Source organism: Podarcis liolepis, assembly GCF_965112155.1.
Source record: "Podarcis liolepis genome assembly, chromosome: 10".
Classification (NCBI taxonomy): Eukaryota; Metazoa; Chordata; class Lepidosauria; order Squamata; family Lacertidae; genus Podarcis; species Podarcis liolepis.
Window position 1 is genome coordinate 71,902,333 of NC_139562.1, and position 288,358 is coordinate 72,190,690.

Sequence of the window (288,358 nt, forward strand, 5' to 3'; positions counted from 1 at the left end):
GTTGTTGTTGCTTGGTTTTGGCTCTTGTGACTATCTCCTCTTGTGCGCCACTCATGTCAAGGTCAGTTCCCACGGGATTTATTCTCCCTTGGAAAATTCCACTGTCTTAGGCTGTGCCGGACCTCACTTTGTCCTCTAGAGGGAGCAAATCAAAATGGCCATAGAACAAAGTTTCCAAGTATAAAAACAAAGGAGAATGTCCAGAATGTAAAAAGGGAGGTTAACACAGTCAAAGTCAGTATTACTAAAAACTTGTTACTTCAAATTGCCACAGTTGCCCAATTTATGCTACTTCTTCTTGTGTTGTACAGTAGCCAGGCGCTGTGGAAACTTTGTATCAATATATCACTTCACAGGGAAAAGTCAGTTCAGTGTGGTACAAAGGCATACCGTTTCTTTTTCAGATGGATGAGACAGCAGAGGGTTTTTTTTACTTCCAACAAATCATGCAGTTGTTGTTCAAATTCACCTCCCCTCTGCCCTGCTAGCTAGAGGGGAGATCAAAGGGTCTAAATGTCCGGTTAAGCTAATCAAAGAGCAGATTTAAACGGATGCAGGTTTAGAGCTCCGTTGCTTTCACTTTCATGCAGTCGGGGGGAGGCAGACTTCCTTTGTTTAGATCTCCCCCGTTTTTAGCCCAATTTTTGAAATTTAAAGGGTCCCGATTATATTTCAGCTCTTACTCACGGGGATTCAGTCCAAATTTTCTTTTCAGGAAGGAATCGGCGCTCTCCGCTTATGGCGACGCGGCTTCACTTCGCAGGCTGGGTAGCGACTCTCAGCACCGCGCTCACTCCCGATGTCGATCCGTAGCCTTTAAAAAGGCTCTTTCACGGTACCGGGGGGCGCAAAGGTGCCCACCGAGTCTCCTTGTTCTCAGGCTTCAGCGCCTGGGATTTTAGGGGTCCCCCGCTTGCCGTAGCGGGTAAGACCCGAACTTGCGAAGCAGTCCTTCTCCGGAGCTCGGAGCTAGGACCGCCATTAAGCGCTGGCACCGACCGGAAGTGCTTTTGTAAATCCACCAAAGAATAACTCCAGATTGGAATGGAGGTGTTTTCTCAGGACGGTGGAGGCCTGTGTGCTGCCCCCGGTTGGTGCAGTAGTGGTGCCTCTCATCCTCCTTCTGATAGGAAGGGGGAGGGATGGGGGGTTGAGGAGGGTCAGTTGTGGGGAGTGAGAAATGTCCCTATTTTCATCTGAGGAATTGTGGAGGTTATGGTATTCACCTCCCAGCCAGCAATAATCCTGTTTCTGCTACCTGCCACCTCTCTCTACATTTGGCCAGGTTGGTGGGTGAGGAATGCAGACAGGCAGCGAGTTCAGCAGAGAGGAGCAAACTGCCTCACAAAATACATGGCAGAGGGAGAGTACTTTACATGCCTGCCCTCCTTTTGCCTTTCTAAGCCCTCTAGACTGCTTTGCCAAGGCTAAAAACTTCCTTAAGCAGGGTTGCCAATCTGAATAAAATATTGGGGGGGGGGCAGATAAGCTCCACTCCACATAATCGATCACATGATGCAGTGCACACATACCATTTGAATGGGAGTGCCCATCAACTTTGCCCGGCCCCCTCAAATACTTTATTGTGGGGACCAAAGCCCCAAAGACCCATGGAGTCAATTCCTATGTCCTTAAGGCAACGATATAATTTATCAACATTCTGTAGAGAGGAGCAAATTCTGCCAGCATATTTAAATGATTTATCCACAGTTAAAGCCACTCAATGAGTCAGGAATGGCCTGCTGTTTCGATTCCCTCGGCTCTCCACAAGACTATCCTTCCTGCCTTCATAACAAAGAAGAAAACAACACACATGCCTTGTAATATCCACTTGTTAGCACTTTAGCCCCCAAAGGGTTCCCGGGGGAGATGACAGCATCTTCATAGTTGAACAGGAACTGTGTTGGCTTCTCATTTCCAAGCGTGTATTTTAGGATTGCATTCACTGGGTCTGCATTTCATACCTTGACCTTTCAGAGTTCTTGGCTTATTCTTCCTGTGACACAGTTGTAGAGTATGAAGAGGCCCAAACTGGGGTGGGCTTAGGCCCATGTTTCTCACTCTGTGTGGTTATACTGACCTAATATCCGCGTTCTAAAGTCTCATACTGAATCATTGCTTTTAGCTGTAGAAGGGGATTGTGTTTACATACCTAGAGATGACATTAAAATAGACCAGGATTCACCCACTGATATCAATGGCAGAGATTTAACCACTTCACAGATTAATGGGATATAAAGCATGTATAGGCTGCAGGTATTACTGAATTCATGAGGGCGGACTCTCAAAGTATTTACTGCACAGCAGTAGCACTTATGCTACAATTCTATGCAGTGACACTGACTTCCAGAGTTAACATGCAAAGGACTGCCTCGTTTAAAATGCTTGATTTGGTCTGTGCCCATAAAACTTGAGTGTTTTGTGTGGTTCATTGCTGTGTGCATGAATGCTGCATAAGCCGCACTGAATGTTAGAGAAGGCTGGGCGTTGCCTTTCCTCATCACCTCTCGCTGGCTGGCGATGGAGGTGCCAGGCTGCTGCTGCTTTGGCTGGCTTCGGCGCTGCTGGTGCTGCGTGGGGCGCGAGATGAAACCTGTTGCTCTCTATGCAGATCTCAATGTCAAGCTGTTCCTTGGGGTCAGGGTGTTGGCCGCTATCAGGTCTCATGGAGTTGCTCTGGCACCTACGAGGTGAAGTTCTTCGATGAGGAATCCTATAGCATCTTGTGCAAGGCTCAGCAGAACAACAAAGATGCCTCTGAGGTCAAACCATCTCTTCGGTCAGTGTGGATCATCGAGGTGCCTGGAGCGAACTGTGGGTCTCCACTGAGGTGCTGGCAGGATTCATTGGTCTCCTTGTGTGTTACATGGCCTTCAGTGCCAAAAGCAACATCCAAGCATAATCTGCTTCAATAAACCTTTCATGCAAAAAAAGGGGGTGGGGGTGGGCATTATTAAAAAATACATAAATAAATGTTAGCAATGTGTCCTGGAAAACCCTGTTTGGCAGCAATTTATGAAAGGAGCCCAGTTGTTGAATTTTTTGGTGAAGATTATGAATTCATATGGTAGTCCCACACTTGCCTCCTCTAATCTAGAAATTATTCCACTTTTGCTCCTAATGCAGCATTGCTGTATTAATGCTCACTTTCTCAGAAGGCTGTCATTTATGAATTACTGGACTCAGAAAGCTGAAGCAGAAACTACACTAAATGCAAAGCCAAGGGCACATGGGCACCTAACTCCCCACAGCAACAGGTAGCAGAAGGGGAGGGTGAATCTGTCCATTTTGGTTTCTCTCATTTCTCGTTTTTTCTGTCTCCAATTCTCCACATTTTCACATCAGTTCATCATTTTTTTTAAAAAAAAATCCTCAATAAATTCATCAGCATCTTAGTCAAATGATCTAATGTAAACATTTTGCATTCAATTTTGCGTAATACAATGCATTTTGTATGCAGACCTGCATTTTGGTCTGAATATTGTTTTGGAAAGTTGGCCTCTAAATATAAACGGAACTGAATTTCTCCCTGATCCCTAAGCAGAACTTATTTACATTCAACATTACAACATGCTACACCTCCTCCTCCCACTCCACATAATTGGCTGCTACTGCTGGGGTGGGAGGGTGTGGAAGAGACACATGGAACATTGTGTTCCTCTTCCCCACAAAGATGTCACAGGCTACTATCTGGAGAAGGGTACATTATTCTATGGAATGTTATTGGGTAAAGGAGGAGCTAAATACATAGCACCAGCTACATGTTTAGTATAATGTCTATTTTGACCAGAAACTGAAGTACCGTATATCTTGCCTCTGCTTCCCTCTGATCTGGTTCTACAGTTTATTCCATGCATTATCTTGAAAATGATATGCCAAAACAACTGCAGGATCAATGCCAAGGCTGCCTTGGCTGGGGACTTTGCAGCAGCTGTGGCAAGCATGACACTTTCTCACCACATCACTGCCCCAACCCTGAGGCAGCACATGCCTGCAACCTGGCCTTTACATACATACATACATGCATCATTTTATTTGTATCTTGCCTTTCCATACTCAAGGCGGCTTCCAACGTGATAAAAATTACATAATTAACCACATAACTAGTCAAAAACAAAAAGGAAAACCTCAAAAAGCACAGAACCAAATCGAACAATTTCCACATAAATCATAAGAAGATCTAAAATAAACAACCACTCCAACAACACATGAATATTTATTTCAGTTTGCTCATAAAATATCAAACATCCCTTTGCAAAACTGCACTTCATTTGATGAAACTCCGTTTTGACTGGCTGCACAGGGAGTTTAAACAAGCACCCTTGTGGTAATCAGTTACTTCATAAACCACACTTTTATTTTTAGCCTAAAAGGACCTGAAACACAGAAGTAATAGTACCTTTGTTCAGAGAGTAGAGAGAAGAAAAACAAACTCAAAGGCTGAAATAATGTTTGTTCAAGGTAAACTGCACTGGCAGTAACATCTCTTTAGAATGAGGTATCTTCCAAGGGAGGTGGAGATGGGAGAGAGAAGAAGGAATGAAAAAACCTGCAATATTCCAGCAAAGAATGCAAATTAATAATTCAGTAAAACAGCAAGATCAGCAATGCATAGCAGTGGCCTTCAGTGCTGAAGATTTCATATTTTGCCTCTAGCCTCCAGACCCTTCCCACCCTTTTTGGCCACAGTGACCGTAAAGGCAGAATGAGAAAGATTGGCTTCACTCAGAAGATCCCAAGATCAGTTTCAAAAGAAGTTAGATTTAGATTCAAGTTACTTCCCCCACTGTTACCCCACTTTTTCACATATATGGTGATAAGCAGAAAACCTAAAGCCTTTCATTCATTCTAAATTGTTTAACTATATAAAGTGCAATCACATCTTATGTGGGGGTTTGGCTGCAAGGTTTCCATGCATAAATGAAACCTGCATACCCAAAGCCTAGGAGCTGCCCCATGGCTAGTGTGGGGGGAGAGAGAACCTCCATATTCCTGGAGCCCACATGCCAAGTGGGCCTTGCCCAGGAGGCAAGGTGGAGAGCTTAAGCACTCTTTTCCCACCAAGTAACCCAAGCAGGCCTTGCTGGGAAGAACTCAGGTGGCCGTATGAGATCTCACAAGAGCATCTTGGGACCAGGGCACTAAACAGGCCATACCTCTCAAGCGAGCTTGCACTTTATGACCTTGCTTGGATTTAACTTGCACAATTTCAGTGTATGGTTGAATATGCGCAAGTTAAATGCATGTAAGATGTGGTTATACTGCATAGGCTTTCCAAGTGGTGCAATGGCTGTCGAAGGCCCTGCTTCATGTCCCATTGCCATCAGAGGGCTGGTTGGCCAGGACACAGGGCAGGCTCTTTTTATTCACAGTGCTCAGGTTGTGGATCTCCACCTTAGGAGGGCAGTTGGTTCCCTCTTTATTTGGTATTCAGCTAAAACATTTTTTGCTCTGTGCACTGTTAGTTAGTGTAGATTTTCTCCCATTTTGTGATTTCTAATAACCAGCTTCCAATTTTTAAGTTCAATGCTGTTGTTACTGTTTTAATTTAGTTTTTATATACCTTGTGAGCCGATGAGAATTTTAAAAGTGTGAAAAGGATACACCACACACCCCAATATTGGATTATATTTATATATGGGCACACCCCTTGCCTTTTCTTGAAGCTTGCTGTTAACAAAGCACACAGAGGATAAAATATTTCCTCTGCCCTATAACTCCTCTCATCTTAAATTGGCCAAGATCCAAAGGGCATTTGTTTCCCTAACCTTGGTGTTGTAGGAATAATAAAGCATCTTGCAAACAGTCTGAAATGTTGCAGAGGATTCCAGATGCAAGTGGAACAGTGGAACCCTCTTGTGGACTCTTTCCTTGGAGGTTTTTAAGCAGAGGTTGGAAGACCATCTGTCATGGATGCTTTAGCTGAGATTCCTGCATCAGAGGGGGTTGGACTAGATGACCCTTGGGTCCCTTCCAACTCTGTGATTCTATGCAGCAAAGCATTACATCTCAGAAACTGTAGAAGAAACCAGATTAGCAAAGTACCTCCACCATGTTCGACACCTCTCATTCTTTGTTGCTCATGGTGGCCACCAAATCTGCTTATTTGACAGAGCTAACACTGGGAATATCCATTCTGTGTTGTGTGTGTAACCTGTGTTACACATGCCTGGTTTGTAATAAAAGCTCCCCTCCCCTCGCCGAGTGTGATTCCCTCATGACTTAACTGGGAATGAGTGACAACCTTAACTCCTTGCTACTAGGCTGGGTTGTTAATCTGTTGTTCACAAATTAAAAATTACTGCTGAAATATTATTGGTTCCTAATACAGTTATTAGAGCAGACCTGTTGAAAGGTTTTCTAACACAGCAAGTTCCCTCCACAAGTCCACAGGATGCAACTTTCCACTCATTATATCAGCAGATTATCAGTTCTTGAAGCTTTCTCATATCCAAACAAGTTCTGCAAAGTTACTGTCTGGCTTTAGTCTAACTACAAGGCAGGCTGTAAAAAGGGGTCCTATTCAAGTGCAGCCAAATGAAGATCCGAAGGGCCAGAGATACCACATCAGGTGAGGCCCAATCAATGTTTGAAACTGAGATATGAAAGCTAGGAACTAAGTGACACCTTAAACCGAGGTTATGGATGCCACAAGAGAATGTCTAGGCGTGCTTTTTCATAACAAGAATACGAAGCTGAAAATGAATGAACTGCAGCTAAAATCTTATATTCATTTTTCACATGGTCTAGTCCTCATCTGAAGACTGCAAAAAACAAAGCCATATTTCCCCTGCCCACTCCAATATTATGAGGGTCCCTTCTCCAGTCCTCAGAGAGTGGCTGAAAGTGGGGAGGGAGAAAAAGGTCCACCTTTCATTCCAGCAGTGGCAGTACTGCTCCCAGAGCTCAGAAACTGCTCACATTAATGAAATTCCCTATCGCAAAATGCGCCTAGAACAATGGGAATTTCGAATGCTGGGCCTAATGAATCTGCTGTAACTGTTCACAAGGATGACTTGACAAGACTAGTAAGTTGTCCTGTTTACAAGGCCTGCTGTGTGCTATGAGATTTGGAGAATCAGCTGAAAGTATTCCAGCTGAGGGGTCAGCTAACTGTCTCCAGCCTGGGCTTGCACCCTAGGGACTACCTTTTCTGCTGAGACCTAGCCTGCCTGGCCTTCTGAGGAATTGCAGCCCCTAGCTAGGAATGCACCTCTGCAGCTAGTATGAACCAAAGTAAATGCACTCTCCATATGGAGGTGTTTTAGTCAGGGTGTGGTGACACCGTGACACCTACACATAAAGCAAAGGTTGCTCCACCTACTTAGCACAATGGATATATCAATTAGTGTCAAAATAAATAAAAATGCAAAAACAAATTATGGTCAATAAATTAATAACCTCATTTGCAATACTGACAGCAGCCTTTGAACCTTGAGATCTTCATTCCTTCTCCATTCAAAACAGGAAACCTGTTAACCTGGTAATACGCAATTTGGACAAAATTGTCATCACACAAGTGATTGCAGTGTAAAGAAATCCTTCTGAAGGGAAGGCAAACCTACAGCACTTTAATAAAAGGCTGTTCAGTAACTCAAAGCAAACTGGAACAGGTTTCATCATCTCATCAAATTGAAGATAGATCTTAAAAGGAGAGCCCTCTCTCAGGCTCCAAATGTCCCCTTGGGCTGAGGGGATGGTGCTTGCGTTATTTATGTGCTCTACTACTTTTAAATTAAACATGCCTTATTTTACATATAGTGGAAAATTACTTCAAGATGTACTCTGCTTTTAACACAATATTATGCAACCAATCACTTCCGCATTAATCAAGAGACCAAACTTCAAAGGAACATTATGAGAACGAGACAAGCCCCCAAATGCCACCAAATGTATCAGAACAAGTTTGCAGAAATTCATCTCATTCCAGCCTGAAGATAAAAACAGAAGGCGACAATATTTTCATTCCTGCTCAGCACTCATTTCCTCTCCACCAATTCATCTTTGTTTTTCATGGCCTAGTTTTGCTTGTGTTTTGGAAACAGCAGGTTGCCTGGTGTTGATATCTTTTGCTGTTCCTAAAAGCCTTCTTCAGCACTTAATATAAGGCCTTCTAAACAGCACAGTGGCTTCAGAAATAAAAGCTTCTTCACAATCTTTTAAAATAAAATATCTTTTTTTTCAAGGCTTAGGGCATTTTCCTGCCTGAATGGGAACTTCAGAACAGAGTCCTGTATTGTCTATATGTCATTGCCGATCCTGTCACCATTCATAAGTTATCTAGAAATCTAGGCCTCTGACTCAGCTTCCGATCACTTAGGTACAACCTGGACAAAATGTGGAACTTGAGTGCAATATTTCCAGAACGAACTCTGGGGGAAGAACTGTAGCTCAGGGGGAAAGCATGTGGATTGCATACCACATATTCAGTCCCTAGCCAGCCATGGGGCTGGGAGACAGCCCTGCCTGAATTCCTGGCGGGATCCAGCCCCTCACTGCAGGCAATACTGTGTCTGTGCGTCTTATGGAGCGAGTGTGTGGTCCCTGGGGCTGGGGGGGGGGGGTGTTAAATAATTATATATCAGGATACAGATTGTTAAAAAGAAAAGGTAACAAGCACTTTCCTTTCCTTCTCTGCCTACTGCTGGGAGCTCTGCTTAAAGAGGCTGAAGCCAGCTGGTTCTCAGTAGCACTTTCTCCCTGAACTCTTTGAAGCTGCAGCTGAAGCCACTCCCCCTTCTCCCCCTCCAGGCTGATGTTCAGCAGGTGACGCTGATTCCTGCCCCATGACACTATCCCCCTTCCTAAGGTGCGCCTCCACCTGAGAGTGGAAGTGTTGGACCAAGCGGACATTGGGGGAGCATGGACATGCAAGGCATCTTCCCCTGAGGATTTTCCATTAAGTCCATGTCCATAAAAAAGGCCCCTCAATTTCTATCTTCTTCTTCTTTGGCGATCACATGTAGCCAAGTAAGATTGTCTTCCATGAACACAGTCTTAACAGTGAGTCCATAATGGACTGTGGAAGCCAATTCTGGGTCCACACGTCTTTCCACAGTGGAGACATAGGTTTCCTGGCAGGAATCAATCAGGGTGAGGGTTTGCCGAACGTGCCTTCCTCTTAGCTTGTTTCTCTCTTTCTTCCTGATTTCAAGCATCTTCAAAGTCCATGACACCTTTGGTAAAGGCTGTTCTCCAACTGGAGCGCTCGCAGGCCAGCCTTTCCCAATTGTTTATACTACATTTCTTTTAGATTTGCCTTGAGAGAGTCTTTAAACCTATTTCGTTGACCACCAGCATTACATTTTTAAGTTGCTTGGGAAGATGATAATCAGGTATAGCCCAGGTCTGTAAAGCAGCTTTCCAGGTAATTGGAGTGGGTGGTGTGAGGCATCTGGACTTAGCAGTACAAGCCAAGCCCTGAACCTTAGCCCCACCTCAAAACCAAACCCTATCTAACTCTCTCCCTCAGAAACGGCTCTTTTTATACTCTCTCCCAATGTGCTGCTCCTCCCCCTTCTGTGTCTAGCAGACTCTGTAGCCAATCAGAGAGAGGCTCTAGCCCTCTGGTGGAGTTTCAGGGGGACTGCATCACCTGACTGGTCTGGCTCTGCTGTCCGTACTATTCACACCTAAAAGTAATGAATACCTAAATGTGAAAAATGGTTTCTACTTATTTTCCTTACTATATTCATTTGATAAGTGAGAAGAGCTTGTCCACACTTACATCTTATCACTGAACAGGTTGGACACAGCTGAAAATCAGCCACAGCTGCTCAGAAGTAATTGTCACCCGACCCCAAACAATTTTTACTTGATTAATAAGATGTCATTAACTCTTGGGAGACCTGGGTGCTTCTGCTCTGTAGCCCAACAATGTAGCCCCCACTACACTGGTGGAGCTACAAAGTAGTGTGTGTCACCATTGCTTGTGTTATCAGTGTAGGCAGAAAGGGCTTTTAGGTGCATGAATGGGCCATTAATGAACTAAAAAGGGCTTATTTGCTAAGAAATACCATGCATATAAATTAGCTTCTTGCCCTGCTGCTTCTCTTCTTCCTCCTCCTCCCACAGAAGCGAAAGGATTACCTGTTGTTGGGATGGATTTTGGTGCTTGGTGGAGGCAGCCAGGGGAATTCCATTCTAGAGCTGTGTTTCCAGGGAATTCAAATTCCTTGAGGATTTCCCAAAATGAAGCAGAAATTCTTGAAGGATGTAAAACACACACACACTAGCACCTTGATGTTGCTGCAACACTATTATCGTGTCAATGACATGCTGCAGAATATACCTGCCTAAAAAACACTGTCCTGGGCATAGGCCCATGTTTGACTTGTGCTGGAATCTACAACAGTGATGAAGGAAGAAGCAAGATTCTGTGGCCCTCTCCACTTTCGACTCAGGTTGTACATACAGTATGTGTAGAGCTGAGCTGCCAAGTTCTGAGATCTTGGGGGACAGCTGGAGAGCTGCTGACAGAAAGTTCCTTGGAGAGTATACAACACTCACGCAGAATTCAAGAGAAAAAAGCCCAACGACAATGGACTCCTGTGGGCTGTTGCTGGGGAAGGAAGGAGAGGGGTTCAGTGAGCATGGTCACAAAGGCTTTTAGATGCTGAGTTGTTTGCCGGGCTCCGCATTTGCTGAATAAAAACCACAACATATGAACTTTCTTGCTTGTTCTTTGATCCTTGAAGCTGCCGGGGGAGGGGAGAATCCCTCGAGTCTGACAGGCAGTTGCAGAGACGTAAGGTCCCCCACCTTCCCAAGTCTCCTCCTCTCCAGGATTTTCCCCAAGCAATCTGAGACTGTGCCAGTGTGCCTGCCTTTGCTCCTCCCACTTCATGCCTCTCCAGGATCTGAGAGACCAGGGGGAGATGGCAGCTTGCAGCAGCACAGAGAGACACCCTGGCTTCTTCACCAGCCTGACTCATCTCTGCCTGAGAGTCGCCCCCCCTCCCCTTCTCTCCAGCTTCTGCCACAGAGTCTCCCTGCTCACTAAAAACTGTTACCTCTTCAGCTTCCGACATCTCTGCCTCCCAAGCTGCTCCCTCTTCTCCCTTATTGTCTTCCCTTGGGGGTTCCCCAGTTGGTGCCTCCAACCATTTCTGTGTGTCCAAGCAGGCCATGACACTTGGGCTGCAAAGGGATGCATCTGGTAGGTGAAGAGGAGGCTGCGACTGCCCAGAAGCCTACCAGTGGGGAAGAGAATGGAACGCTGGAGGTGAATCATGCGCCAAGAGTTGGAGGGGGAAGGCACCCTGGAAAAAAGCAAACTACAAGCTGGAGGCAAATAGGTGCTGCTGATAGATTGTTTCACTCCATGTGTGTCAACTGTGCAGCAGGAGATGTAAGAAGCAGATCAGAAGAAGTTTTATTTGCATCAGCCACTAGCCATAGCAATAAAATAAAATACAATGTACTGAAGAGGTAAAGGCTTAACTATACAAAATACATTACAGAGGTTTACATCAATGATCAAGTAATAGATCTTATTCTAATTGCCCAGCAATTTTTTTTTGCAGTTTTTGCTGTCACCTGGTTACCTTGATCTGCCAGAAGAAAAGACACAGTAGCAATGGTTGAACAACCTGGTATGGATTGTAGTAGAGGGGCAATAACCTCACTCCTCAAATCTTTATAAAGAGTACAGGCGAGCAGTACATGAGCTACAGATTTTAATCTCCCTCTGGATATCAAGGGGAAATTGCTTTTAACAAAATGGTGTAACAATAACCTGTAATAATTCATAAAACAAATTTGTAGCCCAATGTTCTGCAGTGTTTTCCAGTTCCTCTCTGGACCCAATTTAACATGCTAGCCTTAAATGGTTTGAGCTTATCTGTTTGATGGACCTCTTGCACCCATACCATCTGCCTACATGTACACTTAATATAATTATACTTAATATAATTGTATATTTTTAATTATTTTAAGTTTCTCTGCATGGGCTGTACCAGGAAAACCAGTCTATAAATATTTTAAAAATTTTAAAAGAAATTTTGAAATAAATAAAATAAAATAAACATTATGTATTATAATATAAATAAAAAAAACATTATGCATTTAAAATTATTTTGGCTGTTCCAAAGATTTTGACATCAAGGAAGGTCGTTTTAATAAACAAAGGCAGCTTCATGCAGAAGTTTTCATCTAGATGTCTTTGCAATCTTCAATATTGTAAAATTTCAATTTTTAATAGCATTCTGACAAACAATTATCTCAGGGTTTACTAATTCTCCACAGCACATGGCGGGGGAGGGGAAATCATGGGAAGCCTATATTGTAACACACACTTAGCCATCACTACAGGGGGCAACTGAATGATGAAATCCTACTGGCCATGTCCAAACTGCATGATGCGTATATTTTTGCATGCTGACAAAAGCAAGGAACTTATAGTGACCACAATGAATAAGTAAGCCTGGGAACAGCACAATGAAATCGTGTATCACACAATTCTACAAAACGATTACATAATCTTTATGGTGGTATGCTAAGGCAGAAGTTTATCTTGCTCAAGGAACAATGTCATGATGGGCATTTTTGAGCCATAGCAATCAAAACACATCAATGCGGAAAACTGCAGGTGGGTAGGGCATGCTGTATCCCAGGCGGGCAAGCTCAGTCCTCAGCCCAATGCCATGTGGGTGGCAAGGAGCTAAAAATGGGCAGCAGGGTAGCAGAGACACTAGGGCATGGCTCGATCCTGCCCACCCTCAGCAGGCACTGCCTGACTCCTGAGGGAATGAGGTCCTCCTTCAGCTAAAAAAACAGGAACCCACAAGGTCCAAACCAAGAGATTAAAAATAAATTGAATATGGTACTTTGAAAAATGCGTAGACACACACTACACTTTTGTATAAAATATATATTTATTCTTCCTACACATTAGTTAGCGTAACTATTTACAAAAAGTAGAAACTGGTAAGGAGGAAAGGGCAAGCTCTGTAAGTGGAAAAACAAGAATTTAGTAACAAAGCAAATGAACAGATACTGCACCTCTCACTAAGGAAAAACACTGTCCTATTAAACTGAATAAAGCTAGCTCCAGAGATGAATTGCCCCAACAAAGAAAATGATACATGAACCATCATAAAAGATCCCAAGTGTCATTACCTGAAGAGTTCACAGTGCCAAATGTGCATTAGGATGTCCGTTTGAACCCTTAAAATTTTTTGTTCACTCATCCAACAAGTTCACAATTAGGTGGGACAGAAGGGAATAAGTTTTTTAATACTATCCTTTTCTTAATAATAAAGTATTAGTTATCTTGTTTCATTTTGCTGTCTACCTAAACATTAAGGGGGCCCAACAAAACCACCACTATTATTATTATTATTATTATTATTATTATTATTATTATTATTATTATTACTATTACTACTACTACTACCACCACCACCACCTTTGCTTGTTCCAAGGCTGTTTACACAGAAGTCAAATTCAGGAGGCTTGTGGGTGTTTCCACAGGATCAAACAAGGTTCTTTCAATACCCTGTACCTCTGGAAAGCAACTCACTTTGCAAGATGGACACTATGAGAATGTACTGGGTTATAGGGAAGCCAAGAGGTCAATAATTCTCTTTAAAAGCTCTGCTGCCAAACCTTATTGCTTCAGATCATCCATTCACACCCTTTAAAAAAATTATTGCTTATCAAAGGGGGGGTGTCAAATAATATATTCAAGGGGCTGGAGGTTGCTCAGAGACGTTTATTCTTTACATTTTGAGCCATGTTTGTCAGCAACCTTTTACACATGCTCCATATACAGCTACGTAGATGATTTTAGTATTTTCCTTAAAAAGGAGAGGGGGAACACCACCACCACTGTCCGTTTCACTTCTATTTCTGGATAGGCAAGGAAGTGCACAGGCACTGGGCACTACATCTTGGTGTTCCCCTGGCATGGGAAGTGTCCCGGCCTCCTTGCTGGCCCTAACTTCTGTTGCCAGCTAGACAGCAGTGTTATATTTAATTCAGTAAGGCTTCTGACAAAGTCCCCCATTATATTCTTGTGGAGACACTGGTAAAATGTGGACTGGATGAGGGAACTGTTAGGTGGATTTGCAGCTGGTTGACTGACCAAACCCTAAGAGTGCTCACTAATGGTTCCTTGTCATCCTGGGAAATAGTGACAGGTGGGGTGACGTAGGGTCTGTCCTGGGTCCCTTGTTGTTCAATGTCTTTATTAACAACTTGGACGAAGGAATTGAGGGGATGCCCATCAAATCTGCAGATGACACCAAACTGGGAGGGGTAGTTAATGCTGCAGGTGACAAAATCTGGATTCAATATAAGAGATTGTAAAACTGGGCCAAGACTAACAAAATGAATTTCAATAGGGACAAATGTACAGTTTTACACTAGGGCAGGAAGAACCAGCTGCACAACTGTAAGATGGAGGACACCTGGATTGCCAGTAATACATGTGAAAAGGATCTAGGGATCTTAATTGACCGCAAGTGTATTATGAGTCAACAGCAGCAAAAAAAAGCTAATGATCTTCTAGATTGCATCAATAAAAGTCCAGTGTCACCATCAAGGGATGTAACACTCCCACTCTATTCTGCCTTGGTCAGACCACACCAGGAGCACTGTGTCCAGTTTGGGGCACAATTTAAGGAGAATATTGGCAAGCTGGAACATGTGCAAAGGAAGGCGATCAAGGGTCTTGAAACCAAGCCTTATGAAGAACGGTTGATGGAGTTGGGTATGTTTAGCCTGGGCCAGATGAGCCTGAGGAGATCTGATTACCATATTTAAATATCTAAAGGGCTGTCACATGGGAGATGGAGCAAGCTTGTTTTCTCCTGCTCCGGAGGGGAGGACCCAAACCAGTGGATTCAAGCTGCAAGAAAGGAGATTCCGACTAAACATCAGGAAAAGGTTTCTGACAGTAAGAGCTGTTCAACAGTGGAACAGACTTCCTGGGGAGTGTGGTGGACCCTCCTTCCTTGGAGAGGTTGGATGGTGGCCACCTGTCATGGGTGCTTTAACTGAGGTTCCTGCATTGCAGGACGTAGGCCAAGGTGATCCTTGGGGTTCCTTCCAACTTCTTTCTTTGGCGGTCAACAAAAGAGGTTTAAAGACTGCCCAACTCTATGATTCTAACAAAAATAGTGAGGCTGGAAAAAGTTACATCCAATGGAAAATGTCCTGTCATTTTCTAGAGATTAAATAACCCTAAAATGATTGTCTCTACCCTTTCATATATGTACTGCAACATTATATGGGTATCAGTGCAACTCATACATTAATGCTGTTACAATACAGTACAAGTAAGACCTCTACTGGCTATTGGGCATAACTACCCACAATTTCTCACCCTAGAATTATTTCCCTGGTATGTTTCACAAGTTACAAATTCAGCAGTTCTGTCACTCTATGCAGTATACTTGCAGTATAATCCATAATGTGGAAAAGGCAAATATTATACAGGTACTGCATATAACATATTATAAATGACCCCCAAAACACTGATTACACATGGCCTCACCAATTGCTAGTACATTACTGATGCATGTATCTATTTCATGAATGTGTGAAGGTGTCTTCACATATAGACTTACACAGTACATTACATACGAAAAAATTCTAATCTTACTCACTATTCTCAGTGGAGCAATCATATTTAAAGTAAAGACTTTAGAATTTTAAAATAAATTGCTATTTAGTATAGGCAGTAATTGTTTTTCTAAAGTTCAAATTTGTAGGTGTTTATCTGCATGTTCAAGTTTAAATTACTTTACGGCAGGGGACCAGTACTCCACATTTTCAGAAGGACTCTCACTATGTGAAAAAAATGCACTTCAGTGGCACAGTGTGTTAGACCATCCCCACATAACATAATCATAGCATTTGCATGTATTCAAAATGGACAGCCTGTATTGTATAATACATTGTATTGTATAATACAGAGCCTAGAACAGGAATACTAATGGCCAATGCTATAATCTTGTACAGTTACCGGTAAGTAAGTCCCACTGAACTCAGTGGGGGTTACTTCTGAGTAGACATGCATAGGGTTGCAACTGTAAAACTACAAAGCTCAGCCCTCTGAAAAAACAAACAAACAATTCTAGTATATCTATATTTTCTTCAAGGCTTGGGTACCTCGGGTATTGTCAGATATGATTTCCATATTATGCATTAAAGATACATGGGTGCTCAAGACCTACTCCAAAGGTGACAAGTGCATTTTAGTATATTACTGAAAGAGCGTTGGCTTCCCTGCTCAAAATTTGTGTGTGTGTGTGTGTGTGTGTGTGTGTGTGTGAGAGAGAGAGAGAGAGAGAGAGAGAGAGAGAGAGAGAGATGTTTTCTATCACTACTGCAAACACTAGAAAATAATAAATTTTGTTGTTTTAAGTCTTTCCTGTAGCAGTTTTACACTGGAACAATGCACAATTTCATGATCAATATGAATGACTGCTGACTTTGTAAGAAACTTCCATTCCTTGTTTCTTGATCCCTGGGTTCAAACAATCCAACAGCAAAATAAAATATCTTAAGGACTTGAGCTCCTCCAGGAATGGACATAAAAAGTCTAGTTCTAGTACAGTACTCAAGTACAGTACTGCTACTCAAGTAGCAGTAATAAATTAGGAACAAGGAAAACACATATAAATAGACAGGAATATTTCAGAACAAAATCTCTATGCCCATTTTACAGTAATTCTCTTTTAAATTTTTTTGTAAAAATATAACTGTTTTAAGATTCCAGTCAACAAGTGTATCAGTAACAAAATTGAGGTCCTGTGTCATTTTTAAAAAATTACATGTTTTCAACATATGCAGCCAAAATGACTGATAATAAGGCCAAAGTCATTTTAAAATATAGATACTGTAAATTTGAATTAAAGTCTTAAAAGGTACTAGTACAGTACTAGAGAACAGATTATTATTTTTGTGCATCAAAGTAGCTTAAATTCCTTCTTAGCTGTGTAATACTAAAGAGTCCATTGCATGTCACTGAGCTCTGCCGGATTGCCCAGACCTCCTTCAGCTTCCAAGTAATTCATAAGAGCAGCCATTGCAGTGTCATTTTCACAAACTGCATCAAAATCCAGTTGAGAAGCATCACCTAAGAAAAAAACGAAAAATGTCACCACTTTATGCAAAAATCAGCCTCTGTAATTCATTGTTTACTCTGAAACAAGCAACATCCTTTTGGCACAAATAACTTTACACATCACATCTGTATTTCCTTGCACATGCTGCAAGATAGCCAAGATAGCCAAGACTGGGATACAAAGAATGAAAACACAATTTGTACTGACTGGCAGCTGCTCTCCAGGAGTTCAGACAGGGGGTTCCCAACCCTACCTGGCTTAACCAGAGGTCTTCTGCAGCCAAAGCAGACCCCTCCACCTCTAAACTGCAGCTCTTTGCCTTTGAATAGAGAGCTTAACTCTACCACATGGTAAACTGCTGCTCAATGTTCCTTAAGGGGGTGGTTCAAAATGCCCTGCTGAGAAGATTCTGACGAGCTTGAATTTATGTTACCAGAAAAAGGAAACCTTAAAATATTAACAGATTTCTAACGAGTGTTTTCTTTAAAAGCCCTATCACTTTTGGATTGAAAAAGAGGCATCTTAATACACATTAATAATGTACATATTAAATGTAGGCTTTATTCAGTTCTGTTAAAATAACTTTTATTTTAAAAACTTCCTGAGGATTTATATTTTATGCTTAAACAGCTTAAGACGTTTATTGGGAACAGGCATTTCTGATTTACCTTCATTCTTTACTGAAACATTGTTTCAAAACAGAATGAAGTTTGAGATGAGTCAATTTACAGAAATAAAAGCACTATGGACAGAATGCAAAGTATCAGGTATGAGTATCATATTGCCCGTGGTGGCAGTGGCCAACCAATATATGTGAGCTGCATTTCTAAGCTGACTGGGCTCGCTCAATGAAAGATTTCAGTTTTCTTCCTTTTTTTTTGGTGGGGATCACCTGCATCCACAGGTGACATCTATTTCTTTTAACCTAAGGATTCTATGAACAGGAGCGCTGGTAATCTCAAATTGGTAGGAACTAAACACCCTCAATTACACAATCTACTTCTGCAGAGACTTACAAATACTTCATTAAGAGGAAATAAACAGAAGGGAAGCTTACTGAGAAGAGGTTCATTGCTGGGGAGTGGAACAGTGCCCTGGTGTTGCCCTGAGGTTTCCACATCTAATATTCCTGAAGGACACAGCTGAAGAATGTCTCTCTTTGGCACCTGAGCACACACGGAAATGGTGACAATAGCCAGAAATCAACAAAAATGATATTACAGAAATCAAACACTCTTCAATGCTGATTCTTAGGGATACACTGTCGAAATTAGATGGCTTTGTTTACAAGTGATGCAGGAGCAGGGAACTGGCAGCCCACAGTCCAGATCTGGCCCATTATGGCAGGCAATTGAGAACAATTGGAAGTGATGTTTTGTCCAGCTCTGCCTTCACAGACAACTCAAAGGAAAATTAAAAAACCAGCAGGAAATCTGTGAGATCTGCAAAGGAGGGAGGCACTGCCTCTTCATCCAAAAAGGAACGTGTGTTATGTGTCTGGTTACATGTGACGATGTTGAAGAGTGTGTTATATGTGTGCATGCTGGTGCGTACGCATGAGTGTGGACTGGACTTGTCCCCTTCAGCTACACCCACTTTGGCCCTGCCTACATGTGGCTCCTGAACGGTTGGCTATGAGGGAATGCAGCCCTCTAGGGAAAAAAGATTTCCCATCCTTGATGTAATGAATAACAGCTGCAACAATTCTGTATTTGCAATGCCCTCCAAAATAGATTTTGGGCTTTAGTACAATAAAACCACCAGAAAGAAAGAAAGAAAGAAAGAAAGAAAGAAAGAAAGAAAGAAAGAAAGAAAGAAAGAATTTTGTGCTGAAAATACAGCTTGACAAAGTATGACAACAGGCCCCTAACTGAACTGCTTCAGAGGATACTTACCAAGAAGTAATAGTTGCTCCTATCCAGGTAGTTGATAGTCATAGAAGTTGGAGGGAATCCCTAGGGTCATCTAGTCCAACCCCCTGCAACGTGACTCTTTTGCCCAACAAGGGGCTTGAATCCACAACCCTGAGATTAACGGTCTCAAGCACTACTGACTCAGCTATCCCATAGTCGGAAGCTTTCAGGCTCCCAAAAGGAAAGAGTTGTTGCCGTTTGGAAACAGCATAGTTGGTTACAGAAGTTTTGCTATAATATGAAATAACAGTGGCCTCCTTCACATGCTACATGAGGTCATGTGTGGAGCCAAAGAAGAGGACTATGCTACTAACCCTGCCCAAAATGTGTGTTGAGGATGGACATCAGAAGAGCCCCCATCAGGAGCAATTTGCCCACACATATGGGGCCTCACGTGGTCAGGGCCCCAACTGCACAGGTGGGCCTCTCATGTAGAACCTTTACACATTAGCATCTGCATTACACACAGGAGATCTTCAGACACGATGCTGGGGGTGAGACAAGAGGCTTGGCACTCCTCCTTGCTCTATACACGGATTCTCTTCATGTGTGTAACATGTTTAGAGGGCTAGTAAGAAAGATCAAATCAAGTTACTGGGATATTACATAGCCTTTCTTAGAGGCCAGTGGCTTATGGATACTCACATCACTACCGTCTACTGGGGAAGAAGACTTCCTCATCAGATCTGATGGACTCAACTCACCAGAAGGTGGAGATGTATGTAACCTAGATAAAAACAAAAGATGACATTTAATCCTCCTCACAAAGTATTTGGCAAACACAAACAATCTGGCCTCTAAAACACTTGATATTATTTATTAACTAGTGCTGCTGTATCAGAAACATTAGCAACATTTGCCCTTTAAGATCTCCACCCCTTCCCTCCAAGGTTCCTCCATCTCTGGAGGAACTTGATCATATTCAGTCCTATAAAAGAGTCCTAAAATTCAGACTAAATGATCAAGTGGCTGTGTTGTTTAAAACTATGGGCTAAGCTGATTAAGTGATTCTTTCGTTCTGCAAAGTTTTAGTAGAATGGGATGCCAGTGAACCAAAAGGATGTGCTAACAGCCTTGATGGATCAGGCCAAAGGCCCATTTAATCCAGTATCCTGTTTACAGTGGGCAACCAGATGCCTGTGGAAAACCCACAAGATGGAACTTAGAACAAGAGCTCTCTGTCCGCTTGTTATTCCCAGCAATTGGTATTCAGGGGCCTATGAAGTTAGAACATACCTTAACTACTATGGTTCCTCAATGAATTTGCCTAATCCTCTTTTAAAGCCACCCGAGATGGTGGACATCACATTTTGTGAGGACAAATTCCATACTTCAGCTATCACTGTGAGGGTCATGTGCACAATCAAGTGTGTCAGGGCCATGCATTAATTATAGTTAGTTGGAAACTCTTCAGGAACTTTGGCCCTCGCACTCGGCTGGCAGTCGGCATGACTTCAGGGATCACAATTAAAGCCAGATCAATGCATTATTTAGGACTACCAACCCCCCTCCCAAAATTTGGATTATTTGTTTAAATTTAATTTTTGACTGGTGCCTAAACAGATTAAGCAAGACCTCAGAACTTGGAGGAATATGAACCTCATGACACTGGGCAGCCACTGTTAAAATGGTCCAGGCTCATGTTCTTTTCCCAAGTGCTCCCTATTTTAATTTCAAGTGAAAGTATTAAGGGTTGGCAATCCACTCCACTAAACAGATCTCCCATTTTATTAAATATGCGGGATTACAGGCTGGTGGTAGGGGATCTTTAGAGATTTGAATTTCCAGTGTCCAAGGGTTCTCAGAAGTAACTTGTTTCAACACCTTATGCTTTGCTTTTTACTTACAATTTTCTCCCTTTGAAAACCCTTCAACTAGCATGAGACGGTGACCTAGCTCTTGAAATGGATCCCTCAGAGTGGTCTAGAATCTGGTCCTCTAAAGCTTTTATTTCAGCTTTGGCCATGGTTAGTTCACCTTTTAAAATACAAAAAATGGTTAGCGTTTGCTGCAAAAAAAAGTTATTACCTTTGTAAATCTAAGACTTCATTTGCAATTTCGGTTCCTATGCTTCCAGCCCCAAGTACAGTTCCTGTAGACATCCCTGGTACACCAAGAAATGGTGGCTTTGTTGTATCTATGTTTTAAGAGACAAGGAATCAAGATGATTTTATTTAGTTTTACACTATTTCCCACTGTAACAGATTATCTATTTTATTTTATTGAAATAATTATTAAAAATTTTATTGAATTACAAAAGAACATGCAACGTCTTTCTCTCTCTTTTTATCATTGAGTTTCTTAGTTATGTTCCATGTAAGAAAATGTATCTAGTATAGGGTTGAAGGGGAAGATAGGTGGTAGGAGCGAGTGGTGGGGAGATGGTGGGTGGTAAATTCACATATTATTTTTCTTTCCCCCAAAAAATGGTATATGTGTGTGGTTTTTGTGGCAGCGTCACTTGGGCAGGTTCTCTTTCTTATATTGATCTTCATAAAAGGTATGCACATTCACGCATGTGAAGGATGCTTTGTTTGTTATGTTTATATGCCACCTTTATCTTCCATAGATCTCAAGGTGGGGTACATGGCTTGGCTTCTCCCCATTTCATTCTCACAACACCCCTGTGAAGCAGAAGAGGCTGGGAGATGCTGACTGACTCCAAAGTCACCCAGTGAGCTTTATGGCTGAGTGGGGCCTTGAACCCTGCTCTCCTGGGTCCCAGTCCAGCACTCTAACCATTACGCCACACTGATGTTAAAGTTTAGCCACAACATGCTGGTGAAACAAGTGGCGCTGCCATCATCTAAATTATAAGTGGTGTGTATATACATCACCATATAAAGAAACAAGTGTCAAAATATTGTAGCAAAAAGGCTGCAACCAATGAGGCTAGGTCTTTAAAATATTTTAATGCCTTAACATTATTCACAGCAGGTGTTACTAATGTGTGAGAATCATTTGATCAAGAGGCAAGAAAGAAATATTCTAAATAATAAAAATGATATTCTACTACTGATAAGTGATAGTTGATATGGTCCCTGATCTAACAACGTTGTCTCACTGTGGAACTAAAAATAAAGGGTTAAAAGGACTGCAAATTTCCTGTGCCACAAAAACATACTGTTTTTTGAAATTTTATTCAGGTTGCATGCACACCAAGGCTTTAAAGCATATTTAAGACACCCACCCACCAAAGAATGCTAGGAATTGTAGCCTGTAAATTACAGTTCCCAGGATTCTTGGGGCAGGATGGATGTGCCTTAAAGGAACGTACACAATTTCACAAACTATTTGCAATGCAAAGTGGGGAGGTGGGAACTGATATTTGGGGGAGGGCTCTTAATACCTTGTAGTTCATAGAGGTATTTGCATGTCTCTTCATATGCTGGTCACTTTATTAATTTAACAGACAGGTCTGCAGCTTGTATCAGGATTTTTATTTTTTATTTTTTTAGTAATGTGCCCAGTGTGAAGACCCCATTTGATTTATGTAATATTGTGTGTATCATTCTCACTGTAAGCATGTGTACTTGCCTTCTGAAGACAGGGAACTGCAGGGTAGCAGTGCCTCCTCATCTGATTCGTTATGATCTCTAAAATGCACCAGAGCAGAAAAGTTACATAAAGGAGCATTCCCAGATGTAAATAATATACATGTTTTCTACATGAGTACTATTTCTTGTTTCTTCTTTTTTGTGTTTTATCTTACTCTGTGCACTTGTAATTTTGTGCTTTTGAGTTTTCAATAAAGAATCATCACCATCCCCATTCCCTAAAGCAGCCTTTCCCAGCTTCCCCCAGCCAAATCCCGCCATCCCTTGGATGATAACCATGGAGGCAGAGGCTGATGAGATTGTAGTTCGAAACATCTGGAGGACACCAGGGTGGGATAACCTAACATTTGCCAAGTAAGGATTGCCATCCTAATTAGAAAGATCTAATCTATTTATCCAACACAACAAGCCTGACATAGGCTGGTGCAATGGATAATTGAATATATTTTAATAAAAGGTAGCACTTGCTATTCCTGCCAACCTAGCAGTTCGAAAGCACATCAAAGTGCAAGTAGATAAATAGGAACCGCTCCAGTGGGAAGGTAAACGGCATTTCCGTGCGCTGCTCTGGTTCGCCAGAAGCGGCTTAGTCATGCTGGCCACATGACCCGGAAGCTGTACGCCGGCTCCCTCGGCCAATAAAGTGAGATCATAGAATCATAGAGTTGGAAGAGACCACAAGGGCCATCGAGTCCAACCCCCTGCCAAGCAGAAAACACCATCAGAGCACTCCTGACATATGGTTGTCAAGCCTCTGCTTAAAGACCTCCAAAGTAGGAGACTCCACCACACTCCTTGGCAGCAAATTCCACTGTCAAACAGCTCTTACTGTCAGGACATTCTTCCTAATGTTTAGGTGGAATCTTCTTTCTTGTAGTTTGGATCCATTGCTCCGTGTCCGCTTCTCTGGAGCAGCAGAAAACAACCTTTCTCCCTCCTCTATGTGACATCCTTTTATATATTTGAACATGGCTATCAAATGAGCACCGCAACCCCAGAGTCGGCCACGACTGGACCACCTAATGGTCAGGGGTCCCTTTACCTAGCAGTTGCTATGCAGCAGTAGAGCCAGCAATTGGCTTAAAAATTAATACATTAATATTTATTCTATTTACAACTGAAGTCCTAGCATACAAGGTGACATTATATCAGTATGAAGGTCAGCAGGACAGAACCAAAATAGACCACCTGCACTAATATTGCATAATTAAATACAAAAGGAAACTTATTTTTTTACATTCAAACTCATAGGCAGTGAATGCACATGCATTCTTTTAATTAACTTTGTCTTTTAATAATATCTAAGGTATGGTAAATATTTAAAATAGTTTATTCATAGCTTATATGAATAAGATTATAACTTACGAAACAACTGTGTTGATTGACACAATGTACTCCAGTTCTTTGGTCCATGGATTTATGAAACTAAACCACTGACTTTTTAATGTGACAAAAGAGCCATCTTTTGCTCTGAATTTGTAGAAGTTTGTGAATATCTTTTCTTTGCTCTGAAGCACTGGGGGAAATATAAAACAAGTTATGAACAAAACCAGTGTTTAAATGTGTTTCAACTAAACCTATGTTCACACAGCAACTGTAAAACATTAGGCTGCATAAAGACCATTCAGAAGATGTCATCCCTATGATGCTGATAACATGATTCTCATGATCATTCATTTAATGAATGAGAAACAGAGGAAGAAAAAGGGAACTTGCTAAAACGTAAGAGGTGGTGAATCAATTTCTGATGAAAGAAAAAGTGGCCACATATAGCAACGACAGCAAACCATGGTTCTGGATGCTTGGTCATTCTCCCATCTTGCCAGAAGTGAGAGTAAAGAACACTTTAAAAATGTTATTTCTCTGGCTGGAAAAAGAAACATTGGTTCCTACCTGAAGGGTAGTTCTTGCTGCTGGTAGTAGCTCATCAAACTGGGATGCATCACCACCTTGTGTTGAAGGCAGGAAAGTGAACTTGGGGGAAGTAGGGCTTTCCCAGGCACTATTTATTTATGCTTCCAGTAGGAAGCAACACAGGAAACTGCCTTATACCAGTCAGACCTCTATTCCATACAGCTTACTATTTTATACCAGGTAAGGGGACCCTCAGATGCTCCAGGCCTCTCTGCCTGGTTCTCTGGGCTTTCCCAAGGCAGCACACCAACCTGAGCCACACCCTTCACCAAACCTTCACCCTCCTCAAGTATTTTTGCCTGGGAGGAATAGGGCTGTGAACTCTGACAACGCTTCTTGCTTGCCTGGGTGGAGAGGGATGTGTGAATATGAAGAAACTAGCCTATACAGTACTACAAAGGTTAAATTCACATGTATTGTTCCACTCATTTTTGTCTCTGATCCTGCCACCACCAGAAGGGAATGTAACCCCCAGGCTGAAAAATATTCCCCACCTTTGGTCTACACCAGTGGTTCCCAATTAGCTAATTACTGAGGATCCCCTATTTTTCAAAACCACTGCAAGGACACCCTACTTTTGAAAATTTTGATAACTCTATGGCAGCTACCTCTGCAAAGCAATTTTTTGAACAAAATGTGGGGTAGCCCATACTAAGCAAAGGATTTTAGGTATACCAAAAAAACCAGACTAGGGCTGAGCAATACCTGGTTTTCAACATTGTGATGTATCAGCAGCTAAACATCATGATATTCCAATGTATCACTGAAACTGGAAATCAGGTGTAGGGATGAGGGAAGGAGTAATCACAGAGTGGGCAGGTGGGATGCATGAAGATCCAGTGTACAGATGAGGGAAGGAGAAGTCACAGAGATCCGGCGGGTGAAGTGTGTGCAGATCAGGCATGGGGATGAGAGAAGGAACAGCCATGGAGATCAGGTGGGTGGGGGGAGGAGAGGAAGAGGAAACCACCTCCACCACATGGTTTGAGTGGGAGGGGATGGGGGTGCACCAAGTCGCCGTCACTGGTGGCAGCCAGTGAAGATGCAGGTCCACTGTGGCTGCTGCTGCTGCTTTCCTGCCGACTGAGAAAATCTGCTCAGCCTCAGCACCAGGGAAAGGTAACGCCATGGTGCCTTGAAGTGAGGGCAATCGGCTGCCCTGTTTTCCCTCAGCGTGAGGAAAGGCTGCCACGGTCTTCCTCAGCATGAGGGAAGCGAGCTCAGATCAGCAGCATTATTGGCTGAGATCATCGTTGCGGTATCAGTGGTGCCTTGAAATTGGCTGCCCTGCTCTCCCTCGCACAAGGAGTGATACATTGCTGAGTCAAAATCATTATCACAGTATGATTCAAAACCGATTTTGGCCAATATATTGAAAAATCACACAGTGCTAAAACAGACCATAAAATTTGTGGTATTACCATGCAAAAATGACCAAAAAAATAGTTGGGGGAAAGCAAAGGATGGGGCCGTGGACCCCTGCGTGTGTTTCATGGACCTCCAGGGGCCCCTGGACCCCCAATTGATTGGCAGTGGCTTTCCAGAGTTTCAGACAAGAGTTCTTCCTCAGCTGTACCAGAAATGCAAATCTGGAATGCTCTGCAAGCAAAGCATGACCTTCACTACAGAGCCACTACTCAAGACCGCTTTTTTTTTCTTCCAAATTTAAAATGTTAACAGTAGCAGGAAGTAAAATACTACCATACTTTACCTGCTTTGTGTTTCTCTGTTAGATGACTGTAATCATCTTGGTGGAAGTACTCATAACATGAAGTTCCTAGAAGCTCTTGTGGTAAGTATCCTAAAATAACTGTTGCACTATAAAGAAAACATGAACACACTACAGATTCTGAAAACACCTGAAACGGGCTTTTTAAACACTTTACTCTGGTCCCTCATGCATACGAAAAGCAACAGATGCTCGTTTCTGGGGGGAAAAATACTAAAACTTAAAGTTAACATATATAGCCAAAACAGAAGGACGAACAAATGCTACATTGTAATCCTTTTGTATTATTAGATCTAATAAAAGGAAACATCACCACAATTCTAAAATTGAATTCAACTTTGAAACCACATTTGATTTTTTATTTAAACTTCTATCAGTTTGAAGTCAGAGATTATTTGTAAATGTTCATATCAAATCAAATAAAAAACCCCCTTTGTTAGAAACTAGTACTTTAAATAAGTCTTACTTAACTAGAGGACTCCAAAGTAGTTTATAGAGCAACAGCAACTTAACAGGAAGTCTGCAGTGTGGGAGGGGATCTTATCTAAATACTGAAACTTTACACAATTTAAGAGCTATTGTCTTAAAATTAAAAAGACAAAAATGCTTACCGCTGGTCTACAAAAACAAATTTTCCATCCATGGCAAAACGTGCTACAAATTCTGTTGGCTTGACTTTTATCTCACCACTTTTTTGTGGAACAGCATAAGGGTGTAATCGCCCAATTGCAACAAGGCAGTTAAAGTTACTGCTGTCCTTTTCAGCATCACCCTCTTCTTCAGCTCCCACTTCATTAGGAGGCCAGCTCTTCAGATACCCGGTGCAATGAACAGTACAGTACTTTTTAAGATCTAATTTATTACAAACACAAAACAGTTTTTCAATTTCTTTTCTAAAATCATCAGAAGCTACATTTTGCACTAACCTAAAGGCATGAGCTAAACAATTATTAAATTCAAGGCTGTAGTGTCAATTTGTTATATATTTTTTTAAAAAAACACTGTTTAGGTTTGGCTTACCTGTGGAAGCGTACTTCTAATCTTACAAATGATTTGAGAAGGTAAGTCATAGGTGTTGGCAATAAAAACGTGTTCTTACATATAAGAAGAAAATTTAATAGTTTAGTAATAGAGACTGCTTTCCAGTACAATACTGTTTGATTTCAAAAGTGTTATGATTTACATTGAGCCAGATAAAGTGCAGAAGGGACTTTGAGCTTGAGCCTATTAAAAACTTAATGTCCCTCTCCGATACAAAAATATGGGGAAATCAGGAAAGAGAACAAATTGGAAATTCTATTTATCTTTCATTTGGATACATAAAGGCATAATTGCAAAGGTTTCTCATCTCCCCAAAATGGGGAACATTGAAACATGAACCCCACATGTACAGTTTCAAATGCTACAGTCCAGAAACACGCACATCATATATCATAGTTACAGATGGGTAGCCGTGTTGGTCTGCCATAGTCAAAATAAAAAAAAATCCTTCCAGTAGCACCTTAAAGACCAACTAAGTTAGTTCTTGGTATGAGCTTTCGTGTGCATGCACGAAGAAGTGTGCATGCACATGAAAGCTCATACCAAGAACTAACTTAGTTGGTCTTTAAGGTGCTACTGGAAGGAATCATATATCATAGTTTGGTTCTAAAGCCTTGACCATATTTAGTGCAAGGCACATGTACAAATTATTTGTGAGAAACAATGAGCATTATATCAGGTAAAACATCACAATCTTATGCACTGCTCTGTGGAACTGACTTGCTTAAGATGCTGTTATAGCAATATGCTTGCACTATTTCACTTGAAGTGAGAGATAAGGTAGAGATAAAAGGTAGGCTTCAGTAGGCTTCAGTGGGGTATTGTTCAGCTCTTACTGCCTACATAAAGTAGACACACTGCATTTATTCTAAAATAAGAGCACTGGGTCCTCAGTACATTCAGCAATACTACACCACAAAACAAGACTTGCAAAATACTGATACCAGTGGTTGTCTACATTCGAAAAGTGTGCTGAAAAATCTGGATTGTAACAATAGGTAAACTAGTGAAATTCCCAAAATGGTACTTGCTTTATTAATATAATACAGGGGTGAGGAACTTCAGGCCTGGAGGCCAAACACAGTGCTGCAGTCCTCTGGCCCGAAGGACACTCCCCAGGCCACATCCCTCACTGCTCCTGCTTCACACTCCCAAGGGCTTTTGCCTGGCTGCAATGTGCAGGATGGAGGATTGAGAGAGTTGCAGGGGGGCATGTAGAAACTAGTCCAGTGTATAAAGGTGAAATTTTCATTGATTGCTCTGCCTTTTGTACTCACTGGCATGTGGCCCTCAGAAGATTGCCCAGAAGAAATGCGTCCCTCCGGCTGAAAAAGTTTTCCCACCCCTGATATAACAGAGGCAGGATTATTATTATTTAATCCCATTAGGACATGCATGTGTGGAATTGCCTATCTTGCAGAAACTATCTATTCAATCCTAACTGTTGGTAAAATACTACTGAAATTATTACTAAACTGTCCATGTTACAATTGTGATAAAATGAATTTATTTGGTGTTCGGATCAAACACTCTCCTCAAGATGCAACCAAAAAACTACCTCATTCATATAAAATGAACATTGTTACTCTGTACAAGCATCCAGATTACGGCAGTGGAACTTTGTTACAACCCAAATGCTATCCCTGGATTAATGCAGGCCAGGATGTCAGTCCCCTACTGAACTAGCACAGGACCACCGAATACAATGCTGATTCTAGTGACAGCCATTTCTTCTTTAATAAAGTCAACAGATGTAGCACAGAAATACTCATCCCACACACATGAAGTTTAAGTAAGTAAGGAGGGTAATAAATTTAGATTGAAGTTAATTTATTTCCAACTATTGTTTTAGGTATTTTGAATGCTGAAGTCCACTTCTTATAGCTTTGAGGTTTTATTAGAATCAGGTGGTATACAAATCATGTGAAATAAATAACACAGCTGTAACATTTTAAGAAGATCATATTTTGAAATACACTTGCACAAGTACTGTATTTTTCACCCCATAGGACGCACCTAGGTTTTTTGGGGGGAAATAAAGAAAAAAAATTATTTTCCCCCCCCCAGGTGCGGGGCTGGGGTGGGGGGAGCACGAGCTTCCCCCGACCCCAGCCCCCAGAACAGGCTGCTATCCGCAAGCCATGGGAGAGCTGCGCAAAGCCCGAAGCCTGGGGCGTGCTGAGCTCAGCGCACCCCAAGCTTCTGGGTGCAAGCAAGCTCTCCGCTATCCGTGGGAGAGCTGCGCGACTTCTCCCACGGCTTGCGGATCGCTTCCTGAAGCCTTCCTAAAGCGGATAGCTTCAGTGAAAGCCTTCATTTTTGGAGGGGAAAAAGTACGTCCTATAGGACGAAAAATACGGTAAGTAAGAATGGGGGAAAGCTGAGGTTGAAGTTGCATTTTTTAAAATGAGGTATGTGGTCTCACAATTAAACCAATAAAAATGGTTAAATTTAAGGAAACCAGCTGTACAATATTCTACTAAAAATATTGTCATTGTCCTATGTATGCAAGTTTCTACAGACGTTTAAAAAAAGAATGATTCAGGCAAAAAAAAGTTTAAAAAAGAATGATTCTGCCCAATTTCTTAACAGCTTTTGAGAAACCTTTATATTTGCTGTAGTCCTGGTAACTTAAATCCTATTAAATGCCTTTCAGGAAACCATTTCATGTTTCCAGAAGCATATTATTCTCATGGATTCTACAATTTTACATCACTTACAGTGCAAACCAACATATGTGTACTTGTAAGTCAGTCCATTAAACTTGATGGAGTAACTTTTATTTAAATGTGTACAGAAATGCAGCCTCAAATCATACAATAATAATTCAAGCACATTATGATTTAACACATACAGCACTTGAAATAAAATATTATTCACTTATTTAGAAATACCTTTCGTCTTTGAGTTTGGCAAGGACTCATTTTCTTCTTTCACTGTGGTTTTTATACACTTTATTCGACAAAAAAATGAACGGCGAGCACCAGAATACAGACGACATGATGACCCAGCTTGAAAATCTGTGTGAACTTGCAAACCGGCTTTTAAAGTTTAAAAAGGAACAAAACACACAAAAATACTTGGCATGTGAAATAGAAACACTATTCAGCTTTCACATGCTTCCAAGATACTTTCATATTGCTTCTGAAATTTCAGCATATATAGCTTAGAAACCTTTGATGAATTAAAATATGAAAATGAAGAAATATGGTTAAAGTAACTCAAGAGGGGGAAAGCAGCAATCTATTTTACAACCCAACCAATGTTATGCATGATGATACAGTATGACTGAAGTTTGAATTTGAACTCCATATAGCTTTAACCACTAATTTGGTAGGAACATTAAAAAAAAGGTTTCTGAGGATGCTCATACAAAAACCAGTTACAAGTTACATAATGTATATGATAGAAACAGTATCTGATTACATTAGGAATGGCATGTAACATTTTTAAATACAGTGATTCTTGGTAGTGAAGCATTTTATCCTCCGCTAGACTACACCAGGTTTTTCTACTGACTAAACACACACACAATAAACCAGAATGCCTGGTAAAAATGACATGACTGATTTTGCTACATATCTAAAATTATTTCTTGACATTATCAAAAAAACATGCTTCTTGGGGCACTTTCAGTTGTCTTAAAGTCTTCCACATTAAGTACAACCAAGCACTCATGATTTAGCTCATATAAATAAGAACTGCAGGAACATGGCTATATGTACATACAGCTAAATCATGACATCTAAGCAATTTTAGGTGAAGACTTACTTTTGGTGTCTATTAGCTTTTCTCTGGGAGAAGCATCTGAAGATGAAAGTTGCTCCTTCACTTTGGCAACATCCTTTGGATGAAGATAGTCAAAAAGACTTTGCCCAATCAAACTCGTCTAATGGAACACAACATTGTTACCTCATAAGCTGTGCATTACAAATCTCGTTCACAAACAAAAAGACACAAGTATACTGAAGAACACTGAGTACTTAAAAGTACTCCACTGTAAGGGCTAAGGTGTGTGTGTGTGTGTGTGTGTTGTCACACATTCACAGTCACTATAATGGATTGTTGAATCAAACATTTGGGTTTGTTTTCAAAGAAAACTGCATTTAAACAATATCAGATATTTTCACATTATAGCAGAGAGCACTGGCTGGCAAACTATTTAAATAACATTATGCAATTCTGAAATTCAGAGGTAAGGAAACAGCTAGGTGGTGGTGCCAACGACGACTATAATAACATGCAGGTGAAGCTTGTCCACTGTCAGCCACTAATGGGGAAGAGCCACATGTGACTGAAGAACTCCTGCAACAGTCATTAACGGGGAGGGTGTGTTTATTTGTTTTGTGAATATATCCCCTGTCCTTCAAATGCAACAAGAACCTACTGGATCAGGTCGATGGCTTATCTACTCCTGCACCATGTTCTCAGTTAGCAATCAGATGCCTCAGGGAAGCCAGCAAGCAGGGCAGGAGAACAACAGTACTTTGCCCACCTGCAGTTCCCAGAAACTGGGAGGCATACAGCATCTGACAGGGGAGGTAGAACAAAGCCACAGTGGCTAGCAGCTGTTAATAGCTTTGTCCTCCATGTCTCCAGGGCAGCTTACAAAAACCTCTGGAAGTAAAAAATGGCAATGCATGTGTGATGGTGAAGGGTGTAGGGTTGGCACTTGTCAGGGCAATTAGGAATACTTATAGAAACTGTTATTCTAAATATTTTGCTGTGAAATACTGTCTACATTCAGTATTTAGTACACAAAGTCACCTACTGGGTCATAGTTAAGGATCTTGAAAACAGATTCTGAAACAAACAGGATTTTCCCTCTGTCACATCCAACCACAAAGAGGAACCCATCAGCAGCCTGTAAATTGAGAGAGAGAGAAAACACACACACACACACACACACACACACACACACGTTTATAGGCAGAAAAAACAAGATCTCAGGAGGCAGAAAAATAAATTATGTCAACAGTAGTTTTAATAATTTAAGATTGCAGCATTGATTTGAACATATTATGTTAGTTAAAAACATGTTTCCTGGATCCTTGTGTGTTTCTAAGCACAATTCAAAATTCTGGCTTTTAATCTTTAAAATCATTACAGCTTGGATCCAGAGTTTCTCTCCCAATGTCAGAGGGAGGTTCTTTCTATCTTAGGAAGAGAACCTTGGTTCCAACTCAGGATTGTCTAAAGCAGGGAGTCAAACTGAACTTGAACTTGAACCTGCACCAAACCCCAGAACAGAACCTGAAGCATGATCTTAAAGTCTCTACTGAACCTTAACTGAAAAAGCACTGTTAAAAGAAAAGTGTCACTGGTTCAGAATAAGCATTCAACTAATGAATCAACTGATATGGTAAACCCACTGAATCCACCAGGATCAGAATGAGCACATACATTAAAACCAATATCTGGGAGGATTTATATATTTTGTGGTATACAGGATTCTATATTCTGTTCTCTCCAAAGACTTGACCTGGGAAGCATTAGGCAGGGACAGAATTGGAAGTCTCCATTCCCTCTGCCAGAGAGGTTTGGTCAACATACAACTGATGACATTGAAGGGATGACTATAATACATGTGATGTGGCACAGGAATACCATACGGGAGTCAGATGACATATCTGGTGTCTTATCAAAGTATGGATTGATTGATTGATTGATTGATTGACTGATTGAATTTGGATATTGCCCTATAACTGCAAGTCTCAGGGTGGTTCACAGGATAAAAGCACAATATAAAACCACAAAAGACAAATAAATAAAAAAGAACAACTCAGTAATTCCCCCACACCAACACATTTTAAAAGGACATTGAATGTCAGTCAACCAAAGGCCTGGTTAAAGAGGAACATTTTTGCCTGGCACCTAAAGGTGTATAATGAAGGCCCCAGGTAAACCTCCTTGGGGAGAGCATTCCATAAACGGGGAACCACTGCAGAGAAGGCCTGTTCTTGTGTTGCCACCCTGCAGACCTCTTTTGGAGGCGGCACATGAAAAAGGGCCTCAGAAGATGATCTCAGAGTCTGGGTAGGTTCATATGGAGAGAGGCGGTTCTTGAGGTATTGTGGTCCTGAGCCATTTAAGGCTTTATAAATAAAAATCAGCACTTTGAACTGGGCCCAGAAACTAACTGGTAGCCAGTGCAGTTGGACAAGGATCAGTGTAATATGCTCAAACCATCTTGCCCTCCCTGGTGAGCAACCTGGCCACTGACTTCTTCACTACCTGAAGTTTCCGAACCATCTTCAGAGGCAGCCCTACATAGAATGCATTGAAGTAATCTAACCTTGAGGTTACCAGAGCATAGGCAACAGTATTTAGGCTATTCCTGTCCAGATATGGGTGTAGCTGGGCCACCAGCCAAAGCTGATGGAAGGCACTCTGCGCCACTGAGGCCACCTGAGCCTCAAGTGATAGCAAAGGTCCCAGGAGTACGCCCAAGCTATAAACCTGCTCCTTCAGAGGAAGTATAACCCTGTCAAGAGCAGGCATCCTCCCAGCCATCTGCTCTAGGGAACCGCCCACTAACAGTGCCCCAGTCTTATCTGGACTGAGTTTCAGTTTGGTGGCTCTCATCCAAGACACCTGCCCAGCACTTCCACTGCCTCACCTGCAGATGTAAAGGAGAAACAGAACTGAGTGCCATCAGCTGACAATGTACTCCAAACCTCTGGATAACCCCACCCAGCAGTTTCACGTAGATGTTGAACAGCATAGGGAATAGGATGGAGCCCTGAGGAACCCCACATTGAAGGCTCCGGAGGGCTGAAAAGCACTCCCCAAGCAACACCCTCTGGGAATGGCCATTTAAGTAGGACTGGAACCACCGCAAAGTGATGCCACACACCCCTAACTCAGGCATCTGCTCCAGAAGGATACCATGTTCGATGGTATCAAAAGCCACTGAGAAGTTAAGAAGAATTAACAGGAACACATTTCCCCTTTCTCTCTCCCAACAGAGGTAATAATAAAGGGCAACCAAAGCAGTTTCTGTACCAAAGCCAGGCCTTAACACTGATTCAAATGGATCTAGAAAATCGTTTCATCCAAGAGCTCCTGGATCTGGTACAATATGAACATATATATGAATGTAAAATAAAGTCGGAATATGAAATAGGGATTATTGTGTGAACCCAAAACTGGACCAGGAAAACAGTGAACAATTTTAGAGGGCAAGAAAAGCACAGATTGGAATTAAACCAAGTCATTCAAATAAATGGGGAGGGGGGGGAGGGTTTGCAATGCACTTATGTGAGGACTAAAACTGGAGGAGACACCATTGCTGTGCAGAGTACGTCCTTCATGCTGCAGTGCTCAGTTAATCTGTAGGTGGCCAGAAGGTCTACGGTTAACGCATCTGTTATGGCTAGACCTTCAGAATCCTGAGCAGAGAAGAGTGCCCTGTATGGCAGCCCGCTAGAATACTTCAGGCCCTAAGAAACAGAGAGGTGAGTGAGCAGGCTCTCCAAGGCCCAGAGAGCCTGAAGAAACCTTCAGCCCAGGCAATGGTGAGCATGGTGTTGTGTCTCTATAATAGAGAGGATGTTCCATTTCTGGTCTGGTTCAGGTGTGTTTATGTCCCTCCCTTCCAGAGGATTAAAAACATTAAAATTCATATTGTCACCACAAAGATCCAATTTGAAGAAGTCAATCTTGGAGGATGATTTGTTTGTGAGACAGCAGAAATGATAGAAAACTTGTCATGCCCTCTTCAGTTTACATGTAGAATGAGGAGAGGGGCAGCAGCTTGAACCACCTGGAAGTAGCTTTTAATAGTTCTTAATGTATTATTATATTTGATTAATATATCAGTATCAGTCATCTTGAGGTTGTCTTGGAGAAAGGCAAAGAAAGTTAATAATCCAGTATGAAGCAATTACTGTTGAAATAACACTCAATTCCTGACCTTTCTTTACTTACCTTAAGAATTAAGTGTTGAAGTTCATCATCTTGTAAAAAAAAAGGCTTGTAGCGGACTTCTGAGTAAGAATTAGAAGAACCTGCAAAATGATAAATGATAAATTAATTTCTAAAAGGAGACCAAAGGCAGATAAAGAGATTTCACACCAAGTCATTGATTTACTAGCGGGAAAACACCCCACAAATATGCTCACACAACAAGACTTGTTTGGCATTTTCACTTTTAAAAATGCAAACTGGTCATAAAGGTTTGCAAGTGAAAGCTGAGACAAAAGAGTATGGAAAACTCTTTTTTCCATACTCTTCCACAGCAGGGGTCAGCAAACCTTTTCAGTAGGGGGCCAGTCCACTGTCCCTCAGACCTTGTGGGAGGCTGGACTATATTATGAAAGGAAAAAAAGAATGAATTCCTATGCCCCACAAGTAACGCAGAGATGCATTTTAAATAAAAGCACACATTCTACTCATGTAAAAACATCAGGCAGGCCCCACAAATAACCCAGAGATGCATTTTAAATAAAAGGACACATTCTACTCATGTAAAAACACACTGATTCCTGGACCATCCGCGGGCCTGATATGGAAGGTGATTGGGCCGGATCCGGCCCCCAGGCCTTAGTTTACCTACCCATGACCCACAGAGAGCAAATTTTAAGTCTTAAACAGATAAAAACATAGAGAAGAAAATGGTAGAATGCCTTCTCAGTAGTCGCACCCTCCCTGTAGAACACCCTCCCTTTAGATGTCAAGGAATTAAACAATTATCTGACTTTCAGAAGACACCTGAAGGCAGCCCTGTTTAGCAAAGTTTTTAATGTTTGATGTTTTTGTATGTTTCGATATATGCTGTGAGCCGCCCAGAGTGGCTAGGGAAACCCAGTCAGATGGGTCAGGTATAAATAAAATAATAATAATAATAATAATAATAATAATAATAATAATAATAATAATAACAGTATTAACATATTTCAGGTTCCGTTTTCATAAATACTTAAAGCAGTGGAAAACTGTTCTAAATTTAACATCAAATCCAATGGTCTCTTTCAACAGCAATAAAAGCAAGGATTGCTGTGTCAGTGCACAGTATAACTTGCCAGGACACTTTTCATGCCTTACAGAGAGGCAGCTTGCTCAAAAGATATTGCAAGCAAAGAAAGCATTAGCTGGGCACTCAATCTGTCCTATATAGGACACTGTAGTATTTCTATTTGTGGAAGTCACTCTGCCCTGGTGTACACCTTTTTTACACTTAAAACAGGATATTTTATACCATTCTTAACTCACTTTTCAATGACTTTAAGTGCTGCACAGCCATTCTTAATACTGTGAGTTTATCCACTTTACGGGCCACTGGATTGCACTGAGGTATCATAGCAGATAGTTCTTCTATGAGGTTATTCATTTTGTCTCTTCTTCGTTTCTCTGTCTGGCTATGAGCCTCCCTAAAAAGAGTGCAGAAGACATATCTTGTGCAGGGTACTTAATAAAAACAAGTTGAACTCCATATAACATGTTGCAAAGTTATTATATGAACAGCAAGAGAACGCAGAAAGAACCATACTGATTTCTGCAATTAATAACTAGAGATGGGAGAAAATATTGATATACAAATATAAGTAGGGGCTGAGTATTCATGGGGGATAAATAAATGACTGTCAAAACCTCTTATTTATAGTTTTTGACATTTTTTCAAGTTTAAATTACAGAAGTATATATGTATGTATACACACACCTAAACATTATCTAGGATTAAATCTAAAATTAACACTAACAAATGAAAGTTAAGACTTTATCCTCTTAAAACTACCATGACCCCTCAAGCAAACAAATTAAAGCCTGCACCAACCAGTACACATGCACGAGAACTAGGGATATGCCAGGCTCTGTGGGATCTTCCACTGACTCAGGTGGATCTTCTTGGATTATTTTATACCCTGTAAATGGAGTTCAGCAGTCTACTCAGTTCTCAAATTCAGTGTTAACTCTACTAGCCAAACAAGGAATACTAGCCATTTTATCTGAAGCAGAAACACTGTTTTACGTAACTACACTATATTTCTGGAAAGTTCTTTACATTTAGTCTGTAAGTGATCTTGATGAGCATTTTGAATTTGTAGAAACACAAATATACATTTAACCACCACTTTAACTCTTCTGAGCATGGTATTCAAAAATACTGTACTGTATTTATCTATTTGCTTGTTAGTTCGTTAAGGCATTATACCTGCTCTGGAGATCATCAACATCACATGCATACCTAGAGAAAAGAGAAGTTATACTATTTAGAAGACATCAAAATCAAGAATGAAAAACAATTACAATAGAAAATCATGCTGAGTTTTCCTTACTCTTCTTACAGCAGAGACCTGGGACACATAAGAACGCCAAAAAAGAAAAGAAAAATGCCTTTCTTCTTTACCCCTGAACACCAGTCATAGAAGACTGCATTCCAGTACAGTGGTACCTTGGGTTACAGACACTTCAGGTTACAAACTCCGCTAACCCAGAAATTTGTTAAGAACTTTGCTTCAGGATGAGAACAGAAATTGTGCTCCAGCGGCACGGCGGCAGTGGGAGGCCCCATTAGCTAAAGTGGTGCTTCAGGTTAAGAACAGTTTCAGGTTAAGAACGGACCTCCAGAATGAATTAAGTTCATAACCTGAAGTACCACTTTAATGTGATTCCAAGAGTTTTCCTTGGTTTTTGTGGCTATGGGGTGAAGATGTACTAAAGATTGTGCTGCAGCCTGAAACAGCCCAGGGCAACTGTAGTCAAAGTTATTTCACGTACTGCAGGAGTAGGGACCCCATTTCAGTCTAAGGGCTGTGTTCCCCACATGTGTAAACTTGGGTGGGGGGACATATGCAGGACGAAACCCAAAAAAGTATACAGTGCAAAACAAATCCAGTTACAGAAATACTGTACATTTTCAGGCACATACACACGCCACTTACTTCTGCATAACATTCAGCTTCCTTCCACCCAGCTCCATCTCTCCAAACTTCCCAAATCCACAGCTCCACAGAAGAGACATCTCGCTTCTCCTTTCACTTCCTGCATCTCAATCTCTGTTTTCCCTCCCAACTTTATGCCTCCCCCCCCCTCTCTCTCCTTTTCCTCTCCTCCCGCACTGGAATTATGGAGCATCTCTTTTCCTGCAATTACTCTTTGGCCTGACTTTTCCTGCAAGAATCCCACCCTGTAACTAGAGTCCCCACTATTTCTTGTTGAAGATGCCTCCAAAGAGGGGATTGTCACTTTGGGAGAAGTGAGAGGAGCTGACTGGTTCTTGAAATACTTGGGCACTTTTGGGAAAGGCTGCATGCTGCTGAATACTCCCCAGGGCACCTGGGCATGTATGAGTGCTTCCTAGCACAGAAAGGAATGCCCGGATATGGCTACTTCCCTGAGTAAGGGAACATGCTGACAGCTGGTGAACTAACTGCAGCAGGCATCCGAAGCATGAGACAATGAGGGGGTGGAGCCTTGGAAAGTGAGTAGGCTGAACAGAAAGGCTGTGTTGACCAGATGCAGCCCACATACCCACGGATGTAGCCACAATTTTTGTTAGGGGGGCAGAACCAACATGATTTGAAATACTTAACTAACTGACCATTGTTTTATTTGATCTAGGGGAGGCAGCTGCCCCCCTGGGCTACACCCATGCCCATGCCACTGGTTCCCCACCCAGTACAATCAATTTGGGCCTTGCTATAGCCATAGCAGAATACCCTGACAATTAATAGACATTTTCCCTTATCACATCTGTCACGACATAACTTTTTGTTAATTACTTTTAATCATCTGGCAATTTAAAATGATGTGCAACTTCCCAGCAATTCTTATAATATAGTACACTAAAGATTGTGGTAAATATCCCTGATGCCATAACCAACTTGAACAAGAAAGTATTTGAAAGATGCTCACATTCAGAAAGTGGGTACTGTCATAGAATCTTAAGAGTTGGAAGGGACCCAAGGGTCATCTAGTCCAACCCCATGCAGTGCAGGAATCTCAGATGAAGAATGCATTACAGATGGCCATCCAACCTCTGCTTAAAAACTTTTGGTATGTCAACTTTTAGTATTATGAAGAGATATTATGAAAAGCACTTTAGAGAGCTCAGATAGGAGTTAGTAGTTCAGAAACAGATTTTCAACAACTCTATGGAAAATCTAAATAGAAGCAGCATGGTGTATCGGATGAGGTAAGATGCCATTGTTGGAAAAGATAAAGATGTACATAAAAAAAATCATAGTGTTAACTCACTGAGACCATCTGTGGCAAGAAGAATCTACACTAGACAAATGGAAAGTAGGAATAAATTTCATTACATCATGGAGGCCACCTGAAACAGCTGAGCTTTCCGATACCCTCCTTCGGATAGGCTTCATTCAGTAGGATAATCTTGGTACCAAATCTAATGGTTTTTAGGTTAAATATTTGTTGCTGTTGTTTTAAAATATGTAATCCCCTCCAATTAAATCCTATAATGTTTTCAGTTGTTGATTTCCAGCCCTGCTGTTTTATTATTTCAAAATATCAGGAAAGTATCAAATTATATTCTTGGAAAGAACAGATAAGAGGTAAAAATGTTAAAAAGGAATGAGAGCAGACAGTGTGAGTAAAATATGGAAATGTATGTTGGTTTAGGAAAATTATTGAGAACTGTGGGATTTGAAGAAGTTTACAAGGAGCAGCTAGTTGGAAATGGCATGAAGCACAGAAAAGAACAGACTTTTCCAGGCACAGAATATGTCATGGTAGATTAATAAAGGTGTGAATAGGAACTGGAAGCACAAGAAGCTGAAAATGCATTATCACTGTTCTGTCATGTGTTTAGTATGTAGCTCCTGAATATACACAAAAATATCTCCCAAAATAGATGCGTTAGATGCATAACATGTACACACACACTAGCAACTATAGGTCTAACACAAATCCAGTATTATTATACTACAGTGAGGCAGAAATTAACCCCCCCCCCAACTTACTGGTTATCAGAATCACTTCCTTTGCGTTTTCTTGGAAAGTCCACTCCAAATGTATTACTTGAGTTGGCAGTGACAGGCTGGGATATAGAAGTCATAAGGCTTGAGAACGCAGAGGCAACACACTGGTTTCCTTCCATCTGAAAATTATCTGCAAATAGTAAAATAGTGCCAAAGTTGAGACAGAGTGATTTTGTATGTACTGTATTCCGACCAATCTAGACAGAAATGAAAAAATTTGCTGACCTAAATCCATGAATAACCTTGATACAAAAGAGGAGCTCCCCCATGACAAACATGCTTCTTAATTCTGTGTCAATCAATCTGTCCATTTACATAATTTATGTCCCACACCGTCAACAAAGATTTATGCTCTTAGGGTAGCTGCTAACCATGGTATAAGAAGCAAGAAGTAAAACTTAAAATAATAACAACAATAACAACAATAATAAATACAAACTAATACGGGAAATTAAAAAGAAACTAAAACATCGCCAGACAATTTAACTACAGTATATGGGTAAAACGAATCTTCACTAAGTTAAAGAATGTTTACAGTCCTTTAAGCCTAGGAAAACAGATTGCCTGGTGACTAAGGATTCATCCACACACTTCCATTTTCCCTGGGGAAAACCCGCTGATGAATAAATGTCAATTGGGTTTTCTCTGGATTGACATTTGCTCCAATTTAGCACTGAAGAGCAGTTTTCCAGGGGGGAAGTGGTGAGGTAAAGGCAAAAGTGCTTGGACCTGTGCCTAGAAAACACAGAAAGTCATTTGGACCCATTCTTTCTAGGCACTGGACAAGCGAAAGTGTGGTCAAGCCCTTAATGATAGTAATGCAGTCTCTAGGTGGAACTCCTTTAAGAGAGTATTTTAAAGGTGTGGCACTACCAAAAAAAGGCTTGCTCTCTGCCACACATCAGGCTGCAGAGGCACAAGGAGAAAGGCCTTAAATAATGATCTTAAGGAATACATAGTCTGATGCAGAAAAAGGCAGTCCAACAAATATTTGGATCCAAAGCTGTGTAGGGTTTTAAAGGTTATGACAAGCACTTTGGACCTGAGCTCAGAAAGTCCCTGGAAGCCGGTAGATTTGTTGCAATAAACACAAATTATTTTCTCTTCACCTAATTCCCATTATCGGCCTAGGAACAGTGTTCTGGGCTATCTACAGTTTCTGAACTGTCTTCAAAAGCAGCCTCATATCAGTTACCAAGGCAAATATAACTGTGGCTAGGCTAGCTCAGTCTAGGAGAGGTTGCCATTAGCATATGAACCTGTCAAATGACAGAAGTTTCTTTGTGCCACCAAAATTACTTGACCCTTAAGAGAATGACAAACCTAATATCACTCCCAGGCCGTTAGATAAAGTACAATCCCTTCCAGAGCTGGTTGAAAAGGATCTGAAAGAGGATTAGCTTTTAGTATAACTTTCCATATAACTCCTGCTGCTGCAAACCCAACCTACAATGGCTACGGAAAAGTGACTGCCTGAAGCATTCACATCATTTTAAACACCTGGCCTTTTCTTCTCCACACTATGCTGTGCATACCACAACTCAATAAGAAATGTCTGTCTGTCTGTCATGCAACCCCTCACAGAATGCCTAAGTTTACTTACCTAATTAACAAAATGTATATACTGTTTGATTGTAATAAAATATCTAAGCACTTTACAGGAAATACTGAAATAAATAATCAAAAACATTTAAAAATAATTAACAAAATACACTGCAACTACAGATAAAAGGTTTTCCAACCCAGAATGAATACCTAAACTCTCTGCATATAAGGCCACATAAGAGTCTTCATGCTTTCTTCATGTTCACAATGACTTTATTACAACAGCAAAACACATCTAGGGGAAGCAGTGGTTTTGCTGCAAAAGACAGCAATGAAGGTGGACCACCGGTATAAAATTTACGGCATGTAATGCCTTAAGAGAGAATATTATGAAAATGATTTACAGGTGGTACATGACCCCAGTCAAGATTGCAAAAATCTACCATTTGCCCGATAATAAATGCTGGAAATGTAATGAAACTGAAGGTACTTTCTACCACCTTTGGTGGACGTGCCCGAAGATTAAGGCGTTCTGGGAAATGATATATAATGAAATGAAAAAGGTACTTAAATGTACTTTTCCCAAGAAACCAGAAGCCTTTCTCTTGGGCATTGTCGGCCAACTGGTGTCAAAGAAAGATAGGACTTTTTTATGTATGCTACTACAGCAGCAAGAATTCTCATCGCAAAGTATTGGAAGACACAGGATCTACCCACTCTGGAAGAATGGCAGATGAAGGTGATAGACTACATGGGGCTGGCTGAAATGACTGGCAGAATCCGAGACCAAGGGAAAGAGACGGCGGAAGAAGATTGGAAGAAATTCAAAATTTATCTCAAGAAATATTGTAAAATTAATGAGTGTTAAAATGTTGAAGTTATAGAAAAAAGGGGATTACAGCTGTAAAAGATCAAGTAAAAGAGAAGAACAAGGGAAAATTAGATAAATGTAAGGGGGAGGATTTGCTGAAATAAATTTGGAAATAGGGATGCAGAAAGGGGAGGTACGGGGAAGTCGCTGAAGTAAGGTTTACGGGGGAAAAAAGATTTGAAACTATACTTGTGTGTGTATGTGTTTGTTTGTTTGTTTGTTTGTTTTGTGTATTGTATGTGTTTATATAAATGTTGAAAAACCAATAAAAATTTCATTAAAAAAAAAGACAGCAATGAAGAGTCCTGGGCAAACTTAAAAACTAACATTTATTTTTCATTACACATATGAATGCTAATGATAGACCTGCTTACACACAGTTTCCCAGATTAACTGCCCCTTCCTTATCTTGCTTCAACATTTACCTATTTCATTTGCATGATCAAGTAGTTAATCAGAGGATGGAGTCAAATAAACATGAGGGAAAGAAACTTGACTAAATAATCAGATACTTCTTAATTTGCACCTGTTCTCTCACAGTACAAGCAACTATATTTGCATGTAAAGAGAAGATTGAGAATTATAATTCATTAGAAATATGCAGCAACTTGAATGATGTGGAAAATGGTAAGGCTAAAATGGACTGAGCATGCCTTGCTTGCGTGAATGAAGCTCTTACTCTCAGCACTTCAATATAATGAACAAATAAAGTACTTAAGACCATTACAGCATTTGCCTTATTAACATACCTTCTAGCACCCTTGTGATAGCTGGTAAGCAACAAAAAGGTTCACCACCCACTGCTGTAGGTGTTTAAGCTTGGAATATTGCAGTAAATATTACGGCCAATTGTGCTTCCGTTTTAGGGAAAGTAAACAGATTACTGTGACTCAAATCCAGGCATCCCTGAATGACCTATTTTTTTTTACACCCTGTATCTACAACAGATCACAACGTTCTGCAGAATTGTTAATGGGAATTTTTTTTTACCCATACATTCTTATCCACACCTTGCAGAATATTAATCTGCCAACAGGCAGGGGTGCCAAGAAGGAGGTACAAAGAATACACATGTATTGAATAAAACTTGAATAAAATAGGGGGGGCAAGTAAGCCCCATCCCTCATAATCAATCACGTGATGTGGCGCGCACACACTATTTGAATGGCAATGTCCCTAAACTTTGGCGTTAACTGCTATGTAGACAAGTCTTAACCTAAATGATTATTGTGAGATAAACCAGACTGGCTGCTTTCAGTGTTTTTAGCCAATCTTGTAATCTCCATTTGAGATCAGGTACTCCCTTTAAATTATTACCTGCTGATTCTACTACAGAGTAAATGTGGGTGAGTGCTAAAGAATCTTCCACCCTTGCAAAGAAACAGAAAAAGCACATGCAAACTGAAAACTCTGCAAATGTTAGAGTGATGTTGGATAGAAATTAAGTGGTTTCAGCTGTAATACTATAATGGAATATGAAAAATGGATTATTAATAGGTAAAAATTTAACGTTACAATATTTTAAGATTAAAGACTAGGATAAACAAAGAGGGTAAGGATTTGCTGAACCAACAAACTGAACTGGAATACAAAAAAGGGAGGCGTGAGGAGGTCCGGGAAACAAGCTAATGAAAAATAAGTAATGGAAAGAATGAGTTGTTTTTAACCATTTTTATTTTGTATTTTCTTATTTTTATATTTTTATTTTGTAATACTTTGAAAATTTCAATAAATATCTTATAAGAAAGAAAGAAAGAAAGAAATATTCACTGTATGCTTCACAAGTGGAGTGTTGTTCTCCAATTTCTGGGTATGTCCCCCCCCCCCCCCCGGGAAAGGCCGCAGTGGGACAGAGAGGTGGGGAGCATTATGTTCATCATGGAAGCAATATGCAGGGAGAAGTGATTACTGTAGTTGGGGGGATAAGGGGGTAAGGTTGGTGCCGCTGGTATTAAATGCTTAAATGGATTGCTGTTGAAAAAGATCAAGGCGCTTTTTATGGTTCTCATTCCCTTTCTATCCTTCCAACAACTCTGTGAGGTAGGTTAAGGTAAGTGACTGTTTCAAGGGCGCAAAGCGAGCTTCATGGCTGAGTGGGAGTTTCAAATTCTTTTTTCTAAAAAATGAAAAAGAAAAAAAATCCTGTAATTATTATGTGGTTTTAATAAATAACCATCTCAATTGAATACACTGCTTGCTTTTTAACTATTTATAACTTGATTTTTTCCAAGCATGAGCATCTGAACAGATCTGCTGTAAAACTCCCATCTGAAATACATTACTAATGATTATGTGCATAAGGTTTTAGTGATGAGTTGTAAACAAATAGTTCTTTATTGTTCAAATCTATTCCACATTTACCTATTTGTATAAATACATTCATATACAAGGGCACTGCTATTTGGCATTTAATATGGCAGGAGAGCGGGGGGGGGAGGTAGAGATTGTGAAAGGGCAATAATGGAGTTTTAGAAAGTACTCATAAGAGACATTTCACTATATTTAAGTTTTCAGAAGAGTAACAATTTCTTCACTTATCACCCTTGTTCCTCTAAGTTCCAAATGAGATGTGATAACAGAATAGGAAATACAGTGGTACCCCGCAAGACGAACGCCTCGGAAGATGAAAAACTCGCTAGACAAAGGAGTTTTTTGTTTTCTTAGCCGCTTCGCAAGACGCATTTCCCTATGGGCTTGCTTCGCAAAATGAAGCTTGCCCCGCAAGCTCCGGGGATAGCGGGGAAGTGCAGCGCGTCTTCCCCACTGTCCCCGGACCTCTTTTGAAGCAAGGGGCGGCGGGGAGAAGATCGCTTCTCCCCATTGCCAGCCCCGCAATTTTGAACCAAGGGGCGGCAACGGGGAAAAGCGATTCTCCCCGCTGCCCGTTCCCTTGCTTTAAAACAGGTCCGGGGACAGAGGGGAAGGCGCGCGCGCCTTCCCCTCTGTCCCCGGAGATTGCGGGGCAGGCAACGGGGAGAAGCAATCTTCTCCCCGGCGCCCCTTGCTTTAAACAGGTCCGGGGACAGAGGGGAAGGTGTGCGGCGCTTCCCCTCTGTCCACGGACGATCTCCATAGGAACGCATTGATTGATTTTCAATGCATTCCTATGGGAAACCGTGCTTTGCAAGACGAAAAACTCGCAAGAAGAAAAAACTTGCGGAACGAATTAATTTCGTCTTGCGAGGCACCACTGTATAAAGCTTATGCCGAAAATACTCCAGCTATACACCTCTCCAAGCGTGTTGCTCTGTGCAAACATGTTTGTGACAACCACTCTGTATATTCCCTGTATCTTTATGGTTTAAATTTAAAAGAAAACTATTTATGGGATTTGTGGGAGGGCCAATGGCAGGCTAAAGCATCATCTCACTGCACAAACCAGACCGCTGGCCTTCTCTGTTGCTACAGCCACCACTCCTCTACACAGGGTTTTATCGCCCCAACCCTATTTATTATTTTCATTGCCATGATGCTACACATTGTCGAAGGGAAACTCTCCACTGGGGTAAAAATCATATCGAACAGGTGGAAAGCTCTTTACCTTGAGCAGGCTGAAAGCAAAGAGTAAGGTTACCATAACTTTCATCATAGAGCTTCAATATGCTGGTGACAGCGTAGTGTGTGCACACTCAGAGGATGACCTCCAAACCATCCTAAATATCTTTGCAGAAGCCTACGGAAAGCTTGGCCTATGCTCAACATCCAAAAACCAAAGTGCTGCACCAACAAGCACAAAAAACCCATCTGCAGCACGACAAATCCAACTCAGTGGTGTAATGTTGGAAAATGTTGATGACTTTAAGTTACCTTTCCACAAGAGCCGACATTGATGCCAAACTCCAGCATTGCCTCAGCTCGCTGAGTGCAGGTTTCTCCCGATTGAAGGGCAGAGTGTTTGATGACTGGGACATTTGCATGGAAACCAAAATACTTGTTTACAAAGCTATAGTACTACCAACCTTATTGTATACCTATGAAACACGGACCACTTTTAAACGCCATCTCCAACTCCTCGACAGATTCCATCAACAGTGTCTCCGAAAAATTTTACATATCACTTGGGAAGACAGGCAAACTAATGCCAGTGAACTTAGCAAAGATCACGAAGAAATGATTCTTCAACATCAACTTTGTTGGACTGGTCATGCCTAATGATCGTCTTCCAAAGCAACTACTCTATTCTGAAGTTAAAATTGGAAAGTGAAATGCTGGTGGTCAACAGAAGAAGTTTAAAGACTGTCAAGGCAAATCCAAAAAAAGTAGTATAAACATCAACAACTGGGAAACATTGGCCTGCTAGTGTTCCAATTGGAGAACAGCCTTTACCAAAGGTGTCATGGACTTTGAAGACGCTAGAACTCAGGACGAAAGGGAGAAACGTGCTGAGAGGAAGGCACATGTGGCAAACCTTCACCACGATCAGCTCCCACCTAGAAACCTATGTCCCCACTGTGGAAGAACATGTGGAACCAGAAATTGGCTTCCACATTCACTTACGGACTCGTTGTTAAAACATGTTCATGGAAGACGATCTTTAAAATATAAAGGTAAAGGTACCCCTGGCCGTTAGTGAGGTTGCGGAACTTATCTCATTCTATAGGCCAAGGAGCCGACGTTTGTCTGCAGACAGCTTCCGGGTCATGTGGCCAGCATAACTAAGCCACTTCTGGTGCAACGGAACACCGACACCAGAGCAGCGCACGGAAATGCCATTTATCTTCCCGCCTCAGCGGTACCTATTTATCTACTTGCACTTTGACGTACTTTCGAACTGCTAGGTTGGCAGGAGCTGGGACCGAGCAACGGGAGCTCACCCTGTCGCGGGGATTCGAACTGACCTTCTGATTGGTAAGCCCAAGGCTCAGTGGTTTAGACCACAGCGCCACCCGCGTCCCACAGCCACAGAGCCCAAAATAATTCCCCATCCTTGCTCTAGCTCAGTGTTTCCCAACCTTTTTTGGGCAAAGGCACACTTGTTTGATGAAAAAAATCTCGAGGCACACCACCATTACAGCCCCGTGATGTCAGCGCGCAGCGTCACACCGGGAGGGACGCAGGAAAGTGTAACTTTCAATTTTTCCCTCCCCCTTGCCGGGGAACCTCCAAGCTTTGGGGGGGGGGGAGGCAGCAAAGCGAGGGACTGAGGAACTCCTCCAACGACAAGGGTTGGGGAAGAAGAGAAAGGGCTATTCTGCTCCAGTCACGGGAGGGGAATATTTACTGGCCCAACTGGTGTGCGGTCTTCGGAAAGCGGGGTGCGGGAAGGAAGCCTAGGCTCGGGGTCCACCGACCTCGGCGGAGAAAGGCAACAACCGGAGCCGATGACGAGCCGGCGCGTGCGTGCAGCGGCTGGCCTCGAGCTCGGGAAGCTGCGCGCGGCGATGTTGACGCGGGGCGCGCGAGAGCTTGGGGCGGGGCGGGAGAGAGAAAGAGTTGGCAGCACCAGGCGCTGTTACTTATTGCGCTGCGGACGCTGCCAGCAACTGCGGTGGTTGTGCGGCGGCCGCCGCCGCAGAACGTCCTCGTCAGTCAGCTGAGCTGCCTGGCGGCGTAGGGAGCCGAGGGGCGGGGCTTCCTTTCTGAAGGAGCTGAGGGTGGGGGTCCTCCGGCGCCTTCGGCGAAACGGCGCTGGCCCAGAGCGCTTCTAGGAGGCTGCCTTTGTGCGCGACGTAAAGCCCTCTTTCCCTCCCTCCAGCCCCATGTCACATGTGGAAAAGGGGGCTGGATCGAGTGACGCAACTCGGAAAACTGTTAGGGAAGCCAGAGCAGGAAAGTGAGTGGGAGGCGGCGTCACCGCTTTAACCCACGTTTCCTTTTTGAAAGAGAAACCAGTGTTTCCCAACCTTTTTTGGAGTCGCCCGCCTCCCTCCAGGCAACATCTCGCGGCACACCAGGCAACATCTCGCGGCACACTAGTGTGCCGCGGAACACCGGTTGGGAAACACTGCTCTAGCTTATCCACCTTGTTCAGCATCAGAAAAGGAGGGTGTAGAAAGATCCAGTACGTTTTAGGAGCTGGATTTTTTCCTGGAGATCAGTAACATGGCCTATACTGGTTTTTTTTTTATAACTATTTCTTAATAGGTGAAAACTGGAAAATTAAACAATCCAGTCATAAACTTTGCAAGGAAAACACCAGCCTCGAAACAAGATAGGACTTGACCTACTTTCTGAAGACAGAACTTACGGTAGATATGCTACTTCTCTAGTGTGAAGTAAAATAGAAATGACAACAACAGAAAACCGTCTCAAATTAGCATATACCTTTCTAGATTTAAATTTTGGCAACAGACAACTTTGAAGTGTTAAGAAGGAAGCTATACACTTTAACATTGTTCTATATATATCACTTGACCCTCAGATTTAAAGAACAAGGGATATTAATATACACAAAAATAATCCATAACCTAAAGTACAGCAGCATGGCAAAAAATTATCTTGACACATACAAAATTATTACAAAGCTAGGGAGTAAAAACATATTTTAAAATTAACTGTAGATAAAATTGCAGCATATTGTAAACCAAGAATCAGGACCTCCAAGGATATGCGACTCCGATTACAGAACAGCTCCAGCCAAATGATAAAACGATTTATCCATCTGCATATATCTATAATTCTATAGACTATTCACAGAAAAGTGCATCTGGACTGCATTTAGCAGCATTTAATGCATCCCAATATTTCAGTTAAACAATGTAGAAATCACACCCAAATTGGGACTGATTTTAACCTCCTCTGTCAAACATAAAATACACAACAAGTATTAGTTTATGTATCCAACCGATGTCATTTCAGAAAGCTGGAGTTCCACCAGGACACATTTTAAAAGCTCCAGAGGGGATTCCTAAAGCATCGCTGCAGGTTCCTCTTCCTATTCTCCCGCTTTTTCCGAGAGGGGAAAAAGTCATTTGGAGAAAATTGAAGTGGAAAGGGAGGCGGGCAGCAAGTTTGTTCTCTGCGCGACGAAGACCAGCCGGACAGATTGGAAATGTACGCGTCCGACAGCCAGATCCCGCACATGCTGCGAAAGTAGGGCAGGCGAAATCAAGGTCGCGGTAGCGAAGCGCAGAGGCGGCGGAGGAAGTTTCGCATCCCGCTCCCCCTTTCGCTTCTTCTCCCATCCCTCGGGCGCGTCTCCGCTTCTTTGGGGGCTGAGGGGGGAGAGGGGAATTCGGCCCAGTTGCCCCGAGTCCGGCTCTTGCCTGGCGGCGCTTTCTTTCCCCGCAAACCCCCTGGCTGGGATATTTTAAAGCCGCTCAATTAAATGCCTGGGGAAGAGAGGCAACCGCGCCTCCCGCCTCCTCCACATTCAGCTGGCCTCGCTGAACTACAGGCTCGGGAAGGACCCCCAGGGGTCATCTAGTCCTACCCGTCAAAAGGCGCGAAACCCGCCGCCCTTCTCTCACCTGCGCCGGCCACCGCCGCTGCCCTCAGCCCTTGGCTGCCGCCGCCGCCGCCGGTCTCCTCAGCGCCCGCCTCGGCCATGGCCAGCGCCCCCGGCTAGTCCGGGGCGACGGAGGCAGGCGCGGCCCCCCGCCCCGCAGGCATGAGGCCAGGCGCCCCTTCGCCTCCAGCCCAGGAAGCAGCAGCAGGAGGCGGCGGCCCAGGGCGGAGACACCGCCGCCGCCGCCGCCGCACCTGGGCGCGGGTTCCCTCAGCCGCAGCGCCGCCTCTTCTCGCGAGAGCGCGGCCTCGCCGCCGGAGCCAGCGGAGCTCCGAGGAGACAGACGGAGGCCTCGGCTCCGGGCGCGCGGACCCCTGGACGGAGGGGAAGGAGCAGACGTCGCCCAAGGCCTCACGGCTCCGCGGGGTCGGGCCTGGGCCTGCTGGGCTCCCTTTCCCCTGGCACAAGGGCGCCCCTTCCGCTCCGCTTCGCCCTCGGGCTCCCCCGGCTCGCCTTGGCCAGCTCGGGGTCCGGGGCGCCGCTTGAACCCGCGGCCCAACCCACGGGCCAGCCGAGCTCCGCCATCGCCGCCGCAGACCCAGATACGCCGAGGAAGCCGCTGACCCCCTTCAGCCCCCGCAACGCGGCTCGCGCTCCCCCGCCATGCTGGTGCCCCCCGCCCGGTTTCATGGCTTCTCTAATCCCACGCCATTCAGAAGATAACTCGCAAAAAGTGCCTTCTGCGTCTGAACGCGCAGGTTGGAAAACCGCGTGGGGCGGAAAGATGTTGCAACCCGGGGGCGAGAGGGAGTCCTCTGAACCCGCACCTGGAACAAAACCTGCTCCATCGCAACAGGGCGCAGGTGGCCCAAGATCTGGCTTGAGGTTGCAGTCCTCTTGCAGGATGCACATTTTGGGAAAGTATGTGCCAACTTACCTGAGTAAACATGTATATAATTCTGTTGTCAACTACAGTATTCAGAAAGCTCAGGCCAGGCTGCAAGGCTGAAGTTGGAGCCTACCACCTCCAAGTGCCTCTACAAGAACAGATGTTTGGAGGCCGCCTTCCCAAAATAAGCTTTGAGCATTCCCAAATCAGAAAGCACAGCTGCTAATAAAATGTTCCCTAGGGAAAGGATGGGGAACCTGTGGTCCTCAGGTGTTTCTGGATTCGCAACTGCAGCCAGCATGGCCAGCAATCGTGGGTTTTTTTTTACAAAACACATTTATAGCCCACAATTCCTCCAAGGTCAAGGTGCTGTACATAGTTCTCCACATTTTATCCTCACAACCCTCTTAGGTGGGTTAGACTAAGAGGCCGTGATTGGCCCTAGGTGAACCTCATGGCTGAATGGAGATTTTAAACCCTGGTTTCCCAAGTCTTGGTCCAGCACTAACCACACTAAACTGGCTGACAGTCCAGCAACATTAAGAGGGCAACCGGTTCCCCACCATTGCCTTCTCTGATGCCCTAGCACCATGTCCAGTGCAAAGCTTTATTTTTATGCAAGGCGTTATCAACTGTACAGCCCCCAGATCAATGCTTATAAATATGGAACTGAGGACTTTGAACCCTAAAAGAAGTCTTGGGCCATTTCCAATCATACATACTTGTTGACAGATGCCAGGCATTTTGATTCCATCACTCCAATTTTGTACAACCTGCACTGTTTGTCTGTTTGCTTCCAAGCTCTATTCAAGGTGCTGGTGTTTTTGTTTAATCCAGCTTTCCCTGAACTGTGACTAATTTTGAATTATTGGTTAATTGACTGATTGAACAATATTTAATGTTTTGAATTTTATATTTTACATTTAACTTTTTTGTTATTGCTAACATTTTCTTTTGACTGAGTGGTGTATAAATTTGCTAAATAAACCAACCACTTGGGACCGCCGCCTTTTATACATTTCTCACACTCAGCTATATTGGTAAAGTGCTTTATGTGCATTATAACACTGACACCAGATGACGCTGTGGAGACCCGTCTTTAGCCAACGGGATTTCCTTGTATGAAGTTTACAATGCATTTAACTGAGTCACTTCTTTGATGGGGCTAGATCCAGTCATTAACTAGGCATCATCTGAAGCTTTATTCCAGCTCCCTCAATCTGTGGTGAACACCCACTCTAAGTATTTCAGGCATGTCATTTTTCAAGACCTCTAGATGATTTTTTTTGGGCGGGTGTCTTGTGCCTTGCCACTTTGGAGTTATTACTGTGTTTGGGTTTGTTGGTTTGTTTTGTAGTTTTTAATGCTTCATTTGGTTTGGGGTTTTTTTAAAAAAACAAACCTGTTTTGATACTGTACCTCATTAGTTCCTCAAAACTTACGTGGTGCATACATTTTTGAAACAAAAAAATTGATAAAATTAAGAAGCAAGCTGTTGAGAGTACTTAAAAATGGTCTCATGCAGAAGTGCTCAAAAGCATAAATGGAGAACAGGACAGCATGAAAATCAAAACAAAGTTGATCCAAGGCATATGTAAAAAGAAAAGAAAAAAGCAGAAAATGCTTAATACTGCAGAACAGATCCCGACTAAACAGAAATAACTTTCTGACAATAAGCTGTTCAACGGTGGAATGAACTCCCTTGGATGGTGGTGGACTCTCTTTCCTTGGAGATTTTAAAGCAGAGGTTGGATGGCCATCTCTTGGATGCTTCAGCTGAGATTCTTGCATTGTAGGAGGTTGGACTAGATGACCCTTGGTGTCCCTTCCAACTCTACGGTTCTATGATTCTATTCCATTTTTTAATCAAGGTGACATGATGAAGTACTTCATGTGCTGTGTTTGAACAACATCCAGACAAGAGGACTGGCAGCTGTGACAGTGACCCAGGTGGAGAATTCGTCCTATCTACCTGCAGTTCCATAAAAATGCTCTTTTAGAAACAATGAAAGATTGTACTTTCATATGCTTTCCCATGTAAAACATGGTGCATGTATATAAAACTAGTATGTGACAGCTGGGACCAATGGAATTTGTTGTAGTCCAACATCTGGAGGGCACTAGGTTGGTAAATGCTGGTGTAGACTCTTCCACCTGCATTCCAGCACACATTTTGCAGGGCTGTACCATAGATTTCTGAACAGCTGTGAAGTTTGCACCACTGCAGTCAGAATATTTCCTTTTTAAAGAAACCAGTGCTGCTCTTGCAGCCACAGGCAAAATACCTTGGCAATTTCATCCACGTTGGACCAATTGTCCAGAAAAACATTTGTTACATGCTGTGATTTCTTCTATTCACTCAGCTTTTGGACGTACAATTCCATCAAGATTCTATTGTACACAATAAGCTATCATGAGGTGGGCCCATTTTCAAATCTAATGAAAATACTTTTCATTTTAGAGCCGCTTAGCACTGCAGTGCTATTACGACAATAATAATAATAATAATTGAAAAGGCAGGATTGTGGGGCGAGGCTGCAAAGTGTTTTGAAGAGCCTTAGCGGAGCCTCTAAGATCACACGGGTGCAAGACAACAATAAATGTAAACAAACTACAACTTGTAGAAAAGAATGCCATGTTTATTTAATATGCTGTAAAAAGCCTTATATAAATCTTTATAATGCTTTCTAGTGTAACTTTTCCCAAACCACAACTAATGAATTTGTATATTTAAAAAAAGAGAGAAAATATAGATTATAATTGCCTTTCAATTCTCAAGTGATTTATTTATTTATTGAAATTTTAGTCATTAAACAAGGTCAAGGTACTTTTCAAGCACTGATTATTTACTGGGGAAGAGCTGTGCACAAATGTGCAAAAGAAATAAATCAAAGAGAAAAAGCAGAAACTCAAAGGGTTTTCTGCATATTTTCATGGGCTGTTGTGGTAAAAACTAGAACGAGTTCCCAGAGTACTACTATTTTGCCCAGAGATACAGAATCTGTGACTCTCCAGATGTTGGACTACAGCTCCCATCTTTCCCAATCATTAGCCATACTGACTGGGGCTGATGGGAGCTGGAGTCCCAACAATTTCTACCCCCTGCCAGCAAGCAAGCAAGCAGGCTGACATGGAGGGAGCAGCTATATGGGTTTACAAGCAGCTCCTCTTGAAGAGCAGTAGTAGCAGGACGTTTTGCCGCCTTCTGATGTGCTTCAGCACTTCGGATTATGGAGCGTGTTCCAGATACCATAGGAAATCAAAATAAAACTGTGACTTAAATAATGGATCCAAGCAGCCTTTGAAGTCTTCTGTGATCAGTTAACAAGGGTAATTCAGGTTAATACCAGGTTCTCTCTCACTGCATCCAGTGACTGTGGCTTTGTATAACCAACCTTTAAAAAAATAAAACCTCTAGCAAAACAAAACGAAAAGTGCAATTGCTCTAGCTATATTAGATTTCAAACACTGGCAACATTGGTTGATTCTGGATCATTTCCCCATACAAAACTCTGTCCATTTGTTCATTGCACGGCTCTCCTGGGATCGTACCATTCCAACAGGCAGATGGGGGATTGAACATGGAAGCTTGCATATTTGTGAGCTACTTCTCATGAAACCTCTCTTCCCTGTAGAAAGTTAGCATGGCAGGGAGAAGAATATTAGAATTCTTCCCAACATGCAGCTTGTTGCTTAAATGCAGGAACTCTGTTCAATTTTTTCTTTAACTTGGAAGATGCAACTTGTCCACCACTCTAGTTCTGAAGTGGTCCACTTACAAAGAGGGCTGTGCTATGTGATATTTGCAAGTTTGTAAGTTCATCTCCAATTCATTGTATTAAAACAATGAACAACCTACCCCACAGCCATCAATATTAGTCAACCCAACCCTCACCTCCCGAAGTTAAAACCATGTGAGTAATTTCATCCTTCTTAAACACCACATGTTGACAAGAAGTGAACCATATATACTTCTAGTAAACAGAACTTTATAAATTTGCAATCAAGCCATTTCAGGATCTTTGGTACTCAGAGCAGAATAAAATGGCACAACAAACCATCATGGGGAAGTTAATGCAGGAGGAAGAAAATGAAAGAAGCAAAAGGTCGGTTGTACACTGATTTTTGAAAGCATCTTCAGCTGCTGTTTAGCCTGTCGTCGTCCCAGATTTTTCTCCTCTCTACAAGTTTTCCACTATGAAGCTGTAGTTTAATTGATTTCACAGTACCATTTCTCCCCTGAAAATAAAAGAATTGCAGCTCTCTCCGCAGCGGTTTATTATGCTCAATATACTGGGTCCCAGGTCCCATTTCTATACCAGTTCCAATCTGAAGTGCAGCTTCTCTTTAGGAGCCCTGAGCTAGAGCATAAGCCATTAAGTACAGAGAATAACCTTCAAAAGAGCTTGTTTCAACCAGTATACGCATTTGTTTCAAGCAGCTCCGTGACAATATCTTATGTCATCACATGCCATCTGTAGGAAACCTATTGAATAGTTACAAAAAAGTGGCTTCTGGTTTTCATACTGCATATCTAAAACCCTGCCCAGGTTAAACACACAACAGGCAACATTACTGAGAAGCAATGTCACTTCGTACAAATGTGATATGGGTTGAACCCCTGGGCAAATTAGACACATTACAGTACAGAGCCACAATACAAACAGAGGCATAATTGACCTTTTTACACACACACACACACACACACACACACACACACACACAGCGCAGATACAAAGATGTCCATTCCTTTTTTATTCCAGTACCTTTGTTATAATAAAGTTAACAAAAATATTCACTATTAAAAAAAAGAGTGAGAGAGAGAGAGAGAGAGAAGCCAGCTGGCACTGCCAACTAATTCTTGTAGTAGTCTTAGAAATCCTAATCCGGTAGAATTTCCTAGTTTCAGTCCATCGTCGTGACCATTTCAGTGTATTGAGATCTATGCCAAGCAGGTCTTGGTGATGCAGCAGCTACCTGAGTTCTTTGTTTTATTTCTGCTGTGTTTCACAACTTTCCAGCATTCATGTACGAAGGGATGGAGCCACGCTGAGTGAGCCCTTCAAACCTTTTGTAAGTATAATTAAGAAAAACCCAGTCCTTGGACTTGTAATCAGGTTCTGTGGTGTTTGGCACTAGAATGCAAAAATAAAGATTATAAACACACATGCATATGCACAGAGTCAAGCTTCAAGAAATACCAAGCTAAATTAATATTGAAGATGGAAGTTAATCATTCACACTGTATAACTTTTAAATTACACAAATAAAATGGTGATGCATTTTACAGAGTTTACTTAGGATCCGAGAGTGAACAAGAGGATAACTGCACACATTAAACTTGGACCCCTTCAGAATGCTTGGGGATTCATCTGTATTGCTCTTATTTATATGCATGATTTTTCTATTTTACATTTGCATTTTCCCCTAAACTTCTTGCAGTAATAGGATTGCCATATTTCAGAAAGTGAAAATCCAGACACAAAAGTTATTGAACTTTTTTTTGGCAAAAATCTCCAAAAAAACCATGAAGTTTTTAAGCTATTTTTTCTGAAATTCACCAAAAAACCAACACTTCCAACACGTGTTGCCTTCTGCCCTGGTTTTCCCAGACATTTCCCCAGATTCTGCCACTTCAGTCCTTTCCCTCATTATATCCTAGACATCTGGTCGTTCTTACTTTATTTTTTATTAATTGTTTTAAACATTTATAAACACTTCCCCAAAGCCCATCCGCAGTCTCTTCTCCTCTGTACAATGTGCTGAGCTAATAGCTCTTCTGTACATACTGCCCCTCAGTGAAATTAGGGCAGCTCAGCCAATCACTGACAAAATAAATCCATTAGTGCATTACAGTATATATTGTTCTGATCGGTTAGAAGCGAAGAACACTTCAGTTTCATTTTAGTTTCTCATTTTCATCTTGCTTTTTCCCCAGAAGTAGTCAAAGTAGCTTAACAAAAGAAGACATACATAATTTATATCAAAACCCGATTAAAATGATAGATGCATAAGACACAAACAGGTTTAAAAGCAAGCAGTAAAAAACGTTAAAAAGCCAACCGCAGCAACCCAAAAATATGCTGATCAAGTTTACATAAATTTGCTTTTAAGGTCTCAGTTTATAATGAAAAGTTCAGGAACACAAAGTACAGGTATAGGGGATGAAGTGATAGAAAAGACGCACAGCATTTCTCCCATGTGACAGGGAGATGTAAGAGGCCTGCTAAACTGTAAGTGATGAGGTGGCCCCCAGATAACAAAAACAAGAACTCTGAAATGAGGCCTTATTCCCAAAATTATGTGGTTTATTTAATCCATATTGCAGCATTAATGTGCACTCTCACCTGGCTGTAAAATATCAGATTCTGGGAAGTCATCAAAATTGGAAGTGTCATCAATACTTTTGATTTCTATAGTGATTGCAGCTGGTCTCTCTCTACAGCAAAACAAAAATACCAGAGTAGTGAACAGCACAAGCAACTTTATAATAATTTCACAGTGCATTAAAAAAATCCTAACACCACAACTTTCTAGGAAGCTTCACTAGAGCACGTAGATGTTAGAGATGCAGTATATTTGCTCCATTATATTGCTATTATTTTATCGAGGACCCGAGGATTAAGTTCTGAATGCAGCCTACTGTATCTCTCTGTATAGTCATTGGGACTATCTCCATGCCACAAGCCTCACAAGCCCTGCTCCACATCCTTATCAAGTGCTTTTGCTTGGCTGCAAGGTGACTTTGATTATCACTCCAGCTTCCCTGGATAGAGAATGATGTTTGAGTGCAGGTGTTTGGAGCCTACTGTACAAAGGCAAGAGTTGCATCTGTTGGCTCCATCTACTTTTTGCCTCTGGGTGTCAGAAGACTGACCACAAGGGACTGCAGTCCTTGGCCTGAAAAAAGTTTCCCATTCCTACTTTAATCTTTCAGCAACTGTACCTGATATGTCCCCAATCAACACCTTCAAAAAATGGGTGACCCTTCAGTTCTTCTACTCCACTGCTACCGATTCTGTTTTCTGCATCAGTGCAAAATCTGAGAGAAAGAAAACATGACAAAATGTTGCAACCAAGGTGGTCTACAATGAAAGATGAACGTTTCAAAATTCGCAAAACTGCAGTCTGAATCCACACTTCCAGTCACCAATGGAACTCACTACTGACACCAGGAGACGGCCCCTTCCACTCATGAATTTGTAAGGGAGTTTTAGATTCCCTTACTAATTCTAAGAAAACTGATGAAACTTCTGCTGCTTGCAAGACATTCCCATAGTTCCTTTTTTTCTTCATACAAAAATGTGCAGATGAGACAAGAACCACTTCTTCCCCATGGCTTCATTTAACAGAGGACTTTGGGCTGCATAGACAAACAACAAGAGACGGGCACAACACCCCTCTTGCTATCCCTATGGGAAAAAGAGTAACCAAAACAGAACATAGACAACTTTCTATTGGCTAAAATCCAATTTTTGAAAACAAATAAATCTGATAATGGGCTAGTAAGAATCACAACCTAATGCCAACATTTAGGATTATAGTGTACATTTCCATTTTTTTCAAAACACAAAAGCTATTGACCCATATAGCAACCCTGTAAGTTAAGTCAGCATTATCTCTATATTCCCAGCACAGAACTAAGGCAGAGAGATAATATACCAAGTTTAAAATCTTATTTACCTGTGCTTTTCACAAATAAGAATGTAGATTTTATCACTGCTACCATTCTATTTTAACATATAACATATACCGTATTTTTTGTCCCATAGGACGCTCCGTCCCACAGGACGCACCTAGTTTTTTTTGGGGGGGGGAAATAAAGGGGAAAAAAATTCTTTTAATTGCCTTCCCACTTTTTGCCATTTTAGCTTTATTCTGTAAGCTGCTCCAAAAGCAATGACTGAAGAACTGCTGATAAATATTTAAAATATAAATAACTTATATAAGTAAAATAAAAACATACAAGCATTTTGGAGCATTTCATCCCAATACTCAATGGTTTTGTTCCTCTTATTTCAATTTAATTGCACGGCAAATTTTAAAAAGTCTTAAAGCTTAAATTTCTTTAGATATTGACATACACCAAATTCCTTAAACCAACTAGATAATTGTGCCTTTACCTCGTAACACACCCAGGGCTGATTCAGGGTTATGGGAATTCATAGTGGCTTTTGGGGGTTTTTTAATACAAGGGCGCGGGGAAAGTAAGGCCTGGAAAAAATCCTTGCGGTGATCAGCTACATTGCCGGAGTGGCAGAGTTAGGAAGTTCTGAGGTGCAATTTGAACAGGCTATGGGGATAATTATAAAGGAACTGCACGATCACTGACTATAGCCAAATGGTAGATCGCAGGCTTTGTACATCTTGAGATCCCCATTTCAGTCCCTGAATGAGATTATTTAAAGGATCTCAAAAGCAGACTGTGCTGAACTAGGAGGACAACACGCAGACTGTGCCTAAGGCAGCCTTGCAGGAGGCTGGTTTCTATCTGTTCCTGGAGATTCCTGTGCGCCTTAGGAGGTGTGCCTGCTTTTAGTAAGCTGCTAATCAGACACTCCATTTTCATAATCTCTAATTTTTACTAAATTTTCAAAATAAAAATAAAAATCAACAGATTAACAAAGTTTACCAAACTCAAATTAACTATAAAAATTACAAATTAATTTCCAGTTTAATATATCCTTAGAGAGACTTCCGGAGGCGGCGCGAAACTGTAATGGCGGTCCTCTTCGTTCTCTGAAGAGGGGCTCCGCGGAAAAGGGTCGTTCGCTGCGGCATAGCGACGACCCATTAAGATAAACCACGGGTAGAGTGAGCCCGTGGCCGTGGGACTCGGCGGGCACCAGAAGCTGCCCTGAAAACACAGAAGGGACCCCGTAAGGAGACCCGGAGTGAAGGAGGGATAGCGGTGCTGTGAGTTCATCGCTCTTTCCGCGGAAGTGAAGCCGCGCGGCTGTTGCAGATGAGCGCTGACCTTTCTTCCTAAAATCAACACTAAACTGCAAGCAACATACCCGTGAGTAAAGGGATTTAAATTTGGTAAAGAATTTGTTGGATTTGGCTGAAATCGGGAGATGAGAAAAGGGAAGTCCGTCTCCCGACATTGCTGACAAGATCAAAGCAAAGTCTTAAGAAGCGGAAGCGCTTGAAACGGGACTTTGGGAAGTCTTAACTTTCTTGCGCTACTAGATCTATTCTTTATTTTACGGAAGGAAGGAATGGATATTGACTAAATTAAGCTGTAAATGTGGACTTTCCTCCTATTTCCTGCCTCTTTTGGTTTGTACTTCTAAAGAGTCAGACGTCGGACTGCCGGGGAGAGAGGTTGCGATAACTGCGGAAACAGTTGCAAAAACTTTTTTGGAGTGTAACTGATACATTTGAGCAGAAAAGACTGTATGAGACTTTGTTGCAAGCACCGTTGATGGAACTTTGCTGAACTTTAAGAGGTGCTTTGGGGAATTTTTTGGCCGGTGAAGGGACTGTTGGATTATTGGACTTACTGAGCAGAAACAACTTGGAACTTTAATGGCGGAATACTTCCTTCTTTGTCTTTGAAACTTGGTGGCACTCCCCCTACAGGGCTTTCGGATTATAAAATCCTGGGAACTGATCTTTGTTTTGGCTCTCATTCTACTGATTGTTTATAACTGGTTCTGTCTTTCCCATGGAACAATAGACAATTTGACCTTGAACACTGACAGATGTGTAATGAGTGGTGCAGGGAGAACAAGAGCATCTAAAGCTAAGGAAACTAAAGAGGCCAAGGAAAAAGAAAAAGAAAAGGAAAGAAAACCAGGACAATTTGTACAAACAACACTGACCCAAGGACGCCGATCGTCGGTTCCAGCTGTACTGGTGACACAGAGGGAGCAAGCTGAAATAACAGAGAAGCCCACTGAGGAAGATATGGCAGCAGGTGGGTCAAACACACTATTAAAACAAATATTGGAGCAGTTATCAAGCTTAAACCAGAAGGTGGATGACCAGTCTCTGAAAATAGACAAAGCGACTTCTTCGATACAAAAACTGACTGATCAAGTTTCCCAGCATACGCAAGCAATAGAGAACTTGCAAGGAGCAACAGCGGAAAACCGTGAACTAGCTGGAGAAGCAATTCAAAAAGTGGGAGCCTTACAAAAAGAAGTTGAAGAAATAAAAGGAGAAGTCAAGCCTCTGCACAAACAGGTGGGTGAACAACAAACCTACCTGTCAATGGTGGAATTGAAAAATCGTGAGAACAACATCAAATTGAGAGGCATTCCAGAACTTGAGCAAGGAGACTTGATTGGATATCTGACACAAGAATTTTCAAAGTTCTGGGACATAACAGAAGATACAGATTTTAAAATTGTCTCGGCATACAGATTGGGAAGATTGGTAAGGAAAGACAGATCCAGGGACTGTTTGATAATTCTAAGATCAAGGGAAGAGAGAGACAAGATCCTAGGCCTTCATTTCAAAAAAGCAATTCAAATACAAGACAAAAGGGTGGAAATTTATAGAGATATCCCAAGACAGCTGTTGGACCTTAGAGCCACCTATACAGAACTAGCAAAATTACTGAGACACAACGCAATTCCCTACAGGTGGGAGTTCCCACAAGGATTATCCTTTACATACAAAGAAAGGAAGGTTAAAATTAGAACACCTGAAGACAACCAAAAGTTCCTTCACGATCACGGTGAAGATCTCCAAAAAGGAGCAGATTGGCTTCCACCTTTACCAACACCAATTCTGCCTGGAAGCGGGCCAACGCCTGCCCCCTCGGGATCGGAGCAAAAGGAAGACACCTCATCTTAAGAACATCTCAATTAGAACAGGATGTCCCTGCAGCTACTTAGTTGGAATATAAATGGCGGGAATTCTCCGGAAAAAAGAAGGAGGATATTTCATATCCTAAAAAAAGAACAATTGGACTTAATATGTCTTCAAGAAACACATGTGACCAGGCTCCACAGGAAAGTATTAATCAATAAAAGATTAGGCCAAGAATTTATCTCATCAGACAAAGTTAAAAAGAGAGGCGTTGTAATATATGCAAAGGAGAATCTGACACCAAAATTCTTATTCAAAGATGACCATGGAAGAATTCTCGCAATTGAAATTCAAACACAAGGGGAGAAGATTCTGATACTAGGAATTTATGCACCAAATGATGGAAAATCAGAATTTTATAAGAAGCTGCATGAGACACTGCTCGACTACCTGGATTATTCTAATATTATCGTGATGGGAGACATGAATGGGGTGGTCTCAACAAATATGGATAAATCCCAAAATCAAAATTTAACAACAGACGGAAGACTCCCCAAAACGTTTTTTGAAATGACAGACAATATGGACTTGATTGACATCTGGAGGACAAGGAACCCCTTGGGTAAAGAAGGAACCTTCTTTTCTGAGGCCCATTTGTCATGGACACGAATCGACCAAATTTGGATATCTAGAGGGCTGGCACCTAAAACAAGAAAGGTGGAAATCTGCCCAAAAACCTGCTCCGACCATAATGCCTTAAAAATGGAATTGAGACTTATCCCAACCGGATCCTTTAGATGGAGGATGAATGACACCTTGCTAAGAGATCAAGAGATCGTTAAGAAGGCCCAAAAAACTTTAAAGGACTATTTTGAAATAAATTTGAACACTACGGTTGAGAAGAGAACAGTCTGGGACGCAAGTAAAGCTGTAATGAGAGGGTTTCTGATACAACAGAACACAATAAAAAGAAAATTTTGGAATGGAAAAAAGGAAAAAATCTTAGAGAAAATAAGTGAAGGAGAGAAAAAGCTGAGGACCAAACCAAAATCAAAAGAGGTATTAAGAGAAATCAAATTCCACCAAGCACAATATTCGAAATTGATTAATCAAGAAATTGAATGGAAAATTAAACAAATGAAGCAGAGATCGTTTGAATCAGCAAATAAATGTGGAAAATTGTTAGCTTGGCAGTTGAAAAAAAGACAAAAGTTAAATACAGTTACAAATTTAGAGATTCAAGGAAAAATAGTGCAGAAACCAGAAGAAATAAGGAAGTGCTTCCACAGATACTTTAAAGATCTTTATGCACAGGGGCCTCAGCAAGAATCGGAAATAGACCAATTTTTGAGAACAAATGGGCTAACTAAAATAAGTCAAGACCAAAGAGTAATTCTCAACAGTAAAATAACCCAACAGGAAATTGAAGGTGCCATTCGAAATATGCAACTCGGCAAATCTCCAGGCCCGGACGGGCTCACCTCCAAATATTATAAGACTTTGAAGGACTTTTTGATACAACCATTATTGGAGGTTTGCAACCAGATTATGGAGGGGAAGAGGGCACCGGAAACGTGGAAAGAAGCATTCATCACATTGATTCCAAAGTCGGAAATGGAAAAGACCCAGCTTAAGAACTATCGTCCCATCTCACTCCTGAATGTGGATTACAAAATATTTGCAGACATTTTAGCAAATAGATTTAAAAAAGTATTAAATGAAGTAATTCATAAGGACCAAGCAGGTTTTCTCCCTGGCAGACATATGTCGGACAATACCAGGAACATTATTGACATATTGGAGCTTTTGAGAATTAGGAACACAAGGGCTGCTTTAATTTTTATTGATGCGGAGAAAGCATTTGACAACATTTCTTGGAGGTTTATGAAGAAAAACCTGAAAGGGATGGGAGTGGGAAGGGGGTTTGAAAATGGAGTAGAAGCAATCTACTCAGAACAAAAAGCCAAACTGATAGTGAATAATGTGGTGTCGGAGGAACTCAAAATTGAAAAAGGGACACGACAGGGGTGCCCCCTATCTCCTCTGTTATTTATTTCTGTCCTGGAGGTATTGCTGAATATGATCAGAGAGGACCGGTTGGTGCAGGGTATAGTGGTCGGAGCGAAACAATACAAACTGAAAGCTTTCGCAGATGACCTAGTCTTGACATTACAGGAGCCAGAATCTAGCACAAAAAAAGTTCTTGAACTTATCTCGGAGTTTGGTCGGGTGGCGGGATTCAAGCTTAATAAACAAAAAACTAAGGTTTTGGTTAAAAATCTGACACCTACAGAGACAGAGGGGTATCAGAAAGAAACAGAGTTAAGTGTGGTGAAAAAAGTGAAGTACCTGGGGGTATTTTTGTCCACCAAAAATTTAAATTTATTTAAAGATAATTATGAAAAATGCTGGTTGGAAATCAAAAAGGATTTGGATATATGGGCAAGATTGAAACTTACCTTGTCAGGCCGAATCGCAGCTATAAAGATGTGTGTTTTGCCAAAAATGTTATTTTTATTTCAAACCCTACAGGTCGTGGACAGAATGGAATGTTTTGGAAAGTGGCAGAGGGATATATCCAAGTTTGTCTGGCAGGGCAAAAAGCCCCGAATAAAATTTAAAATACTAACTGACTCAAAAGAAAGAGGGGGGTTTGCCCTGCCGGATTTAAGGTTGTACTATGAAGCTGCAGCCTTCTGCTGGTTGAAGGATTGGTTCTTGTTGGAAAACACTGATGTCCTAGACCTGGAAGGGTTTGACAACGTTTATGGTTGGCATGCATACTTGTGGTATGACAAGGCAAAGGTTCATAAATTGTTCAAAAACCATATTGTCAGAAAATCAATATTTGCTGTATGGATGAAGTACAAGGATTTACTAGAAAGTAAAACCCCGAGGTGGTTATCACCAGTGGAAGCCAAAGTTTCCAAAAAAAGGCCCAATATGGAGGCCTATTGGCCAAAATATTGGGAATTAATTGAAAGAGTTGGAGACAACTGGAAGCTCCAAAGCCAAGACAAATTAAAAAATAAGGTGCGAGACTGGCTACATTATGCCCAAATGCAAGAGGTTTTCAAAATGGATAAAAAAGTTGGTTTCCAGGTGGAGAAATCGAAACTAGAGACGGAGTTATTAGAACACAAAACTAAGGTACTTTCGAGAATGTATAACTTGCTGCTTAAATGGAATACACAGGATGAGACAGTTAAATCGGCTATGATAAAATGGGCACAGGATGTAGGACATAACATTATGTCTGAGGACTGGGAAAGGTTATGGAACACCGGTATGAAATTCACGGCATGTAGTGCCTTGAAAGAGAACATTATGAAAATGGTATACCGGTGGTACATGACCCCAGTCAAGTTGGCTAAAATATACCACCTGTCTGATAATAAGTGTTGGAAATGTAAGGAGGAAGAAGGGACATTCTTTCACCTCTGGTGGACCTGCCCGAAAGTAAAGGCCTTCTGGGAAATGATATACAATGAGTTGAAAAAGGTATTTAAATATACCTTTCTTAAGAAACCAGAGGCCTTTCTGCTGGGCATGGTGGACCGGAAGGTGTTAAAGAAGGACAGAACTCTGTTTATGTATGCGACAACAGCAGCAAGGATTCTTATCGCAAAGTACTGGAAGACACCAGATTTACCCACACTGGAGGACTGGCAGACACAGTTGTTGGACTACATGGAGTTGGCAGAAATGACTGGCAGAATTCGAGATCTGACCGAAGAAACAATAGAGGAGGACTGGAAAAAATTTAAGGATTATTTGCAAAAATATTATAAGTTGTTTGAATGTTAAGATTGTGCATGATTAGGAAACGTCACGCTTCCGCAACCTATTTAGGCAAAGGATAAAATAAGCCTAGATAAAAAAAAAGAAAAGGAAACAAATTTGAAACAATATATTATGTTTATTGTGAAGGTACCAAAAGTAAACTACAAACTTTCGAAATTGGTAACATAATAAAGTCAAAGATACAATAAGTTATGAAACAAGGTAACAAATTGCTGATCAGGTTAGAACAATGAATGCAATGTTGGGAGGATGTGGGGAGGTCCAAAAGAAAGTAAATTTTATGAAACATGATGTGTAACATATTCAATTTTTTTTTTCTTTTTTTATTTTTCTTTATATATATAAAAAAAAAATGTTTCTTGCATGTTGCTATGTAAACTAATTTGTGAACCTATGAAAAGGAACGCAATAAAAAATTTTATAAAAAAAATAATAATATATCCTTAGAGAGTGACTACCCATCCTTACCTCCATGGTGTTTTTACTTCCTTCCCTTTACTGCTGCATTATACAAATAATGTATTACAAAACTTTGATGAAATTATTATCATCTTTCTTTCGTTGCTTGAACCTCAAATCCTGCTCACGGTTTCATTTATCTATAACGTTTCTCCAGATAGTCCAAAAAAGAACTGAACTCTTACAAAAATTGCTTGTCTTCATCCCTTACGTTGCTGTCCTCATATTCTTTTACTTTTAAAATCCATCTTTAATTCACATTCTCTCCCCACCCTTTGTTCCATTGCTGCACCTATAAGCACCTGGGTGCAGTTATTTCATCCTCTTTGGAACCTTTGTCTCAGCTGTTAGCGTGTTGGGAATCTTCTTTGTTAGTTACTTTCTAAGTTAGCATCACTGCTCCCAGCGGTTCTTACATTCTGATCATCACCAACATTCTTCTCTATAAAGCTGCTTGGTTCTGGAGGTTCTTAGTTTTGGTAGTTCAAACCCATCAGTCCAGCCACAGTCCTTCCAAGTCAGATTCCATTTTGCAGTTCTCATTCAACCGGACACAACAGGCTTATGTTGACATTCCTCTTCCACTGGAACTCTCCCGTTGTACTGTTACTAGCAAAGTACTTCCAATTTTACAGTATAAAGTCACATTATATTCAGATGTTCTTCTTTGGTTTTGATACTCCTTATTCCATTTTAATTTTGTTGCTCTTTATTCAGCTGACAACAGGGAAGGTAGCAATTTCTCAATGACTTCATAACTTTGATGCACAGTCCACTCCTCCCCTTCTCTCTCACAGCAGCAATTTCATTCTCTTTTCCTTCCAATAGTTAGACGAACAGACTTTCCCCTGCATCTACCAAGTCACCATTTCTGGCAGGGCACCTTTTATTTCATTTCCAATTAGTCCATTTTGATAGAAAGTAAGCCACTTCTGTGTTGCCTCCAATGGAGTCTGCAACAATGTCGCCTGTGTCTCGCCCCTTAACCTGCCTGAAAGGAGTCCTTCAATTCCTTCTGAACCAGGAAAGGGGCAAAATTTATCTCTGTAGCTAATTTTCTCCTCTGATACCAATGGGGGGGGGGTAGGGGTGTGTGTCTTTGTCATTCCCCATTTGAGTCTTCTCCGATCTCAGACAAGTGGCTCCCCACAGTCACAGCTTGATGCAGAAGCCCATTTGTATAATCTTAAAATAATGACTCCCCTTCATGGATCCCTGCCTTGTTGTGGCAAAGGGGCTTGAAAAACTCAGAGAAGCTATGACAGGTCATAGACGGACAGGTCATAGCCGAGAGTTTAGACTAAATGTGATTCACCTGGAGAAGGAACTGGCAAACTACTCCAGAATTTTGCCAAGAAAACTCCAGACATAAAAAAAGGAGAAGCTTTGAGAAGAAAGTGAGAGCTTCCAAGGCATGCTCTGGTTCATGGGGTCATGGAGAGTCGAACATGACTAAGTCGACTAAGCAACAAAAATACCTTGTAAATTTCTAGCACTGAAGCAAACTACCTTACATAACAGCATGCAGCAAGTTCAGATAGGTAAGCAAACAAACAAACAAACAAACAAACAAACAAACAGTCTGGCAAGTCAGACCCATTATTATTGACTATTCATTACAACAATGGACTAAAAACAATCCTCGTCAAATTAAAAGTGGGGAGAAAACAATTCTAAAAATGGCCAGCTCCAGAGAGTGGGGATCCAATATTTTGCCCCCCACCCGGGGCTAGAGGGACCCCCTTGGACTGACAAAGAAAAGTGCCAAATACAATTCCTAGGAGCCAAGAGAAATGGGCTGTGAAGACAACTCTAGGACAGTGAAAGAGTGAAGAGCAGCATTACATACCAAGCACAGTCATGAGCAGGAAGATGTTTTTCATCAGACTGTGCTAGACCCTGACAGAAGTGCTGTCCCCCCCCCCAACTGAGTGTGTGCTAGAACACAAAGAGCCCCACTGCCTCTCCCTTACAACTCCTGTTGCTGGGGGAAATGAGAGGCAGGCTGGACCAGCTTCACCACAACACCACATTTTGCTGTAAGCCTGGTGAAAGCCATTCCAACTAAAATCAGCCATACAGTTGCATATAGGAATAAGCAACCAACTGTACTACACAGTTACTGCCAGTAAGATCCACTGTAAATCAGTCATGCATTCATACATACAATAAATCCCAGGGAGTGACAGTCTACTCAGGGCTGAAAATAGTATTAAACTAGCACCCCAAAAACAAAAAACAAAAAAAGGTGGGCAACGGCAGCAGCAGGGCAGTAGAGCACTGCTACTACTAATACGACAGCTAAATCCCACCCAACTACCTACTACTTAGCCACCAACACAACTCCAGATTTTGCCTTTGTGCTAAGTCAGTTTCAGCTTGCAGTGGTGCTCCATAAAGCTGGAGTACACAGCCCCCAATCCTAAGAGAAGTCAACGCACTCTCAGAGAGGCAGTGTATGTGGTGTGGGGGAAGAATAGCACTATCCCTGGGTAAAAATATTACAAGTTGAATGCAGGGAAAGTGCATTACCTCCTCAGCTGAAACACAAGAGTGAGGTAAGATAGGTGGATATGACACAACTATATGTCAAAGCATAAACAAGCATAAACAAAGGTCCATGAAGTATTAAGTTTGGAGTATTCAGTTTTGCATTCCTTCCTGCACTGAAATCACCTTTAAACCCCTCCTGTATCTTCAATTCTATTAATGTGCAAGAACTTAAGAGCTGTTTTTGCTAAAGAAGAACAAGGATGACCGTTTTTTAATAAACAGAACCAAGAAGTTACTCAGCAGCATGCCGGCTCAAAATATTTAGGCTATTCTGGCTGCAGCAGAGGGAGAAATGGAACAAGAAGGCTTTGCTGAGATCTGCTTCGTTGGCCTCCTCCTCTCTCTGAACTGCTTCCACTCAAGCAGGCCACTGAAAAAAACCTCTAACTTTAAAAAGTCGTGTCTGAGTTCACTTGTTTTCCTCTTCCTTTTCCAATCCTTTTTCCTTTTGAGTCATGACTTTCAGATTGCAAACCTGCAGGCAGGGACTGTCTTGCTTCTCGTTCATTCTTAATCTTATGCAAGCTGAGCCTTTATTGGCTGAAGAGCAGGGTGAAAATGCTTAAAACACTTACATCTACATTGCTAAACTGGATCAGCTAGTCCTACTATCTTGCCCACATTACGCAACTGGACACCGCCAATTAAAGGTTTTGCCTTAACTTATTGTAAGGATCTTTCTTGCAGAATCTTGCTTCTGCTCCTAATTTCAAGAGTGATTTTCCACAATAACTTCAACAGCTTACAATTTTTTGGACTTCACTTACTTCAAAACATGGATTAACAAAGCAGATTTTATTGGGCTTTATTAGGGGTACTTTCTGACATAACGCCAGTGTTGTGGGAGCTTCATGCGCCACTGACTTAACACTGGAAGCCTGAATGCATGGGAGAAGGCTTCCAATTCACTTACCTCCCACCCTATCATCCACGTTTGTGAGAAGAGCAATACTGTTCTGGAGAGTACCTATGTTTGCAGCCCCTCCCACATCCACCTGGATCCACATGGCAGAGGCTCCCACAGTGGTAAGGCAATGACCAAAGGGCTCTACATTGCATGCTCAGTGTTAACAAAGCTGTGCATCATTGTGTTTGTTCCACAAGCAGGAAAAGGGTAGTGGAAGAAAACAGAAGCATCAACTCACTTTAGAATTAAGTCCTTGGCTTTTTCTGAAATGGGCACCTCAGGTGGAAATACTAGGGTCTCTTTCCAATTCATAACTTTCCTATATGTTTCTTGAGGTGTTTCAGAGCAGAAAGGGGGATAACCTGAAGAAATGGGGGTGGGGGGGAGAGGGGAAATCATTAAACATGTTGTACTGATTTGAATGTCAGATTTAGACTAAATTACAAGAAAGGTTATAAATCAGCCGCAGGACTGAATATAAACCTGCAAGTCAATCCTTGGCTGTCTCAACAAAATGCTCAGAGAGAAAGTGTTATTCTCATTGGAAAGGGGACAAAAAGATGAATGGGGTCAATAATTCTTACCTATTAGCATTTCATACATAATCACTCCCAAAGACCACCAGTCACATAATTTGTTGTAACCTGTTTGCATGAAAACTTCTGGAGCAATATAATCTGGGGTCCCAACAGTAGAGTATGCCTAAAAGCAAGATGATTTTAAGAAAAAGTTTTAGTCAATACTCTGGCAATCTTATTAACTGGAGTTATAATATTGTATAAGCATTCACCTGTCATCTAATAACAGCCTTTTAGTTGCTTGAGGAGATTGGGTGACAAGTGGAGGTTGCTGAAGCATGAATTGTTCAGCAGAAGGCCATCATGCTGAAAAACTTTGCAGAAAACACTCAAAGCTCACCAAAAACTGTACTTACCAGCTGTCGTCTATTCTTTTTCCATGTTTCTGCTTTTCTCTTAGAGTTCATGTTCTGAAATGCTAATTTGCAAAAAAAATAAATAATTATTGCATTCAATTTTACCAACACAAGAAAAATTCAGATAGGGCACAACCCCAATGTTACCTCTGTACAATGGGAGCTACGTTAGCATAGTTTAATAGTGAAACTGCACTGGTAAATGTGCAAACGAAAACCATGTTTAGGGAAGAAGGAATTATGTGGTTACTAGTGGTCAGCTCCTGAATGAGGGTATGAAAGCCAGTGCCATCATTCCCCCCTCCCCTCTCCAAACTTGCATAAAACCTATTGCCAGAGCAATACAGAATCAGGCTATTCTGAAGCAGCTGCACAGAAAGGTAAATGTGTGAAATCAAGTTTTATAGATGCAACGGATGGAAAGTGAATGCAACACTGGAAACCGTTCATGCCAAATATTTGTACAGGACTTCAGCACAGAAGACACAGGAAGATGGACTTTGTTTATAACTGAAAAACAGGTATCTAGGTTTTGTTTTTGTGCCATGATCTTTGGTCTCGTCCACACATGCTTGCCAATGTGTATGTGGTTTTTTAAAAAACAACACCACGTGCAAACAAAAAGTAGGCACATAGTAGTGAGAGTTAGGAGAAGGTTGAGCATGATGTCTCTGTGTTTTTTAAACTTACAGAATTAAAAAAAGGAACTTTGAAAAATGGTAATCTATTCTATCACATTTTGCTGCCATGTGTAGACCAGGCTGAATTTACATGGCCTTGTTTCAAATATATACATCTAATTTGGAGAGGGGAGAGGCTCTTATCTGTTGGAAAATTCCATTCCACCTTAAGGAGCAGACATGGGATTGTTGCGTGTCACATGTCTGTTTACATCCAGCAGAGTCTGCTGGGAACTTCCGTTTGTGTATAGCTTTTGCTTTTCTCTCTCTCTGAGGAGAAGAAAGGGAGACATGTTTTCTTTGTCCTGATTTATGCTTAATAAATCTTTAGCTGTTAGTATGTTTCCACAAGCCTCACGCCTCTTCTGTTTGTGCAGTACAGTGGTACCTCGGGTTAAGAACGTAATTCATTCTTAACCTGAAACTGTTCTTAACCTGAAGACCACTTTAGCTAATGGGGCCTCCCGCTGCCGCCGTAGCACAATTTCTGTTCTCATCCTGAAGCAAAGTTCTTAACCCGAAGCACTATTTCTGGTTTAGTGGAGTCTGTAACCTGAAGCGTATGTAACCCGAGGTACCACTGTATGCTCTGCTAATATAGCGTGCTCAGGCTTTTGAAGTCTGAGTCACTGATTTACGTCGCACCAGAGATTGGGGGATTGTCACAGCTGGAAGGGCATGATCCAGCTGGGGGCTAGCCAGCAGGCATCTCAACCCCCGAAGGATGCTGACATTATCTACCAAAGTTTTGAATAGTTAGCAGGGCAACAAGAGAACCTTTCGGCAACACCTGGTTTACTGTCCCCCCAGTCTTGGAAAGGAGGACGACTACTAAAACAATGCTACTGCCAACTCACACCACTTACTCTCTGCAGCTCTATTTTCCCAAGCCACCATTGTTCATTTTCTCTAGCAGCAGCTAATATCACCTGACCAGGCAAAAATGGCAGCTGCTGGAGCAAGTGACCAAAGGTTTCTTTAGAACACCAACCACAGCAAAGAAGTATGAACTTGGCACTGTTCTCATTCAAAAAGGAGTTCTGGCAAAAGGAATGCACTTATATAATGCCTAACCTGTATAGTGTACCTATCAATGCCTCTGAGGGAGTGCAGAGTAGTTTAATACTTTTAAGCTACAACAGGCTGTACTTACAGAAGTCACTTGGTGGATTGTGTGTAAGATTTCTGTAGAATTCGGTTCTGTGAGCTTTCTTTAAACCTGTGCAGAGTCCAAAATCAGAGAGTTTTACATGCCCCTATGGAAAGAAAACATTACATGAGTTTAGGTGCTGAACTACCGAAAATCCTTTGAAAGCTTGGAAGTCCTTGCAAGTCCATACTTAAAATGCCCAAAACTAGAAGAGAATTACAACAAAGGAAAAGGCACATATTTTGAAAAGAAAAAATTATTTTCAGTCAACAGCATTGCATTATTCCGGTTGAGAGGAGCCTGTTTTCCAACTCCTTTCCTCTAACATCTTTGCATGTACCAGGAGCAGGTAACCTGCAAACTGGAGTCTGAATGCAGACCTTCAGGCCTCTCTCTGGCCAACTGAACTCTCCCCAAGTGACACCCCTTACTGGTCCTGCTTCGCATAAGAGTGTGTTTTTGCCAGGCTGGAGTGTGTCCTTGAACTCTGGTGTCTCTTGCATGTCTGGATGGAGAATAGAGAGGATACGCTACTGTGTGCAGAAACTAGCTTATTGTACAAAGGTAAAATTTACATTTGCTGCTCTGCCTGCTTCTGCCTCTGGCCTCACCCATCCCTGGCATTTGGGCCTTGGAAAGTTGTTGTTTATTAAATTTATATACCGCCTTTCATAATAGGATCTCAGGGAGGTTTACATAATAAAATACAAGATAAAAACACAAGTAAATAAGTAAAACAAAACAATAACTCCCCTTCCCTTTTGAGGTTGCTCAGAAGGGAACACATCCATTGAGCTGAAAAGTATTCCCCATCCATGGCATAAACGTTTCGTGAGGGACAAGAAGAATGGCTTCCTACCACTGGCCAGTCCCTTCAGCCTTTGCATGCTGCAAATACCCAATGTCAGAATGAAGACAGGAAAGTACAGGAGATGTAAAATCATCTTATACCTTTGCATCCAGGAGAAGATTATCTGGCTTAATATCTCTGTGAATAAAACCCAGCTGGTGAATGGCATCAATGGCCAGCACAGTTTCAGATATGTAAAACTGTGTTTCTTCCTCCGATAAAGTATCCTTCTTCATTAATAATGTCATCATATCTCCTGAATCAAGGAAAAATATATATTATAGGATTTTACAATTAAATAGGCTTTGGTAGTCCAAATATTTAAAGACACCAGCTCAATCAGTTCCATTAAGTATTTTCGAAACTCAGCAGTTCAGAGCAAAGTGATGAAGGCTCTTTCATGAAATATTGGGGGGACTCCAAACATTTTATGTAGTCACTTACATATACACTTAAGCCTTCTCTTGATTTTTTAAAACAATTAATAACTGTGTTTGTATTATTACATTATGTCACAGAATAAAAGCCGGTGTGAACAAAACATTCCTCATCCTTTAATTGTGCTTAAATGATTGGGAATAGCTATACACTTTCCTCAGTCCAGGGACACAGCTATATAGCTGCATATAAAATGTTTTAAGTGAGTTTTAAGTGCAATATACAATCTACAGTGAACCCTCTGGATATGAATGTAATTCATTCCAGGGGTCCGTGCATACCCCGAAAAATCCGCAAGTAGAGGCGCCACTTCTGCGTATGTGGCAAAACCTGGAAGAATACACTTCCGGGTTTGCTGCGTTTGTGACCCAAAAGTCACGTTACCTGAAGGTAATGTAACCCGAAGGTCCACTGTATTTTAAAAAGTGGTGTTAAAAAAATTTTTAAAATTTCAGAGCGGTTTTTATGTGTGTCTAGATTCCACCCAGCTCTCAATCCAGCGAGTGACACTGGTTTCAGGTATAAAGCATGGACCATTTATTTACCTCCAGGTAGAAACTCCATGATCAGGTAGAGATTCCGTTTGTCTTGAAAACTATAAAACATCTTCACCACCCAGGCACCATCTGCTTCAACCAGTATATCTCTTTCTGCCCGTATATGAGCCACCTATAGTTGTGAATATTGAACAACGAAACAGAATGTTCACAATAGCCAATACATAAAGAATTATTCTCCTACATAAACCACCAGTTGACCGATTTTCATATGCAATGCAGAAATGCATTACTGCTAGATAATATAAAAGTGTAAGTACATGGGTGTGCGCACACACACACTTCCCCAAATAGACTAGTGTGATTTCAGTGTCAGCCCCAGAAAGTTACAATGCATACAAATGCCATTGATATTATTAAAATTTTAGTACTTAACTCTGTGTCATTGATTTCAGTGGGACTTCAACATTCCTTCTATGTTGCCCTCTTGGACAATATAAACCAAAATGATTTCAAAGAAAGCCTATTTATGCTATCAACAGAGGTAACAGCTGTCAGACAAGCTCAATCAATTTGCAAGCTTGAGGTCCATTTTGCAAACCAAGCTTTATGTGTTAAGGCGTAGTGATCATGTATCATACATGCTCACGGGAATTCGCTCTGTCTCACAGTAAACAATACAATAAACAATAGTTTACAGTAAACAATTAAATACCACAAGGTACAGTGGTACCTTGGTTTGCATATGTCTTGGTTTGCATACGTTTACATGTCAAACCTGGAAGCGCATGTCCCGGTTTGCAACCTTTTTTTTGGATTATAACCCATTTTTTTTTTATTACAAACAACTTTTTTGGGGAGGCCCCATTGGCAAAAGTGTGCCTTGGGTTACAACCTGTTTGGGTTTACAAACGGACCTCCAGAACGGATTATGGTTGTAAACCCAGGTACCACTGTATTTAATTCTACCTTAAAATGCAACACCTGATTAAGTGTTTCAAGTGACTGGCTTCTTTTGTGTTTTGTTATATGGCCAGAAGCGGTTTAGTCAAGCTGGTCACATGACCCAGAAAGCTGTCTATGGTCAAATGCCGGATCCCTTGGCCTGAAAGCGAGTTGAGCACCGCACCCCACAGTCGCCTTTGACTGGACTTAACCGTCCAGGGGTCCTTTACCCGACCTCAATGGCCAATGCCAGCCTTTACTTCCAGGGGTGCCAGCCAAGATGCACCAACACACCTGGGTTACAAGCTGCACTTTTCAGATTTTTTGAGAGATAAGTTGTACAAGTATGGATCCGCAATGCTGAATCTGTGACAAGACAGCTTCACACAGCTGTTGCATAGTGCCACAAAGCCTCTCCTCTTCCAAGAGGGGAGGTGTTGTGGGCGGGACGCGATTTCTGCGTCACGCAGGGGCCATTATGGCCCCTGCCCCACTCACCTGGCTGGTGCACAACACCCACAGGTAAGCACCCAACCGGGCGGCTTGGAGGGGGCGTGGTTTGCAGTTTAACTTACTGCTGCGCCAGCCATTCTGCCTCATTTTCCGCCTTCCCGTCGCAAGTCTGAATCTGTGTCAAGACAACTTCACACAGCTGTTGCATAGTGCCACAATTCCTTCCAGTCCAGGATTTAGTGCAAATACATGTAATATTTGCACACAAACTGACTAAGGAATCACATCACACTATTCCCAAGAAGTTTATAAATGCACACTTTTCCAAAGACTCTGAAGAGAGTAGTACGGCATGGATATATAGCCACAGACCCCAGTTTTTTATTTTAAAGACAGCCTTATCTGTCTTCCACCCTCCCACACCACAAAGAAGATTTCAAAAGTCCCAGTCTCAGCCAACTCATCCTTCTATCTTGCCCAACGTCTCTATAAACAGGTAAACTAATCTTTCAGTAACTTATCAATTCTACTAATAGTGACAAGCAATTCATCGTACTGGCAACAAATATGCTGCAGGAATAGGTATGGTCCTTTTTCAGCAATACTACAAATATATATTGCACACAACACTGCGTATCATCACTATTGGTTTTGAAGGGCTTGCAATATACTAAAAAGACATACCTGCTCTTTCTCTAGCATGTCAGCTTTTCTTAGAATCTTCATTGCATAAATATGACCCGTATCTTTCTTTTGAACGAGGCGGACCTGTGGATTAATTTTTTAAAAGCCATTATTAAAGCATACTGTTAAGCTAACAAATTTGCAATACTGGGGTAAATGCAGCAGACTGGTTGAATAGCAATTCCAAAACTGGAGGAAGGGTGAGCGTAAGAGGCGATCTATATGAACACCTGATCTCTGCTACAAAGAGCAACAAATGCTACTAAAATCCATGAAGATTAGAAGGAAGGTCTCTAAGGAGAACTGAGAAAATTGGGAGTGAGGGGAGAGAAACCTAAGTTTACTGATCGTTTATTGAATGTTTATCAGAGTTATTAAAAAAAAAAAATCTCAAAGAGCCGGCCAGGGGAGGGAGAGGAGTACAAAAAATGAAGAATTCTGAGCTCATTATAAGGTCCGTCCCCCCCCCCCCCGCATACCATAAACAGGATTATTGTTCAGTTAAGTTATCCTGACAGGAAGGTATCCTGAAATAAAGAGGTGCTAGGAAAATACAAAAATTACGAACCTCTCCAAAAGCACCTCTTCCAATAACTTTCAAAGATTCAAAGTCATCGAGGCCTAGCCTTGTTCTCTTCAGCCGCAGAAATTCGGTTTCTTTGCGGGCATGCTGAGATCTTCGTAGCTTTTTCTGAAATATGTATTAAGCATGAGAAAATCCACAACTCATACAAAAATGGTATAAACAAGTAATCAGTTTATAATGCTACTATCACCAAGTATGGGGTATAATTCCCTCTAGCAGTGGCGTAGCGTGGGGGTGCAGGGGGGGCCGGCCGCACCGGGCGCAAAATCTGGGGGTTAGGGTTAGGGGGCGCAAATCCACGGGTTAGGGGGCGCAAATTACTTGCCTTGCCCTGGGTGCTGACAATCCACGCTATGCCACTGCCCTCTAGCCTCCAATAGGGAGGAAGGACTCAGTGAGTCCCATTGGTGTGGTTAATGTGTCATAAAGTAAGAACACAAGAATAGCCCTGCTGGGTCAGGCTAGGGGCCCGTCTAGTCCATTGTCCTGTTTCCACAGTGGCCAACCAGGCGCCCATGGGAAGCCTGCAAAGAAGCCATGTAAGCAACAGCATTCTCCCTGCCTCTGACCTTGGAAGCAGACTGCAGTCATCATGGCTGGCAGCCACTGATAGCCTTTTCCTCTATGAATTTGTCCAGTCCTCTTTTATAGCCATCCAGGTTGGTGGCCATCACAAATTCCATAGTTTTAACCATGTGTTTCTTTCGTCTGTCCGGAATCTTACAACATTCAGTTTCACTGGATGCTCATGAGTTCTAACAATACAGTGGAGCCTCTACTGACGGACATAATCAGTTCCGGAGGTCCATCTGTAAGTCGATCCGGGTTGCTGGTAGAAGCACCATTGCGCATGTGCAGGTGGCGGCTGCCACTTCTGCGCATGTGCGAACCACGGCAAAGCCGGTATTTACTTCCGGGTTTGCAGTGGTTGCAACTTGGATCAGGCCCAAGTAGAGGCGGTCATAAGTAGAGGTTCTACTGTACAGTGTAAGAAAGGGAGAAAAACTTTTCTCTATCCACTTTCTCCATGCCATGCACTTTTAACTCTCCTTTTCACTAAACAACAACCCGTGTGTGCTGCAGGAATGTAGCGTGGGGGGGGGAGCTTCCGGGGTGATTGCCCTGGGCACACTGGAGGGGGGGGGCTGCTCATCCCCGAGCCAGCCCTGCACTGGTGGTGCTTCGGCGGCAAGGGCTGGCCTGGCACAGTGGGCTCCGTTCGCCCTCTGCACTCCCCACCCCACCCCGGCGAGGGTGTCCCCTTCCCTCACAGGGGAGTTCCTCCATCTCCTTGATAATTTTGGATGCCCTTTCCTGAACCTTTTTCAAACTCTACAATGCCCTTTGTGAGGCGAAGTGACCAGAACGATACACAATATTCCAGGTGTGATCACATGATCAATTTGTATGATGACATTCTGGTACTGGCAGTTTTGTTTCTGATTCCTTTCCTTAGGACTCCTAAGGAAATTGCCTTTTCAACAGCTGCTGCACTCTGGCCAGCATCTTCATGGAGCCTCCTCTACAAGCCCAAGGTCTTGTTCTCCATCAGTCACTGCCAGTTCAGACACCATGGCCATATATGTGAAATTAATATTTTTTTGCACGTTTAATATTAAAACACAAACAAAATGTAATATTTAAGCATAAACAAAATTTAATATTTTAAAACAAACTATGGTTTAATGTGATTATGCAGCGGGCTGGTGCATAATCTCACACCACCTCTGTGCTGTTTCTGTCACAATGGCTTGTTGTGCAAACCCAGGCATATGGCTAGTTTTCCTCCAATGACCTACTTCAAAAAGACATGTCACTCCTGGTCAAAATAGTTAAATAGGCAGTGGTATCTTGGCTAGGACTTAGACCTTGGAGAGCTGCTGCTGCTCCTGAGAGTATTGAGGTAGATAGACCAATGGGCTGCTTTTGTGTAACGCAACTCTATAGGTCCAGGCACGGCCATTACTTTGAGCCCCATCTTCAACAGAAAATTGGTTAATAACTGATATGCAAAATTCAGCATGCTGCCGAATATTAGAAAAGGTGCCAAATAATAGTTTTCAGGAGCAAAATAGATAAACATTAGTTGGTAGAGAATGAGACTCTTAATCTCAGGGCCATGGATTCAAGCCCCACATTGGGCAAAAGATTCCTTCACTGCAGAGGGTTGGACTAGATGACCCTTGTGTTCCCTTACAATGCTACCTTTCTCTGATTCTACTATGATAGGGTGCCTCTAAAAAACTCAATGTTTTTTATCTTGTATCATTCACAGCCACAAGATGGCACTGTATACCCATTTCTGTCAACATGAGGTTCCCAACTTTCCCAGTCATCTCTTGTAGCATGCTATTGGGGCACTGGCCCCTGCCCCCCCCCAAAAAAAGTTTTAAAGGAGGATGCTAAGCCCCCTCAATATCTAGTGGTGACGTCACATCGTCACACAACATCGCATGTGGGATGTCACATCATTGTGTGACACTGGCCCTCTCAATTGGCGGCGCAATCCTGCGCCAATGTGTGTTATGAAAAAATTGCAAGGTCAATATAATGGCAAAAACTATTGCAGAATCTTCCCCACTCTCGTGGTGCTATAAGGAATGGATTACTAGAGCATGATGATTCATTAATAGTTCTACTTTTAAAAGTGAACCACAGTGACTTGCAGCACAGTATAAACACTAAAATCAATTACAACAAACCAACCAAAAAAAAAACTGTTTGAAAATCTTTGCCAATAAAAGGCAGTCTTGCTGAATCTGCCATGCTAAAAGAGACCACAAGTGTTTGAAACCATTAAAATATCAATACTGGTTCAAATATATGGGATTATCTTCCTCCTTAAGGAAAAGGCAGCTCCTTCTACAGAATAACTCTATCCTGTTCCAAATCTAGCAATCCTACTTTCCCACAGTGACAAAGAAGGTGCAGTTATTCCCTCCTACCTGTGTTCTCTTCGTCTTACTCTTGCTTTCTAGGCAACATGATTCCAAGACAGACAGCTCAAGTGAAGACCCGTGAATCATTAAGCACCAATTTTGAACAGTAAACTGTAAAAGCTTCCAGCTTAAATTACATTCACATTACCTCTTCATCTGCTAAACCTTCCTCTTCCATGGCCACTTCTAGTTTCTTCTGCCTAGGTTGGTAGAAAAAAAGGGTGTGTGTATATATTATAAAATGAACAGCCTGTATTTTACTCTATTAGAGTGACTTCACTCCTCAAATCATATCAGTAGGAAGAATTGGAACACAGAAATGTCGAGTACAGAATACAAGTTTATTTTAAGCTGCCACTGTATAGCCAATGCCCTTCCTCATCTTTCCCCAACTTGGCACCCAGCAGATGTTGGACTACAACTACCACCCTCTCTGACCATTCACCAAGCTGGCTGCAACTGATGGGAGCTTGGGTCCAACACCATCTGGAGGACAACAGGTTGGGGAAGTCTGGGTGACATACATAGATCCAGAGGACCACTCAAACACTCCTTCGCCTGCTTGGGTCCCTTTTCCCTGGAAGGTGAGGAGAGGAGCAAAATCCCTGAAGTGATCTGTCCAGCCTCCTGGTTGCTAATCCCGACACAAGAGAAGAGAAGGACACAAGACCACATAAGAACCATCTTCTCTCATCTTACATGTCTCCACCTTCTCCTCTTTCTTGCAAAGTATCGCAAAACATGTTTCTTCACTGACTTGGTGTAAGAAAACAATATCCAACTAAAAATAAAAAGGTACATTTTGCTGAACAACTAGATGAAAAGCAGAGCTTCTTTTGAGACCTCAGCTTTTCCAAGGGGTTAATTAACAAGGACATTGATACACAAATATCAACATTGTAAACCAGGCTTCCTGAACCTCGGCCCTCCAGATGCTTTGAGACTACAATTCCCATCATCCCTGACCTAGCTAGGGATCATGGGAGTTGTAGGCCAAAAATATCTGGAGGGCCGAGGTTGAGGAAGCCTGTAATGTAAACAGAGGCTTTTTTGCATAACAGCAGCTGAAATGGCACAAGGGAAAGCTGCCAAAACCTTTTTAGCTATTCGCACCAAGAAAATAGGTGGTCAGTTAAAAGTTATTTGCTAGCCAGAGTTGTGTACATGTTTTTAGGGGGAATAACAGACCCCCCCCAAACATCTACCACACATAGAAAACTCAAGTGTAGAAGAAATCTAACAGCCAGTACCTGGTTTCTCTTTCTTCATGCTGTAAAATGAGGTTACTATAAAAGTTCTCCAGCGTGAGCTTGGCCACTGTCACTCTCTCCCGGGTGTGGTTGCTCATGGGAAAGGAAGTTGGAGTCCCTGCAGTCATTGCCATAGTAACATGTACTGAAACAGAATGCATAAAATAATAATTACTCTGCAGAAGAAAATTCATTTCCCCTCACCAAAAAATAGAAACTCATGATGAGGAACACAGAGTCCCTTACAGTATTAACTCTGTATGGGCTGCTTTAGTACTGTGGGATGTTCCACTAAGTCACTCAGGAATCTCCTTTTGGTACAGCAGATTGATACTGCCATTTCCAGCCTGTGTCCCACACAGTATGAACCTGTAAACACCCCCCCCCAAATACCAAAGACCCAGAATCCAATGAAACGGGAAGAGGAAAGCAGATCTGAATGTATATAATGAAGTTACATTGCAATCACTGCCACGTCAACCACCACTGAAGATGTCAAAGAAAACGAAGAACTCACAAGCTTCAGTGAAATTGGCTAGAAAGGAACCTGTCTGAGCTCTCCACCCCTTGCTGCTGGCCCCCACAAAGCTAGTACTGTAAAGGCTTATATTTTTGAAACTAGTGGTTTTTCAGGTTTATTGTCAAGGAGAGAACAATTAAACATCATTAAAAAATTTACACCAGCATATATATATATTATATGTATGAAAACAACCATGGTGCTATGACAGGGAGATTTCACAATGAAAGCTCCACCCTCAAAGAGGCCTTATTTCAGGTGGAACATTTTCTCTCAGAAAACGACAGTCTGCTAAAGAACATAACTGTGTCATCTTAATTCACAGGGCAAGAGGAATATAAGAGAGACATCAAGGTTATTAAGGGCTTCAAAAAAAGTTAAAGACAACTTCTGGTTCAAGGAAACACTCACTGTAATCAACATCCCTTTCTGAGATGTGTTGCTAGGGTGGGGCTATTTCTCCCTCAAAGGAGTGGGGATAATTGGGAGTCAATAGTATATCGCCCAAGGGCATCTGTGTGATTGGGGGCACCCATTGCCTCCACTACATGCAGATGTTCAGGAGACTGGTGAGTGTCCCAGTCAGAAGGAAGCAAAATATCTCTATTACAAGGCAAGAACATTTTAAACAAATATTTTTACTAGATAAACCACGGAACCACGAAACCATGAAAAAACCACGACAAGCCTCTTTCAGCAGCTGCAACGAAGTCCACAATCTTGTGCATATGCACATAATCCTTCCTCTTACTTTACCATGATATTGTGACAGACACTGCAATCTGGCGCCCAAACCAATTTTACTAGGAGGCAGCAAGATAATGAGAATCTGAAACAAAGCCTAAGAAGGAACAGGGTACAATTTTAGAAGAATGTAGTATCTGCAGAATTTCTTACGGGATCTATAAACTCAAAGGAGACACAAACTCTAATGAATGTGAACTTGCTAACATTTCAATTCATTCTTGTAAAACAATGAGTCAATCATTCACTGCCCAAACAGATCCATTAAAGAGTGTAATATACACTATTAAGATGCTATGGGCTGGATTCAAGGTGAATTAGCTGAACTTATCTCAAACTGAAATCAGTGGGACTTGAAATCAATAGTAGCTTGTTCCACTGATTTCAGTTTGAACCAAGTTCAACTAATCTGGTCTGCATCCAATCCAATTTAAGTCACCCATGAGTCTGGCAGTTGTGAGAATCATTACATATGTACACAAGACAACAAGAGTTTCAGTAGTTCAATCCTCTACAGTTTCGCTACCATCAGAAACATGCTGCCAGTGTTCACTTAGTTCCAGAATGTTACCCTCTCACACAGTCATTACCATCGCATATGTTTGGAAATCACAGGTTGCCCTTTCAAAAGCGATGTGATAATTATTTCTAGTCAAAATTATAGTTCACGCTTTATGTCTGCTGCCTAAACATCTAGAGTTAGGGTCCAGTCGTGGCCGACTCTGGGGTTGCGGCGCTCATCTCGCTTTATTGGCCGAGGGAGCCGGCGTACAGCTTCCGGGTCATGTGGCCAGCATGACTAAGCCACTTCTGGCGAACCACAGCAGCACACGGAAACGCCGTTTACCTTCCCGCCGGAGCGGTACCTATTGATCTACTTGCACTTTGATGTGCTTTCGAACTGCTAGGTTGGCAGGAGCAGGGACCGAGCAACGGGAGCTCACCCCATCGCGGGGATTCAAACCGCCGACCTTCTGATCGGCAAGCCCTAGGCTCTGTGGTTTAACCCACAGTGCCACCCGCATCCCTTAAGTGTTTCTCAAACTTGGGTCACCAGCTGTTGTTGGACTACAACTCCCATCATCCCTAGCTAGCAGGACCAGTGGTCAGGGCTGATAGAAACTGTAGTACAACAACAGCCTGAGACCCAAGTTTGAGAAACACTGGAGTAATTTTTCTGTAGCATAAAGTGATGAGATTGGAGGTGGGGTAAAAAAAAAATACTCTGCACACTCTGTTTCCCTGTGATTCCTGTACTTACTAATACAGTGGTACCTCGGGTTACAGACACTTCAGGTTACAGACTCTGCTAACCCAGAAATAGTACCTCGGGTTAAGAACTTTGCTTCAGGATGAGAACAGAAATCGTGCGGTGGCGGCGCGGCAGCCCCATTAGCTAAAGTGGTACCTCAGGTTAAGAACAGTTTCAGGTTAAGAACAGACCTCCGGAACGAATTAAATTCTTAACCCGAGGTACCACTGTACAGACACCACCAGACAGAGTACACCTAATATGTTGGGTTTTATTAAGCCTGGAAAGAGCAGATAACATTTCTGGTACTAAACAGCAAAGCTATAAATAGAGTGGGCAGTTCTATCTCTAAAGAAAGAAAATTACAGAAGAGTTCCCATCTGATGAAACAGTGTGCACTAGTGCCTTATATTATACGAAGGGTATAATGATGTCACCCACCACCAGCTCACCATGTTGCACTGCTCCCCTTCTCCACCCTGCCGCCTTTCCTCTCCTGTCCCCCTGGTGATGTTCTAGGACTGGCAGATGCCACAATGGCTGGGTAATGTAATGGATAGCCTGCTGGGACGCTGATCCAACATCCAGATTCAATTATCTGGTAAGCTCACTGAGTGTTCTCAGGCAAGCCATTATGTCAAAATAACTTAACACTGTTGTTTGTAAGTGTAAAATCCAGGTCAAGGGGAGGAAATCCATGTATGACATCTCAGACTTTGGAAGAAGGGTGAAATAATATTATTCAGTTCATTTGTATACCACCCTTCACATGAAAATCATGAAGCTGTTTACAATACTAAAACAATAAAACAAATAACATTACAGATACATATAGCAATAAGGTGTGTTGCATTTTTCAACGGTTGAATTCAAAAAATGAGGGGTGCTAAAAAGTTACAATGAGCCCAGAAGCATTTTGGCACCCAGTACAGATCACAGAGAATTGGTGTGATGTGACTTCAACTCACTGTGTCACCTGGAATTCTCTCTGCAGCATTTTGCACCAGCGACATCTTCCGAACCACTATCAAGGGTAACCTCGTGTAGAGCACATTATGGTAGTCCAACCTTGAGGTTACAGGAGCATGGATCACAATTGGCAAGCTCTCCCAGTCTAGGAGGGGGAAATGTGCCTCCAGTACAGTCATACCTTGGGATAAATGTGCTTCAAGTTAAGTATTTTCGGGTTGCGCTCTGCGGCGACCCGGAAATAACGGAGCGCGTTACTTCCGGGTTTCGCTGCGCACACATGCGCAGACGGTCAAAATGACATCATGCGCATGCGCAGTAGCAGCAAAACATGACCCCCGCATGCGGGTTGCGTTCATTTCAGGATGCGAACGGGGCTCCGGAACAGATCCCGTTCACATCCCGAGGTACCACTGTATCAGTGTTGGATCCTGGAGGACCTCCAAGCTATGCAAGTGCTCTTTCAAGGGATATGCAACTTCATCTAGAACAAACCATTCCATAGACACAGGAACTGCTCACTAAAGTGATGCCAAATGTAATGAATAAATCACCTGCCATGTCTTTGCCCAGTAGCTAACATCTGTGGCTGGAACAAAGAGAACAACAGCTGTGATGCTGCCCTTACATTCCAGGAGACCAGCCCAAGCCCTGCCACAGCAAATGCAGAGAGCACATAGACTATAGGCATAAGATAGAGACTTAGGTTCTCTTTCTGGCATCTCTATGGGCAGCTCTAGTAAAGGCCAAATGTTGAGATACTTGAAAGTGTCAACAGTCCACTAATCTGATCCTATATAAGTGAGGTTATTGCACTCCCCGTTTCCCTAAAAAACCCTGAAATTCTGCACCCAGGTAACACAAATTCTGCACCAAAAGGTTGGATTCTGCAACTTGTATAAATTAAGCAAATCGTTTCCTTTCTTTTACTTAATTTATGCTGCAAACATACTATTAATTCTGGTTTTGCTGGTGGTGGAGGGCACCAAAGCCACCTATGGAAGAATTCTTCTATTCATTTTCAAATACAGTTAACTTTGCAACTCTAAAGGCAGAAGCTTGCCTTCTCAAAACGGAACAGAGTTTTTTGGGGAGATTGAACTTCACATTTAGGCAGTGGTAGATGCCACCCTTTTGGGGGGGGCATCCCCACAGCAAAAATTAAAATAAAATAAATAATAAAATGCTGCGGATGCATCAGGGGGTCTACAGGGTAGCACGACACCAAAGACATGTCTTTGGCTACCGCTCTACCCTGCCAAACACCGGATTCACCCAGCAGCAAAAAAACAAAACAAAACACCAGATTCCTGCTGGGCGAATCGGGGCCCTGGAGGGTAGCACAGCAGCAAGAGAGACTGGTCTTTTGCTGCCTCTGTGCCTGGCAGACCAGGTGACGGCAGCCAGGCAGTTGGAGCTGATAGGCCCCAAGGGGGGAGCCTGCACATCGTCATCCAGTTGCAAAAGGCCAGTTGCCAGTCGCAAAATGTGACTGACACCCAGCTAATTTGAAACATGGCACACTAATAACAAAAAAATATTTTCTGTTCTGGAAAATATAGACTCTTTTGCCAAAGTTTTTCATTCAGCCCTGAATTCCAACAGGAGCCTGTCCATCATGGAGATTATTACTGAAGCTGGGAAAGTATACAGAATGATGTGGGAATAGCCACAAAGCATAATGCAACGGCAGTATTTATGTACTCTAAACAGCCCATTATCAAACAGCTAAACCTATAATGCGTAGGTAGGGAGGAGCAGGGTTGGATTTCGAGAAAGAAAAGGCAATGGTAGGAACTCAAGGCAAGCTGTAAGTACCAAAAGCTTGGTGTGAAGAACAGAGACCTGAAGAGGAGCAAATTCTGTGCTTTCTAAAGAGAGGCAAGCATTGCAAAGTATACTACAGATAATTATGTTCAATTCAGCATTATATTCTGCTATAAAAGGTGGAGGGATTTACTCAGAACAAGATTACAGCTTTATGTCCCTTTCATTTTGACAGAAATCTCAATCCCTAATCTTAAAAGTTTTCTATTGTAAATCAGTAAGACAAAAGCGTTCAAAGTTCAGTTAAAAGTATTTAGAAGGGACAAACCATCTCAGAGTACCGTAGTTAATGTTTTAACGCTGGAGAGAACCTCATGGGATTTACTTCAGAGCAGGCATATATAAGATTCTACAGCAAATTGTGAGAATCTAGAATGTGTTTTTACAATTTTCAGTTTGAAAAACCTGCAGTCACCAGTATAATTAGATAAAATCCTAAAATTAGAACCAGAAATGCACCAAAATAAAGATAACTCTCCTGAACACAAGCATTCCTATTTTTAAAAAAGAATGGCACGCAAATGTTTTGGAAATTTAAAGTAATTCTGTTTTGGTCTGAGGACTGGCCAGAATGATGACTCCAAAACTAAAAGCAGACACAGTCACCTAACTCAATTGGGCCCAAATAACAGAAGTCAAGAACAGTCTCTGGAAACATAAGAAAATATGCCACCACTATTCATAGTACAAGAATGAACTAGTAGATTGTCTTGTCAGCTGATTCAGTGGTTTTAAACCAGGGTGCCATGGCACCGTGAGGTGCCTTGAATGATGGCCGGGGTGCCGTGGGAAACACTGGCCTCTGTCCCTCCTTCCTCCCCTCCCTCCTCTGATGCCCTCTTGCGTCTCTGCCTCCCACAGGCTTATGCAGCTGTTTGTGGCAACAGCCCTGACTACAAGCCACCCAGGCAAATTGTGTCTCTGGGGCTGGCCAGGCGGTGCTGGTTGCCAGGAGCTGAGGTGGCCTCAGAGTAAGCAAGCAAGTGGGCGAGGGAGCCCAGCCTGCTAGTCTGCCAGTCTTTGCTGTTGGGAATGGACAGACAAGTCTAAGGCCCCTGTGGGACGCGGGTGGCGCTGTGGTCTAAACCACTGAGCCTCTTGGACTTGCAGATCAGAAGGTAGGCAGTTTGAATCCCCACGGGGAGGATGCTCTGTCCCAGCTCCTGTCAACCTAGTTCGAAAGCACACCAGTGCAAGTAGATAAATAGGTACCACTGCGGTGGGAAGGTAAAAGGTGTTTTCATGTGCTCTGGTTTCCGTCATGCTGGCCACATGACCTGGAAAGCTGTCTGTGGACAAACGGCTCCCTTGGCCTGAAAGCGAGATGAAAGGGGTATGTAAGTATGTTTACATACCACTTTAAGGCTTTTCCTTCAAAAAATTACAGTGTAGTCAGGGACCAGACAATTTCCAGCACATTCCTGAGATTTCAGGAGAGAACAACAACTATTCAAACTGTTGAAATCTGTAATGTAAATCCACTCAGGAAGTAGTGTGCTCTGGGGTCAATACCAGCTTGCCATATTTAGGAGCAATGGCTGGATACCATTCTTAACAAATTCTTAACACATTGGCAGTAGGGAGAAAGAGATTGCTTCAAGAGACTCAAACATTTCAGGATAGCATCCTCCTTCCAGAAGTAACAGCATGGCTGCATGTTACACTGACTATGCTATAGCTCTCCTTGTTCAGAATCCTGAATACCTCTCCTCACAATACGCAAAGGAAGCTGGAGAAGCTGCCACTCTCCCCAATATGTTGCTTTTTAAGGGAAGTGCATGGAAAAATTATGAGCAGAGAAAGGCAGTCAGCAGCTCCGCCTTCAACATGTATGATTCCCTTTCCTTCTAGTTTCCTCTGCCTGTTAGCAAGGGAGCCATGAAATTATACAGCCAGAGTTTTCATTTGGAGAGTGAAATGTGGAGGCAGCTGCTAATGAGTGAGATAAGGCCAGTGTCTGGACAGCTGGGAGAATGGAAAACAGGTTTGACTAACAAGACGTGAGTTTCCTCCAAAGTGAAAAGCAGGATATATCTGAACAATCACAGCTTACCGGTAATCTTTAGTCTTCCAGGCTGCTTAATCACTAAAAGGGCTAAAAGAGAACTTGTGGAGAAATAATACTTTAGACAATGCTTTTTTAAAATAAAAAAACAAACCAACCAGTGTGAGAGCAAAGATTTAAATTTTAAAAAATGCAAAGGTAAAATGATATAAACTTCATGGCAATGACTGAACTGTATCATGGCCTTGTATAGTCTTCCCCAATCTGGTGCCTTCAATATGTTCTTGTCTATAACTTCCATCAGCCACAGCCGTATCACTTCAGACTGTTGCAGTAGCGGTGAGATATTGGGGGGGGGGGAGGAGAAAAAACACTTTTAAAATCAAATACTCCCCCAAGTAGGGAAACTAATGCAGCGGGGGGGGGGGGGAGCTGGTTAGAATCCTCTTCTCCCTGAATACCGTACTATTTTTTTATTTGCAGGGAGTTTTTCATATTGCAGAGCACTCCAAAATAAAATGTTCCCCAATCTATAGTTCAAAGTGGTGCGGAACCCTGGACACGTCACAGTCTCTCAGAGTGTAGCCCCTTACCTAACCAACCTAAGGCCAGAGCTCTTATTATGTAATAAAAATAATTATTTGAAGACTAAAACAAGCTAGCCTTGTTATATACTTGGCAGGAGCATGATATACGACAATAAATGTTAACTCAGTCACAATAATCTACCAGCACTCCACTAACATGTTAGCGAGTCTCTCACAATACAGAATCAATGTTATAGTCCAGCGAACGCTAGTTTGCATCTGCCTCAGATACAGTTTTACTTTAGACTTCAGTGGTGGAATGAACAAGTCTTACATGGGCTCTTGAGCACCAGATTTTCAATGAGCAACTTGGCATCTGGACCTGTTTACACCATCATGTTACAAAATTTTAACTGAGGATTATTATCCAAAAATAATAAACAAAGCTTGGCTTTGTTTGTGGGCAGAGACTCTAGCATTTTTTCCAGTCACATCCTTTGCCCATCATTTCAGATTACTGTGTCATGGTTATGAATGGTAAACACTACCTAACTAATGTTTATACAGTCAGTTTGTCAGCGTTAAAAAAAGTATTGCCGATTCATCCACTCTTTATCATAGAATCTTTTGCTTCAGTTTAGCCTCACACCATTGTTGTGAGAAATGCCAATGGCTGGGGTGTGTTAAGTGATTGTAACCCTCCAAGTTGTCCTCACATTTTGTGTGTGTTGTGTCTCATACACTGAAGGCACACTGGTTCTTCCTAGATAATTATTAGCTTTTAAAGGACTGAACTTAGTTGATACGTTATGGGTGTTTTTTTTAAGCAGATCTACTCTTGTAGAACTGACCCTTGTATCTCTGTACCTTCTATCCTACCCTGGTACTACACTGAGTTAAAATATACAGTGGTACCTTGGATTACGAACTTAATCCGTTCCAGAAGTCTGTTCTTAAACCAAAGCATTCTTAAACCAAGGCGTGCTTTCCCAGAGCAGTGGGAACTCAATTTACAAAAGGAACACACTCAACAGGAAGAGAAACATGTTCTTATTCCAAGGCAAAGTTCATAAACCAAAACACCTGCTTCTGGGTTTGCAGCGTTCTTAATTCAAGTTGTTCATAAACTAAGCTGCTCTTAAACAAAGGTTCCACTGTACTTTAAATGAAAAGGACAAGATAAAAATATTTAAAATAAAAAATCAGAAGGTACTATTTTCCTTTTAAAAGCCACCAGCCAGTCAGTCTTTGTGTAAATCAAAAAGAAACTTGCAAAAGAGAAATGCAGAAGTCCCCTTATTGTTCTTCTTTGACAAAGTAAACATTACATACTCAGAGCACTATCATGGGCAGAAGAGAATGGCGGATGAAAGCCAACTGTGTGCAGGTGCAGCAACTGTACATGAGCAGTGAGCCATAACAAGAGTGGTATGAGTCTACGTCTGACTTCATCTCATAAGTGAGGTGCTTTGCTGACAACATTATCAATACCCTTGAATACAAGGAAACTGCACCCAAGCAACAGTTCAGTTGTTCCAGACAGAAGCTTCGTCATCTATCCAAGACAAATATGGAATTTTTTCGGAACAGCCTACTAGTGCGCAGTATCTTGGCTGTTTTATGTTTTATGACTAAAGGGCAGGAAAAAAGTCCCTTAAAATAACCTCTCCAGTAAATAGCCAGTCCTGCTTTTGCTGCCAAAAGAAACTGAAAGCCCATGGGAATAATAATAACCAAGAGAAGTTTGCATAGTCTGAGTGAGAGAGAACAGAATAAAGTTAGGAAGGGCCATGGAAGAAAAAAAACAACCACAGAAGTTGGTCATTAAAGTCCTAAATTGCTAGACTTCCTGCAAATGACTTGTGGGTATAGACTCTGAATTAAATACCAGAAAACACTTCTTAAGAGTGAAAGACCAAAGCTCAGTGACAGAACACAAACTTTGTATGGAAAAGATCCCAAGTTCAAACCCTGCTGTATTCTGCAGTACCATTGTCAGTCAGTACAGAGACAGTATTGAGCTAGAGAGACCAATAGCCTGTATAAGCCAATTTCTTATATTCTAAACTGCTGAACCAAGAAGCCACTCCATATGTTGGATCAGCTTGCCATCAGCTATTACATAATCAACAACCATACCATCACCATTGTGTCTGGGGAGGAAAAGAAAGACTGTGTGTGTTAATAACCTGGTCATTTGCAAAGTTGAGGACAAAATGGCTCAGAAATCATTTAAATAAACACTTGTAAGTAGTCATCCTGTCCAAAATAATGCAAGATGAATAAGGCAAAATGGAAAGACAGCAGGGCTTCATAAGTAGCAGTATAGTTTGGGCAAGAGAGGGAGTTAAGATTATCCAAGAAAGATTCTGCAAAGGAATATAAATTTGAAAGAGCAATTTTTACAAGGGCTAGTATCCACAAGAGAGGGGCCGGGGGGGAGGGGGCATGGCTTGGTGCAGAGCCAAATGGAGGCTTGATTTCAAGTCTGCAGCACCCTCGGGAATAAAATCGCCTTGAACAACTGCAGAAACGTTCTTCTTCACCTTTCTCAGCACACCTCCTGAAAGGTAATGCTGCAGGGCTTGCGAGGCCCGAAAAGTAAATTATCAAGGCTTGGCTAGCAGGAAGCTATAGTTCCTGATTTCCCAGCGCTCTCAGAAGATGACTGTGAGGGGGAAAATGGCTCCTGGGGCCTGCAAGCAGAAAGGCGGGAAACCACCTGGCAGCTTAAATAATGAAGAGGACCCAGAAGAGTTTATTTGTAAAATAAGAAAGGCTTTTGCAAGAGACTGGGCAGCTGCTTTGCATTCATTTGAAAGCAAGATTGATATGTTATCTAATAAAATAGCTGATGTACCACAAACAGCAAGTCAGGCCCTTAATACCATCTGAAGCACCCAAACAGAGCTGCAAGCACTTAAAAGGGCAAGGGAAGATTTAGATTTCAAATTTGCTGCCCAATTGGATAGGGAGGAAAAGGGGGGTGGGGTTAAACTATGTGGGATTTCAGAAAAAGAGGAGGGGGAGATATGATTGCTTTTAAGTTGGCTAGATACCGTATTTTTCGCCCCATAAGACGCACTTTTTCCCCTCCAAAAATGAAGGGGAAATCGGGGTGCGTCTTATGGGGCGAATGCCTGCAAGCCTCGCGCGCCCGGCAGGAGGTCCCAACGGGTGCGCGAGGCTTGGGGCGGCAGCCTGTCGCCCGAAGCACGGGGAGCCCTCGGGAGGGCTCCCCCTGCTTCGGGCGAGTGTCTGCAAGCCTCGTGCACCCGGCAGGAGGTCCCACCGGGTGCGCGAGGCTTGGGGCGGCAGCCTGTCGCCCGAAGCACGGGGAGCTCCGCACGCCCCAAGCTCCTGGTGTAGCGCAGCGCACCTGGGGGGGAAATAAAATTTTTTCCCTTTATTTCCTCCCCAAAAATCTAGGTGCGTCTTATGGGCCGGTGCGTCTTATGGGGCGAAAAATACGGTAGTTTGAAGATAGAACCCCCGTCACCCTCCGTGACACTGAAAGGGCACAAGAACAAGATGCTCAGAGGCACAAAGAGATATTGTTGTCTGTTTTGAATGGTACCAAACTAAAACTCTGGTTTTTAATGCCCTACACAACTATCCAGAACTTAAATACAACTCATTCAATGTAGATGTGTTTCCAAATTTGGGCCAGGAAACTTTGGCTCAGTGGAGATCATTCAGGTGTTATACGGCTGCACTGCAGGGATTTCCTACCGATGGGGGTTCCCATTTAAGTTGTTGGTGCAAGTCAATGGCAAATACATTGCTGCCTCCGATGAACAGCAGGTGGAAAATATTCTCCATGAACTTAAAATTGCAATCCCCAAAGTGGCTGCAAGGGGTGGAGCTAACCCCCCTCCTCTTCCTCATGGTTCACACAGAAAGAGAAAAAGATAAGCTCTGCAGCAGAGTCTCTTCATTCGTACCATGGCTCTTAGGCCTTCATACAGCATAAACTCTTGGGCTAGGAGTTGTTCAAATTAAACCAAACAGTTAGCCATCAGGCTTCTTATGACTGACTCCTGAGGGAGAGGGTGTGGGGCAGAAACCGCCTCAGCCCCCCTTCTGTTCCTTAGTATGCTAAGGTAATGCTCTCTACAGCTTCCCCTATCCCAGCCACAGATAGCTGGATGCAACTTGAACAGTTTGCTATGTTAAAAGTTGAATTTCTCTGTTCTTCTCTCCCATTGAGAGTTTTTTGCGCAGTGCAATCAACCCTCAAGCACACTACTATGTTCTTACTTCCTCATTCAACATCTTGTATAAGTACCATTTGTTCTCAACTATGGTTACAGTGCCACCCATTGTAGAAGAATTTCATTAAATGCTAAAGGTTTAGGCAATTTTGATACAAGAGAGGCACCAAAAGAAATACAGCAAAACTTCTACACTGTTTTTAAAGGGCAAATGGTTAGGTGACCAAACCTATGTCCCAGGATCTTCCTCAGTAAGGGGTGTGGCCATATTGATTGCAAAAAAATGCCCTAAGGAGAGTTATCAATATAATTCATAAGGCCGTTTCTCTAACTCCCCTACCACTTTAATTTCTTTAGATGCCTTCAGGGCATTTGATTGCATTGAATGGAATTATCTTTAAAAGCTTTTATTAAGCATGGGGTTTGGAAATAGATTTCAGCACTTGACTGAACAAATCTACTCTGAATCTGCTGCTTGTATCACTATCAATGGTTGTGACTCCGTCCACTTTAAGATTAATCGGGGGACCAAACAAGGATGCCCTCTGTGGCGATTGAGGCCCTAGCCTCCAATCTCAGATCCCACCCTGAGATTGAAGGAATCCAAATTCAAGGGGCAGAATATAAGCTAAACCTTTTCATTGATGACTTACTGCTTATGCTACAAAATCCTAAAAAAAGCCCTCCCAAATCTGCAAGAAACCCTTAACAGGTTTTCAGAGGCAGAAGGATTGAAAATTAACTACAGCAAATCTATAATACTACCCATCATTTCATCAACATCTGAGCATTAATGGTTGCACTCTCATTCTGGTTTTAAAGTCGTGCATGGAGGATTTAGAAATTTAGGGGTGGTCATAACTATGGAGCCAAATCTGCTCCATCATAGGAACTCTGGACATCTCTGTAGGAAAATCAAAGCGGTCCCGGAAGCACCTAAACTTAAGCTGGCTAGATCGTATAGCAGCCATAAAGATGTCCATACTCCCCAAATTCCTGTTCTTGTTTCAGACTTTACCTGTACTTATCCCCCCTTCCCATTTGGCTCACTAGCAACATCTACATAATAATTTTATTACTGGAGAAAGGAGAAGCAGGGTGACATTGTCAAACTTTATATCGTCCCAGGACTAATGGAGGTCTCAGGGTCCCATGTCTTAGGCTATACTTATGAGGCTTTTCAATAAAAGCAAATGGTACACATTATTAATGGCTCAGTCTCAGTTCCCTAGGTTAGAAATGAACTGGTACCCTTCAAGCCTTGCCCTGTCTTAAAACCCCCGGCATGCACCGCAAAAACAGAAAATCCATTTTTACAATTAGCATTTAAAGTGTGGTGCAGGTGGCAAATTCACTTGGCCCCTCTGTTGTCACCCTTAATGCCCATTCTGGACCATACAGCATTCTGTTTTAATGACAAATACTTCCAGTATCGATGTTGGGAACAAAATGGAACATATAGGATCAAAGATATTCTGCCTAATGGCCATCCTATCTCAATAACTTATTTAAAGGAAAAACTAAAATATACCCCACACAACTGTCTCCAACTAACTCAGGTCCACTCTTTGCATCACTCCCTGACTCTCTATGAATCACTTTGCCTTAATGCAACCTCAACTCACAAGGGCATGGCTTCCAATATATACAGAAATTTACTTAGCATAGAATCAGCCTCTTCTCAGGGGCTACGATTAGTATGGGAGAGTGATCTGGATCTCTGGATAGAGGAACAAGTATGGGAGGCCCCACTTAGAACAATTTCTGTAAGAATACAGGAAGCCACACTGAACAGTATTAAGATGACATTGGACTCCACTCCGCCTATCCAGAATTGGCAAGGGGTGCTCTAATTTATGCTATCGGGGTTGTGGTCACATTGGAACACTGCTTCATATGTGGTGGGATTGCTGCATAGTTCAGAGATTCTGGACCCAAATGTTTGAAACTATCTCCACCACCACCTCTTGGGTACTGTCCCCAGCCCTGGCGTTCCTATCCTTGGAGCCTGGTACCAACTCACCCATCATGCACATGTTTATGCTACCTGCTGCACCCAGAATGTCAGTGGCTTCCCACTGGAAATCCAACCCACCTCCTTACCGAGAAGAGGGGCTAGCAAAACTATGGGACACAGCACTGTCAGAACATCTGACAAGCAAACAAAGAGTCTTTAATGGTTCATCAAAAATAACCACTTTTATTCGACTTGGTATAAGTTTTTCTCCTATGTTAACTCACCCACACAGCCCACTAAACCCCCTGCTCCACACATAATATGTGGAAAGGCCTTATTGAGATCTAATTTGACTCACCTTTTTCTTCTTATATGTGATAAATGTATGCAGCATTGCATTCTCAGTTGTCTTCCAGTTTCCCCCTCCCCTCTGTATTCTCATTTTATTTTTCTATTTGTATTTTTACATTCATTATTCTTACTGCATTTGTATGTGCTTATGTCAATAACGATTCTGTATGAAAAATGATGTTGTTGATGATGATGATGATAATTATGTTTATTATTGAATAAAGGGGGGCGGGGACCGACAGGCCAGCCTGGGAAACTGCAGACTCTCCATATTCCATGGTTTTATCAGGTGTTCTTTGGGTCCTAAGCAGTTTCAAGCATGGCTTCCAGAAAAATCTAGTTCTGGACATTCTGGTGGTGATGAGATGCTTGTAATTCAAGACTCCATCGTCCATTCTCCCATCCTAAGCTACTGATTGCTTCTATTGTAAAGCAAAGGTTGCTGACAATGTTGTATACTCCTAGCACCTTGTTCTGCAATTGACGCTGACAGATCTCAGTCTTTGGCCACGTGTAATGACAAACTACCCTATCAAAGTACGAGAGCAAAATGGCAGAAGGTCCTTGCCTAGGAAGTGATGAGCTGGTGAAACCATCAATGAACCACACTGAAACTCTCACTTCAGCACAAATCTTCAGTTGAACACATCTGGAGGCAGGTACTGAGGATATGAGGCTGAAGCAAAATAAAGAAACTCTAATTCAGAAAATCATTTTCTGCTTTGAGTACAAACATATTCAAAGAAAGAGCTGTAATCTGTTTTCACAGGAAATCTATGCTAGACCTGCTCTCTGCCACAACACACCCATACAAAAAGGAAGAAGGGCCTTTGGTTGCAGACACTTGATAGAGAGGTTGGTTGGCATTTGGTAACCAGCAGAGAACATGCAGGGATGAACACCTAATTTCCACCAATAAATTCAAGACACTTCACACACGATAACTTCCTACTCAAACATCCATTGCCATAGTGGAACACACACATATGGCTGAAAAGCTCTAATCTTCCATGGTTGCCCAATGTACATCTGCATTTTTAAAATGTGGCACAGTGCATGGAGAACTACCCTTTACACTGGAATGCTGTGCCTGTAACTTCCACATTATTATTGTAAAAGAAGGTCTGCTTCTTCGCCCACTTACCCTGGGTCATGGCATGGGGGAGTTTTATTTCATAAGCTGCCAGGGGTGGGGTCCTGCTGGGGTTATAAGGTAGGATAATAATTGAAGAATAATAAATAACCCAGCTACACTTCCATCAATTGTCAACTGGCTCCTTAAACACAATTCCAGATACATATTCCCAATGGTTTTTAAGGGATCTGAAGCTTTATGTCCTGAAATAAAAGTTTTGTTTACATTCATGATAATAAAGTCACTAGCTTCTTTTATAGCAGTACCAACCAGGCTGCCAACTTCAATCATTTTCCTTTCAATTATTGAATTTATAACCTTTGACAATGCAATAGGGCTCGGAGATGTCAGCTTTTCAACATCACAATGTATTGCCAGGCAAACACCGTGATCTGGCAGTACATTGTGACATTCAAATCCCTGCTTGAAAGAGTGTGTTCCTGTAAGCCGCTTTACACTTCAGCCGGTTGGATTCCCTGGAGAGATCTGGATGCAACGGTGTCCCAAACCTCCTTTGCATGTTTGCTGTGAAGTGAGCACAGTGGGCTTTCACTCCCAAGTAAAAACGCTGGATTTGCAGCCTTTAATGCACAACTGCAGTCTGCTAGTTTGAAGAGGACAGGATTGCAGTGTGCATGAAAAAAGAAGAGTTTGCAAGGCCAGGTGACGGTGAGGAAAGAGGGTGTCACAGGACTTGGGAATCTGGTAGAAGCAGTGGAGGGGACGGGAGAAGCAGAATCTCCACCCACCCCAGGTGGGCTAGACATGATGGCCCAGCGCATCACCACCAGGCAAAGGCCTGACCTGGGGGCAGAAGCGCCGGCAAGAAGGGGAGAGGCAGTGGCAGCATCTCTGCCCCTCCGCTGGGCTCTGCCAGGCTGAGCACTCCCAGGTCAGGCTTGCCACAGGGTGGAAGCGATGGAGGGGAGAGGCAGCGGCAGCGGCAGCATCCCTTTCCCGCTGTCCCTCTCTCCAGCTAGGCTGCTGCGTGTGCCCATCCACCCCAGGTGGCAGAAGGGTAAAGTATGCCACTGAACCCAAGACAAGCTATGTCCTTTGGTGCAGCTTGGTAATTTCACACTTGGACTTAATGGTCTTATAGAGCAGCCCCTTTAGATGGGAATTGCTTTAATCTTTGTGCTGTTAGAGCAAGGATGGGGGGACAGTTTGCCAACCCCAGTTATATATATAAAAAAAATACTCTGAGCATGTGATGCATTTTATTTTAAAGTCGCTTAAAATCATGTTAGCATGATGACTCCAAGTTTGCCTTTGCAAAACACATTTACTTAGGATTAAGCTTCAGTTTGTTATAAGAAAAGGGTAATATATTCCTTAAAGTAAACAATAATAGAGTGAAAATAAAAAAATTCCTTCCAGTAGCACCTTCTATATATATATATCTTCTCACTATATAGAAGGATCTGGCAACTTCTGTTTCAGTGTATCTGAAGAAGTGTGCATGCACACGAAAGCTCATACCAAGAACTAACTTAGTTGGTCTTCAAGGTGCTACTGGAAGGAATTTTTTTATTTTGACTATGGCAGACCAACACGGCTACCTATCTAATAATAGAGTGAGTACCTGAAACCATTATAACACGCTTTTCAAAATAAGGAAGAAAGTATGCTGTGATGACCAAAATCAGTCCCGGTGGGTCATACCCGTGCCAGCATAAGCACTGATCTGGGCTTGTTCACTGCCACACTCTGGGTGGCCATTTGGGTGGGAGCTGGGTTGCACAGCGCCCTAGAGTTTAGCAGTATCTGTTGTAGCTGCATCACTGCATTCAGTCAATCTAGATGCCGTATCATCTCTACTAGTGACTATAACAAATAAAGCGCAAGCTCAGCCTGATTCTTGAATGCCTTAAAATAAATGTACTCATTTATTAGCCGTTAGGGTCCAGCTATTTTTTGATGGACATTTATAAAGCCCTATGTGCTTTTGAGATGAAAGAGCGTCTCTATTAATTACTTCTACTAATCTCAGCAAAATAAACTGCCTGACGTTTAGGACTGTAACCTTGCACCTGGTAAGCATTTGTTACAATGTTAGCTATTTTTAGCCTTACAGTGTTTCTGTGGTGTAGGGATAACAGCGCTTCCTTATTTCAGTTGGGTCGTTGAACTTTCTATGAGTTCACCACCATTTGGATTTAGTATTCATTGAATTCCAGGTCAAGCATGGAGGCAGGGAGATTGGCACACTTCTACTAGCAAAAGGTTTTAAAAGGCCACCTGCTAGGGGGAATGTTGATAAAATGATTGGATTTAGCCGAGATGACAAAGTTAATGTATTTAATCACAGAAAAATCATTATTGACATTTATTAAGGGTTGGAAACTTCTTATGGACTTTTTGCATGAAAGAGAAAATGAACTAGTATCTGAATTTAAAGAATAAAAAAACATTGGCTTACAGAAAACAGAATAGTTGGATGGAAATGAGTGAATGCTATATTTAGTGGAAAGAGGGAAATGAAGTCATTTCTCTCTCTCCCTTTTCTCCCCCCCTCTTCTTCTTCTTTTTTCTCTTGTTCCTTTTCAGATTATAATTTTAAAGTATTTGTTTTATTCTGATGTATTATAAAAAGATACGTTGTATTAGGGAATGAACTTTTGTAGATCTTTGGGTGAGTATAAATATTTTCTTTAAAATAGGCCACCTGCAATTGGTTGATGGGACACTAATGAAAGGTGGAGATGAGAATGAGAGTTTGTAACAGAGGTAGAGCATGTATATAATGCATCTACCAACAGAAAGCCTGCAATTTAGAGTATTTATGCTGCAACAGTAGTTTCAAACACAGGGATATATTGCTTCAAACACAGGAATATATGTTTCAAGCAGTACAGTACAAAGCAAGCAGCTGTTCCTGTTTTGAGGCAAGAAGATTCTGTCTGGGTACAGGAAGGGAGATTGGTTTAAACAGTACCAAAATGGTATAATAAATAAATAAATAAATAAATAAATAAATAAATAAATAAATAAATAAATTAAAATAAAATAAAATAAAATAAAATAAAATAAAATAAAATAAAATTGTGACCCGCCTGTCTGATTGGGTTGCCCCAGCCACTCTGGGAGGCTTTCATTACACAAAAACATAATAAAATGTCAAACATAAAAAACTTCCCGATACAAAGCTGCCTTCAGATGTCTTCTAAAAGTTTTGTACAGTGGTACCTTGGGTTAAGTACTTAATTCGGTCCGGAGGTCCGTTCTTAACCTGAAACTGTTCTTAACCTGAGGTACCACTTTAGCTAATGGGGCCTCCCACTGCCACTGCACTGCCGATGCATGATTTCTGTTCTCATCCTGAAGCAAAGTTCTTAACCTGAAGCACTATTTCTCGACAATCCATAGGTCGAGTTCATACAACCTGAAGCGTATGTAACCCGAGGTACCATTGTACAGAGGAAAGAAGTCTACCAATTTTCTCTGTAAGCCCTCCACACTGTTTAATTCTCCAACATACAGTGGTTCAGTTCCAAAGAGCCAGATCTCCACACAACTTCCACATACACTGGGGGGGGGGGTCTCTAGGTTCCAATCATTTATGCATAAAGTTTACTGAGGAACAATCAAATAAAAATAAGTTCAAACAGACACATACAATCACCTCAGTTCCAGGGCCCACCCACAAAGGCCGAGATGGCTACTTACCCATACAGCATTTTTAACATATAAAGTACATTATACAATATATTTGTTTTTGGTAGTGACAGCTCTGTCAGAATCACAGAACTGGAAAGGGCCAACAGGATCATCTAGTCCACCCCCCTGCAATACAGGAATCTTTTGCCCAACGTGGGGCTTGAACCCATAACCCTGAGATCAAGACTTTCACACTCTATTTTATTTCCATTTTACTCAAACTAAGGTCTCAGCACAATGATGCATCTACTACATCTTCTAAGGCTGTCTTTGGAGGTGTATGTTATTATTTCTATAAGATTAGCATCAATTGCAAGTCATAGTGAGCCACGGTTTGACTAAAACTATGGTTTATTTGTGAACATGGCTCCCTCCTGCTGCAGGGGTTTGTATGTGGGGTGAAACATAGTGCCTCACACACCTCAAATAAGTGTGGCTGGTCACAAAAAGTAAGCAAGACATAAGCAAGCTTTGTTCTTGGTGTCAAACAATCCATAGGTTGAGTTCATACAACATAACAAGCCATACCACGATTTATTTGAGCCATGTGGGTGCTATGGTTGGGAGGGGGAGTAGGAACTGTGTAGAGGCCCAAAAGGGGGGGGGGAGCTGATTTAACCTTGGTTTAACTGTGGTTTATCATGATATGCGAACAAGACCACCATATACCCTTCTGAGTACAGTTGAAAACAATATGACAAGAGATTTTTCTTCCCAACTTATAAAGCAGGGATTCCCAAACTGTGGTTCATGAGATTCACTCAAGAGTTTCACTCAACATGTCCATATTAAATATTGATTTTTACTTGCATTTTATTGTTTCTTACATTTTCTTTTATTGTATTACTATTTGAATTATACTGAATGCAAATTGCAATATGATAAAATGAGATGTAAGAAATAAGAGAAGCAATAAAAGTACAAGTAAAAATCGTACAGCATCTAGCACAGCACATTACAATTGCTTCAACAGGCAGAAAAATCATTTAAGTGGTCCACAAAGATCATCAGCATGAGGGGAAGAGTTTGGGAACCACGGTAATAAAGCATCCCATAAGAGGGACCTTTGAGAACCTCAGTCCAATGAGTCCAGCACAACAGACTGTAGCAAATGTAGGCATTTCTTTAGGGTTTCCAAGAATGGCCTCAACATCCTTTGCAGAAACATGGTATAAAACAACAAATAACTACACTTCAATTGCAAGGAACAAATGTCTGAGGCATTTCACTGGTCCATCTAAGCTTCTGTTTTCAGTTATTCTTAGAGAAACATGTCCTTTTGCTCACTCGCTTCTGCAGATGGAGGGAGAGAACAATTGCCAAAAGACATTCAGATGCCATGGATGCACAGATCTTCTCAGATGGGTAAGACTCTCTGGAATGTCAAGCACCAGGCCAAACCGTACAGCGTTGGACTGCACTGGCAACCCATCATAACTCAGCTGTTAGCATAGTTTTGAGGCAATAGTTATTGTCTCTGTTCTTATTTTCATCATGGTTTCTTGATCAAGATGCATTCAACATCCTTTTAAAAATATTTGTAACAAATGTTTGACAGACAATTAAAACTTTAGTTTTGTTGCTTGTTTATAGAGCTCGTTCTCTGAAGAATGTTATAATGCAATTACTGTCAATAGCAGGTCTCTTATAAATGTAGCTATACACCAAAATGAACAGAGAGTGAGATAAGATTATGTGATTTTATTTTCAATAGGATGTTTGATTTATGCCAGCCATCATTACCAAAAGATATGCAAAGCCTCCACTAGATCAACAAAACCAAACAATTTACTGCATAATACCAGTCTACTCTTTACATCTGAGTGATGAATACTGCATTTAAAGTAATTCCTTTTATTATCCTAACAGATGAGCTTGCTACAGATCTTTCGTGATATAATTTCAGAGATTAAGCTGTTTCACGTTTTTTATTCATCTATCTGCATTTGAGAGAATATAAAGATATGACCATTAAAAAGCCTAAAAGAGGAATAAATTAAAAAATATTTCACATGTAAACAATAATATCATTTTCCCAGGTTGGATAAAGACAGATTTATTCATATTCATATTTCTGATAATTTTTTGCAACTTGCTACAAAGATAAAGCCAAGCCTATAGAAACAGTCTTTACTATTTAAACTACAGCAAGGATGAACAAACTGTACTTGATAGGACCATGAATAAATTGTATCTGGGTCCAATATCTAATCAAAGTGTGTGGTTTTTGCTTTATTTAAAGTCTACCATTTAACTTGTAAAGAAAAGAAACTTGTTTTCTCCTCAAGTATTTTATGTAGCGCCTGAGCACCTGAGCCCCACGTAACTTAAACCCTTACTGATACTAGTGCTGACTTTTGTGGATTGTCCTCACGCTACTGTCTTGTACACAGCTATCTACAAGAGTGACCACTGAAAATACGGAAGCTGGCAATCTCTAAGCTAGAAGAAAAAGGGATATAAGTTTGCAGGAGCAGAATAATTATTCCCCCCCTCCCTGGAAAGAACAGCATCACATTTTCATTCTCTCTACCAAGAATAGGACAAGTAGTAGTAGTCATAAAGAACAAAGATTTATGCTAAATGTTACAAACAGCAAGTGTGGTTTATCCCTGAAACCAAAGGCCTATGGAAATGGGGGAAGCTTCTTCTTTGGTAAGTTGCAAAAAAAAAAAAGCTGGACAGAAGGAATGGATTAAGCAAGTTACATCAGGAACGTCCCAACTCTTACTCTGAACACAGGCTCACATTGAGTGTTTATTTCTGCTTGTAGGTGCCTGAACTGTTGCCTCCAAGCAGATTCTGCACCTGGCTATCGACCACTTGCAAATGAGTGAAGACGTCTGGGTGCCAGGATGGCACCTGACATCTCCACCATCTGGAGGTGCATGCCTGGGGATCACTAGATCTTGACTGTTTTCACACACTAATACCATAGCCTGTAGAATTCTATCAGTTATATTTTATCTACACAATCAGAATGAATTTAGGGAACCAAAATACTTCTTCTGTGCAGCCTGGCAACTATAATCTTGGTTTAAGGAGCCACTTGGTGTCTAGCTTATATATCTGAGTTTCTAACACTGCCTCCGAGATTCACATCTCTCAATGAGAACTAAGCCAGTGCAAGATTTCCACAAGCAGCCTATGAAAAGACTGGTCTTTCTGCCTAAAGATAGGGTGGCTTATATTACTTTAAAGGGGAAATTTTTATGAAGGATAGTTCCATAAATGGCTATTGGCCATGCCATCTAAATACAACCCCTGTGTAAGAGATACTATGAATACTAGCTGCTGGAGGGCAAAAAGGAGAAGACTGTTCTCTTCATCCCTACCAAAGGGCTTCCCAAAGAATCTGTCTTGCCATTGTTTGAGAATGGGTGCTAGACTAGATCAGGAAAGGCTTACATATTATTACATATATCATGTAAACCAGGCATAGGCAAACTTGGCTCTCCAGATGTTTTGGGACTACAACTTCCATCATCCCTAGCTAACAGGACCAGTGGTCAAGGATGATGGGAGTTGTAGTCCCAAAACATCTGGAGGGCCAAGTTTGCCCATGCCTGATGTAAACTTTTACATATTACTAGGATGCATACTCTGTTGAGGGCCACTTACTGCATTATTCGGAAGTTCCTTGGCTTGACAAAACTCATGAAAGTCAATAAAACTTCACTGACTTTTCAGCTAGTAAGTAGTCCAGTTGCAGTTAATCAAGAAATTAATGAAAATGGCAGTGAATGCAAAATAACCAGGAAAAGCTGTTAATGAGATTTACAGTGGTACCTCAGGTTATATATGCTTCAGGTTACAGAAGCTTCAGGTTACAGACTCCGCTAACCCAGAAATAGTACCTCAGGTTAAGAACTTTGCTTCAGGATGAGAACAGAAATTGCGTGGCGGCCAGAGGCCCCATGTTCAAATATATAAAAGGATGTCACATAGAGGAGGGAGAAAGGTTGTGTTCTGCTGCTCCAGAGAAGCGGACACGGAGCAATGGATCCAAACTACAAGAAAGAAGATTCCACCTAAACATTAGGAAGAACTTCCTGACAGTAAGAGCTGTTCGACAGTGGAATTTGCTGCCAAGGAGTGTGGTGGAGTCTCCTACTTTGGAGGTCTTTAAGCAGAGGCTTGACAACCATATGTCAGGAGTGCTCTGATGGTGTTTCCTGCTTGGCAGGGGGTTGGACTCGATAGCCCTTGTGGTCTCTTCCAACTCTATGATTCTATGATTAGCTAAAGTGGTAACTCAGGTTAAAAACATTTTCAGGTTAAGAACAGACCTCCAGAACGAATTAAATTTTTAACCCGAGGTACCACTGTATTTTTCTTTCCTGCTCTTTCTTGTTATCTGAAGAGAAGAGAATCTATTTCACAATATATTCCACAGAACCCTATACTGTATACATGTAGCAGTGCATACATCCCTCTCCACTGAGATCCATTTACAGAAAGTGACTTGGCAGAACAGTCTGCAACACAGCAGGATATTTGGGAATTGAGATAAAGTAAAACACAAAAATAGACTTCAGACATGAACAAGCACAAAAGGAAACATGAGCTCAGCACATGCTTAATGACAATGAAATAGTTCTCTGCTAAGAGCATTTTAAAAATTAACTCCTAATGAAACAAACCTGCTAATCAAAAATACAGATTTTAATCTTGTTCACCAACTTCTTTGCTCTCATGTACCATTTTGCCTCATGTATGCACTTCAAAGGTTTGTTTTAACAAACCTGACTTTACAGTACTTCTTGAAAGCATCAGGCCTACAACCTAAACATCATCCTACTTTGTATGCACCTTTAGCTCTTTTTCCAAACCCATTTTAAAATGATACAGACCAAGCAGACCCTCGACTAACAAAACTACAAGTTTGATCAGGAAGTCAAGTTAACCTTTGTGTTATGCCCTTTGGACATTGCTTTATAGAACAGTCTATTTGTTTTAAAGCATGTTTCCCATCACTTCAAGTTTGGCTAACAATAGCATTTCAAATTTGGAAAAAATAAATAAAACTGAACATATCTGAACTAAGTATTATGCTTGTACTTACAAGCACGCTCTATCATGCTTGTAAATCCTTGTACAAAGATACCACATTATGGAATGTATCTGACAGAATACGCAGGTCACAAAGGTGCCAACAGTAGGTTATGTAGCAAGAGGATGGGGAAGAGAAGAGAACAGTTTTACTGTTGAGCTCTCTTGGTAAAATATTTGGGAATCACAACCCAAAAAAGTATTCAGAGAAATCCTATGCATGCTTCCTTGGGAATAAGTTGCATGGGGCTCAGTCCCAAGTAAGCATGCATAGAGCAGCAGTCTAAAACATGCCAACTTTTCAGAAAGAATGTAAACCTGCTGAAGTCACTGGCAAAATTGGGAACCCAGAGCATTTTGAGATCACAACTTGATCTGAATGCATACGCACACCTGAAATCCAAACCAACTGATGGCGCACATCCACAAGGGTGAAACTGAAGGTGACTTGGCACACATTTGGAACAGAGGAGTTTCTGTGTGAAATCTTTGCTATGAATTCAGTGACAACCCCTTTGCCACATTAGCAAGGCTCTGAAACAGCCAACCAAATGAGCAAATGGAAATCATCTCTCTCATACTGGGAAGCAGATCTGAGGCTTGCAAGGGAGTCACAGCTTGTCCTTTAGCTGCCCCCACTTCTCAGGTGAAAAGGGGCACTTCTCAACCCTGTCACAGGCTGCGGGTAACAAGGCCCCTCATTTTCCCACTGTGCCCAATGCACCCTACACTTGGGGAGGGGCAGCAGGAGACAGAAAAAGATAAAGTGGCCGCGTTTCTATTACATGCAGACACTCTCCCCTCTTTCTGGACTAATCTCTGCTCCTCTCTCGGCAGAAGCATCTGGCATTTCCCCCCAAGGTGATGGCTCTGGCCTCTGCCGAAGGCTCAGGAGAAAGAAAGAGAAAGAAAGAGAGAGAAAAAGAGAGAGAAAGAGGGGCTCCCCACATGACCTCCTTGTAGGTGTGACAGTGCACCAAAGTGAACCAAGTCTCCCGCCCCCTCGCCCCCTCCCTCGGACGGGCTTCCCCGGCGCAGCCCTCCTTCGCCCTCCGCACTCACCGCGCCAAGCCTTGGCTCTCCCCGCAGCCCCGGCGCCCGCTGCCTCTAATGGAGGAGGAGGAGGAGGGAGGGAGGCAGCGGTGGCGGCGGCGGCCGAGCGAGCAGGAGGGATCTCTCTGTTTACTAGCCAGTTCTCGCGAGAGGGTGGATCCCCTTGCCCGAGCGAGGGAGGGGGCGCCGGGAGCCGCTGCCGATTGGCTTCTGGGCGCCGGGCCGAGGGCCAAGGCGAGCGCACGTGCAGCTGGGGATCCCGGCGCGCAGCAGGCGCCGCGGAAGGGCGCGGGACTTGCTCGCGGGTGACCCGGAGAGTCGGGACGGAGCGGGATCGGGGCCCGGCTGAGGGTCGTGGTGCGGCGCCCGCGCAAGGCTCTCTTGCGCCCCGGGCCAGGCGAACTGCGCGCGCGCAGACACGCACGTCCAAATGGCTAACCCAGAACTGCACTCCCGCTTGCTGTGCAAAGAGCACCTTCTATTTTAAAGCCCCGCTGGCATCGTCTGTGCAAATGCCAGAGCTTTCTCCTCGCGCCGGGCAGCCAAGGCCAGCTGGAAGCGGGAAGAGGACCAGTATTCCCCGCGTGACGCTGGCGAGCCCGGCTGGATGCTGCGCTGCGAACTCTGCCCGCGCAGCAGATGGCAGGCGGGGAGGGGGGGCGGGGAGGCGTCATTTGAATCCAGTGGATAATTCTGTGCAGTTTGTTGATCGTGCCCACCCACCCCTCCGGTTTTTGGCGCCCCTTATTTAAAAAGTGCATCAGCTTACCTTGTTATGGGTTAGTGGGGGGCCAGAGTTCCTCCTCTAGATTCTTGGCTGCTGGGATATTAATCGGAGCTGACAGGCTGAGCTTGTTGTTTTGCCCGAGGGGCGGAGGGAGATGATGGCCTTGCCATTAAACCAACGCAAGAGCCACAAGACAAACGACCCTACCGGTAATCCTGGGCATAGCAGTGGGGGGCAACTGCCCCCCATCAAGAAAAGCAATAGGAATACTTAACTAACTGACCAATCACATCACTCCTGTTCCCCCTAACAAAAATCCTGGCTATGCCCATGCTGGTAATGGAGGGGGAGGTTGCCCAGGCCCGTGAGTGCAAGAGGAGGAGGTTACTAAGCAGAACTCCATGTGGTGCCGGTTGGAGGAGGATGCGCTGAGAGAGCAATGGCCATGACTGGCTTCTACTTTGGACCTTAGCTTGCTGAAGCAGTGAAAGGAGCAACGAAAGATACCCTTGGGGTTTAGGACTCCAGGTGTAAATGTGTGTGAATAAACTATATTTCTAAGACACTGCGGACTGCACGATGCCTTCATTTCCCAATGGAAACACAACCCTGGGTGAGCCTCTGGCTACCGTTTGGCAGAAATTGGCTTGTAACAATATACTGAAAGTTCTGCATTGACCTGAGTTACTCTTTCCTGTATAAAAAGAAGTCAGCAATTGATGCATTATTTGGTACTGTAAACATAAATTGTTAACCTGGATTGACTGGTTTTTTGACCCATTGGCCTCTTGCCAGACTACTGGACTGGTTGCCAGAGATGTTGGAGTAAAACTGTTGTCATCTTCCTTTACGTGCTTTACCTGTGCAGGAGTTAGGGTCAGTCCCCAAGGTACTATTTCCGACACCTACGTAATGTTTGGGTTTATGTGCAAACATTTTCCTTGTCTAACCCAGTGCCTTCCAGACGTCTTGGGCTACAACCCCCCCCATCAGCCTGGAGGCACCATGTTGGCTGTTCCTGGTGTGGAGAGTCTGCAACAGCTGTTGTATATTTTCTTGACACAGACCTCTGTGGCTCCTTCATTCCCAGAACCCAGGCCCAGAATCAGCCCATCATATTGGCTTGTGATCCAAGTACCCAAAGGAGCACTTCTCTCAATATCAACCATCTTCGGCTCCACAATTGGCAAGGGAGGCCCGGTTGGTGCCGATCCATGATAGGGCATTCTCAGTGGCAGTTACCCCGTTTTGGATTGCCCTCCCTGGTGTCACGGCACTGTCAGGCAAGGAATGTCCAGTGTGAGGAATTAACTCTTTATTGTCGAAAGTACACTTACAAGTTAGGGAAAGGCATGTCCATCTGTCCTATGTCTCTCAGCTACTCCTAGGTGTGCACCCAATGAAGCAGTTGCCACAAGAGAGAGGCCTCATCCTGACCTCGGGTTATGTATCTTTTCCACCTGAGCTGTGCGCAAGCAGGCAAAGACTCCACCTGTGTGCAACTTGCTACTGCTCCACCCTCTTCAATCCTCCTCTGGTCCTGGGAGACTGTGGAGCAGGAGAGGAGGGGGCAGGAGAAGGAGGTGGGGAAGCCCTTGACTATGCCTGGGGTCAGCAATCTAAGGTCCATGGGCCACAAGCGGCCCACAGGGGTCATTTAACTGGCCCATGAGCCACCTCCAAACCGAGCCGCCTGCTCTGCGAGTCCCTGCATGCTGCGCTAAACCGGGGCAGTGTGGGGACTCACGTCCGTGGCACCGAAAATCATGTCTGCGCAGATGTAGGCGCCGAATATCGCGTCTGCACCGATGCAGAAGCCGGAAATCGCAGGCACGCGTGCAATCTGGCCCACAGAGGAATCTCCACTGGAGGGAACCGGCCCAGGCGAGGTAACCTTGCCGACCCCTGCTATATGTCTCCTATATCTCCCTCCTGCACCTGTTCTTGACTTTCCAATTCTTCTGCCTGACGCTTGTCTCCTGGAGGTTACAGATTCCCCCAGATCACTGATCCCTTTTTTCAACCCCACTTCTCCCAGTCTCCACTCATTAGTGTCCAACTGATCCCTGACATCTGGTGAGGTGGCATCCGTCTGCTTTATGAATAACACTAAGAAGGGATTTAAAAACATTCATGTTCACCCAAGCTGCAAGATACACTTCCAGATTACATGCAACTCTCAGCTTATGTGGGGTCACATTCTGGAGATAGCGTTTAAAGCCAAAATTACCTGTAGTCAAAACACATTGTGTTCAATGGTGAGTGGGATTGCCAGAGTCTTTTTTTCTGGGTGCCCACTCCCTTCAAAAAAATTTTGCCAAGCCAAGCACATTAAGCTGAATATACACAAGTAAAATGAGTTACCTGTATTAGATTTGGGGATGGGTGACTGCTGTTGAAAGTTTTTAGATGTTCTCAGTGCTATTAAATGTTTTTATTCTATTGTTTTCCTGCGTTCATCCCCATCCCCAATGCCGAGGCTTCTTGGAACAACCAAGGGCTCTGCAAAGAAAACCTCAGTAATGGTGGACACCCTTCTCTGAAAGACAGCCTCCTTTCCACTACTAAGCTTCTGCAACTTTAATTCCAGTGGGCCATTGGATGTGTGTTATGTGGTCATAACTGCCTTGCCACAAGGAGGATAAAAAGGCCTTTGGTGGTACTTGGACTTTGGCAAACTTGCAGAGGGCAATTATTTTTTCTACATCTATTCAAATAGGTGAAGCCCACTGATTTCAATGGGGTTTTACTTCTAAGCAAAAGCAACTATGATTTACAACCTATGAACCTTACCTGGTGAAATATAGACTTTCTTTTTTTTCCTATTCTTTAAATGGAATGGATCCTGCATCTTGCAGGCCACTATTAAAAACAGAATGCAAACTAGGGTCTGGGGTGTTAGCGGAGGGGTAGTGTGGGACAGGTCTGGTGGGGGACATGTTGTGCTTCTACTGGGGTAGTATGTCCCTGCCCTGCCCTAAGCTCTCACCTGTGGCTCCTAGAAGCTGCCAGCATGTGACAGCAGCCACACCCGGGAAACGGCTTTGACTGGCCGGCTAAATAAATAATACTTGCACAAATAATTACTGCAGTAGCTGGGAAAGCATGAAGCCCTTTATAGAGCTATTCCTGGTGCCTGCTGCCGCTAACATTTTACATATTGCTTGTATTCTTCAGCTTTGCCTTTTGTCCCTTTTGCTTCATTTCTCAAGCACTGCGGTTAATTAATGTGATAATTTTCATCTGGTGAACTGGAGCAGCACTGTTTCCCTCTCGGCTCTGTCTCATTACTAAGCTAAGCAAGTTTAACAGTGCTGCTTAAAGTTTGGAAGCATGTGTGGTATAAAGTACCTTTGATGTGAACAGGACGGGGCTCTCCCTATTTGCAGCACGAGTCGGGGAGTTAGTTGCCCGTGCAGCGCTGTCTTGAGAATAAGCAACCTTTTGTTTTGCCTGGTCTTGGTGTCTGACTCCTTCTTCTCACAGAGCAATTGACTCCCTCTGGGGAAGATCCCTGGAGCAAATTTGTCCTACAGCGTGTTTGTTAATAACCCTCTTCCTTATTTTCTGCAGATGAGTATTCTGCTAATATGCAGCCATTGGTGCCAGTGGAGGATTCTGTGCATATTTAATAATATGCAATTATTAAAAAGGGTAGATGGGCTGTCATTGCAGGGGGGATTGTAATGATTTTGAGGTTGCAAGAATTCACAGAAAACTTCTTGTCCCCATTCTTGGATATATTTTAGATTAAATTACAAAAACAACAGTATATATCTTAAAAACATGTTGTGGTTGGGAAGTTATAACGTAGCAAGATTGACAGTATTTTTGATTGCTTATAACAATAAACATTCAGTGTTTAAAGCCAGTGAGCTAATGAAACAGATGCTGCTGTAGGATAAGTGTATGTAATCTGAAAGGTGGCCGGCCCCCTCTCTAAATGGATAGAATGAACACTTCAGGGCTAGACGCTGAAAGCTGTCTCCAAATGGGCATAAAACTCATTGAGAATGTACACTAGTTTCGAAGAACCATACAAAATGAATTATTGAAATATTTGCATTTATTTACTAGGAGACAAGTCTTACATTAAAGCTTTGTGGTATATTGGCCACAGGGTATTTTGCAAGACTAAGCCACATCTGACCTGCTGAGTTCTGGTGGAAGAAAAACGATTTAGCTGAAATTCCCAGCTGCTTGCTTGATGCTGAAAAAGCCATGCATCACTTGCTTCTAATAAATATTGGATTACCAGAAAAGTGCAAACAAAACTTTACCCCTTAGTGACCTTCCATTGGTTCTCCCCGCCTTTGTCGGACTGTCAGAGACAGAGCCCTTCTCCTAAAATGCAGAATTCTTCCCCCGCTCTTGTTTTCTATGGCAACCAATTTAAATCCTTCTGCTTCAAGATGTTCTTGGGATTTGTTAGGCTCAGAAACATGATGGAGGGAATCTGAAATCAGGAACTGTTAAAATATTTTCGTCCTCCAAAACTATTTCCCTGTTGCTAGTTGATCAATAGATTCAAGAGCAGCACTATATAGTGATGAAGTACAGTCATTTCCACCATGTGGTCCTTTTTAGATCCTAGCTGACTGGCAACACAATAGGCCCAATGACTTCATTCTCTGATGACTGCTTCCCCTATTACTTATTGCTGTAACATACATTCCTAAGATGTCTGCTGGGTAGCATCAAGAATACCCCCGATTCTGTAATTTTCAAATGTGTGTCTATTTGTACTGTTCTTATGTCAAATGGCCTTCACAAAAGGCTCCCTCCTGCTGGTTCCACACCAGTGCAGAATGAGGACCCAGGTTCAGTCCCTGGCACCTCCAGATAGAGCCGCCCAAAACCCTGGAGTGCCACTCTCAGTCAGCATGTTAATGGTCTAATTCACACAGAAATGAAAAATGTGTATGTATTAATGGAAATGGGAAATGGCTGAAAACCAGAGTTTTTCTAAAGGACTCTGAGCTCCTGCTGAGTTAATGATTAACTGATTGTTCTCTGGTAGATAACCTGAGGGTTGTAACCTAGGATCATGCGAGACAGTATGGGGGTCGCAATTTCCATTTTGAAAGGAGTTGCCTTTGAGTCTTTGCCTCTCAAACTTAATGGGAGTGAAGATGCAAACGGAGTTTTCTCTCTGAATGGCGCTCCTGACGGGAGAGCAAACAGCCTGGAGGCTGGAAAGCAGACTGGAGAGAGAGAGAGACCTTTGCTTATAGGTCTGATTGGATTATTTCATATTTTGTAAGATGCTGTGCCTGTGTTGGATAGCAGAAGATATTGCATGCATATTTTAGATGTTTTTGTGTGTTGAAGAAAGTTCTGCCAGCTAAAGTTTGAATATTTCTATGGGTCTGGACAATGTTTCACTTCTAAAGGAGTAAGTTTTTATGCCTCCAGTCGCTTCAAACTGTGCAATATTTAATATCTGCAACACACCATCGGTAGTAGATGGATCAATGGTCTGACGTGGTAGAAGGCAATTTCTTATGTTCCAGAACCAACCCCAACAAATAGGGTAGTGGGTGCAGAATGCAGCTTCCAGAGAATCTTCAAAACACACACACACACACACACACACACACACACACACACACACGAAAGAGGGTGGAGTAGGCTCTCTGGCATGTTCCTGGTCATTCTCTGTTTCCATTCTTCTTCTCCTCCTCCTCCTCCTCACCTTCCTTTTCCCCTGACAGGGACTCAAGGCAGCCTACACTAAAATTTTATTTTGTTCCATTTATCTGTGGATCCCTTCCCTTGCACATTTTTTCTTTACAGCATTCCTGTGAGATAGGTGAGGTGCAGAGGTTGCCACTGGCTCAAGGTGATCAATATCAATGTATGCCAAATATGAGGTATCCGTGTGCTGTGAGATCCAATGCGAGAGAAGCTTCCTGATGTTGAGTAGGTTGTCTCTATTTTCCTCAGAGAAACATTGGAGGGCAGATGATTTGGCTTTATAAGCGTGTGGAGGGTGGGATCCACATCTCTTACAAGTACAAGAGGTAAGAGCATCTTCTTTCTTTCTTTTAACAAATAATAATACAAATAAAAATGTGTACGCTGAGCCTGAGACCATTATTTATCATAATTATCAAACTTTCCAAAATGTAACACTTCTTGAAATGGTTTTGAAGGGGACAGGTTACCCCCACCTAGGTCTGTGTAGTCACCCCCCCAACCAGGCTTCAACAAATTCCACAAATATATTCCATTTCCCCCTTCTTTGATAGCACATGTTAATTGATCATTATCCTATACTTCTATTTGATATCCACCTTGCTTTTTCCATTTCCTAGCTATAACAACCATTGCCACTGCCAGCAAGTTTGTAAGTAAAGTCCTTCATAGTTTGGGTACATTTAAACTTGTCAAACAATGCTATTTCTGGACTTTTATTCAGAATTAAAAGGGCATCTCTTGAAGATGTAAACAGATCTATGCAACTGTTTAAATTTTTTATCAACCAGTCACTTTAGTCCTTTTTTGCTGATTTTATATTTTATTATGTATACTGCTGTAAACTGCCATGTTAAATTGTATTGAATTGTTGGTTGGTATATACTTTTGATAAGTCAAATAAAAGTATTTACATTATTAAAACTTCAGCTGTATTGTAGTTCCATTTTGCATATTTGTATAGAATCTCTACACATTTTGTATGTGGATTTGTAACATTTTGCAACAATGGCAACTGCATGGCTGTGAAACACTTGCAGTTATAATGTCCATTAAGATGTCAAATCAACTGTATAACACCAGGATGGAAAGCTGAAAGCTTTTTTTTAATATTGAAAGTTCATCTGTTCAGATTTGTGAGTGCTTAGAAAGTGAGCTATTTTCCTAATAATGAATAACAAATGTCCTGTTCCCAGGCTAATTAGTGTGCTTTTGTCTATACTGTGAATAAACAGAGTTCATAGCAAAAGGTCAAAGGACTATGTTACTGTAAAGTCAGTCAATAAATGTGGTTAGTTAAATAAATGCTTGTTTTGCCTAGGAAGAAGAGGCTGTGTTGCCCTATTACAAGGGGTGACTTTAATGGAGGATAAAGACTGTGAGAAATGCAAACACACACCAGCTGCAGACACAACAGCCTGAGAGCAAGACAAATATAGGTAATTTCAGACAATGCTAGACAGCGGACATCTGTGGCTGAAAGAGTCGGCAAGCCCAAGGAAGCACGTCACTAGCTACCTTAATAGGTATTGAACAAATAAATGCCAGATGGGGCTTTGTGGTGGCAGATCTCACCTTAATGGATTTCCCAGACCAATGTAAGTGTTTGGTGCTGTGTAAGCAACATTGGGAAAATTTAGTTTGCAGTGGAATAAATAGAACAAAGTGAAAAAGCCTGTAGGAGATGCCCTACAATTAGAAACAATTTGATTATATTTAGTGATCACATAAAGCTTCCATTAATAGTATGAGATGCTGCCATCTTCAAGAATCATGAGCTGAGGGATTAGCAGGTTTGAAACAGCATTTCAGAATTGACTTCAAAATCAGAGGGGAAAGTTTGGGTGATGAAGTATGATGTGCAGAATCATTCCTTCCCCTTTCCAGCTCTTAAAAGTGTATAAAATAACATTTTCAAACAACCCTTCAATCAAAGAATAATAGAATTGTAGAGTTGGAAGAGACCCCAAGTCCAGCCCCCTGCAATGCAGGAAACTCAACTGAATGCCACTTATCTAAAATATCTCTATGGATACATATAGAGGCACATCTTGCTCCATCAAATTATGGATGGAATATAGATAATAGTTTCCACCAAATAGTATATTATATATCCCAAAGAGGTGCAGGAAGATTTCCAATGACAGAAGATTTTTTAAAGTTGCATAAATCTATTTAAGGGGAAATATATCATAGTCGTCTCAAAATGGCTAAAGTGGAGGGGACTAGACAAGAAGGTCACAAATACTGGTGAAAAAAATGTTGTCTTATAATTTCATTCATCTGCCCTGAAATGAATGGAAGCTCTGAAGGAGCTGGGTATGTTTGGACTGGAAAAGAGGAGACTGAGAGGAGGTAGAATAGCCATCTTCAAATGTCTCAAGGGCTGGCACATGGAAAAGAGAACAAGCTGGTTCTCTCTTGCTCTGGAGAGCAGGGCTCAAACCAATGGCTTCAAGCTACAAGAAAGGAGATTCTGACGAAACATCAAGAAGGATTTTCTGACAGTAAGAACAGTTCAACAGTGAAATGGACTCCCTTGAAAGGTTGTGGACTCTCCTTCCTTGGAGGTTTTTAAGGAGAGGTTGGGTGGCCATCCGTCATGGATGCTTTAGCATTGCAGGGGGTTGGACTAGATGACCCTGTCACCTGTGCAGAAATACATTGGACAGTGAAATACAGCTTTAATGGACCTATACCACCCTCTGCATCATTGCATTTCTCTGTATGGTTCACAGGATTGTACTATTCCTCTTCATATTTCCTTTATTGAAAATAAAATAATTTTGATAAATGCAACAATACTTTGATTTTTAAAGTACCATTGATAAACACCACTGATAAGCTATGACACACATGAATTGCAAGTATTTTGTGTCCCTTTTGATTAAAGGCTGCAAAATAGCACCACTGATCTACACCAGAAAGGCCCTCACCATAAAAGAGTTGATGGTCATTGAACTGAATTAAGAGCTGCATGTTGTTCTTTACATTCAAGTTTCAGGTTCTCCCAAGCCCTCCTTAGTAGTCTGCCTGGTTCTGCTTATAGATCCAACATGTTTCAGATCCAAACTGGTCATACTTCAGGGAAATCTAAAATCTTTAAAAATAAAAAGACATAAATAAACGGTATACATCCTCTGCTATACCCTGTATTCCATTCTGTATCCAATTATGAAAGAGGAAAAAAATGGTTAACATAGTGAAAAGATAGCAAAACTTTTTTATCTACTAGACTTGAGAGAACTATTCTGATGATGAATGAACAGGGACCCCTAGGAATTGTTTCCAGGAAAGAGACATAGACAAGGGCTTACACTAATTAGCACCCAAGAAAGCCCAGGCAATATAAACCAGTGCTAGTGCCTATATTTGCATTCTCTTGAACAATGGATGCTGTCAACCATGTGTAGTATTTTCTAGCACAAACGCTGAACCTTGATTTCATTCTTCATTTTCTAATACCAAAGTGAATGGGACGGTCCAGTACTAGAGTAGCTGAGAAGGAAGATCCACATTTCTTCAAGCAACTGTTTTAAATATTCAGGAATCCTCACCATTTATTCCCTGAATATCAGTAATATTAAATCTGGCACAAAGATTATGGTCTGATAGTTCAACAAAATCTGTATAACATGCATATAAAGCCCAGGCAATGCTGTCTTGTGTTGTCAGCGAAAAGGATCTTCATAGTGCCCAAGATGAAACTGCTGCCAATCAGAGGGAAACACCTCATTTATGTAATTTCCTTCCCACAGACCCATTTGGAAACTACTTTTCTATCTTTTGACACGTATGTGTGTGTGTTTTCCTAGTCCTTTTTAGACTCTGAGTTTTATTGTTTTAATCTGCTTTTAGTATATTTGTAATTCTGATTTTGTACTGTTTATGAGTTTTCTTATTAAGAGGACATGGAAAAATTAGTTGGTGTACAAAATATTGTAAAAAGCACTTCAGTTTGTTTTTTAATTTTTACATTTATATAATTGATGGTAGAATAAAAATAAATTTAAAAGTAGGTTCGATTTCTAATCAAACATCAGGATGATATGAGGGCAATTTAGCTAGTTTCTAATATTACAACACAAAGAAAAGCAGTAGGGTAAAATTGTGTGTGTGAGTGAGAGAGACAGACAATATAGATATAAACAAACTATTTTAAGACAAAAAATAATTTTTATTTGTCTGCACATGTTTGACATTAAAGTGTTGACCTGTCATATTCAGCTATGCTTCATTTATGCAAATTGTCTAAGGTCTAACTTTGGATACCATCAAGACTGAGCTTCCAATAAAAAATGACAGCTCACCTTTGTTTGAATCAATTGATTTAGCCCAAGCTGTGTCCCATGTAGAACAGGTATGCAAACCTCTAATTCTCCCATACCTTCTCTCCTTCCACTTCCATACCAAAGCAGACCATCTAATTATATCCGTAACAGTGCATACAGCAGGGATGTGGAACCTATTGCCCTGCAGATCCTGCTGGACTACAACTCCAATAATCCACTGCCCATGTTGGCTGCAGCTAATGGGAGTTGTAGTCCAACAATGTCTGGAGGGCCAGAGGTTTCCCACCCCAATGTACAGTGATCATCCATAGCTACATGCAGATGTCTATAAGCTGTTCAACAGCTGGACAGTACCCAGATCTCCCACAAGAAATAAAAACCAAGCTCTTGCTATCCATTGCACATCTGTACTGGAAAAGCTAGAGGATTTTCTTTAGTCCGCTAGTCAATAGAAAAAGAATAATAAGCATTAGGAGCAAGTTAAAGACCATGGCTTAGTGACACTTTACATGTACAGTTGTACCTTAGTTGTCAAACGCCCTAGAACTCGGACATTTTGGCTCCCGAAATCCAGAAGTGACTGTTCCGACTGTCGAACGTTCTTTTGGAAGCCAAAAGTCCAACGGGGCTTCTGCAGCTTCCAAATGGCTGTAGGAGCTTCCTGCAGGCAATCAGAAGCTGCGATTTGGAAGTTGAATGCTTTGGAAGTCGAAAGGACAATTCCATGCAATAAAACACCGTGTGCCAGTATGCATGCCTTATTACACATGCGTGCCTGGGGCATTTAATTCATTATGACTTCACAAGGTTGCCGGCCAAATGAAATCAGACATTCTGATCTAACAAACAAAGCACAGGGCTTTGGGCATAAGGAACATATTAAAAATTGAAAGTTTGGCAACTCTCAATTTGTGATTACTTCCTGCTAGTGAAATGCCTTACGAAAGACTGAATATCTTGTCAACAGGGAGATGTTTTCCCAGAAGCACAACACCAGACATCCTTCCACAGGATTAAGGCTCAACAGTAATGTACAACTTTTTTTAAAAAAAGTCCTCCCCTCCCCACCTTCTCAAGAAGTTCAAATTTTATGGTCAAGTCCCAACACCTCTGGTGGTTAATCTGGAGCAGGTTGACTATGACTGCCACTTCTTGTCTTCAGCTGTGATTGAGCAATGTCAGCTAAAGCATTCTGTATCTTCTCCAAAAGCATATCCCCACGATAAACCACCTCTTCAAGACGTGCAGCTGCCTCGTGATTCTCTTCCTCCAAGCGATGCAAACTGGCAGCCTATACATTTGGGAAAAACAGAAACGCCGACAGCACATCTGTTTAGTACTTTAAAATTGAAGAGGATTGACTCTTGCGGGGGGGGGAGGAGGAGGAGGAGGAGGTAAGAGTCATTTCTGGGACCCTCTTATTTTTAGCCTGTGAATAGCTGGTGTCTTATAACACTTTGTAATACTGCATGTTATTACGCATTTCAGTAACACAGAACCTGAGAAGTCTAACACTGCACAGTTTCATTTACTGGAGACAACTCTCTTAATGACGTGGTAGAGCACATGCTTTGCATCCAAAAGTCCCTCCAGGGCTGAGAAAACACCACCACCTGAAACCCTGCAGTGTTACTAGCAGTCTGTGTTGACAATACTAAACTAGATGGACCAATGGCCTGACTTGGTATGCAACAGCTGCCTATATTCTGACACCCCCTCAAGCACTCAAAAGTGGACTTCTTATTTAATTTAAATTTTTATCTTCCCTATCCAAAGAGCCCAGGGCATCAAACAACCATGTAGCAAAATAGAATTAAAAATAGAATTAAATACATTTTTAGTGTTTAAAAATAGATATAAAATGTTTTTTTAAAAAACAGCTAATAATTTCTAAGTTATCAAGAACTGTATTTAAGATAGACTGATTAAGCTTTTTAATGGTCACAGCAGGAACTAAGGCAGTCTTCAGTTCTTGGGCAAGCTACCAGAACATAGCGGCCTCTCAACTCCAGGTTTGGTCCATTTTCATATGGTTATAGCCCAAGTTATAGAACAAAAACAACCTTGGTTGCTCTAAGTGCATTGTCTACATCAATCAGGAGTTGGTGTTTCTGCTGGATCTGCAGAGGTTTGGTATCATAAAACTGGGTACACTTCTGGACTAACAGGCTGAAATGGGGCTTTGGCACCACAAATCATTCTGGGAAGTGCAGTTCCAGAAGTGGGTTCTGGAAGACACGTTTCGGTCAATGGTTCCCTACAGAGATCACCACCCCCAACGAAGAAAATGCTGTCTGACATTGACATAAGAGGTGATAAAACACACTTCTCCAGATGCTGGACTTCAGCTCCCATCAGCCCCAGCCAGTAGTCAGGCCAATAGTCAGGAATGATGGGAGTTTGAGTCCTGCAGCATCTGGAGGGCCACAGGTTCTCCGCCCCTCACTTAGAGTGTACAGCATTAGCGGTTATTATGGACTCCTCTGTGCCAGTCATGGTTGTTTCATATTCCTAGCATCCAATAGTAAACAAAAGCAGTATTACACAAAGCATGAGCCATTTAAATTTCATTTTTACTTGTAATGTGGCTGTTGATTCTTCACTGGGCAAGGAATCTATTAATACGTCAATATCCTTGGCAGTTCTTGCAATCAATGCAGCAAACAGCTGGGCATATTCTGTAAAAGCAACAACATTGACACCATCTTTACAACTATTGCAGAAGATCAAGTTGTTTAAAAGAAATAAAATTTCAAGATGCACAATAATATTTACTGTATAATGACAGATATTTTTATTCTTTTACTTATTTTCTGCAAATGTTTACAATAACTACTGCAAAGATTTACTGTACAGCACATGGGAATGGAGTACAGAAAGTCTAAAACAACACATTTCCTTACAGAGTGCAAATAAGTTGGATCTAGTGTTGGTTTTGCCTAAGCAGAAAGCACTTTGTTCATGCAAGGCAGGGCACCTGATTTTCAACAATCCCACTGCCTATATTGGAATGCGGCAGCAAGACTGGTGACTGGGAGTGGCTGCCGGGATCATATAACACTGGTCCGAAAGGATCTTCACTGGCTCCCAGTATGTTTTCGAACACAATTCAAAGTGTTGGTACTGACGTTTAAAGCCCTAAATGGCCTTGGCCCAGTATACCTGAAGGAGCGGCTCCACCCCCATTATTCAGCCCAGACACTGTCCTCCTCCTCTGAGGGTCTTCTGGTGGTTCCATCACTGCGAGAAGCGAAGTTAGAGGGAACCAGGAGGAGGGCCTTCTTGGTAGTGGCACCCACCCTGTAGAACGCCCTCTCTTCAGATGTCAAGGAGATAAAGAACTACATAACTTTTAGAAGACATCTGAAGGTATTGGGAAGTTTTTAATGTTTGATGTTTTACTATACTATAAGCCACCCAGTGACTGGGGAAACCCAGCCAGATGAACAGGGTATAAATAAAATTATTAATTATTATTATTGTTACTATAATTATTATTATCATCCATTACAGAGGGTCCCCCAACACTTGGGAGAAGCTTTGCTGTGGGAGACTGGAGACTTAAGGGGTAGATGAGATCAGTAATAAGTGCTCCAACCTGCATGAGTGTCTTCTCGATGCGGAGGTGTACCTGGGCTCTCATGCACCCTTGGCAAAAAGTTGTATCAGCATCTCCAACCAGAAACTCAAGAAGTTTGCTTTTGTTGTCTTAAGTGTTCTACCAGTGGACGGCAGGGGAAGCTCACAGCTACTCCGAGCCAGGGTGGAGAAGTACATTTTTTTGCACCCACTTGGGCCTGTGCCATGGGATAACCTGGCCAATCCCTAGGTATGCCCCTGCTACTATGGCAAAGCCTCCACAGGATAGGTTCTATTATGTGAGTAGTCCATTAATGCAGTGTTTCCCAACCGGTGTTCCGCGGCACACTAGTGTGCCGCCGGACGTTGCCTAGTGTGCCGTGGGAGGGAGGCGGGCGAGTCGGGCTAATCCTCCGGCCCCGCTCCCCCGGGGAACGTGCCCCGTCATCCGCTTCTGCCTTGCTCCCTGTGACAGGAATTCCCAAAACTGCATCAGCACCTGCCGCTTGCCCAGCAGCCCCGGCGCTGCCTTGCGCCCGGCGCCCCCGCCATCCTCGGCGCAGGGAGCGAGGGGCGCGCAGGCAGGCGCTGCCCGGCGGAGCGACGGCTCCTTCCGAGCGGCTGGCAGTGTCTGGGCATGACTGGCCTCCCGCCTGGTCCCGCGGCGGCTGCAGACGCGGCCGAAGCAGCGCAGGGAAGGAGACGCCCGGCCGCCCAGCCCAGCCCCGCACGCTCCCACTCTCTCTCGGCGGCCGGGGAGCGGGGCCAAAGCGGGCCCCCACCTGAGTGGCGGCTGCGTGAGCCAATAGGCGAGCTGGGGCAGAGGGGGAGGCGGGGCTCCGGAGAACAAAGGAGGGAGGGGGCACCCGGGAGAAGGGGGCGGGGCGGGAGGAGCGGGGAGCGCGGCGCTGCGCCCGGGACGCCCCAGTTCCGCCGGGTTAGAAGCCGGCGGCCTACCTCTGCTGGCCGTGGAAGGCAGCCGGGTCTGGGTCGCGCCCCGAGAGTGGCGGGGTCCGCGCACAGCCTGCCCTCCAGGCTGGGAAGTGGCTCCTAGGCTCCGCCTGAAGCCACGCAGAGCCCGCAACGCGCCCTCGCTCTGCTGCCTCCTCCCACCCCGGCAAGGGGAAGGGAAAAAACTTTCACTTTTGTGCGTCCCTCCCGGCGTGACGCTGCGCGCTGACGTCACGGGGCGGGGCTTTAATGGTGGTGTGCCGCGAGATTTTTTTCCGGTAAACAGGTGTGCCGTTGCCCAAAAACGTTTGGGAAACATTGCATTAATGAACAGGAAACAATATTATGGGATGTGAGCATTGCAATGACCATATAAGCTTCCCATCATCCCTGGCCACTGGCCATGTTGGAGTTGGAGTTCAGCAACCTCTGGAGGGGGAAGAGGTTCCCACACCTGCTTCACACACTTGTACATCCTACAAATAATCCCTGCCAATTCATTATTGATTAAAAAGCTGTTAAGGAAGAAACTTACATAATCATTATTATAAAGTAAAGGACAGTTACTGGTTTTCATTGTTCTTGATACATCTGTTTCTTTTATAAAACCAGTAACACATTTTTAAAAAGTAAAGAACAGTTCAGCATTAAAAAGAGATTCCCATTTTACATTACAGTGCATTATTTTACTCTTCTCTCCCTGAAAAGTATTACAGGGAAGTTTACTTGCCTTCTGTAGGATTAGTAGGCTGATCCTTGTTTATTGCCGTTTGAATATTGGTAAAGGAAGCGGGTGGGGCACACTGCTGCAAGACTCCAATCGCATTACAAAACTGATCTGCAAGCTATTGACAAATACAAAATACACGAAGCATCAGCCATTAGCTGCTTCAGGCATCTCAGGAAGCCCCTTTTTGTGCCCAGGCTCTTTCCCTGACTCACAAGCTTGGACCTTACTAATGTTTTTATGACCCTCTTTCTACTGCTTCACCCCTGCGTTCTTGCACACCGCTTAGGGGTTTTAACTAATAGGCTCTTCAGAAAGGCTTTTACCTAAAAATAATAACGCGATCAGCTGAGGCACTTGCAGCATCACAAGACGCGCAGCCTCGGGCTCCCTCCCTCCCTCTCCTCCTCCCACCCCCCTTTTTAAGGGCCCGGGGATGTTCCGCTCAAGGCCCAGGCCCCGTCCCGGGCGGAACGCGGCCTCCCTCACCGAGTTCACCGCATCCTGCAGCTGCGTGAGGCGGTCCGCCATTGCGCGCCAGTCCCCGCATCCAGAGGCGGCGCCCTCTTCCTCTGCTCCTCATTGGGCGCAGCCAGTGACGCAGCCAATGGACGGAGCGGGAGCGGGGAGGCGGGCTTCGAGGTTGCCAGGGCGACGCCTCGGAAGCGTTCCCTTTTTGGTCCGACTCGCTGCCGGTGCCAGAGCGGAAAAACAACAGCCAAACCCAGGCGAGAGTCTCGTCTCTGCTGCAGCGAGAACAGTTTCGTGGTCCGCCCTCTGTCGGACAGGGGGAGGCGCTGCAGCTCTCATTTTGAGAAAGCAAAAAGGGGGAAAGTCTTGTGGCGCCTTAAAGACTAGCAAATTGTAGCTTGAGAGTTTTGGCTGCGTATGGTACACATGGCAGCGGAATAGTAAACGGTGAGGTCAGAGGAAAATGAAAGTAATGCGTTATTAGCAGTGAAATACACTAAGTTGAGGCAGTGGCCATTGGCAAAGCAGTGTTGGCGATGGCATACATGTTTATTTTATTGATTTAACGAAATTTATATACTGCCTGTTTGCAGTAAAACCACTAAGCCGTTTACGATAAATATTAAAAGCATCAATAAAAACAGTTAAAGGTCATTAAAACCAACACTGAAAACTATCAAGGCACATCAGCCCCTACATGATAGGCTTTCCGAAACAAAAATGTTTTCAAGCAGACACTGAGAGGAGTACAGAAATCAATAGGCAGGAAGTTCCAAAGTTTAGGTGTCGCCACATTAAGAGATTTTGTTACAACTGTGGAAAGTGATGATCTCGTTTTGTATTTTTCTGCTGTGAATTGCCCTGGGATCGTGGGGTGAAGGGTGGTATACAAATTAAATAAATGCTAAGAATAAGCATTATGAGGCACCACACCAATAATGGCACCAGTTCCGCAGGTTTAAGCAGTTGAGAGGGTGAACATGGGGTAAGGCAATCCTGCAGATATATCCTGGCATTTGTAAGCTAGTGTGATTAAAATGTCACTATTCCTATTCAAATCATTTGTTGATAGAATTAGACCTCTAAATGTGCTAATCTTTAAGGTGCCACACATTGCAGTCTCCCCTTGTTTGTGCATAACCACCTCCAATCCACAAAAGCTTATGCAATAATACATTTGTTAGTATCTTAATATTCTTTTGTGGTGCTTGATGCAACAAACTAACCCAGTTTCCCCTCTGATTGGCAGTAGAGAAACAGATGGAGCTGCAAGAGCTTTCAGCCTTTGTACACTCACTTGGAGTAAATGTGTGCAGGACAGGGCTGCGCACAGCACCATAACTTGGTGGTAGAGAACATGGTTTACCTGCAAAAGGTCCCAGCTTTAATCCCTGGACTCTGCCTGAAACTTGCAGTCAGTGTTGGCAACACTGAGCTAGCTGGACCAATGGTCTGACTTAGTGTAAGGCAGTTTCTGACATTTCCAATTTCTCAGGAAGTTCTGTTGAAATCAGTGGTGATGTATTATGAAAGGCTGTGAAAAGGATGCTGCCAACCTCTGTATAGCTCATTCAGTAGAGCATGAGATTCTGCACCTGTTGAATTTTTCCAAATCATGCAACTGTTAAAAGCACACACAAAAAATGTCTTTCAAGAAAAAACGCACAAGACTAATTCTTTCTGCACTTACTTGCTAGGAAGAATCACTGATCTCTGCAAGATTTACTTCTGAGAAACCTGTATCTGACAGGGCTATTACTATGGAGAAAACCTCATTTGACTCAGAAATAACTGAGCAAACAGGGCTGAATCCACACACACATATAAAACGCTGTGAAAATGCTTTTATTAAAAAACATTTAAAAATATATATGGAATTTTTCATTAGCTCACCCACACCATCTAGTGTCACATTTATATAATCCGCTTAAAACACACTTAAAACGTGTGTTTGTGCTGAAAAAGATGGCGACTCTAAGGAGTAACCACCAGCCTCTTTCAGGGCCCCTAAACCTGCACATCAGCTCAGGGGGTAAGCCCCACCCTGCATAATCGACCGCAAGACTTGGCGCACATGCACCATTTGAATGGCACTTTGAGAGAGGGTGGCCCCCTCCAACATGGGTGTAGCCAAGAGGGGGCAGGATCGCCTGAGAAACACCTCAACCACTTTGGCTGCCCCCCCCCAGCAAAAATCCTGGCCACGCCCATGCCCCCCAGGCCCCAGCTCCTTCTGCCCCCTCCCTTGGTTTTCTATATAGTAGACCCTTCGGAGAAGTCCCTCTAGTCTCGCCTGCTCCTGCATCCCCTGCCAAGAGATTTTCTTTCCATAATGCAAGGCTGCATTTCCCCCTTCCCACCCCAGTTGCTTGCGGGTTAGTTATTCCCCTCTGTTGTAAATAAAAATATGCCCTTTTCCCTTATGGGGTATCCAAGAGCCCATATAGAGTCCTTACATAGGTTCCCTATTGGTAGGAGAAAATAACAGAGGCCAACCAGAGAATATTGAGAAGCAAAGCAGCTAGTAAGCTTGATCTTTATTGATCTGTTGCAACAGGGTGCTCCCCTCACACGCAGGAGAGGAAGAGGACCCCCAAAATTGCTGTGCAAGGGCTTATAAAGACTTTTGAAATTCCCATCCTCTAGATCAAGACCACCCCCAGAAACATTATGCATACATCACAGAAGGGGTGTAACCTAAGACCACCCCTCAGATACATCCCACCTACAGCACAGAAATTTTAATATTGTTTTTCTCCTGTTGTTGTTTATCTCCTGTCTAGGAGGTTACTTGATTGGATTTCCTGGGGAGCCTGGCCATTCTTTTGTAGTGGTAAAAATGTTACAGGGAATATATATATATATATATATATATATATATATATATATATATATATATATATATGAGGCACTACACTTCTGTAAAACAAGAAAATCCTGAATAAAATATATATATTTTTAAAAAATATATACTTATTTCCTGGGCCAGGTCACAGGCTCACACCTTATTCAAACAGACATATCCTTGAGACAGGATTTTAAAGATCAGGCTTACTAGCTGCTTTGCTTCTCAATATTCTCTGGTTGGCCTCTGTTATTTTCTCCTACCAATAGGGAACCCATGTAAGGACTCTATATGGGCTCTTGGATACCCAATAAGGGAAAAGGGCATATTTTTATTTACAACACCTCCACGCTCTTGAAGCAGGCAATCGTTTGTAATTTTTTTAAGGTGAGCTGAATTTCCAAGCATTTGACATTTTGGGTGAGGCGGCGGCGGCATTCCCAGGCGCGGCGAGAGATGCCAACCAAGCAAGCGGGCTGCCCTTTTGGGGAGGAGGGTTGCTGCAACCTGCACGGCTGCCCTGGCCCCTCGGCCGAGCAAACTCCGTTGTCTCTGCGCCAAGAGGCGCCTGGGGGGGGGGCCGCCCGCCCCGCGGAAGAGGGAGGCGGGGAGAGCAGGGCGCCCTCCCCGGAAGTGAGCGCCTGTTGCGCAGCCGGAGGGTTTCGGCACCGCGGCGCCTTGCAGGGCGAGGGAGGCGCGGCGGGGAGCAGGGATGCCACTCCGCGCTTGCTGCCCCGGGTAGAGCCCGCTTGCACCGCGCCCCCGTGTCCCTCCCCCGGCTCGTGCTGTGTCTTGGCTCGTGTGCATGCGATCCCCTGTCTCGCGCGCGGAGAGGCGGCAGACACCATGGGGCTCCTGGCGCTGTTTCTGGTGCTCGGGTGCTTCTCCAGGTACGAAGGTGCAGAGGACGCCGCGGCAGGTAAGGCCACGAAGGCTGATGCTTATCTAATAATCCTGTACCCACTTTATCTGGATTTGCTCCCTGACCAGACAAGTTAAAGATGGGGCCACATATGGCTTCGTTTCTGCCCCATTCCCCATGCCTGTTGCACGCCCGAAGTTAACGTAGTTCGGGGCCGGCTGGATCTTGGCTGGAGAGCTCGTGGCTTAAAGCCGCTTTCCTTCCAAAGGGATCTTAGTGTAGAAGAAGCCGGGAAGGGCTGTGCGCGCCTTGGACTGATGCTGTGGTGTATGGATTGGGTTTTCGGGGCTCTGTATGAAAACTATGTTGATTGTGTTTACTTAATTCAGCTAAAGCAAAGGGAAATTTCCCCCGCCCCTCCATGGGTGCAAGGAGAGTTGCTTTATCTAATCGGTACTGTGTTCTGTTTTGCACATTGTGCAACAACAAACCTGAGTTTGCCACCAGGTGTCCTCTCAGCCTGGCTCCTTTATATGGTTCACTGTCTCATGTGTGTTTGTCACACATATATATATGAGAATCCTAAGGTGTAAACCTTAAAATGCTATGTATGAAGAAACTGTAGCCCATATACTGCCAGGGTGGAAAACCCCTTTTTGGCTTCAGGGCTGCATGCCCTTCCAGGAACCCCATGCCACCGGTGGAAGGGGACAGAGGCAAAAGTGAGCAGATAAATCGCTGTAAATTTTACCTTGGTACAGCAGGCAAGCTTCTCCACACTCCAAACACACCTCCCTCTAGCCGAGATCCAGGCAAGCGGAAGGAATTATTGGAGTCCAATTATTGGAGTTCCAGCCAGACATAAAGACTCAAGGAAGCTGCAAGGAGGGCCAGGGAGGGGGCTTCCTTGGTTTTGGCTGGCAATGGGAATATAGGCATTAGTTGCCTGTATTACCCATGTCAGCTGTCTTCCAATGGAAGCAAAGCAGTCATGGGAATTGTAGGCTTTAGAAGAACTGGTCATGTGTCTTCATAGTTTGAGTCATGTGCCTTGGCATCTGCGCAGCGTTCTTGGTTCCCTGAGCTGATGAACAAGCATGTCTTTTATTGCTGAGACAAAGTCTTAAGCTCTGCTGTGGATAATGCAGAAGGAACAGCAGCAAATGTTTCATTGGATGCAATTACATTATATGTAAACGCTCAAACTAGTTTTGCAGCTCTCACTGGTTTGTCAGAGTTCTTGCTGCAATATTGCATGAGCTTTGATAATGGTCTACAGAAGAACAACTTAATTAATATTAGAAGCAAGGAGCATTCTTACAGCTTGAAGAATGTGACTATTCTAGGGCCATGGTATTTTGCAATACTGTACGCAGCTGGTAACCTAAACTGCTTTTCCTTTGACTTCAGAAGGCAGAAGGTTGGCAGTTCAAATCGCCATGATGCGATGAGCCCCCATTGGTTGGTTCCAGCTCCTGCCCACCTAGCAGTTCAAAAACATGTCAAGTGCAAGTAGATCAATAGGTACTGCTCTGGCAGGAAGATAAACAGCGTTTCCATGCACTGCTCTGATTTTGCCAGAAGCAGCTTAGTCTCTGTTGCAGTTCATAGAATTTTGGAACCATTTCTGATTGCTGAGCCACTGGTTACACCAGGAAGGATAGGTTTTCTATCTTAACACCTCTCCAGAGCTGTCTTGATGACAAATAAAAGGAATGCACATTGGAGAGACTCATTTGTTTTCCTATTCCAAAAAACAGAAACAAAACCAGATTCTAAAAAATAAGAACACGAGAAAAGCCCTGCTGGATCAAGTCAGTTGCCCATCTAGTCCAGCATTTTGTTCTCAGTATCCAGCCAGATGCTGATGGGATGCTTGAAAACAGGTCCTGAGTGCAACAGCTCTCTCCCCACTTGTGATTCTGAGCAAATGGTATTCAGACAGTGGAGGCAGATTATAGCCTTATCCTCTATTAGGTTTTTTAATCCTCCTTTAAAGCCATCCAATTTGGTGGCCATCATTACTTCTGGTGGGAGCAAATTCCACAGCTGAACTATGTGCTGTATTGGTATTTTAAAGCAAATTATTTCTTTATTTTTAAGTCTCTCTTTTGACTTGTGTAATGCCATCTCATTCCTGACCAAAGATGAGCAAAAGCAGCAGAGCTGCCCATTTTATGCTACTACCTTAACTTCAGGCAGGCACATACAACTGATAAGGTAAAGGTACTCCTGGATGGTTAAGTCCAGTCAAAGGCAACTGGGGTTGTGGCACTCATCTCACTTCAGCCCGAAGAAGCCAGTGTTTGTCCGCAGAGAGTTTTCCGGGTCATGTGGCCAGCATGACTAAACTGCTTCTGGCACAATGGGACACCGTGACGGAAGCCAGAGCACACAGAAACACCATTTACCTTCCCGCCGCAGCGGTACCCATTTATCTACTTGTGCTGGTGTGCTTTCGAACTGCTAGGTTGGCAGGAGCTGGGACAGAGCAATAGGAGCTCAACTCATTCTAGTTTGCCCCCAACCTCCTCCCTACAAGGATTAACATTGAGACTGAGGAAGCTGGCAGGCAGTGTCACCCCCTGGACTGCATAGATGTTGTTGAACTACAACTCCCATCACCCCTAGCTAGCAAGGCCAGAGCTCAGGGATGATGGGAGTTGTAGTCCAACAACATCTGGGGACCCACAGGTTGAGAACCGCTGGCATAGACCATCTTGGTTGTGAGTCCTGGAAAACCTGTTCCCTGCCTGGCAGGCCTTTTCCTACTTGGCCCGGGAGGGCAGGGCCCTGACTGATTCCAGCTACAAAAACTCGGCAGGAGTGATGGCGGCTTCACCCAGTGCCTCATGGGACCAGGGCTCATGCAGCTCGTCCCTCCCTCTGTGCGCCAGGCACAGGCAGCGGAAGCACGGGCGGAGGAAGAGGAGTGTGGGGGGAGCACACCGCCCCCCCCACAGCATGATCCTGGTGGGGTGCCATCGCAGCTGCACCCCCGCCCCCGCAGGCGGCGTGCCACTCCCCCAGGATGTGCGCCACACCCCTGGGATGTGCGCCAGCCCCACCCCCGCCTGCTCTCTGCTCCCCCCCCCCCAGTGCTGGAGCAAGAAGCTCCGCCACTGAGTGGAAGGACTCAAGAGCAGCAGCAGCTTCACCCATGATTACCGCCTCCTGAAGGCGCCATCGCACTCTGGCCCTCAAACCAGTCCTGGGCGATGTATCCCGGATGCCATGTTCTGGGAAGCAATTTATAATAGCAGTAGTATTTGGTTTTGCGTACAGAATTTGTTCTGCATTTCTTACATGGCTTCCTTTTGGGAGATGTAAACTACTTAGGTTTCTGTTGCAATATGAAGGGTACAGGCCGCTCCCAATTTTCGCTCCGAGGGTTACGCTCCGAGGCACCAGGCATTTAAGTGAAAGCGCATATATTTGAAACACCATTGAAAAAGCGAGCAAACGCCCTCTAAACCTCTGGGAACCCTTGAAAAACTCTCTTGAAAATCAGCAGCACTTACCAGATGCCAAATTCCACCACAGTTGCTCCCTCCAAACCTCCTTGTTTAAACTCCAACCCTCCACAGTCAGTGCAAGGGCTCCTGGAAGTGCACTTGCAAAGTGGGATTGCTAGGCGCTGTTTTTTGTGCCTGTTTTGCTCTTTCTGGGCTCTTTTGGGGCCATTTATTACATGTGAGCAGTTACACCTCAATTGGTCGTGCATAAATTGGTTGTTACCTGTATATAAGTTATAAAGCCAATGGAGGCTTTAAGCTTCCTACCAACTTCATCAGAGGGATTGTGGGGGACTGACAAGGAGCAATTTCAACTTCAGTCAGCATAGTGCTTTGCTTTGCACTGTACCACAGGTGTGATCACACTCGTTATCTGTTGCACGCTCTGGTGCTGGTTCTGCTACCAGACGCAGGAGCAGGTTGCTCATCTTGCTGTGTGTTAACACCAGGTCTGATTTTAATGTCATTTCACTTCATAGAAATATCAAACTAAACACAGCCCTAAAAAGGTAAAGGTACCCCTGACCATTAGGTCCAGTTGCGGATGACTCTGGGGTTGCACGCTCATCTCGCTCTATAGGCCGAGGGAGCCGGCGTTTGTCCGCAGACAGCTTCCAGGTCATGTGGCCAGCATGACTAAGCCGCTTCTGGCGAACCAGAGCAGCGCACGGAAAGCTGTTTACCTTCCCACCAGAGTGGTACCTATTTATCTACTTGCACTTTGACGTGCTTTCGAACTGCCCTACAGTCACTCAAATATGATACGCAGTTTATTGATCAGCAGTTTTCACAAATGGTACTCACGTTCCAAAACAATCTAATCAGAATTATGCCATGCTCAGAGCACATGGGTTATACAGGCTGTTCATAGATTAATCAACGAAAGCATATGGAGCAACTGACAAAAATGTGACAGCCACACTGTAAAGAGTTTTCTTTGCCTTCAGTGTTGTGACTCTTTGAAAACCCTTGTAAAGTAGAAAAGCAGAGAACGTGGAACGAAGTAGTCTTTACTGACAGAATGGTGCTTTATTTGGACAGTGCACTTGGTACAAAGTCATTTGAGGCCAAATTCAATAGTATCTCTTGTTATGTTAGCTATAGAAAATATCTTGTCTTTTTGAAACATAATGAGCACCATCCCCAATCAGTTAGGTATGCATCTGGCTCATTAGAACGAATGGATCTTAAGAGTAATTGTGTACTTGTGTGACTCTGAATAAATCTCATTATTTGCAATGGGTTTTTGCATTGCCTAGCTTCCCTTGGGATTATATTTTGTGTATAAGCTCAGTGTGCTTTTCAGTCCCTGAAGTGAACTAAGTACTTTTTCTGTCGTGCCTTGCACAAGTGTTTGCACTAGTTTGTCTTTTGACTTTGGGCACTGGTGCAATACAGAAAAGAAGAATCCTTTCTTTGGTACGAAATCCTGTCAGTCACTCTTCTTGAATGTGAAAATGGCTCCTTGGCTGTGGTAATCTTCCTGCTTGAATATTGCCCCTTCCCAACACTCCATTCCTCAAAGTGCCTTTTAGTTTTCATTATCACATTTCTGTGAAATACATTCCTCACTGCATGTTTTCACATGAAGAGCTATGTACAAGTATCATGTGTTGTTATCCACTTTCAAACAGGAAGAGGATCTACAAATCATTATTTGGTTCACTAAAGGTCTCACACACAGAGTTCTGTGGTGCTGTTTTTCAAATATGTGTCATGCCAAGATTCATGCCATTTTAATGAGCAAGATTCAGTTGTCACCTTTAACAAAATTAAAAATGTTTCACACTCAACTAGGTTATAAGCAACTGTTACTGTTGGTAGCCCAGAACTTTAGCAAAGAAACTCTGGTTTGTTTAACATCTCATGATTTAGGACAGGGACTCTGGATAAAGTATTTATCTCTCTCTCTCTTTTAAAGCGGCATGAAACTGCTGTATAAAGTAGCTGTTCTCTGAAAAACCAGCACCGTTCAAGCCCAAAGTAGGGCATTTCCTGTGTACAAGAGACTTCGAAAAGGCAGGCCCAAGGAAGTGGCTCTCATTCCAGACTATGCTTGCCAATCCAGCAATTTGCTTATGCACTAAGGAGAGCTGATAAATTCAATGAATTTACAACTGCCCTTGATCTCAGACAGCAACCCTCAGAATCACATGGCTTGGATAAGGTTCAAGTAATACAAAAAATAAAATAAAATAAGGCATAGCGATGATGCAAGCTTTCACTTTTTTCCGTTTAATTTTATTTCTCATTTTACAAATATTTTAACAAAAAAGCAAAATCTTTACATCATCAATCTGCTTTCCCCCCAACTTCCCTCCCCTCCTTTCTGTGGTTACTTATTTTATATCTTTTGCTACTGCATATCCCGTTCAAAGCTTTTTACTAATTTCCCCTTTGTATTCCCTTTTCAATATTTGTTACTGCAGGTGTTTATGTCAATCCTGCTAATGTTTTAGGTTGTATTGTATTGTAATACATCTTCAAATAATCAATAAATTTCCCCCATTCTGTTTTTAAAAGTCTCTCTTCTTGATTTCTTATTCTTCTGGTAAGATTTGCCATTTCTGCATATTCCATCAGTTTTAATTACCATTTTTCCTTCATTGGAACTCTTTCTTCTTTCCATCTCTTGGCATAAATCAATCAGACAGCTGTAGCATACATAATCTCTTCCCCTGTACCTAAAAGAAAAGCTTCTGGTTTTTTTTAACTAAAGTTATCTTCAACATTTTTTCCAACTCATTATAAATCACTCCCCAGAAAGCTTTTGCTACCTTGCCTGACCACTACATATGGAAAAAGGTACCCCTCATCTTTACATTTCCATCAGGTGTCTGATTCCGACATACATTTTTGCTGATTTAGTAGGAGTCAGATACCATCTATATATCATTTTCATCTAATTTTCTTTTATAGCAGAGCACGCTGTAAATTTCAAATCCACATTCCACAATCTTTCCCATGCTGCCATTTCACTATTAAGTCCTATATCCAGTGCCTAGAAGGGGGCAGTCCCCGAAGGGGGCAATGACAATAAAGATATTATTATTATTATTATTATTATTATTATTATTATTATTATTATTATTATTAGTGTATCATTGATGATTTCACCTGTTCATCTTTCGCTTGCCATTCTAATAGCATTTCAGACATTACTTTTTGACTCTTCTCTAGCAGGTCCTTTTCTAGTTGAGAGGTTTGGTTTGTAAAGCCACTATATTTGCCCAACTTAAATAACTTCTTAAGTTGATAATATTGTAACCAACCTCACATGCTCATTACAAGGATTATAGGTAGCTATTTTCAATATGGAAGGGGGAGGGGATACATTCATGAATATAGAAATTGTGGTCTGTTGCCAAAGCAGTTGATCAAAGTAGGGGGTGAGGAAAGGGGACTAATATCCAAATGCCTCTTGATTTGTGCAAAACACACAGCCCTTTTGGCTGGGCCATGACAGTAGGCAAATGAATATGCTCATCTAGCCTGTTAAATTGCTCAAAAGAGAGGTGTGGAAAGATAAAATTGTAATTATTATGTATGAATGCAGCACTCATGACCTACACTCACATTTTATGTTCTGCAATATTCCTTCACACCTATTTTGAAAGCTTTGTCATGTGCTTGTGATGAGTGTGCTGGGAAAGTAATGATTAATTTGTTCTCTGCAGCATATATCCTTTGAAGAGAGATAGGCAGAAGATTGCTCTTGCGGTATTTAGTGCTTACATAACATCACCTTAAGGCATCATAAACTCTTTGAAGCTAAGGACTGCTTTGTACTTCTCAGAAAGAATTATAAATGCCTCAAATCTCAAAGGTTTCAGAAGAGCAGGGTTAAACTGGTGGGGAGGAAGAGAAGTGATCCCTTTAACATATGTTTAAAATTGTGCAGTTCCAAATTGAAATAGAAATTAACCTGCTTTAGTCTGCAAAGAGCAGAATTCTGTTTTACCTGACTTGGTTTTAGAATCATAGAATCATAGAGTTGGAAGAGACCACAAGGGCCATGAGAGGGAATTGTCTTTATTGTATTTTAGATAATTTGTTAAATTTATGTTTGTAAGTTGCCTTGAGTCTATTGTGAGGTGTATGTTGCTAAAGAAATACGATCAACCATTGTAATGTGGCCATACAAAAATTGTTTTCACTGGATTGAGAACGTCCTGTTCTCTTTCTTTCTTTCTTTCTTTCTTTCTTTCTTTCTTTCTTTCTTTTGCCACCTTCCTGAAATGGCCAGATAGAAGTGGGTGCACAAGCCACAATCCATGGTTGGAGCCTGTTTGATGATAATGGGGTGCAAGCTGTGCAGGTCTAGGTCAACATGGGAGTCACAGGACAAACCCACAGCAGAGCTTCCTGCACTTGTTGCACACACCCAGACCAAAGCAGGAAGTGTGAAAAGAAGAACCTTGGAAAAGTGACCTAAATGGGAGATGTTCTGCGTTCTCCATGTTGCGGACTGTACAATGTTTGCATATCCCATGTTTTTATATTGAGGTTGGCAGTGTTAGAAACTCAGCTATATAATCTAGGCTCCTTAATACTCCTTAAACCAAGGTTACAGTTGCCAAAACTGAATGTCTACCCTATTTTTCGCTCTATAGGACGCACCGGACCATAGGAGGGGGGGGGTCTCTCCCTCTCTGCGCAGCACCCCTTCAGCGAAGCGGCAGGAGAAACGGAGCCCCTTCCATTTCTCATCCCGCTTCGCTGAAGGGGCGCTGCACAGAGAGGGAAAGCTGTGCAGCACCTCTCCAGCAAAGTGAAGCCAGGAGAGCAAGAGGGATCAGTGCGCACCGATCCCTCTTGCTCTCCTGGCTTCAATGGCTATCCCTGAAGCCATGGAGCCTGCATTCGCTCCAGAAGACGCACACACATTTCCCCTTAATTTTTGGAGGGCGAAAAGTGCGTCTTATAGAGCGAAAAATACAGTAGTTGCCGTTTTTGGACAAGACGGCTCTCAAGCCTTGTTTTTTCAAAGGATTGACTGGCTGTGATTGATTATCAGTTAAACATTTGGCTAGTTCAGATGACAACCTTGAGCTAGGTTAAGAACTTTGAGAACTTAAAGAAGAAAAGTCACTTGATCCAGGAATATGGAAGGTTGGCCTAATCCAGGCATGGCGAAACTTGGCCCTCCCGCTGTTTTGGGACTACAATTTCAACCATCCCTGACCACTGTTAGCTAGGGATGATGGGAGTTGTAGTCCCAAAACAGCTGGAGGACCAAGTTTGGCCATGCCTGGCCTAATCCTACCTCTTTTTCTTAAAGGTGACATGGACCATTCATAATGCAGGAATATTCTACACAGAATAAAACTTCAAACGTGAAAAACTTCCCTAAACAGGGCTGCCTTCAGTTAATTCTTTATGTAATTAATGCAAATATTTTTTTTCTTAAAGTCTTAACTACAAAAATGCTAGTATATCAAACAGAAATATCCCAACATCTTCTTTAAAAATCATTATTTTAAAAATCATTATTGCTTGGTTTTGTGGCATGTTGTAAGGGCTGAAAGGTTGGAGATGGGAGTGGAGCTGAGAAAAGACATTTGACCATTAGTGACTAAAGCCCCAATGAAGAGGTAGATAATGGTGTGTCCTCCAGATGTTAGAATCATAGAATCATAGAATCATAGAGTTGGAAGAGACCACAAGGGCCATCGAGTCCAACCCCCTGCCAAGCAGGAAACACCATCAGAGCACTCCTGACATATGGTTGTCAAGCCTCTGCTTAAAGACCTCCAAAGAAGGAGACTCCACCACACTCCTTGGCAGCAAATTCCACTGTCGAACAGCTCTTACTGTCAGGAAGTTCTTCCTAATGTTTAGGTGGAATCTTCTTTCTTGTAGTTTGGATCCATTGCTCCGTGTCCGCTTCTCTGGAGCAGCAGAAAACAACCTTTCTCCCTCCTCTATGTGACATCCTTTTCTATATTTGAACATGGCTATCATATCACCCCTTAACCTCCTCTTCTCCAGGCTAAACATGCCCAGCTCCCTTAGCCGTTCCTCATAAGGCATCGTTTCCAGGCCTTTGACCATTTTGGTTGCCCTCCTCTGGACACGTTCCAGTTTGTCAGTGTCCTTCTTGAACTGTGGTGCCCAGAACTGGACACAGTACTCCAGGTGAGGTCTGACCAGAGCAGAATACAGTGGCACTATTACTTCCCTTGATCTAGATGCTATACTCCTATTGATGCAGCCCAGAATTGGAGTTCTTGGGCTCCAGTTCCTATCAGCCCCTGTAAACATGGCCAGTGGTGAAGGATGGTGGGAGTTAGTCCAACAACATCTGGAGTGCACGATGTTGGCTCACCCTGGTCTAATGGAGGAACTGCTAATGGACCTTGAGAGTGCAGGCATCCCTCAACTTGCGTGTGTTCTACTCACAAGCGACCACTTTTATGCAGGCCCCTTTTCTCCTGCTCTGGAGGGTAGGACATGAACCAATGGCTTCAAGTTACAAGAAAGGAGATTCCAACTAAACTTCAGAAAAAACTTTCTGACAGTAAGAGTTGTTCACTTGTGGAACAGTCTCACTTGGGAGGTAGTGGACTCTCCTTCCTTGGGGGTTTTTAAGCAGAGGTTGGACGGCCGTCTGGCATGGATGCTTCAGCTGAGCTTCCAGCATCGCAGGGAGGTGGACTAGATGACCCTCAGGGTTCTTTCCAACTCTACAATTCTAAGATTTTATTAAAAGTCCTTACAGCACAATGTAATTTAGTTCCATATGATTAGGCAATTATAAATAAATGAGAATAATGCAGTCAGATAAACTGGTTTGGGGTAGGTTACTTTGGTTATAAAAACAGGCTGCACCCAAGCAATCCTACTTAGTGCAGACGCTCCTTTTTCTTTGGCCTCCCCGACTGATGTAGTTAATGGTGTTCCCAGCTGAGGACATTCATTTCATGACTTTCCCTCATGACTGCTTCAGGAAGTGTGCTGGCCAGGGAGATAATCTTGTGGAGCCCTGTAGAAAAAGCAACACGAGAATTTTTTTAAGTGTTAAGAGAACACCCACGCCTCTCAGCCACCTTGTAAACATTATTAAGGTAATCACCCGAAAGCCCCTAAATTTTTCACCAAAATTCTCCCACCCATATCCCATCTTGGTAGGGTCTGTTTCTTATGAGGGAAAAATGGCTGAGGCCAGTTAAATAGCTCTGACTCTAGCAAACAAAGGCTCTTGACTGCTGGGGTATCTGGGTTAAGATAGGGCTAGCTCTTGACTGGTCAAAACCATGCTCCACTGTCAGTTGAATTTTGGCCAAAAATGTCAATTAACGGTGATTAACAGTAGCAAAGAAAGTTCTTGTATTTACAAATTGATGTCCTTACAGAAAACTCCAAGCTTTCCGAGAAACTTTACAGAGTGAACATCCCTTGACTCAGGGAATGCAGTGGTGCAGCAGTTGTGTCTTGTGTTAATATAACGGTTGCTTGTGTTATTTTGTCATGAAGCATGGTTCCTCCACTCTGGTCACATTAGAATTATATGCAGTTGTAGCACAATAACCAGCTAGGCTTGGCCATGTGGCTTATTTCAGAAGTTGGAACTAGAAGGCTCACTGACCTCTTTAAAGTCTGGCCCACTAGAGTTTCTAGAGCAGGCACCCCCAAACTCGACCCTCCAGCTGTTTTGGGACTACAACTCCCATCATCCCTGGCTAACAGGACCAGTGGTCAGGGATGATGGGAATCGTAGTCCCAAAACAGCCAGAGGGCTAAGTTTGGGGGTGCCTCTTCTAGAGAATAGGTGGCACCTTGTGATCCAGACTTCTGGAGGGGCGATGAAAAAGTAGTTAGGATGACCAGTGACCCAATGGAAAAGGGAGGCAACCATTTAAACAAAGACAGTTCAAGGAACTCTTGACAATATTTGACCAGTCAGCTTCACCTCCATTCTTGTAGGCTGCTGGTTAGCTGTGAGTCTTCATCTACTCAAGTCAACTAACCAGTATCACTTGCTTTCCCCCTTTTAATGCAGGCCCTCTCTTGGAGCTTTCTTTGGGAAAATTTAAGAATGTGTTGCTGAACGAAACCATTCCAGCTGAAGCAGTGTTGAGGAATATTGACAGCAATGTGACTGTCATTATCTTTCAGATCCACACCCACCACAAGAATGTGACTATCTCCTTTGATAAGGTATCTGAATTACTGCTTATTAGCCCTTGTGATGTTTCAGTCACTGTCAGGACTGGGCGATGTTGGGTTTTCAACATCACGGTGTATCACCAGCCAGACATCGCGGTTTGGTGATGAACTGTGATGTTGAAATAAGCTGCATTGGCCCCAGCCAGTGAGGCACAGGGTGGAACTGCCACAGCTCTCACTGTGGGAGCTGAGGTGCTTTGACTCAGCGCCTCGTGGGCTGGGGCCAATGCAGCTGGCCCCAGCCTGCTGCTCAGCTGGGGGGCGGAAAAGCTCCTGCCTCCAGCTGAGCTGGGGCTGGGCAAGCCAGCAGGCCACCCCTTCCCGAAGACAGACCAGGCAGCAATACCCAAGTGCATGGAGCTTGCCAGGCTTTGTGCGTTTGACTGCCTTTGTCTGTGCAGGCGTGCTGCCTCTTTCCTCCAGGGGCGGAACAAGCAGGGGTGCGGGGGGGGGGGCGATCTCTCAGCTGGGGAGCCTCCTGGGCTTCGCATTCCCCAGCTGAGCAGCCGTGATCCTGCTCTCAAGCAAGCAGGAACACAATTAGGGCTCTCTCTGCTGAGGAGGGGGAGCACTCTAACGGAGCCCCCACCCCGCCAAACAATTTTAAGAAGCGGAGGGAGGAACAAGCAATGCAGATTGCTTCTCCCTCTGTGGTGGTATGAGGGGTAGACCGCCATGATGGCTTCACTCAGCAGAACATTGCTGGTGAAACCGCTCCTGAGTCCCTCTGTCTCCAGTGCCTGGATGGAGCTTGTTTTTCCCTTGGCATGCTGGGCGCTGGTGGCAGAAGGACTCAGGAGTGGTGGCGGTTTCGCCAGTGATATACTCCAGAGTGAAGCTGTCATGACGGTCTGCCCCTCATACCCATCCTGGGTGATATATTTATATATCGCCCAGGCCTAGTCACTGATCTAATACTTGGTTCACTTGCATCTGGAATACCCAGCATCAAGTGGAATAATGGACACATTGTGTGGACGGAGCGTGGATAGGTAGGTTCAGTGGGATCTCATGAACTCTGATGCCCTTCAATTCCCTGTTGCTGTATCTGCAGAAAGCCCAACATTCCTGTTTGTCTAGGGGCTCTTGTCAAAGATTCAGTAGCTGACAATTGGATTTAGTGATTGCTCTCAAAATGGGCAATTGGACATTACTCCAGCACCCTGCAATCTTTGAGAGCATGCACAAAAATAAATTTAGCACGTTGCAGCTTTTAGAGGTACTCATTAATCTCTTTGCTTCTTAGAAACCTTCCAGCAACAACTCTGGGGCTGGGACAGACAAAGGACTGGTTTCTATCCTTCGCCCTCTGCAGACAGTGTGTACGTGGTACTTGCAAGCTGTGGGTGCTGACCAGGTGTTGAGCACAGCTGTTTCTTTCTCTTATGCTGAAAGAGGTAAGCCATCTTATTTTTCCTGAAGTCAGGGTCAAAATAATGTGTGGCGTTCTCCAAGGCTATCCTCTTTGAGCTCCTGTGTGTAATACAGATTTTGTGCCTTCCAGTCTCCCTGCATAGAGGAGAGTGAAGGTTTGGGAAATCAAGCAGAAATGCAAAACGTCATGTCTTGCTCTCTTTTCATCCCGTTAAAAAATCTTCATCCAATTTTATCTGAGCTTTTAATTTTCCTGGCCTGTAGCTATTTAATTCACTCCCCTCAGCTTCTCAAGAACCTCCTGCAGACTTTGAGAACGCCACACTTTCTACCTTATGTCACTTTGGGCTTCCTCTCAGAACCAGTTTTTAAGTGCAATCCCACTTGAAGTCATGGTTTTCCTTCACTTTTGACGGAACCATGGCTTGGCTTGGCAGATCCGTATTGCAGAACCATGGTCTGGGGTGGGAGCAGAGAGATCACATGTTCATGAAGCTGGTTCTTGAGTTGCAAACCATTTTTTGCTGCCATTATGATTGCACCGGCTGAGTAACAACGCTTCATGCAACAGGAGCCTATTCACAAAAGCAGTGAACATATGACACAGTATCTTACTTTAACAGCTGATTGAAAATGTGTTACTCCTTTTTATTGAAGTCATTTGACTCTTTCTATTTAGATCCAATCCCTGGAGGCTGCAACATGGAATTTAACTTGGAAATTGACCCCAATATTTATTTAGAATATAACTTGGCTGAGACACACATTAAATTTGCCCCAGCAAATCTAGGATATGTGAGGTATGTATCTTCCTCTTAGATGGTGACTATATGGGTTATTGTGTTTCTAGACTTCCGAACAAAGTTGTTTTAGGTGAGTCTGCATCATAATCTTAAGGCATAAGGTGGTTTTCAGAGCTAGACTAGCCATTTTTGTCCAGAGGACTGGCAGTATGCAATCTATGATTTTTTTTTTAATCCTTCAGACATATTGGGGCAAACCAAGGCCGGTTCTTGTAGTCAGAAGAGGTGGGGGTACGGAAGAATGTAGACTTCTAACCCTTAGACTTGCAAATAAATGTAAAGGCAATGGCAGAAAATGGTAATTGAAGTAATTATATGTTCAGTCATATACATAATAAAATAACAATTCTGGGTAGGCTTGCTTTTGTTTATTTAAGCAGTCCTACCCAGACATGTAATTTTATTGTGTATATTTTTAATAGCACCTGTTTTCACTTATATTTTGATAATTCTTTAGGTTAACTTGCTTTTATAGTTAGATTTTATCAACATTTTAAAATAACAAATTTACAACCTCACTAAACCGTTGAGAGGTTATAGATGATTAAGTGGTATATTAATTCTGCTAAATTAACAAGCTGACATAAATACCCCAAAACTAAAATACATCTTTTATCAGCAGTCAGGTTTTTGGTTTTTTTAATGGTAGAAGTAGCAACTTTGCAGTCCTCTTGAGATTGGGTAATGACTCACCACTCGAAGCCTCTTTAATAATGGATCTGCAGTAGATGGGAAGGAAGAGGCTCCAGCTTAACATTTTGTGAAACAGAATTTCCCGGTTATTTACTGTGATTTGTAACTTTGGAGCTAGGCTTTTTGCCTGTGGATTGCAATAAGATATATTAAACTGTTCTGCAATGTATGGGAGGGAAGTAGCTATTGGCACTACAAACTCTAGCCTCAAAGCGAAGTGTGAAAATGAGCCCAACAAATTCAAATAAATATTCTCCCCTGCAATTTTCCAGAGGTACAAACCCACCATTGTGTGATTTGGGCAGTAGCTCTAGGTGGCGACTATCCTATGAAGTCTATCAGTATTTCTTGCCAGAGAATGACTTGTCTGAAGCATCGTTTGTGAGCCACATGAGAAAGATGTCTGAAGTGCAAAGCATCAGAAGGCATGGCACTAAAGTAAGTTGTGCACTTTCAGAGTGGCGCTCTGCGGATCCCGTGGTGTGACTGTGCTAATTTCTTTAGTCCGTTTTGAATGAAGATTTCTTGAAGTCTTTTGTAGTCCATGTTTGCGGTGACTTGCTTTAATGATACTTCATATAGTTATTGTGCTAGAATCTTTTTGTGCTTTGTGTTTTGTTGTTTTTATATGGCTTCCAGTAAGTCAACTGCCTTAGGAGACTCTTCAGTCAAAAAGTGGGTTATCCTTATTTCAATAATTCAGAGGGCTAAGAGGCAACACCCAACTTGTCTCTAAAACTTGAGGTGTGGGGAAAAGTAAGGCATGTGTACATAACCAATCTCTTTTGTTCCCTTACTCTTTATATGTCCTCCACAGATGATGACCTTAGTGAACCAAGACAAAACTGACTTGTACTTCTCCTCGCTTCCTGGACAAGGAGTGATCTATAATGTCATAGTAAAGGATCCACTGTGGAATACCTCTGCTGCCTATGTTCCTGCTCATACATACATGTGTAGCCTTTCTGGCTTGGTGGATAACTGCTCCTCTCTTAGTAAGTCATTGGAATGTATCTATATCATCCTCCCAACTCAGTGTACATAAGGGGACTTGGTGGTCATTCCTTGGATGAAAGTTGCACACCGTTGCCCCTGTTTAATGGCATATCATGAAATGTTCTTTTCTTCTGTAGAGAGACTCTCCACCAAAATATTTTTCACTGTGCTTGCTGTCCTTGGCCTCTTCATCTGTTTTCATGGACACAGATTCTGGAAAACAGGTACTGGTTAAGGAGAGAGTGTATGTCTTATAAAGTCTTGGTTCCCAGCACAATTGCATTTTGCCAGTTCTGATCCCTGCAGGTTAGTTTAATTGATGAGCTCCATTACGATGTTGTTTTTTATATTTTGTTGGAAGCTGCCCTGAGTGGCTGGGGCAATCCATTCAGATGGGCAGGGTACAAGTAGTAATAATAATAATAATAATAATAATAATAATAATAATAATAATATCATTATCAGCATTATTATTACAAAAATAGAGAGCAGTGTCTTTATTTTTGCAGAGGCACCACTTATCCGCTTCCCCAATTATAATAGAAAGCATACTTAATTCTTATAGCCAGGTCTCTGAGGTTGGCTCATCAGGCTGTTTTTGGGCTAACCACATTCCCTTTCCCCGGCCCTGGTATTGTATATGAGGGGCATGGGAAAGTTCAAGCTGTTGGTAAAAGTAAGAAGAATGCAAGAACTCTTAATTTGCATTCCTGAATTGAATGTAAGCCAGCGATGCAACTGTGGCTTTAGTTGCACCTGAAAAGGAAGACCTCCCCACCCATTTTAGAAAGACTGAAAGGGAATTATATACTCCCTGTGTTACTGTATGAGTACCAAGTCACTAATCTGTGGTGATTTGGTCAAAGGCCATCCCAGAGCTGGAAGTTACAGGTAGCCTCTTTTATGGTAGGCAGTTCTGCAGTGTCTCTGAATCAGGAATGATCAAATGGTCAGTTACAACCCAGTGTGTGTGTGGGGGGGGGGGGGACTGTTGCCTTGAAAAAAAGGTGAAATCACATAGCTTCAGGAAGACATCGGTGTTGCAGAATGGCTCTTGCTAGTTCCATTGTCTCAAAAAGTGGCTTATTCAAGGACATGACTGGCCTTAATCAGTTTTTGAGTATATAGGTGTCATGGCAGTAAAGGTTACATGCCCAGGTTATGGGGTGGTGAACTTGTAGAACTCTTTTAAATCCAAATAGACCCTTCTCATTCAAAACCTGGAAAATACTGTTTTTTAAAATATATTGATTTCCCCTCTTAGATTTATTCTTCATGGGCTTCATCTTTACGGCATTCTTTTTCTTCATAACCATTTCGAGAACATCTGCTCTCAGTTATGATGGTAAGCAGAGACAAGTATGGATTTATTAATACCTTGGAAATGTTTGTTTGAAGACCAGCATTAGAACATAGGTCCTCTTGTTAATATCAGCTGGCCAGCTTGATGCTGTGTACCTTTCTGGTGTGATTAGCAGCTGCATCTCACTCCTGGATTACTGAACAGTGGCTAAAGAAGACTTTTCAAGTAATACTGGAAGGTGCAGTACAGTGCATGGCTAAGATTTAAGGATGCATTAGAATCAACAGAAATGACTTTTGTTTTTTCCTTAAGCTGGTACTAATATTTGTGCTAGGAGAAAGCAAAGTCCACATGACATCTATAAATCTGTCAGCATTTCTTTCAGTTAAAGGTTTGAGCTGCAGAAGTTTGAGTCCATAAGCCATGGCTGTGTGTATACTTCAGTTCCATTGCCCTCTAGAATCAGCATGGCGTTTGCAAGTTCAGAACTCAGTTTCCTGAATATTTTGACTCTCACTTTAAAAAAACCAAAGGTTCTCACCTTTCTTGCTGTGAAGATATGTGTGAAAGTATGTGGGCGGTGGCTGCTGACACTCAAAACCAAATAGATGGTTAAGTTATTATTTTCTTTGCTTCGCTAAGATACAGTATGTTGCATAACTTTTTACCCTTTGCCATGATGAGCAAAACAAAAGTAAATCCTGGAAAGAAGATAAAATGTAATAAACTATTCAGAAAGATACAGCCAAGATTTATTTCCATTTTTTTGTAGCAGAATTCTGCATATTGATACTAAATGAATTGTGTTAGCATAACAGATGCACAGTTCTTTATAGAGGCTGATAATTTTTTATGCTAGTAGTTTCAGAATCCTCTTTGACACTCTCATATAGCCAGTTGAAAAATTCAGGCAAATGTAAATCCCATTGTTGCCTTGAAAAAATTATATTTATTTTATTTCTTGATTAATGAGAGGACCACAGGTAGTCATGGAATAAGTAGCTAAAACTACATGTTACATTCATAATTGTTTAGCTGTTCTTATTTTATCTGGAAGCAGCCTTGAGACCTGTCTGGGAAAAAGACAGGATATAAATAAACACTACCATCACTACTACTACTACTACTCTTTCTGTTATTCTTATTTCTAGTGCTGTGTAGCTGCTGATTTCCCATGAATGATCCTGCACTGCTGTGGTTACTCAAAATGTTACTTGGGCAGCATGGTTAATCAGCAACCCTTTAATTTCCCTTTTCTTTTTAAACCAGTATGGAGGAGTCCAACATGCAGCAGGAGTCATCTTGATTAGCAGAACAAAGTCTTTTAGGAGCCCAGAGGCTAGTCCACAAAAATGTATCTCATAATGAATGTGTTAGTCTTTCTACCATTCTCTAATGCTCCTTGTTTGTTACAACAAACTGACACAGCTACCTTTCTGGGAATGTGTTGGCATGGATTCTTTAAAAATCAAGGTGCATTTGCACAGGCGAGGGTGATGTTGGAGAAACAAACCTCACTTTCCCCTCTTCTTCTCCTTCCTTGGTCATCCCAGTCAATCTTGGTCTTACTGCAGTAGCTGGAGTTCTTGGAGGTCTCCTCTTGGTCGCTTACTGGTGGCGATTTGGCTTTGTGATCCTCTGTATGTTGATTGTGGGGCTTGTGCTGGGCTTCCTTGTCGCCTCTACAGTTTTCTTCACTCCAATAGGTATGTCACATAGTTATGATTCCTATGAAATGTGAATATTCTTTGTTACTTTATGAAGTTTTGTGTTGCGATTACTCTTGCTGTCTTTTGCTTTCCACTGATTTAGGTCTGAAGAGAAGGGCGCTACCAGTTGCACTTCTGAGAGCAAAAATATTGTATTAAAACAGAGTGTTGCCAATTTAATTTCTGTCCTTTTGAAAAGTGTATGTGCCACCTTTCAGGGCAAAACCTTCCCAAGGTGGCTTACAGCAAAACTATCCTGTATACTAATGTCGTAGAGGCAGAACTGCTACATAAAAAGAAGCTACACTCTAAAGTATTCTGCATAATTTACAATGGACTTGTGTAAGAATGGTCATATTTTATATATTAGTTTTCTAAACATGGCAAATCTTGTGCTGGTTATCTAATAGGAGTTCAGATATACGTCAGCAAATGTTTTAACAAGAATCCACTTTGAGGAAAGTATTGCAGCCAACACTTGGCAATGAGTTTGCTCACCTCACAGAGTGTTTGTTGTGGGGGAGGAAGGGAAAGGAGAATGTAGCCGCTTTGTGACTCCTTAAAGGGAGTGAAAGGCGGGATATCAAATCCAAACTCTTCTTCTTCTTCTTCTCAGTCATCCCTTTAAATGCAATTCTCTCAAAATAATGGACTGGGGATATTGGCCTCCAGGTGCCTCTTTCAAGATACTTCCCTATGTGGGCACGGTTTTGAACATTGATAAATGACTTTGAATGCCGCCTGGAATTGCATTTAACTCACGTTAATCTGATGCCTTCACACACTTCTAGGTCAGAAGGGTTTCCTTTCTGACAGATAAATGACCACCCAGATCTGCTTTTTTTAAGGTGTATGCAATTTTATCTTGTTTTGAGCTTTTAAATTTTGTAATTGGTGTTTTTGTCTTGATACTGGTCATTGACTATAATAAAATGATTTGACTTGACCTTCACAGGAGACTATAAAGTTTTCCAAGATGATGCAGTATTCTGGGTGACCTTCTGTTGCATTGCCTTGATAGTCCCAATACTTTTTGTTGGATACCCCAGAGTTGTAAGTACCTTATTTGATTTTTTTAAAGTGTAAATGTTTCAGCTTCTGTTCTTGTACATTTTGGAGTGATGGTGGACAGAATGCTGTAACTAAACTTTTCCCCTTTTGGACATAGTTGTGAAAAACCAGTGCTTGCTTGTAAAGGTAAAGGGACCCCTGACCATTAGGTCCAGTCGTGACCAACTCTGGGGTTGCGGCGCTCATCTCGCTTTATTGGCCAAGGGAGCCGGCGTACAGCTTCTGGGTCATGTGGCCAGCATGACTAAGCCGCTTCTGGCGAACCAGAACAAGCACACAGAAACGCCGTTTACCTTCCCGCTGGAGCGGTACCTATTTATCTACTTGCACTTTGACGTGCTTTCAGACTGCTAGGTTGGCAGGAGCAGGGACCAAGCAACGGGAGCTCACCCCATCGTGGGGATTTGAACTGCCGACCTTCTGATTGGCAAGTCCTAGGCTCTGTGGTTTAACCCAGAGCGCCAGCCGCGTCCCTAGTGCTTGCTTACTCCCTCTCATTTACATTCTGTTATGCATATGTTACATATCCAGGGAGACAAGCTGCCGGAGGCAAGCTTTTGATATATGAATTCCTGTTTCATTATGTTTTCTTTCCCCTACCCACCCACACAATTCCCACAGCCCCACTTTGTTTTATGTTTAATTTTTTATTACTGTCATTGTTCGCTGCTCCAGGTATACCTTACAGTAGAAGGACAGTTTCTGTTAATAGTGACCCATCCTTGGTGAATTGCATTGGCTCAGCCTGGCTACATTTTGCCTCTGCTTAACTGCATTTCTAAGCAATTCAACTTTTTGTTCTGTATGCCTCCATGAGCTACAGTGGAACCTACAGTAGTTTTCCCTTATGAAAGCCATGCTCTAAAAAACCCCTACAAAACACTAATTTGGGGATAGGGAATTTGTAGCTGTCTAGATGGTGCTTTGCAATCTTCTACCTTCATAGATCGTGGCTAGCCTCTTTTCAAAGCCATTCACAGTCTGTTCTTTCTCTTTAGCTGAACATCTTGACATGTGGCATCATAGGGTCCTACACCATAGTCTTGGCTACAGCATGTTACTTGTACACAAGTCTCTCTTACATTAGCATCGACCTGCTCCGGAGGATTCTAGATGAAAACTTCAAAAGAGCTTTCACCAATGTGCCCTTTCAGCGTAACGGTAAGTGTGTCTTCAGATGAGTGAGTTCCTTGATTGGAGGCTTGCAACTGAGAACCTCAGAAGAGAAGTTAGTAGCAACCATGAATGCTTCAAAAAAGCTTGCAGGCTCATGTTAAGGTAGAGGACAGAAAGGAATTGTGCCTGAAGAGTGCCGTTGCAGATACACTTAGCTTAGCGCTGCATTGGATGTTCCAAACGGATGAATGACTATGCTGCTCTTTCCCAAGCTTCTAGGTCTTGGCCAAAGAGAAAGGAGAGAGGTGCATGTGTTTTGTCCTGGTTGGAGATGAATACTCTGTACCTTGTCCCTTCAGACAAGACTCAGCAGCATACTGGTCTTCCTTTTCACACCTTTATGGAACATCTTAAGTCGCTCGAGGGTGTGGGGCAGAGTATCAGTTCCAAGGCCTTTGTGGGGGAAAGTAGATGTGAAGATGGATTTCAAAAAGCAGATGTAGGTTTTAGAAACTGTAAAGGAAAACTGGCCTGGATAAGTAAATGAGGTCTTGGGCTGGCTTACTAAAAGAGAAGGAAGAGATCCCACTTCAGTTGAGACTTACCTATTGGTTTCTTCATCTTACAGACATCATACTCTTGGCGGTTTGGGCAATGCTGGCCATTGGAGGAATAACGATACAGCTGCGCAGAGAGAAACGCGAGGCCCCTTTTCCACCACATCCCTACCTGATATGGAGGCGTGAAAGAGAGCGCAGGATAACTAACATCCTAGATCCAAGTCACCACGTCCCTCCCTTGAAAGAAAGAATTCATAGCAAGCTATCTCAGATCAAGGACTTTTTCCAAAAAGAGCAGCCAGCAGGGGAGAGAACGCCACTACTCTTGTAAACTGACGTGCAGCTGGGAAGACTTGGGAAATGCAGGCAGAGATTTTTCTGGAGCCAGCAGACGCCCAGTGGTGCTGAGAACTTCCTCTGTCACCTTGCCTTGCTAAACAGTTATAAGAATGAACTGGAAGAAGATCAACACTAGTTTACTTATAGTAGTCCTGCTTGATGGTTTGCTGTGGCACACAGGGCACTTGCATCTGTTGGTAGTTCGCTGCAAGGGTGGAGTATACATATGTGCAATGTGTGAAAATATGGGGATGGGTGGGTAAGATGGGGAGAGAATGTAATGGACAGATGTGCAGCTTCAAAATCTTGAGAGATGGAAAATGGACACTTCAGGCACACGCATGGTTCTCTTCAAGCACAGTACACCCTTTTAACAAGTGCCACATTTTGAGCAATCATTTCTGTTGTACAGACTATGGCAGGAAGCGGGGAGAATAATTGGAGACTGACTGCATATGGAAAAACAGCCTCTTGCTGACCGTGGCACTATTAATTCTAAACTTGCACAGTTGCTGCTAGCCAATACCTTTAAGATGTCAAGCTGTACTAAAATATTTTTTGATCATTTAACAGGTTAACTTGCATTCACTTTCTGTGTGTGAGAAAATCAAGTAATTTTGATTCCAACACCCAAGAGGAGAAAAAGCTTTCTGAAAGTTTAGCACTCAATTTTCTACTAGGCTGTTAATCTGGTTGTAGTGAGTGGTGGCTGCTAAGGCTGGAAAAAAGGATAGTCTCTTGACGCACTTTGAAAGGTTGTTTTTATTAGGATCTGTGGTGCAAGACACAATGAGGAGCCTTTACAGCACTTCAGTTGCTTAAGTTCCTTTTCATATTGCAGTGTTTGCCACTATGCTAATTGTCACTGGATTTTTTCTCTCTCTCCTTTTTTAATATTTGAGAAGAAAAGAAACCCCTAAACCCAGTTTGCAGGCATTTGGGGGCACTGCTGCTCAGAAAGATGCAACAGACATCTAGGGCAGCCTTGAGGGTGGGGAAAGAAGGGCAGATCTTGGGTAATTTGCCTAGGAGTCCAGACCAGATCACCCTCAGCCATGATGTCACTTCTAGGCTTAGAGGAGTGGGAGTGGGATGGTCCCCAAGCCTATATTTGGGACACCGAGTTCAGAGAAGAGGATTCTGCAGGCAGAGGAGAAAACGGAACCATTTAAACTCCTGCTTATGGCCATATACCCACTTACTCCTAGCTTTGCAGCTCACGCAGTTGCCCCTGCCTCTGTGTCTCTTTAGCTTATCAGTTGGCCCTTCCCAATAATAACCCTTTGGCTTGGAGTAATGCAGTTATACGTAAAGCAGTCAGTTGAACATTATACCAGTATCTTGTTTGACGAACACATTTCCTCTAATGAACTGCTCAAACCACTTGTGTGGGTGCAGGGAGCAAAAGTGCTGTGAAGCATGATAAACATCCAGTTTAAACCTGAAGTGTGTGATTGCATTAGTCAATGTGCATCCAGGCTGAAGTCTTATTCTTAGGGCTTTTTTTATCGTGGGAGAGGAAACTGGTGGAGGTGTCTGGCTTGGTTAGGGTTTTAAGATTCTTCCAGTGTTTGAATTGGGGTTCCTGATCTTCAGAAGGCAGCCAGCAGAGAGAACTTGAGCAGGTGTGTTTGTCCTCTCATTGTTGCAGCGTTAAAAGCTGTGCCTGTAGATGTACACAGCTATCCAAGGTGGAGGAGCCCCATCACTGCAGAACCTGGCACTATGTGCATAATCTGTATTTTCATTTGCAGACAGGTGGTGTAAGAACAGAAGACTGTTTTCTATTATCTCCCTTTTCTGTTCAAACACAACTTGTCTGTATAGTGAGGATCTGTTGCAATCCATGTTGATGCTCGAGTTGCTTGCTGCTTGTGCCATTTGTATATTCTAGCAATAATGGTGTTGCAGGGTGGTAGGTTTGTTGGCACGGACTGCATGGACTGCACTCACTCCTAGTCCAGGAACGCTGCTGTGGTAGGACACCTTCTAAACAAGAGCACATCTTGGAAGGTGCATATCTAAACTTACCTAATTTTAAATATGCTTTATTTGTATCTCAGGCCCCTAAGGCTGCTAGGTAGAAACCGGAGATGCATTGCACCTTTTACAGCTCTCCATGTGCAGGAGATGAGCCGGTCCATTCCTCTCCTGGCTCTGATATTCACCTCTTCCCTGCCTCGCACAACAAGGCCTCATGCGCTCTGTACATCAGGAAGGGGGTACAAGGCAGATACTGCTTCATTCGCCTTGTATGTATCAAAGAATTTAAAGGTACTGTGTGGATCTCCAGGTCTCATCCCAGCAACTCCCACATACGTTCAAACTGTGGATTATATGAACGTCTGCATGCACTGTGGGACTTCACCTTCTCAAACTCACCGCAGTACCCCCGTAATCTGTTCTGAGAATGCATGGATTGGGCTGTGTGCATGGGGGCGGGGGCGCAGTGAGGGGGAAGAAGGTGAAGTCAATTTGTGGGGTGCTGGATTCCACCTTAAGCTATTTAGCTTTCTGAAGAGCTGTGGGGCATTCTTGTGTCAAACAGACCTTGATACTTAACCTAAACCATTTTTAGATGCAAGAAGGCCGATAGCTGAAAGCAATACTTGGTGGTGGGAAGAAGATGGAAATGTCCATAGTTCTTGGCAACTAGACAGAGATTATTTTCATTTTAATGTTGAAAAGTAGAAGCTGTAGATGAAATATACTGTGTCCCCTTCTGTCAAGGGCAGCTTCATTTTACTAGCTCTCTGACCTTTTTATACTGAGAATAATTGCTGCCTATTGGCTGCTTAGGCCACACTTTGTTATAAAGCAACTAGTTCCAATTGCTTTGGTTTTTATAACTGCCATTATTTACAATGCAAAGAAACAAAAAACAAACCCATTTTCTACTCCTTTTTATAATAAAGGTGTACTTGAAAGGTGTGCTATTTGTATGATCTCCCTGTGTGTGTGTTACCTTCTAGGGACTCATCTGTGTGTCTGAGTTCATTCTGTCTCATGTTTTTTATCTTGAAGGGAAGGGCAGCTTATATGTGTTTTTCCAAGTGAAGGAATGGGAAATACAATTCCTGCTTTGCAAGGTAAGTGAATATGTAGCTACTACAGCAGTGACTGGCTTCTGTATGGAAACTTCCAGCACATTAGGATCAAATACGCATCAGTGTGCTACTGGAGTATTAGTTGATGGCCTCTCAAACCCTGTCCTTAAATCTACTACGTATATTGCATTTCATGGTTACTGGTCGTACTTCTTTATTTCTATCCCAACATTTTAGGGCAATTTCTCAAAGGCAGTTTTGCAATAAAAATGTTTACAAAATGGCGTTCAGTTGTTTTAACATCAGATAAAGTGCATATTAAAACATTTAGCAGAATAAAAAGTCTTTAGGGGACCACTAAAGGGGTTGGGGGGGGGGAACCAGAAAGGTGGAGTTATTTTGCATTTATCAACATTTTACTAGACAGTACCAAAGGGGGTTACAGGATATAAAAAACATTAAAATGGTAAAAACAACCCAACCCATGACCCCCCAAACATACAATCCATTACAATATGCAAACTGGGATTTCATATAAATGCTACAAGGTGTGTGCTAGTGAGTAACATGCTAGCAACATCTCATAAAGTGCTATGTAACAATATCAGTGCCATAATTGCATACTGATTGTACCGCACACCCCTTCTTCAATCACACCTACCCACTCAACCCCTCTCATTCTCCTGCCTCTCACCCAGGTGACCTCAGCCCCCTAGTCTATCTTGGTGCAAACTTCATGGTGGTTGGAAATCAAGATGAGTGGCACTCCTGTCCTGTGACTCTTCTGAGGGGTAACCCAAAGGGATTAAGTCCATTTGGCAGCGCCAGTGGTGGTGGCCTAACACTTGTGGCAGGGCTTGTTTTTGTGGGCAGCCACCAAGTTCTGATGGAGTTTTTCCATAGCTGTGTCCATTCAGCAATTGGCCACCTGCCCTTTATACAACCAGTTCCAGGCCACAGCAGGCTTAGTGAGTATCTGGGGTGGTGGTGGGGGTGTTATGGTAAACAGGGCTGTGGTCTCTGCATGCCTTTTCCAGCTGCTTTCTTGACAATGGAATCCTGCAACTGGTGCCACCACTGAAAACAAAGGTCCTTCTCAACCTGATGGGCCTCTTAAAGCAGTGGTTTCCAACCAGTGTGCCGTGGCACCCTGGGGTGCCTTGAACAGTGGTCAGGAGGGCCATGGCAACACTGGCCTCTGTCCCTCTGATGCCCTCTCATCTCTGCCTCCCAAAGGCTTGCACAGCTGTTCGTTGCAGCAGCTCTGGCTATAAGCTCCCCAGACGAATGGTGCCTCTGGAGCTGGCCAGGGGGTGCTGGTTGCTAGGAGCTGAGGCAGCTGTACCAGAACAGACACTTCATGTGGGTATTTGACAAAACTTGAATGGCTGAAACATCTACCTGACCCAAAATACTGGCAAAAATAAGTTTACTGTACAGGATGCATTTCAAGGTCATTACAAGCATCTGCCTTACAAAAATAATGATATAAGGAAAACTCATGCCACATTCCGAGAAAGTTACGCTGATTTGGGCATGCAAAAGAATAATACTCAAGACAACCAGAAATCTGAACTAGACAATCACAATAATTTACAGTTACAAATCATTAGTCAAGCCTCTTTTTCCGTTCAGAATTACTGGTGAGTTTACTACTACTACATCCATTCCACAAGCTTGGAGATGACTGCATTTTAGTATTTTACACTCCAAATATAATGAAAATAAGTTTTTGTTAAACTATTTACATAAATATTTCATAATTTACAGAGAGGATTAAGTAGAGCTTCTAGAAATTCCACTCTTGTCCACCTGGAAGAAAAAAATGTATACAAAAGGTTTGTGCTTAGGCTAATAATTTATTTGACAATTTGTTTGAGAAAGTCGGATTATAAAATTTCTAAGCGCAAATTATAAACAAGTTCCTTTCCATTGCAGTAATAATAAATTATGTTCATTTGTCAATTATTTTAATGTTGCTTTAGTGCCTACCACAATTAACCGCATACACCAGAGCAGACTAAACAGATTGAGATAAAGGACAAAATGTTTTAAATAAAGTTGAAATAGAAGTCACATATTTTGACCAGTTTGTATTTTCAAATGCTATGTTTTTAGCATCAAAACAATTCAGCCCTATGCCTACATATGTCATTGCAAATGTTTAGGATTAAACAGATATTCCAACTGGCTTGTTTGGGCTGATAATGCAGGTGAAGTAGTTTTATTAGATGAGTGTGCACTGTACCATTTGTGAATGCAATCTAAACAAAATATTGTATTATGAATAAAGTGTAGCTACTGCTTTGCTTATAAATTAAGGCCAAGTTAAGTACCGCTTTTCTACATGTTTCTAAATTGTCCAGATTTAGCTCTAGATTTCCTCAAGGATGTATCTCATGCTGCTTCTGAAGCTGTGCTGCCGTAAACTGTTCCATTTTAAAATGTCCTTTGTCTAGTACATGACTACTTGAATAGCATACCTCTCATATACAGGAACATTCTGCAAAGTACTTAAGAAATAACTGCAGCCCATCATGCTGCTTGAAGAATGGGATTTCTTATCAAATATCTAATATTTGTTTCTGGTTGACAAATGGTCAAAGTTGAGTATATCAGAGCAAATTAATCTTATTGTTCCACACTGTTATTTTTTGGCATCTCTCATCTGTCAGAAGACTGACACACAGAAATAATGTTCCAGGTGCTTCAAAAAAATATTACTGAAACTTCAACTTATTTTAGTAGACGAGCAGCTTCTATATTTAGGCTTGGATCCCAAAGTGTGTCATGCACAACTGGAAACCCCAGGGGAACGGGAACCCATTCTCTGGCCACCCTCGGCTGCAGCCCTGCACACACCATTCTGGAAACTCTTCAGAAGTGACTTCCCAGAGGGTATAGGGAGCTGCAGTGGGAAACCCAGAGTGCACACACATTAACACCACAGACAGCTCCTGAATCCAAGCCTCTGTGTTTAATTTATAGTGGAAGAAAATGAAGTGCTTCACACTAAATAGCTGAGCAAAATTATTATTGATCTAGAAAAATATTCTGAAAAATTATGTGCTTTCTAGATTTCTTTAAAAAATGAATATAGTGTAGAGACCACAAGATAGTGGATTTAGAATCTCAAGTTCATTAGATTATTTCCTTGTCTACAGGTGTGGGGCTTGCTAGGTTTGATTTATTTACAGCTGAAAAGCAAGCCTTGTATTTTTAAACCCATTATTTGGTGAAGTGAAATAGAACTATTTCCCTGGACTCCCAACATTTCTTTCCACTGTAAGGAGCCACTACCAATTATTTGAAAGGCAATTAATGTTAGACGTGCACTGGATGTGCAACAATACTGTAACTATTAGCTGCAGATTGATCTTAGACCTCAGACTTCATTCTACTTAGATTACCAATGTGTGTCATGCACAACTGGAAACCCCAGGGGAACGGGAACCCATTAACAGGTATTAACAATTGTTGCAATCTTTTCTACAAGAAAAACCCAACTTTCTCCCTTCCTCACTACAGAGATTACAATATTTTACAAAAGAATTGTACCTAAAAAAAAAGACAATGCATTAATTTATTTGGTACCTTGTTTTTTATTTTTCTTAAATACAACCCATTTGTAAAATGTCACATGACCTGAAGCAGATAGAGACTAAAGGTGTAAGACAATCAGTACTGTTCAAAACAACTGATTTTCTTCAAGTTCAGTCCATGAATGGAATAAGTATGTGGGTAGATGATGTGAATGTGCCCAAGAGAGCAGGAACTTCTGTTTTTATGTATATTTCTAAGCACCCTATAGGAGTAGTTTGAACCTTCTAAATACATGTGTGTAGTTTTGCAGCTGTTCCGGGTGGTGCTGTTTTCAAAACTTTAACTGATGTTAGCCAGTTTCCTTCAGAAATTATATTTCCGGTAATCAATATTGGGCAATAATGACAATTTTAAATAAATCTGAATGTACTGTACATGGTATAAAAAGTATCAAATTGTCATCTACTTCAGAATGCATTAACCTGTCAAGGCTGCATTGGGAAACAGCCGCTTGACAAGTGAACCCTGATACTTTATGATCTTATGTGCAGTTGGCCATACAAAATTTCCATAGGATCTTCAACTCTTCCTCAGGCTCAAGTCGCTGTTCGTTACTAATGCTGACAGAGATGTACTTTCTGATGCATCATCTTTGAGATTCAGGAATGATTCTCTAGTTATTTGCAGGATCTCTCTCAGTCCTTTGTTTTCCTGCTGTAAGCAAGGACACAATGCTTTTAAATGTAGCACAGTAAAGCATGAAATAATATTTGAACAGAGAAGACATTATGGAGGGAATATATTAAATTATTTCAAGCACTTAAAAGGAAAAAAATTGGGAAACACAGGTAAAGTCCAATTCCTATGTTGTCTTGAGCTCTACTCCAGAACATGCTTTAAGGAAATAGGTTTCCCATGAGGTTACACAATAAATTCTTTCCCAGAATATGCTACTGGAAACAATCATAAGACTAAAAATAAGCTTACAGCAGCAGCAGCAGAAGCCATTACTTGGGCCACTGCAATGAAAGCCAGCCCCTAAAATCAAGATGCCAAATGATGTTTTTTACACAATAAAGTAGGTCTGTTTACCACATAAGGTATGACTACCAAATGTAATTAAAAATGCATTTTAAGGTAAATTGTGTGACCAATTTCATTCAGAAAATAATTCCGAAAATGAATTCTTCTGTCATTTACTAATGATCTGAATTCATCAGTTTAGAAGTATCACTTATTTTTTGAATTTCCATAGAATTGAATATTTACCTCAAGCTGAAAAATGCGTTCCTGTTCTTTGCAACCCTGCTGTTCATCAATTTCAATGGCCTTTCGCATGACTGCTGCCATTTCTGTGATTTGGTCCACATGTTCTTGTAGCTCCTAAACCAAAAGAATAAAAGTAAAAACCACTAGTAACATTTCAAATTTAAAATGCCAACTGAATTGTAAATAATAAAAGTTTATGAAAAGCATAAGATTTTGTATGGGCCTATGGCCGTAATAAATAAATATTCTGTATATTCTGCATAAGATTTTTTTATTTCAATATTTTTTTATAAGTCTTTTCAACACAATAAACCACAGGTAGTCTTCCCATTTTTCATATCCAGCAGGGTTTTTTTAGAGCAGTGGTTCCCAACCGGTTTTTTGGCCATGCCCCACCTAAGCATCTCTAAAATCCTGATGCCCTCCCATGACATATAATTCTTATTATTCAAAAAGTGAACTCCTATTCATTGTTCTGTATGGGACAATGACAATAAAGATATTGTATATCGTGGAGGAAGCCTAAAAGGCTGTTAACTTGGTCTAACTCATTCTCGAATTGCCCCCCCCCCCGGTGGGGCATGTGTTGGGAACCACAGTTTTAGAACCACCTTCAGGAGAACACACATTATGAACAACTGCCTTCTCCATGATGGTACACTATACTTCTATGTGCAAGGGTCTTAGGGGCATCAATGACATTGTGTTCAAACAGGAGTTGCACTCCATTTTTTGAGCAATTAAAGCACCTCATCTCACTTTGCAATGAACATGTAGCACATCATTTCAGGAGGAACATTAAATAAGTCATTCAAAAGGTGATTGGAAACTGAGGAAACAAATCTGTTAAATTAGCTTCAGTAAGCAAGTGCGTAGGCTAACAGCACTCTATTGGGCTATCAGCCCTGAGAAAAACAACCCAGTTCTTTGGGCAGAGAGGAAGTTATATATTTAGAACACAAACACTTAATATATATTTGCTGTTTATGTTTTGTTTTACAGGCTGAAATGTACTAATTTTAAAAAAGGATTTTGAATTAGGTTTTACTATTATATTAACAAAGACTACTGGATTTGTTTGCCAACTGTTTTCAGAAGCCTTTTTCTATCTAATACACTGGCCTTTAGACAAACTGAAAAGTTTCCATTTAGCTCTTTGGAGAGTTAGCATTCTATTGACTACTTCAGGTTATTCAGTAGTCTTCAATATGTCTTCAGTATGCCACCAAACCTATTCATGGTATGCAGTTAAACTTGTTTAGATGTGTACAGGTCTGGAATCCTGGCTAGCTGAAATCAGGGGTTACAAGCAAAAGTAGTTGATGGGAAAAGAATTAAGTACTCCTCCTGCTATCACCTACTACTTTGCAAATCTTTTTTACCCAATGCCAATGTGCAGTAGAAGAGGGTGAAGATCTGGAAATGAGTCTTGGCCATGCAGCTCTAGTCTTAGAGTAAAAAAGTAAAGTCTGAAGTTAAAACTACTGAAGGTGCATAACTTAGAAGGTAAAACATTAGTACTGCAAAAGGCTTAGAGAATTTTAAAAGGCATACTACCTTAGAGTGCTGCTCCTTTAACTTCATTATTATACCTGGATCATCCTTTTTACTGGCCATGAGCAGCCTAAACATCTGCTCTCTGTATTTGCTCATTATTAGCTCCAAGGCAGATTGGTGTTCTTCAAGAGAAGTACGTAATTCTGTCGAAATAAGTTGAACACATTTCACTTGTGCACAGGAAACTCTATCTAAACATAGCAGGTGCTTCTGCTTGTTGTATCCAACTGAATTACAGTGGTGCCCCGCAAGACGAATGCCTCGCAAGACGGAAAACTCGCTAGACGAAAGAGTTTTCCGTTTTGGAGGTGCTTCGCAAAACGAATTTCCTATGGGCTTGCTTCGCAAGACGACAATGTCTTGCGAGTTCCTGCTGGTTTTTTTCCCTTTGCCCCCCCCTTTTTCTAAGCTGCTAAGCCGCTTATCAGCTGATCCGATCAGCAGATAAGCCGCTAAAAGCCGCTAATTGCGCTAATCCGCTAATCCTTCAATGAGCTTGCTTCGCAAGACGAGAAAACTGCTAGACGAAGAGAATCACAGAACAGATTCTTTTCGTCTTGCGAGGCACCACTGTATACTCAGAGTAGCCCCATGGAAATGAATTGCCCAACGTTAGTAATGTCCATTGCTCTGAGCAGGCTAATGTTGTATAAAACAATCCACTATATTGCTCAGACTGGTTACACTACTTGAGAACTACCCATTTCATTATAGTTGCCATAGTATTAATTAATGGGGGGGGGGGTGGATATATGAAACTAACCCAAATTTCTGATACTATGAATTGATAGTGTCTAGGACTACAACAAACAGATAAGCAAACGTGTGTTGGTACACCATTAATATAAGTGGCAACTTGTTTAATCAAACCAAACAACTACCTACAGGCAACTCTTACATGGGGGTTACCGTATTTTTCGCACCATAGGGCGCACCTGACCATAGGGCGCACCCAGTTTTTAGGGGGGGGAAATCAAGGAAAAAAATATTTCCCCCCCCCAGCCCCAAAGAGCAGCGTACAGGCTGCACACAACCTCTCCCTGCCAGAGGGGTTGTGCGCAGCTATGGAAGAAGGCAAGGCAGCGAGCGGGATGGATCCCGTTCGCTGTTTTGGCTTCCCCTTTAGCCCCGTGCAGCCTCTCCTTGCCGGGGGAGGCTGCGTGGGGCTAAAGAAGCCATAGCCCCGTGCAGCCTCTCCTTGCGGAGGGGTTGCGCGCAGCTGTGGAAGAAGGCAAGGCAGCGAGCGGGATGGATCCCGCTCGCTGTTGTGGCTTCCCCTTTAGCCCCGTGCAGCCTCTCCTTGCCGGGGGAGGCTGCGTGGGGCTAAAGAAGCCATAGCCCCGTGCAGCCTCTCCTTGCGGAGGGGTTGCGCGCAGCTATGGAAGCAGGCAAGGCAACGAGCGGGATGGATCCCGCTCGCTGTTGTGGCTTCCCCTTTAGCCCCGTGCAGCCTCTCCTTGCCGGATGGGTTGCGCGCGGCTATGGCACAAGCCTGCATTCGCTCTATAGGACGCACACACATTTCCCCTCAATTTTTGGAGAGGAAAAACTGTGTCCAATAGAGCGAAAAATACGGTATGTTCCAGGGCTAGAGTGTAAAGTCAAAATTGCATATAGTGAAAGCCAGGCATGCCCAAAGTCTGTTTTGGGGGTCTAATCTGGCCCGGTGGTCAGTTTAATCTGGCCCCTGTGGCAGTTTATTTCCTGGGGTTCCTGGGGCTCAATTTCAATCCTAAAAAAAAGGTTAACAACTTTGGTTGGTCCTTTGGTTGGCCCTCATGACCCTTCACTTCATCAAATCTGGCCCTCTTTGAAAAATGTTTGGACACCACTGGTGAAAGCACATTGGGTTCAACGGTGGGTTATTTTTCCCCAGACGTCGGCCTCCTGTCCCTTTCTCCATCCCCCAAGCGCGTAAAGCTGAATGTGCACAGGTTAAATGCATGCAAGTTGCAAGTTACCTGTAGAAGATTTGCTAATTACCCCCCCTTTTAAATTTTCTGTATTCAGATAATTTCTTTAGCAACAGTAGACCACATGTTCAATCATTCCATCACTATTACCCCTAGTTCCTAAAACCCAGATGTGGAAGCAGTTTCTATTCAATCTGATAAGAGTTACACCAATACTGTCACACAGAAAAAAATAAAGTATTTTTAAGTAGGCTTTCAAAGTGTTAATTACTTTTTTAATCCAATTTTATTTGTATAATTTGTACAGTACATACAAAAAGGTCACCAGGACAAAAAACTACACCCTGAAAAAAATACACAAAAACACAACACACAAAATCATCAAGAAACAAAACTACTCAAAGGGCACCAACAACTGGTAACAGTGGGACATAAAAAAGAAAGATTTCTTTAAAGGCACTAGAGAGGTGACTATCAATGTTTTAAATTACCTTGTATTTAACCATTGAAATGTTCAACTGAATGTATTTTTCTTCACCACTTGCATACATAACCCAAATATCTAGTTGTTAGCATTAATACATTATAAGCATATGTCCACGAACTTTTTACCCATCCAATCTGTATTGTGTCTGACCCCATCAGATGGAAGGGTTACAAATAAATCATCATCATCATCTGCTTTTATCTTGGGTAGTGAGCATTTTTACTACTAGTCTCTAGCTATCCACGCATCTGCAGAATCTTGACACATTTCCTTAGAGCTTTCAGTCCAATCAGGCTCCCAAAGCAACACCCACCTATTGCTTCAGACCTTTTAATGGCTTAACAGTGTATATGCACCTCAGATGTAGTAGTAGTAACAGCGGTAGTAAACAAATGATTATTCAATGAAATGTTTTAAAGTTAATGAACAATTCTTGGGATTCAGTTACTGGAACGTACATTATAAACTAAGTACCGTATTTTTCGCTCTATAACACGCACCCAACCATAACACGCACGTAGTTTTTAGAGGAGGAAAATCTGTAGGCATGCCACCCGTAGGCATTTCCTACATAACACGCACAGACATTTCCCCTTACTTTCTAGGAGGAAAAAAGTGAGTGTTATGGTGCAAAAAATATGGTAAATGGTGCAGAATCTCCTTCTAGAGTGAATGCTTACTCACCTTTATTTTCTTGCTGTAGTTCCCTGATCTGCCTGTTTTCCTGCTGGATTCCCAGTACCAGTGAAGAGCGGGGCCTATGTCTTGCTACTTCATTAAGTTCTTGAATTTCTTCTTGGTACTGAAAGTAGGCAAATTTTTCATAATTGGCATGCTGTACTGCATAATATTGTGGTATTTCCATAATTGTACTCAGGGTTGTACTCTGAAGTATCCTTTCACCAAACGCTCCCCCTTATCTTATGGGGGAAAGGGTTGTTAATGTTGGCTATTTGCAGTATAGTGGCACTGCAGAGAGCTTGCTCGGGAGACCATGCATTAAAAAGGGACTCAAAAATAACTTAAACAAGGTTTTAATAACAAAAACAAAAACTCCTTATACACTAAATACATCAACAACAAACCAGACCCAACCACCAACCCATCCCCCAGGGTAATGGGAGAGCTAGGTGCTGCTCCTCACATACTACACCCAATTGCTGACACAGCTTAATCAATACAACTCAGCAGCACCTGCTGTGTTTCACAGCTGTAAAGCTGGGTCTCGTTATTTTGCTCTGGCGCTTGCTCTGGCCCCTTAAAGACATACACATCAGGTGGAACAATGAAGAACCTTTACATTTAAAGAAACCATTCAGCATTTCCCCTGCGGTTCATCATTGTGGAACAAAAACATAAAGCATATTTTGTACATGTCTTTCATGTGTAACCTTTGGAAGTGCTTTAGTAAATATGTCTGCAATTTGATTGTCACCTGGAACATATTGAAATACAATCATTTCATCAGCAATTAGTTTCTTTACAAACTGTAAATGCAATCTTAAGACTCTAGTGCGCTGCGTATTGGTTTCTGAACATAGGATAGCGAGTCCACTCTGGGAATCAAGGTAAACTTTTACTGGTAGGGTTACTTGCATCTGCAGGTCTGCAAATACTTGCAGATACCATTCTACATCACGAGTGGCCTGAATGCATGCACATAATTCACTCTCGGTTGTGGAGAGACAAATAATGGTTTGTGTCTGGGACTTCCATTCAAATGGACAACCGTTATAACAAAACACCATGCCAGGCACACCCCTGCAATTATTTTGTTCTACTGCATGAGATGCATCACAGAAAATTTCAAAACCTTTGTCAATACTTGTTGTAAACTGCAACCTATAATGTTTGGTATGTTTAAGGTATATTACCACTCTCTTAAGAGCAGAGAAACATTGTGTAGTGGGCTTTTCCACAAATTTTGCAAGAAAGTGAAAAGCATAAGTTATATCTGGTCTTGAGATTCTTTGAATGAAATTTAGCTTGCCTATAGCAGAACGATACAAAGTTTTGTTAGTAAATGGCTTATCTTCACCTGTAAAGGTGAAACCACACACCATGGGCGTTTCCTTCCCATTTGCATTTTCTAAACGTAGCATTTCAACCAGATCATCAATTTTTGCAGTTTGATGAACCAGAAAAGATCCATTTTTGCCTTTCTCAATTTGCATGGATAAGTATTTTTTAGCTATGCCTAATTCCACCACATCAAATTTCTTCTGTAACTGTGATACTACCTGTTCATATTCCTGTTTAGTTTTTGTAGAAATTAACACGTCATCTACATACACACATATTTTTGTTACAGAGTTTGCCCTTTCCTTTATGAACACACAATTGTCTGCCTTTCCTTGTGAAAAACCAATATCCAGCAATTCTTTTGTTAAAGTTTGGTGCCAATTCCTTCCACTTTGGTGCAGACCATAAAGGGATTTATTTAATTTGCATACCAAACCTTCAGCGGCGTCTATGCCTTCAGGAACACGCATAAAAAATTGTTCTTTTAAATCTGCAAACAAATATGCAGTTTTTATACCTAAGTGATAAGCAGAATGTCCACGTTGTGATGCATCTTTTAACAAAAGCTTAACTGTTTCATATTTTACACTTGGTGAATAACACAAATCATAATCTTCGCCTGGAATTTGTTGAAAACTCCTAGCAACTAATCTAGCCTTGTACCTTACAACTTCATTTTTGTCATTCACTTTAACTCTATAAACCCAATTAGAATCAATAAGTCTCATATCTGGGGTTTGTGGTACAAGAGACCAAGTGTTATGCTCTTTTAAAGAAGCTATCTCGGAGTTCATAGCTTTATACCAGCTTGGTGCTTAGGTAAATTCTGAACATCATTGTAGCTTTTTGGCTCAAAAACCACCTTATTGGCATACACAGTATTAAAATGTTCATCTGCAAAACGTGGTTAAATCAGTGTCTGCAGCTGTATGCTGCCTACACTCTGTTTGGTCAGCTTCACAGCAAAACTTGCGCCACTTGTTCTCCACTCTTTGTCCAGCCTGCTTTATAGTCTGGAGCCTCTCAGAGTATCAAGGAGCTGCTTGAGCTCCAAAACACTGGAGAGGACACTCAGGAATGATTGTGTCAATCACCCATTCTTCTTGCCATTCCATAGCACAGTGTTTCTCAAACTTGGGTCATCCCTGACCACTGATCCTGCTAGCTAGGGATGATGGAATTTGTAATAAAACAACAGCTGGAGACTCAAGTTTGAGAAACACTGCCATAGCAAGACCAGGGCTTCAACAAGATCACCTTTCTCTACTAGAAAAATCCCCCAGAGCATTCAGACATGCATCAGGTTCCATCAGTCTCTGAGGGATGGCCATCAGAATGGGCCCACCACCCTTATGTTACAGTACATGTATGAACTGTTATTTTCAGCTGGCTGGCATACTTACCTATGGGTGCGGCAGGGGTGATGGATGGAAATGAAACACATACAAAAATGCCTGTGACTATTAGATTATAACTTAAATATATGCAAAATAAGCACAGTATATATGTTTCTCTCAGCAAAAATACCTTCCACAGAGCTCACTTGGTTCTTTCATGAATGTGGTTTAGGTAGCAGGTTGCAATGTTAGAAAGGTCTTTGCAGATAACAGCTTATTGATTGTTTCTATGCCCATGTTGTGCTGTAGATTGTTATTCTCTTTTTATACTGCTGTTTTAATTCTAGGTTTAATACTATTAAGCCATTTATGAGCCTTCATGGATGGAAAGGCAAGGCATAAATATAGTTTAATTTTAAAAAATTAAATAAAGGACAAGAATACTAATGGAAAACAACAGTAGAGTGTTCAGATGCAAGTCCCAGCAGGTAAAAGAGTCTATTGAAGCTTTAAAAAAGAGTGGCTAGGGAAACCCAGCCAGATGGGTGGGGTATAAATAAATTACAGTGATACCTTGGGTTAAGTACTTCATTCGTTCCGGAGGTCCGTACTTAACCTGAAACTGTTCTTAACCTGAAGCACCACTTTAGCTAATGGGGCCTGCTGCTGTGCCGCCAGAGCACAATTTCTGTTCTCATCCTGAAGCAAAGTTCTTAACCTGAAGCACTATTTCTGGGTTAGCGGAGTCTTTAACCTGAAGCGTAAGTAACCTGAAGCGTATGTAACCCGAGGTACCACTGTTTAATTATAATTATTAAAATATGTTTTAGAGAGATTTTTTTGCAGAAAAATGAGTTTAAAAGTCCGAGTGCCTGCCAAAAATTTAATACAGTGGTGCCTCGCAAGACGAAATTAATTCGTTCCGCAAGTTTTTTCTTCTTGCGAGTTTTTCGTCTTGCGAAGCACGGTTTCCCATAGGAATGCATTGAAAATCAATTAATGCGTTCCTAGGGAAACCGCTTGCCAGGCTGGCGGTGCGGAGAAGGGCTTTTCTCCGCACCGCAAGCCTTCAGGACAGGTACGGGAACAGAGGGGAAGGCGCGCAGCGCTTTCCCTCTGTTCCCGGGGCTTGCGTGGGAGGAGGGTTTTTCCTCCCCACCGCCAACATTCAGAACAGCATTCTGTTCCTTCCTTCCTTCCGATGCCGCGCGACGGGAGGAGGCGTTCCCCCGCCGCCCGGCATCGGAGCTTCGTTCCGATGTCCGGCGGCGGGAGGAGACGTTCCCCCCCCCGCCGCCCGGCATCGGAGCTTGGTTCCGATGCCGCGCGCCGGGAGGAGGCGTTCCCCCCCCGCCGCCCGGCATCGGAGCTTGGTTCCGATGCTGCGCGGCGGGAGGAGGCGTTCCCCCCCCGCCGCCCGGCACCGGAGCTTGGTTCCGATGCCGCGCGGCGGGAGGAGGCGTTCCCCCCCCGCCGCCCGGCATCGGAGCTTCGTTCCGATGTCCGGCGGCGGGAGGAGGCGTTCCCCCCCGCCGCCCGGCATCGGAGCTTCGTTCCGATGCCGCGCGGCGGGAGGAGGCGTTCCCCCCCCCGCCGCCCGTCATTGGAGCTTTGTTCCGATGTCCGGCGGCGGGAGGAGACGTTCCCCCCCCCGCCGCCCGGCATCGGAGCTTCGTTCCGATGCCGCGCGCCGGGAGGAGGCGTCCCCCCCCCGCTGCCCGGCATCGGAGCTTCGTTCCGATGCCGCCCGGCATCGGAGGCGTTCCCCCCCGCCGCCCGGCATCGGATCGGAGCTTGGTTCCGATGCCGCGCGGCGGGAGGAGGCGTTCCCCCCCCCGCCGCCCGGCATCGGAGCTTGGTTCCGATGCTGCGCGGCGGGAGGAGGCGTTCCCCCCCCCGCCGCCCGGCATCGGAGCCTGGTTCCGATGCCGCGCAGCGGGAGGAGGCGTTTCCCCCCCCGGCATCGGAGCTTCCTTCCGAAGCCGGCGGCGGGAGGAGGTCCGAGGACAGTGGGGAAGACGCGCTGCGCTTCCCCGCTGTCCTGGAGATTTCCCTATGGGCTGTCGTCTTGCGAAGCAAGCCCATAGGGAAATTCGTTTTGCGAAGCGCCTCCAAAACGGAAAACCCTTTCGTCTAGTGGGTTTTCCGTCTTGCGAGGCGTTCGTCTTGCGGGGTACCACTGTATATTTACATATGATTGATACAAGGAAAATCTGATCAAAGTTGAACAACATAATGCAAAAGAATCTCTAGGCTTCAAGTGTGGATACATAAGATTTTGCAAGACTATACAACACTTTGCAAGACTATACAACACTACATTACTTAAACTGGTCTCAAATTTACCGTATTTTTTGCCCCATAGGACGCACCTAGGTTTTTTTTGGGGGGGGGGAAAGAAAAAAAATTATTTCCCCCCCAGGTGCGGGGCTGGGGAAGCCCGAGCTTCCCCCGACCCCAGAACAGGCTGCTATCCGCAAGCCGTAGGAGAGCCGCGTGAAGTCGCGCGGCTCTCCCACGGCTAGCGGAGCGCTGCGCGAAGCCTGAAGCTTGGGGCGTGCTGAGGTCAGTGCGCCCCAAGCTTCTGGGTGCAGGCAAGCTCTCCGCTAGCCGTGGGAGAGCTGCGTCTCCCACGGCTAGCGGATAGCTTCCTGAAGCCTGGAGAGCGAGAGGTGTCGGTGTGCACTGACCCCCCTCGCTCTCCAGGCTTCAGCGAAAGCCTGCATTCGCCCCATAGGATGCACACACATTTCCCCTTCATTTTTGGAGGGGAAAAAGTGCGTCCTATAGGGTGAAAAATATGGTATATGCAAAAAGCTGAAGGTCCTCTCTCTCTCTCGCGCACACACACACACACAAAACACAGATTACATCAACTAATTCAAACGCCTTATTAAACATTTAACTGGCTGTGTAATTCATTTTGCTCCCTAGGCCACTGCAAATAATCTTAAATGGTCACATTTAAACAGTCTATTTCCAAATAGGAACAATTAACAAGCGACCACACACCTGCTTCATTGCTTCCACTCGTTTGTTGAGTGCCGTAGTTTGTTCAATCAGAGCTTCCGCTGCATTATCATGTTCTCTCAGTCGCTCCACTAGTGCTTTTGCATCAGCTAGGGCCTTCTCAATTGTGCAACTCATTTCTAAAATAAAGAATTGGACAAAGTGTTTGTTGCGTAATGTAAACACAATGTCATTACTTGCAAGATGTGTGGCATGTGTGTTCCCATATTCTGAAACATTCAAATATAATTATCCTTTTACTCCCCAGCCAGAGGAAGCATTTTAATATGTACTCTAGTGTTAGCAACTGGGATAGAAAAGCTATTTGCCACATGGCTCCTGGAACCTGGGTTATGGGCGCAAAAACAGAATGACTAGTCATATTTTTTCCAATGCAACAGCACTTTCTATTTATTTTTTCATAATTTAGTTGGTTCTTTTTGCAGTTTGTGGTATTTGGAAAGTTGTAACTAGCCATAGCAAAACAGGTCATACAGACAGCACAGTAGGACTTAAGTTTAGGCATGTATAGGACAGAGTGGCTGGGGAAACCCAGCCAGTTGGGCAGCATATAAATAGTAAATTTTTTATTAGTATTATTATAGTAACACCCAGTGAACTTCTTGGCTGAGTGGGGATTTGAATCTGGGTCTCCCAGGTCCTAGACCTACAAATACTCTAACCACTACACTAAGCTGACTCTCACAAGAGTAAACCTTTTTTCTTTCAGTTTGCAAAGTCACAGCTTCTGTGATAGGTGGAACTGCCACTGAGGGACTTTGTCCATTCATGCCCACATAACATTATTTTCAAAGTTCTAATGTTTTTATTTCTATAAAGGAAAGCACTTCCCTGTAAATGGTACAGTAGCACTCTTGCAATTCTTAAAAAAAGTAGGGGGATACTCCACCATTTAAAGATCACTGGTTTATTTGAAAGTTTGCCCCCACCCCAGATTACCATTGTATCTATGGTGTATCAACCACATGAATGTGCAGTGGCAGACTGGCCAGGGTGTCAGCTTGCCTGATGCCAAGTGCCCCCCCCTAAAGCATAAGACAATCGGTCAAAAATGTTAATGATGATGAAGGAAATTCCCCTTCAGCTCGGCGCCTTGTGCTGGGAAACCACCTACATCACCCTAAATCTGGTGCCGTTTCACACATTTCTCAAAACTTATATCCTGCTCGTCTACTAACAGTACCCATAATGACACACAATATAATCATAAAATGATGCTGTATAATGAATAAAATATACAGATACAAATACCAACCAATTTCTAAAAGCATTAATATAAACGCTTAAAAACAAAAACTTTACAGCAATGAGAGCAAAAGAATTTGCACACTAGAATGTGAAGGATTAAAACTAGGTGTTACATTTTGAATTTAACTTTGCCAGTGTAAAGTGTCCTGTTATGTAAATCACATTACCAAAAGATGTGTCAGAGGAAGTGTACAATCAAAGACAGGATAATCATGTTGACTTCTTATTTTTACGGTGGCTTGAAATACTACCTAGGCAGGCATGGATTGTGACTGTCAGTGAATTTCTAAAGTGTTTTTCCAGTGTTAGCATTTATGATATGGGGATGGGGGTGGTTTACAATGTTAGTGAAACCTTAGAGCAGAGATGGGGAAAGCAATTTAAATCGGCTATTAAATGTTTTGATTTGTTGTTTTTTAATTTGCTGTGTTAGTTTATACTTTTTCTTATTATAATAGTATTTATTTTAAATGGTACTTTGTGTTTCTTTCTACTTTATTAGGTGCCCTGGAAACCTTAAACTGTGTCAAAGTTGTGGGATATAAATCATGTGAAGTAAGTAAGTACATTACAGTCAGCCCTGCAGCTATCAGTGCCAGGACTGTGATGGGTACAAAACAGAAGTTCCTTATCTTTTAATGCATGTTTTGTTGTGTGTGTGTGTGTGTGTGTGTGTGTGGTTGTTTTTTTTTTTTTTACATTTAAGCACACACTCAACAACAAAAACACACATGCCAATAATCCACATCCTCCAACAGTTCTCTAGCAGGAGCAGATGCAAGCAGGCACCTGCCCCAGGACCTGAACCAAGGGCTTCAAGTTACTGTCCCAAAGTTCACCTCCTTCCTTGGAGGAGCTGGATGACAGCAGAAAGGACTCCCACCAGAGGGGGTGGACTCTCCTTCCCTGGAGGTTTTTAAGCAGAGGCTGGGTGGCCACCTGCCATGGCTGCTTTAGCTGAGTTTCCCGCATGGCTGGGGGTTGGACTAGATGACCCTCGGGGGTCCCTTCCAACTCTGGGATGCTATCCTGTGGCGACAGCTGTCTGCCTCGTCAGCCCGCACAGGAGGAGCTCCTCCGCTGCCCTATTTCTCCCTGTTCTGCGGTCCCGGCTTCTCCACCTCAGAGCCTTCTGCCCCTCGCAAAAGAGCCGTTGAAGTTGGAGGCTCCGCCACGACGGCCTCGAAGGGGCGAGAGAAGCGCGGAACCTGCGCGCCTCCCCCCCGCGAGCCAATCACGAGGCGGCAGGGTCGCCGCCGTCCCCTCCCCCACCCCGGAACCCCCCCCCACCGATGGTTCCACCTCATTCCTCGCCGGCGGCGCCCGGAGCTGGGGCGGGGGGGGGGATGTGGCGAGGCCCCCGCAGCCCGCCTTCGCCGCTCGTCCGCCGCGGCGCTTCCTCAGACGGCGTCGGCGGGAGGGAGCGGAGGACGCGGAGGCGGCGCAGACCCGCCGACAGGCCCCATGAGGGGGCCGTGAGGTAGGTGGGGAAGAGCCAGCCCGTCGCCGGCGGAAGGATGGACCCGAGTGTCACTCAAAAGCGGCTCTCGCGAGACCTCGCGGCTCCCGTCGCCGAAGGCCACTCGCTCTTTGGGCGAGAAGAGCGGCGAGCTCACCCGGCATCACCTCCGCTCTCCCGGGGGCGGGGCGCCAATGCAGTATCGCGGGACTTCCCTGAAGGGGAGAGGAGGAAATGCCTCTCAATTTCTCCAGCTAATAGAAGGCTGCGCCGAGATATCGCGAGAATCTCCCTCAAGGGAGAGGCAGACATTATAGATGTGCGCATGTAGACGTGTACCGAGGAGCTCGCTTCTGGGTTGACTTCGAACTACTTTTTGTCAGAAGTGACAGGCAGGGGCGCCAACTTGAATATTGTGGGAGCCCAGGTAAGCCCCGCCCCCACAAGTGATCACATGACACAATGCATGCTCTCCATTTGAATGGCAACAATGCCCCTTCGCTTTGCGGGGACCAGAGCCCCTGTGGCTCCTCGGAGTCGGCTCCTATGGCCACAGAGGTCCCTTAGCATCCAGAACTTTAGCATGGCCCCCCGGGATCACGGAGGGTGCGCGCGCGAGAGAGTCCCAAAGTCGCCCCGAAATTCCTGCTATTTCTAATCCAGAACATCCGACACCGGGGCGTTATAGACGCAGTTTAAACCGCAATGCGCACCGGATTTCCGAGCGCTTTCCTACCGGCTGGGAGGGAGCAGCGAGCGGGATCTGCAGCGCTCACCTTCCCTGCGTTTTCCCGCATTGTTTTTCGAAAGGAACCCGGGAATTGGCCTTTCCCCCGCAGCAGCTGGAGCCCTACTCTTACCTTTCTTGCCTCTATGAAACCGGAGGCTCTCGCGATGTTTTGAGGGAGCCGCCGCGGAAACGGCGAGGGCGGCTGGGCCGGCTCCGAGTCGGGGGAAGGCGCGGCTGGCCCGTTTCCTGTGAGGCGAGTCCCAGGGCGGCCGAAGCCTCGTCCGCTTTCGTAACCCACCTGACCCTCGGGGCGGCTAGACTTCGGGAGGACGGCCGATGTCCGGAGCCACAGTAAGAAACAGCCTCTGAGGCCCGAAACGGCCCCCTCAGAGCCCCCGCCGCTCCGCAGCTGCTGCACGCAAGCCCCGTGAGCCCCAGCGGGACTCGGGCGCGACCCTCTCAATGCTGCTTTCCGATAAAACCCGCGCGAATTAAACACCATTTATTTAATCAATTTGTTTTTTTTAAAAAAATATTTATTGGAAAAAAATTTTTTAAATCACAGAGAAAAGAAAAGAAACAAAATTACAGAAAAAAAGAAAAAAGAAAACCATCGTTTTCAATCCACTTTCTTTACCTTCTTTCCATGACCTCCTCCTCCTCCCATCTCTTGTATCTTAATTGATAATTGTCACAGCAAATCCTTCCCATAATTCATAATATTCTGTCAATGCATAACCTTACTCTATTCTCATCTTATCTTATATAAAACCTTAAAACTTAAAATTTAAATCTTATTTTTACCAGCTTCTCATAACCATTACCTTTTTACCTAATTCTTTAAACATTCTTACAAGAGCCTAGTAATTTCATTTCAACATTTTTGCAACTTTCATAAAGACATTTCTGACGATAAAAAGAAAAAAGAGAATAAAAACAATCCAATCTTCTTCCAGCGTCCCCTCCCCCCGGTCCCGGGGTTATCAGTGCTTTTGTCCCATTTGTCTGGCCCATTTAACCTGGTGATCTTATATCCGAGGCCATCAAATCTCTCCCATGTCCCGTCCGCAGTTCTTCTTCATATTTTCCTTTCACTCGTGGGAACTCCAGCTTGGTAGTGTTTTTGACCCTTTTCGACGGATCGGCCCCTTTCTCATAGTCCAGACTAAACTCCATGTAGTATTTTAAAACATGTTTCAAGTAGTAAACATGTTTCCAATTCCCTCCAAGATAAGTCCCAACAACTCCAAACCTCTAACGGCGCGTTGCCAGATTCTGAGAGTCCAAACATCCCTGCATAGGGGGGTCAGTCCAACCCCCCATTTCCAACCAAACTTTGTCTCTCAGAATCTGTTTTTTTCCAAATTCATTTATCAAGTCCAAAGACTCATTTTCTTGTTGGGCCAAAAGTCCCTCCATCCCTGGCGCCCATGGTTCAGCAAGGTCCTCTTCTTTCAGTTGTTCTGTCATGGCACGCTCCTATTTTGGTATTTGTATATCGCCCTTTAGTAGATCTCAGGGCGCTTCACGGCATAGAAACACAATATATGAACACAAGATACATAATAAAAGCAAGAACAAAACAAAACTCCCCCCTCCCAACACATTTAAACAGGCTGTGGGATATTCCTCAGCCAAAAGGCCTGATTGAAGAAGAATGCTTTTGCCTGGTACCTAAAGGTAAAGGTGCACAATGAAGGCCTCAGGTGAGCCTCATTGCAAAGAGCATTCCACAGATGGGGAGCCACTGCAGAAAAAGGCTGATTTTCGGGTTGCTGCCCTCTGGACCTCTCCTGGAGGAGGCATTTGGATAGGTTGGAAGATCTGGATAGGTGTTACTCGGTTGCCTGGCGCCCAGGGTCAGCTCAGGGCATTTTGGCATCTGAGGCAAACCCCCAACTTATGCTGCTCTCGTCCCCACCAGGGGGGAAGGGGCCAGGGAAGATCTGCATAAGGAACAACTGCCCCAGTGGACCCTGCCGCCTGAGGCACTCTCCTTGCCTCGTCTCATGGGTGGGCAGGCCCTGATTGAGCCAAAGATTAAACACGCACTGTGATTCCTTTTCCCCTGGCTCAATGGAGCAGTCTTTTGTAATTCTGCAAGCTGGAGAATTCTACCATCACTACCAGCCCTAGAGACAAGTGCTTGCAAAATCCACAAAAGAACACATTCTTTTCCTACCTACATTTAAAACAGCAACAACAACTTGCTAACGCAATAAAGTGTTCCCACTGAAGGGAGAGGGGCTTCTATCCTAGAAATCCTCATGCAGAAGCAAATTGTATGGAAGTTCAAGATTTTTTAAAAATCCCAATTCTTAACTCATTTGGGGCTTTTTCCCCCTTCAGCTGCTGACTTTTCAGAGTTTTAGGTGAATGGGCATGTGACCTATAAACAAGCATATATCTACAAACAATTTTTATTGCCTTTTTTGGTGGGGGGGGGGTTGAGAAAGAATGACAATTAGAATCATAGAATTGTAGAGTTGGTAGGGATCCTGAGGGTCATCTAGTCCAATCCCTTGCAATGCAGGAATCTCAACCAGATCACTATCAACATGGCTTGGGTTTTGACATCTTCAGAATCTGTTGAAAGGGGATTGTGGTTCTTGGTTTCACACAGATTGTTTTCGTAAGTTTGAAATCTATTGATCAGTTCTTTAGAAGAATAATTATGTATTCTTATTAGTTGAGCACTGCTTACCCCTCGTAAATTGAAGAAATGTTTAGGATGAGATGGAAAACAAATTGGTTGTCTTTAGCACTGAGTAAAAGTGTCACATTTTACATAATCTTGTGAGAGATGTGACACACGGAAAAGCAATATTATGCAGTGTTAATTGATACAAGAATAAAAGTGCAACAGTACTGAACAAAGTTTCTTAATTTAAATATTATGAGCTAACTATTTGAGAAGCCATTTCTGCACCTGCCAACTAATACACTAAAATGATTAATCTAAAACAGGTACCCCCAAACTCATCCCTCCAGATGTTTTGGCACTACAATTCTCATCATCCCTGACCACTGGTCCTGTTAGCTAGGGATGATGGGAGTTGTAGTCCAAAAACATCTGGAGGGCCAAGTTTGGGGATGCCTGATCTATAACATCTGAAGGTTCATCGTAAGATGGAAACTTTCATAAATATCTTTTAGTCCTAATAAATGTGGATAGTGGTATTTGTGTCTTTAAAAGCATTACTGACTTGGAAACCTTCATTGGATCCCATTTGAAGGAAATGCCCTTCTTGACATACCAATCATGATTTTTTGGAATGAAGCAAATCACAACATAAAACTGTGCCCAGGGGTAGTGGTTTGTTTCTCCCCAGCACAAGCAGGAAGGAGCAAATCAGCCCATCCCAGCAAATCATTACTGTTTACTGTATTGTGCAAACTGGGCCACTGGACATATTTGCTTTTTTCAAAGTAATTACTGAACCACACATCAAAGGAAGCGGGAAAGGATTGCCAATAGGTACACCTCAAAAGTGCATCAAAAGAAGTACAGTTATACCTCGGGTTACAGGCGGTTCAGGTTGCGGACTGCTGAAAGCCGGAAGTACCGGAACGGGTTACTTCCGGGTTTCAGCGGTCGCACATGCGCAGAAGCGCTAAATTGCGCTATGTGCAGAAGTGCCGAATCGCAACCCATGCGTGCGCAGACATGTCGCTGTGGGTTGCAGACGCTGCAGGTTGCAAACATTCATCCCACAAGGATCATGTTTGCAATCTGAGCGTCCACTATTTTCACAACTACACTATTTTTAATATGTAAAAATTTTATTTGCGTTTTTGCATACGATTCAGAAAAGACATAAAAAGAAAGAAAAAGGGAACCCCCCCCCACCACAAAAATAAGAACAAAGAACAAAACTCATAAGGACTCCCCTTCTTCTCCTTTGCTGGTTTCTTTTGTTTTCTACCCCTTCTGCATATTCTAAATTCCCTAATTCTACTCTTCTTACGCTTTATCTCCTGCTTTCTCTTACACTGCTGAATTTATTCAAGTCCTGCTAATCTGTTCACCTGTTTACTGATTTTAAAAATACCTTACAAACATTTCCCAATCCTTTTTGTATTTTTTATTCACATCTTCACTTTTAGGCTTGCTTATGAGGCTACAATCCTATAGTCACTTGCTGGAAGTAAGCTTCATTGAACTCTAGGAATTGTGTCTGAATAGATATGTATGATTGTGCCGAAATTTGCATAGTGTTTTACTAATTCTGTTATTCATTTCTTGTAGGAAGAAAATGAAACTTTTTTCAGAATCACACAAAACAGTTTTTGTGGTGGATCACTGCCCTTATATGGCAGAATCTTGCAGACAACATGTTGACTTTGATATGTTAATGAAGAATCGGACCCAAGGAATCATACCTCTTGCACCTATATCACGATCGCTATGGACCTGTTCAGTGGAATCTTCCATGGAATATTGTAGAATAATGTTTGATATATTCCCCTTTAAAAAACTAGTAAGTAACAGGTAAAATTATATTTTGTATTTAGGGGAGTCTACTAATAGTGCATCATAACTATGTTTACTCTTGAGTTCTGTAGGATTTGTACTTTAGTGGTCATGATTGCAGTTTAGTGCTTCTTGAAATTTGCAATCTTGATCTTTGGTCACCTTATGCAGTTGCACAATTTGTTGTTGGTCTTTTGATTTTAGTATTGTGTAAAGTACAGTTGTGCCTGCATTTACATTGGTGCCTAAGACAAAATTACTGAAACTGAAGATAGTGAGAGATACAGAAGAGATGATGAATAAGTTTGCAAAGGTATGGAAGTAACCATATTTTGTAAATAATTGGTAGCCATGGTAAGCTCAACCCATTCCATAGCCATGGGAACATTGTGTTAGTAGAAACTGGCAACTCTTTCATTTTATTTTCTAAAAATCACTGAATAGAAATCTGTATTTTGAATTTGGTACTTGCTACCACATTTTTCTTCACACTTAAGAAATACAATTAGTTACAGCTTTCAGTAATGATTGACATGCAATTTACTGCACAACCTGTGCATACCTTGGAGATATTGCAGGTTTGGTTCCAGACCACTGCGATAAAGTGAATATTGCAATAAAGTGTGTCATACATTTTTTGTTTGTTTCCCAGTGCAATTGAAGTTATGTTTACACTATACTGTAGTCTCTTCAGCCCAGGCACCCTGGCTGCAGGGGTGGGCAGGGAAAAACCAGCCACCTTCACTCCCATGGCCAGAAGTGGGGTGGCTTCCCTCCCCTGGAAGCAGCCAGGGTGCCTGTGGCTGCACCCACATCCTTGTGAGGAGCAGTATCTGTGAAGCACAATAAAGCAATGCATAATAAAACAAGGTATGCCTGTACTTAGAATTATTCCACTATATTCAATGAGGCATCCTCCCCTGTTAGTCCCTTTCATTTTTTTTTAATGTTCATATTGTGCTCGGATTTTAATAAAATGATATGGTAAGGTGATTTAACAAAATTATATAAAATATAATAAAAACAGATGAAATTAATAAAATTAATTTCATACACTAACAGAAATAAAAATAAAAGGAAATAAGAATAAGAATAACAGAATTCAGAATAAAAACATTAACATTGCTGTACTAAAGTTCCAGACCACCCCCCTCACTGTAGTTGTTTCGATGAAGGGTTTGGCGTATTAAAAGTGGCAATACCTTTCTCATTTTAGATTCTCTGCAGCAATTTATCTTTGCCAGCTGAATATTCTAAAGTAGAATAATTAGATCTTTACTACCTACAGTCATACAGCTATTGGTAGAGGCAAATTCAAATTATCCATTGTGATTAATGGGACTATTAGATTTTACAGTGTGTGTATAAGCTTTCAGAGCTTCAACTTCTCTTTCTGATAGGAGTTACATTCATTTAACTAGTTATTATTGACACATCACTTGAAGGAATAACAGAGGTTATTTCAAAAAAATTGAACTCAATTTTTTATGAAACATAGGTGACACAATGACTTTTTTAAGCTTTTAACATAATGGTCTGGTTTGTATGACATGCTCAGTGAAACCTTGGCTTATTGAGATCTCCTATGCTCACAAAAGCTTTGCTGCTCCCTGGTCCTTTTTTTTAAACTATTAACTATTTTCTTGGTTTGCAACGGTACGTGCATTGTCTTTTTTCATGTTGTGTTTTCTACAGATCAATTACATTTGTTGGGAGACATTAGTATTGTATACAGTGTATACAGTGTATAAGGTATAAGGTTGGAGAAGGAAAGAGGGGTACTGGGGTGGCAAAACATATTATTTTACTTAATATATGTGTGGGGTTTTTCTCACCATCACTTGGGTAGGTCCCCCCCCCCCATTCGCTTATTATTTCTTGGTAGTGAAAGAGGTGGGGGGGAGCAGGGCGTGATTGGTTGTCTTTAGTTGGCTGCAGTGAGATTTGTTTGCTTGTGGCGGGGGATTGTTGGGTCAAGTTAGCCAGGGCTTGACTTAACGTGCCACCCACACTGGGATTTGTGGTTAGGTTTTCTCCTCGTCAGACTTTGTGGTTACAGGTTGCTATTAATGAGAGTTAAACCAAGAGTTAAACATTGATGCAGTGCAGCAGCAAAGGGACCTGGGAGGAGCAAAGCAGGTCCAAGATTCTCTGTGCACATTTATGCTAAGCCAAGCTTTGGCTTAGTGTGTTATGTGAACCAGCCAGATGTGATGTTCTACGCATCTTCAGCTCATCTTTTTGTAATACCATTATAATTTGTTGGGAGGAGCTTGAAGATTCAGCACACGTTCCCTGACCCTATGGATAGTGTTAATTTTACAGTATCAAGATTTAAAAACGTTTTCTTAAGCTGTGTTTTGTAAATTTTCAGGTGAACTTCATTGTAAGTGACTCTGGAGCAAATGTCTTAAACTCTTGGAACCAAGAAGACCAAAGTTTGCAAGAGGTATGATTTTTGTTAGGGTTAAGGGCAGATAATAAATTATAATAACTAAGATCCCAGGGTAGGTTACAACATTAAAACACAATATTAAAAACAGTTTAAAACAACTTACAATCACAAAAATAAGGTGGGTCCTAAAAATGATTTATAAAGCTACCCTTAACTATTTGCTGGAGAGCCAAAATGTGGGAAGGGTCTACATAGATGCAAGTTATTTCTTCACCCTATCCTGTATTCATCTTTTGGGGATATTGAGGCACCATGAAGTCTTATTCCTTTCCTCTTTCATTGATTTGTTTACCGTAATTTTCGCTCTATAACACGCAGATTTTTTCTCCTAAAAAGTAAGGGGAAATGTCTGTGCGTGTTATTGAGCGAATTTGTGGTCCCTGGAGTTGACTCGCTCGAGCGCAGAGGCAAAAATCAGGCAAAAATAAGATCGGGCGGGCGGGCGGAGGGAAGGCGGAAGCTGCTGCTTTCCTGCATTCTGCCTCAGGGTCTTACTGCCCACCCGCTTCTGTTTCTGTTTCTGCGTTTGCTCAAACTCAACAAAGAGCAGGGAATCCCCTGCCCTCCTGGCAAGCAGAGGGTTAAGGAAAGGATCGAGTCCTTCTAATTCTTTCCTAGTCACACTGTGCGCAGGCTCCAGCCCACCACCTCCTCCTCTCCGTGCCCTAGGGACTCGCAGGCAGCCGAAAAACATTCAGGTGGGAGAGAGAGAGAGGGGGGGGAGGGCTGGCTTGGGTGGGTGGGTGGGGAGTTTTGCCTTCCTTTCCTTCCTCCCGTTAAATCCCTCCCCTGCGTTCTTAGCCAGCTGCTTTTCTGCACACCCCTCTCATGCTCCTTGTCCCTTCTGTGCTTTCCCTTCCCTCCCCATTTAAAACGTGGTGACAAAGCATGGATCCACATAGATTCTCAGGATTTTTGCATTGGGCTACCCCAAACTCACCGTCAAATCACATGTCTGTGGCCACAGCATGAAGCACAAAAATGATACATCCACCATTTCATTCAGAATTTTTTTTTCTTGTTTTCCTCCTCTAAAAACTATGTGCGTGTTATGGTCAGATGCGTGTTATAGAGCGAAAAATATGGTAGTCCAATACTGAAATAGAATCAGCCTGGTCTATTTGAGTTTTTTCAAAGGTCTGACTGAGGCTACTGCAGATAGTGGAGTTGAATTTGAATTAAACTGTAGATAGCTTGTAGTACAGTATAATAATTGGCATCCAGTGCAGATGCCAGCCATTTTTTGCGCTTATGTGGTTCATAGTGAAAGGAGGGACATACAGACATATGTGGTGGGAGTGTTCAAAAATACAAAAATTCTGGGAAAATATCTTTGCAGACATATATTTCATTTCAAGGCAGACAATTCCTATGTCCCCAGGACTGGCATTGCTTAATTTGTATAGTCAGGGCTCACCAAGAATTAGAAATAAAGATCTATAACCCGTTTATTGACCACGGCAAGAACAACCATAGCCAGAACATGGAAAACATTGCAACTGTGGCTAAGTGGTATTAAGCAGTCTGGCTGATAGCTTTGTTGGAAAAGCTAACATGGAAACTGCAGGTAGCAAGAGGTCAAAAGAAAAACGATTTTATTGAACGCATAGGTAGTGAGGAACATGCGGGAGTAGTGTTTGGGGGGGTAACATAGTTTGGAACACCTGAAATATACATTTTAACCATTCAAATTGTTGCAGATATAATGTACTCCTTTTTAATGAGATTGGAACACATGACATGTTATTTTATGGTTTTTAAGATTATGAGAATGTTTGAAATATATACTGTGGCAAATAAACTATTTTTAAATGAAAATAATAATAACAAGCAGCCAACTGAGTTCTTACTAGATCATATTTGACCAGTGAACATCCCAATCCTGTTCAGTATTGTGTATCTGAAATATTTAAAATATTTTTAAAAATAACAAAGGATTAAATCAAAAAGTTCTCTTCCTCCAATGAAAGGAGTCCTTTTCCAATGGAAGAAGAGAATCTTTCGCTCCAGCCCATATGTATTATCTATGGGACTGAGAACTAGTCTCTAGCACATCCCTACACGTTATTATACTATGCTTCAAAAGAAAGTTTCACCAGCAAAGTCTAGGAATAATTAATCATTTATGGGAAAATCCAATTTGCTTCTAATTTCATGACAGGTAAAGAGAGAGATTCCAAGTATAAAAGTGATGGAAAGCAAATACGATCTGGGATAATGGTTAAAATGTTATTTATAGAGCACAAATTTTAAATGGGATGTAATTTTTTGTATTAAAGATTGTTTTTGTTCTATTAATTTTCCATTGTTATTGGCTATGGCTGCAATCTTAACCCCACTTCTCCGAGAGTAAGCTCCATTAACATTCACTAGGAGTTACTTTTGAGTAGCCATGGTTAGGCACTTTATGGAAAAAGAATTTGTTTGGGGTCATAGCAGTTTATATCCCTAGAGATTAATGATCTAGCTATTTGTAGACATATGCAGACAAAATGTGCATTGTTATTTTAAGAGGATAATAGACCTAGATGCTTTATAGCAATATAGAAGTGGAAAACCTCTGGAACTTTTCTTATCAATGTGCTTTTGTGTATGGAATAACTTGTTTTTGTGACATGATCTCTTCAGTAATAAGAACTAGGATTGCAACAAAACATTTTTTTTTTAATCAGTTAATGGCCGCTTTAGCAGCTGTTGGACCTCCCAATCCTCGTGCAGACCCTGAATGCTGCAGTATACTTCATGGCTTAGTTGCAGCAGTAGAGGCACTCTGCAAAATTACTGAATACCAACATGAGGCCCGAACCTTATTAATGGAGAATGCTGACCGTGTTGGAAACAGAGGACGAATAATCTGTATTACTAACGCAAAGAGGTTTGTAGCACCTCCTGTATTAATGTAACAATTTTATAACTTAGCAAAGCTTTTTAGGTTCTGTTTTACCTGTAAGACTTCTTGCATATTAATATATTGGTGGAAGACTGCTGAAAAATTAACCCATGTTCAGAGTCTGACATTGACCATCTGTGTTGCTACAGAGGTGAGTAGAGGGGAAGTAGAAAGTATGGCAAGTATCATGTGTCTATTGCAAAATTAGAGTAAATTGTCAAATGCCTATTTCTCTTAGCTGTCCTCATAAGGAGGGAAATGCACTTCTATTTTGCAAACTGTGGAATAGAGAAATAAATAAATAAATAGTCCAGTAGCATCTTAGAGACCAACTAAGTTTGTTCTGGTCTCGAAGGTTCTCCTGGACAATTTCTTTATTTATTTGTTCTGAATATAAGCTTTCGTGTGCATGCACACTTCTTCAGATAATAAAGACCAGAATTCCGATATGAACTATGGCTCTCAAGTTCTTAAAAATGTTTTTATCCAAAATTATAGAATGTAGCACATAGAGGTACACAGTATATAATTTTAGCAGTTAGAATAGCAATACTACAGTATCATCATTGTAAATACCAATTGTAATAATAAATGAATTATCATATTTTCTCATGATAGTTGATTTTCAATAATTTTTTCTAAGATGAATGTGTTCCTCCATTCCAGTGACAGCCATGTACGAATGCTTGAGGAGTTTGTCCAGGAAACGATACATGAACACAACAAACTAGCAGCTAATTCAGATCAGTAAGTATGCAGACTAGTTAATCCATTTGAATGCATAATTTTACTGAATTCTGTATTTGTGGTGCTAAAAATGGAATTTGTGAGACCTTTTGAGGCTGTGGCTCAGTGTAAAGCACATGCTTTTTATGCAAAAGCTTCCTGGTTTAATCGCTTGCATCTGTAGAAAGGAATAAGAGAGGTTTCTGTCTGAAACTAAGAAAGTCATTGGCAGTCAATGTGGATATTACTGAATTAAATGGTTCAGTGGACTGAAGTTATAAGACAGCATTCTTATGCTCCTAGGTGAGAGAAAGATGAGAGTGCCTTGCATGGAGTTTGTTTTTACTAAAACCTTATTTTCTTTTTTTTTTTTTAAACATATTTTTATTGGGTTTTCACTTTTTATATAGACAAAAACCAACACACATAACACACATAACACCAAAACAATTACAAACAAAACAACAAACATGTATAATTCCCAAAAATCTTATTTTCTTACCCTGGTCCTTGACTTCCCCCCACCCCCTCCCTTGCATCCCTATTCCCAAATTTGTATCAGCAAATTGGCATTTCTTCCGTCTTAATATTAGTCCTTTTATAAAAAACAAAAATAAAATTTTCCCTAAGTTGGACCCCAGTTCTCTTCCCTCGATTTCTCATTTTTTCTTACATAATTTTCTTATTACTAAACCCCCTGGTCTTGAGTGTTGTTTAAATTTAATGCTTCCCTCCCTCCCATCCCCGCTTTGCGTCCTTTCCCAAGACATGTCTAAAATAACAGTTTTTAGCCTGGGTTCCGCACATCCGAGGCTCTCAAATCCTTTCCAGTCCCTCTCCGCCGGTTTTGTTGGTAGTCCTTTTTGTCTGTCATCGGGTCTCTAAAGATTTCCTTAACAATCAGTCCAATCAGTCCATAGTCTCTTCCCATATTTAAAGGCAACTGCTGAGGAATCTCCAGTAGGTCTGAGTCTTGATGATAGTCAAAATTAAAGTCTATGTGTAGGCCCCAATTGTACTTCTTTATTTCTAGTTCCTGAGTTCCATAAAGTCCCATGACCTCCACTTTCGTCTTCTGTATCTTTCGTAGACTTACACTGGATTTAATCCAATAGTCTCTTTGCTTGTGTTGTCCAGATGCCGACTTCTGGTTAGTATTTTCCCACATAACTTGTTCTCTTTCTTGTTTTGTCTTCTCCTCTTCTTTGTTTATTATTTCAAATTCAGCTGTGGGTACTTTCTCACTCAGGTCATCATTACATTCAGCAGGACTACTTGTTTCCAAATCCAAGGTCATCAATTGTTTACTCATAGCTGTAGTCTGCTCCTGTAAGGTTCCCACCAGTGAAAACATCCTTTCGATTTCTCTCAGTATCCTTCCACCCACAGCCATTGTAATTCCACAGAATTCCCCCTAGAGGGAATCTGGTTGCTGGATGATCTTTCCTCCAACAATCCTCTGTCCTGTTATTGTTTCTTTGTTTCCCACAATTTTAGTTCAATTGTAACTCCTTTTAATCCGGAGAGGTCTTAAGTAACAATTTTTTCACTGTTAACAGTCCATTTGACAGCTTTGACAGCTGTCAAACTCTGCTCCTCTACACAGGCTCCAAAGCAGATCGCTCCCGGGCCCGGGGGGGAGGGTTATTTGCCAGAAAACAAAGGCTCCTTCAACACTCCAATCTCCTACTCAAATTTGCTTTTCTAAATCTTGGAAGTTGCTGTCTTTTTAAAACTCACCCTTTACAGGGTGGGCACTCCAGCTTAGCTCTTATTTCGTTGCTCTGGATTGTCTGCAAGGGGGGGGGTGGGGACTTCCTTTTAGCACACCCCCCGGTCGTCTCAAATTCAGAAGGTAAAGATTTTAAAGTTCAGTTCCAGATTACTCACGGGTTCCTTTTTTTCAGTCCAAATTTCAAGGAAGGAAGTCAGCGCTCTCCAGTTATGGCTCGCGGCTTCGCTCAGTGGCGGTAGCGATCGACTCTCAGTGCCGCGCCGTCCCCCGTATCCCCTCCGTAGCCTTTAAAAAGGCTCATTGCGAATCAGGGGGGGCGCTTAAGGCACCCGCCGAGTCCTCAGTCCGCAGGCTTCCGCGCCTGCGGTTTTTAAGGGTCCCCGTGTCGCCGGCACGGCTAAGACCCATCCACCGCTGAGCCGATTCCCTCCGGAGCTCGGAGGGAATCCGCCATTTCCAGGTCGCGCCAACCCGGAAGTTCCTAAAACCTTATTTTCACCTTTCATTAGCATATTTTACAAGCATTGTCAGAAGCATCTTGTACTCTACGCCCCATGTATTGTGAGATATGGTAGTCAAGTATTCCCTAGTGAGAAAAAGTGGGACAGATTGTGTGTAAAGCATCTGGAATATACCTTGCAGTCCATTTGTTTGTTCATGAGAGTAGGTGAGCAAACAAAAGCCCAAAGATACCTTATATTTGGGGATGACTCTTCTCTATTAAAAGACTGCACTAAAGCTTCTTTAAGCACATAAAACTACACACTCCTGACTCAATGGAAACAACCGAGGATATTGCATGAAATCATGTTGCTGTCTTATTTGGGAGAATTTGAACAACCTACGGGTTCAGACAAGAAAAATGGGCCATAATCATTTTTGTTAACATTTTTGGCTTACAATTGGCACATACAAACAATATATCTGGCATCATCATGGCCATCTATTACAAGTTACAAATCTTTAAAAGTTAAATTGTGTGTTTTACTTACAGGAAATGGAAGCGTGATCCTGAAAGTATATCAAGAAATTGAAATTTCAGTGTGTGCTAACTGTACTATACTACAATCAGTGCTTTTGTCTGGCTTCATATTCATGAAATAAGTTAAAAGTTTCTGAATGCTAGGTATTGTGCAGTTGATGTGGCATTACTGCCTTGGTAACAGAATGTTTTGTGCTTTTTAGTCTTATGCAGATCCAGAGATGTGAGCTGGTCTTAATTCACACTTACCCTGTTGGTGAGGAAAGTCTTGTGTCGGATCATCTTAAAAAAGAGGTAAGGCTTTTAAATTACTGCGTAACTTTATATAGCACTTTGTGTGTTTAGAATTTTATCTCTGTGTTTATGCTGCATACATGTAAAATTAAATATTTTTTGTTAATAGGAAAATGTTGGTACTGTAGTGGAGTAAAAGAAATGACTTACCTACCTCTAGCACAGAAAGCCCACAATTTACGTGGGCATTACGTTCTGGAGTGATAAAACCAAAATCACATATAGTCAAGACACATTGGGTTAAATGGCGGGTGGGATTGCCAGTCTTTTTTCCTGGATGCCTTCCCTTTTCCAGCCTCTTTAAAAAAAATATTTTCATTTTTATTTGCCAAGCACATAAACTGAATGCACACAAGTTAAAAGTGCATAAATTGTGAGATTACTGTAATATGTAAAGATGGGTTTCACATAATCCAGGATTTAATTCCATGCTTTTATAATATCTGCCAGAAACTTCTTGGGCTAAAGAAGTTGGCTATCCTTCACCAATCTGACAATGAGAACTTTGCGTGAATGGGATCTGTATGAATGAGTGAGTCCTGGAAGAGGGTATAGTTGCAGAGGGTATATTATATAAAAGACTAGGACCACATTTTCAGAGATTTATCTGTGAATAGAAGATTATACATTTTAACAGATTGGCCATTCACTAGATAAAAAATTTCCTGTTCTTATCTAGATGTTCTTACTGAAGTATATGCTGCCATACCATAATTGCTGCTACTGAGTATTCTGTGTGTGTATGTGTGTATTTGTCTTTTTTTAAAAAGCTCTCTCCTGTCTTAACCAGCGAAGTACATAGTGTTCGGGCTGGACGGCATCTGGCCACCAGACTGAATGTTTTAGTACAGCAGCATTTTGATCTGGCTTCAACCACTATAACTAACATCCCCATGAAGGTAAGGTGGTGTCAGCAGCTCTGTGCTGAAGTAGCTGCACCGTTTCTTTTAAATTTGTTTAATGGTTTTAATGTTTATTTAATGATATTTTTACATTTGTTTTTTTCTCTCCATATCATATTTTTTCTGTTTTTTATTAGCCCACATTCAATGTCTGTGACCAGGTTAGTAAATTTTATGAAGGAGAAAAAAAGGATCACAGAACAAAATGACTTTTCAGCAATTCATTCAATTATGAAAGTAGTATTTGTTTTCCTTTATTTTACATAAATGTAGTCTAGTTAGCTTCAAATTACTTTGTCTGTGATTCTTTTGTTTTTAATACATGTGTTAGAAATTTCTGCCCCTTGTGCATTTTAGTGGCATAGTGAGCCTTTCTTTCCTCTGTGTCATTTCCATGCATTCCTTCCAACATAAAGGTGTTTGTAACAAGTAGAAGAAACACACAGGAGTTAAAAAATAAATAAATCCCAAGCGATTTAGTGCTATTTCAGCAAGAAAGGTAGAAACAGGAAAACAATTTTGATGAGATATTCTAAAAAATGTGGCCCTTTACCTGGCTTTGACATTCTCCCTACTAATACTTAGTGTAATCCTATGCATGTTTACTCAGAAGTATATCTCACTGTGTTCATAGGGGCTTACTCCCTAGTAAGCATGTTTAGGATTGCAGCCCTAGTGGGGGGTTTCCTTTTATTATTGGCCTTACTTGGCCCTGCAGTGGCCATTGGAGAAACCTGTCCTCCTTATTAGCCTGAAATTTCAATTATATGTTGTAATTGAGCACTATTTGGAAAGAACATACCCAGTATTTGTATTGGTTAAAAGAATGCACAAAAGGAAAAGCATTGTAACACTAATAAACAGTGGGGTTTGTGTGTGGTTGTTGTTGTTTTTGCTGAACATTAATTGTACTGCCTGGATTGTGTAACCTAAGGCAGCAGTTACATTTTTTTGTGAATGATGCACCCTGGCCATTTGAATTAAACTTCAGTGAACCATCGCATAGAATGTTTTATGTTTGCAAATACCTTGTTTGCAACTTACTGACCTGTGTGCTGCTGCTGTGCTTTCTCTTCTTGCCTTTTGTTGTTTCTAGTAATAGTATATATGTTGGGTTCCCTTTGTATTATTTATTCAAAAACAAGTCCTAGTGAATTTCATTTGCTAATCTGCCATATGTGGTGTTTGCTAATCTGCCTCAACTATTTAAAAGTTGGTGTTTCCTTTTATCTTTTTACCCTTATGCATGCAGTTTGAACCATAGTAGCTGCTAATCCAGCTGTGGAAGCCAGATAAGACTATGTGTGGTTTCTCTTCTTAACCTGAAGTGAAAGAAATCCCCATAAAATGAGAAATGGCTACACCTGCTGATGGTGGTGTTATAATCATAATGACTGTTCATTGCTTATGAAATGAAAATACTTCCCTGTTGGATAACTTATCTCTGAATGGAAGTGGGTGTTGGATCGGTTTTTATATTGCATTCCTACTTAATTTTATGTGTAGAAATAAACAAGGACAAGGCTATTGAATGAACTCACATCTTAATTTGGCATTGGATTTTGAACATTCATTGTAGTTATTTTTTAAAAGTAATATAAGTAAAGTAATTGAAGGATACAAGCATGTGTGCTTACTGGGAGTAAGCCTCATTAAACACAGTGGGATTTACTTTAGAGAAAACATGCATAAGATTGTTCTGTTTATGATTATAAGCTGCTAGATCGTTAAAGAAGTCAATAACTCAGTAAATTTCCTCAATTCCAACTCATTAATGCTTTCATGTCTAAGTGTTCTTTTTCCTTTTGCAGTCTTATATTGAAAGGCAAAACATAAAATTATCCTTGTATTCTTTTGTTTCTTTTTTTAAACTAATCTTCTTTCACACACACGTTTGTGTGTGTTTCTTTAAAAGGAAGAGCAGCATGCCAATACATCTGCCAATTATGATGTGGAACTACTTCATCACAAGGAAGCACACGTAGACTTTTTAAAAAGTGGTGAGTAGAACAAATAATATAGATAATATATAATAATATAATCTGAGATATAATATGGTTACAACTGTGGATATTAAGGCTGTATTTTGGGACTGCTTTTAGAATTTATGATTTTTTGAAAGCTTACTGGTTAACTTCCATGGAGCTTCTTGCACAAGCAAAAACCCTCCTCCAATTTCCCATCTTTAAGCTTCATATCCCGTATTGTTCCAAGGGTTCCCAACTGTTGAGTGTGGCTTCTTTGCTGGGATCTAAAAGGCTGATGTAGGAAGAAGAGGTGGGAAAGCTCTATTTACTGAGCAGAACTCCACTTATTGTTCGTTTGCATATTTTTTATTAAAGATTTTCTTGGGTTACAAAAGTATGTGCATTGTCTCTGTTTGCAGGTCATAGTCTTTTCTACAAATGTGTTGTGTTTGATGCGAGACATTAATGCTGTATGCAGTATAAGGTTAGGGGAGAAGACCCTCTCTCTGGTCCCAGCTGTATCAATTCAGGGTTGATACCCAACAATGGAAGGCACACAAGTTGCCTCAGTTATGTACATAATTACAGGTATAGAAGGTGTGAAAAGGAATTTTTAAAATGGGAAAGATGATGCAATTTAAATGTTGAGGAAAATGTTGAGGAAAACCAGGGATCTAGTACAGATATAGCAGTTATAGGGCAGAGTATTGCTTTGAAGATGTCAAAGTAGGATTTCAGTGGATTTGAAAGAGTTAATCACCAACAAGGCGACAGGCAAATGAATTGGTTGTGATATTCATTTGCTATTGTATATTGACTTCTATTATTTTCTGTGTTTTACTAAATTGTGTACTTACATTTATCTCAAATGTTGTTTTGCAGGTGATAATCATATGGGTGGTAGTAGCAAAGAAGGTACATTAAAAGAAACTGTAACTTTAAAATGGTGTACACCAAGAACAAACAGTGTTGGTAGGTGCCCCTTTTCTCTCTCTCTGATATGTCCATGAACTGCATAATGCTAACAATATTGTTTCTTCTTTTCCTCCACCTTTCTGTTTTTCATTGATCATGCATTGCACAGAGTCAGGAAACCTGTGCCACATTAATTTGTTTCAAGTATGACAGTTTGATCTTTGTTTCATGACTGAACTCCTATAATTTTGTGAGCTTTAATTAAAAAGAGAGGGTCAAAATAACTTAAAATTATCAGATATACACTGCAGTTAATGAGTGTTGAATGGAGAATATGTGAGCTTACATGAAAGCGTCATCTCAAAACGATGTTGAAGAATGTGCAAAAATGAACCATATGCACTTGGAAGCTATTATCGTGCTGGGGAGCATATGAAAGCCCCTGTTAGTGCACAACTGAATGACATATTCTTCATGTATGTGTGCAGTGTTTGCTTTTGCTTCTATACCACTTTACATTACCACCAATATCGGTTTTGCTTGTTTTGTAGTGTGGTTAATGTTCATTACATTCTATGGTGTTTAATTTTTGTTTGTTTTATGAATTAGGTATTTTTTCTGTATTGTAATCAAACTAAAGTTTCTCTTCCTCTCCACCCCTTTCCCCCCCTTTAGAACTTCATTATTGTACTGGAGCTTTCAGAATATCACCTGTAGATGTAAATAGTCGGCCTTCTTCTTGCCTTACCAACTTTCTCCTTAACGGTAAAATAATTTCTGGCTAAAAAATCTGAAAAAATATATTTTATTTTAATTGTTCTGGATTCAGGTTTGAACTCAGAGCTATACAATGTGAAATCTAACCTAGTGAGTCTTCTGGAATGGTGTACACTCAGGCCAAGGAACCTGCTTGAAGTGTAGGCAGTTTGAAGTCTCTGGATTGCCCAGGTCTGGAATGAATAAGAGGAGCCTGACCTCTTTCATTTGACTGCTCAGCTGTGTAGTGCTTTCTGTTGGCTACACTTTGACCTCCATTTCAAGCCACTGTCCTTAATGATACTGAGCTGATCAAATATCAGTTTTGGTTGTGTGGACATGTGTGCATGTGCGCATGCGCGCGCGCGCACACACACACACACACACACACCAGAGGCGCCAACTTAGGCCCCTGGTTATGGGTGCCCAGCATGTGTGACGTGCTGATGTCACATTGTAATGTGACGTCATTTCACTTGGGCCCCCTGGCCTCAGTATCTGACTTCCGATGGTACCCAAAGTTAGCTTCTGAGACCTCACAAGAACTCGGAAAGCACCTCTGAGGCAAGAGGCATCGGAGATGGTGTCTGAGGCCTTCCTAGACGTCTGAATCTAACTTCCGGTGCCACCAGAAATCTGCCTCTTGCAAGGCCTCAGAAAGCATCTTCGAGGCCTTGGAGATGCTGTCCAAGGCCTTGCAAGACCCCAGGCACCCAGAGCCCCCCATACTTGGTGCCCCCCCCCCCCAGAGCATCCTGGCTGGGGCCTTACAAAATGGAAACTTTGTACAGTAGTCAGTCAAATTGTCTGATCATAATACACAAGTGCTTATTTATAATCTTGATAGTTGCATAGATTCAGGAAGTGTAACTTCTGCTTGCAATATCTATGTTGCCTTGCCTAAAATGTGGGCTGCTTCCCACTAAAGATTTGCTTTTGTCTCTGGTAGGATTTCCTTGATTATTTGAATGTGGAAAATGTCTCATTGTGTTAAGAACTCTGGCCATGATGCCATGAGCTGTACAATTAAGTACACTTGTGATTCTTAGGATTGTATCCAACTAAATCACTGCATGCTTGAAGGAATTTTGTGAGCACAATGCAACTTCACCCCTCTTCCCAATCTGCTCCTGAAGTTTGGGGGGAATCCAGGGGAGACTGGGGAAGAGGGGGAGGGCAAGTTAAGGTGCACTCACAGAAGTTCTGTCCATACAAGGGTTTAGTTTGATACAGCTCTTGTTTTCTTGAAGCAGGTGTTTTTTTTCTCCACACCTTCCAGACAAACCATAAGCTGCTTTTCAACATTGGCTTCTGCTAGTGTACCAAACAGTCACAAATATAAAATGATGCTCCTGGGTTAATCCCAAGCCTGATTTTAATACCAAGGACAGAGATAGTAACTGTTAGGGACAGAGGTTGGAATTTAAACTGCTTAGGTGTATTTGGGGACGCGGGTGGCGCTGTGGGCAAAACCTCAGCGCCTAGGACTTGGCGATCGCATGGTCGGCGGTTCGAATCCCCGCGGCGGGGTGCGCTCCCGTCGTTCGGTCCCAGTGCCTGCCAACCTAGCAGTTCAAAAGCACCTCTAGGTGCAAGTAGATAAATAGGGACCGCTTACCAGCGGGAAGGTAAACGGCGTTCCGTGTGCTGCGCTGGCTCACCAGACGCAGCTTGTCACGCTGGCCACGTGACCCGGAAGTGTCTGCGGACAGCGCTGGCTCCCGGCCTATAGAGTGAGATGAGCGCACAACCCTAGAGTCTGGCAAGACTGGCCCGTACGGGCAGGGATACCTTTACCTTTACCTTTACCTTTAGGTGTATGCCACATAACTGAAGCCACGATTTTAATTTCAGCATAATGTTTGCCACTCTTATTTTTTTTTAAATGATATTTATTACTTTTTCAACATTTTCAACACAACACTACAAACAAAAAAGAAAAGAGAAAAAACAATACAAATACAATACAAAAACGCTACATGGACTAACAAAACAAACAAAAACAATTTAAAAACACCTCAAACATTTTCAATATCTTATATTTCATTCACTTATTTCCAGCGACCTCCTCACACCTCCCTTTTTGTATTCCACTTCTATTAATTGTTTCAGCAATTCCTTTCCACCTTACTCTGTTTTCTATCCTATAATTATCTTAACACATTCTTGCCTTATTTTTCCTTTAATTTTCTATTAATCTATTTATACTTAATTCCTTATGACATTTCTACTAAAGCCATATAACTTCATTCCAACATTTTTCTAACATTCCTTAATTTTACAATATTTCTATAAATAGTCTTTAAACTTTTTCCAATCTTCTTCCACCGACTCTTCTCCCTGGTCTCGGATCTTGCCAGTCATTTCCACCAATTCCATATAGTCCATCAACTTCGTCTGCCATTGTCTAGCACTTCAGTGCTTTCAAGAAGCAGCCATTCTCTCAACCAGCAAAAAGCAGATGGTTCACAACGAAATTTAAAGGTCTGGCAGGGCAGGTCCACCTCCTTCTTTGGTATCCATCAATATCTTAAGTTTTACTCGAGGCTTCCTGCCCTGCCAAACAACTATAGAAACATCCCTCTGCCACCTCCTGAAACAAACCATCCCATCCAAAGCTTGCAATGTTTGAAACAAAAGCAACATCCCCAGCAACACAGCAGCCCTCATCCCCACCATAGTAACTCGGCCCAACAGTAACAACTTCTGATTTGTCCATATTTCCAAATCCCCCTTCTCTTCAATCCAACATCCTTCACAGTTATCCTTCAACAGATTCACATTTTTGGCGGTCATACTAACCCCCAAATACCTCTCTTTCTCAACTGATGTTAGTCCTGTCGCCTCCTGAAACTCTGTCAAGCTTTCCTTTTCCAGTTCAGATAGGGCTCTGGTCCTCAAATTCATCTGTTCTTCTTTAAGTTCAATCAGAACGAATGTCAGCTTATGTTCATCAGGTTGCCTTTGTATGGATGGGACTCTTCTCTCCAGTTGTATTGCTTCAGATTCAGCAGCAAGGGTTTTTTCCCTGACTTCATTTGCAGTTTGCCGTATCAGAGTAGATTCCTGTGTCAGTTTCTGGGTGGTTTCTGAACTGGTATTCACCTTTTGTCCCAAGTTATTTAAACTTTCTACGATTAAGTCAATTTCAATATTTGCAGCATCCATTTTCACATTTATCACGTCTGGTTTCTTGTGAAGTTGTTCCAGCGAATCGTTTATTTTCAATAATGCAGCCACTAAGGCCTCTTCTGTCGACATCCCGTCTGTTTTTTCCTTTCCATTTGCCATAACACTTAAGAGATTCAAGGTCAATTCCAAAGTCTCACACTTTTTTATCTTGCAGCTGGAAATTCCCCTAGCCCAGCTCCTGTAAAGTAACCAATTTCAAAAGCTTCCACTAGGGGAAAACAGTTTCTATTTGTATCGGTCAGTATGTCCTCTTTTAAACACAGTTTCAATAATCCAAAGTTAGTTTCAATTTTCAGTTACTTTCCTCCTTTTTTTGAAAACAACCTGAGACAGTAGAAACAATGTATTCTTTTGTTTAGCTACCTGTCAATGAACGTTCTAAACGCTGTCAATGGACGTTCCAAAAAACATCAATCCTGCTAGCAGCCCGTTTCCAGGGTCAGAGCGGCGGTATTTTAACTCTCTTAACTCTCTCCTACAGGCATATTCAGTCCACCACTTCCCCCCCTCTTCTCCTGTCTCCAAAAAGGGGGGGTTTAGTTCTTTACCGATGGAAATTTAGTCTTTTACAAAAGGCTTTCCAAGACTTTAGTTTGCAACCTCCTTGCTTCAGTTTATCTACAAAAGGGGGAGGCGGACTTCCTGTATTGAACCTCCCCGTTTCGATGCCAGATTAAACGTTTAAAAATCCAATTCTTCCCAATTCAGCTCTACTCATGGGTAATTACTTTAGAGTCAAATTGTCCACAGGAAAAAGTCAGTGCTCTCCGACAACAGCTATGCGGCTTCGCTCCGTGGAAGAAGCAGACAATTCGAAGCACCGCGCCACTCACCCCACATAGCTCCGGATCCCTGAAACCGGATTTCCCTGCGAGTAGGGGAGGCGCAAAAGGTGCCCGCTGAATCCCACGTTCACAGGCTTCTCCCGCCTGTGATTTTTACAGGTCTCCGCCTTCGCCGTGGCGGTACAGACCCAAATTCCCACGGGGCAAATTCCTCCCGATCAGAGCCGGGAGTCCAATGTTTCCCACTCTTAAGACACAATTTCCAAAGCTTGTAAGTTTACTTTTCCAGCAAGTGATTGATATAAATATTTGTTTTAAAATGTAATTTGTGCTTGCATAATCTACTAGCTCAATGATATTCTTGGTCAGCTTCTTCCAGTATCAAAAAACTTCACTTGGCTGCTAAGGGGTGGGATGGGCAAGCAGGAGGCAGGAGAAAGAGGGGGGTGGGATCAATTTCAGAAAGTAGGCAAAAAAAAAATCTTTGAATAATGCAAACAAATGGAAATGTCCTTTCCTACAAATAATTTAATGTCCCTTTTAAAAATACAACTGGATAACCAGGTATCTTGTAGAATTTTTAAGCTGGGTAACTAATGAATCAATTTCTCTTTCAATAGGTCGTTCTGTGTTGTTGGAACAACCACGGAAGTCTGGCTCTAAAGTAATGAGTCATATGCTTAGCAGCCACGGAGGAGAGATTTTCCTGCATGTTCTAAGCAGTTCTCGATCCATTTTGGAAGATCCTCCTTCAATCAGTGAAGGATGTGGCGGCAGAGTCACAGACTACAGGATTACGGTAAATGTCTTTATGTCTTTTTTCTTTAAGCCATTATCCTCTCACAGCCACAAAGCTAGGCAGAACCCTTGTATGAATGTCACGGAGGGGAGCTTATAATCAAGGGACAGGGAAAAAGGAAGCTGGGCCTACTTTTCTAGAAATTTCAAGAAAAAGTGAAACTGATTAATTCCTCCTTTGAGGAATGACAGAATAACCTGGACTTTGAAGGCAACCTTAGTTTTCATTCCTCTGGACTGAAATTGGGGCCACCAACAGGTTTTTGTGGGATCAGGGCAAGCAATAAATGGTTGGTTTTTAAACTGATTTGGGTCTATTATAATCGGAGGTCTCAGTTGTCCTTGGCCCAAAATCCAGCTTTATCGTAGCATTAACTATACAGTGGTACCTTGGTTTAAGAACAGCTTAGTTTATGCACAACTTGGATTAAGAACGTTGCAAACCCGGAAGTAGGTGTTTTGGTTTATGAACTTTGCCTTGGAATAAGAACATGTTTCACTTCCTGTTGAGTGTGTTCCATTTGTAAATTGAGTCCCCCGCAGCTATGGGAAAGCATGCCTTAGTTTAAGAACACTTTGGTTTAAGAACGGACTTCCGGAATGGATTAAGTTCCTAAACCAAGGTACCACTGTACAGTACTTCAAGAAATTCCAGTCAACAACATCCACTCTGAAGCTCACAAAACACAACTTTTCTTCTTCACTGTGCCATTTTGTGCTATGTGATCTCAGCTTTAAATGGGTGTTGCTTGAATCTTGAGCAACGCTTACAGGATCTGAAATGGCTTCATTAAAAAAATTCTGGTCAATATTTTAGCAACTTAATGTGTGAATGTTTCAAAACTTTTCAAAACTTTGTGCAGCTAAACTTTCCCTGCTGGTAACAACTGTAAGATTTGGCACTGATATTGAAAACTAAAAAAGCCTATTTAAGCTAAGTTGCATGTAATATATGATGATCAGACGGGATATTATAATTGAGCAGTAATCATGAAATGTTAGGAAAAATTCTCCTTTTATCTTGTTTGTTTATTTAGGATTTTGGTGAATTTATGCGGGAAAACAGGCTTACTCCTTTTCTGGAACCCAGATACAAGAGTGATGAAAGTTTTGAGATTCCCTTGGAGCGAGCCAAAGATCAACTAGAGAAGCATACTCGCTACTGGCCCATGATCATCTCACAGACGACTATATTCAACATGCAAGCAGTAGGTGACTATGGATTGTTTTTAAACCACATTTGACATGGTAATAGGCAATTAAATATGGTTGGGAATGCATTATGCATTTAATGTTTGCTTAATATTAATCTATACACGTGGGTACTTTCAAAATATTACAATATCTCCTCAGCCCTTAACAAGAATACTCTTAAGCTTTTGGGGGGCTCAGACAATCAAGTTCACTGTTCTTTCTACACCTCCCAAGTTTTCAGGGTTTTTTCCCCCTTCTGGTATTGTGTGGTTTCTAGGGTTCACTGAACGTATTCAGTGCTATTTGATCTTTTTAGTTTGAGGGAGAGATTGCCCCCTCTTAATGATTTTATTATCATTATTATTTATACTTCTTTAAAACTTGAGGTTCCTCCAAGCAAGCGGACTCCTCCTTGAACCCATTTTGGCTCCATTTTTGTCAGGACAAGGGCACCGAGCTATTAGATGGAATGAATTTGGGTGTCTTAATAAAACCAATTTATGGCTTCCTGCTGGTTACTTGCATTGTTAACTCTTCAGCATATAATGATTTCACTGCCATCAAGTTCATGGAGGATAAGGCTCTCCCTTATGGAGTTGCTCTGTCTTCACGGTCAGAGGCTTCAGAATACCAGTTGGTGGAAACCACATTGGGTCCTGGTTGCGGGTTCCCCACAGGCAGCTGCTTGTTCACTGTGAGAACAGAATGCTGGACTAGATGGGCTTGATTCAGCAAGTTTTTCTTGTGTTCATGAAGAACGTCTGTTTTCTTTTGATCTCATAGGTAGTGCCATTGGCCAGTGTTATTGTGAAGGAAGCATTGACAGATGAAGATGTCCTCAATTGTCAGAAAACAATTTACAATTTAGTAGACATGGAAAGAAAAAATGACCCACTGCCAATATCAACAGTTGGAACAAGAGGAAAGGGCCCTAAAAGGTAAATATGACTTTTTGGTACATTTAACTCAAATTATATTTCGAAAGCAGAAGTTACCAGCTTGCTCCTCTCCTTTTTACTCATTTATTGTGCAATGCACCACATACATCAAAGGTATTGCATTAAAAATTATTTTTTACTCAGAAGTTTGTCCATTCCAGAATAAATTGTTGAAATGAATCTAGAAGTCTTAAAATAGAAGTGATGATAAATTAGATACTTGAGATTGGAGAATTTGTGTAGATAAGAATCAAATCATGTTGTCTTTTTCAATAGAGATGAACAGTACAGGATCATGTGGAATGAACTGGAGACTCTTGTTAGAGCACACATAGCCAACTCGGATAAACATCAACGAGTTTTGGAGTGCCTTCTGGCTTGCAGAAGCAAACCACCTGAAGAAGAGGAGCGCAAGAAACGGGGGAGGAAAAGAGAAGAAAAAGAAGAAAAGTCAGAGAAAGCAGGAAAAGACTATGAACCAGAAAAATCCTGGCAGGAATCGGAAAGGTGCTTTATCAGTATCAATAGAATTTTATTTCAGGTTTTATATTTTTATAAACGGCAGGAGTGACAGGCCGATTTTCTTTGTCTCAGCACCATTAGAAAGAGTTGATTTTGGCCTGTTGCAAGGAGACTCTAGTATGAAGCCCAAAGCATGGAATGGGAGCTCTCCAGAAAGTATTAGTATCTTTAAAAAATTGTTCAAGAACCCCCCATCAGCAGAGGGGAGAACCCAGGCTACATCTGCCCTTACCTTTTACTTGAGGTTCATGCTAGTTCCAAGTCTCAAGAAGTGTTTGTGGAATGTGTATTCTACAATTTGCCTACAAGCATAATGTGCTTACCTCATGAATGTTTGTGTGTTTACACACACTGGGAACTGAAAAGTTAAACTAAAAAAGAAAGAAAAGCTGGCTTTAATAAAAAACAAAAACAAATTAAGCAGTTATTCATGCTTCAAAAGTAACAGAAATATAGTAATTTGCTGTCCATAGATTTAATTCTAATTTCTTCCCAACATAGTTTGTTAAATAACAACCTCTTTTCAGCGCAAGTCTCCAGCGTTTTTGGCCCATTCTTTGATTCTCTAGGTAATATCACTGTCTCACAACTTACTAAATGGAACTGTTGGTGTTGAAATTGCAGTGGTAATTCTTTTTATTTATTTCCGCAGGTTAAAAGGCTTATTAGAGCGTGAAAAAGAGGAACTAGCAGAGGCAGAAGTAATAAAAGATTCACCTGATTCTCCTGAGCCACCAAACAAAAAGCCCCTTGTTGCAGTGGATGAAATTCCAACCATTGAAAAAACTAAAGGTAGATTTTGAATAATTGCCAAATAGGGTTTTTTTAAAAAAAAGAAAGAAAGAAAAGTTAAAAACTGATTTGAGGTGCATCATCATGTGTGACCTAACATTAAGCTTTTTAAAACAACAACAATACCACCCAGTAACCTTGGAGAATAAAAAAATTCTTTGTAAAGTGTAAAGGTTAGAGTGACTTTTGTGCTGTAAATAACTAGAAAACTTGCTTGTTTGGGTGGAAGAAGAATAACTTCAACAAGACACAGGCCTGTATATCTGCTGGATGCTGCCAATGTTGTTTTAATCAAAGTGAATGAAAGAATCGTATATCTGGGGCTACAGAATGCAAACTCTGCTTGCAGGATGCCTTCAGAAGAAGCGACACAAATATTCTTAAATTTCTCTGCAAAGAAGTACTGCCATGTAACAAGTGTTCTTGTGGGGAGAGAGGCATGTAAGTGGTCTAGCACAGGGGGGGGGGGGGACAAGTGCTGCACTCTCCCCCCCCCCCATGGACTGGGCAGAGGGTGAACGGGGTGATGGCCTAACACAAACATTTATTTGCAACCTCAAAAGGGGTTAATTAAAAAGCTTAACATACTGATTCACAACACCAGCCCAATGTGCTTTTTGCAATGACCAGTCTTTTAAAGACCCTACAAAACTTAGAATCATCAAATTGTGGAGTTGGAAGTGACCTCAAGGGTCATCTAGTCCAACCTGCAAGGCAGGAATTCTTAACATGCTCTCCCCCACCCAATTAGAAACCAACCATACCAGACCCTGCTTAGCTTTACAAAGCTAAGCAGTGCTCGCAATGGTTAGAGTTTTGGACCCCCCACCTGGCAATGAAGCTCCCTGGGTGACCTTGGGCCACTCACCATCTCTCAGCCTAGCCCATTTCACAGCGTTGTTGTGAGGATAAAATGGGGAGGAGAACCATGTGCACCATCTTGAGCTCCTTTGGAGAAAATGTGGCATAAAAATGTAATGAAGAATAAGAAGAAATAATTTACTAGGCAGTCCCAATTAACACAGGAATATACATACACATTGCTGTATGAAGATTAAGGTTTCTTTCTGAAATGCTATATTTTCTGTATAAAGCGTGTGTCGTTGTTTCCTTGAATTTCCTGTAAGAATCCCAATTTACCATTCAGGAGGTAGTACCTTTCAGCTCCTGATGAAATATCTTTTGCAAGGAGGCAGGAGAAAACTTGCACAACAAAACAGAGCACAAAAATAAATAGCCTTCCTTCAAGCCCCCCTTCAAATCAGGTTTAGCCTCAATCTCAATCCCCCCAACCCAATTCATTTTCAGCAGCATCCTATGTATTGAGTTCAGTGAGACTTGCTCCTAGGTAAACAGGGATAAGATTGCTGTGCCCCCTCAAAAAAATATACCCAGGGCAACAGCGGTGACGCCCCCCCCCATGCCTTTGAAGGCATGGCAGCAGGAGGGATCCTGTTGCTTACAGTGGTGCCTCGCAAGACGAAAAGAATCCATTCTGTGATTCTCTTCGTCTAGCGGTTTTTTCGTCTTGCGAAGCAAGCCCATTGAAGGATTAGCGGATTAGCGCTATTAGCGGCTTTTAGCGGCTTATCTGCTGATCGGATCAGCTGATAAGCGGCTTAGCGGCTTAGAAAAGGGGGGGGGAGGGAAAAAAACCAGCAGGAACTCGCAAGACATTGTCGTCTTGCGAAGCAAGCCCATAGGAAATTCGTTTTGCGAAGCACCTCCAAAACGGAAAACTCTTTTGTATAGTGAGTTTTCCGTCTTGCGAGGCATTCGTCTTGCGGGGCACCACTGTACGTACTTTCCTGTTCCCCTTTCCCTTTCAGCTTTGTGAGCCATTTCTGTCTTTGCAAGATAGGAATCAGCATTGCCAAAGGGCTATGCAGAAGAATCTCTTCACCACGCATTCTTCCCTCTCATCTTGATGCCAAAGAACTTCCCTAGATAGCTCAGTCATTAGAACTTGAGACTCTGAATCTCAGGGTTGTGTGTTCAAGCCCCAATTTGGGCAAAAGATTCTTGCATTGCAGCATGTTGGACTTGGTGACCCACTTGGTCCCTTCCAACTCTACCATCTTGATGCCAAAGAAACTGCCCACTGCTGCTTGAGAACAGTGGCAGGTGGCCTTGCCAGCACAAGGAAGGACCAGACCACATTTCCTTTTCCCAACTCAGTGACCCATTGTTGCTGATCAGGGTGTTACACTGATAGAACGGCAATAAACAACATCCTTGTGTCTACAAAATATGACTAAGAGGTGACAGAAATAATACAACTGGCAGAGCTTTTTCACTTACAGTCAAACCTCGGTTGTCAAACTTAATCTGTTCTTGGAAACCCGTTTGGCTTCCAAAATGTGTGACAACTGAGGTGCGGCTTCGGATTGGTTGCAAGAGCTTCCTGCACCCAGCAGAAGCCACGTCAGACGTTTGGCTTCCAAAAAACGTTTGAATACAGAAGCATTTACTTCCAGGTTTTCAGCATTTGGGAGCCGAAACGTTCCAAAACAGAGCCATTCAGTAACCGAGGTTTGACTATAATTGTGAAAAATGTCTGTCCCTAGTTATGAAGTAAAATCGTTATTGTTTTGTACTTTCATTGAGAAACTAGTGTTGTGAGAAACCAGTTGGGTTGATGAAAGTCTGGAGGCTTTGTTGTCCCTGTGATGAATTATACTGATACTTAATTTTGGATTTTGTCTCTGAATTAAATGTGGGTTGCTTTTAGATATTCCCTGGTCTGTTAGAAATGATGGTGCTATTTATCCTGGATCCACTGCTGGTGAAATATGAACAAAGGGGAAAGCTGTGTTCATGTATCTGTAACATGTATGCTGCTTGTTGTGTGAGTTTTTGAATGAAAACTATTGAACGTACTTAAATTGTGTTTACCAAACTTAGGGCCAGTTTCTCTCCTGTCTTTATGGAGCAACAGAATTAACACGGCAAATTCTAGGAAACATCAGGAATTTACTGGTCGCTTGAACTCTGTCAACAACAAAGCTGAGTTATATCAACATCTTAAAGACGAGAACGGGTTTGTACTACTAAATAGCATGTTACTTGATGTGATTTTTTTTACTAGCCAAAAACTGTCTGAATATCATATTTATAATTATATCAGTGTCATGGAATTCTACTCAGTATTGATCCAGAGCAGATTGCAGCATATAGTTAGCAGAGTAAAAACTTAAACATGTTGCAGGATTCCCAGAAAATGACCAGAGGCAATTAATATTTGATCCAGTAGAGCTTTACTGCTACTGAAGGCAAATGAGCATAATGGTCACAAATCCAATACATTCAGGATTGGCACAATCCATAAGAAATCCAGTTGCAGCAGACTTCACTTAAGCTTACAATAACTTATAATAAGACTTACAATAAACCTTAACACTAAACATACTATGTACAGAACACTGCACAGAAGGAAAAGAGATAGAAAGAGAAAGTGAAACCCAGACTCCCATCTGGCCTATTTTTATAGTCAACATGACCTTGACAGAAGAGATAAGAGAACCAGTTTAAACCAGCTGAACTCAGCTTCTCTGAAGGTATAACCCAAACATCATGAACTTTCTGCTTGCTTCTTTCACATAGAGAAACTTCCAGAACCCTCTTGAATTAATTAGAATAGGAAAGATCTCTACACATCAGATCAATACTTTCTGCACCAAGAAATGCAAACTGACAATCAGAAACAGGGTTTTAGTAAGCAAAACAAAATTGGAGTAAGCAAACTTGTTTTCCTCAGTTTATCTTGTTCTTCAGCAGTCTCAAAATAATGATGAAAGGTTAAGAGACACACGTGTTATTTTGGCAATTAGTTATGCATGCAGTTGGGTCAGGTTTAGTCTAGGAATAAATATAGCATAAATATTTTTGAAACGTACTAATCAATTTCGTTGTAAATAGAAAAATCTGGGGCGGGGGAAAGCCTTTTTTTTTAAATAATTACTAGAATGTTCTTAAGGCAAAATTTATTTGTTTGTTTATTTGCTTTGTTTCAGAATGGAAACAACAGAAAATGGGAAAGCCAGCCGGCAGTGAAAATGGAATCTAAGAATTATATTTTGTTATGTTGCATAAACATTTTATTCTTGATTCAAATTGATTCAAACTTCAGTTGCTTTTTTGTTTTTCCCCTATTTTTAGCACTTTTCTATAAAAATAGAAAATCTCAATATTATATTAAATGTGTAAATCATTTGTCCCAAATCCCTTTTTACTCTAGGATCAAATAAAGCAAGACTTCATTTCCAACTAATAGTAAGGTCTTTGTAAAAAAAATGAATTTTAAAATGTTTTTGATTCCCTCTGGAGAAACACAGTATTTTTTTTTACCTGGGTTTTGTTTTCAGGTGTGCTTTTAGATACATTAAAACTTTTTAGGAGATTGTACTTTAGGAGAGTGCTGCATAAAGACATGTGTTGTTGGACACAGTGTCTTGGTTTTAATGACAGAACAGTGATAAACTGTCTGGGTATGTTATAGAGCAACAATGGGCCCTTAATTCCATTAAAGAAGGGGCAGTTGAGGGTAACAGAGATCTGCCCCACACAATTGTTTTGAGGCTAAAAAGGTTATAAAGCACATTCCGTAAATAAAATGCTATCTAAAATGCTGAACTGCTTATACCCGTCCTAGATAATAAGAAATACAGTGGTACCTCGCAAGACGAATGCCTCGCAAGACAAAAAACTCGCAAGACGAAAGGGTTTTTTGTTTTTTGAGCTGCTTCGCAAGACGATTTTCCCTATGGGCTCGCTTCGCAAGACGGAAATGTCTTGCAAATTTGTTTCCTTTTTCTTAACACTGTTAATACAGTTGCAACTTGACTTCGAGGAGCAACTCATAGAACGCGGTGTGGTAGCCTTTTTTGAGGTTTTTAAAGACTGGTGATTTTTGAAGCTTTTCCAAAACTTTCCCGACACCGTGCTTCGCAAGACGAAAAAAAATCGCAAGACGACAAAACTCGCGGAACGAATTTATTTCGTCTTGCGAGGCACCACTGTAAAGATTTAAGTATGATTGTCCGTGATCAGTTGTTTGGGTTAGTGTGTGCAATTTAAACATGTATTGCTATAGACGGGGCTGCAGATAATCTTTTGTGTATTGAATGGCACAAGAAACCTAAATCTAAACTGGGCTATACAGAAAGACAGGCTGCAGCTGTTTTCATTAGCAACATGGCTACAGGGTGTTTGTACAGTCCAGTCCACACTGGGCTCTCTCCATTAGTTCTCTTACTGCATAGTGGATATGAAGGCTGATACATTAAGTAAAACCCTGTTGCAAAGGGGAATAGACACCCTGCCAACTACAGTGGTGCCCCGCAAGACGAATGCCTCGCAAGACAAAAAACTCGCTAGAGGAAAGGGTTTTTCGGTTTTGCGTTGCTTCGCTAGACGAATTTCCCTATGGGCTTGCTTCGCAAGACGAAAACGTCTTGCGCTTTTTTTTAAAGCCGCTTGAAGAGGCACAGTTGCGACGGACCATGCTTCACAAGACGAAAAACATCGCAAGACGAAAAGACTCGCGGAACGAATTATTTTCGTCTTGCGAGGCACCACTGTATCACAGCTAATACCTGAGATCAAAACAGTTACAGAAGGGGAAGTAGCCCTGCAACACTGTTAAAGCTATAAAGATAGCATTCTTTTGTGCTTTGTATATGTCAGGGAACTGACATCGGAGCGAGAGGCGAAGGGGAGGCTCCCAGATGATGCTGGCGAAGGACCCAGCAGCAGGGGGAGAAACAGCTCAGTAGAGGGGGAAGCCAATCAGCGCAACACCGGGGATAAAGGGAGGCAGACGGGGGAAGTGGAGAGAGGGCTCCAGGACTCTTCACTGGACATCAGTGAGGAGAGCCCAGGTCCTCCGCTACCCACGCCTTCCCTGCGCAGAAGACTCCCGCGCAGTGAGAGGAGGAGACTGGGTGTCAAACAACTTTTATGCTGGAAGAGGTTCAAGAAACGCCCACTGACGGATTCTGCCAGTGACTGAGGCAGCCACCATGAGAAGGGGCTGTGCAGTCAGAAAGTTTTAACAAGGCAAATTAACCGAGAAAGGCACCAGCTTACGCACAAGTAACTCATACCCATTACAGTATACAAAGATAGTATTCTTGATTGCAACTCCGTATTGGCCAGCACAGCTTTTGAATTGTGGGGTGATGGGAGAGGGAAGCATGCGAACAATTGTTTAAGAATAAACTTGGTTTTTCAGAAAAATATGTTATATGTCTAATAAGCCAATTTTTTGTTGGTGATGTTTATTCCTAAATTAAAACTGCTCCCTGTTGTTTCAGCTACTTTTTGCTGGTTGTTAAAAGCACTTGGTCGAGCCAAAAATCAACACTCTGGCTCCTTCCTGGATTTTGAGCTCAGACACTAATCCCCCTTCTGAATTTGGCATCAAATTTGATTCTTTGACTAGCAGCCATTTCAGCATGTTAAATTAAATTGTAATCTATTATTCAGAAATAGGCCATGGTTCAGATATATAAAAACAAACTTCTTAGATGGGAAATGATTTCTGGTCCCAAATTGTGTGGGCGTGGCTTTGATTTAATTGTTAAGGTGTATTTGGTGTTAAGGTGTTTGTCAGCTTTTTACCTGCTTGTGTGTTGGGAGTAAAGGGGATGTTTGGTTCCAAGATAGCATAATGGAGTTCAGTGAAGGCACTCAGAAATATTTCTAATTAGGCTGAGCAATCCTATATTAATCATTTAGCATTTTAGGCATGCCTGCTTTACTGGGATGGTATAAGAATGATTAAATGGAAGGCATTGCCCTTTTCAGTTCTTACCTTAGATTACCCTTCAAGTCTTAAGCAATCTGAAAATTATTTAAAAAACATGTGAAGTAAAACAATGTTCCTTACTTATAACACCTTTAAATTAATACTTTCAAAACTGATAACATTGGTTTTGGGGAACCTGTGGCAGTCATAGCACAAGAAAAGACCAAGGATGGCTAGCTCACCCCAAGCACAAGTCTGGCCTGCTCCTGTGCTTCTAAAAGCAGACATTAGGACTGCATCGGTGAGGAAGCTGTGGCCTTCTAGTTGTTGGAGTCATGGCTCCCAGCAGCCCCCAGCCAGCACAGTGAGTTGTTCCACAACAGCTGAAGGGCCACAGGTTCTCCATCTCAGCAGTAATCTGAATCCTTAATGGCTTTGAGAGAGTAAACGTCTGCTAATGTCTACAGAGCAAGTTGCTGCACATGAAGCTAGTAAGAAGTTAATTTCTTTTATTTATTGCATTTGTATTCCTTCAGCTCAAGGTGGCATGTATGGCTCTCGCCACCTCAGTATTATCCTTGCAAGAACCCTGTGAGGTCGGCAGGCGAAGAGTTTTATGACTCGCCCAAGACTACCCAGTGAGCTTAATGCCCAACTGGGGATTTGAACTCTGCTCTCCCAGTATTTCTTTGACGCCATCTAGGCAGAGAAAACAGTTAATGCCTACAGCATGCATCATGTTACAGCTTCTTTAAAGGACTGGGTCTTAAGCGACATAGTTTCTTTCTTCCTTTTCCCTCAATCACATGTAAAAATTACATCAGAAGAAAGCAATTGTGTGGAAAAGTCCATTACGCTCATGCTGGATGAGAGGAGGCAATAGTGGCATAGTTCTTCCCGTGCGACAATTTTATATTCTTAAGTTTACTAGATTGACATGGGATGGATGAAGCCATGGAACAGCAGCTGCCACACTATTCCCATCATAAAAAACTGACACTTTAAAAAAGGATTTCCTGGCTTTGATTCATAACATTTAAGTGTTCTGTCAATAACTATCTACAGAAATTTTAAGAATTTTTAAGAAACAGTACCACTGGGAATACTGTTTTATTGTCCCAGGGAGTATAAAAGAGATAAAGCAGGTGGAAGTGGTGGTGTTTCTCATTGTTATTGGTGTCCTTGCCCGTGAAAAAGCAGCTTGTGTTTTTTCTAGGCTTTTTGTACATGGCAGATATTTGTGTTTACAATAAACACATTGCCTTATGTCGTAGGATTTTGTATCTAAATCTGTTGTACTTGGCATTTCTTTAGCTTCCTTATTAATGTATCACCATTAATAATTCCTATATAATTCTGTATAAGAATGAAAAAAATCTGCCCCTCCCAGAATAGCATTCTCAGTATAGGCTAGCTTTGGGATAATACCTTCTGGGACTAGTATCCTGGTGAGTCTCACTAGGTTCTTGCATTCCATAAAATGGTGGTAGTCTGTATTTTGGTGGTGGAGGTAGACCTGAGGCAACAAGATTTCTGTTTGTTCTGTAGATATGCTGAGGGGAAGGTGTTGGAACAGGCAACCATAACTGAGCTGATGGCGGGCTCTCTTGTTCAAGCATTGGTGACTTCCGGGATTTCAGCATATCCATTTCCAAATCAATGTAGCTGAAGAAGGGTCTTCCATGAGATGTTGTAGATTGTAATCCAGTTGTTTTCTTGGGATGTCTACAGCAGTGGAAGGCAACTGTCAGAATCACTATAATTGTAATGCATACACTTATTAACAAGGAAGTAAAAAGGTTTCTTATCCAGCAATGGTTGTCAAATGTAGCCAAGGTGCTGTTTGATATCAGGGATTCATTCACTGGTTTTGTGATTGGTGAGCAGATTCCACCAAAAGCAACTTCTTCAATTCGATCAATTTTGTAGGCTGGCAACATTGCCTCAACAAAATGTGGATTTATATTTCCACCAGGTACCCTTAGTTTCCTCAGCACACCCTGGATTTCATCCCTTGCACATCCACTGGCCCTTGTGCAGAAACAGCTGTTGTACCAGGTGATCACAGTGGACCCGGGTTTGAGATCAAGCAGTGTCATATTGCCAGGACAGCCAGAAATCAAATACTTGGAAAGCTTCTCAAAAAACAAGTTAACTCTATCCCTGTCTCTCAGAAAGGAGTGGTAACTATTTTTTGTTCTTATGGTATAAGTATGACATGGGATAGCGGTTGGCCTGAGTAGTACAATTGTGAGGGTATCAGATGTCTTCAGCCCTCCTGAATCGGTGGCAAAGAGTAAAAATTCCTGAGGTGAATACTGAAAATCGTGATCAAGTGGGTAACCATACATGGTTTGATAATCTGAATTAAACTGCAACCAGCTTTCCGAACCTGTTGGTGAACCATCGGCTGGGTTTATTTCAAGGGTCAGCTGGGTTGTATCTCCATCTTCCTGGTCATAAAATGTGTCTGGAGGTACTGAAAAGGAAAAATTGTGTCCAATTGTTGCTGTTATCCACTTAATGGCATTAACAACTCTTGGGGAGGTGTTTATTGGACCTACATAGGAGTGAAGGTAACAGAGAGGAAATATAAAAACCAAGTTTTCAGAAGTCTGACAAAAAATGACAAGAGGAATTTGTAAAATGTTTATGTCAATTTATCTCACAGAATTTTTCTGAGATAGGCCCTAGTGTCTCACCCCCACTAAGACAGCTGGCCTCTTGCTTCAGGTAGATCATCCCAGGTGTAATTCTGGCCAGTTCAATTCTGCTGCATCCACACCATAGAATTATAGAATCTTAGAGTTGGACGGGACTCAAGGGTCATCTAGTCCAACCCCCTGCAGTGCAGGAATCTCAGCTAAAGCATCCATGACAGGTGGCCATCCAGCCTCTGCTTTAAAACCTTCAAGGAAGGAGAGTCCACCACCTCCTGAGGGAGACTGTTCTACTGTTCAGCAGCTCTTATTGTCAGGAAGTTCTTCCTGATTTTTAGTTAGAATCTCCTTTCTTGTAACTTGAAGCCATTGGGTCAAGTCCTACGCTCCAGAGCAGGAGAAAACAAGCTTCTTCCATGTGACAGTCCTTTAGATATTTGAAGGTGGCTATCTTATCTCCCCTCAGTCTCCTCTTTTCCAGGCTAAACACACCCAGCTCCTCATAATGCTTGGCTTCTGGACCCTTGATTATACTAGTTGCCCTCTTCTGCACATGTTCCAGCTTCTCAACATCCTTCTTAAACTGAGATATCGAGAACTGGACACAATATTCCAGGTGTGGTCTGACCAAGGCAGAAAGGTACTATGACTTCCCCTGATGTGGACACTATACTTTTGTTGATGCAGCCTATAATAGCATTCACTTTTTTTTGCTGCTGCATCACACTGTTGACTCAAGTTTGTGGTCCACCAAGGTCCCTAGATCCTTTTTACATGTACTGCTAGTAAGCCAGGTGTCCCCCACCCTATATTTGTTCATCTGGTTCTTCCTGCCTAAGTGCAGAACCTGACATTTGTCCCTATTGTTAGCTTGTGCCCAATTCTCCAGTCTGTTAAGGTCATTTTGAATTTTGATTCTGTCTTTTGCTGCATTAGCTACCCTTCCCAGTTTTTGTCATCTGCAAATTTGATTAGCATCGCCTCAGTTTCTTCATCCAAGTAAATATGTTGAACAATGGGCCCAGGACAGAACCCTGTGGCACCCCCTTGTAACTTTCCCCCAGGATGACGAGGAACCATTAATGAGTACTTTTTGTGTTTGGTCAGTCAACCAGCTAAAATCCACCTAATACTTCAACCCACATTTTACCAGTTTCCTCATGAGAATATTGTGGAGGACATTGCCAAAAGCCTTACTGAAGTCACGGCATTCCCCATATCTACCAAGTTTGTAATTCCATCAAAAAAAGAAATCAGATTGGTCTGGCATGAGTAGTAGTAGTAGTAGTAGTAGTAGTAGTAGTAATAATAATAATAATAATAATAATAATAATAATAATAATAATTTATTATTTATACCCCGCCCATCTGGCTGGGCCTCCCCAGCCACTCTGGGCAGCTTCCATAGAAACAAAAAATACACTAAAATATCACACGTTAAAAACTTCCCTGAACAGGGCTGCCTTAAGATGTGAGTTATTTTTGAGAAACCCATGCTGGGTCTTAGTAATCACAGCATCCTTTTCTAAATGATTACAGACCGACTGTTGAATTATCTATTCTAGGACCTTTCCTGGTCAAGTTCACCAGTCGGTAGTTACATTTTCGAAGATGGTGACAACATTTGCCTGTCTCCAATCTGCAGGGACCTCTCCTGTTCTCCAAGATTTATCAAAGACCATAGACAAAGGCACTGAGGTTACATCCACAACTCCTTTAGTACCCTTGGATGCAGCCCTGGAGATTTGAATTCATTTAAAGTTCCCTATTATCACCAGGTTGGGCATCGCTTTCCTTTTGAGTGAAGACAGAGGCAAAGTAGGTGATGTTTGAAGTATATGACGTCCTCTCAAAGAAACCTGGGAGCTAATTTCTTAAGGATTCTGGGAATTGTAGCTCTGTGAGGGGTAAACTACAGTTCCCAGGATTCTTTGGGGGGGGAGCCATGTGTTTTAAAACATAGGTGTGTGTGCAGCCTTACTCTCCCTTGAAGGAAGTCTTCTCACTAGGATCCCTACACATATCACGGGACAGACACCTGGGTGCTGTGCTTGAGGGAGGGGTTGGATGATTGTTTGGTGTTTAAGGGCCACTAAAGCCCAAAGACTCACAAAACATAACAATTATAGGAGTTTTGTGACAATCTTCCATGCTTCCTTGTTTCCAAACCGCTTCTCACTGCTCAACACACATTGCACCCTTTACACTGTTGTACAATATCATCATTCTAGCCCCTACCAAAAAATGCAAATTATGGAGAAGGTGGGGGACTGGGGGGGAATACATGTGGAATATATGAAAAGATTGCTGCCCTGTTAGTTCAGCGTATGACTGAATTGTAAACTGACTACAGACAGTTGACAGAAATGTGAAACAAACATAACTAAGCATTTCACTTGAACTGAGAGAAGAAAGCTTTTGCTTACTCAAGGTAATTGGTTTTATTACAGTAATGCTGCCACAAGTTCAAATGCGCCATGAAATGGGTAAAATAATTTGAAAGTATACAACAGATGGGGAGTGACTTGCTAACATCTGAGGTGACGTGAGAATGGATGTGTACCTATTTACTGCTCCTCACCTTGTCTGAATGCCAGGGCATTAAGCACACACTTAATAAAACCATGAAAACAATTTAAACATAATTAAAAATCACATTAAACTGGTAAAAAATAGCTTCAGTGTCAAAAACAGCCGTTAGTCATGAAACCTCCAAACATCTCTGTGTGTAAACCTATGTGTTATGTGTCATCTTGACAGCTATTCCCCCTGAAAGGCCTGAGGTGTAGCAGCTGAGGAGGAATGGTCCCATTTGTACCACACATGGAGACTAATCAGCTGCTGTGTGAGAGAGAAGCCTCACCTTGTGTTGGCCCAAAGGCAAGAGTTGCGCCTTATTTATCCTAAGCTCTTGGGAGACTTTACTCACCTAAAAAGCATGGGGTGGGGTGTGGGTCTCTTACTCCTTTTTGTGGCAACTGTTAATATTGCTAGTATTCCTAATTTTTTTTGTGTTTAAAAAGTTATTGGACAACTGTTAATTACTAAGGTTATTTGGGCCAAACCCCTGAAAATTAGTTAGAATGGGAGCTGTTGTGAGTGCCCCTTAATTCTTTGAACTAGGGCACATTTCTGAATATTTCTCATTGTCTAGAGTTTTAAGTCTAGAATGTTCCTTTTAGCTAAGTACCTTTTAACCCTTTAGCTTGGGAATTATTCCTTCTTACTGCCCTTCTATATGGTCATATTATTTGGCTGCCATATTATTTTGCTTGCTTATTGTCTTTTGCTTACTTATTAAACTATACTGTACATTTTGTTCTTTTATTATGCTAGTCATGGGGGGGGGGAGGGCTTTTGGTCAAAAGGAGGTATATACATAAATTGAGGTTGTAGCAGTAGTAACAATGCTAATGAAACCTGGTGTGAGTTACTCACATTGGATCAAAATTTGACGCACCAATATTAATAGCTTACCTTGGTATAAAGTAGTGACATAGAATCCAGTTTGTTTGGACATATCTTTATTGGAAGTAATAGTTGACTTTTCCAACAGTTCTAAAGTTAAGTCCCTGGTAATTTGGAAGTTAATTTTGGTTCCAAATGAGCTATCCAAGCTTAGATCACTTGTGTCTAGTTGTAAAGCATCAAAGCATGGCTTGTGAGTTCTAACAGCATTGCTGTCATAAGAGCCAATTTCACCTGTAGAAAAAGATAACTTGGGGGTGCCAGCAAATTCTGTAGACCAGGTAGGCAGCAAAGCATCATAAGAATAACGCTCTGATGATTGGCTCATTTTATAAGATGGGTCACCTTCATGGAATCTGCTGCTTGAAACTGAAGCACTGGATAATGCATCATAAATTAAATGTTGTGTTTCCCACAGGAGAGCGTCCATCTGGGATGTGGTAGGAGCTAATAGTTTGGTTTTTGAAATTAAAAGTTTGCCTGTCTCTGGAACAGTCATAAAAGACTCTGATGCCAGTGTATATATTTTAATTACCTGTTGGCTAACCTGTGTCCTTTCAGACAAATTTTCCCCCATTGGTATCATATTACTATGTCCAAATGATACAGGGAATTCTGCTGGTGTTGATAATGATAAAGAGGGAGCCATTGCTGGAGTGTTGCTTGTTCTTGATAGAAATCCAAATTCTAGTGAATGGACAAATGAGGATATCCTGAATTGCTGACTGCTATGCATTGCCAAAGCTGAAGCATTGTTACTGTAATATAACTGAGACGGACTTGTGTTGACCGGCAGTCTAAATTTGTGGACGGAAGCACCACTTATGCCTAGTGATGTAATACCAATCAAACTGAAGCCTATATTCCTGCTGGGCACATCAATCAGCGTTGTAGTTTGTGGTAAAGACATAAATGACTCTGAAGCATGTTTGTTGTTGCTGAGTAGGTCTTGAATCTCGTAGCTACCATCTGATGAGAGCAAAGAAACTACAACATTGGAAAATAGGACTCTAGATGATGCTCTTAAATTCATCAGTGTTGATATGGATGGTGGAGGAAGATTTGCAACATATATGGTGTCTTTAGATAGTAATCCAGATGCTGTTAGCTGTACATATGGGCCTGTGTAATCGAGACTTCTTGTTAATTCCTCTGAGTATGCTAGAGATGCTGTTCTAGAAGCAGTTACGTCTGGTGAAACTGAAGTTTCCATGTTGTGAGCAGGTACTGAGATCTGGGTTTTACTCATTGGCACAGAAAAATCTAAAAAATAGAGTGTGGAACTGTGCTTTGGCTTGGATTTTTTAGGCACAGAATACACATTTTGTTGTGGCACTTGAGACTGTAGTTCCTCCAATATTGTTGGTGTTCTGGAAGCCACTTTACCCTCAAATTCTGTTGATGGTGATACCAGAGAAGGTGAAAGTTCAGAAGAAAGCGACTGGAAAAAGCCAGATACTTGTGTTCTAATCTGACCATTCAGTAACATTTGAATGTCCATGGAACCTAAGGCATCCATGTAAGTGGGGATAACTTCTTTTACAGCTTCATACAAAAGTGATGAACTTTCACTAGGTATTATAGCAGACTGTGTGTATACCATAGTAGTTGACAAAATTGTTAAAGACTCTATTTTGGTTGGTCTCAGTACGAGTCCAGGGGTGGCCATTAATTGCCTCCTCTGCCGCTTTCCTAAATGATTTTTTCCATTGCCTTCTTTTTTAAGTATTCTCCAGCCAGCAATTTCATACCCCAGCAGCTGTGAGAGATGGTTTGACACCACATTGTGTTGTAGAATTTGTACTAATTCATAAAGCATAGTGAACACTCCAAACCCAACTGGCCAGTGGATTCCAACACAATGCTTTTTCATAGTGTTGAGGTATTGAATGTCTTCAGCTAATATGGTTAGATTCCAAAGGTGTTTATTAAATGGGCTTTCAAAGGAAGTAAGTGTCAATGAGGAGGGATGCAAATGGAGATAGTCTGCCATGGTGCAAACTAGATCGAGTCGCTTGTGAATTTCTAAATAATTTTCTGTATGAATTATAATCTCAGCAAAGGTGACCGACATTCCCCTTTCACACAGTGCTGCAGAACAGATACTGAAAGCCCCAAAACATGTGCTGTTAAAATAATTTGGTGTTAAAAAGGGTTATCTTACTTATTTAGAAAAAAAACATATAAACAGCATAATAACAAATCTCTGAACAGTACAGTATACATAAAGCAAAATATGCAGATCAAGTCAGCGAAATGTAAAATTGAATGGTAGATTATCTATCTGAATAAGCTTGTTGAAATAAAGTTTGTAGTGGGTGTCTAAATTAATATAGTGAGGGTCCCTGCCTAATGTTAATAGGAAGGGAGTTATTAGGCATAGGTGCTGTCATACTGAAAAACTGACTCCTTACAACTGTGGAATGATTATTATACGCACTTGTAATAATGCAAGCTCTGTAGATCAAAGTGGTTGAGTCGGTACATAAAGGGCAAGGGAATCATTTGAGCAAACTGTCCCCAAGCTGTTAAAGGCTTTAGGCACCAATAGAAAAACCCTGAACTTGGGCCGGGAACAGGTCAGCAGCCAGTGCAGACCTTTGTGCAGAGGTGTAAATATGCTCTTGTCTTATTCCTGCAGCAGTTGTGTTTCAGCACTCTGCACTGACTGCAGTTTCTGAACCAATTTCAAGAGAAGCCCCATTGCAGTAATTACTGCATTGCAGTAATCTAAACCTGAAGTTACCAGTGCCGGGACTACTGTGGTCAAGTTATCCTGGTCCACAAACAACCCAAGCTGGAAAAGGCACTCCTAGTCAGCTGGCAGAGTGCTTTTCACCCCCTGGCAGTTATTCTAAGGGATGCCAAGGGCACTTATTTTATCTCTAATGTTATTTAATAACTATATGAAATGTGTCTTTCTGTTTGAGGAAAGGGCTTGGAACTAGCAGAGGTTCTCTGAACAGAAGTGAAGGGAGGTGATTTATTCCCCCCCTGGTTTTCTGCAGTCATCTGTGCTGCTTCTCACTCTTTCAGAGGGTCCCCCAACCTTCCAGAGCAGATGGCAGGTATAGGGGGCTGCAGGGAGAAGGAGGAGATGAGACCTAAGAGGGCCGTGTTTTGCTGATGGAACCTTGAATCCAACTTGTGTCTTTTTCCAGCTTTGTTCTGAATATGTTACACACACACACACTTGCACATAGTTCAGAATAAATGAAATAATGATCAATTTAATCAAATGCATTCCTTTTTGGAAATCACTGCAACTTACCTGTTATGCTGTTGGTCTGTGACCACGTCCTTTTCATGGACAAGAGCATTGTTGTGAACATGAATTGCAAAGTTTGCACCAGCTGTTGGTGTTTTCCAGCCACAAGGCTCTCCATATGCAAATATAGTTAGATGGTATTCTCCACTCTCCTCCACCATTGGCAGTCCTTGAAGAGTATTTGTGTTAGGGTTATATTCCAGCCACATTGGTAAAGCTGAACCACTAGCCAGAGTAACCTGTTTAATTATAAAAAAGATGTGGGCACAGGAGATGGAATGTAGTATAATCAAAATAATGAATAATAAAAAATATATTGTTTCCACAATCATCATATTAGATGCAACAGGGCTGTTTGTTTCAGATTCGTAAAATGTATATATATATATATATATATTGGGTACTCTCTTAATTTGCCTGGTGTATGGACCTGCAGATGACTGTCCGAACAGTGGATGGTGATGGGCGAATCCTGATTTTCACACTACAGCAGGACAACTAATACTGGTCTTTCACAGCCAGCTATTTCCTACTCATTAGCTCCCATTCAGGAAACACCTACCAGTCATTCTGGTCAATAACAAGCAATTTCTAGAACAAAGGAAGATTGCCCAGTCCCCAAAATACTCTGAACAACTAGAAGTTAGATTTTTCACAGCCAAACTAGATGTATTGTGAGCAGACCATCAAATAGTCATAAAGGGAAGAATATGAGTTGATTTCAAACGTTTCCCCCACCATTTTACAGTTTTCAAACTCTACCAGTTTTGTTTAAAAAGCGCACCAGCAGAAGTCAGGTGCTTCCTCATCAGAAGTCAGAGTTACCACATCTAGTTCCACCTTAAGATGTGGTTGTTTAGACAACTCACCTGAAGCAACCTGTGTTGCAGGGCTGCCATTTCAGATTTTACACACGGGAGTGCAAGTTTCTCAGCAAGATGTAAAGGAGCACTCTTAGATATAATTAAGATACTTATAAGGAAGCGAGCCTCAGGGAACACTGTGGGCTTTATTTCCAAGTATGCATTCGTGAGATAAGAATCATGCTGTTAATTGCTAAAAAGCTGCATATTTTAGAAGCAGTTGTTATAATTTTGTATTTATTCCTCATAAAAACTACATTGGTGTTATTGACACAAGTCATACAACCACTGAATTAATTAGAACAATACTAATTCACTGTGCATAACCAACAGGTTGACCAAAAATATAGGTGTTCCTGTGGTATACCCATACAGGGAGAAATAACTCCCCTTTCCCTCTTTAAAGGGCATCCATGCCCTGCTGTTTTCCTGCAGCGTATTTTACAACTGAACAAAACCATTTCAATACTGTGACTGGTACCAGACAGAATTATTGCCAGCAATGCTACATTACCTTGTAGTGAGTTATTTTCCCTTGGAAAGCAAATGGTGATATGGGGTAAGAAAAAACTCTCCCCGCAACTGCTCTTGCATCTTGAACTCCTTGCAAGGCCTGTATTTCTTCACATGTCCTATGCAGCATTTCCTTGGCAACAGCAGCCGGCCTGATGGTGGTGAGATAGACCAGGGTGAGGAGCAAGGAGACGGCCATCGGAATTTGCCTCTGCAGCAGCAAAGTGGCACCTGAGGAAAGACAAATGTCTGAAGCAGCCATTCTTAGATAGGAAGGTGGATGTGGTTGTCTCATCACAAAGGTCAGAACTAGAAAAATAAAGCATTGTTAAAGTTAACAAGGCAGGAACATTTGAAACCCATACAAGACTTACATAAGGTTTCTTTACTTGAGAATCATCCTTAAGAGATTATGATGGTGTTTCCCCAGTTCATCTCTCTTGTAATGACGAAGAAGGCCAGTTTGGTATCTAGGAGATGAAATGCTATACCAGGGCTCCCCGAGGGGGGTCTTCAACTAGCAGCTTAAAAACAAAACGAACAAACAAAAATCCTCAAGTCAGCTTAGTTTAGCTGTTCACTGTCAATGATTTTTTGTATGTGATTCAGACTAGACATAAACTCAGCCTGAGCAAGTAAAATAAATCAGCCCTTTTATGTTAAGTAAAGGTAAAGGACTCCTGGATGGTTAAGTACAGTCAAATTTGACTATGGAGTGCGGTACTCCTCTCCGCTTTCAGGCTGAGAGAGCCGGTCTTTGTCTGCAGACAGCTTTTCCGGGTCATGTGACCAGCATGAGTAAACTACTTCTGGCACATGCAACACTGTGATGAGTGCCAGAGCGAATGGAAATGCAGTTTACCTTCCCGCCGCCACAGTACCTCTTTATCTAGGGATGCAGGTGGCACTCTGGTTTAAACCACTAAGCCTCTTGGGCTCCCGTTGCTTTGTCCCAGCTCCTGCCAGCCTAGCAATTCTAAAGCATACCAGCGTGATTCATTTTTACAAGATTTGATAATCCCAAGAAAAAAGGAAAACCACCCAAAATGAAACAAAGCTACCAGAAATGTCTAATGACTATTACCACCAGAATGCAAAAACAATAAAACTTCTCAAAAGAAGCAATAAAGCAAAGGTGCAAAAAACAAGGCAAACCAATGGAAAAGAAATGAAACCAGCAGAAGACGAACCCCAAATGAGGCACATTCACCAGAAACCCAAGAACCAGTGAAAATGAATATGCTAAGTGTTGGTTAATTTTGGGGTTTGTAGTGATTTTGGACTCCCACAAGTTGCCTGCTTATTGGGTTTCTGGTTGTCTTTTTATATTTGTTTCCAGTTTCTTGTGGCTTTGCTGCTTCTTTTGGTTTCTGCTGATTTGCTTAATTTAGGGTGGTTTTGCTTGTTTCTTGCATTTTGTTGTTTTGCTTCTTTTACTTTGATTGGTTCTGGGGTTTTTGGTGAATTGTTTCTTTTCCCTTGATCTGGCTTGTTTTTCATGTTTCTTCCGGTATTGCTACATTTTGGGAATATTTATTGGTTTTTGTGTTTCTCGTGGTATTTCTTACATTTTATGAGATTTGATAATCCCCCTAAACCAAGCCAAAAAAACCAGAAATGCAAAAATGCATCGCAAAGAAGCTGAACTACCAGAAACCAAACAAATGCAAACTGAAGGAAAGGCAAAATTATTATGAACTGACAAAAAAAGCTATGCATCAGAAAGCAAAAAAACTAATAAAGATGATACAATACCAAAAGAAAGACAAAAGCCCATTAAAAACCTGTGAAATCAAGCAACACAGCAAGAAACAAAGAAAGCACCCAAACCTACAAAATGAAGCAATAACAAACAAACAAACAAAAAAACACCCTGCAAAAAGGGGCAAAGTGTTGTAAAAAAAAAAGGCACAGGTTGAGGATTATGGCTGGGTTAGAGTTAGAGTTAGGGTTAGAGTTACAGTTAGGGTTGGGGTTGGGGTTAACAAGGTCAGGGTTAGGGTAACGATTACAGTTACTGTTTGGGTTCAGTTTCGTGTTCGGGTTTGATCGCACAAGCCAGGAGCATGGTGGCTCCACAGAGGGGAAGCAGCCCCCCAGCCTGTGGCAGAGGACCCCCACCACCCACCCACCACCCATAAAGGCCTCCACCTCCACTGCAAGGCCTCCGTTGAGGTCTACCACATCTGCAGACATCCTTCTGGAAGCTGGGCTGCCCTTCTCTTTGTGGCTGCAGCAGGCTTCAATGGAGGCCTTGCGGCGGAGGTGGAAGCCTTGGCCTAGTTGCGAAGGGAAGGTGGTGGGAGGCAGGCAGGCGGTGGCAGCAGTCTGGGTCATGTCCATGGGCAGAGGGTGCTGGTGGTGCTGGTGGGAAGCATCACACACACATTGGGAGACCAAGCATGGAGCCCAGGGTCATACACGTGTGACATCACAACATCACACAATGCACAACACTCCGCCTCCCTCCTGCAATCTGGGGTGCAAGTTGGCACCTATGGTTGGGTCAAATTTCTCAACTTGCCTACTGATCTGATAAATACCTATACTGTAGAAAGCACGTATTTTGTTGCAGGAACCAAAGTGCCATGAAAATCTACTCCAGTGCAGCTCTAGGCCTAAGCCACACAGATAGCCACATTTTTACAGCAATCTGCACCAGGTGCCTGACAAATGCTGTACTGGAGCCCCTGTGGGACTCTAATATCTTGACAAAACTCATCTATACGGAAGGCTGACAGGCTTAATGAAGCAAAAGCTAGAAAACAAGAATCTTTTGAAACTCTTCCGAAAGTCGTCATTTAGCTTTGATTGAAAGTGCTCTCTTGTGAGGCGCTTGTTAAAATCCAACAGACCTGGTGACTCTGGGGTTTAATGATCAATAAAACCGATTAAGGCTAAGGCGATTTTGATTGGGCTTACTTCAGAGTGAGATGCAATTATCTGACAGGAGGTGTAATGCCTGAGAAGTGTCATACGCTTTTGGCAGGCTACAGAGGAGCAGGAGAATCCATCTACCTGAGTATTTTTATGGGCACACCATTGCAACATGCACTCGTCAGCTGAGAGCAAAGAGTAGATGATAATCATAGAATCATAGAATCATAGAATCATAGAATCATAGAGTTGGAAGAGACCACAAGGGCCATCGAGTCCAACCCCCTGCCAAGCAGGAAACACCATCAGAGCACTCCTGACATATGGTTGTCAAGCCTCTGCTTAAAGACCTCCAAAGTAGGAGACTCCACCACACTCCTTGGCAGCAAATTCCACTGTCGAACAGCTCTTACTGTCAGGAAGTTCTTCCTAATGTTTAGGTGGAATCTTCTTTCTTGTAGTTTGGATCCATTGCTCCGTGTCCGCTTCTCTGGAGCAGCAGAAAACAACCTTTCTCCCTCCTCTATGTGACATCCTTTGATATATTTGAACATGGCTATCATATCACCCCTTAACCTCCTCTTCTCCAGGCTAAACATGCCCAGCTCCCTTAGCCGTTCCTCATAAGGCATCGTTTCCAGGCCTTTGACCATTTTGGTTGCCCTCCTCTGGACACGTTCCAGTTTGTCAGTGTCCTTCTTGAATTGTGGTGCCCAGAACTAGACACAGTACTCCAGGTGTGGTCTGACCAGAGCAGAATACAGTGGCACGATTACTTCCCTTGATCTAGATGCTATACTCCTATTGATGCAGCCCAGAATTGCATTGGCTTTTTTAGCTGCCACGTCACACTGTTGGCTCATGTCAAGTTTGTGGTCAACCAAGACTCCTAGATCCTTTTCACATGTACTGCTCTCAAGCCAGGTGTCACCCATCTTGTATTTGTGCCTCTCATTTTTTTTGCCCAAGTGCAATACTTTACATTTCTCCCTGTTAAAATTCATCTTGTTTGTTTTTGCCCAGTTCTCTAATCTGTCAAGGTCGTTTTGAAGTGTGATCCTGTCCTCTGGGGTGTTAGCCACCCCTCCCAGTTTGGTGTCATCTGCAAATTTGATCAGGATGCCCTTGAGTCCATCATCCAAGTCGTTGATAAAGATGTTGAATAAGACTGGGCCCAAGACAGAACCCTGTGGCACCCCACTAGTCACTCTTCTCCAGGATGAAGAGGAACCATTGATGAGCACCCTTTGGGTTCGGTCAGTCAGCCAGTTACAAATCCACTGAGTGGTAGCATAGTCAAGACCGCATTTTACCAGCTTCTTTACAAGAATATCATGGGGCACCTTGTCAAATGCCTTGCTGAAATCAAGGTAGGCTACATCCACTGCGTTCCCTTCATCTACCAGGCTTGTAATTCTGTCAAAAAACGAGATCAGGTTAGTCTGACATGACTTATTTTTCAGAAATCCATGCTGACTATTGGTGATCACAGCATTCCTTTCTAGGTGCTCACAGACTGTTTGCTTAATGATCTGTTCCAGAATCTTCCCTGCTATTGATGTCAGACTGACTGGGCGGTAATTATTTGGGTCCTCTCTTTTCCCCTTTTTGAAAATAGGGACAACATTTGCCCTCCTCCAGTCTGCCTCCATAATGCCAGTAATAAAATCCCCCCAGCCAGACACAGATGAATTGAGCTTTTTATGAATGCAGAATGGCTAATGGAAGGTTTTCTCCAAAGGTTTCTGCACTGGCAGGGCTGTGTGACCTCACTGGTCACAGAAGGCGGCAGGTCAAGAGAAGCAGCACAGCCTGACCCAAGACAGGAACAGATGCACATGCTGCTCACCAACTACAAATGATGGGTATGCCTGTAAAACTTAGCAAAGGTTTTCTTTCCACCCTCCCCCCAAAGCTCCTCCTAATTTCCTCTCCTTCACCTCATGATCCCGCAGTCAAAAAGAATGGCTACTAGCTGTGGGAAAGGGCACTTCTTCAAAAACGATACTATAAGGCAAGCCCCACCCCGCATAATCGACCACATGATCTGGTGTGCACACACTATTTGAATGGCTTAACTTTTTGGGGGGGGCAGTCCCCTCAAATATTTTAGGGGGCAGAGACCCCTTGGTCCCCAGGAGTTGGCTCCTATGGGCAGAAGAAGGACTTTTGTACCAAGACTCCTTCTTCCTTTCATTCCACTTCCCCTTCAAATTGTCTTAGGAGAGGCAGCTAATAGTAAGCATGCCTAATTTGCATTTAAAATGACAATGAGAACTCCATTTACCTTCCTGATGCAAAGGTACCTAATTTATCTACTTGCACCAGTGTGCTTTCAAACTGCTAGGTTGGCAGAAGCTGGGACAGAAAAACGGGAGCTCACCCCACTGTGTGGATTCTAACCGCCGACCTTACAATCATCAGGCCCAAGAGACTCATTGATATAGACCACAGCGCCACCCACATCCCAGCCACATGAAAGGTGTGGTATGTACACAGCCTGAGACACAGTGCTTCAATATTTTTATTCATTCTGTAATTGTCATAATTTCAGACTCAGTCCCTCTCTCCCCACAGCCCAGGACTGGCCCAGTACATTTTGGCACCTGAAGCGAACCACCCAGCCGTGCTCTTCCTTACAAGGAAAAATGGCTGAGGGAAGATCTACCTCAGGAACAAGGAGGACGAAAGGTCTGCACCGGGATCTGCTGTCCCTGCGGACCCTGCCACCTGAGGCAGTCACCTCCCCTGGCCTCCTGGCCCTGCCCCCACAACTCTGAAAGGCAGGCAGGAGCATTCAGCAGCTCTCCTCTTCTCTTTGAACAAGAGTAAACAGCCCCCGAGGCGGCAGCCTTTCTGTTGCTGACAATCTAGTCTCAATCAAGTGTTCATAACTTAAAACTTTCCCCATCCCTTGCTATTGTGCGTTTGACAGGGGAGTCAACGCCTTAAGCTGCAATATGGGTACTTAAAAAAAATTAAATGAATCTGTCTCCATACAATTTATTTGACTTTCAAATGCTACCCTTCTTCCTCTGAGATAATGAGAACAATGTTGCAACTCTCCCCACAACACTTTCCGGAGAAAAGACAAGAATTTATCTTTTGACACCCTTCAAGATGCATTCTCTTCTCCCCGCCCCACAGCTTTATTCTAAAATAGGCAGCGCCCACACAGTTTGCATTCTGCCAGGTCTTATGACATACCCTCCAACATCCCTCAGAAGAAAATAGGGACATTTCTCATTCCTTCCCAACTGACCCTCCTTGACCCCCCATTTTCTGTCCCTTGCGCCTCTTCACATCATTCCCTATCAGAAGAAGGGTGAGTGCCACCAACACATGCCCTCCACTGTCCTGAAAAAAACCTCTTAATTTTTATTTTATTTTATTCTCTGGTAGATTTACAAAAGAAAAACACACACCAATAAATAAATTGTAGAAAGGGGCAAAATTAGATGCGGTCGAACAAAGCATTCTTTTTTTAAAAAATCGAAACTCCTTGCACTCTGCTCTGCTCCCCCTTTCTTCCTGCCCAGGGAGGCCCTGCCCTCTACTTGCCCCTCAGAGCCAGCACTTCACACAGGGATGGGCCTCTGCAGCAGAAGTGTCTTGACCTCCTCATTGGCTGTCCAGCAGCTGCTGCAAGCTGCCCAGAGGAGAAGGCCTGCAGCAGCAGCAGCAGCCATGGAGAGGCCATGCAGAGGCCAAGGGATGCTCCCTCATCACCTCTCAGAACAACCTCCGGCTCCTCTCCTGCCCCAGCTCAGTGGCGGCAGCACTGGTGGGGGAAATAGGGACATTCTCAGATAAAATCAGAAGCTGGGATGGCTTTAGTAATACCAGGACCATCCCTGGAAAATTGGGACATTTGGAGGGTATGTTATTAAGCATATCCAGAATGCAAGAGTCTCTCCTCCCCATGAAAGGAGCTCATTAAACTAGCTTTGAATTCTGCAAATCGCAAACCACAGTAGCATGTTTCTGAACAACAGGTGCTGGAAACTGCAAGAGGGAAGAGTGCTGTTGCTCTTGGGACTGCTTATAGGAGGGGGAGCCAACTCATGGCCTGAGGGTTGCATGCAGCCCTTGAGGGCTTTTTGGCAGCCCTTGGCAACATCTGATGCCCCCCTGGTGCGCAGCCCTCACACTGCCTTCCCACGGCTCACATACTGCCTTGGCACATGGGAGGGTCATGCGAGGGCAACATTTGACCCCACCCCCCGAAGCCCTTGCGTTGCCTTCCGAAAGTCAGGTAAGTGAGACGCGTGGCTTTGGGAAGGTGGCACAATGACTCCTCCTGCCTGCTCCTCCAAGCCTGGCTCATGCTTTCCCAGCTATGGGAAGGAGGGCTGTAGGATCCTGCCTCACTCTCCCTTCATGTGCAACAACAGTGGACTGTACTCTTGTGGGCCACTTGGTATGAAAGGCTGGACCTCCCTGGCTTATAGGCTTATGTGGGCATCCCAAACTTTGGAGTTCTAAACTACCCCTTTCTTATTTATTTAGCAGCATCAGCATATTAATAATCCCCCCATTTTTCCATTTTTAAATTCAATACCCAGGCTTTCCTTGTTCAGGCTACTGCCTGGTCACTGCGTGCCACATTTTCAGTTTGGATTGTCAATTCACACTCACAGTGATTAAATCAAAGTGCAAAAATATTTATCATGTAATTGCATTTTGTATTCAGTTGTGGACTGTTGACGCATGTCAATAGCCTGAGAAAAGAGTCAGATGGAAACTGTGGCAAGCTTCGCAAACACCAGCTCCAAAATTTGAAACCTTTCAAGTCAGAACAGCTGGATGAACCCACAGAATGAGGGAAATCCGCTCATTCCTATTGCTTACAGTTCCCCTCAGTGATTTCAAAGAGTTCAGGAAACATACATGCTTCCTCCTCCACCACCAAAACAAGTTTCATAACCCTGTTAGACTGAGAAACAGTGACTATTTCATTTATTTATTTTTTGAATTTTCTTTATTGGTTTTTCACAATTTATATAAACACAAAACAATACAAACAAACAAACAAACAAACAAACACATAAACAAACATGTATAATTTCAAATCTTCCCCCCCCCTAAACCTTACTTCAGCGACTTCCCCGTACCTTTCCTTTCTGCATCCCAATTTCCAAATTTGTTCAGCAAATCCTCACCCTTGAATTTATCTAATTTTCACCTTGTTTTTTTTCTTTTACTTAATCTTCTACAGCCATAATCCCCGTATTTCTAAAACCTCAACATTTTAGCATTCATTAATTTTACAATGTTTCTTAAGATAAATTTTAAATTTCTTCCAATCTTCTTCCGCCGTCTCTTTCCCCTGGTCACTGATTCTGCCAGTCATTTCAGCCAGTCCCATGTAGTCTATCACCTTCATCTGCCATTCTTCCAGAGTGGGTAGGTCTTGTGTCTTCCAATACTTTGCGATGAGTATTCTTGCTGCTGCTGTAGCATACATAAAAAAATTCTATCTTTCTTTGGCACCAATTGGCCGACAATGCCCAAGAGGAAGGCCTCTGGTTTCTTGGGAAAAGTACATTTAAGTACCTTTTTCATTTCATTATATATCATTTCCCAGAAAGCCTTAATCTTCGGGCACGTCCACCAAAGGTGATAGAAAGTACCTTCAGTGTCTTTACATTTCCAACACTTATTATCAGGCAAATGGTAGATTTTTGCTAGCTTGACTTGAGATTTTTGCTAGCTTGACTTGAGAAACAGTGACTATTTCAAGGTTATTCAGTGAGCTTTGTAGTGGGGATCTGAACCTCAGCCCACCATATCCTAGTCTTAACACTCTCAACACAGCACATCTTACCCTCTGCTCCCAAGTAACCAAGCTGCGTAAATAATGCAATTCACATCGAGGCTACTCGTTTTTATTTATTATAAGACTTAATGTACTGTTGCCAGAGATTAATGTCCTCTTTCCGGAGATCTTGATAAAGGTTACAAAATAATAAGATATACCCAATAGTTTCAACTTCCTCTCAATCACAGGGACCAGGAGTCGATGGCAGTGCGGTCTTTGTGAGGCTGTGTTGCTCTCTCAGCATCACTGCTGCATCACAAGAGGTGAAGGGGCAAGGCAGCAGGGAGCTCAGCACTATGTTGGCACAGTGCATTGGATTGGCTCCACCACTGCGCCACCACTATGCTGAGCACCCAGGGTTGACCCACCTCAGGCAGCAGATTCCACAGGGGCAGCAGATCCAGCCTCCAAGGAATGCATCGCCTGCTACTGCCATTGCCACTGCTGCAGTGGCAGCAACAGTGCAGTGCACTCATTGGAGGCCAGACGTACCTTCTCCATGGCCCCCCTCCCCCAAATACCACCTCTACAGCGACCTTCTGGCAAATAGGTGTTGCTGCTGGTCTCCTCCCACCCTTATTCCCAATGTAGATCTTTATTCCCCCCTTGTTTGTGATGTAGCTCTTCACACACCCTTTCTTCCCTCAGTGGGTGCCATTTTGGGGTTCCCTGCAGTTGCTGTGAGCATGGCTGCTGCCTTCCTGATTCAGTAAGTGGCAGCACAGTTTTGGGAAGCCAGGAGAACAAACAGCCCTGTAACCCACACTGGGTAGCCAGCAACTACGGACAGGAGCATTTGGAAGGATATGAGTGCAGAGTGAGTCTTTGTGGGTCGTAGTGTTGCTGAGTGTGAGTGGTTTGGGTACGAGTGGTTGATTGGTGGAGGTAGTGTATGAGGTGGGGAATGAACCCTGCTGGATTAGGCCAGACTCCCATTTAATCCAGCGTCCTGTTCTCATAGTGGCCACAGACAGAACCTGAGCACAACAACCCTCTCACCAACTGCAACAACTGGTATTCAGAGGCATAATGTCTCCAACAGTGGAGGTAAAATATAGCCATTGTGGCCAGTAGCCATTGACTGATAAATTAATGAAGGATAAGGCTACTTCTCTTTTAAAGCCATCCATTGGTTGCAGTGGCTGTGTGAGTTGATGGTGAGAGTGAGATTGTGCCAGTGGTTGTGTGAACAGCATGCTTTTTATATTGGTTGGGAGTTAAAGATCTAAACAACTTAAATCTTAGTTATCTAGATATAGATATCATGTAAAAGGTAAAGGGACACCTGACCATTAGGTCCAGTCGCGGACGACTCTGGGGTTGCGGCGCTTATCTCGCTTTACTGGCCGAGGGAGCCGGCGTACAGCTTCCGGGTCATGTGGCCAGCATGACTAAGCCGCTTCTGGCAAACCAGAGCAGCAGCGCACGGAAACGCCGTTTACCTTCCCGCTGGAGCGGTACCTGTTCATCTACTTGCACTTTGACGTGCTTTCGAACTGCTAGGTGGGCAGGAGCAGGGACCGAGCAATGGGAGCTCACCCCGTCGCGGGGATTCAAACCACCGACCTTCCGATCGGCAAGCTCAAGGCTCTGTGGTTTAGACCACAGCACCACCCGCGTCCCTAGATATCATGTACTTGGGCTTAAAGTAACTGATTCAAGTTTATCATTTTTATCATTGATGTTCTATAATGTGTTTTTAATGTTGTACACCACCCTGGGATCTTTTAATAAAGGGTGGTATATAAATAGCTAATAATAATAATAATAATAATAATAATATGTCTGTTCATAATTTATTTAGATTTGTCTTTATTGTAAACTGCTTCAAGCTCTGTGTATTCATTTGTCAGCAGGTGGTGCTGCTGCATCTTTCTGTTCTCTAGAGTTGATTATATCCTCACCAAGAAGGGGAAAACTATATAGTATAAATGGAAGCAAACCTATGTCCTTGACCCTGACACCTCAGTGAGGACATGTGATTTATTTTGTGAGTGTGCACTTGTGAACTACATCACACAGAATGCTGGGACAAGAGTTTTAGGAGCCAGGACAAATTTCCAGTGTTTGTAGTAATACTGCTGTGCTAATATCTTCTCCAGTGACACCCCAATATTGATCTGGACATATACATTATTTTATTTAATCAAGTGCCACAGCAGGAGATGACTCAGGCACAAATGTTGCTTATAAATGCTGAAAAGGCTTGCTTGATATGAAGTGAAATAGAAATAATAATAAAACAGGTTGGTTCATTGAGCATTTCTCATTTGGAGAATTTGGAATATGTTGTGCAGTTGTGCTGTGTTGTTCCTGAACTCCCATTATCACTGAACATTGGCCATAATGGCTGGGGTTGATGAATGGAGTCCAGCAAGAATGCAGAGGCTGCCATATTGGCTACCCATGATTTAAAGTCCAGCAGCTTCTGGAAGGCCAGAGAATTCACATCACCCTATTACAGAGCCACACACTCCTTGGAAGGACCAGGGCTATGGGCGTTAGTGTTTTTAAGTGACTTTCAGGCTGCAGGCCTATACTCACTTACCTGGAAATAAGCTCCATTAAATTTCCCTGAACATTTTTGTTAGATGGCAGTGGCTGCTGCTACAAGTGAGGTGTCAGCAAGCAGAACTTCCCACTTGATAGATCAGCCACCATTACAATCTTCAGATGCAACATTGTACTGGATAACTGGGGGAAGAAGGAAATGGTGGCTTCATCACACACACACACACACACACACACACACACACACACACGAGACAGACACCAGTGGCAACTTTCATTAGTGACAACTTAGCCAGAGCTGAGTTAGCCACCTGCCCAATGGCTAATTTTGGATGGTCTTTGCTTAGCATTCTCTTCTGCTTAATGACCTGAGCATAGATCATTTTATGCCAAGCTGACTCCTTTCTGCCTAATAAATAAATAAATCCATAAAATGGCCAGGCAATTGAACTTGCTTGTAAACTGCAGAAAACCAAATAATGTTTTACAGCAAATATTTCAGCAATCTGTGATGATGACAATAAAACAATTGGAAAGCAAAACGCTGGCAGAAACCTCAAAGTGTACATGGGGGGAAATGTTTGAAATGTATTGTGATAGGCTATTCTACAAGACAGCAGTTATCTAGGCAGAAGAAATAAATGGTTCACAGAATACAGAAAAGCATATTCAGCGTAGCAAATGAAAAGGGGGAAAGAGGGCCGGAAGCTGCAAGCCTTATCAGTCACTTAATTGCCTGATTTTCTATATGTCACTGAATATTCTGTTTTATAAAACAAGCACCAGCTCCTCGTGCAACCTTTAAAGAGGCCACTTAGAACCAAGCAAAGTATTTCAGAAGAATTCCCTGAGATCATTTTATCGTAACACATTCTTATCATCCTGTATTATCCTAGCTGCATTGTGTTTTAAAAGTGCTACTTTTCCAATTGCATAATCCATTACAGAAGATTTTCCTTAGATACATACCAATATAGAACAATTCTAGACTAGGGATAGGGGAGAGATGTGATTCAGGTCACATTTAAAACTGAATCAATGAGATTTGCACTTTCAGAAATAATATGAAGCTGTCCTTCAAAATTTGCACTAACCTTAATTTTGCAAAAATGTTCCAAACCATCTTCACAAGAATGCATGAATATTGAGGAAATGTGCAATGGCACATGTTAGTGACAATAACATGCAAAAAGGTGTATATTAGTCAAAATTGCACACGAAAACCTGTTTATTAGGAGAAATTCACACTAAAATCAAGATGAATTTTCACAATGACTTAAAAAAAATCACAAATTGCTGTTAAAATGTGGAGAACTGAATTTAAAGTGGGAAAAATGAGTGATGGACTACATGGAGCTGGCCGAAATGACTGGCAGAATCCGAGATCTGGGAGAAGAAACAATAGAAGAGGACTGGAAAAAAATTAAGGACTATTTACAAAAACATTATAAGTTATATGAATGTTGAGAATTTGCTAAGTTTTGGAAAAATTAGCTTCAGCAATTAAACTTGAAAATGGTGGAAATTACGTTATAACCATGAAAAGACCAAAGTTTAGGGTAATGTTTTCTCTTTTTAGGATTGATGATGGGAAAAAAATGACTTAACAATAAGTATCCTAAATCTAAAATACAATTAGATGAAAGTACATAAAACGCATGAAACAAGGTAACAATTTGCTGTTATTTTTATTGTAAAGAACGCAGGGTGTGGAGGATGTGGGGAAGTCCAGTAGATTATGAAAAATTGTTTGGAAAATATGAATTTTTTTTTCTTTTCTTTTTTTTCTAACCTCTTTTTTTCTTTCTGTAAAGTCGCTTTTGATGAGCTACTGACTATGTATTTGACCCTGGAAAAAAGCAATAAAAATATTAAAAAAAAAAAATAAAGTGGGAAAAATGAGAAACCGAGAGAACCCAAACTGAAAGAGCATTTCATCCCTACACTTGACATAACAGCCCTGCTGAAAAGTGTGTCTGAATGCCCTTGGGGCCTATTCTGCTCCCTTAGCATGTTCAATCGAATATTTGAAAGAGCCGATCCTTGTACCATAGAGTAGGAAACCTCAGGCCCTTGGCCAAATTAGGACCTCTGGCAGTATCATCATAGGCTGCCATATGTCTGGATTTTCCAGGACATTTTAACAATTTCCACCCAGACACTGCTTCCAACTGCAGTATTCTGGATATGTCTGGGAAATTCCGAGCGTATGACAACCCTATTGGGGGGAATATAAATAAGGTCATTAATAGCCCCCAAACTAATTCTTCTTCTTTTGCGAATTTGGCAAGAAAGCCCAACAACTCTTCTATCCGAATGGTCACTTTTTGAAATATGGCAACCCTACATCCAAATATGTTGTTGTTGGCATCTGTCTGTCTCAAAAGACAATGGAGTGCGCCTCCAGGGCTGAAATCAAACCACTGTGTTAGCAGCGCTGAAGTAATCTCCCTGGGGCAGTGAGTAAGGAAGTCCTGGGCTGCCCAGAAGATCAAACCCTCCTCTTGGCCTTACTGATCTGGTTCAAATGAAAGCAGAGCAATAGGTTCCAGCTGCAGGAATTGCTGAAAGGAGGCATACAAGATGCCATCAAATGGTCTTAGGGACTCCACTCCGGATTTGTGTAGGGTTTCCTCCTCAGCCTTTCTTCTCCCTAAGAAAACCCACAAGGCAGGGGAGGTTTAGGATCAGAGTTTTCCTTTTCCTAGATGGGTTACCTTCTCAGGTTGATGAGCCTCATCTGCTTCTCACTTTCCTCTATGATAAATGGTTATTGAACGTAAATCAACAGGCAAAGCTAGCAGCCTTATTCAATTCATTTTTAAACTGTGGGCCTTCGTTGCACTAGTTCCTAAGAATTTTAGAGGTCAATATCAGAATGCTGAAGCATAGGAGCTTCCACTCATAAATGCACATGAGGGTATGTCACCTCACCTTGCCTTATGGGTGGGTTGGCCCTGCTAGACATGAGTCTTCAAGTTCATGAAGGCATGAATATGGGCACCAAGTCTATAGCAACTACTATTAACTTGATCAACAAGCCACTTATCTAAGTTTCAGTTCAACAAAGATCCTTGTTGTGGGTGCAAGTGTTTCCCCTGAAACCTTTATTATAAGCAGTGGAACATTGCACAATGTGAATTTATACAAGGCAAAATGTGAAGTACATCCTAGCCTAAAGAAAACCAAAAGATTTTCAAAAACACTAGCAAAAATTCCTCTAGGGGTCTTTGCACATCTCAAAAAGGGCTTGCAACTGACAATTATAAGCAGCAAACAAACATTTGTTCACTTGTCCTGTATTTTACATGAGAGGAAGCAAAATAGCAGAAGAGCAGCATTGGAGTTTTTCTATAATACTTACTTCCAAACTGCTTTAATGTTTCACTCTCAAAAATGTGGACATCATCCTGAGTTTGTGTTTCAAGGTCTTGCAACATGAAATGTGTAGGTGGCTCACTCTAAAATGAGATTTAACAGTGAGCTTACCCAGTAAAATCCATTCCATTTATTGAATAGTGAAGTAAAGATCAGTGCTCATAGCTATCAAGAAGCTCAGTTCCTTTATAGTTATTTATAGGCAAGACATTTTAAAAGTGATATAAACACAAGGGGGGGGGAGCCTTTAGACTGCAAAAGAATAATTTTGTTGAAAATAAATTTGTATTTAAAAAATGAAGCTTCTACTCTCTTTGGACACAGTTCCTCCTCTCCCTGCCCAAAGCATACCATTAAATTGCAAACTCTAGGGGACAGCATTTGTTAAACCAAACGTATTCCAGGATCCTTCAGAAATTGTTTCTAGGACTAATTATCTTTTTGTTCAGCTGAGACTTGAAAAGAGAGTGGGTAAGCTAATAAACATTTAAGATTGCATTTTTATATCTAAGCCTAACAGATGCAAAACAATTAATGTAACCTAAATCAATTATTTACAAACAATTAGCTGCAATAATAGGAGCACTGCAGAAACATCTCCTCGTACTGGGCATAGACCATGCTAAGTTAGATTGTTTCATTGCTTGCAGTTTCCTTAACTGGCTGAGTTGGTGTGATGGCACTGACCATTCCAGCTACTCAGCGAACAAACCTACAAGCAGTGGGATGGTTTGAGTCCAATTACCGTGAGAAGGGTAGTTCTCAGTTTGGATGGAACTGTGGATGAGGAAGCTTTATGGGGCAGGTTAAACTTAACTTCCTGACCAGGGAGGAAGCTCATTGGCCATGCTACCACTCATGCACTTTTTTGGAGCTTGTTATGATCTCTTTTGGTTTCAACAACCTTGAACAATCCATAGGAAAAAAGAGGCCTCAGCCTTGCATCCAGCCTCACAGCAGAGCAGGACAAATTCAGCTTCCTACATACATACATTCCTATGAATGACAAGAAGCCAAATGAGCTATGGAGTTACTAAGCTTAGAATTGGGGTGAGAAGAGGCGTTCTTAACCTGTGAGGATTGGTGGGATCGAATTAAAGAAAAAAGGACTTGTAGTTGGAAGTCAAATGGAATATGTTCCGGAATTCCGTTCAACTTCCAAAATGTTCAAAGCCAAATCGCAGCTTCTGATTGGCTGCAGGAAGCTCCTGCAGCCAATCAGAAGCCGCGGAAGCCCCGTCGGACATTTGGGTTGACAAACCGGAAGAATCACTTCTGGGTTTGCAACATTCGGGAGCCAAAATTTCCGAGTTCCAAGGTGTTCAACAACCAAGGTACGACTGTACAGTGGTACCTTGGGTTACATATGCTTCAGGTTACAGACTCCGCTAACCCAGAAATAGTACCTCGGGTTGAGAACTTTGCTTCAGGATGAGAACAGAAATTGCGCAGTGGTGGCGTGGTAGCAGCAGGAGGCCCCATTAGCTAAAGTGGTGCTTCAGGTTAAGAACGGACCTCCAGAACAAATTAAGTTTGTAACCCGAGGTACCACTGTATTTGCTTCCTGGTAAGTTTGGGTGGATGAGAATGAGCAACCAGGAAGGTAGTGGGAGAGAATAAGCTGTGTGACAGTGCAGATGTGTCTTGCTCAGAGTCTCCTGAGGCACCACTGCCTCCCCAGTGCCACACATTACAGGGATGAAAACCTGTCCTGATCTACCGGCCCAAAGATGGACTTGTGGGAGTGGTTTGCTGAAGGGATACCAAAAAAAGATGTCAAAAATCAATTCTGGTGCTTTATTATAAGAAAGAGTAAACTTACAGTGCTACTGGAGGCAGCACAACAATGCTATAGAACAGAGAGCAGGGAGTCATTGAAATTTGAAAGTGGCACCCGCCCTGTGGAACGCCCTCCCATCAGATGTCAAGGAAATAAACAACTCTCTGACTTTTAGAAGACATCACATTATTATTATTATTATTATTATTATTATTATTATTATTATTCTGTTGAGAGCCGCCCAGAGTGGCTGCGGAAACCCAACCAGATGGGCGGGGTATAAATAATAAATTATTATTATTATTATTATTATTATTATTATTATTATTATTATTATTATTACAGATAACTCCCCTCTCTGGCCCAAGAGCCCAGCATTCGAGGGTCCACAGATAAGCACAACATCAAAGCAAGACAATTAGCATATATCAAAGCAAGTGAATTTAAAAATATATGAACTCATTCTTACAGCAACTACCAATTAGTTTTGGGGTTATCTTGACTACCAAGATGGCGTTTTCAGACCTTCCAGAACATTCCACCTTTGGTTCAACAAGATAGTTTCCCTGGTTTATAATAGGAAAGGGAATTGGGTAAAGGAAATGCACTTTCAAAAGACTGAAGTATGTAGCTCTCTACAAAAAAAGTGGTTTTTCAATCAAGGCAAATTTATGCACACAGTAAGCCAGTCACATTTTTCTAAATTGAGGCTAGAAGAATCCATCCTGAATATAATGACTGCATTTTCTGACAACTGCTTTTCATTTTGGACAGTGCTTCACAAAACCCATTTCCTTACAAAGTTCACATAATATATAACATTATAAAATTATATTTTAAAAGGATTCCATTTCTTCCTCAAAAAATTTGGCAGTTGTTTTTCCCTCCTCAGCTGTCTTCTGAATGTTTAAACGAAAAGTAAAAAACATTTTACTATGTAAAGGTGAAGAAAAACAAAGAGGGAGATGTTGGTGGAAATCGTGAATTTTAGAAATGAGTTATCCTTTTAAAAAAAACATTAAAACTGGCCTCAGTACTCAAAATACATGTTTCCAATTTCATTGGTCTTATACTGAACATCTGAGGAAGATTGTGAGCCAATTTAGTCTGCATAATTTGGCAACCCAAATTAATTGTCTAGATCAGGGTGTCTAATCTGTGTCCCTCAGGATGTGGCAGAACTACAACTCCCACCATCCCTGACCACTGGCCATGCTGACTGGGCCTGATGGGAATCCAGAGTCCAGCAACGTCCGGAGAGCCACAGGATTCCCATATGCCGTCTAGATAAGACAATGAGCACACAGTTGTCAGGCCCCAGAGCCTTTCTGGGTCCATTTGGCCTTATGCATACTCTGGTAATTCCCCCAAATATGTGAGGAATAAGTGCAGCTGCAGAAATCCACTGCTTAAATTCAGAGATATTTAAAATTCAGCAAAACACAATTACCACCTATATTTGAGTAACTGATGCATCATTCTATCTCATTCAGCGTACTGAAGTTCGACACACAAAGCATGAGCGTGTCTCAAATTTGCTTAAGAAAAGGCCCATAATGAGAGCAGCAAGACAGGGGCCACATTGCTAAATCCACCCATGGGATTGCATACCCAGATGCAGGGCCATGTGGAGATGGGCTAATGTAAGAGGGTGTGCATGGGGGGGGGGTTGGTTACCCAGGACCTTTGCTGTGGGCTAAGCCTCCAGAGGGCACGGTTAAGATCTTTATGCAGTGGTGCCCTGCAAGACGAATGCCTCGCAAGACGGAAAACCCGTTTTGGAGGTGCTTCGCAAAACGGATTTCCTATGGGCTTGCTTCGCAAGACGAAAATGTCTTGCGAGTTCCTGCAGGTTTTTTCCCCTCCCCCCCTTTTCCCCAAGTCGCTAAGCCGCTTATCAGCTGATCCGCTAAGCCGCTTATCAGCTGATCCGCTAAGCCGCTTATCAGCTGATCCGCTAAGCCGCTTATCAGCTGATCCGCTAAGCCGCTTAACAGCTGATCCGCTAAGCTGCTAATCAGATGATCCGCTAAGCCGCTTATCAGCTGATCCGCTAAGCCCACTAAGCCGCTAATAGCGCTAATCCGCTAATGGGCTTGCTTCGCAAGACGAAAAAACCGCAAGACGAAGAGACTCGCGGAACGGATTCTTTTCGTCTTGCGAGGCACCACTGTGTTTGCACTCAAAGCCACCCCTCCTCCCACCACCATTCAGACTCTCAGCTGTGGGAAGGAGACTCCCAGCTGATTTGCACCAGGATCCTGCAATGCAAATCTTCATGGCAGGTGAAGGGGGGGAGCCTTTATGGGGGAGTGGGGAGGGGGATACTTTCTCCCCACTCACCCCCAACTTTTAATCCTGATCCTCCTTCAGCAACTTTCCCAGTAAATGGGGAGGGGGCAATTTCCCAGCAGAGCCCAGAGAGCAGGAGGTGAAAGGCAGAGCCAACACGTCCTGTTCTCATCCCAGCAAAGGCAGGGGTCGCTCTGCCACCTGCTCTATGGATCAGAAGTTTCCAAGCAGACTAAACGAGCATCTCAAGAAATGGGAGGTTTTAGAAAGGGGAGGAGGGGTGACAGTGGAAAATGCCCCCCTTTATATTGAAGGAAATGAAATTGGTATAGCAAGCAAGGGGGGGTGGATGTCCAGAGAGGACAATGAGGTAAAGATGCAGTATGGTGATGAGAGAGGGGAGAGAGAAGAAAGGGGCAAAGAGACCCCACCCCACAAAAGCTCCTTTCCTGGGACCCATTGGCAGGGGGGGCTGAAGCCATGCAATCCAGCTGCAAATTGGAGACGCAACAGCTGCATGGTCTCCATTGCACAATCTCCCCTGAAGCTTCCTCCGCCCACAACTGTTTGTCCCTTGAACTTCTCTGCACCCCCTTTTTTCAGGCCACCATCCCCTGAGTCCATAAACTCATCCCCAGTACCCCATACCTTATAAAAGCATGATTCAGAACAGTAACAATTAATTGCACATTTATTCAAAATCCAATCAAAGCTATTTAATTAATTCAACGAAATGGCGTAACTTGATCCAGTGATACTAGCTTTAAAATTATAATGCTGTAAGTTGATATACATTATAACTCCCAATGCTATAAAAATGCATAATTTTTTTACTTGTTATAAGTTATGGTGGATATTTTGTTGTGAAAAGTAGGTTTGAAGTCAATAAAAATATTACATAAAAATATTTTATTCAAAATATTCAGATAGTACATTGCCTATTTTTATGCCCTTTAAGAACAAATGTGTTGAGGGGTGTATGTGTGCGCGTGCGTGCGCATGTGTATGCAAACATGCATGGGTGTGGGTGGGTATGCCGAACTGAGTCTTTGACCTGGGTGAAGGAAAGCCTAGTTTCACCCCTGTTTGCATAGGCAGCACTATTTCTGGTAGGCTTTTTGCATTGGCCATGCTTTGGGGACAAATTCTGGATTCCTGTGTCTAGTGTCTGCTTCATGCTAGCCCATATTTGGCAAGGGGGTCATTGGGTGTGAATGGGAGCGGAGTTGGTGAGAGGGTGTGTGGGAGGTTTGGCAAGGTGTGTATGCAAGTTTACCGAGGGGAGTATACCTCTGGCAAGCGAAGTGAGAAGGGGCATAGTCCCTAGAGCGTGTACCAACCAAGTGGAGGAAATTGGCAGTGTGATGAACCCCAAATTTCCCAACTACAACACAAAAGCAAAATTTGTTAGGGTCTTCTCTTTGTATGCACCATGGAAACTTCAGTCAAGCAGTTAAGCTCCCCAGCTTGAAAAAGTTGTTTTTAGCAATGTTATTTTACTTGGCACACTCAAAGCACGCTCTATATTCACATACTATATACACAAAGGATTATTTGCTTCAAAGTCCTTGCTGTGTTAAAGTCCACAGCCAAGCCTAAGTTCAGTTGCTTGCAAAGTCCTGTAACCCAGGGGCATTGCGCTGTTTGCCCCCGCCTGGGGTGAGTACACACGCACCCTGCCCCCGTCACTGGTCAGGTGCTCGTGCGTCAGGCAGGGAAAGGGTGAGGAGAGTGAAGAGCACCCTCTGCCCTCCCCAGCCTGCACTGCCACCGGATGCTGGGCAGAGCGCGGAGGGCGCACAACAAGGATCTCGGGGGGGGCATCTGGTTTATACCCCCCAGACTGTGCACCCAGGGCAACGGTGCCTCTGGTACCCTCCATGCTGTGCTGCTGCTATAACTGATAGAGTTCTTTGACTTTTGCAGTCTGGCAGTTTCCCAGCTTCTTCCTCAGACTCTCTCTTCAAAAAGTCTTCACTTGAATCCACAGTTCCAACAGATAGCCTTCAAAAATTCGTGAAATCTCCTACTACGACCCACACAGCACACTGTAACCTGAGTCCTTCTATACACAAATTACTTGCCAAATCTGCCCAGTACTAGAGATAAGAGAGTCACAAGATGTCTGCAGGTGCATTGTGGGGAATGAGTCATCTTTGCTGACTCATGGAGGATAAACCCATTCAGTGCATTCCTTAATACATCTTTGTGGACACAGCAAAAGGAAACCTGAGTGGGACCACCACGGAAGAAAAAGATTGTTCTTTGGGTTCTGCCAGCTTTGATAAATCCATTTCCTTGAGATAATGGAGTTAACTAGCTTTTCCCATTTAGCCGACCAATATGATATTTAGAGCAGATTACTTCAGTCTTTAAGATCTCCATGTCCCAGTATAACAGCTTATCACTGATGCACGATGTTTATGAAACCTGTTTCCTAACAGCATACAATTTTTTTATTATTTCAGTTTTAACAAGCCCTGGTGCACTGTAATGAATAAATTTATTTTTCCACCACAGTACATGGTTTTTTTGTATCTGATTAAAGAAACGTGTGGATTAGGCACCAGATAGTGTAATTGTGGTCATTTTCCACACAGCAGGGATCAAAACAATCTTTTCTTTTGCAGTCAAAACATATGCCATTTCAACTAGTTTCAATTAAAGCTATCCAGAGTGCTGCTACGGTGCTTCCTTTAAATGATTTTAATGAGGGCAGATGTTTTTTCAACACCCAGAGGTAGCCTTCTTGAATGCCAAGTAATATCCCCCAGACATGCATTTAACATTTGAAAACTGTAAATCTATGCACTCTTAAAAGCACAGTTGCAACCATGACCACAGTTGTGCATCTAATTGCACTAGAAAGCTCTAAGGCAGTGGGGAACTGTTTTCAGCCGAAGGGCCACATTCTCTTTTGAGAAACCTTCCAGGGGTGGGCAAAGGCAGAAGAAAAAGTGGACAGAGCCATGACTATAAATGTGAGCATTGCACAGTAGCCTAGCTTTGACACATCACCCACTATCTTCCATCCAGGCTATTATTAGAGTGCAAGGATGCCTTCAAGTTAGGCAAAAGGATTCAAGGAGAGTTTGAAGCAAGCCAAGAGAGGGCCGTAAGCTGAGGAAAGCCCCAAGGGCCAGATGGAGAGGCCCAGAGAACCGCATTCAGGTTTCCCACACATGCTTTAAGCTGATATCTGAACAGAAGGGAGGAAGTGGTCCATACGGCCAGTCTGTGATTAGACATGCATTATCCATTCAGCAAGGAGTTCTTCACCTGCAAATTTCATCCACTTTTGTGAAAAGGGGGAGAGCTATAAACCATGTTTAGGTTCAGCATTATAGGTAATGGGGAAAACAGAGCTTCAGCATTAATGTATCTGATACAGATCTGAATAACAAGTCAAACTAGAAATACAGATCCTAATGTTAAATATACAGATAAAATGTGAACTTTGCAACTGGTGCAAATCCCTAGTATGTACACCTTAGATCAGGCACCCCCAAACTCGGCCCTCCAAGTGTTTTGGGACTAAACTCCCATCATCCCTGACCACTGGTCCTGTTAGCTAGGGATGATGGGAGTTGTAGTCCCAAAACATCTGGAGGGCTGATGCCTGCCTTAGATGATACATTGTCAGGGCTGGTTCAGCTGAAGGTCAGCATAGAGACTCAGAGACAAGCAGTAAAGTTTATTCTTTATTCTAGGAAACAGAATACAGAGAAAACAGTAAAACAGCTGCCAGAAATGACAACCTGTGCCTCCCACTTTCCCCTAAGCCGGATGTTTTCCAAGCAGACTTAAACTCCATTGGGGAGTGCTCCTCTGTGCTCTCTGTGATCTTTGTTTTGCTACATGCAGGGTTCTTCATGCCCTTGGAGACAAGGGAGGGAGCTTAATACAGTAGGGCCAGCAGGCTCCTGTGAAGTTGCAGCAGCCTCTGTCTCCTCCTCATCAGCTGCCTGTCCTGCATCTGCAGTGCTTTCTGCCTCTGTCTCCTCTCTCTTACTCAAGCCTGTTGCTTGTTCAACATCCAACCATTCTACCCCCCTTCATCCTCTGACCTGTTCCACCACCTCTCCCCTGGCTTTGATTCTTCCTCCTCTAAGGCTTCCCTAGGGGTTCTCTGGCTGCAGCCTCCCACCACTCCTCATTATCCAGCAGGTCCCTGACATACATATAATATGCTGAAAGAAGTGCACTGGCTGCCAATTAGCTACCTAATTCAAGGAGCCACTACTGGTATGCAAACCTTGAGAACTGGATAACTAAAGATCATTTTATACCTTGTATACTCAGTTGATCACTGTGTTGCAAGAGAAGCCCTTCTGCAGATACTATGCAATTCACAAGATATCAGAATAGTGCCTTTTGTGTGGTGGCACCTGCACTCAAGAACTGCTTCCCATATATCAGACAATATCAGCTGATAACTCAGTTGCTAGAGCATGAGACTCTTAATCTCAGAGTCATGGGTTTGAGCCCCACATTGGGCAGAAAGCTTCCTTCATGGCAGATGATTGGACTAGATGACCCTTATGGCCCCTTGCGACCCTACAAATCTATGATTCTAGGCATCAGCTCTACTGTCTTTTTAGTGTGAAATTAAAAGCTTCTTCTTTCAATGAGACTTGCAATTGAAGATTGTTATCCCAGTTGGTATCTGTACTAAATTTGAAAAGATTTTATATATTTAATTGTTGTTGTTTTAACTGTTAAATGTTAACTTTTTATTTTAAAATTGTTTTATACATGGTTTTATTGCATTGTAAATCACTTTGAGATGTCTAATAGGAAGCAATTAATAAATGAAATAAATTATTATTAATAATAACAAGAAATAACCACACAGGTTAGCTGCAGAACAGCCTGTGGATCTGGACGTGGAGATGGATCATCTGTGGGATTATGGTAGATGCTTTTGTAGGGGGGAGAATGGAGGCATCATGGTGTGCAGAACCTCTATTGCAAGATCTCCAGGGAAGAAGGACCCCCATGAAACTGGGCTAAACAAGATTGACAAATCCTCATAGCTTAGTCATTGCTAGCTAAAACAATCTGTAGACCTAGACAGACTTCATCGTTGTATGTAAGATCAATGGAGTAAAAAATTAGTAAGGATTTTTAAACAGCCCATAATGGTTGGAGCACAAAGACGTCATTTGTGTTAATTTGCTGAAGGGCAATCACCAATAACTGATACAGCCGTTCTGATTTATATTCATTTAACAAGTTGGCAGCAAGAGAGAAAGGTGAATTGGATTCTCAACTGCATTTAAAAGAATAGTGCTTGCCCTTGAATGCTTGATAACTTTTTCATGCACTTATCACTTGATGACATCAGTGGATAACTTCAGTGCATGGATGGGCTATTGATTTAACATGAGAGACAGAACTTCCGTAGTACCTCTTACATAATGCATCTCTTCATCCTGGCCTTTGACACCTGAGATGTTTATTTGTAGGACTCTTCTTATTTTTTGTGATTGTATTCTTTGACAATTTTAAAAATTGTTTTTAATATTGCATTTTAGATTGTGTAACCCACATTAGCATGAAGGATGGGGAATAAAACAACAACAACAAAATGAGTCAGTCAGTTTACACATTCAGCTCAAACACTTTTGTTCATGTGATAAGCACAGGCATAGATGAACCAGTCCCAATGAGCTCAATGAAACCCAGTGGCGTAGCGTGGGTTGTAAGCACCCGGGGCAAGGCAAGTAATTTGCGCCCCCTAACTCGTGGATTTGCGCCCCCTAACCCTAACCCCCAGATGTTGCGCCCGGTGCGGCCGGCCCCCCCTGCACCCCCCACGCTACGCCACTGATGAAACCCACAAACACCTGAGCAACCCCTTATCCCCTTATTCCAAACCTTGCTGCTGCTGCGTCTTGACATTCCTTGGGTCCATTGGAATGTGATGGAACCCAAACACCTGGGTTTGAAATATACAAATCTGCTTTGTGCATTATAACTTTACAGAAACATATATGTTGAAAGTTCTTTAGAACCATGCCAAAGGATGTTGGCGCTATTGTCACAGCCTCTTGGCACCGGGGGAGGGGGAATACAGGCCCTTATTAATTAACAAGAGTAGATTGTGGCTTCCCTAAATCTGATCTGCAGTTGATTACTGAGCTGTCAGTCAGTCATGAAGCAAATGTAGAAAAATAGAGCAGTGGCAGCAAGAAGATATTTGAAAGTCATTTCCTATCACGTCGGCCCATGATTTTATGGACTATAAAAGCGGCAATCGGATTATCAGAAAGGAAAACTGATGAAATATGTCTGAGTTAGATAGGAACATATCTCCCTAATATAAACGGCGCATATCCTATCCTATTTTTACCCAGCTGCCAGGAAAACAAATTATGCCAATGTATTTCAATGAGGCTTCTCTCCGCCTTGCTCAGCCTCAACTTCATCTGCAGTGCCTTAAGCTTTCAGGAAGGCAGATTAACTTTATATTTAAACTTGTTTATTACTAAGATGTAATAATATCCACTGAACTACGTCTGCTTAGTATTGAGTTGTCTGAGAGAGGGTGTGTGTACTTGCATGTGTAACATTTTAAAAATATACTCTGAAATTAGCTATTCTGTCCCACTAGTCATAGCTTCCCTTTACTTTCGGCATGGCTAGGGCTCTGTGTGTTTCAACAGGAGCCCAGAGCTCAGAATCCAACTTTCTCAGGATCTTGAAATCCTTCTTTGTTCTTTTTCAAAAAAAAGCAGGCTTCTAGTCCCTATGCCTGCAAAAGATCTGTCCATGAAAGTCCAAAACCTACAGAGCTGGGGTAGAGTTTCAATGCTTTCCCCATGACTAGCAAACCCATAATGAGTTATGGATTATTTTTTTAAAAAAAACACAAAACCCAGAAAAAATGCAGAGTAATTTGGAGGCACACATGCATAAAACCTAGGGAAATTTGCACAACTTGTTGTGGAATCCTGCTTTTCCAGGCACTGATTTTAAACTGTTTAAAATGATGTTAAAATGGCTTACACCAGCCTTGTAAGTAAGTCCGCAAGAGTTACTAGCATGCCAAGCAAGCAAGCAAGCAAGCAAGCAAGCAAGCAAGCAAGAAAAGTCCTTACTAGCCCCCTGGGGAGGAATGAAGGGCTTTGCTTCTCCCACTATCTTTGAATGCTGGTTGTGGTTGTGGAGGAGGGAACTTCCATCTTCTGACACCTTGCTTGCTTTCTCTGCTGGGTGCTGAGGACTGACAGAGCCAGTGGCGTAGCGTGGGGGGTGCAGGGGGGGCCGGCTGCACCGGGCGCAACATCTGGGGGTTAGGGTTAGGGGGCGCAAATCCACTGGTTAGGGGGCGCAAATCCACGGGTTAGGGGGCGCAAATCCACGGGTTAGGGGGCGCAAATTACTTGCCTTGCCCCGGGTGCTGACAACCCACGCTACGCCACTGGACAGAGCTCTCCATCCTTACACCAATTCACTCACTCACCTGCATACAATTCCTCGTCTTCTATGGCTATTTGACATTGTTTGTGGCAGTAGCCAAGAGTATTTAAAAAATAATGGTAGCACACCATGTTTTTTTAAACAACAACATTTCCTACCACAGTAAAGCAGTGACAGCACAGGCTCTGTTTGGCTCACCCTGCCCACAATGAGGAAGAACCCCTTTAACATTCAAAGTGAAGGATTGTGGGGTGGAATGTATCCACAGATGCTGGGAGCACTATCACCATTAATAAAATGGCAAAGACCATTTGCAGCAACGGCAGCTGGTCAGTGTGCCATGGGTGGGGGAGAACAATGGCCCCAATCCCGAGGAGGAAGACATTTTGAGCAGGAGGTGCAGACGCTCCAATCCATCAAGGGTCATGTGCACTGACAAGCCGGCTTCCCCTTGGGCTATATCTCCTTTGATTTTCCTCCATTGATCCTAGATGTGATCCTCTGTAGAGGGAAATACTTTGCACCCTTGATCCACCATTGCCCTCGCTGATTCATTTCTGTCTGATTCACTGGTTCTATAGCGTGCACACCAGCAAACAGATCTGCCATAAGGGCTGCTGTCTGCTAACCTTCCTGACATCGCACATTTCTGTAGAAAACGATGTGATGTGACCTACCTTCTCCCAGAGCCTCTGGTGAGAATTATGCTAATGTCAGCAACATGACCCATTTCTTTCCCAGTTTTAAATACATAAAGGATCTTGTTATCTCATCAGCTGACTCTGCATAAAGCAGGTTTGTCACCCTTGCAGGGGCTGCCTGATGCCGTGCACCAAGATGAATGAAACACAGTGCAACATCGGCAGTTTTATAGCTTACATGGAGAGGAATAAACAGAGGTAGAGGAAGGCCACTTCTACTGCTGCTGAACTGGTTAGGCACTTAAGCTGCCATCCTGACTCCACTTATCCAAGAGGAAGGCCCACTAAATTCAGTTGGACTCACTTCTGAGTAACCATGCGTAGGATTGCATTAGAATAGGTTTAACCTGAAAAATATCATGGCTGAGTTCAGAACTTGCATGGAAATCCTGCAAGGCAATATTGGAGTGGTCTTCTTTGGGCATCTTTTCCCATGACAGGCATGGGAAGAATTTAGGCTTCACGATGATTTGCATGATGCTTTTGAGGGTAGAGTAAGTGGCACAGGAGGAGGGTCAATTCCCCTGCATCCCAAGAGCCATACTCTGGGAGGAGCTGCATATGCAGATGCAAATGTACATGAGAGTTACTTAGGGTTGCTGTTAAGTTGTGGGCGAACATAGCAGATGACACAGCGATTTCTCCAGAACAGCTCTTTATTGTAAGCTGGACAGAACTGAACAGCAAACAGCTCAGCCGGCCTGCTTTTATAGGCAGCCGGCTATCAACATTGTAGCAACAACAACCTAGGGTTTCCCGCCTAAAATAACTGACGGGGACCTGAGTGAAAACTATCTACACTATCCCCCTGCTGGCCCAGGGTGAAAACTTTAGTACATAACAGTTGCCATCGTTCAAAAAGTGAAAATCTAGACACAAAAGTTCTTGAGATTTTTTGGCTATTTTTAACATGGGTTAAAATTTTGACATGGGTTGCCATACATCCGGATTTTCCTGGATATTAAAGCAAGTTTTGCCCAGACACAGTTTCCAATGGCCGAATCCTGGCAATGTCTGGAATATTCCGGATGTATGGCAACCCTAGAGTTACTACAGATAAAGCCTTCTTCCAGCCTAATGCAAGGGGTGGGGGCCGTGTTGCTATTGGGAGTCAGAAACTTTGCTGATCAAATAATCCAGCAACCTACCAGACCTGGGTTAGCTCAGTCAGTAGAGCAGAGCTTTCCAGACTTTTCATGTTGGTGACACACTTTTTAGACACACATCATTTTGCAATAGTAGATAGGTAGCCGTGTTGGTCTGCCATAGTCAAAATAAAAAAAATCCTTCCAATAGCACCTTAAAGACCAACTAAGTTAGTTCTTGGTATGAGCTTTCGTGTGCATGCACACTGATGTATCTGAAGAAGTGTGCATGCACACGAAAGCTCATACCAAGAACTAACTTAGTTGGTCTTTAAGGTGCTGTGATGGGATGATGAGCTGCTTGTGCGTAAAATGCAAGTCCCTCAGAGTTTGATCAGGTTTTCAAACCTCTGCCTGTGACGGAGCCCCTCCGGCATGGCTGCGTCAATCGCTAGTAGAATCCGAAAGTGGTTGTTTTCGGAAACGTTTCCAACATAAGAGCTCTTTCACGGAAACACGTCTTCTGGACTCTCTGCGTGACAGTTTCCGGCGAGGAGTGGGTGTCCCTATAGGAGGTCCTGAAACCTCTCCACTGTTTTCGCTGGAAACGTCTCTGAGCCATCCCTCCGACTCACTTTCCCTGGAAGTTCCTGCTCGCCCCCTACTGGTTCCCTCGTCAGCTGCTACGTCTCTTTCAACCTCAGGGAGCCTTTGCACCTCCTGTCCTTCCGATGGCAGTTCCCTGACATCCACCTCCCCTCCAGGGCCCCCTTCACCCCCTCCCGTCTCCTCCCCTCCGGGCTGGGAGGAAGTAAAACCCCTGAAAGAACCTTCATCATCGTCCGAAGTTTCGAACACTTCCCTCCACCTGCTACTGTCCCTCGTCTCTCGATACTCCTCGTCATCGGAGTCTATTCCCTCTTCCAAATCCGACTCCGCGAATCCTTCCATTTCCTGTTCCTCGTCGGTGGTGCCAAAGTACTCCCTCCTAAACCTTTCTACCGGCTGTGGTTTCCTAGGGAATCTTCGGTGGAACGTTTCTGTTAAAACCTCGTCATTGACCTCCCCTGCAGTCACCCAGGTGTTTTCCGACTCCGGTTCCCCTTCCCACGCCACCAAATACTCTACCTGATTTCCCTTCCACCTGGAATCGAGAATTTCCGCTACATGGTTGCTGCGTTCCCTTTCTTCCAAGGCTGGTCCCCTGGCGTGCTCCCCTGCACGCCCCCCCCCTGTATGGTGACAGTAACGACCTGTGGAACACTGGGTGCAATTTCATGTGGTTGGGTAACCGGAGTTTGAAAGCCACTGGGTTGACCTGCTGAATGACCTCGAAGGGTCCCAATCTTTTGGGCCTCAATTTCTTACAGCCCCCTTTGAACGGCAACCCTTGGGTTGACAGCCACACCTGATCGCCCACCCTTATGGTTTCACCTTCCCTCCTGTTCTTGTCTGCCTGCTTCTTATATTGTGCCTTGGCCCTTTCTAAGTTGAGCTGGAGCTGCTGATGGATCGCTTCCATCTCTTCTACAAAATGCTCGGCCGCTGGGACGCTCCATCTCTCCCCTCCCTCCCCTGGAAAAGCCCTGGGGTGACACCCGTAATTAGCCAAAAAGGGGCTCATCCCTGTGGACACATTCTCCGCATTATTGTAGGCAAATTCTGCCAGCGCCAACTTTTCGGCCCAATCGTTCTCTCTGTCATTGACATAACACCTCAGATATTGTTGGAGTATGCCATTTGCTCTTTCCGCCTGCCCGTTGGTTTCTGGGTGCCGGGCAGTCGAAAAATTGACTTCCACATGCAGCAAGCTCATGAGCTTCCTCCAGAACCTGGAAGTAAATTGTTTGCCGCGGTCTGAGATCACCCTCAAGGGGGCGCCGTGCAACCTAAAGATGTGTTCTACAAACAACTTCGCTGTTTCTTCCGCTGTGACTGCATGTGAGCATGCCACAAAGTGGCACATCTTAGTTAACAGGTCTACTACTACCATGATGGCTGTTTTCCCCTTGGATTTCGGCAGATCCGTCATAAAATCTATTGATACCGCTTCCCAAGGCCGTTCTGGTGTGGGTAATGGTTCTAATAACCCTGCCGGTGCCCTTCTTTCCCCTTTGGCTCGCTGACATTGGTCACACCCTCTTACATACTCCTTTACATCTTCCCTCACCTTGGGCCACCAAAATTCCCGGGTCACCAACCACATGGTCTTGTGTTGCCCAAAATGTCCCGCCGTGGGGCTATCGTGCAACTGCTTGAGTATTCTTCCCCTCAATTCACCTTCGGGTATATACAGTGCCCCTTTGTAATACAATGCCCCATTTCTTTCCTCAAAACCTCCGGGGCTCTCGCCCTCCCCCCTGAGACCTCTGAGCTTATCCTGGGCATATTCATCATTTTCCGTTTCCTGTACCAGTTCACGTTGCCCCACCATCACCGCCCCACACACCCAGCGGTCCTCAGGGATGACATGTCTCTCTTCGATTGCCCCCTCCCCCTCCAAATACTCTGGTTTGCGTGAGAGGGCATCCGCCCTGACGTTTTCTGGGCCTGGCACATAACAAATTTCAAAGTGGAATTTGGAAAATTCCTGGGCCCATCTGACTTGTCGTTGGTTGAGTACTCGAGCTGTTCTCCAATACTCTAAATTCTTGTGGTCGGTGCACACTTGCACCTTGTGTTGTGCCCCAATCAATAAATGTCTCCACCTCCGGAACGCTTCGTGGATGGCGAGTAGTTCCCTGTCATACACCGTGTAGTTCCTCTCGGATTTATTCAGCTTCCTCGAGAAGAAGGCACAAGGTCTCCACTCCAACGTACTCCTCCCGGGTTGAAGAAGTACTGCTCCGATAGCCCGGTCGGACGCATCGGTTTCCACTCTCATGGGTTTTCGTAAGTCCACATGCAGAAGTTGTTCTTCCGAGGCGAAAGCCCTTTTTAGTTCTTCAAATGCTCGCTCCGCCTCCGCCGTCCAAACAAATTTCTTCTTGCTGCTGAGGCAGTCGGTGATGGGCGCCGTCAAATGTGCAAAGTTCTTGATGAACTTCCTATAAAAGTTCCCAAACCCCAGGAATCTTTGCACATCCTTCTTGGTCTTCGGTGTCTTCCATTCCAGTACCGCTTGGACCTTGCCTGGGTCCATGGCCAATCCCTTGTCTGACAAGCGGTACCCCAGGAATTCCACCTCCTTGGTATGAAACTGGCACTTCTCCAGTTTCACCCACAGCTGGTTGGCTTGCAGCTTGCCCAACACTTCTCGAACGTCCTTCACGTGCTGCTCCTCATCCTCCGAATACACCAACACGTCGTCTAAAAAGGCCACACAATTCTTGTAGAGCAAAGGTCCCAGGACGTGGTTCATAAAAGCTTGAAAGCACGCCGAGCCTGCTTGTAGACCGAAGGGCATAACGAGGTATTCAAAGGCCCCCAAAGGGGTGAACATGGTGGTCTTCCATTCATCCCCCTTCCTTATGCGTATCAGATTGTACGCCCCCCGCAGGTCCAGCTTTGTAAAAATTTTCCCCTTCCTCACCCGGGTCAAAAGGTCATCAATTCGGGGCATCGGAAAAGCCAGGGGTTCCGACACGGCATTGAGGGCCCTAAAGTCCACAACCAATCTCGGCTTATCGGTGTTTTTTTTGTCCACAAAAAACACTGGGCTGCCCCCCACCGCTCGTGACTCTCTGATGAAACCTCGCTTCAGGTTCTTGTCAATGAACTCCCTCAACTCCTGCATCTCCCTGTCAGACATGGCGTACAGCTTGCCCACTGGGAGTTGAGCCCCAGGGAGTAGGTTGATTTGACAGTCAAAGGGTCTATGCGGCGGCAGCTTGTCTGCTTCCCTTTCGCTGAATACGTTGCTCAGATCTGCGTATTGTGGGGGCACTTTCCCTTTATCCATTACTTCCATCCCGGCTAGGGTGACGCCAGCTCCTCCCGGAACCTTCCCCTGCTTGCAGTGTTCTAGGCAATACGCTGACCCAAATGAGACCACCCTCTGATGCCAGCCCACTAGCGGGTCATGTAGCGCCAGCCAGCTCATCCCCAAAATGATGGGCGCTCCTCCCAAGGTGGCCACATTAAATGCTATTGGTTCAGTGTGCCTTGCCACCCTCATTATCATTGGGACAGTCTGTTGGCTAACTTCTCCTCCCAACAGCTCTCTGCCGTCAATCGTGGTCACCTGCAAGGGGTTACTTAAAGGGATGGTCTGTATCTGGTGCTCAGCTGCAAACTCCTTACTCATAAAATTACAGGAGCTGCCTGAATCCAAAAGCGCCTTGACCTGTAGTGGGTGTCCATTTTGCAGCTCTAGTGACACTTCTATCACTAAAGCAGGTCTGGGTGGTTCTGGCGTGGGCACTTTCACTGCTCTTTGGCCTGGCTGCTGTGCCCCAACGGTGGCAGCCAGGCGTTGGCTTTTACTTGCTCCTTGCTTTCTTCCTCCCTCTCCCCAACAGCTCCTGCCATCCCTTGCCATTCCTTTCTTTGTGGGCAGACTCTGGCAAAGTGCCCTGGCTGTTGGCAGAGATAACATTTCTTGGCGCTCTTTCCCTCCTTCTTCCGCCCTTCACTGGGATTTGAAACTGCGCGCGCCCGCGCTGTTCCAACTTCCATCGGCTCTGCCGGCGGGAAAGGTGGCTCTGGAATGTCTGGAATGCGCAGTTCCCTCCAACGTTCTCCTTTCCCTTCCCGCCTTTCCAAAGCCCTCGCTTCCTGGTGCGCTCCTATGGCCAGCGCTGATTTGGTCAGCTGATCCATAGACTCGGCCCTTGGCCCCCGGGACAATTCATCTTTAACGGCCGAAGAAATCCCCTCTTCGAAAAGCATCTGGATGGGTTCCGCCGATAGGTCCCACCCCAATTTGTGAATCAACATAGTAAACTCAGTCCAGTACTCACGGACAGATCGACTCCCCTGTTTGCAAGCCATTAACTGCCTTCGCACCACTCCCTGCTCAATGTCGCTGGAAAACATCAGGTCCATGGCACGAAAAAACTTCCTCGTGTCCTTTAGGATCTCATTATTCACTGCCATCAGGGGTCGAACCCAATCCTTCGCCCCCCCTTCGAGATGGCCAATTACAAAAGCCACTCGCGATTCCTCGTCGGGGAAGTCATCATACTGCAGGTTGAGAGCGTATTGCATCTCAGTTCTAAAGGCATGATAGTTTCTGGGATCCCCCCCGAATTTCTGCACCAATCCTGGCACCTTTCTGGCGATCGAGGTGGTTTTCTCCTTTCCCTTTTCTGCATCCTGAGCCCTCCTCTCCTCAAGCCTCGCCGTTTGCATGGCCAGCTGGATCTCCAACGCCCTGTACCTTTCTTCCAGGCTTGGACCTCCTCCAGCTGCTCCTGCTCCTCCGGTTCCGGCTGGGTCGCTCATGATGCCGCTGCTTGCACAAGCTGGCTTTCAGGCACTTTCGGATTGCTGTGATGGGATGATGAGCTGCTTGTGCGTAAAATGCAAGTCCCTCAGAGTTTGATCAGGTTTTCAAACCTCTGCCTGTGACGGAGCCCCTCCGGCATGGCTGCGTCAATCGCTAGTAGAATCCGAAAGTGGTTGTTTTCGGAAACGTTTCCAACATAAGAGCTCTTTCACGGAAACACGTCTTCTGGACTCTCTGCGTGACAGTTTCCGGCGAGGAGTGGGTGTCCCTATAGGAGGTCCTGAAACCTCTCCACTGTTTTCGCTGGAAACGTCTCTGAGCCATCCCTCCGACTCACTTTCCCTGGAAGTTCCTGCTCGCCCCCTACTGGTTCCCTCGTCAGCTGCTACGTCTCTTTCAACCTCAGGGAGCCTTTGCACCTCCTGTCCTTCCGATGGCAGTTCCCTGACAGGTGCTATTGGAAGGATTTTTTTTATCATTTTGCAACACAGTAATTCAGTCTTACTAGCAAACCAGAAGTTAAACTGACCCCTTTCCAGCCCCGGGAGGAGTGTGGGTAGTGTCTGCGTGACACACCTACACACTGCAGTCAACACAGAGTTTGGAGAGCTCTGCGGCAAAGCACATGAGGGTTGTTGGTTTGAGCCCCACGTTGGGCATTGCAGAGGGTTGAAGGAGATGACTCTCACGGTCCCTTCTAATGCCACAGTGCTATGAGTAGATCCTGATCTGCTTTTTGCCCCCCTCCACTGGGTCACTTTTCAATCATACTTTTTTTTTTTTACTAAAAAATAATACTCACACTACTCAACTCATTTCTGTATGTTTGTGGAAATGAAGCTGAAAATTTCTTGGAGCTGAGATTTTTGTCAGCCTTTTCAGACGGTCTGAGTAGGAACAGTAGTTGAGATGGGCAAAGCAGTCAATTTGAGTATCTCATTGTTCCATTCTTAAATTCGGATCTCCGCATATCCACATTTCTCCTAATATAATAATTTTTTATGTTTTATTCTGTAATGTATGGCTTTTCATGCACATTTTGCTCCTATATATGTGTGTATGTACACATTACATAGCTGAAGAACTGCACCGCAAAATTCAGAGAAGTGCAGATTCAAATGGATTAGCTACATTTCAGTTCTGGGTTATTTTCAGAAATTGCAAAGTAGGTAGGTTTGCCTTTAAATGCAAACTGAATCTGATTTCTCCCTCATCCCGAAACAGAATTCTATCATATCAGTGGTGTGCAGGTTACCATGGAAAAATCAGTCACCAACCAAAAATAAAGTTATGCAGTCACAGTAACATGCCTGTCGAGAGCAGTTGCGGTTTTTCCACACTGCCTTGCCAATGCAGTGCTTCAGTCACCACTGGCGGCTCATTCAGTGGTCCAGTTGTACAATGTCTAAAGACTGATTGCCAGAGTGGGGTGGGATTTTGTGGTGATTCGAGAGTGAGGCCCTTCTAGGGATTCAAGAGAATTCTGGGCAGTGAAGGAGCCCATTCTAGGAGCCACTTCAGCTCTGACACTTTGTTTCCCTCTTTTCCTCCTCATGTCCATTTTCATTTGAAAAAATTAATTAGTGCTTGGATGCTTGTGCTCTTTAAAGCAGGCCAATTATTTAAGGAAGAAATCTCCTTTCCGTTTGAAACTTGCGCTGCTGCACTTTTGTCCTAGCTGTTAGTCCTGTCGAAACCACACAAAGGACAATCACATTCCTTTCTCGTTGCTGTGCAGAATGCCATTGTCGATATTCAGAAAGGTCCAGAAGGACACAGTCCTCTAAAGAAGAAAGAAAAGGAACACCAGGAGCAAAGGCCGGCCCTACCATGAGGCAGACTGAGGCAGCATCAGAGAAGCTGGTCCAGGGGAGAGGGGGTAGCAATTTATGTGGTTTAGTGGCTCCTGTGCGGCAGGATGCAAGGGAGCTGTGGGAGGCAGCAGCTTGGGAGCCCCCAGGGAAAGAAAGCTCAGAGCCAGGGGATTGGTGGTGAGGCGATGATGAGTGGTCAGAGGGAGAAGAGGACTAGAATGGGAGGAGACATCAGAAGCTGAAGAGGTAACAGGACTTTGTGAGCAGGAAGAGGCTGTGGCAGAGAGCAGTCCAGAATCAGAATCAGAGGTGGGTCAAGAGGCAGAATGGAGGCAGGCTGCTGAAGAAGCCAAAAAATCTAACCCTCCCGATGTGACCAGCTCCCCTCCCTCCTGGTCTCCCAGAACGTGCAGAGAAATGAAGACGGTGGAGCAAAGAGACGTGACAAAGCAGCCTTGGTCTGCTGGGGGAGGAGCCTTAGAGAGCGCTGGGAAGGACCTTCAGTCCTTGCAACTGCCAACTCATTGGGGCCAGACCTACTGGGAAGAGCTGCTGTGATCACTAGGCCTGCACTGTTTTAGTTAACTGACACTCAGTGTTTTATTGCTTACCTGCCCCTGACTCTGGCTGCTGACACCAGGCACAGCAACAACTTCCATGTTGGAGAGGTCACAGGTTGCTTGCATGGACCCCGTCAGATGAGGGTACTTAAGTTTGGGTAGAGGCATGGCCATGCTGTTGCTTCAGCAGTCCAGCTCAGGGCACAAGCTGGGGGAGGGGATGCCAGCTGCTTAGTAACCAGAAGTGTGTTCTGTGCACTTTGGGAGCTACCATTGAGCGAGCACTTTGTCAAGAAAGAATTAAAGTAGTGGCTGTTTGCCTTCCTTGGGCTAGGTGTGCTCAGGACGGGCACCTGCCTCAGGCAACAAAAGCTATGGGGCAGGGAGTAGAGGGAATTTGATTTCATTTGCATTTTACGAGAATCTACTGAATTTGCACCTCTGAAACCACTATGCACACTGAAACACAGCTATCTTTCAAAAGCTGCACTTCCTTTTTGGGGTTGTGGGGGCATGGAGAATGGAGTCAAGGATAAGGCACCTTGTTCAGCAACACGAACTGTTGCGATCAAGGAGAACGATTCTGTTCTCTTTCAGATTTGTCAAGCAGAGGCAAACACTTTGACCCAAGCTGTGTTTGTTGTTTGGCAAACAGATGCTGCCAATGCAGTTGGGAACAACAGCCATGACATGTCTCAGAAACAGCTGTCACCCATATCCTACCATTTCTGACATCGCTCCCAGCAGAAACAGATGCTGAGCATTCCAGAGAGCAGTGGAGCATTTCAAGGTAGCCAAGAAGCACCTGTCAGATTAGCCTTGAAAAGCCCACCTTCCCAAGTGTGGCACAGCGAGGAAGACCTGTACCCACCTGGGAAAAGAGTTTCGTAGGGAATGAAATGAGCTGGCCACCCAGCTACTATTATATGCAATTTAGCAGGAATGGGGAAGAAATTCACATTTTCATGTGAGCATACCTAATTCACACTTCCTGAACTAAGAAGTGAACTGAAACCCAGCTCTCCTTTGCACTTCTCCAAATTTTGTGATGCAGTTCGCCAACCAGAAAGTGTGCACTGAAAAATGTGTATGTTAGTTAAAATAATGTTCAAAACAGCATATGAGGGACCGTTGCTTGCAGAAATGTATCTGTTAGACCAAGCTGTGTACAACAGTGCAGAAATCCACACAAAAGGGCATGCAGATTTCTCTCTCTCTCTCTTTGTGTTTACATTAGAGAAATTCGCAAATGGATACAGAAATGTGCAAAACAGATGGGGGAAATGAGAAACTGAAATGGACAGATTTGTACAATCCCTACAGTTAGGAAGTGGGTTTGGGTCTACTTACTCTAAGGAAGATGAAATAATGAGGAGGAGCTTCAGACCCAGGCAAGGAAGAGCTTTCTGGTTGGCAGTACGGAGTGTGCTGTGGAGCACATGAATTTCCTGTCCTTGTAAATATGTACAGAGTTTCACAATTAGGGAACAAAGATGTGACCTGCATTTGTATTAGCACTTTGTCTCCAGTTTACAACATACTAAACAGCATACAACACAAAACCTTAAAACAGAATGACTTCAGTATAACTCATAATATTTTTTAAACTAATTTTATTTATAAGCTTTTACAATATACACACAATCAAAAATTTGAAACACAAACAATCTTTCATTTCTCTTATTTCAACTCCCTTCCCCCTCTTTCTTCAGTTCCTTATTTTTATGTTGTTTTTCTGCATTTCCAAATTAAGCCCAATTGTTATTTACCCTCTTTGTTACATATTTGTTCACAGTGGGATCAGGTGTTAAACAGGGATGTGTAATCGCCCCAACTCTATTGATTATTTTTATTGCCATGAAGCTACACATTGTCAAAAGGAAACTCTCCACCGTGGTAGAAATCACATATAAACCAGATGGAAAGCTCTTTACCTTGAGCAGGCTGAAAGCAAAGAGTAAGGTTACCATAACTTCCATCATAGAGCTTCAATATGCTGGTGACAGCGTAGTGTGTGCACACTCAGAGGATGACCTCCAAACCATCCTAAATATCTTTGCAGAAGCCTACGGAAAGCTTGGCCTATGGTCAACATCCAAAAACCCAAAGTGCTGCACTAACAAGCACAAAACAATCCCTCTGCAGCGCCACAAATCCAACTCAATGGTGTAATGTTGGAAAATGTCAATGACTTTTCCTACCTGTATAGTTATATTTCCACAAGGGAATTGATGCCAAAACCCAGCATTGCCTGGGCTCAGCGAGTGCAGCTTTCTCCCAATTGAAGTGCAAAGTGTTTGAGGACAGGGACTTTCACAGGGAAACCCAAATGCTTGTTTACAAAGCTATTGTACTACCAACCTTACTGTATGCTTGTGAAACATGGACCACTTATAAACACCATCTCCAACTCCTTGAAAGATTCCATCAACGGTATCTCCGAAAAAATTTACAAATCACTTGGGAAGACAGGTGAACTAATGTCAGTGTACTGGAAGAAGCAAAGATCACCAGTGTCAAAGCAACGATTCTTCAACATCAACTTTGTTGGACTGGTCATGTTGTTCGGATGCCTACGGTAATTATCGTCTTCCAGAGGTCAAATGGACTAAGGGGGGCGGGAGAGGCTGATCTTTGCTTCATTCCATCCTCCACCACCCTATATGGGACAACCAAGGCACAACCCCCCCCATCTCTCTTCTAACCCACACTGCTCCCTGTTGTTGCTGCTGCTGCTTGATGCTTCCTTCCTTCCCTGGGAAGTCCTGCCTGGTTGGGAAGTCCCTGGTCTGTCTCCAGAGCTGCCTGTTGCAGTTGTGCAGAGGAACTCCTTCCATCCTCTTAGCAGTTTGAAGCTGGTCCTCAGGCGACAAGCTACAAGAGCCAGACCTGCAGCGCTACGGTGAGGGGAGGCTAAATTTCACGCCACAGGCTGTGGGCAGTAATAACTTCATCAGCTGGAAGATATACGCACAAAATGGATTCAAGATGAACCAGGAGATTCCTTCTCCAGGCCATGGATATATCACTTCTATATTTTTTTAAAAAGTATCTATGCCTAGCACTATTCACCTAAGTGCAGCAGTGAATGGTGGGGCAAGGTGGCCGTGTTCATCTGACCTCCTGGCAGCCTAGTCGCTGCTGCTTACTAGGAAGGAGAGAGGGAGGGAGAGATGAGTTGGCAGAGAGGGTGACATGGTGTAAACATGTTGGCAGAGCCAACCGGGCCTCTTTTCCTGTGCCTCTGCACTGTACCTTGCTTCCCACCACCATTCCCCCTTCTCCTTCCCAGTAAGCAACTGTAACTCATCTGTTGGGAGATCAGAAGTGCTGCTCCTCCACTCCGCTACCCACTACTGCTTAAATGTTAATCATAGCTGTGACTTTGTTCATTGGCTAAAAGCACTGAAGGGTAGTGGCAGGCCCATTGCTCACAAAATAACTGAGCAGAATAGTACCTGAACATGGTTCTGGGAATCTGGGCCCTCTAATGGTGGTAATGAACCCTGGTGGTATAGCTGGAATCCACGTGAAACCCAGTCAAACAGGTAATAAGGAAACCCTAGTTTAAGGTTACTAGATTTTTTTCCAATGAATCTGGGGACACTTTTCAGCTTCAATAGGAACGATAGGATTTTGTATGGGGACTGATTTGTAAATCCGGGGACTGTCCCTGGGAAATGGGGACATCTGGTAACCTTACCATAGTTGTACAAAGTGCACTTTATGTGGACCAAACAGCTGGGTTTCACTGTTGCCTGGCTGAAATGAGAGCACTCCCTTCACCTGCATATTGCAGGGGTTGATCAGGTAAGCTGCCTTTAGGGTACCTTGTCTACCTTTAACAATCTCCTCTTCAAAGAATCACAGATAGGCTTTCTGAGAAATTCCAGAATACCTTCAGAGCGTAATATGGGAAAGACACACACACACACACACACACACACACACACACACACACACACACCCCTAGTTTTTGCCTCATATATAAATATACTCAGAACATAACGCAAAATCTAGGATTGCTGTGGCTGCAAATCAGCAGCACCTATGGAAATTGGTTCATGCAAAAAGCAGCAAACTCTTAATTGGGTAAGGGAAGTCATTAGTCCTCATGTTTCAAGAAGTGTTTTCCCGAAGCAGAGAAACTCTTTGACAGAAATATCTGAGTAAAATCTTGCACTTCACAACTCACAATGCGCCTGCTCTGTTTTAGTCCTCTAAGATTGCATGCTATAAAATAAATTATATGGAGTTACACCTAGCTGGCTTTTTAGAAAACAACTGCCATTACATTTGCATAAAATTTCAGATGTTTTGCAAAGCCACCCTAATTACCAAACACAGCAAGTTCAGCGAAACTGGAACGTTGCAGTCATAGAAATGCCTGCCACAGGAGATGTTCCCAATTACCATAATTTTTGCCTAAATTAAATTAACATAATTATTCTCCAGTGCAGCAGATTTTTCCTAATATGCACTAAATATATATATAATCTTAAAACAAAAATCAACATTTCTTCTTCGTAACTGGTGCAGAATTTAACAACAACTTTATTATTTGTACTCCGCCCATCTGACTGGCTTGCCCCAGCCACTCTCGGCAGCTTCCAATATATATAAAAACATAATAAAACATTACACATTAAAAAGCTTCCCCATACAGGACTGCCTTCTGATGTCTTCAAGAGTTATATAGTTACTCATCTCCTTGACATCTGATGGGAGGGTGTTCCACAGGGCGGGTGCCACCACTGAGAAGGCCCTCTGCCTGGTTCCTTGTAACTTTATTTCTCGCAGTGACAGAACCGCCAGAAGGCTACAACTTTGGGAACATCACACTCCAAATGTTAGAGATGCAAAAAACTGCTAACCAAGGATGTCACTCTGAACAAGGATCATTCACTAGATAGTTCTTCTACCTGTTGGGCAAATATAGATGGCACCACTGTTTAAATCAAAACTAGTTGATGATAGATTGATGTTTCTGTCATGGATTTGTGTTTTAATTGCTTGTCTTTTCTCATCAAAGAGTTGTTGTGCCAGAGCAATGGTTAATGGAATACAGTTAGAGTTCTTCATCTTTGGGTTGGATCTTACAGATTCACGGCCTTGCCTCTCACAACTCTTACTACGCAGTTAGAAAATGGATTCTCAGCATTCCACTCTCACCTCAATCGCCATATTGGAGTGAGAGGAAAGCCATAAAATATAACAAAAATACCTCTCCAAAGTGAAGGATCTCTCAGCAGTGAGTAACTTTCTTTGATTTATTATTAAATCAAAGATTATTAAAACCAACAATTAGATAACGTCTGTGTAATACTTTGGAAAGATTTCAAAATTAATTGCAGAAAGGATGTTTTTACTGGTTTTTGCCCTAGAAAGTAAGTGGTGATTGGGAAGCTTGTATTTTGTTCCACTCTGGTCTCACTTGTCCTTGAAGTCTTCTGGATCCCATGGCAGATAATGATCCTTTTTAGAGCTTCAGAAGTTCATCTCAGCATTATCTCTGTCATCAGAGATAAAAATAATAGAAAATCTCTATCATAAACCAACCACTTAATTATATCTGTTGCAGCTTTTGACAACTGCAGCTGACCATAGAATCATAGAATCATAGAATCATAGAGTTGGAAGAGACCACAAGGGCCATCGAGTCCAACCCCCTGCCAAGCAGGAAACACCATCAGAGCACTCCTGACATATGGTTGTCAAGCCTCTGCTTAAAGACCTCCAAAGTAGGAGACTCCACCACACTCCTTGGCAGCAAATTCCACTGTCGAACAGCTCTTACTGTCAGGAAGTTCTTCCTAATGTTTAGGTGGAATCTTCTTTCTTGTAGTTTGGATCCATTGCTCCGTGTCCGCTTCTCTGGAGCAGCAGAAAACAACCTTTCTCCCTCCTCTATGTGACATCCTTTTATATATTTGAACATGGCTATCATATCACCCCTTAACCTCCTCTTCTCCAGGCTAAACATGCCCAGCTCCCTTAGCCGTTCCTCATAAGGCATCGTTTCCAGGCCTTTGACCATTTTGGTTGCCCTCCTCTGGACACGTTCCAGTTTGTCAGTGTCCTTCTTGAATTGTGGTGCCCAGAACTGGACACAGTACTCCAGGTGTGGTCTGACCAGAGCAGAATACAGTGGCACTATTACTTCCCTTGATCTAGATGCTATACTTCTATTGATGCAGCCCAGAATTGCATTGGCTTTTTTAGCTGCCGCGTCACACTGTTGGCTCATGTCAAGTTTGTGGTCAACCAAGACTCCTAGATCCTTTTCACATGTACTGCTCTCAAGCCAGGTGTCCCCCATCTTGTATTTGTGCCTCTCATTTTTTTTGCCCAAGTGCAATACTTTACATTTCTCCCTGTTAAAATTCATCTTGTTTGTTTTTGCCCAGTTCTCTAATCTGTCAAGGTCATTTTGAAGTGTGATCCTGTCCTCTGGGGTGTTAGCCACCCCTCCCAGTTTGGTGTCATCTGCAAATTTGATCAGGATGCCCTTGAGTCCATCATCCAAGTCGTTGATAAAGATGTTGAATAAGACCGGGCCCAAGACAGAACCCTGTGGCACCCCACTAGTCACTCTTCTCCAGGATGAAGAGGAACCATTGATGAGCACCCTTTGGGTTCGGTCAGTCAGCCAGTTACAAATCCACTGAGTGGTAGCATAGTCAAGACCGCATTTTACCAGCTTCTTTACAAGAATATCATGGGGCACCTTGTCAAATGCCTTGCTGAAATCAAGGTAGGCTACATCCACTGCGTTCCCTTCATCTACCAGGCTTGTAATTCTGTCAAAAAACGAGATCAGGTTAGTCTGACATGACTTATTTTTCAGAAATCCATGCTGACTATTGGTGATCACAGCATTCCTTTCTAGATGCTCACAGACTGTTTGCTTAATGATCTGCTCCAGAATCTTCCCTGGTATTGATGTCAGACTGACTGGGCAATAATTATTAGGGTCCTCTCTTTTCCCCTTTTTGAAAATAGGGACAACATTTGCCCTCCTCCAGTCTGCCGGGACTTCGCCTGTTCTCCAGGAATTCTCAAAGATGACTGCCAGTGGTTCTGAGATCACATCTGCTTTTAATACTCTTGGATGCAGTTCATCTGGCCCTGGAGACTTGAATACATCTAATCTAGCCAAATATTCTTGTACTATCTCCTTAGTTATTCTGGGCTGTGTTTCCTTTGCTGAATCATTTGCTCCAAATTCTTCAGGTCGGGCATTGTTTTCTTTATCGGAGAAGACTGAGGCAAAGAAGGCATTGAGGAGTTCAGCCCTTTCTGTGTCCCCTGTTTGCATTTCACCATCTTCTCCTCTGAGTGACCCCACTGTTTCTTTGTTCTTCCTTTTGCTACAAACATACCCATAAAAGCCTTTTTTGTTGCTTTTTACCTCTCTAGCAAGCCTGAGTTCATTCTGTGCTTTAGCTTTTCTGACTTTGTGTCTACACGTGCTGGCTATTTGTTTGAATTCCTCTTTGGTGGTTTCCCCCCTTTTCCATTTTTTGTACTCATCCTTTTTTAATCTTAATTCAGTTAAAAGTTCTTTAGATAGCCACCCTGGTTTCTTTAGGCACCTTCCATGTTTTCGTCTCATTGGTATTGCCTGACGTTGTGCTTTTACTATCTCCCTCTTAACAAACTCCCAGCCATCATGAACTCCCTTTCCTTTTAGTATTGCTGTCCATGGGATCTCACCCAGCACTTCCCTAAGTTTTATGAAGTCGGCTTTCTTAAAGTCAAGAAATTGAGTCCTAGTATGCTTGGCTGCTACTTTCCGCTGTATGGTAAACTTCAGAAGAGCATGATCACTCGCGCCTAATGATCCTTCCACATCTACCTCACTAACCAGGTCATCAACATTGGTTAGGACCAGATCTAAAATGGCTGTTCCTCTTGTTGCTTCTCCCACTTTCTGGACAATGAAGTTGTCTGCAAGGCCAGTGAGGAATCTGTTTGACCTTATGCTCTTGGCTGAGTTTGACGTCCAACAAATATCCGGGTAATTGAAGTCCCCCATTACTACTATCTCCCTTCCTTTTGCATGCTTGGCCATCTGTTCCAGGAAGGCATCATCTATGTCCTCCGTTTGGCTTGGGGATCTATAGTAAACTCCCACAATGAGGTCTCTGTTATTCTTCTCTCCCTTAATTTTGACCCAAATGCTCTCACTTTGGCTTTGAGGTTCTAAATCTTGGATCTCTTCACAGGTATACAAATCCCTGACATATAACGCCACTCCTCCTCCTTTCTTGTCTGGTCTGTTTCTCTGAAATAGATTGTATCCCCCCATTATTACATTCCAATCGTGGGACTTATCCCACCAGGTTTCAGTGATGCCTATTATGTCATATTTAGTTTGCTGTACCAAGAGCTCAAGCTCATCTTGTTTATTTCCCATGCTTTGCGCATTAGTGTACAGACATTGAAGTCCATTAATCATTCCCCCGTGTCTCTTATTTAAGGATTTTTTCCTCCCTCCACTAGGTCCGCGTGCTGTTTGCTCCATTTGGTCTATGACATTTGGATGATCATCTTCATTAATTGATAGACTCCTACCTTCAGGAGCACTGTCTCCCTCCCCCACATTAGTCAGTTTAAAGCCCTCCTGTTGAGGTTTCTGAGATTTTTGGCAAAAACATTTCTCCCAACCGTTGTGAGGTGCAGCCCATCACTTGCCAGAAGACCATCTTCAAGAAACTGCAGTCCGTGATCTAAGAATCCAAACCGTTCCTGTTTACACCATTTGCGAAGCCAGCTGTTCACTTCCACTATTTTCCCCTCTCTCCCTGGGCCACGTCGTTCAACTGGGAGGACAGACGAGATGACAATTTGTGCATTTAGTTGCTTCAATTTCCTGCCGAGAGCCTCGTAGTCTCTTTTGATCTTCTGGAGGCTATTGCTTGCAGTGTCATTGGTTCCCACATGAACCAAGAGGAAGGGGTATTCGTCAGTGGGTTTTATGATTTTTTGCAGTCGTTCAGTTACATCTTGGATCTTAGCCCCGGGGAGACAGCACACTTCCCGAGACATCTTGTCAGGCCCACAGATCACTGCTTCTGTTCCCCTCAGTAGGGAATCCCCTATCACCACTACACGCCTCCTCTTGGGTTTGGTCGGGGTTCTTCTGTGAGCTGTCTGTTCCAAGGTCGCCTGCACATTCCCTGAGGACTGACTTTGCTGCTCGTCTTCATATACCTGATCGACTGTAATGAGGGAGAGATCCTCAAATGGAGTCTGCTCCTCGTCTTCCATGCTAGGGGAGAGGACCTCAAAGCGATTGTGTATTTCTAAACAATCAGAGTGAACCCTGGGCCTCCTACTTCTTTGAGTCACGTTTCTCCATATATCTGGCTCCTGTGTTGCTGAACTATCCTCCTTCTCAGGGGAGTCCCCTGTCTCCTCTCTGGTGGAGACGGTGTGCTCTGTTGCTTCCAAGAAGAGCTCCAGCTCTCTAATTCTTTGGAGCGTAGCTACACGTTCCTCCAGTTGCTGGACTTTGTCTTTTAAAAGGGCAATCAACATGCAATTGCTGCAGGTAAAGCTGCCTGCAACCTTTGGCAAGATGGCAAACATTGCGCAGGAATCGCAGGCGACTGCAGCTGTTCCCTCCCCTTCCATCTTGAGATCGTGTCGTTGGGGGTGGCTACAGAGGTCCTCCATCATAAAAAGCTTGAGGACAGGAAAAGCTTGAGGACCAGGTTCGTTGCCTCCCTAGAAGTCCTTGGACAAGGCATTGGAAGCCTCTGCACATGTTCATCTTAGAATTAAAAAAATGCCACTTCTAAAATGTCGAAGCCAATTCCAGAGACAGTCCCGGAAACCTGTCGGAAATCCAGACAGAAAATCTGGTTCTGCTAACTATTTCTGGAGCACAATCCTCATGACTAACTGTTTCTAATAAAATGATAAATGTGGGAGGAGTGTCTAATGCCATTAAGGTTTATGGGGTTCATGTCATGACTGTGCACTGGCTTCTTATACAGAACAGTGCACCCCCTTAAAACATTCCTCCGATATTACAGCTCTGTAGCTTGCTTTCTTGCTTTCACCTTGGAGAGCCACACTGCCCATCCTTTAAAGCTAGGGGACTCCTACTGCTGAAATGGAAAAAAATGCCCATTGTAGAATTCTGTGGGGCTTACAGCAGGGATGGGGAAGCCCTATTGTTGTACTCCAACTCCCATTCACCCCTGCCAGCTTGGCATAATGGGAGTTGCAGTCCAGCAATATCCAGAGGGCCACTCACCGCTCACCCCTGCTCTACGGAGTGAAGCTCCTGCCTCCGCCATAGTCCTTCACTATTGACATTTCTAAGTTGAACAAGGCTGAAATGCAATTACTGTTTCCCCTCTTTTGTTCTTTTTACAATGCAGTCATCTCCAAACTTATTTTACTGGCAAGGTATCAAGCAAATACCAATCTAATTTTATGTCTCAAAATAGCAAAGCATGAATTTCAGCGTTTTTGTATGTATTTATTAAAAACTCAACTGATGCTTAGCATTTTGTACTGAACACTTCAGGCAAGCCAGGCTATATACGTATTATTGAAGGCAGCCATTTGTTTTGTGGAAAAACATGTTTATTGTAAACTGGAGAATTCCATCTAATCCTCTTCTATTCTTATCAGTAATAATCCTCCTGCTGCTGCCATTGTCACAGGAAACCATCAAGAGATTCCCTTTCTCATATATTACTGCCTCTATAATATAGTTGCCCATGAAATTATCTATGCCATGTTCATAACCACATTTGCCGTGTGTGTGTGTGTGTTTTATAAAAACTCAATCCCTAATCTTTCCTTTTGTGTTGGAGAGAGAATGCTTAGCTACTTGCAAAGTCAATATAAAGCCCTGGACAATGGAGTAATAAGTGCTTGCTTTATAACAACATGGAGTGGCATTTGCTATAGTTTGTACAGCTTCAGAAAATTACAGTATTGTTTTTATAGATGTAGTAAACATATATTTTGATTGTACCAATTAAGAGAAGACTGCAGGTGTATTGACATCTGTCTGTCTCGGGGGTAAAGTCACACCATTGGAGAGTTAGAGTGCCTGTTGTGGCTGTAGAGACTGATATGGGAGAGACATGTTTTATTGCAGGTGGGGCAGATAGAGGCATCTGGTTTTGCTGCTACTGGTGCACCATGGCATTTCTTCTCTCTGTGCTCCTCCCAAGGGTCATTCCTTCTCTGGTCACTGCTGTGGATATACAAACTGACTTTCTGTCTAGGTGCTGTGATCATCTGTAAGGGATTCCCATATGGCAAGGTTAATGTTGCCAGCCTTCATGTCACGTTCACAAACATATTTGTAATACAGAGAATGCAGGTAGGATTTACATAACTGAATGATGGAGGGAGGGACAGGGAGATCCAAGCATGAAGAAAATTCAGTGTTATAGGGAAAAGGAATTCTAAGTTCTAGTCTTGCCTTCTCCCTGGCATCTGCCTTTCTATGTGCAGGGAATTACTGTTATTTGGAGGAGTATTCGGTCCACTGAGCCACCATTTGCAATCTGATGTGTTACAACCCGGAACAGGTCCAGTCCAAATTATTTGGCTACCTTAGGCAGAGGCGATGATGGCACCTCCTCCTATTCCATGTAGGCAAGACAAGCAGGCTGGCAGGAGCACCGGCAATAGGACAAAGGTAGTTCACCCGAGGACAGTGGGCTAATATAGGAGCTACACGGGGCACACAAAGCACTGTCCCTCATCCTTCTGCATGTGCCATCTAAAGTGTGTGTCCCACTCTGAAGAGTGCCAAAGCTCAGACCAAGAGGGCTCCTGAGATATAATGCCTGCTCACAGACAATGCACATCACGCGCCAGAGATTCTTATTTGTGTCAGATGTTAACTCCCTAACCGAAGTTTGGGCATTACAATGTACTTCATAGCCCGATCCACCTGCAGATATAAGTCCAATTTCAATCACCTGAAGTGGGAAGTTAATGAGCTAGTGCTGTAATTGCACATTAAAATAGGCCCCTAATTAATCAGTGAGGCCAATGCAAATGTGCAGACCTCTGTGTAAACTGTACAGGCACAGCTACTCTTTTCCTTACTTTGCCAAGCTTGTCTGTTGCTTTTTATTACTACTTATAGCTTATCTCCAAATGGTTCCAGGGCAGGTTATAACAATATAATAATTAAATAAGTGCAATATATAATTAAACTCCTGCTCTGGAGGGTAGGACTTGAGGCAATGGCTTCAAGTTACAAGAAAGGAGATTCCAACTAAACATTCAGAGAAACTTTCTGAAAGTAAGAGCTGTTCAGCAGTGGGACAGACTCCCCCGAGAGACAGTGGACTCTCCTTCCTTGGAGGTCTTTAAGCAGAGGTCAGAGGTCCATCTGTCCTGGATGCTTTAGCTGAGATCCCTGCATTGCAGGGGGTTGGACTAGATGACCCCTGGGGTCCCTTCCAAATCTAGGATTCTATGAAAACCACAAAAACAACCAGTATCAGAATAACAAAAGAGTAGGATGGAACAGCAGTGTGTAGCAATGCAGAGCAATGTAGGAGGAGGAAATAATGGAATCATAGAATTGTACAGTGTGGTGTCATTGGCAAATTTGATGAACATCCCCTCAATTCCTTTATACAAGTCATTTATTAAGATGCTGAACAATAATTGGCCCAGGACAGAACCCTGCGGCATCCAACTTGTCACTTTTTTCCAGGATGATGATGGTTATTAATGAGTACTCATTGGGTTCAGTCAGTCAACCAGCTACAAATCCACCTTGTTCCTCATGAGAATATCATGAGGGACTTGGTCAAAAGCCTTACTGAAATCAAGATATACTATGTCCACAGCACCCCCCCGATCCACCAAGCTTTTGACTCTATCAAAAAAACGAAATGAGATTCAACTGCCATTACTAACTTTCGAGAAACACATGCTGGGTCTTAGTCATTAGTGTATTTAGTGTATTTAGTGTAGTTAGTATATTTTTGATCTCTGTGGAAGCCGCCCAGAGTGGCTGGGGAAACTCAGCCAGATGGGCGGGGTACAAATAAATAATAATAATAATAATAATAATAATTATTATTATTATTATTATTATTATTATTATTATAGCATCCTTTTCTAAGTGCTCACAGACTGACTGTTGAATGATGTTTTCTAGGACCTTCCATGGTATTGATGTTAAGCTCACCAGTCTGTAGTTTCCTGGGTTTTTTCTCCCCCCCCCCCACTTTTTGAAGATGGGACAACTGTTGCCTGCCCGTAGTCTGTAGGGACTTCCCCTGTTCTCCGAGAATTCTCAGTGGCTATCGACAACCACCTTGGTGTACTCTGAGCTTGGCAACTGCTATCCTAGCTCCTCTGGCCCAGAATTGGTGTCTGAGGTGAGAGGATGGAAGTGATTTTGTAACTCCAATGACTAAGCATGGCTCGTGACTGTCCTACTTCTGTGCATCACATTCCTCAGGAGTTCGTCTCTTGCAATGGGCGCTCTTCCTTCTCCCTAGGAGCATCCCACCTGTGCTGCTGTTCCATCACAGACCACTCAGCTCCACCGAGAAACTCTGCATGTTGTCCTGTAGCTTGAAGTGAGACTAGGTGGGCTTCGAGTTCCAGCAAGAGAACCAGCTTGCACTTGCTACAAGTGTACTTTTGCATGTTCTCTGACAGAAAGACAACTGTAGCACAGATGTTGCAGGTCTCTGCAGCAGCTCCCTCGCCCTCCTTGTCTTTTGGTCCTATGCACACCATGAGACAGTACCAGAGTACTGGCCTCCCCCTTAAACTTTCCCACTCAACACCCTTGCAAACACCCCTGTTTGGAAGTCCTGTTTGTGAGCTCTTGGTCACGAGCTCCCAGAAGCTGCGGTGAGCTACGTTTGACAGCTGCTGACTGCTAACTCCTTCCTCAACTCACTTCCCCATTCAGCCTGGCTTTCTCTCACCAGTAGTCCCTCCCCCTCAGATCACGTGCTCCAGCAGAGCACACTCATCTGAAAACTTGGAATCGTGCATCTTGACCAGTCATTGAAAAGCTGAGAGTGATGGCATACAAACCTTTAATAATAACGGGTAACTCTTTAAATCAAATTTATTTCATTTCATTTCCCTTTTATTATTTAAAGAAAAAAAGTGGCTTATGAAGTATTTCAAAGTGTCTTACAAAAAAATTAAAAATACCATGTACAAAATTTAAAACAGATTTAAACTTCAGAAAATATGAACAGTATATAGTAGTAAATTATGGGCAGAATTCAGCATCATCGCACGAATACAATTATTCTGTCAGTGCAAGAATTTTTGTTTGTCAGACAGAATGCTCTCCCCTCCCCCACAAACAGTTCTGAGTGTTCTCCTGACATTGCAGAGCTAATTTGGGGGGTCCGGGGGTCCTCAGAAGATGAGAGAGAGACCCATTGTGCTTAGCTCCCACCAGTGCAACTATTTAGTTGGATCTGGCTATCTACATAGAAGCAATGATAAAATTCTGCCAACATCCTCAGAAGGGCATATATATTCAAGTTGCCATAATATGCATACATTTAAATTTAAAAATATAGTTGAATAAAATAGAAGATGATAAACCACATTTTTAGAAGCTCCTTTTATTGGTAGTTGCATGCTGTTATCGCTTATTATTGCATAGCACCAGTATCTCTGAATTGCTCTTCGACAGCATATTGTTCATGATCCATTCTTCCTGGTTCTTTAATGGGCTGTGCACAGGTTGGCAGTTTGTTTTTAGCTTTGGTTTCAGGAATCAGTGCAGACTATTCAAAATCCAAAACATTTTCCGCTTAGGAAAACAGTTGCTACTCTGGACACGAAGGAAGTGTGACATTCAGCACTATTCATTCACAGTGATCTAAGGGTGATTTTAAGTGTTCAGAATGTGAAAGTCTAGCTTGAGCATCCAAGGGGCAAGGTGGAAATAATGCTTGAGGAAATAGTTAAGGACAGTGTTAGAAATAAATGAAATGTATTTAATCTGATAGGACAAAAAGGAGCGCTTTTCAGGAGGAGGAGGAAATAGCACTCGTCAAAGATGCCAGAATTCATTCAGAATTAACAAAAGAAAGACTAAAGGCAAAGCAGTGTAATGTATTCACAACTTCAAAGGAGCTTTTGATAAAGAGTCTATTAGAAGAGTTCAGTAACCATGGAGTGAGAGGTAAAGGCTTGTCAGATTAAAATCCATTTAGAAGGGATGGTATGAAGGGAGAACAATGTCTAGTTCTCAGCAATGGAAGAGTTCAACAGCACAGTGGCCCAGGGATCCGTCCCCAAGAGTGATGTTGTTCAGAATATGCCAGGTTTTGCAAACCAAACCAAGCTTCACTGAAAAAATGTGGCAGCCCTGGAATGTAAATAAGTAGGGGTTTAGGCCTGGTTTTGGTCACCCTGCATCATAACATTTTTGAGAGAGAGACAGACAGGGGAAGTATGTCCCTGTCAATTCTCCTCAGCCTCTCAGCACCTTTTGATACCATCGACTGTAGTATTCTTCTGGAGCAGCTATCTAAATTGGGGGTAGATGGTACTGATTTGCAGTGGTTCCTGTTCTACTTGGATGGTTGTTCCCAGAGGGCGATGCTTGGGGAGTGCTTTTCAGCCCAATGGACCCTTCAATGTGGAGTTCCTCAGGGCTCAATTCTATCCCCTATGCCAGTGGTTTTCAACCAGTGTGCCATAGCACCCTGGAGTGCCTTGAATGATGGTCAGGGACGCAGCGGGTAACCCTGGCCTCTGTTTCTCTTTTCTTCCCTCCCTCCTCTGATGCCCTCTTGCATCTCTGTCTCCCCAAGGGTTGCGTGGCTGTTTGTTGCAGCAGCCCTGCAGACAGGACCTTGATCGGCTTTGGGAGTCTCCCCAACCCATGCCCACGTTCTTTTCCTTGTCCCTGATCTCGGCTAACTGACAGCAACAGCTTTCGAAGGTGTCAGGCATTATGCAGGAAAGGGATGTGCGTTATTAAGGAGTTATGGCAAGTTCTTATTCAATTATTAAAGCAAAATCTCAGTACAAGTGTGGCCTCAATTCATAGCCTCACCAGTTACACTAGGCTCCCACAAATTAATTAATTAATGCTTTCATAGATTCTCAAACCTTGCTGCCCCAATAGAAATAGATCATTTCCCCTGTGGATAGCAGCTACACATTTGCTATATGGTAGAAGAATGGCAGGTTTCGAACTTTGGAACATTCATGTCACCCCTGGATGTTGCAAAATAACCATAGTGTTTCTAGTTCTCATCATTTTTCTTGTATTTTTAGCTTGCAGGTCATCTTGGGTGTTGAAAGGTGGGGGCAGAGATCTCCTAAATAATCAAGAGAGCACATGACTGGGAAGTGCTAGATGAGAGTCATCTGAAGAACATATCCATATTGTCCTCTTTAAAATTATTCCTTGTATTTTTCAGAAAGACACAAGCATACAGCAAACATTAGCTGGTTCTCTTAGATCAGACATGAGAAACCTTTGGCCCTTCGGTTGTTGGACTGCAACCTTCATCTGCCCCAGACAGCAAGGCCAACGTTCAGGAAGGATGGGGCTTGTAGTTCAGTGGCAACTGGAGAGCCATCCCTCCTCTCTAGATAAAATGTAAAGGTAAAGGACCCCTGGACGGTTAAGTCCAGTCAAAGGCGACTATGGGATTGCAGCACTCATCTCACTTCAGGCGGAGGGAGCCGGCGTTTGTCCACAGACAGCTTTCCGGGTCGTGTGGCCAGCATGACTAAACTGCATCTGGCACAACGGGACACCGTGATGGAAACCAGTGTGCCCAGAAACGTCATTTACCTTCCCGCCGCCGTGGTACCTATTTAGCTACTTGCACTGGCGTGCTTTCAAACAGCTAGCTTGGCAGAAGCCGGAACAGGGTAATGGGAGCTCACTCCATCGCAGGGATTTGACACGCTGACCTTCCAATTGGCAAGTCCAAGAGGCTCAGTGGTTTAGACCACAGCGCCACCTGAGTCACTCTCAGGGGACAGGTCTAGCTGACCTTACAAAGTCTCTTGTTTGTCTGATTCTTCTGTTTCAAGGACAACCAAAGGTCAGCTGTGCTTTCCTGTTGGAGTCATAACGTACCTCTAACTCTTGCCTAACCTTCCTTAAATTTGATTGTTCTCCACCCTTTTTTTGCAACTACAAAAAGTCAAGCGATTAGGTTTTAACTTAGATGCATGAAAGAGCTCTTGTTTAAATATACATAAAAAGAATATAAAGTGGCAAATCTGAGAAACTATTACTTCTTGTATAGGAGCAAAAATCAGATAATTCATTTTTTAAGAAATCGTTTCTTTGATCTTGCCGTTGTTCCCACTTTACCAGACCTTAATTGGCTCCTTTTATGCATATTTTGAAAGAGCAAGTGAAACTCTGATTCAGATTTCAAAAGGCAGGGAGGGAGAGAACACAGAGTGATTTTGGAAAACAGTGAGATCCTTCACATCCAGACATCTATTGTCACATTGTGTCTCAGGATATAGATTTATAGTAGGAAAATACATATTGCAAGCAGTCCCATAGCTGGTTATTCTGGCCCCTCAACTTCTGATAAAAGTCTGTTATCTTTGTATTATATTGTAACTTCTTTAGTTTTTGCAGCAGCAGACAGAACTTTGGATTCCACAGGAAATCCCCCAGGCTTAAAAAGTACGCATGAATTATGCATTGCCTTGCTGGGTCAGAATGAGGTTCATTCCTGGGTTTTCTTTCCAATAGCAGCCCAGCTCGATACTCCTGGCTACTACCAAGCAGAGCTTAAAGCTCATGGCCTCCCTATGTTGTAAGTTTGGTCCCAGGATCTGGTGTACACAAGTGTACAGTCTCTCGACATGGAAGTTCTATCTCATGTGACTAGAATCATAGCATTAGAAGGGACTTCAAAGGTGAGCGCCTCCAAAGCCTTGCTAATGCAGGGATACCTGTTGGCATGTCTATATTGAATATATAGTTTATTCCACAGGTGTGCTTGATCCTTTCAAAATGCTATCTAAGCTAGGAGTCATTGTCATGACTTGTGGCTGTGTACCCTACCAATTAAAGCACACACTGTGCAATGAACAGCTCCCTTTTGTCAGTTCTGATCATACTGCCAATCTGCTTTATGGGATGAACTAAGATCTAGTATTATATGAGAAGGAAGAAAAATGCTCTCTATGTTAAAGACAGAAGGCATATAAAAAGATTCCTTGGGTACTCAGTCCAATCTTCCTAACACCAGGTTCTTATTCTGAAGACCTGTCTCGTTATTCTCAACAGTGTCTGGCAATATGAGGGAACTATATGAGGGATCTTTTCAGTAGCCTGGCGGAAGAGGATTTTATTCTATCATATATCTCAAAATGTGCTGTAAATTATTTCCTGAAGAAGCAATACCAACAGGGCTAAGAGTCCATGGCTCACATAGCAATACAGAAATATAACACACCTGCTAGCTCTGTCCTGGAAACCACGATCCTTAGTCAAGAGTTGTGCTAAATAAAGGTGTCCTCATGCAATGCATTGGAGGGCATTTTTTTTGGGGGGGGGGTATTCTACTCATGGAGGCTCCCAACAGGATGAAGAACCCTTCCATGATCAGGGGGGGGGGGGGAAATTCCATGCAGACAGTAGTTTCCTCCGGGGTTGATCACATGGAGGGATCAGAGGCAACCAGCTCATCTTCACTCTCCCCTTGCATGTTTCTACATTGGGCTTATGTGTGTGGGGGGCTGAATCCTGAAAATAAGCAGCAAATTGTATATTTCCAAGCTTCCTATACGTGATGAGGAGAGATGGAGGAGAAATTCAGTTCAGTACAACTCCCATTATCCCTCACCATTGGCCATGCAGGCTGGGGTTAACAGCAGTAGGAGACCAACAACACCTGGAGGTCCACAGATTCTCCTCCCCCAATCTAGTGTATCATGTTAGATGAGTATGTGCGTTTAGAAGAGCCCAGTTCAAATACCACCTTGGGCATAAACTCACAAAGTGGTGTCAGGTAAGCCAGGGAGTTCTACAAGTGGCCTGCAAGTATTGGCAGGGGGGTTGGACTCGATGGCCCTTGTGGTCTCTTCCAACTCTATGATCCTATGATCCTATGATTCTATTGAGAATTCCCTGTTCCAAATCCCTACATGATGGGTTGTGCCCATGGGTGGGACCATAAGGACACACATACCTGGCTGATCTCAGGTCTCAGGTTCGTTGCCCTGAGGAAAGGCACTCTGACAAATACCTAGGTCTCAAGTCATTTAGGCCTTTATACTTGCCTGCCACCCAGTTGCTTCTCCTGATGCCCAGGATGCTTTCTATCTCTTGCTGAAAATAAAGAAGCCTTTGGATTTGCATTGGAGTGCCATGCCCTCCTGCCAATGACCAGGCATCAGTTCTAGTCTGATCCTGTTTGCATCCAGCTGGGCTGATGGCACTCCAGAGATGACTGTGCACTGTTTGCAACACCATGTTGCTCCAGTGTTATCTAAAGCTGGCTCCAATAATGTTTACAACAAGTCTGTAATGTATGCTAGTACTTACTATCCTCACTATTATTTACAGACACAGGATGGTAGTGAGGAGGGTAAATCAGAAAGAGAACTTGCTGATGGCGTTCAGCAACCCACTGAGCTCACCTGGGCATGAACCGTGGGTCCTGATTCATAACTCATGAACTTAACCACCCTACCATACCAGCTCATATTTCCTTCCCTCCCTCACTTTTTCAATATCCTTAAAAGTTATGAGAATACTTTATTTAAAAGGTTTTTTTTTAAAAAAAAAACAGGTTAGAAGATCCAATCAGCTCAAAGACATTGGGATCCTCCTCCCCTTTTCAAAGAAAAGTTGTTGAACCCAACCTTTCCTTTCTTCTGATCAGCCGTAGGCCACAACTTTGATCTATATTTTAGTCCCCAACGTCCCTTATCAGAGAACACACAAGAAAGGGGAATGGAGCGAGATACAGACTGGATGACAAAAGTTGGACTCAGGGTCATTTTTTAAGCACTTTAATCTCTCTGAAGCACAAATCCAACTGAATAACATTATTGCAGATAAGGCTGCTCTGTTTTCTTTCGGAGGAGGCTGCGCAGCAGAGGTGGTGGTTGCGACTGGAGATACTGCCATGCCTCTGAGGCTCCCATAGAGTGAAATGTATTTTTTCTTTGTACCAAATAAGATGGAAAAAAGATCAAACAGTTAATGTATTTATTTTATTCACTGCAATGTCTTGTTTGCCTTCCTCGGCTTCTTTTCTGTCCCTTTATTGTAGAAATCAGCACCTCCTGTCTACAGTTTGCATGCCTTCAAGTTGTCAGGCCAATAGTAAGGGAGGATGCATGGGTGGAAATTCAACTGTCCACACTGGGCAGCTTGAGGAAAACCTTTGAACAGGACTTTCACCTCTCTTCCAAATGGTTATCCAGTGAAATAAGTTTCCCACTAGGACACTTTCCTTGGCCATAGCTCAGTGGTAGAGCACATGTTGTGGACTCTCCTTCCTTGGAGGTTTTTAAGCAGAGGTTGGATGGCCACCTGTCATGGATGCTTGAGCTGAGATTCTTGCATTGCAGGGGGTTGGACCAGATAACCCTTGGATCCCTCCCAACTCTATGATTCTATGTTTTCCATGATGGAAGTTCCAGGTTCAATACCTGGCATCTCCAGGTAGGGCTGGGAAAGGCTCCTGCATTAAACCTTGGAGAGTCTCTGCCAGTCCATGGCAGACAGTGTTAAGTTAGATGGACCAGTGCTATGAGTCAACGGAAGGCAGCTTCTGAAGAAGAGAAGAAGAGCTGTGCTGGATCAGGCAATCCATTACAGTGGGTTGTTTCCAGTGCTGGTCATATAGAGGAGGCCCAATGAAATCTACAGATAAAAGTTAGCAATGCACATTCATTTCAGTGACTCACATCCTCCCCACTTGCTGAATTTCTGTGTGTCAGAAGAATGGTAAATGTAGAAACCCAGCCAAAAAAGAAAGAGGGATGAAGATAGCAACAAATTCTGTTTCTCTTCCTCACAGAGCTTTGCCTCCAACATCCCTTTCCAAGTAGCTGCTAATGCCACACACATTCACGCACATGCCTCATAGTCAGACAAATTCATCTAAGCACTAAGGTTACATGGGTGCTTCATTTCTGGACCTGCCCTTTATACAATATTTTGCATCAATTTATTTAAATAAATAAAAACAACCATTTTAAGGCTTCAATACTCTGAATACTTATTTCGAAGTAAATTCAGCTGAACTAACTGAGACATTTCTATTTTCAAAGGATCAGGCTGAAAGTGACTTTAGGGCTGTGACAGTTTCTTGCAAGGGAGTTTGAGTCCTCATCTGCAGTAAACATTTAAAGCACTTTAAATAGTCACTGGTTTGGGGTGGGGGAGGAAAGGAACAGAGTCAGGGAAGCCCGTAAAAAGCAACGAGGACCCACGCAGCAGCCTAGTACAGTGGTGCCCCGCAAGACGAATGCCTTGCAAGACGGAAAACTCGCTAGATGAAAGAGTTTTCCGTTTTGGAGGTGCTTCGCAAAAAGAATTTCCTATGGGCTTGCTTCGCAAGACGACAATGTCTTGCGAGTTCCTGCTGGGTTTTTCCCTCCCCCCTCCTTTTCTAAGCCGCTAAGCCGCTTATCAGCTGATCCGATCAGCAGATAAGCCGCTAAAAGCTGCTAAAAGCCGATAAAAGCCGCTAATAGCGCTAATCCGTCAATGGGCTTGCTTCGCAAGACGAAAAAACCGCTAGACGAAGAGAATCACAGAACGGATTCTTTTCGTCTTGCGAGGCACCACTGTATCTTCCGCTTCCCTGGTCAGCAGGAAAAGAACAGCCAGCTTTAATGGGAGACACAGACTCAGGTGGGTGTGCGAGACCCTCGTGCCAGCCAGCCTCAACTTCTCTCCTCCCCCCCCCCAAAGTCACTCCATTCACTCCACTGGATTTAGGGAGGGGTAGGGTAGGGAAATGGGACGCGGGTGGTGCTGTGGGTTAAGCCACAGAGCCTAGGGCTTGCCGATCAGAAGGTTGGTGGTTTGAATCCCCGTGATGAGGTGAGCTCCCGTTGCTCGGTCCCAGCTCCTGCCAACCTAGCAGTTCGAAAGCATGTCAAAGTGCAAGTAGATAAATAGGTACCACTCTGGCAGGAAAGTAAACGGCGTTTCCGTGTGCTGCTCTGGTTCGCCAGAAGCGGCTTAGTCATGCTGGCCACATGACCCGGAAGCTGTACGCCGGCTCCCTCGGCCAATAAAGCAAGATGAGCGCCACAACCCCAGAGTCGTCCGCGACTGGACCTAATGGTCAGGGGTCCCTTTACCTTTACCTTTAGGGTAGGGAAAGGAGAGAGAGAGAACGCAGACAGGCTGGAGGGAGGCAACTGCGTTGGTAGAGATGGGAGGGAGGAGCTGAGCTCAGCACTCGCCTTAGCAGAGATGGGGCGAGAAGAAAGCGAGGCAGGAATAAGAGACAACGCAACATTTTCCCTTGAAATAAGGGACAGGCGGCAACATGTCATATTAGACATGGCAATCTTCTACTTATGCCATGATCTACAGAGATAAACCATATCATAAGTTCAGTTTCACACACACCTCCCCACTGCCCATCCTGTTCTCTTAGCCCCAAGCCAGATGCCCACGGGAAGCCCACAGGCAGGACCTGAGTACAACACCATTCTCCCCACTTGTGATTCCCACCAACTGGTATTTAGAAACACATTGCCTCTGATAGTGGAGACAGGACACACTCATTGGGGCTAGAAGCCACAGACAGCCGTATTGCCCATGAATCTGTCAAATCCTCTTTTAAAGCCATACACTCCACCTTCTGAGATCAAATTCCATGTGATTATTACCACTGGTTTCTACTTTCTCTGAAGATAATTATGCTGACTATTAGTTAGAAATAATGGCACTGCGTCAACATTCCTTGCAACAAATGGAACTGGAAAGCAAAAAGACCACGGTCAATTCATATGCCCAAAGTCAATTTTCCAAGGCTAACCTAATCTTCTGACATATGCCCAGGTCATGATTTTCCACATCTCCTTTGTTTCCTTTCATAGACACACAGAGAGATCTATATTACATCTTCCTTAGATAAGGCTGGGGGTTGGGCATAGCATGCCCCTTTTTTGTATTTCTTTCTATTTCCTAGCCATTCGGAAAGAGTACAATGGTCATTTAGCCAGCAATATCCTTAACAAAATATGTGCCTGGCAACCCTGCCACAGACTACTCAAAATATTTGCTGTCATTCTGGTCCCATCAACCCTCTCCTGCCCAAACTCATAACCAGGGCTTTTTTCAGCCGGAACTTGCCAGAGCTCAGTTCTAGCACCTCTCAGGTGGTGCCACTGCCATTATAAGAGAACAAGGGAGGTGTTCATGGAGAGTTCCAGCACCTCTTGTTCTCAAAAGCAGAAGCAATGATTACAACTATACAACAATTGAGAGCATATGCATTGTGCAAAATGAATGCATAACATGAAATCCATGCCACCTGGTATGTGAAAAACTGGTCCTGAAGTTGGAGATGTAGTAATTTTATTTGTATATAGTTCTATCCAAACTTCTCAGATTGCAGGATGCAATCAACAGAATTTTCAACAGGAAGTGATACCCTAACAGTACATAGATGCTTTAATTGCTAAAATATTCTTTGCCCTGCCAGTACTTGACCTATAAACTGACCTGATGACTTATTTGTAAAATGCAGGTGAAAAAGTAGGAAAAAGCTATGCTCATGTTATGTATTTTGGTAATGACATCTACACACTACACACCTGGAGTGACTGGTGGGGGCTCAGACAGAACCTGGCCAGCAGTGTAGGAACTGGAAGCATGGCTGCTAAAGTGCTTTCGTGGGAGGGAGGGGGAACATTCTTTGCCTTCTCCACTAATTTATGCTAAATTCATTCTTCCACTGTGCCAGAGGTTGCTGAATTTTTACAACAGATGCAAATATATATTAGCTGTAAAGTTCTCTCATGACACAATCTTGTTTTTTGTTGCTGGAATTAAGTACAGACTTGAGAACAAAGACCATCAAGACTTTAGCCTTCTGAGACTCAATTATCTCATTCTCTAACCTTTATAAAGGCAGCAACAGTATTGGCTTTGCTTCTCCTGGGATATTTATGTAAGCTGTAGATCCAATATTCACTGTAAGCCTAGTGGCAGAATTGAAACTGTGCTGAAGACAAATATTTCTCGCACTTTGGGTAATGAGGAATATCATATTGCTTAAATCAGTGTTGGGGAACCTGCTGCTCCCCTTATTTCAAGTAGTCTTTCAGATGATATGGGCCCACCCTTGCTCTCCAAACCACTGAAACCACCCCTCTAGGAACCACTTCCTCTTCCACATGGTGTGGGAAGAGAGAGATGATATTGCTGCTTCTCAGTGAGCTTGGAATGACGCCTTGCAGGGGAGCCCAGAGGGGAAAAGGAGGGCAGGAGGGAAACACAGGGAGATGGAATGGGGGAGGGAGCCATCTGCAACTGATTGGTTCCAGCTTGTGCTCATGAAGGGGGAGCGGACTGTGTGTCAAAATAATAGAATCATATACTTGTAGAGTTGGAGTGTACCCAAAGGATAATCTAGTCCAGCCCCCTGCAATGCAGGACGGCCCCCCATCCAATTTGAAACCATACTGGACTCTGCTTAGTTTTGCAAATGTGTTAGCGGCTTTATCGCTGCACCACTAGGAAGGTGAACAGAAGCAAATTTGGGACATCTCTTCCACATGTCTTCCCAATGTTTGGATCCATTTGACAGAACTTGGCAATGCAAGCCACATAGTCTTGCAGGAGGAAAGGTAACATTTCCTCAGGAACACTACTGATGCTCATAGTTTTGTTGAAAATGCCTCCCCAACTGCCAATACAAATTCAGCTCATAAGCTGTCTCCATTTCTATTCTAGGCACAATCACATTCTTATTTACATACCAAACAACCTGTCTGACCAAGCGTTCCATCTTCATTTGTTTCCCAAACTGCGGTGGGCATCTGCAGTATGATCTGCCATAAATAACAGTCATAATAATTAGTCTGCTGCTTTTCTCACATTAATGAGGTGCTAGAAATTCCCCATGGTGATTCGTAGTTCAAAGGCTACGCACCACAGGGTTTCCATCAACCACAATTGTGAAAGGTCTGCTAAATACAGCTATTTTGCTTTTCTAGACACTCTTGGACAGAACATTTCTAGATATTTTAACTATGAATTTAACCTTAGGATCAGTTTACCATTAGGTGGGATAGATTGCTCCACCAGTGGATCCTTTCCAACAATGGTGACTCATAAAAGGACCCAGCAAAGATTACTTCAAGTCAGCTCAGTCTCGGTTCTTGCAGTGGTGAGCTATCTGCAACATGGTCTCTATGAGGTGACTCACACAAGGGGCTAGAAGTTGTTGCCACTGGATTTGCTTAACTCATTGGATCTCTCTCTGAGGCAACTTGTAGATTAGGGTAGGGAATCAAAGAATTGCACAGCTGGAAGGGATCCCAAGGGTCCTCTTGCCCAACCTCCTGCAATGCAGGAATCTCAGCTAAAGCATCCATGCCTTCTGGAAGCTGTGGCCTTCCAGATGTGCTTGGACAGCAGTGCTCATCTGCCCCAGCCACAATGGCTAATGGTCAGGGATGGTGAGAGCCATAGTCCAGTGACAACTGGAGGGCCACAGGTTCCCCATCACTATCCCAGAGAGACCTAGAAGTTGCTGTTGCCACAACCTTGTAAAGGTTTTTCTTTCAGTACACTTTTGCAATTGTAGAGATGCATAAATTCACTTGGGCTTTTCTAACCTAGAAACAGACCCTAAATAGCAGTAGTTTTGACAATAAGGCAATAGTATGAATGTTAGCTCATTTGGAGGCAGTAATTGGTGTTGTCACTCACTAATGGTTGACAGATGCTCTTTTGCAAATGTGGCTCCCTTTGTTTCTTCAATCTTCCTGACTGACTGTGGAATTCATGTCTTTCACATTTAAAAGTTTATGTGCGATGCTAATGAGATAAATCTGGCAGAAGCAAAACGAATGCTCTTTCTTCTCATGTATATGACATAGGCTCAAAGTCACCTTTCAAAATGGTCTGCACACTATTCCATACACCAGTTAAGCTGAGGTTTTCTAGCATGGCGTGGGATGTGCAGTGGCTCTGGAACATAATATTTTGCAGTTCAGCTTCTGTTAGGAAGAAAAAGTTATCAATCTGGGCAATGTTAAACAGCCAAAAGGGGCAGATGAAGAGTAGGCACAGATCCCATGGAGAATAGCTAAGGAATATTCAGGCTGGCAGCACAAATGCCTGGAGGCTGAAGAAAGGTTATAGTGGAAACCATGGGCTGAGAAAGAGGAGTTTGAAGGAAGGGGTGGTAGACCACCATTCCTGTCTAGTGGCCATGCTGGCTTGGTTGATAGGAGCTGTAGACCAAAACTTCTGGAGGACAGCTGGTTAGGAGAGGTAGAAATAGAGGATGAGGCCTGAGGAAAACTGCATAGGAGACAGTGAACTAAAACAAGAAGTGGCAAATCAGACACACGATTTGGAAGAAATTTCAGAGTACTTCCGATCAGAAGAGGTTATATGACATGGGGGTGTTAGGGGAGGGGTAGTACTACCTGTGGAGAAAACTTCATGGTCCTTCAGGGGTAGTTTGTCCACTTTTGGTCCCCACCCTGCACTCAGCTCTCACCTGTGGCTCTTAGAAGCTGCCAGCACGTGACAGCAGCCACACCCAGGGACTGATAGGCTAAACCAAGTGAGGGTAGCTGACTGCCCTCAAACCCCCAGTGGATTTAGGGACTTCCCCTGCATGTGAAGGATCTGGTGAATTAAGTGGACAAGACCAAGAGTGGGTCCAATGGTCAAGAAGGCAGTTCCTCCACATGTTGTAGAGGGAAGTGAGAGGCAGATGAGGCTTGTCAAGTTGGGAAGGTAGGCATTTAGGAGAACGAAAACTCTGATCCTAAACCTCTGCTGTCTTGTGGAATATGTTCAGGAGAAGAAAAGGCTAAGGAGTAACCCCTACAGAAAACCAGAGCAGAGTCCCTAATACCCTAATAGATGGCGCTTTGCAAGCCTCATTCCAGCAACCTCTGAAGCCAAGCTGTTAAATTACTGTTCAACCTCCTATCTGAGAAAGCACCAACCAGAAAGCCTCTGAATATGGTGTCTTTTTAAAGGGAAGGCCTTCCTTTTGCCTTGATTTGGTTGAAAGAGAAAATAGTCCACTTTAAAAAATAGCAATGAACACCTGCCCCTCCCTCCACAGTAAGCAGCCTTTCCAATTTTCCCACACCTACAGAAAGCTGAGCTGAGGATGGTATGGGTTTCAGGAAGACTGCAAACCACCAGATTTGTAGAATGAAAAAGGACACATAGAACTGTAGAGTTGGAAGGGACCCTGAGGGTCATCTAGTCCAACCCCCTGTGAGGCAAGAATCTCAACTAGATCATACATGGCTGATGGCCATCCAACAAACACCCCTCAGCCACCTTGAAAGGAAGGGAGGTGCAGGAAAACCCCTCACCCTGCTTATGAGAATTCACTAAAAAAAATGCTGCCCATTTGATGATTTCTGAATGCAATGTCTTTTTTTCATTAATTGATGGATAATGGTCAAAAATATGGAATAAAATTTTGGCACAGCACAGAAATTGGGCAATAACTTTTATTTATTGAATTTCTATACTGCCCTTCATCTGAGGATCACAGGACAGTTTATAATATAAAGCACAAAAATATGTAACATACTAACAAACAAAAGCAATACACCAAAGCCAGTTTAAAAGGCCATAGATTGTTTAATTAGCCAAAGAAACTGAGAGAAGAGGAATGTTTTTGCCTGGCACCTAAAGATATGCAGTGAAGGCCCCATGCAAACCTCCCTGGGGAGGGCATTCCACGAATGGGGAGCCACTGCAGAAAAGGCCTGTTGTCCTATTGCCACCCTCTGGACCTCTTGTAGAGGAGGCACATGTTGAAGGGCCTCAGATTGCAGGGTCTGGGTTGGTTCAAAGGGGGAGAGGCAGTCCTTGAGGTATTGCTATTTTGAGCCATTTAGGGCTCTATATGTCAAAAACAGCACTTTGAATTGGGCCCAGAAACTGATTGGCAGCCAGTGCCGTTGGGCCAGGATTGGTGCAATATGCTCCAACCGTCTTGCCCTGGTGAGCAACCTGGCCACTAAATTTTGTACCAGTTGACATTTCTAAGCAAGTCTTTAGAGGCAGCCCCACATTTAATGCAATGCAATAATCTAACCTTGAGGTTACCAGAGCGTAGACAACAGTAGTTAGGCTATCCCTCTCCAGATGGGGGCACAGCTGGGCCACCAACCGAAGCTGAAGGAAGCCACTCCCGTGCCCTGAGGCCAGCTGAGCTCCAAGCAGCAACAGATCCAGAAGTAGCCCAGACTGCATTCGGTGGACCATAGTTTTATCTATTTACAAGTCTGATTTGAGCATAATTAGTTAAGCAGGACCATGGCATCCCAGTTTGCTGCTGCCTCCGCACCCCAACCAAAGCCTGCGTTTGTGAGGAGGCCCCTACGAAGCGGCAACAAAGACAGCAAGTTTCAGGAAGATTTCAGCAAGATCCAGCAGGGGGTTTGTGGGGGCGCCACCTCTTGAGCTTTCATAGTTGAGGCCCAAGTTAAGGCCAGTGGTACCCCCTCCCACATGAGACCCAAAATAGGGTGAGCATGTTACCAAGCACTGCCACTATTCCTTGCAACATTCTTGGACTAAGTTGTTCTTTGTTCTTTATTGTTGTTTTAAATGTTATTTTTATTTCCAATTACTTATACACTCTAATTCCTTTGTTGTTGTTTTTTTTAAATCAAGTGTTGACAACAAATATATATAAACAATAAATACTACATGTCAACCAAATTCAGACTGCTGTAACAGAACCATTTTTCTTTTTCTTTAACTGTCTGTATCAGGCTGGCAACATAGAACGGTGTTCAGCAAAGGTTTAAGAATTAATATTGAAGATTCCTGCTGAATCTCCATCAGAAGAGCATCTACAAGACTGGATTGATAACAGTGAAAGTTCAGTTTCATATTGACGTAGGATGCGCATCATAAACTCAGCAGAGAACAAGCAGTGCTTGTGCAGATGATCTCCATGATTGAGCTGGAATATAGGAGTTTCCGCTCTGGACCTGAGGTGGCCTTGTAAATGAATACAAGAACCTTTAACCTGACTTGGCAGCAGACGGGCAGCGAGTGCAGATGTTTTAACAAGGATTGCATGTATTGACAGCTGTCTGCCCTCTTCAGTCTAGCACAGGCTGGAGCAGGCCCACTTTTGGTGCATTCTAATGTGAACAAGACATTTTATGTATTTCATGGACATGCTCTTGACCATTTGCCCTGGTGTATGGCAGTGCAATAAAGATCTTGACAGAGTACGAGCAATTGCCTGGTTTCGGATCTATTCCTTAAGCTTCACCATTGTTTCAGCTCAGTAAAATGGATTCCTTTGTCTTTCTGCAATAATTGATTGTTGCTGGTCTGTTTGACCCTAAGGTTTGCTTTTTATAGGGGATTTTTTATTTGCTGCCGTATCGATTTTTGTTTTATTGGAATTTTCATTTTTAAGCTGTATTGTTTTCTGCATTGCCCAGAGAACCATTATTATTGGGCAGCTGATAAATGGAATAAATAAAATAAAGATTGCCTTTGTAACTTCCAAGAAAAGTAAAATCTAAATGGAAGGGTCACCAGAAGGCAGTGGCAGAGGAGTGAGGGAAAAGGAACAGTGAATTATACCAAGGGCAGGTGAAGATCTAAAATGACTTTGACGGCTTTTTAGGCTGCATTTCTGACCTTACTAAAATAATGCAGGCTGAGTAACTTAGGGATAAATCTAAGTAATTCTCACTTTAAGAGCAAAAATATGTATGGCAACAAGTTAGTGTCCTGCTTCCACACTGCATAAAGCAAAACCTGTAAGATTAGCACTTGTGGGGAAACCCTATAGCAGAGATATTTGAGGAAACATTGGGGCATCATTAGAACAGCCTTTCTCAACCTTGGGTTCCCAGATTCTGTTGGCCTAACAATCCCATCACCCTTCACTGCTGTCCCTGCTGGCTATGGAGGACAGGAGTTGCAGCCCAGCAACATCTGGGGACCCAAGACTGAGAAAGGCTGCTGTAGAATGACCACTGGGGGACACATCTTAAACATGCAGACCTTCTGGAGTTGCAGGAGCCAAGAATGGATTCAATTGCACCAGCTGCATCATTCATCTAATGCTAGATTAAAGTCTCTTCTCTCCACCTGCTGCAGAAATTGGTCCACGATGACGTGGGACTGGGAGAGAGGAGGGATATTTGGCAAGTGGGGAAGACTCTAGAGACGTCTAGGAGTACATTGGTACCTCTGGTTACGTACTTAATTCGTTCCGGAGGTCCGTTCTGAACCTGAAACTGGTCTTAATCTGAAGCTGGTCTTAACCTGAAGCACCACTTGAGCTAATGGGGCCTCCCGCTGCTGCTGCGCTGCCGCTGCGTGATTTCTGTTCTCATCCTGAAGCAAAATTCTTAACCCGAGGTACTATTTCTGGGTTAGTGGAGTCTGTAACCTGAAGCATATGTAACCTGAAGCGTATGTAACCTGAAGTGTATGTAACCCGAGGTACCACTGCATTAGTATTTATACACTGAACAATGAGGTGCTTCGAGAGCCTTTTTGTCTCACTCTAAACAGCCAAAATTTGTGGTTTGGTTTTGCAGCCTGACCCCTAAGCTCTTCTGAAATGCGGCTGCTGATGTCTCAGGAAACAAGTCTGCAGAGTGCTATAGCATTATTTTCAGGTGTGTCCTCACTATTTTTGATCTTTTTATCTACTCCTTAACTCCCTCCCCAAATGCCCACACACTTGCGAAACTTTGAAAAGATCCTTGCAAAGAAATCCACCACTGGTGGGCATTTGGCTCAGCCTCAATCTAAACTGTGTTTTTTTCATCACATGCAAGAGCCAACACTGTCCATTGATGAACATGTTTAATCCCCCCCACTCACACACATAACAAATGGAATTCTGCAATACTTGCTTTGGGGCTGGAGCAGAAAATGGCTTACTTTGTAGTTTCTCAGTCCCTTGGTTTCCAGCCACCCAAACTTTCAGTTATGTATAACCCTTTTATCCATTTCCCTTGCTCTGATTAATATGTATACATGCCTTCCTAGATGTTGATGTTTAATCATCAAGTATGATACCATGAACTAATAAACCCCCAACTCACTTGTCTGAGACCAGAGCCAAGCAGAGAGTTAGAATGGCTGATATGGATTTTTGAGGGAAATCTTGAGCTGAATGAGACAGACCAGCAACCTGACCTCTTAGGTCAGCTGATCTTGAACCAGTGTAGCAAGAATGATGAGCGAGCTCCAAGGAGACAGCTGTGTGAAATGGGTGGGATGTCTGTGACATGTTTGGAGGTTATTTTGAACAATATTGATTGATTGAAATCAAACCTTTATTAGGCATTATGCAAATAAAACCATAAAAGAGAAAATAACATGTAAGAGCCTTGAAATATATATAAAAAGGCAGCAGTTGACTACATACATATATATATATATATACATATAGAATCAGTGGTTTTCCTTGTTAACCTGCTCCTTGGAGGGCTGCTACCAAAAACTCAGCTACCCCCGCCGTTACCCTTTGGTCAACGTCGGATAGGCAGAATCCCACACATTCACCTTGCTGGGGTTCCAGACCACCCAAAAGAGGGGACAGCACGCGTTGACGGAGCGTACTGTACAATGGGCAATGAAAGAGAATATGCTCTACAGTGTCCGGGACATTCATAGAGCATCTGCAGAATCTCTTGTTTCTAGGGATGTTTTGGTATCTTCCCCAGACAAATGCTGAGGGAAAAACATTCAACCGGGCCAGCATAAAAGCCCTACGTTGGGCTGGGATTATTAATTTAGTGACGTAATTGGCTCTGCTATCTAAGATATTTAAATCATAGAATATGGGGGAGCAAATTTTGTTTACAGCTGCCATAATATTTTGTCTCTCGACATCCTTTAGTCTAGTTAGGATATTATGGAAAATGTATTGCTCATTAGAATTGTACAGGGGCTCCAGCTCGATGCCTAAAGATTCAATCTTTTTTTCGAGGTACTGATACCATCTTGATTTATAGGAGTCTTTGAGCAAATCAGCGAGCAGGCTTGATGGAGAGCAGCGAAAATGGCAGCGTAACCAGTACTTTATTGAGGTGGACCAGGCCCAGTATTCCATTGTGTGTATGCCTATTTCTGCACACATTGTTTCATATTTGATCACAGCTGGGAGTCCAAGAATACGTCTCAGAAAGCTGGAGTGAATCTTTTTTAAATCACTGTTATATGCTTGGACCCATAGCGGGATTCCATAGAGTATCTGGGCTTGCACTTTTGTTTGAAATATCTGATTGGCCGCAGGAATAAATTGATTACCTTTCTGATAATAAAAACGGGCAACTGCTGATGAGGTGCACTTTGCCTGTTTTATGGCGTTTGTGCGATGATTTGCCCACCCTAAATTGCTCTGGAATAAGATTCCCAGATACCTATAGATTTTTACTTGTTGGATTTCTTGCCCTCTTATTTTCCATTTCTCTAGTTTCCAACCATTCGAGAAGACCAAAATTTTTGTCTTCTCATAATTTATGGAGAGTTTATTACATTCGCAGTAAAGGATCAGAGAAGATATAAGACGTTTCAGACCCAAACTCGTTAATGATAGTAGGACTGCATCGTCTGCGTATAATAAGAGAGGAACTGGTTTCTGATTAAGTTTAGGGGCATGTGATTCTATTTTTTGAAGGTGATCTGGCAAGTCTGATAAAAATAAATTAAATAGAAAGGGGGCAAGAATACACCCTTGTTTTACCCCTTTCGAGTTTGGGATGTCTGATGAAAGGTGACCTTTGGTGTTAAGTTTGACTTGACAGACATTGGAAGAGTATAGATTTTGTATTAAAGTCAATAAGCGCTGATCAATTTTTAATTCTGCAAGTTTCCTCCACAGCTTTGGGCGGTCAATTGAGTCGAATGCACCACGAAAATCTACAAAAGCAGCATATATCTTAGATTGCCTTTGGGATCTATATTTTTCAACCAAATGCATAAGTATAAGGCAGTGGTCTAATGTAGAGCAACCTTTGGAGAAACCTATTTGTTCTTTCCCTGGTAAATTTAGATTTTTCATCCAGGTAAGGAGTTTAGATAAAAGGTGTTTAGCGTAGATTTTCCCTATCACTGATAATAAGCTTATCGGTCTATAATTCCTTGGTTCTTTTGGGTCACCATTTTTAAAGATTGGGATAATTATTTATCTTAACCATATCTCAGGTATGATCCCATCTTTGTCTATGAGAGTAAACAATTGAGCTAAGGGTTTGAACAATATTTCATACACTATATTACACCTGCACAACTTGGAAGCCACCAAGCCAAATGCAGCTCCTCAATCATATATAGTGGCTTGATAAAGCCCCTGTCTCAGACTGCAAAAACCAACAACAACTGAGCAGGGTATTGCTCTAGCCCCTGGGATGGTCAGCAGCCATGGCTTAGGTAGGCAATACGGGGGTGGGGGGTGGGCTGGGCCCCCTGATTCAAAATATTAAGGGGGCTGGAGCCCCTAGTGCCCCCGGTACTGGTGCCTGTGGTGCAGTTGTCCATCCAAAGAATGCATGTCTGCATATATTAGTGAAAATGACAAAAATGCATTTTGTTCTGAGAACGTTGCATGCAAAAATGCATATACTATGCAAAATTGTGTACATTTTCATGCCGCTTTAAAAACACACACGGCGGCATGCAAATCATAAAATCATAGAATCCTAGAGTTGGAATAGAGGGCCATCGAGTCCAACCCCCTGCCAAGCAGGAAACACCATCAGAGCACTCCTGACATATGGTTGTCAAGCCTCTGCTTAAAGACCTCCAAAGTAGGAGACTCCACCACACTCCTTGGCAGCAAATTCCACTGTCAAACAGCTCTTACTGTCAGGAAGTTCTTCCTAATGTTTAGGTGGAATCTTCTTTCTTGTAGTTTGGATCCATTGCTCCGTGTCCGCTTCTCTGGAGCAGCAGAAAACAACCTTTCTCCCTCCTCTATGTGACATCCTTTTATATATTTGAACATGGCTATCATATCACCCCTTAACCTCCTCTTCTCCAGGCTAAACATGGCCAGCTCCCTTAGCCGTTCCTCATAAGGCATCATTTCCAGGCCTTTGACCATTTTGGTTGCCCTCCTCTGGACACGTTCCAGTTTGTCAGTGTCCTTCTTGAACTGTGGTGCCCAGAACTGGACACAGTACTCCAGGTGAGTACTGTATGCTTCTTGGTAGTGGTACCCACCCTGTGGAATGCTCTCCCATCAGATGTTGAGATTAGTAATTATTTAACATTTAGGAAACATCTGAAGACAGTCCTGTGTAGGGAAGCTTTTTAAGGTTTAAGGTTTTACTATGTTTTTATATATGTTTGAACCTGCCCAGAGTGGCTGAGGCAACCCAGGTGTCAGATTTATTGATCTCTACTTCAGAGAAAGTAGCACTTGAGGAATATGTGGTCTGGATGGATTGATGTAATTCACTCCTGGGACAAATGACCCACTTGCCTAGTGAGTCAACAGGTCTCCTATGGCTAGAAAGGAGTGCCCCTCCCACACAAACAGAGGGAGGATGCTGTATAACAAACAATGCCTCACCTACTCATGCTATGTCTTGCCATGATCAATGAAGTTGCTCAGAAGATGCCAGAAAGGATTTATGGCCTTTCATTATATCATTTCATCTTTATGAAACAGTGGAACACCCAAATACACTCATATCCAAATACAGGATATGATGTTCTTGACAGAGGTCAAAGCTCGAAAAGCTCTTATTTTCAAGACAAGAAGCTTAATGCGTCTCAAGATCTCTACTCTTGCTTTCTGCCAGACTTAATTAAAACATGCAGCTCACTCTGATGAAAGCATGTTCTCATCAAGATTACAAATCTTGTTTGATTTAAACACTTTGCCTGGACAAATTGCCAGTAAAAATCAAAATGAATGTATTTTAGAGTACGTTTCCCATATGCTAATGAAGCACTGCAGCAATATACAGCAGCAATCATAACATGGTTGTACATTGTCTTGATATTTGTTATTCCAAAGCAAGTTTCTCTTTTGCCACTGGTACACACATAACCATGTATGCACCTCCACTTCACGGCAAAAAATTCTGCTCATATTCCATCTAATTTTATCCAAATGCTAGATCCTAATCTCATTTGGAAGAGAGCTAAGCAAACACCCACAAGGTGATTTAGGGGTAGCCTACTGCCTTTCTCCAATATATTTGCAATGCAATCTTACATATGATTACTGAGCAGGAAGTCCCATTGAGTTCCATGGGGCTTATTCCCATGTAAGTAAGTATAGAATTGCGGTCGTAAAGAAATAGGCATGCAAATTTCAATCAATAAACAGCCAAGCAAACAAAGGTGCCCTCTGTGTGGTGCACACTGCTAATTGGCTGTTGGCAACGAATAGGCTCACTTTCAACAATGTGGGAAAAAATTGAACTGAGATCTCTATTTGTATTTTAGAGCATGGGTGGTGGTTGGGGGAGTGCCTGTAACAAGACACAGAAAGATCAAAGGCCACCTTCACGACCACCTTCTAATTTAAATTAGGCTGTGGGATCGGGAGAGGGATTCAAGTGAAATCCTTTCTAAAGACTCAGCTATGAATGTCCACTTTGACTGCCACATCCATTCTGGGTCTTGTTAAACAGGGAGGAGGGGGGTACTTTACTTCCTTTTCCCTGAGGGTGGGGTGAAATCCTGAATTTGTCTTTCAAACCCCTTCCTGGTACACTTCTAATGAGAACGAACCCTTTTCTTGTCAGTGGCTTCAGCTCTGAGAACTGCGCGTAGCAGTGGGAACTAGGATGTGAGGGAAGTCGCTGCAAGCCCTCACATTGCGGACCACCAATAAGCACAACACAAACAACTGTTACCTTTGGGCCACCCAAGGGCTGGATGTGAAAAGTGGGAAGGATTTTCTCATTTGCCTCAGGCCCTGGAAGACAATTCTGCACCAAGATTGCGTGGTATCAGCCGTGGGTTAACATAAGACATCAGAGGGAAAGGAAGAAAGCCATAAAAGACTATTCATTCTGCCTTTCCCTCCTGGTGTCCCCATAACCTGGCTGCTCTTGCCTGCCAGTTAGGCAGTGGGCCATTCTGCTTGTGAGGCCTTGCTGACACTACCCCACTGCAACCCCCCCCCCCGCCCCAGGGTACCAGCTGCATAACTGAGAGGGAGAAGCTGTTCGGAAGAGCAATGTGGTGTGCAGAAATGGCAGCCATGGGATATAAGAAAAAAACTGCTCCTTTTCCCTTATGGGGTACCCAAGAGCCCATACAGAGTCCTTTTGTAGGTTCTCCATCAGTAGGAGAAAATAACAGAGACCAACCAGAGAATATTGAGAAGCAAAGCAGCTAGTAAGCCTGATCTTTATTAACTGTTGCAACAGGGTGCTCCCCCACACGCAGGAGAGAGGAGGAGGACCCAGAACAAAGGTGTGCCCACCCTTATATAGACATTTTAAATTGCCCGCCTTGGAGTCCAAGACCACCAGATACATCATACCTACATCACAGAAAAGGCGGTCTACAACAGAAATCTGAGTGCGTTGTTTATCTCATGTGTGGCAAGTTACCTGATCGCATTGCCTGGGATTTGGCCACTCTTTTGTTATAATAATAATTAAAAAAATAATAAATTTTATTTATATCCCGCCCTCCCCAGCCAAAGCCAGGCTCAGGGCGGCTAACAGCAATAAAACAGTACAAAAGTACAGCACAAACAACACTCTAAAATCATTCATTATAAAATTAATTCAAATCAAGCCACTGGCAACCATTGGGCTAGAGTTCTGTGAGGATTACCAAAGGAAGGGGTCAGACTGTGCCTTGGCCAAAGGCCTGCTGGAACAGCTCTGTCTTGCAGGCCCTGCGGAAAGATGCCAAGTCCCGCAGGGCCCTCGTCTCTTGGGACAGAGAGTTCCCCCACACGCAGGAGTTATAACTACTTAATTCCTGAATCTAGGTCACAGGTCACAGGCTTACACCCTGTTCATATCTTGAATGTGCCCTTAAGACAGGATTTGTGAGGAAAGAGACAATGGGGAGGTTTCCCACTTGCAGAGAAATATTTGAGGTCAATTTCTTCAGGACCTTTTCTATGGGGTTTCAGACATGTGGTTTATATATACAGTTATGAACATTTTTTAAAATAAATGACCTTAAAATTCTTATAACACATGTAAGCAACTTAGTTAAGAAGAAAGGAGTCACACGAAAGGAGATTCCAACTAAACCCCAGGAAGAACATTCTGACAGTAAGAAGAGCTGTTCGACAATGGAACAGATATCTCCCTCAAGAGGTTGTGGACTGTCCTTCCCTGGAGGTGTTTAAGCAGAGGTTGAACGGCCATCTGTTGAGGATGCAGGGGGTTGGACTCCATGACCCTTGGGGATCCCTCCAACTCTGTGATTCTATGTTTCCAAGTACACTCTCCTGTCTCTTTTATCATTTATTCATTTCTTTGTTCATGCAATTTATATCACAGGGCAGCGTACTACACTAAGAATATAATGTACTGGGTTGTGGATGGGCTGGTGGAGGGACCCAGTGGCAGAGCTTCAAGCTCCGGTGGGGGGGGGCAGAGAGCAGACGGGGGCGTGGCTGGCGTGCGTCCCGGGGGCATGGCACGCTGCCCACAGGGGTCTAGCACGCGTCCTGGGGGCGTGGTGCGCCACCTGCAGGGGCATGGCACACGTCCTGGGGGTGTGGCACCCAGCACGGCTGGGGGACAGCTGCGATGCCACCCCACCAGGCTTGTGCCGCCAGGGGCGGTGCGCTCCCCCCGCACCTCTGTTCCTCTGCCAGTGGAAGGACCCTGAGTGAGAGTCAAGTATGGCAAGGGAAGTTCCCAGCTGAGAGCTGGGAGGGGCCGCCACCTTGTGTGAGACAAGGGTTAAGAATTACCTTTGTGAGAGGATGCTCCCCCCACTTTGGTTTTTATCTAGATTAGTTTTTTATCTTACAATGGTACCTTAGGTTAAGAACTTAATTTGTTCCAGAGGTCCATTCTTAACCTGCAACTGTTCTTAACCTGAGGTACCACTTTATAAAACCTCCCACTACCATGATTTTTTATTTTGGAAGGTTGAGGAAGAAGAAACAAAAGAGAGAAGTAATCTCAGGGCTATATTTCTAGAAAAAGAGGCGCTGGAACTCACCATGGATGCCTCCCTCAGTCTCTTAGAATGACAATGCTGCCCAGCTGAGAGGTGCCAGGACCGAGTTCCAGTGAGTTCCAGCTGAAAAAAGCCCTGAGTATTTTGGACTCTGGGAGAAAAGAAGGCAGGCAAAGGTTGAGAGTAATGGAACTCGCTGGAGTTTAAAATATTAATTGAAACTTATGATGATAAGAGTCTGGGACGTCATCTACAGATAACTGTACAGATAACTGTATAGATAACAATCATACCATCTCCTCTTAAACTCTGAGGCAGATTTGAGACTCTGAAGAAAACTTGTCCATGAATGCTGCAATACTTTAAGGTGAAAGCAAATTGAAACAAGTGGGTTCAGCCTCATAGATCCATGTCTGTATTGCTTTATGCCATCTGCTCACAAGTGGACAGCTGTAATAGCTGGTAGGGGACAAAGTATGAGTTTTCTACCCCAGCCTAGAGAGGGATGAAAGCCATCCATTGCTATTCTGCTTGGGCTGAGTTGTCCAAGTCATTTGGGTGAATGCTCTGAAAATGCTCAGACTTTTTCTAACAATTCTTCAGGGCTTGGAAGGACCTGTCCTGGAAGAAATCCTCCATTGTTGCCAAACTCTTGTTTGCCAGTTTCTCTTCTTCCTGCCCCCCCCCCAATTAATCTCTAGCTAACGTCCTCCAGTATTTACCAAAATTGTTGTCCATCAGCTGTCCCTTTACATCCCTGCATTCAGCAAAGAAACACAAGTGAATTTTAAAATATATATCTAATGACAGCAAGTATTCTAATTTCTAATTTAAATTAGTCATTACTCCATCTTCTCCTTAAACATTTGCTTGATTTTTAATAATCAGAGTTTTTTTTCAGAGTTTTTTTCAGAGTTTGGTGTTGTCTTCCAACTTATACTTCTGCATGTTCCTTCTTCAAATTCAGTTTTTTCCTGTTTAACTGCAGCTCTTCTGTTCCTACTCTCACTCTACCCAAGCTCACTTCAGACCAACTGCAGCTAGATCTGGCTCTCAAAGAGAGTGCTTCCTCAAACCATTAGAGTCTCAGTCTCCTCTCCAACACAAAGCAGGCATATCGCGTCCAGTACCTCCAGGTCATCTGTTTT

At 42.9% G+C, this 288,358-nt stretch overlaps 7 protein-coding genes and 1 long non-coding RNA gene across 17 annotated transcripts; 3 read left to right on the forward strand and 5 right to left on the reverse strand.

The window, feature by feature from the left end:
- Window positions 1-12,856: 12,856 nt before the first annotated feature.
- BMAL2 (basic helix-loop-helix ARNT like 2) lies at window positions 12,857-52,301 on the reverse strand. 3 transcript variants are annotated; one of them, XM_083464074.1, is made up of 16 exons: window positions 52,265-52,301; window positions 40,153-40,300; window positions 37,383-37,415; window positions 36,443-36,600; window positions 35,159-35,238; window positions 32,001-32,093; window positions 31,001-31,118; window positions 30,124-30,270; window positions 26,800-27,040; window positions 26,171-26,277; window positions 23,911-24,061; window positions 22,526-22,584; window positions 21,017-21,125; window positions 19,634-19,715; window positions 18,133-18,241; window positions 12,857-17,086 (listed from the first exon to the last, which is right to left on the reverse strand). In XM_083464074.1, exons 1-16 carry the CDS (start codon window positions 52,284-52,286, stop codon window positions 16,953-16,955), a joined length of 1,791 nt encoding a protein of 596 aa, XP_083320200.1. In that variant the 5' UTR covers window positions 52,287-52,301; the 3' UTR covers window positions 12,857-16,952. The 3 variants fall into 3 exon arrangements, with proteins under 3 accessions (XP_083320200.1, XP_083320201.1, XP_083320199.1); XM_083464075.1 differs by lacking the exon at window positions 52,265-52,301 and adding an exon at window positions 50,035-50,254; XM_083464073.1 differs by lacking the exon at window positions 52,265-52,301 and adding an exon at window positions 49,996-50,092.
- Window positions 52,302-55,552: 3,251 nt separating this feature from the next.
- STK38L (serine/threonine kinase 38 like) lies at window positions 55,553-106,419 on the reverse strand. Of its 3 annotated transcripts, none has more exons than XM_083464089.1 (14): window positions 106,028-106,419; window positions 80,753-80,897; window positions 79,651-79,702; window positions 76,546-76,668; window positions 75,978-76,061; window positions 73,944-74,067; window positions 73,062-73,216; window positions 72,114-72,216; window positions 70,281-70,342; window positions 69,931-70,048; window positions 69,585-69,708; window positions 57,809-57,904; window positions 57,210-57,301; window positions 55,553-55,997 (listed from the first exon to the last, which is right to left on the reverse strand). In XM_083464089.1, the coding sequence occupies exons 2-14, from the start codon at window positions 80,884-80,886 to the stop codon at window positions 55,870-55,872; spliced, it is 1,395 nt and encodes a 464-aa protein (XP_083320215.1). In that variant the 5' UTR covers window positions 80,887-80,897; window positions 106,028-106,419; the 3' UTR covers window positions 55,553-55,869. The 3 variants fall into 3 exon arrangements, with proteins under 3 accessions (XP_083320215.1, XP_083320213.1, XP_083320214.1); XM_083464087.1 differs by lacking the exon at window positions 106,028-106,419 and adding an exon at window positions 87,277-87,373; XM_083464088.1 differs by lacking the exon at window positions 106,028-106,419 and adding an exon at window positions 84,237-84,329.
- Window positions 106,420-112,362: 5,943 nt separating this feature from the next.
- LOC310688056 lies at window positions 112,363-115,227 on the forward strand. The gene is made up of 2 exons (XR_014516749.1): window positions 112,363-112,768; window positions 113,764-115,227. It is a non-coding gene; the product is annotated as an uncharacterized lncRNA (long non-coding RNA).
- A 1,371-nt stretch (window positions 115,228-116,598) lies between these two features.
- Window positions 116,599-122,643, reverse strand: MED21 (mediator complex subunit 21). The gene is made up of 4 exons (XM_083464123.1): window positions 122,481-122,643; window positions 121,995-122,109; window positions 119,312-119,412; window positions 116,599-118,025 (listed from the first exon to the last, which is right to left on the reverse strand). Exons 1-4 carry the CDS (start codon window positions 122,520-122,522, stop codon window positions 117,852-117,854), a joined length of 432 nt encoding a protein of 143 aa, XP_083320249.1. The 5' UTR covers window positions 122,523-122,643; the 3' UTR covers window positions 116,599-117,851.
- A 3,272-nt stretch (window positions 122,644-125,915) lies between these two features.
- On the forward strand, window positions 125,916-150,748 carry TM7SF3 (transmembrane 7 superfamily member 3). Its single transcript, XM_083464076.1, has 12 exons — window positions 125,916-126,226; window positions 137,687-137,844; window positions 139,100-139,250; window positions 139,907-140,027; window positions 140,996-141,161; window positions 141,541-141,718; window positions 141,857-141,943; window positions 142,984-143,064; window positions 144,576-144,728; window positions 145,687-145,784; window positions 146,801-146,963; window positions 147,547-150,748. The coding sequence occupies exons 1-12, from the start codon at window positions 126,154-126,156 to the stop codon at window positions 147,807-147,809; spliced, it is 1,692 nt and encodes a 563-aa protein (XP_083320202.1). The 5' UTR covers window positions 125,916-126,153; the 3' UTR covers window positions 147,810-150,748.
- Window positions 150,749-151,061: 313 nt separating this feature from the next.
- Window positions 151,062-168,708, reverse strand: FGFR1OP2 (FGFR1 oncogene partner 2). 4 transcript variants are annotated; one of them, XM_083464122.1, is made up of 7 exons: window positions 168,561-168,708; window positions 166,005-166,141; window positions 160,318-160,435; window positions 157,234-157,376; window positions 155,677-155,790; window positions 154,313-155,118; window positions 151,062-154,147 (listed from the first exon to the last, which is right to left on the reverse strand). In XM_083464122.1, the coding sequence occupies exons 2-6, from the start codon at window positions 166,137-166,139 to the stop codon at window positions 154,987-154,989; spliced, it is 642 nt and encodes a 213-aa protein (XP_083320248.1). In that variant the 5' UTR covers window positions 166,140-166,141; window positions 168,561-168,708; the 3' UTR covers window positions 151,062-154,147; window positions 154,313-154,986. The 4 variants fall into 4 exon arrangements, with proteins under 4 accessions (XP_083320248.1, XP_083320246.1, XP_083320245.1 ...); XM_083464120.1 differs by having other exon boundaries at window positions 154,313-155,121; XM_083464119.1 differs by lacking the exon at window positions 168,561-168,708 and adding an exon at window positions 168,210-168,394.
- On the forward strand, window positions 168,617-202,015 carry INTS13 (integrator complex subunit 13; the record flags this gene model as incomplete). Of its 3 annotated transcripts, none has more annotated exons than XM_083464028.1 (21): window positions 168,617-168,750; window positions 173,709-173,940; window positions 176,308-176,382; window positions 179,061-179,263; window positions 179,945-180,025; window positions 182,925-183,015; window positions 183,786-183,914; window positions 184,055-184,078; window positions 185,833-185,917; window positions 186,767-186,856; window positions 187,475-187,564; window positions 192,153-192,331; window positions 193,368-193,538; window positions 194,308-194,462; window positions 194,739-194,969; window positions 195,637-195,776; window positions 198,681-198,816; window positions 199,790-200,442; window positions 200,800-201,108; window positions 201,364-201,450; window positions 201,890-202,015. In XM_083464028.1, the coding sequence occupies 18 exons, from the start codon at window positions 168,617-168,619 to the stop codon at window positions 199,827-199,829; spliced, it is 2,286 nt and encodes a 761-aa protein (XP_083320154.1). In that variant the 3' UTR covers window positions 199,830-200,442; window positions 200,800-201,108; window positions 201,364-201,450; window positions 201,890-202,015. The 3 variants fall into 3 exon arrangements, with proteins under 3 accessions (XP_083320154.1, XP_083320155.1, XP_083320156.1); XM_083464029.1 differs by lacking the exon at window positions 168,617-168,750 and adding an exon at window positions 169,610-169,810; XM_083464030.1 differs by lacking the exons at window positions 168,617-168,750; window positions 184,055-184,078 and adding an exon at window positions 169,610-169,810.
- A 1,602-nt stretch (window positions 202,016-203,617) lies between these two features.
- Window positions 203,618-213,727, reverse strand: LOC310688006 (uncharacterized protein). Its single transcript, XM_083463938.1, is given in 6 exon segments — window positions 203,618-205,084; window positions 208,662-210,757; window positions 211,924-212,159; window positions 213,298-213,568; window positions 213,570-213,608; window positions 213,610-213,727. Coding segments are annotated over 6 exon segments (3,852 nt in total). The 5' UTR covers window positions 213,660-213,727; the 3' UTR covers window positions 203,618-203,924.
- Window positions 213,728-288,358: the final 74,631 nt, after the last annotated feature.

Excerpts from the sequence above, each read along its gene's own strand:
- BMAL2 (XM_083464073.1), bottom strand. The coding sequence starts at position 50,074 with ATGGCCGAGGCGGGCGCTGAGGAGACCGGCGGCGGCGGCGGCAGCCAA. Across the intron at positions 19,716-21,016 it reads GAAGTCTTAGATTTACAAAG|GTTACATACATCTCCACCTT; the intron begins GTAATAACTTTT and ends GTTTTTATCTAG. Across the intron at positions 17,087-18,132 it reads CAGCAATGAACCTCTTCTCA|GTGATGCTTCTCAACTGGAT; the intron begins GTAAGCTTCCCT and ends TTTTTTTCTTAG.
- STK38L (XM_083464089.1), bottom strand. The coding sequence starts at position 80,886 with ATGGCAATGACTGCAGGGACTCCAACTTCCTTTCCCATGAGCAACCAC. Across the intron at positions 57,905-69,584 it reads GCCAAGGACTTAATTCTAAA|ATTTTGCACTGATGCAGAAA; the intron begins GTGAGTTGATGC and ends TCTTTCTCTCAG. Across the intron at positions 57,302-57,808 it reads GTTGATTGGGGACATATCAG|AGAGAGACCAGCTGCAATCA; the intron begins GTACAGTTGCTG and ends GTTTTGCTGTAG.
- MED21 (XM_083464123.1), bottom strand. The coding sequence starts at position 122,522 with ATGGCGGACCGCCTCACGCAGCTGCAGGATGCGGTGAACTCG. Across the intron at positions 122,110-122,480 it reads TGCAGGATGCGGTGAACTCG|CTTGCAGATCAGTTTTGTAA; the intron begins GTGAGGGAGGCC and ends ATTTGTCAATAG. Across the intron at positions 119,413-121,994 it reads GCCTACTAATCCTACAGAAG|AATATGCCCAGCTGTTTGCT; the intron begins GCAAGTAAACTT and ends TTGCTTTTACAG.
- TM7SF3 (XM_083464076.1), top strand. The coding sequence starts at position 126,154 with ATGGGGCTCCTGGCGCTGTTTCTGGTGCTCGGGTGCTTCTCCAGGTAC. Across the intron at positions 139,251-139,906 it reads TTTCTCTTATGCTGAAAGAG|ATCCAATCCCTGGAGGCTGC; the intron begins GTAAGCCATCTT and ends CTTTCTATTTAG. Across the intron at positions 141,944-142,983 it reads ACACAGATTCTGGAAAACAG|ATTTATTCTTCATGGGCTTC; the intron begins GTACTGGTTAAG and ends TTCCCCTCTTAG.
- FGFR1OP2 (XM_083464119.1), bottom strand. Across the intron at positions 160,436-166,004 it reads GAGTGGAAGCAATGAAGCAG|TACCAAGAAGAAATTCAAGA; the intron begins GTGTGTGGTCGC and ends GCCTACTTTCAG. Across the intron at positions 157,377-160,317 it reads ACTACAGCAAGAAAATAAAG|AATTACGTACTTCTCTTGAA; the intron begins GTGAGTAAGCAT and ends TTATTTCGACAG.